The sequence below is a fragment of the Mesoplodon bidens genome (genome assembly GCF_964165515.1).
Source record: "Mesoplodon bidens genome assembly, chromosome: 1".
Taxonomy (NCBI): domain Eukaryota; kingdom Metazoa; phylum Chordata; class Mammalia; order Artiodactyla; family Ziphiidae; genus Mesoplodon; species Mesoplodon bidens.
In genome coordinates, this window is record NC_138176.1 from 227,182,891 (window position 1) to 227,471,248 (window position 288,358).

General features: G+C 37.6%; 1 protein-coding gene and 1 pseudogene across 9 annotated transcripts; one reads left to right on the plus strand and one right to left on the minus strand.

Moving 5' to 3' along the window:
- Window positions 1–4,320: 4,320 nt before the first annotated feature.
- Window positions 4,321–213,309, minus strand: FBXW7 (F-box and WD repeat domain containing 7). 8 transcript variants are annotated; one of them, XM_081251104.1, is made up of 16 exons: window positions 213,225–213,309; window positions 213,042–213,132; window positions 169,511–169,591; window positions 152,943–152,982; window positions 97,142–97,191; window positions 95,924–96,493; window positions 33,829–33,911; window positions 30,700–30,841; window positions 21,795–21,929; window positions 16,265–16,388; window positions 14,131–14,267; window positions 13,069–13,182; window positions 11,637–11,818; window positions 9,391–9,616; window positions 7,016–7,226; window positions 4,321–6,230 (listed from the first exon to the last, which is right to left on the minus strand). In XM_081251104.1, the coding sequence occupies exons 6-16, from the start codon at window positions 96,422–96,424 to the stop codon at window positions 5,962–5,964; spliced, it is 2,124 nt and encodes a 707-aa protein (XP_081107230.1). In that variant the 5' UTR covers window positions 96,425–96,493; window positions 97,142–97,191; window positions 152,943–152,982; window positions 169,511–169,591; window positions 213,042–213,132; window positions 213,225–213,309; the 3' UTR covers window positions 4,321–5,961. The 8 variants fall into 8 exon arrangements, with proteins under 8 accessions (XP_081107230.1, XP_081107232.1, XP_081107229.1 ...); XM_081251106.1 differs by lacking the exons at window positions 152,943–152,982; window positions 169,511–169,591; XM_081251103.1 differs by lacking the exons at window positions 169,511–169,591; window positions 213,225–213,309 and having other exon boundaries at window positions 213,042–213,130.
- On the plus strand, window positions 100,798–102,408 carry LOC308625307 (oxysterol-binding protein-related protein 9-like; annotated as a pseudogene). The gene has a single exon. The product of its transcript is annotated as an oxysterol-binding protein-related protein 9-like (transcript).
- Window positions 213,310–288,358: the final 75,049 nt, after the last annotated feature.

Below are 288,358 nucleotides of genomic sequence, written 5' to 3' on the forward strand. Positions count from 1 at the left end.
GGATCTGAATTACCAAGGCCTCAGTAAGTTGTCATAATCTTTATCATTCTAAATGTTCACTTTGGGATCTAATTTTGTAAGTTTTTTCTTTTCTTTAAGAGGGTCCTTAAGTTTATGAGCTTCAGGTCTCCCAAACTCAGATCTGACTCTTAACAGAGGTGCATCCAGTCTTACTTTTAATCTCTACACCATATTATGTCCTTGCAAGATTGATTTAAGATCATAAAGTCACTTTATAGGAGTGGAGAGAATCCTCAAACTGAAAGGCTCATGGTAGCAGGGGACTAGACTGTCTTGCTGCCTGCGTTTAGCAAGGCATAATGGTTTGGTGAAGTATTAATGGGCTTCATTAATATATGTTTAAAAAGTCTTGCAAGTAACCTTCCTTCCTCTTATGGGGAATAGTGGTTTGATGTCTCTTTTATAATCTATGAATCTCCTAGTAAAGCAGTAAACTGGCAATATATTTCTGTGCTCTATTATGTTTGAACTTTTGATTTGCAAGAGTGATTTCAACATAATTTTCCTTTTGCAGAGCATGACCGCTGAAGCAAAGCAAAACCCAAAGATAAACAGCCTTCGTAAGTTTGGCCACGATAGATTTTCCAAAGCAAAGAATAAAACATCAAAATGTCCGCTTAGTGGTTCCTTGTCCTTAAGAATCCTGGGGAGAATCAGATCATCTGAAATAGAAACTCTGCTATTTTTATACCCAATTGCAAACTGGGAAGTCGCCAGGCTTTCATCTCAGCAATGAGTCTTCCTAGGAACTGGGTCTAGAATTTATTTACACTTTGGGGAAAGGTGCATTCTGAGTCATTTCAACTTTTGGTGCTCTTCCTTTTTTTGAAGAACCTTTGAATTACCTTTTAATATTTCTGATGTCCTCCACCTAGAAAGAGAAGGTGGTAGAGGAATGAAGTTGGCAAGAACCTCCCACCTTTGGGCATCACTAGTATTAATCAAATGGACAATGAGATGTGTTGGCTAGTGAACTATGCCACGCTATGTCTGTTTGCAATTCAAATCGACGACTGGCACTCCCCAAAATGGGGAGCTGGGTGGAGCCACTTTGGACCCATTTAAAATCCATCTCCTTGGCAGGCAATGCCAAAATAAAAAACCGTGCACCCACTTTTCAAATTACCATATGGTAATTACCATTTGTTGAATGCAGAACATTGTGTGAAAACACACCCTCTTCACACAGAGGCCATTGATCTATCACAGAAAAGACTTGGGAAGTCTCTAGGCCACCAACAACCTTCCCTTCATATGGCCCATTCCTTTATTTTTTCATGGATGATGAGGGGAAAGGCTTAGTGGAAATGTTATATAAACAGGTTCCAATATATTCTTGTATATGCACGTTGTATACACATCCACACACATAACCTATCTCCAAAACGCAGTGAGTCAGGGAACATGAAAACCACCTGTGTCAGAAGCATTTATTCAAATTCATTCACCAGCAACACTAAACCACTTTGACTATCGGTAGAATTCCAAATGGCTTTAAAAACTAGGAGTTTCTCCTAGAATTGCTGCAAGGGATGACAAGGTCGAATCCTCTGTTGCCGATGAATCTGATGGAGTAGGGGTTACAACACTGACTCGTTTATTGGGGGTGAGGATGACAAATAGAAGGAAAATGAATACAGTTGTATCTGAGGGAAGGAATCAGAATCAATGTGATGTGAATCTAATCTACTCGTGCCAAGCAAGCCACTTGTTGCTGGTTTCTATTAATATGGGATGTTAGGAGTTATAGGAGCCAGGACAGAGCTGGGCAGGTCCTGTCAGGTAGTTTCTCTGTCCACCTTGGTGTCTTTGTTTCACATAGTGCAGTGAGTGCATCCGGGAAGAGTGTGCAGAAAACAAGGCACAGCCTGGGTCTGGGGAAGCTGTCCTCTATCCTGTTTCACTTCCGGGAAGAGAAAGGCACAGAGGTCTTTGTTATCTGATTGTAGCCTCCAATCAATTCAGAGAAGTAGAAAGGAGACTTTATAACAGGCTAGCCCAAAAGGCATAGAGAAAATGGCTTAAAAACAGTTAATACACTTAACTAAATGTCAACTACCTTTTGAAATTAAACAAATAGGTAGGTTGAAACATTTACTTAACCATTTGGCGTGTACTAGCTGTTGCAAATTAATGAAATAGCTATGCTTCTTAAACAGCAGGAAGGGAGTTTCCAAGTGGCAAAATTATAAACAATTCCAATTAAAAAAAAGAGAGAGATAGTAAACTCTCTTTGCTCAGTTCAACAGGTATTTACTGAGCTTTTATGGGTTACTCTGTGTCCTAATTTTAGTTTCAGGCAATGTTTGATCTTTGGGAAATTGTAACATCTAAATGTGGGGACTGCCTTTACTCCGGTATAAAGAGTTGAAAATTCAGTTATATAAGGTGGTGAATTTCTTCATTAAGGAGGCCACAAAGCAGGGTTCCCTTTGTGACATTTCTTACTTCAATGACAATACTTTAATTCCTTTAGGATGAGGGTAATATTTTCCCTTTCAGGAATAGATCCACTATAATAAAGATTATTCATTTATTCATAAATAATACTTAATGAACATATATAAAATCACTCCTAGGTGCTCCATATCTGTCTTTTACAAGGTTTCTGTAAGACTCAAATGAGAAATCTATGTGACTCCACTTAAAAAATGTAAATTGCTATATATAGAGAAATACTATTTTTGTTTCATACCTGAATGAGTCACAAATACATTCAATTGCTCCCAAATATAGCAAGTTACAATTATCTGGGTCTATTTTCTTAAAGTTGTAATAGCAGCTACCACTTAATTGAGCTACAAGTGCCAACAGTGTGCTATGTGCTTTATAACATTGTGTTTAATCCCTACAATAACCTTAGGAGTTGGGTATTCTCTACCTCCTAGAAGATGAGGAAACATGAGGTCAAGTAATCTGATGAAGGTCCCGTAAATAGACAGAACTGGGATTTGGATTCAGGCCTATCTGTCTGTGAACTCATTCTATTCTATACTGTACATTTATTTTTATTGATGATGTTGTTCTTCAATTGTATTAGAGTCAAGCCACATTTACGTTATGAAAAATCAAGCAGTTTCAAGACTACCAAGTAGGATTACAGCTTCTTCTCAATCACTGAGTTGTCCGTGTGAACAGCAGTCATGGCTCCAGGCTTCGCCCCGGTTCTCCCTAAAGCAGGCCGGGCCTTTCACCTGCACTTCATTGCCTAATACGACTTCTGTCCTTAACCATGTGGCTTTTTGTCTTTTCCCTTAACCTGTCACTTCTTTCCGACGTTCTTGTGCCTGTAATGTGCTGTGGACTAAAACACCAAATAACCAAACGTACTGGAAGGTCTCTAGGGCAGTGGTTCTCAAAGTCGTGTCCATACCCCACCTGGTGAGCTAGTTTAAATACAGATTCTTGGGTCCCATCCCCAGATGTTCTCATTCAGCAGTTTTGGGAGAGTGAGGCCCAAGCATTGCTGCCTTAGGAGTAAAGAACACATACTTTGTGACTGTGAGGAATTTAGTCTCTAAGTAGCATCAATATTTGTTAACTTTCCAACGTTCACCTCGGGCCTAGATAGTTGAGATTCCTGGAGATACACACATGGCAGAAACCTGCTACTTGAGAGGCTACCTAATTTGAGTAACTGAACTTCATTTTTTTCCCTTACTTTATAAAATGCTAGATTTATTCAATAAAACAGTGACAAAAGAGCCTGAAATTACCACAAAAATGATCCCCCCCGCCCCCGCCACGAATCTTGCTTTATAGTCTGTCAAAATTCTAGGTTTCTTTCTCCTTAAAGGGCATGAGTGTGAATCCTGGTGCTTGGCCAGGTACCTGACTCCTGACAAACACCTAACCCGTGTGAGCCGCAGTCCTGCCCTCATCTTTAAAGTGGAGAGAATGGTGTCTACATCTCAGGATGGTGGGAGCTTCAGAGAGAACGCATAGAAAGTTCCTGGTAAGTAGTCGACACGTGGTCACATTTTAAAAATGAACTTCCTATAGGAATTCTAGTTGCAACTACCATAAAAGTCTGGTGGCTCTTTGAGGGACGAGATTTCATACATATATACCCCAATGTAACAGAGATGAGCACAGTGCCACAGCCTCCTGCACAGCTTAAATAAATACAATTTGCATCTTGCTGCCCACTGTTCTTACTTTGGCTGTGGACAACAGGCCTGGAAGCATCAATTTCTATGCTGCACTACAGGGGATGCGAAGATTAAAATATCAGAGACAAACCCTAAATATTGATAATGAAGTGTTATTACCTTAGTGGAAGAAACAGGCATACTAACATGAAAAAACACATTTTATTGCACTTAAGTTATAAGAAAATAAAATTTCTAAGTGAATCAAACCATAGACACAATCCCTTTAAAGGTTGTTTTCCTCCATCATGTCAGGTTGTTACATAACTAAAATTAACCAACTTGAATCTGATTGTTTTAAATCAGACTATAAATAAAACAAACAAAAAAAATAAACAGGAGGAGGAAAAAAAGATCACCTAGGATACAGTGTTAAACCACTTTCACAGTTCAGCTTGAGTTGTGGCTCTTGGAGAATGAGGCAAACCATTTGACTTTTTCATTCATTTTGCTTGTTTGCATGTGACGCCTTTACTACAAAAACTGGATAGTTTCTGCTTTGTCAGTTACTCAGAGCAATAAAACTGTAACAGTTGTTTTCCCAAATACTGTAAAACACTAAGACTGACCAGCAACTTTATTTTAACTTTGTGTTTTATATATTTTTAAAATATTTTGTCAGTTTTATTATGTATGTTCATCCATTCACCACAGCCCTCAAAAAGAAAAGTTTCTCCGCAGAACAGGCGGCAACAGCTCTGTTCCAAGGAATGTGTTTTAATTTTTGCCCAGATAAAAGAAAATAAGCTTTGCACACACTCTCAATTCTTTACTTGCAGGCAAACTTCACTCTTTATTTTCTGAAACTCTCCCATTCTCAGCCTCTTAGAGGCACAGATGGTTCAAGTTTCAGTGGCAAAAAGTCTTTTTTTTTCCGTAACCAAACTAGAGCAAATTTGGAATTCAGTCTGGGACTAAAACGTCACAGCAGAAAAAAAATAAAAAATAATAATTTGCTTTTTTTTTTTTCTTTCTTTCATTTAGCAGCATAAATAAGTTTGGCCACTGGGAGTACAGTACAGGGGTGGGACACAATCCCGTATTTGAAGACCTACTTCTAGCACCAGCATCAAGAATTAAATCCATCTCGGGACTCACAGAACCCAGGACAACTTGCCACCTTTGAGCAACACAGGCATTGCAGAGTGTATGTGGAAGCGACAGGAATAGATTAACAGAGGCTAATACTGTGATTGATTGACATTGGCAATGGTTGGCAAAAAAAAAAAAAAAAAAAGCTTTTCATGATAACTGTACAAAAACAATTCACAGTAATTTTTTTCCTTTTTAGCTTTTCCGCTCCAGAAAAATGACTTTTTGTTGCAGATGCTCTCTGGTGAGAAAGTCCACCGGTACTGTGTGGATGTTACTGCAGCTTCTTTCTAGGTCTCAGTGGTAAAAGAACAGGCTAGCAGAATCTGTAACGACGTCTCTGCAGTAACGCTGCCCAGCGACCACTGGAGAAGAAAATAAAGAAATAATTGCACCTGGTTTGATTTCGAAAGTCTCGTTTTGCAAAGCTGTCCTCAGTCCAAAGTGAAGCTTTTTCCGGGATGAGCCAGCAGGCGCCTCTCTTGTCAGTTGCGGTTTGTCATCGCTTCCTCTTTTTCTTCTGAGTCTGTAGGTCTTTTCGCTCTGTTGCCCCAATCCAACATCCTGCACCACTGAGAACAAGGGATTTTTTTTCTTTTTCTTTTCTTTTTTCTTTTTTTCTCTTTTTTTCTTTTGCAGGGGGAAGGGCAGGGAGTATGTCGTCTACACGTTGGGACGATGCCACCTTTCCTGCTCCTCACTTCATGTCCACATCAAAGTCCAGCACCAGCAGCTTGGTTTCCTCCGTCCCGTTGCGACTCCCGACTGCACACACCAGCTTTGTGTTTGAGGCTCTGATCCGCCACACGACTCCCCCGCTCCCCCCACTCTCCAATGTGACTAGGTTGCGAATAAATTCACCCGTTTTCAAGTCCCATAGTTTTACAGTTCCATCATCTGAGCTGGTAATTACAAAGTTCTTGTTGAACTGTAAACAGGTCACAGCACTCTGATGCTTGTTGGGACCTAGGCAAAACCAAAGGAATTTCGTTACTGGTTAGAAATCATGACTAAGGGTCAGTTATACTGTAATTTGTGGAGTCTATATTGGAACACACAATAAATGAAATATTTAAAACGCTGCACATTTAGAAACTGTGTTCTGAGTATTTTAGGATCGGCAGGGATGTAAGAAAATCTGGTAGCTATTTGTAACTGAAACGTTTATCTCTGAGGGTTCTGTGTTCCAGGAAGCATGGTTAGCTACCAGGCATACATTTTGTGTCCTGGTTGCATGAATGAGCACTTCTCTCGGTGTGATGTAGATAGTACCAGCATCACGTATTCTGCTCATGGACAATCTATTACCCTACCACTCTGAACTAACCAGTCAAAGGCAAAGGCTGAATGGACACTATTCCAAAACTCTGAGGAAGAGACAAAATCATTGAGTAAAAAAGCTGCAGTATAGCCCAGCAGATGGCCTCGATGGAAAAAAAAAACACTTTCTAAGGGCTATGACTAATAAAAAGAAGTGAATCATGATATCAGAAGTTAACACTGCTGTGCCTCATTTAGTATTAGCGGCTTTCACATGTTTCTTCCTCTAGTTCAGTGGGCACTGTGAATCCTTTCCATCCTACTCCCACTCCTACTCAAGTCAGAGTGGAAAGGCTCATAAACTTATCCAACATAAGTTTTCATTTTGTACGAGGTTAACTCTTTCTGTGACACAAAAGCTCCATATTTCTCTTTTGACCAACAATCTCATTTTTAAGAAACACAACTAAAGGTGGGTAGCCAATATTTACCTTGCAATGTTTGTAAACACTGTCCTGTTTTGATATCCCAGATTTTAACTGTAGAATCTGCATTCCCAGAGACAAGAATGTTGTCTTTGAGTTCCATGCCGCTTGTTAACGACTGGTGTCCTGTTAACGTGTGAATGCAATTCCCTGTCTCCACATCCCAAACTCGGATTGATGTATCAAGAGATCCACTCACCACATGGATGCCATCAAACTACAACAGACACAGTTTATTAGACTAGAAGTGTACATATTCTTGATATTATTTATTGACCTTAATCCTAAAAGGGGACGGGAGTAAAGCATGAGAACAAAATGCCAGGAACAAAAGGAGGTACTAGGACAAAGTGCACGCAATCAAGCAACTCCACAGGGCATGTTCTCAGAAGCTTCTACCAGAAATGCTAAATTTTTATGGCCAGTGGCTTCAAACTAGATGCAGGAACAATTTTCAAAAAACCACCTAAAATGAACATATTATTTTCAGATCGTCTGGCCACATTTACTAGCTACATACCATGAATGATTCAATATGGATTGCCATTTGAGTTTTACTTCCCAATAGGAAGCTTAAACTGCTGACGTGGTTTATGAATAAAGGGTGTGCTTATCAACACCTATGGCATGAAAAGGGCTGGAGATAGCTTTCATGATATTTCAAAGTAAGTTCCATTAAAAATTGTATGTAAAATAAAAATTTCATTTACAAGAACCTAATGCTATTTAGGAAATGTGCCAACAGATAATTATATCTGGAATTAGAAGTGGTGGCATTTTGAGAACAAAAGCAAACTATATACAGCATCTCTTCTCCAGCTTCCCAGTTATACCCAAAGTCAACAAATACCTACCAATTCCCAGATCTATAATAATGTTACCACCTCTTTCCTCAATCTAATGGCTTATTTAAATAAGATTATTATATTCATTAAGGTTCGAACATATCACGAAACATACAAACAATTGCATCCAATTCCCTCTCCTCCCAATTCATAACCTTTTCTAAGTTAACAGACATCTTTATTATATGTCAATATTTCATGACATGGACAGTAAGTATTCCATCAGTTAAGATACAAATACCCCAACGACAGAACTGAGAGCCCTGGGACTACATACTAATTTGCTGATTACTAATGGGCAGTAACTGGTAAACAAGCTATGCAAGTAACAGGAAATACAGCTGACTCTTGAACAACATGGGTTTGAACCGGGAGGGTCCACACCTATACTCGTATTTCTTTCGCTAAATACCTACTACACAATCCCAGGTTGGTTGAATTCTTGGATGTGGAACTGCAGATACGGAGGGCCAACTGTAAAGTTATTCGAGGATTTTCGACTGGAGTTGGGGGTGGGGGTGGGGTGGTTGGTGCCCCTGACTCCTAAGTTGTTCAAGGGTCAACTGTATTTTTGAATTGAAAATGTTGTCTTTCACGAAACGAAACAAGATCTATTTTCTAAACTTGCTATTAGTCTAGTTATTTATGTCAAAATATGGCAATCTATTCTAGAACATCAGGTTCAAATGAAAACAAACCAAACATCAGTTTAAGTCACATTTACTTCTTCATGACTACAAACCAGCACTTCCACCTTGAATGGGGATGGAATCACAATTACATGCTCCATCAACTTCCAGCTATCAAGGCAAAGGGGCAACTGTCGGCCAAATTAATCCTCTAAGAAGTTTATTAAAATCCAGGTTATTCTCCTATGAGACCATCTACCCATGAATTAACACAGCAAAATTTAGGGCCCCAAAGTCTCAGGTTCCAAGAAAAATATTTGTATTTTAGAGGAAAATCAATCACAGAAAAATTGAAACAAATCATTTAAATAATTTCAAAATTTATGCTTTCTTCATGCCAATTTTAAAGTATACGTAGGGACTTCCCTGGTGGCACAGTGGTTATGAATCCACCTGCCAGTGCAGGGGACACGGGTTCGAGCCCGGGTCTGGGAAGACCCCACATGCCACGGAGCAACTAAGTCCATGTGCCACAAGTACTGAGCCTGCACTCTAGAGCCCACGAGCCACAACTACTGAGCCTGCACTCTAGAGCCCACGAGCCACAACTACTGAAGCCTGCGCCTAGAGCCCATGCTCCGCAATGAGAAGCCCGCGCACCGCAACAAAGAGTAGCCCCCGCTCGCTGCAACTAGAGAAAGAATGTGCACAGCAACAGAGACCCAATGCAGCCAATAAATAAATAAAGTTTATTTAAAAAAAATAAAGTATATGTAAACAGAATAATTTGATTCACCTTTTTTTGGACTGTATTGGATCAGCAATCTGACAGTGATTATGAGTAAGACAACCTTATGACTCATCAACAGAGCAGCTCAGGAGAGAGCAGGAGAGACAGGTCTCTTACCTGTAACGAGTAGACCCTGTTGGTGTGCCCCTGCAGTGTGTGCAGACAGGTCTCCGTCTCCGGGTCCCACACCTTCACCATAAAGTCATACGCTCCACTCACAACCCTTCTGCCATCATATTGAACGCAGCGGACCGCTGCTACATGACCCATCAAAACATGTAAACACTGGCCTGTCTCAATATCCCAAACCCTAAGGGTGGCATCTCGAGAACCACTAACAACTCTGTAGGGGGGAAAACAGAAAAAAGAATGTATTAGAATTTTGATATTGTGAGAAAACATGATACATAAAATGTCTGTGGTTATTAAAACTTTTTTTCCTTTTCTTAAGCAGGAATACCTGTTTTCAAAATAAATACATACTATGTAAAACCTTGATATATAAACATGCAAAAGTTGAGTTACCCTGATTGGGATGGGAAGTTGGAAAGCCTAGAATTCTGCCTGTTTGATTCCTCCACCTATGAGGGACCCAGGAGCACCTTGGGGTCCTGTGGAACAGTTTTAAGGCTACTGTACTGTAATTAGAAATGACAAAGAGGAAGAAGAGGAAGATGAAGTCAAAGAAGATAAAGAAGCAGCAGCGGAAGCAGCCAGCTCTAAACACATACAATAAGATCTTGACTTAAGAAATAAAACGTTAGTGTGGGCAATATGTGTAAAATGCTAATGGGTGGCAGTATTTTGAAAAACTTAAATTTTCTTCTTTATTCTTTCTGTCATTTCCTCCAATTTTAATTATGAGCACAAAGTCCCTTTGTGACTAGGGAAAAAATTCAATAAAGGTTTTTCAACAAAACAAATCAGAATCTGGAATTTAAACAGCTAAACATATGAGCTTTACACCATATACTCTGGTTAAGTTAACCAGTTTTAAACATGTCCTCAAACAAAGGCTGCTTATGTTTATATTTAAAAATATTCTGTAGGCTACTGGGGCATTAAGACATACAGATTTTTAGAACATACACGCGTAGGGGCAACAGAAATCCCTTAAAACTCTGACCTAACATTTATTCTCTTCCGAAGACCAGAGTGATACAAATATGGCAATCACCTTTGGATTACAAAGGAGAGTTGAAAACTCAGATGTCTTTAATGTCATTCCTAAGAGATTAAGAAAGGCCAGAGTTTCCACCTTTGGAACAGTAGAAAATGGAAGCATTGAGCGATTTAAGTCAGAACATAATGGAAACTGAAATGCAAGGTCTCTTGATACCAATCCCCCCCCCCCAATTTTAATAGTAGAGCACATTGTTCAAAGTAGATTCAAATTACAAGTGAGAAGGTACTTTTCTGCACATATTACAAATCTAAAGTGAAATCTGCTAAATGTAATGGTTCTTGATAAAGAAGATGCCATGGACAGAATGAATTAACGGTAAAAACTGGAGTGGATTCACTGTGAGGACCCTTCAGAGAGACCTTTTCTGACAAGGGAGGTAGAAATCACATCTGTTTAACAGGGGTACCGTGAAGACACGCTAATGGAAGACAGAAAGGACTTTAATAGGAGGGCTCTGTAGGAGAAGATAAAAGCAACAGCAAAGATGCCGAGAAGAAAAAGGCAAGCAGTCTGGTTTGGCTTAAACTATTTTGAAAACTGGATTGAGGGTTTCTTCCTTAATTCAGTAGGCAACAGTAGGCTCCCAAAGGGCAGCGGTACTACTGTAATGAGAGGAGGTTCTCTGCAGCTGTGTAAAAGGTGACCGAGTTTGAAAGCTCTGTCAGTAGTTCAGGTGATAGGTAATGAGAGAATAAGTTAAAACCCACAGGCCTCAGCTTTTGCCCAGACACAGGGGATATGATGGAGTGGGGGAAGGGTGGTGGGTAATTAAAAAGACTCAGAGACTTGAAGCCTGAATTACGGAATGTGTCCCGCTACTGGAAATATATGCCCCCCCCCAATTTTTTTGAAGATGATGAGTCATCAAAGATTTAGAACGATAAAGTAAGGTGTTAGTCAAGATCAGAGAACAGGGTTTCAAGGTGGAAGCCAACAGCACATCAAATGAGGACGGACATTTAAAGGCAACACCCGACTGCCTGATTCTAAGGCAACACACTGCTGCTTTCCTAGCAGAGAAATATCTGCAGTTGAATGATGAGTCTAATTTAGGAGCGTATTATCACTATCTCTCTGTTAGACATAGTAAGTACTGTACAACGGAACTCTATACAAAAGGCCCCAAGTTCACAAGTAACAGAGGAAGAATTCCCAACCCCTACAGGGTTTCCCCTACCTTTTTTCATGGAGATGCATACAACGTACAGTGGAAGTATGCCCATATAAGGTGTGTATACATTCTCCCGTCTCCGCATTCCACACTTTGAGAGTCCGATCTGTAGATCCACTAATAATGATATTGTCTCTCATCTGTGATGACCATACTCCACCTGTGTGTCCCACTAATGTCCTCAGACACTGCAAAAACACTTAAGATGATTACTTTTGGGTAGAAAGAAAAACAATGTAAATAACATTTCAGCAGTTCATTAAAATCTGAAGTAAAGTTATTTACTCAGTTGGCATGTTTGGCATATTAGAAAATAATTTTTCACATCAATATAACATGATCCCATCACTGTGTATTTCTTTGTTTACTCAGCAGCACTGCATATTATACACACACACACAGTCGAGGAACAAGTATGTAGACAGTAAACCTTTCTCACTAAAGTATGACAACTCCGGCCTGGCCTCTTTGATAAAATAATACTAAAATTGCAACTTGGTTTCTTCCATGGGAATGGATTCAGTGAAAGAATGCCAACAGAGTTGGGTGTGGCAACATTCCACATTTCATCTGAATCTGCCCCAAGGCAGTAGTTAGGGTACTTCTAGGCAAGGTACTTCTAGACAAGTAAAGACAGACACTAAAACCCTGAAATAAATCCAAAACTAATATTACACTATGGAAATACGAAGCAGTTTTAAAAAAACTTTTACATCTGACTTGGAATATTTAGAAGATTCTTGCCCAAGAATCAACACGTTATAAGACATTTTAAAAGACAGATTTCCTCCTCCCCACACACTTTCTTCTATTCTTTTTTAGGTGGTCAATTACCTAATTCAAGAAAATATTTTCCATTGGACAGATAAAAATAAGTATTCAGTAGAGAACCATTAAAGTATAATATTGTATGAAGTGAAACTGACTGCCTGGACTGCTTTGTTTCCTTCAAACTCCTATTTAAATAACTAGCCTGCTTAACTTCTATCTTACAGGGTTTGAGATAAATCAAAATTAACATGATGTATTTAACTTTTAAACTATAGGTAGGTTATCAACAAAGTTTACAAGGAAAAAATATATCCCTCAGTCATATTTTTGAAAAAGATTAAAAAGGAAGGAGATATAACTTTGATGGTTAATAAAAGTGGGAAAAATTAACCCCCCAAAAAGAAAAAAAAAGCACATCTGTAAAATCTTAAAATAGCTAAGTCACAAAGATAGACAAACTATTTAAATGAAGAAGAAACTAATGACATCCCTATCATGAGAAACATCATTTTCATGCCAAGAAAAAAGCTGAATTAGAAGCTCTGGTATTTGCTATCAAAATAAGCTAGACTCAAAAATGAATCCTTGTTTTCCTTTCACTGGTTGATCCTTGTAAAGGTAGGTACCAAATGGTGACTTTACGAAGTGTAGAGAGAAGTACACTTACTTTGCCTGTGACTGCTGACCAAACTTTTAAAGTGTTGTCATCAGAACCACTAACTATTCGGTTACCACAAAACTGTAAGCACGTGATCACATGATCATCATGTCCTTTCAGCACCTACAACATAGATGTACAGATCAGAAGTATGTTACTACATTATGTTTTTTAAAATACTGGTGAAAAGAAAAATGAGGCCATAAATAGCAACAGTAATCCATAGTCTATTTCCAGAGTAAAAATTTGTATAAAATATGAAGCATCCTTCCTGGCGGATGAATTAAGTATTAAACATTTTATTGTTTCCATATTCTATTATTTATACTTGAGACATCAACTATTAAATTTTTACTCAGTCAAGACCTCATAAATATGGTTCAAACACAAACGTATTTTATAATCATCTATTTTATCCGCTCAAACCAAAAGAATATGCACTTAAGTTGTGCAATTTTGACACACAAAAACAAAAGCACCTACTAAGTAGAAAGACAATAATCAACTTTTTCAACTTAAAACAAAAAAGCCTGTCATAATGTATACGTTTTAATACAAAATGTCTCCCCAAATCGCTTTTTTCCAGTTGAAAAAAATATAGCTAAGGATTTCAAGTATTTTTGCCATTCTTTATATAATTGAAATGTTATAAGGCAGAAAATCAGAATTATGCTTAAATTTATAAAATTAAAACACACAAAAGCCATCAAAAAACCCCCCAAACATGGGTACTCCTCAGAAAATCATGCTTAGTCAGAGAGGGAGCAAATTCTTAGGCTGTATGTATATGACACAAAATTCAACAGGATATTCAGAAATTTTCATTTACGTGCAATAGACAGAACAACACGTAAGTCAATTCATCTTTTATTCAAGTACAATTAGTTGTCAGACTAGAGATATTAGCACAGAGGAATACTGTCAGTTACATTTTCAGTTATTTTAAAATATATTGTTTTCTTTCTACAGGACATGGGTTGTCAAATTATACTGCTTGTCAGATATGAAAGAGTACACTACGTACTAACACTGATTAATGGTCTCTGTTACACCATGCAAGAGTTCAGTTACCTTAGGAGACTTGAGTTCTCCTCGCCTCCAGTTAGTATCAATTCTGTGCTGCCTGATGTATGCACTTTTCCACGGACTGTGTATGAAACCTGGTTTTATTACTTTTCTTCTCTTGATGTGCAATGGTTCATCAATACCTAAGGTTTAGAAAATTTAGAGTATAATTGCCTTCACCGATAATACAAATTACACATTTTATAATGCATCTCATTTTCTCCTATGCTGAAAACCACTGAAATGCAGAACACTAATTTCTAACACTGTTATTACGAGACACTAATGTAAATTTGCAATCTGTATGGCATGTTTTCTACTGACTATTTCACTTCTCTCAGAATAATTCTATGAAATGTTGGTGAGGATGTGGAGAAACTGGAACCCTTGTGCAATGCTTGTGGGACTATAAAATAATGTAGCTGCTACGGAAAACAGTATGGAGGTTACTCAAAATAAATTAACCATAAAATTACCATATGATCCAGCAATTCCACTTCTGAACATACACCCAAAAGAACTGAAAGCAGGGACTTGAACAGGTATTTGTACATCCATGTTCGTAGCAGCATTATTTATAACAGCCAAGAGGTGGAAGCAACCGAAGTGTCCATTGATGGATAAATGGAGAAAAAAGTGTGGTATATACATACAATGGAATGTTTAGTCTTAAAAAAGGAGGGAATTCTGATACATTTGGATGAACCTTGAAGACATTATGCTAAGTGAAATAAGACAGTCACAAAAAGACAAATACTGTATGATTCCACTTATATGAGGTCCCTAGAGTCATCAAATTTATAGAGACAGAAAACAAAATGGTGGTTGCCAGTGCTGCAGGGAAGAGGAATAGGGAGTTACTGTTAAATGGGTATGGAGTTGCAGCTGGGGAAGATGATAAAGTTCTGGAGATGGATGGTGGTGATGGTTCCATAGCAAAGTCAGCGTACTTAATGCCGCTGAACTATACACTTAAAAATAGTGAAAGTGATAAATTCTATTTTATGTATAAATTATCACAATTTTAAAAAGTCATTAAAATAATGATTCTATGAGAAGGTATGGCAGGGATAATTAATCCCACTTTATATATATCTGAGAAGAGAAGGTTTCACTGAGTAGTCCAAGCCACAGACAGGGCAGAGGCAGGATTAGAAACTAAGTATCCTGGATCTTCCTTTACCTCTCAGCTTTACTAAAGAGAACCTATAGCGCATCTGTCCTACACTCTATGATTCTTTCTTAAAAATTTTGCTTGTCGGGGCTTCCCTGGTGGCGCAGTGGTTTGAGAGTCCGCCTGCCAATGCAGGGGACGCGGGTTCATGCCCCGGTCCGGGAAGATCCCACATGCCACGGAGCGGCTGGGCCCATGAGCCATGGCCGCTGAGCCTGGGCGTCCAGAGCCTGTGCTCTGCAATGGGAGAGGCCCCAACAGTGAGAGGCCCGCGTACCGCAAAAAAAAAAAAAAAAAAAAAAAAAATTTTGCTTGTCGAAGGCAAATAATATTTTTGCATAATTTTTTCAAAAGTAATATTTTTCTAGATGCCTGCTGGAAAGAAAAAATGTCCTTTCTTAATATGGATGATACCTACTCCATTACTAGGAAAGGGGATTTTTTTTTTTTTTTTTAAACAGGTCTCAGAACACAGGCTCCATAGTGGGAAGAAAATGGGACTTTACTACTACAGTCCCAGGATTTAAGAATATCTAGCACATAAGAGGTGCTCAAGAAATATTTGTGGAAGAAATGAATAGACTACAAATATTTGAGTATTTAATTGCTAGTTTAATTTGGGGGTTCTCTTTAAATTGTCCTCATCTTGACTTTCTCATTGTTTATTAATTCTACTGGAGACTGGGAAGCAAATGAGATATATTCACTATTAGTTACAGTACTCACTAAAGGGGTTAGTGGCAAGATTTGGCACATTTGAATGTGTGGAATAACATGTGGATTTTATACAAGTAGGTGAATGTAAATGAAGACGTAGTCTTGATTCTTTGATAGGCTGCCAAAGTTCTCTTTTTTAGTTTATCCACCACTTTATTCTATGTGCACATAAAACTTATTATTATTTTTCAGAATCACTTTGCTTTTTCGAACTACAAAATATTTTCTCTCTGTGATTTTGAACCTTACCCTCTTCTTTACATTTCTCTCTCCAGAGAAGGTTGTCTTCAGCCAAAATTCTCCAGTAGCGACATGTCTGAGCCGCTTGTAGCAGGTCTTTGGGTTCCAGGAATGAAAGCACATAAAGTGCAAGCTATGAAAAGAAAAAGCATAGTATACCATGTGTCTCTTTTTAACTATAAAAAATAAGTTAATTATTCCCTATAGTATAAAGTACTTATAGATAAATGTAATATAATTTTACATTCTAATTTCTAAAATTATGAAAGGCAGTACCTTCTAATATTCAATTTTAACAAATACATACCAGATTTAAAAACACCCTATTGGTTTTTATGAACTTCACCCCACTAACTCCTCACCTCTTCAAGGAATACTTATTAAACCTCACTGCCTCTTCTCTTGCCTTTGCTCTGTGAACCTCATCTCAAGAATTCTACTATTTATTTATATATTTTTTTACTTTATTAGTTGTTTAAATTTTGTCTTTTTCTGTCCTCACTACAATATAATTTCACTTAAGAAATGAGATTCCTGTATACTCTGTGTGGCATAATTTCAGAATCCTTCAGATAGTTAGATATAATTAATAGTTCTTTATTGTATCAAACTTTATATCACAGTGATGAACTTTTCAAACATTTAATCCTTTACTGAAAATGACAAAAGGGAACAATTATTAAACTGCTCCCTAGACCTATAAAAGTAATTGGGTTCTCATTCCTTTATATTGCTTATGGAGATTTTCTGGATGGGCCAGATAGAGTTGTATATTTGAGTTAAGTCTTTGATATATCACTGATTTAAAAATATTGTTTCCAATACTGGCAAACTGTCAATTTTTTTTCCAGTGTGTAAAGTCAATTCAAATAAATAAAAGAAAAGGAAATAGAAGAAAAAGGAGAACGACAGCTTCCGACTCTGCTCATTCAATTAGCCTCACAAATCACATAAAAATTTAAATTATGATATTAGGACAGAGTGATCTAAACAGAGCAGCAAAGTTTACTTTCACATGAACTAAGTGACAAAGATTAAAACAAACTATCATTTAAGGGGCCTAGGGTCATATAGGGAGTAAAAGCACAATCTGAATTATTTTTTGATGGTAAACAGGAATTACATGAAATAAATTATGCTTTCCCAATGACTTTGTATCAATATATATACAGAGTTCATCATTAATCACATATTTATTGAGTATATTCTATACAGAAAGTACTTCAACCAGTCAGTATTCAACTTAATACTACTATTGATAAATGACAGTGAAAAATTTTGTGAAATAATTATTTTTGGTCTATCAGAGACGACCATTCAGTATTATATACAGAAACCGAGTCATTTAAAATGAAAAGGCATAACTATATTAAACAATCCATATATGCGTGTGTGTTCACACATACATACACATATACAAATATACACATACATACATAACTCAACAATATATTTTTTAAATGGATACCCCATAAACCAATTAATTTTGAAACTATCAATCAATCAAAGCCTAGACAAGTTTGCTTAGTGTCAGTCTTAACACCATACTATTAATCTTCTATGTGAAACTGATATTTAACATAGAAATTATCAGGCACAAAGTTATATTTGTGGAAAAGAGATGCTAGTTAATGCCCAAGATATTGAGAATGGTCATATGAAAAAGCCTACTCTTATTTTAGCTATCCAGCTGAAGCAGAAATCAGGTAATTTATAGAAACATTCAATGGATCCTAAATGTTAAGAAACAAATCCAGAGCAGGTTAGATTTATCCCCAAATCAACAGGTAAAATTTCCTTCATTACTGGTGATTAAGGGATCATCTAGTCCAGTGTCTGCATGCATTAAAAAGAAATGTAAAGAAACACTCAGGTGCTAAGGCAATTTGAAGTGCTAACTTCATAGGTAACTGGCACCCATTCCTTTAAAATAGCAAAGTCCCTAAGTCAACCATAAACTTCAACTTATTAAATGTTTGTCCATGCCATCAAAACATCCCTGTATTACAGAAAATACGCATAGCATGGGACTTCCCTCGTGGTCCAGTGGTTGAGAATCTGCCTTCCAATGCAGGGGACAAGGGTTCGATCCCTGGTTGGGGAACTAAAATCCCACATGCTGTGGGATAACTAAGCCCACGCTCAGCAACTACTGAGCCCGTGCACTCTAGAGCCTGCATGCCACTACAGAGCCCGCACGCCACTAGAGAGCCCGCAAGCAGCAACTACTGAGCCCGTGCACTCTGGAGCCCACACATCACAACTAGAGAGAAGCCCACGTGCCACAACTAGAGCAGCCCACATGCTGCAGTGAAGATCCCTCATGCCGCAACTAAGACCTGATGCAGCCAAATAATAATTTTTTTTAAAAAAGAGAAAATATACATAGAAAAATATGAATAAGAAAATCAGAACCAGGAAAAATATAAATAGAAAAGGTTTAAACTAGAGGAAAAGTAGAACACAAATATACTGGCAACAGTATTTTACATGGTTTTTTAATTAGGCTGCCAAGCAAAAAGAAAACAGCAATTAGTTATACCAGTTCCTCAAAAGAAACAAGGTTTTGTCATGTAGGGTTCCTTATAGGGGACAGAGAGTGGCCATTGTTCCAAACTACATCTCTACAATACCACAGAGGGGGTTACAGGTTTCTTGGAGCCAAATCAAATGCTCTAGCTAATGCAGTTTTCTATTAATTTGTATTAAAGATAAACTCTTGATTAGTAATTCTTCCTAAGGACTACTTCCACACAAGAAAAGCTCTTAAATCGAAAATTTATTTCAGATGATTATCTTTTCTTCGGCCAAACTTGTCATTTCAATGAGAGTTGCTGTTTTTTGTTTTTCAGTATAACTTATATTGGGTTGGCCAAAAAGTTCATTCGGTTAGTGAATACATTGTTCAGTAAAATTCCTGGTGAAAATGAAAAAACGTGTCTTTTATTTTTACTTAAAACCGAAAAAACTTTTTGGCCAACCCAATATAAAAGACCACCATATTATATTTAAAAAGTAGCTAATACTTCCCCAGAATTGCTATATTTCAGTGGATTGAAATAGTGAAAGAAAAAGAAAAGAAAAGAATAAAGAAAATGTTGGCCAATCCTATGTTAAGAATTTAGGTTTTGTTCTAGATCATCTACTATATCACTATGCTTTCCTTGGCGTTTACTTACAAAATAAGGATAGTGCTCTTTATCACAAGTCTCCCATGTGAGACTAGTGAGATTTCTGTCAAGGTTTTTGAGATTAATAAGTAAATGTTGGTAAAGAGCTTTGAGATCTGTTGAAAGGAATTATAAGAAAATTACTATAAGTCCGTTTCCTGACACAAAGGTAATACTGTTTTAAATAATGATAGTACTTAGTCTCCAATAAGATGTTAAGTTTCCTTAAGGACTTAGATCTATACCATTATTTCTCTACATATAAAATAAAGCATTTTGAGCTTCCCTGGTGGCGCAGTGGTTGGGGGTCCGCCTGCCGATGCAGGGGACACGGGTTCGCGCCCCGGTCCGGGAGGATCCCACATGCCGCGGAGCGGCTGGGCCCATGAGCCATGGCTGCTGAGCCTGCGCGTCCGGAGCCTGTGCTCCGCAACGGGAGAGGCCACAGCAGTGAGAGGCCCGCGTACCGCAAGAAAAAAAAGAAAAAAAAAAAAAAGCATTTTTCAAATTTTCTAGCAGTTAAAACTATATTCAATATCCTTTGATAAACCATAATGGAAAAGCATATGAAAAAGAATGTATATGTATGTATAACTGAGTCACTTTGCTGTATAGTAGTAATTAACACAACACTGTAATTCAACTATACTTCAATAAAAAACAAATTAAAAAAGGGGGGGGACAGGTGCCATGCTAAGTCAGGCTCACTCATTCTATCTAGCAAAGCTTCTTTCCCCTCAGGCAATCTTCAAAGGAACACTTAATTCAAGAAAATCTTTACTGCCCTGGTTATGGATAATTTGTGCTTAAATTTTAGATTTTTAAGAATACTTTTATATTCTTCTGATTTCAAATCACTTTTTTTTGTGTTACAAAGCTACTATGGAAATCCAAATAAAGAAAAAACGAAACAAAATAAAAACCTCACAATCTTTAGACATAAGAGGACAAACTAGACTGAGAAAAAGGCTATATTTTAACAAAAATACTACCTTCTAAAATATGAAGGATATCAAGGAAAACTATGAAAAATATATCAAAGGTGAATAAATTCAGTTTCAGTCAAATACTTATAAAAGTGCTTCCTATTATTACCACCCTTCTGGAAGCAAAGAGAGAGAGCTTATGCCATTTTCATAAGCGAAATCTATCCAAAGGGGTCAGTTTTAGAATGAGCCAGCAAGAATAAAGATTTTTTTTTTTCTGGGACAATGTCATTTTAAAAATCACTCCAAAGAAGCAACAGCTCAGGAAAAAGATATTTTTTTCCACTTTGCTTTTTCCTGTAGTTATGCTTAATTTTATCCATTAACTATGATTAAATCATTTTATTAATATCCATTGTGAAATTAGTATTGGGACTATCTTTAATGCCCTTAGGATATTTAGCATGAGAATCTGAAAAAAAAAATCAACTTCCTTTCTCTTCAAGTTTGAAGTTTCAGGACCATTTGCATTTCTATTTATATTAACATAAATGGTATTTTATATTGTCTTCTTAGCTGATCTATGATTAGTGGCATATACAAAAATGTGAAAATATAAATCATGGTAATATTGATTATTTAATGTTATCTTATTTCTGTTTGCTGACAAAAATGAAACTATGAAGGTTACAACATCAAAAAAGAACTACATCTAAACTATGCCTCATTTACATAGTCGAGAATGCACATGTGGTCATAATCAATCTATGATAAAAAATCAAAGATGTTTTATTTTATATAAAGATATTAAAACAAATGGGCATAAATAATTCTAGGAGAAATACTATAAGAATGTAACTGGTATGGGAAATCTATGATTGTGTGTGTGTGTGTGATGCAGCAGGAAGGGGAATGATTTACAGAAGACAACGTACATGTGAAATTCCATATACTTCAAAATAATTACATAATGTAAGTCACTGAGAACTACTATCCAATAGAATCATGAAACTATTAGTCTTGAAGGGACTTAGGATAAACAAAAAACAAAAGAAAAAAAATACTGCTGTTTTAATAAAATCAGAATTTAAAAAAATCTACTACTATAGATGAACATACCAAGACAACTAAAGGTTGGACTTCAAATAACCTGGGAAGAAATCTTGGTAAAGAAACAGTCAAATTAACGAAACTCAATAGCTTAGTCTCATACATGACTTATTCCAGTGATGGAAAGAAGGCACTTAGTCTGTAAGTATAATTTAATCTGAAAATTATATTAAGTCACAGCACCTTATCATTTACAGCCCCCTTTAATACTAATTAAGAGTGTTAAACTGACAATACTGAATACCATAATTAGCATGACAATGTCTATAGATGGTAGCTGTTGATTTATATTTTCAAATAGCACTAATGAAGAATATAATTGATAATCCTTACCTCTTTAGGGAGCAAGGAAATGAAGTCTCGCTGAAACTGGGGTTCTATCACTTGCATCATATGTTTTACTTGTGTTGGTTCACAACTATCAATAAGTTCATCTAAAGCAAGCAATTTCTCTGGTCCACTCCAGCTCTATCAAAGAGGAATTAGAAATTTTTATCTATTATTTTAATAAATGTCTCAAATTATAAACTCATAAAGGAAAATCCACATCTACACACAACATAAAAAGTGGCTGCTTACAGTAGAAGGCACTGAAGTGACAATCATTTAGTCTCATTAAGTTTATTAGCTACCTTTATTTTGTAAAAGCTTTTTTTAGGTTTGATAGACAGAAAAATATTTTTGCATTGTATTATTATAATTGTTATATGTTCGTCCATCTACCACCAAGATACTTACTGGCTGAGAAACCAAAATTTTATTCAGAAACATCGGTTTGGGCCACTAAGTAAATGAATTTTGACAGATGATTTTCCTTTCTTCCCTTTCTTTCTAGTGGGCTCCATAAAAGTTGATGGTTTTAGTAAGGCACTCATCTGAGACTGGCCGCATCAACTAGAGAAAGATTAATAACTGGATAGACTGCACATCTGACAAGTGTCTTCTACAAATTAAAAGGGCTTTGATTTGCTATGTGAAAATAATTTCAAATAAAAAACAGCAAACAACAGAAAATGGTAGCTGACTTAATAGTAAAATTAGAATATGAACAAAGGCTAAAAGAGGGTAAGAAATAAAGTATATGGTATGGAAAAACAAAAACAATTATATCTCAAAAATATGAGCTCCTTTAAACCATACTAACGAGGTTGTTTGAATTTTTTTTCCCCAGTGTGGAACACCTGCACAGAAATGCCATGATTCTTAAAAGGAGAAACTAAAGAGCTACATGAATCATTTAAAATGTTAGGACCTCCCCTCACAAAAATCAGTAAAACACTTAAATAACCTTGAAACACTCAGGTGAAAAAACATCCTTGAGCAAGCTGATATAGTACCTTTGTAAATTATTATGTCCACTTTGGAAGTGGGAGAAGAGAGAACAATAGGTGAGGTTTGGAGCTAGAAAGAGCTGGATTTTGACATTCCATTTCTTGCTCAAACTAGGAACCTGGATTTTGTAACATGTGAAATAGATAATAGTTGAAAACTGAGATACGCTGAGGATACTGGAAGCCTTATTCAGAATATCAACACTTTTTAAAGTATTTCTTAAAATATTTATCAGAATCTAAAATGAAATCTCATCTCTTCTTTCCTATCATAAAGTGTAGACTACACTAATACTAGCAAACATTTTAGTACTTCCACAGTACTACTATATATGTGTATCTCACTTAATCATCATAAAAACCCTGGAGAATATCCCCATTTTACCACCAAATATGAGGAAACAGAGGCTCTAATAAGCTGTGTCCTTTCCTTTTACTTTGACACATACATATACCCAGAACATTCTCCTTGAGTACTCACTGTGTATCCTTTTTGGTTAGGGTGAGGATTTATACATAGAAATTAAAAATACTCATATACATGTATATGCACACACATGACCAATTAAAAGCAGTTAATTTGAAGTTTATTTCACTCCATTTCCCTCACATAGCTTCAAATCCTGGTTCAAAACTTACTACCTCTTTGACAAAACTCATGCTGATCAATCGCCACTCATCCCTGACAGTACCAATACTATAAACTCTGAGTTATTGATTTATATTCCTCACAGGATTTGAGGTGGGTTTTTATAATATGCTGTTCCGCTCCATCTACATTATAAGAATTCATGGATACCAGTATAAAAGCATGCCCATTTTGGGTGATGGATAACTATGCTGACTTGATTAAAATGCAGCTTTAATTAAGACACTTGATAGAATAATTTTAATGTAAACTTTTTAATCTCCTTTGCATATATGAATGCCAGCTTTACAGATATTTTTGGAAATATTTGGAAATATTTATGGTTAAATAAAGATATGTGATCTTCTATGGTAAAAAGATAGTGAAACATCTTTTAACATATTACTATTTATATTACTAATTATAATTTATATTCTATATAATTTAATATATTACTATTCTATATAAATTACTATTATGAATATTTCTAATTAAAGGTTAATATACAAGTTTCATGTTTTGTTTTTTTTTCAGTTAACATATTATTACTGTGTTTAAAAAAGGAAGGAATAGAAAAACAGTATCAATACATGGTATATAACTGCTAACAGATGAAAAAATATCCTTTCAAGGATTTTAGGGGCTGGAGTATAGAATGAAAAAAGCCAGAACAGAAGATAAATAATTCAGATCTTGGGTAAATGTTAGAAACTGTGTCAGAAACTTCTATATATTTAAGGCAAAGTCCATGATGAAAATTATGCCCATATAGCAAAATGCTTCTAAGACTTTAAACAATATTTTTATTTTGTTTTAAGATAATATTTAACGAGTAAAATAAAATTTAAATTATATTTCAATTTGAATTATACATATATCCAGCAGATGTTACTTTGTGACATTTTATTGAAAAGTATACAACTGACAAAGATTAGTAACAAGCTGTAATCTACAAAGTAAATGAGACTGTTTTCACTGACCATACATATTCGACAGTCCAATTACTTTAAGTCACATCTCTTAGATGGTTCCAGCAAAGGTCTGGACCACGTAGTCCCTAGCTTTTCTCTCTCCAGCCTGGATTTCTTTCCTGATCTACAGACCTGTTTATAAAATTGTTTATTCAACATGTATTCTTGGGTATGTAATAGAAACTATATCTATGACCTTTCTCTTCAAATATGCATGTCCACAATCTTCCCTATTTCCATAAGATGTAACTCTTATTATATTAGTTTGTTCAGGCCCAAAGCACTGGAGTCATCCCCAACTCTCTTACTTTCACCATCAGATAGTTCTGATCCATCAGCGAATTCTAAGGCCTTAATATTCAAAATATACCCATAATCTGACTATTACTACATTGGTCTAAGCTACTATTGTCTCTCACCTGGGTTATTCCTATAACCTCTTACCCAGTCTCCCAGCTTTCCACCTCTGCCCTCCTAGTTCTGTTCTCCACAAAGCAGTCAGAGTGACCGTGCTAAAAGTCACTTACTCACTCTTCTGCTTGAAGCCCTCCAGTGGCTTCCCACTTCACTCCAAGTAAAAACCAAAGTCTTCAGGTTGGCCTACAGGTTCTAATTTCCTATTCCTTTCCCTCGTTTACTCTACTTTAGCCATAATACTCTTTCTGTGCCTCAAACACACCCAGCATGCTCTGCTTGAGACCCTTTTCACTTGCTGATCCCTGGACTATTCTTTCCCTAGACACCCACATGCTTTACCTCCCTACCTCCTTCTCTGAGACCTTCTCTGTGCAATTTTCTAAAACTGCAAACCAGTTTGAAATCCCCCAACCCCCTCCCTTTCCTGACTAGAGTTAAGTTCTCCAAAAAAGGGTTTTTGTCTGTTTTGTTAATTACTGTATCCCAGATCCAAATTAGGGCCTAGCACCTGACAGATACTCAGTAAATATTTGTTGAATAAATGAATGAATCCCCAAAGAGTCAGGAAATACTGCACCAATGCTATCTTAAAACTCTTTCTTGAGAAAGTTTCTATTCTATGTACCTGATGGTATCACTCGGACTTGCTTGCTTAGTCTGGTTCCAAGACTGGTTCCCAGTTTTGATACATACATGGTTTAACAGCAAGGGAAGGATGTATTAACTTGAAAACCTTGCAGTTAATGACTATATTAAAATAAAATAATATTTTATTATTATTGGTGTGGATTGTTGAACCCACAACAATCTTTAATGAGGACTAGAGGAAAGAATACCGAATTGGGGATCAGGAAATACAACTTTTGGAGAAGATAACTGCCACTAATTAGGTTACAATTTACCTCTGCAGGCTTTAGTTTCTTTATCTGAAAAAGTGTTGGAAATTCTGATAATAATTATTTTATTTCTGCTCTGAAAAGTAGTTCTTCTGGAAAAGAAAAAAGTACTTTCCTTTGGTCTTTCATGGTAAAGTTACTGGGAACACACTGAAAGGGATAGGAAAAACATTCCAAAATCAGAATCAAGATAAACAAAATTTAATTTGTGGACAAAATTTCAAATGCAAACTTGAAAATTCCCCATGGAAGCTGTATTTGATTTCAGGTAATCAGAGAATACCTGAAGGTAGTAGAGAAGAGTAGAAGGAGCACTGAACTGTAATCAGGGGCCTAGGTTTCACCAGTAAACTCACTGTGGAACTGCAGGGAAGCCCCTTAATTAGTCTGCGTCTCAGAGGCCTCACCTGTATAATGAGGGGCTTGGCCAGACCAGGGGTTCCCAAGTGCTGCTTGAGTGGTCCAAGAATCATGGAGTCCTCCAGCCCACCATCAAAGAGTCTGATTCAGTGGTCATGGTGGGGCTGAGGGCAGTTTATGCTTTAAATAACCAACTCATTCCGTATTGATGCGGGTGATTCACAAACCAGCAGTGGTTACTAGTCTGGATGATCCCTGGTGGTATCTCATTCAGATATATATATATTTTATGACTTTAGGCAGTCTAGCACCTGAATTTCATGTGGTAAAGAACTCACTTCTCTAGTACCGCCAGAAGATGGTTACTTAGTCTGTCTGAACAGTTCCAGGAGTGGAGACTTACTAGCTCCCATTCTACTCTGGGTAGGTTCGAATTGTTAAGTTCAACTTATACCAAAATCTGACTCAAAGAATATGATCCAGGTTTTGTTTGCTGAAGAAACCAAGAATCAGTCTGATTCTACTTTTATACAAAAGTCTTTTAAATGTTAGACAGAAACAACATTTTTCCCTTAGTCTTCTCTGGCTAAATACATGACTTTCTTTAACTCTTCCCCAGGGCTTCTTGATCATACTGTTTCAAATACAATGGCAAAGTATTACTGAATTCATTTTCATTTGGCACTTTGCTGTTTTAATATGTCGTTGGCTAGCAAATAAAAGAGATCCAAATAAGTTAGAAAACATGTACAATTTCTAAGTGTTACCATAAAACTTGATTAAGTCCTTCAAAGGAATAGTTTTTACTCCACTTTTAATTTCAAATCACAGAAGTATTTTCTACTTTATCATTCAAAAAATATTATGGAGTATAACAGGCATTTTCAAAATACATTCATAGTTTTAATACAATACAAATATGCTTTGATTAAAATAATGCTAATAATGTTAATCTGATGACATTTGCAGGAAGCTAGTGTTAATAGCTTCTTTTAACACCTGAGAAAACTGAGGTTCACAAAGGCTATTTCTTGACCAAGAGAGGAAACTAACATTTATTGAGTTTCCACTGTATTTCCAAGAACAGCTTTAAGCACATTTACATGTTTTCTCCCTTTCGACAACTTTTTAGCATTGTATCTATTTTACAGAGGATGAGAACACAGGCAAAAGTAGTTACATAATATCAATGAAATTACCCAGTTATTAAGAGGGAAAGCCAGAATCTGTACTAAGAGCTTTTTCTTCTAAGTCAAAGTGCTTCTCATTACATCAGGATACCTCTGAATACCAATTTCAACATCAGAGAATGTTAATGTTATTGGTGTCTTTACCTAGTCTACTATTTGCAAGTGAAAAACTATATATTAACACTCAAATGACATAAACAAAATAAAAAAGCGACCAATCCTCTTCCCCCAAATTAACAATCTGAAAGCATCGACCTGGGGCTGCCAAAAAAAAGCAGAATCAAGGGCAAATGAAAATTCAAACACTACAAAATTTTTTTTTTTTAGTTTTGTTTTTAATTGGCACTTCTATTTTAGAGTGGCATTCTGTTTCAATTTCTCTTTTCCTAAAATGGGGTATCATTTGTTCTCATTCAATTTATAAATTGAGTACAGAGTACTTTGTCAGAATAGATGGAGCTGGACCAAAACAATGCTGTGTCACCATCTTAGGAGCAATAGCAGAACAGTAAGGGGACAAGCTTGAGGCCTTGGGTGTGTCAAGGCAGAAATGGTACGCAAAGGATTAAGGTCTTGATCTACCCATCTAGCTGAACTTCTGTTTCTAGTAAACTTCTTTGCTACAGAATATTTATGTGAAAAAAAAAAATATATAGTACTGTACCTGCAGGGATAATTCTATATGTTATTCTTATTAACGGAGAACAAGTTTTCCACTTCTCCTATGAAAAGTGATCAAATGGGCCTTTTTATAGGACAAAAGCTAGCCTAATATAGTTTACTGAATATCATTAATTCTAAAAAAACCAAGTTTTTAAAATTACAATTAACATTTCTGAGTTTGGGATGCATCTAATAATCTATGGTATCTCAGATTTGACGACATACAGTACGTGGTAACAGGAGGATGTTTCATTAAGAAACCCATGAGTGAGCTAATAAACAAGCCAACATTGTACAAAGGACTCCCTAAGACACCCTCACTGCAAAAGAGAGCACAAATGCCCCCTACTATATATCAGTATTTGAGATAATTCTCTTAAAACTGGTAAAAAAAAAAACAACCCCTAAATGGCTAGCAAAGAATATTCTGGGCCTCTGAAACATTGAAAAAAAATAGGTCTATACCACATACAAAATAAATCTCAGTCTAGACTACATTCTGATAAGAAATAAAGCTTTGCATATAAAATAAACATTTTGGAGGCTGTCTACAATGATGATAAAACTATTACTAATAGTGTAATTTTCCATCATGTTGGTACTTTCCTATAAAAATGATATGAAATCAGCCTCTGCATACTCTCAAGCGCTGTGCTGCTTACACTACATGTGCGTGTAAGCATGACAATCCACACCCATATTCCTGTCTCCTTGGCTTAATCAGAGATGATACAAGTCTTTAAAGCATTTGTTTTAGGATTGGTAAGTGTCTGAGTTCTATTTTCAGCTCTAATTGGCGGGATACATCTCTTTTTAAAAGGATGTGACAAGGGCTTCCCTGGTGGCGCAGTGGTTGAGAGTCCGCCTGCCGATGCAGGGGACACGGGTTCATGCCCCGGTCGGGGAAGATCCCACATGCCGCGGAGCGGCTGGGCCCGTGAGCCATGGCCACCGAGCCTGCACGTCCAGGGCCTGTGCTCTGCGGCGGGAGAAGGCACAGCAGTGAGAGGCCCGCGTACCGCAAAAAAAAAAAAAAAAGGATGTGACAAATAATTTAGAATTCTGAGGGCATGGGTAGGAAAAAATTAAAATAAAATTAAAAAATCATGAACCTAAGATAAAAGAACTCAGATGAGGGGAGGGAATGATCCTTAAGGGAAGGTAAGTTTAATTAACAAATGACTGTGAAAACAAAACACAAAATCTTTGTAATTGTAGTGGTTCATAACATTATTGTAACAGTGAAGTATAACTTTTATGCCTCTAAGCCATAGATTCTCAACCTCAGCAATTGATACTTTGGGCTGGATAACTCTGTGTTGGGGGAGGCTGTCCCTTACATTGGCTCCACCCATCAGATGCCAGCAGTGTCCTACCCCCAACCCAGGCAGTTGTAAGAACTAAAAATGTTTCAACCAAGGGAAAATCTGCCCCCTGTCGAGAAGTGCTGCTCTAACCTTTCAGTTATCAACCGAAAAAAGAAGTTATCCTAGTTTCTCTGAAATCACCTGAAGGGTAGAAAACAATTTTTAAAATCCATTTTAAATAAACATTGCTTCAAGTGAGTTTTCCAGCTCCAGAAGAAAAAAACTGGGACGTTTACTTAGTTATTGCCCAGGTATTTAAAATATTGGGATTTATATAAATGGACACCATAAAAATCTGAAATATCAAATAAAATCTATAAAGTATCTTCTTTTTCAACCATTATTCCTCTATGCATTCATAAAATACCATCAATCAAGTAGCCAGAGGTAAGGAAATATATTCATTTTACATTAGTACAGTGGCTAGTATCAGAGATACCTTCACTTTACATACTTTATATTATTTACTATTTACAAGGAATAATTAACCAAGTGTTTAACTGATGCCAACTACTTTGCTAAATACTTGACTTCTATGTTTCTCACTAGAAGAAGAGATAAATCAATTTAATATCACTATCATGAGTTATAAAATTCATAAGATTCAAGGTTTGGTTGTAGCCGAACTTCCCAGTAAAATTCCCAAAACTTTAAATGATAGTAAAATATAGTAATCAGAATTTTGAGCACAATAAGCCACACACAAGCATGGCACTGATGGAAAGAAGCTGCATCAACTCTTGGAGGCTATGGGGGTGACAGTGATGGATAAGTTACAACTAGTGACTAATAAGCAGAGTTCTTCCAATGCTTAACTTCCAAACAGTGCAGTTTAGAAAACACGTACATTCAGTAATACCAGAAACCCAAACATAAAAGAGAAAAAGAAAGGTCTTATCATCTAAAAAGCAATGAACAATGCAAATGCACACTTACACAAAACAAGCACTGGACCCTCTTGATTAATATACCTAAAAATTAAAGTGAGTTCCCTTATTTTTAATAGCATTTTTAATTGAGATATACTTCACAAACATAAAATTCACCATTTAAGTGTACACTTCAATAGTTCCCAGCACACCCATCTTGCTGTGCAACCATCACCACTATCCAATTCCAGAAAACTTCCATCACCCCCAAAAGAAGCCCCATACCTATCGGCAGTTAGTCCCAACCTGCCCTCCCAACATCACCTAGCAATCACTGATCTCCTTTCTGTCTCTATGGATTTTCCTGTTCTGGATATTTCATATAATCATACATTATGTGGCCTTTTGTGTCTGGCTTCTTCTACTTAGCATAAGGTTTTCAAGGTTCATCCACGGTGTAGCATGTTCCTTTTCATGGCTGAACAATCCCTTATTTTTTGCAGCAAATAAGTGAAGCATTTCAAGTACTGTGTTTAGACATGTCACCTGAAACATTTTCAGCCACTCCTGGAGGCCTGTAGGTGGTTGGACAGATGTAATTCGGCGTCGTTGTTGCCCTTGGCCATTGGCTGCTCTCAGGTCTCCAAAAGTTGTCGGTGTTGCTGAACATGGTACGAGGCCAGCGGTACTACAAGAAAGTACAAGAGTGGAGGCAAAGACAGATATTTATTAAGAATAATGGGCTCTAGTTTAATAAGAATGGGACGACATGGCATATTTCAAACATCAATCAAACTATTATTTTTATTTGCTTGTTTCCAGAGAGCAAGGATGCACAAAACCTATTCTGCTATTGTAGAGTAAGTTTCCTCCCTCCTATATAACCACCTGTTTTTATCCTGGCACAGCTAATCGCAACCGAATGACAGAATCTCTATGGCAAAACTGTAAGTTGTTGGTAACATACAAATAATGTTAAAATATTTCCTTAGAAGATTCAGGTTCCACTTGCCTATGACTGGTTTTCAGCATCATAATTAAACAAAAGTTTAAATTTCTTTCATAAAAAGGCATGTAAGATTATTAATGCTTTAAAAAAATCATATGTAGAAGTAGTCTGTTAAATGTTTTAGACATTTCGCTAGTCACATTATTCCTTAAGTTTGCCCCAGATTCCTTCTAAGTTATTTATAATATTTGTCTATTCCTCTCTAATTTCTATTGCTATGATTAAGCTTAGTCTAAATAATATTTGACAGGAATAAGCCTTGATTAGAAATGTGTTTACTCAAACAGGTAGGTAGTGAGAACTTACTTTATTATATGCAAAATTAAATACTGTAAAATGAGATCATTTTGGCTAAATACTTTTAGCCAATAATGTAAATTTTGAGACAGTTAAAAAATAAAACACCACAAACCTGAAATTCAATTAATTCTGCCACTCGTAAAATAAGAGATGATCTATCTCTAAAATTGTTCAACTCTCCTAAAAATGCCTAATAGCAGAAAAAGTAGTTAGAACTATGTTATTAGTATATTAAATTTTACTTTCTAATTTCAATGCCTAATTAAATTAGTTAAACTTGAGGTAAATACTGAACATCTCTATCTTAGAGACACGTGGAAAAAAAAGGAGCAGAAAGATTCAGTTAACAAAACCGCGTTTGTAAAATAATCTTCATTTTATTGAGCTATGACAGTAAAGTGTTTTAAATCCAAAGAACATATAAATTATATCCTAACAGTTAACTATCAAGCTCTGAAAAATTACTAATGAAACAACTCCAATTCTTTTCTATCCAGCGTATCTCATTATTTTGCTTAAAAACGCATCTCAGTCACCAGATTATACAGAAAAATCTTCATATCTACCACCTTTAAATCTTTTAGCATTATACATCTAAGATGGTCTCTAACATTCAACAACTAAATCTATTTTTCTTTTATCAAATTTCAAAGGTAAGCTCTATTTTCTTCTCTGAAATGAAACAGGATGTGATTATAACTTAAATTTTCTAACAAAAATGATGAAAAATCATAGTTTCATCTTATTATTAGAAAATCTTTCAACAAAATTAAAGAACATCAAAAATACACTGATCAAGTCTCCAAAAAGACACGGCAATCAATATGCTGTCTGGTTTGCTTTAGTAAGACTGTGTGTTAAAAGGCTAAAAATAAAACTTTCACCTTTGCAGGTACTTTCTCAATAAAAAAGTCGGCAACTAAAGAAAAATTTTACTAAAATGTGTTCTGTGGTAAAAATTCAGCAGTCATTTATAAACTGCCTTAAAAACAACTGAACCATTTAATACTTCTGCCCTGGCATTAGCCATATTAATTGAAGACCAAAATTATATGGTTGACTGAAATCTATACATTAAAAAATAACAGCACATTTTAAACATTAAACTCAACTTTCTCATCCAAGAAACAGTTTATCAAGATTAGAGGAAAAAAAACAAAAATGAAGTGAATAGTTTCACTTGTCTACCACTCCACACCCTCTGGCGGAAGTGCCAAAACACAGTGAAATTGTCAAAAGGCAAAGCCTACATAAGAGGGAGGAAGGGAACAGTTAACATGGGAAAATCACACAAAAAGCATTTCCTGAGTAACCAAGAAACAGCCTTGTTTTTCTCTTTTGTATCACTTTTGTATATAAAACTACTCTAATTATTATGATTTCTAAGTTTCACCAAAGAGCATCTGAAAGAAATATATTCCACAACTGAATGAAGTAAAAGTATAAACTGGTTCCCTGGAAAAAAGAGATGCAATCTGTAACAATGTTCAATCACATAAACTTATGTCTGAGCAATGTTAATTTTATTGTATCTTAAAGAGTAAAAATAAATCTAAATCAAAATATTGAGGGGAAAAAAAAGAAATGTCACCATCATGAAGTTCTTATGGTTTCTATAACTTTCAATCAGTTATTTGAAGAAGTGACAATTATGCAAAAAAGACCCCCCAAAAAACCCTTAAGATGCTTTTGTCATTTAAATTTTAAAATACCACATTCTAAATGACATCCAAAGCCATTTTTAATTAGCTGGGTAATAGATATTGTGCTTAAGTTAGCCTAATTAGCGTGAGAGTGGGAAAAGTTTTATACTGATGCAAAATCCAAAAATGATGGAATGGTGCAGGAAACAAGAGTACAGTTGTATTTAGTTGTTATGGAAACTATTCTACTGGTGTAGAAATGTATGTGTTAAAAACATAAGACTTACGAAGCAAATAAAGGGGGTTTCTAACATAGTAATCTCATGAAATAAGATTTAGTTAGTAACTGTGCAGTCTATTTCACTGCTAACAAATGTATCTTCAGTTATGCATATATAACTATCCACCCTAGAACAGCTGTTGCTATAGTAACAAGATACATTTGCTCATATCCATATTTTAGGATTTACTTTTTAGAATTCCTTAAAAATTATGATTTAAAAATTTTGTTGATAAGAGAACTTCTGCTTGTGTCTTACTTCAGTGTATCAGTAATATAAAGCCACAGTGGTAGTCATTCTTCTCCTTATCTAAAATGTATGTTTCTCAACTTTCAGTGATCTCAAAATGTGTTAAACAGTCTACAGTATTAGTGACAGAATCATCAACTCTTTAAAGAAACATGAGAATCATGAGAGAATGAATTATTATACTTAATATTACCTTGTATATTCTGAGACTTTGCATGGTTTCTTTCCCAAAGAAAAAGAGCGGACCTCAGAACCATGGTCCAACTTTCTTTTCATCTATAAGGTAAAACAAATGAGATATATTTAAAAAAAATCACCTGTCCAACTATCAAATCTTAATGTTAGCATCAGTAATACTGAAAAAATTCTTAAATTTTCATATGCCCGCAATGTTAATTAGGCATAGTTAATTCATACAGAAAATAAATGTTTCATACTTTCTTCTATTAGTTCTACTTTGTTTTACTCTTTACAAGACTGGAAAGGTGAATTTTCCCCCCTAATATTTGTCCAGAAGAACAGTGTATGGTGATTTAAAAATTGATATCCATCGTATATATTCCTTGAGAGTACTATACCTTTCACATTTTCTAGTTTAAGAACACAGAGGAACATGTCATGTCAACCCACACAGAAAAGAACCATATTTAATATACTGTTCTTAGTGATTTACATTTTCCTTTAAAAACATATTTTAAGAAAGATAACAAATTCAAAATTTCAAAATCAGAATGGAAGTAATAGTCACTGAATTTAAAACACATTATTATAAAAGGGTAAGGAGAATAATGTAAATAAAATGCTCTTGAAAAGTAATTATGATAATGCATAAAGCAATGAATATGGGCAATGAAGACAGTACAAAAAGTAAGTCCCTAATAAGAGGGAAATCTGGAGATGGTATAATAACAGTAGGAAAAAAGCCATCAATTGATATTTTACACAGAATACATAGCTCTACTGGCAGATACTCACTCAGGACAAAATATTCTAACTTGAAAACCAACAAGAAAAACAGAAAGATTTAAAAAGAATGAGTTATGCATCTTTGTAAGGTATACCCAACATCTGTAGTTTTAAAGTATTTTATTATGGTATATAGGTATGTAATATTGTAAATATATTCAGAATTATATTTTGTCATCATCAATATTGAAATATATATTTTTTTATATTTTACTATTGGTTAACTGAGGTCATCTTACTATAGATATGTTATAAAACTATAAAATAAGATCTGAGAAGATTCAACTTTCTCTATTTCAGCAACCCCTCTAAGATTTGTGTCTGCTAATTAATTACTGTATCATTGAAAATGATGGGAGCGGGGGAATCCCAGGGTGATAGAAAGTTACCCTCATTTTTGTAATAAGGTGAAAATCCTTGCTTTGCAGCAGCCTTAATTTCTTACCTATTCCCCACATGGGAACGTCATAACACAGCATGCCACACTGTAAATACCAGAGAGAAGCAACAAGACTCTAAAAGCTTTTTGAACCACACTCTGGGGAATAAAGACTGTGTTTTTATCATCAAGAAGAAAGTATTCTAAAACACAGGGATAATCTTACAACGTTAGAGGCAAGAGGTGAGCATACGACAAGCTCATCCACAATTTATACCTTAGTTCATGAAATACCGACAGAAATGGAATTGGTCTTATTTCAACCCTTCAGAAGTTTCTGTGCTCATAACATTGTTTTAAAGTGATTCCTCTCAAAACCCATTATTTTCTTTCTCCAAATAATTTTAATAAAAAGCAAAAATAAATACTTTAATACATAGGTAGCCACATGCTTGCATATATATAAATTATAGACACACATGTACACATACACACAAATGTATCCATCAGGAAGGTCAGTCAGTACAGATTACCTTAAAAATCTATTTTTTATAACTTCCACAAACCCTCATTTTCAAAGTTGTTATGATAAACTTTGATATTCACTGTAATTAAGTTTGTAATACTGGCTTTCAGAACTTCCCTGGATATCTTGTAAATACATTGGTGCAAATGCCATTTGCCACTAAAGCAAACTTTATTTTCATCTTAGAAATCCTTCAATGAATAAAAATGCCTGAAATTCATATCAAGGGAACTGCTGTGAGAGGATTTTTAAATTTAGAATATTTTATAAAATAAAGCACTTTCTGTATGACTATATGTCTTTTAAATATTATATTGTTTACTGAAAATACTGACTTTAGAACCAAAAATCAATTCTGCAATTTTGAAGGGGTACAGAAAGTAAATATAACCTCTTTAAATATAAATCCCCAATATTCTAGCAATTCTACACTTTAAGAGAGGCAACTAAAGAAAAACCTATATATAAGGTATAGAAAAATTAAAGGCAAAAGGTTCACTAAAAGCTAACTAAGGATAGAGTATTTCCAGGTCAGCATTTAACGGAGCCACATTTCTAAAGTCTGAATATATTTTTAGAGGAAAATTCTCAGATTAAAATGTACATTTTATTTTAAATGTAAAGCTTTTCCCAGTTCATGTTGTCTTTCCATTATTTGCTTACATTCATGATATAAAACAGAATACCAGACATCCAGCCACCCACCAAAATTAGAGGATACTGCAGCCATCTCTGATGATACAGATTTTCCTTCTCAGGCAGGCACACACACACAATCATACAACACAGGAAGAAAACAGCTTACTTACTTTGTAAAAAATCATTTTTAGTGTGCCGTAGAAACCCATATTTTCTGGATTTTTCCCCTTCAGTGATTCTGTGCCCCCGTGTGTCCGGCTGCTTGGCAGTCTCTGACAATATAAACCTTTTTCAGGTAGGTATGTCACAGATTCTAATGTGGACATGCTCAGGCACGTCAGAAAAGGAAGATTAGGGAGCAGAACCGGCAACAAAACTCCACAGTAGAGGCAAATGCAGCTCAGTATCAAACCGCTTCTTGGGACACACATACATACATGCAGCTTGACTGAGGAGAACTCAAGGGAATAATGAGAGAGAACCGAGAAGATTATTGGAGGAGACTATGCCCTGTCAAAGCCTGGACTGAACAGATTCCTCCCTCAGCAGCAGAGGGATCAGATTACATCTTCCCTTGAACACAGAATGGTGCAGTCCAGGATTCAGCAATGCAGACTGCACATCAATTACATGGTGATCCGCTCCAGGGAACCCGTAAGCACACAGCGCGCTGAACAGAGGGAGGAGGTGGGCAACGAAGGAGACCGCCCCCATACCACAGCCCCCTCTCTCCCCTTTCAAACTTTCAGGAGGTTATTTTTGTATTTTGTAAAACCTGCATTTTTGAAGAGTTTTAAATGGCAAGCATCGTTTCCGCAAATAAGTCCTTTCAGAAACATTCTGAAAATGGAATATATTTTCATATGGTCCTCCCAACGGAAGCAAAGCAGTCTATTTTCACTAACTGCTACCCTATTGCAGTCAGTCCTGGATCAGGTTTTTCAAGTAGCTCGGATGGTCCAAAATGGGCAATTCCAAAGGGAGGAATTAGGTATTCTTTGGGGCGATTTACAAAATGGTAAACCAGTTTGGAGCATACGGCATTTGCAGAAATTATGTAATAAGTTATACTTCAACCTGTATATTTCTTATATTAAGATTTAATGTAAATATTCCCTTTGCTTTCCCATTCCATTCATTTAAGACATAGTCTTCAAGAAAATTACCACACACTGCCAATCCTTACTAATCATGAGAATATCTTTTTATGATTAACAAACTAAGTATATAAAGTCTGGCTGAAAGGTTCTGTTTCTCCCAAGAGAGCAAAAACCGTGCTCATTGGAGAGTCTTATAATTATTTGTTCATTTACTGTTGAGTAAACAGGAGGCACTGGACTTCTACCTCTAAACTTACTTTCACAATGTGTACTGCTTATCATTAAAAAGGTATTTTATAGAATAATAAAGGTACTAAAGTTTGCTTGAAGGCAACTTTTTTCTTAGAATGACTACTACGCGAATCTAGATATTTCATCGCTCAACTTGCTACAAAACCAGCTTCGGAGGCAATTATAAGATTCCTTGGACTAGAAAGGCCCATTATTAAGGGCCTAGTTAATTAACTCCTACCCTCCCCATTAACATTCTTTATTACAAGTAAACTGTGTGCCTATGGTTACTTAAGTACTTAAAAAGTTTCTTCAGGAAAAAAGAAATACTATTTTGACTTACTACATTTTAATACTCTCTGCTATGGTAATAAATGACTTTTGTTAAAAAAAATGATTCTAAATACTGCATAAAGTAGTATCATAATTTTAAAAATAAATGTTTACCTTTTTAATTAAGACATTAAGTCAGTATAACATCTTTTACTTTATTTTTTTTTAAAGCATCTTTATTGGAGTATAATTGCTTTACAATGGTGTGTTAGTTTCTGCTTTATAACAAAGTGAATCAGCTATACATATACATATGTCCCCGTATCTCCTCCCTCTTGCATCTCCCTCCTGTCTTTTACTTCAAAACATCAATAAGATAATCTAAAATTTTATGAAAATGTACATCTTGGATCTTCTCCTGGAAGTTATAGTCTACATATTATCTTTAAAAAAAAAATCCCCTTCCTGGCTCTTAAACTAATTCTTACCCTCAGAAACAATATGTATATGTACCCAACAAAAGTTAGTTTTCTAAATAAACAATTAGCGTACTTTAAAGGAAAGTTCCTTTTAAAAAGAAATCTCTTACTCTTAGGAAAAAAAATCCCAAATGTTAGGAACAGACCCATAAACCCTTTTATTAGAGGTTCAGAGCACGCAGGATTTAAAAAAAAAAAAAAAAGAAAGGATATCCCCTCCTCCCATTCTGGGCTGTCTGAAGAAACTAATTGTAAAATGAACACCTGAAATTTCCTCTAAAGCTTGTCGGAGGACAAAGAGACTACCTACCAGTCACATACTGGTATATACCTTGACTTCAATTGAAATCATGTCTTACCTCTGTTGAACAAACCTTTTCACATTAAGTCTACTCAGTTGAGGACACCGACCAACTTTAATAAACCAGGAATGCTGTCTCAAAATCTAGGATAGTTGAAGAAGAAAATATCTTCAACGGAATGCTCTTCTGGTTACATGGCTCCTATGTATGGCTCTGAAGTTACAGGAAAACCTGATTCCCACAAATGTATGTTTATACGTAGGTATGTGTATTCATATTTTATTTTTAAACAGGTAAAATATTTATCTGGCTCAAAAATCAAAATGATATGCAAAAAGTAAACACTGAGAAGATGCTCCAACACCCCCACCCACCCATCTACCATGGTTCCCACTTAGAAATGATTTTCATTAGTTTGTTTATCCTTTAAGTGAGAATGTGTATGCTTAGAAATACTCACAAAGACTTAATTTTTCCAAATATTTAAACAATTCTCCCTAATATCTTGTTTATAATGTTAATTTGAACTGCGAAGAAAGAATTTTCAAGCAAAGCTAGTCAACCAAGTCTCTAAGTAGATTTCAAATTAACAGAATAAAAATGAATGATTTTCAATATTCTCTAAAGTACTAGGAATGAAAATTATGATCCATTATATTATTTTCATCATAATCTATATATGAACAAAGCAAATGAAATCATTCTCAAATTCCTGTTTCTGGGAGTCTTGGCTAAAATACAAACATTTAAAACTTTATTCAGAGATTTCAGGTTTTTAGTAATATGACCGAAAAAGGCTTTGTGTGTGAACCTTTATCTATACTATCCCTGTGGTAGACAGAAACATTGTAAAACTGAGATCAGTCCATAATCTATGTTAAATAAGTTTACCCAAAAAAGTATTTTATGCTTTATGCTAGAATGTTAGCTACTAAGTTCACTGAAAAAGCTAGCTAGTTAATCATTATAGCTAAGAAAATACTTGTCATCCACATTTTTAGAATTAATATCTCAGTGTATTCAATATCATTTTCACTACAATAAACTAAATCTTCATGTAATATCAGCTAAGCAATGAATTTCCCATTCTATAAAGAATTATTTCTTGTGCTGACTGATGTGCTATAAACCTTGCTGAAAATCTATTAGTAAGGGAGTGACTAACAATGAAGTCCTTAGATTATAGCCTATCTGCTAATTCAGACTCAGTGCTCATTTCATCACAACTCCATTGAGCTAGGTGTATGAGGAATGCATGAGAGCAGTAGCTTGAAAACTGAAAAACAGCACAAAGATATGAAGATGTACTGGCCCAGAGTGTAAGCCTCTGGGAAACAGTAGCAGTAGAATGATTAACTTGTAAGCTAGTGTAAGAGAAACGGCTCTTTCTAAGCAATTGGTGGGGAGGACTAAGTTTTCAGAAGAGCAAGCTGTGGTTATGGGCAGAAACAAAAAACAATCTACATGTAAATAGTGAGAAAAATACAAACAGTAAAACAGTCTTCATGTATCATGTATCTTCAGAGAAGTATATATCTTTATAAATGGTGTCGACAGAGGAAGGAGTCGTTAATAGAGTACTTTTCCTCACTTTGACTCTCAGAGTTCGTCATTTCCATTTTAAATACATTCTTCCATTGCACTTATCATACCTCATTGTAATTTTTATACATCTCTCTCCCCTACCACTCGAAGGTTCACAGCTTTCTAAGACATAGCAGAAAAATGATATATAACAAATAATTAATAGTTTTGAATCACTGGCCATACAAGCAAGTAGTAGCAACCGTGGCATCATTTTTCTAAAGCATAAATATATAACTAGTACTAAATTATACTTAGTGCTAAAAGTCCAACTATTGTATTATAACTAGTTGATGATACTATAAATACTATTGGTCCTTTGCATTACTTTGCCAACATTTAAAATTTTATTTCCATTTTATAATAGTAGGATAATGTGTTTATATTTGTACGTCAGTGATTCTCTTCATTACTATTATGACAACATTCTTTACTCTGATGTTACACTGAGAAAACCACCTAGCACAGTTAGCTGTCTTGCCCTGAGCACAGAATTTAGATTAGAGACAGTCTGGGATTTCAACATCAAAGAAAGGAATGGCAAGCATGTTGAGGGTGAAACAAACTTGAAATCTCACTAAGCCACAGTCATCAGGTTTCTGGGGTTCAAGTTCTTATTAAAAGGTTCACAACTGAAATTGGCAAGTTAATAAACCTGTTCTATCACAGGTATTATCTATTAAAATAGGATGTATGCCCAGCACCTACATTTTCCCTAATACAAGTAGGTGGCAGTATTGATCAATAAGCTATTTTCACATTTATTCATTCGTTAAGCATTTATTTACACCAACTATGTGTCAGGCACAGGATAGTACATAATTAAAAAAACTTTTTTTTCTCCATTGAATTTATGCTCAATTTAAGACAGAGAATAGGGTGATACATATACACATCTGATTCTTAGAACTCACACTGAAATTAGTTCAAAAAAAATTTTGAGAATATGTAAAACGAAACAAGGTAAGCCAGATTTAGTTTGAAATTACCATCCAAGGAAACAATTAAAATACTACTGCATTAGAAAATATCCCAAACACTAAATATTGTAATATATAACAACTTTGTTTAAAATACACTTGTTGGGAAGTGAGGGGGATGCTTATAATAATATACAAAATCCTAACCTCAGTAAATCAAAATGCAAATCAAGGTATCACAGCTTAGACTGGTTTAAAAAAATTTTAAGATAACTATGATTGTAGGAGTGGTACTTAAAAATTTTTTCTTATTCCTGATGTTTAAAATATTTATAACTTTCTTTATAAAAATGCAGCCCCTGAGGATTTGACACAAATTACAATATTGATTCAAGATAAAAGTTTTTTTCATCCCTTAGTTTGGGCCAAATTACTGATCTGATAAATATGCACAAATATATGTATCTACCAATACATAAATATAGACACACACAGAATTTCACACAATAATGCAAGTTAAGAGTTCTATTTATCACAGGCACAGAAGAAAATAATGAAGATGGGAGCTCTGCTTGTTTGCTCTTCTAAAATGTATATTGTTATAGAGCTGTCAGAGACTTACTACACATACCAAAACATTACTTACAATACTTCTTTGTAGACAAGCAACATCTGCAATGATTTGACAAAGTTGGTAAGTCACTCTGGAGTTTATCCTGAATTATCTAGAAAGCAATTAATCTTTAAATCTCACGCTTAGAATCCAAAATAAACTACCAGTAAGCATCTTGAATTCATACCTAGCAGTTTCCTCTCAAATTTTTATTATAAATTTTTGGTAGTAATCCCTTCAGTAAAGTAAGAAAAATATCATGGGAAACCATTTTTTAAAAGGTTAAGTTCAAGAAAAATAAAACAGCAAATATGACCCAGGAATTAATTTAATTAACATGGAGAAAGAATGAAATCAATTTTCCTTCCATGTATTGCTTAGAACCACATTTGCTCTTCTTTCTTTATCCAACTGGATATTTACTGCTGCTGTTTGTAATGTTCAAATATATTTACCTGGCTTGAGAAAAATTTCCTATAGATGTGGTATATCAACCTTGTATTTTAATATTAAAATAACCTTTCATTTTAAGCACTGCTTAAAATTCTGAAATTAATTTCTTATATTAGCTACTAGTCATGACTAAAAAGCTTTGAGAAAAGAGATAAAGGCTAAGAAGTAAAAAAGTTATATCCACTGAATCAACAAAAAAAACACTAATAGCAGGAAGTCATTGAGTGTAGAACTAGAAGGGATCTTGGAAATCATCTAATCTAATTCTCCTTCGTTTGTGGAATGAACCTAAGTTTTGGAATCGGAGAAATCTGAGTTTAAACAACAGTTACGCCATTACTAGAGTGTAACCTCGGTAGGGGTTATTTGACCATGATGAGTTCCAGTTTTCTCTTAAATGTGGTGGTAATACCATTTACTTTACCAACCTAGGCCAGAGTCATTGTGAAAACACAGAGGTACCCCTATAAAATAATAACTATTATTTACAGGTGAGAAAGGTGAGGGAGAGAATTGTCTTGCTCAGGGTCATACATCTATTTTAGAAGCGTAGGCTCAGGTCCCAAGTTCACTACTTTTAACTGATTTCCATCAGCTATGTGATGGCTCAAGTTCAGCTAAAAAAATCAGACATTACTAAAGAAGGAAAAATGTGTTATATTTTGCAAATAGCAATTAAATATGCAAACCACAACTAAATCTTGATTTATTCAGTTCATGGAATGAATATGTAGGTCTGTGTAACTATGCTTCTGCTACACGTGGGAATCTGAGGCAAAGACATGGTAATGGGGAAAAGGTAACAGAAACTGAGAGAAAGAGTTAGCTTAAATGAAATCAATCAATTAAGAAAAAATCACCCACTATCTGCAAAATGCTACTGAAGTCAAATAAAAACATTGCAATAACCCTCCACCCCTAAGATACTTAAAATCCAACTGGCAAGACAAGAGACTAATAGAGAACAATATTTGACTGGATATCAAGTGCCAAATTGGGCAGTGTAAGAAGTCAGAAAATGGAGAAATCATTTAACTAGTCTGAGATTTCATAAAACATACAGTCTTGCTTGTAAATTTAAAAGACAGAAGTTTGGTAGATGCTGAGGAGATAGAAGGAAATTATCATCTGTGGACCTGTGATATATGTGGAAATGCCACAATCATTAACTTGAAGGATTGACAACATCTATAAGACTTCTAGCAGTCACTAGTCCTTATAAGGCTCATTAGGGAATAACCTTTTTACTACTATTATCTCCTAATTCAAACACTTAATAATACAGTTAAAATAGTCTTTAACTTACTAGTAATGGTTTCTTCAAAAGTACTTCCTGCCATGATTCATTCTTCCATTTTAGGGCTAATATGTGTCTTTATGTACAAGGAGAACTTTACTGTGTGGGTGTGAAGACTGTAGACCTTTCATTTTAGTAACAAACACTGACTAGGAAGGGGTCCTTCTGTTTCCAAAGGTACTCATACAGAAATCATATATAAAAGCAGGTTGTACTCTTGAATATAGGGGGGAATGGTGCAGATATAAGAGAGTTCTTAAATAAACATTCAAATGTCATATTCACCAAAAAGCTTTATGAAAAGACAATAAAAAAACGTAACTCAGGGCCAAGGTGGATACCTGACTCATTCTCACCAACATGTGGCCAAAAGGACCTCTACTACTCAAAAACACAGCTTGCTTGGAAAATGAAATACTTTGTCTTGTTCCACTCCCAGCCCTTTCTTCCCATGCCTTGCCCCTCCAGCCTCCAGACTCAAAGCCTCCTGCTAAGGAATAGATTTCAGTATAGAGCATTCTGAAGGCACAGAAACTGTTCACCATATATAAAACTAGGAGAAAGGTTACTATAAAGCAGGAGTTGTGAGATTCAAACACATGATAAAAAGTATGGTCCTTTTGAAAATATATACACGCATATTTAAGTGTGTGTGTGTGTGTGTGTGTGTGTGTGCATGCACACATGTGTATGGATGGGGAAAAGCCTACAAAAATATATAAAAATGTGCACAGTGGTCATCTAAATGGCTTAATAAGAGATTTTCCTTCTTTTTCTTTTAACTTGTCAATAAACAAGTATTCCTTATTATGTGCTAACAACTGTTCTAGGCACTGCGTATAAGGTAGCAAACAATGCAGATGAGCTCCATAGTCTCATACAGTTTGTATTCTGGAGTGGGGGAAAACACACAATAAATAAACTAATAAATGGAAAAGATAATTTCATAGAATGCTAAGCTCTAAGAGAGAAATAAAACAGGGTACTATGAAAGAAGTAAGTAGTCAACAGAGGGTAGTAGAGAACTGTAGCTAATTTTGAAAGGTATTACCCAGGAAACAACTTTTAAGTTAAAATGGAGTGGAGCCTAGACTCAGCAAGAATAAGGCCAATCTGGCTGGGTAAAGTGACTGGTACGAGATGAAGACGGAGAGGTAACCAAGGGCCAGATCATGTAGGATCTTGGCCACGGTCAAGAGTGAGGATTTAAGGAACTCTAGTGCAATGTGAAGCCCTTAGAGGATTCCGAGGATTTCTAGAATACACAATTTCTATGTATATGTTTTAATATTATTATTATTATTATTTTATTTTTTTTGCAGTACACGGGTCTCTCACTGCTGTGGCCTCTCCCGTTGCGGAGCACAGGCTCCGGACGCGCAGGCTCAGTGGCCATGGCTCACGGACCCAGCCGCTCCGCGGCATGTGGGATCCTCCCGGACTGGGGCACGAACCCGTGGTCCCCTGCATCGGCAGGTGGACTCTCAACCACTGCGCCACCAGAGAAGTCCTTAATATTATTTTTTATATTTTAAAAAATGTATATAAAATTGAAGACCACTCACAAAGTAATTAATTCTCACTTGCTGAAATTAGACATATAGAGAAAATGCATAAAAACCTTTTCAACTCTTTCATGTCCAATTACTCTTCCATTTCCCTTATCACTTGTCACCTCATACTAATTCTCAAACTTAGCACCTATTCCAAGATTCTTAAACTTGGAAGAGGAAGAGAATTGGAATAGTAGGTAATAATTATTCTGTACCATGAACCAAGCACCATTCTAAAGCCTTTATATCTAGTAACTCCATTCTATAAGAATGAAAGGGTATCTACCATATCATCTCTATTTCCTTGCTCTTCCACTTGCTATGCCCTGTTTTATCTTTCCATTGGTACTTGGCTCTTTTTCAGAAAGAGAGAGATACTGGGCTCAGATCTCTGTAGATTGTTAATGCATCTGCCAGCCTTACTTTAGCAAATGTCTACAATGGTGAAAGACATGGTCACCCTTAGTTATTGGAGGTGAAATGATTTTACCCATGACACACTTTTTAAAACTGCTTCTCTGTGATCATAAAGGAATTCAGAACATAATCACTGAATCTTAAGGTTGGAAAAAGCCGTCACCTAAAGTTTAGTACAGGCTCCGTTACACTCTTAGGTATACTTTCACTAGCACGTTGTCATCCAGGACCTGGTTAACCTAAAATACGTAAGTTATTCTCAACTCTGTGGTCTTCTATTAGTTGGCTTACTGATTTTGATAATTATGTTCAATTATAAATATTTGACTAGCAGACACATAAAGTCCAGATTCAAACTTACTGCACTTTTTAAAACATAACATCTCTTCCCAAATATCTTTAAAAATTTCCAGAAGAATTCAAAATGAGAAGGGATAGCTTAAACCAATCTCTTCAAACTCCAGTCAAGAATCAAGGTCTGTGAACCTGAACTTATTTCCCTTACTTAAAAACATTTATTAAGTACCTATTCCATATTGGTGCTAGGCCAGTAAGAAACATAAATCACACTGGGTTCTTCCTCTAGAAAGTGTACATCATAGTGATCTTTAATCAATTCTTTACTTATTTTAGAGTAGCTTGCCTGCTCTTTAAGTATTCAAGTGTTTGACGTAGCTGTCAAGTGAGTAGCGAAGAACCTAGTAATCATGCCCCCACTACATATAAAAAGGAGGATTCTAAATATTCATTTGAGAAACATCAATTTACATTTTAAAGCAATTACTGTACCTATAATTTAACGAACTGCATTATTTACTTTGAAACTATCAAGAATTATATGACTAGCATAACACTTACATGATCTCCTACCTTTTCAGGAGATTCCAAAAGACTGTGAAGATTCGGTAAATAAAATCTGAGTACAAAGAAATATTGCTGGAAATAGTCATGAGTAGGGTTTGACATAATTTTGTCTGTCATGGAAACATTTTCAAAATAACTATTAATTTGAAAAAGTATCTGATCTACAGTAGTCTTTTATTTGCAATGAACTGTAAGATTGATGATTAGGAGTACTTTGATATCTTAGCAAGACTATTGTAATAGAAATATTTTATTTATAAGTTCATTTTCTTTATTAAAAAGTTCTTTAATATTTAGCACATAACTTAAAAAATATTTACCTATAAATACTTGAGGCCTCCAAATGTTTACAAATTAACTTTGAAAGTTTGTCACACTTGATACATGACTCTAAACAGTTCTTTCTGTAGGATGGATATCAGGGTTTCCCCAACAGTTGCATGAAAGCATGGTATGTAGTGATGGCATGCTGACTATTAAACAAATTTGCATACAACTTAATTAAGAACTGCTCTATGCACACAGCTGGTCTGCTGGAAACTGTTACATGGTGGTATGAGAGCACTTCAAAAAACTGAATCTAAATTCTATTTTTATTGAGTCAATGCATGTTCAAACTTCTACAACATGAAAAAAAAATTCTATGAGGAACAGCTTAAATCTACCAAAGAATATAAAGTTAAAGCTAGCAGAAAGATGTTGAACTTTAGAATATTCTTAAAATTGTAATATTTTGTTAGCTCTTAGGATAAAGACAGACAGACAGACAGACACACACACACATACACACCTCTTCATTTTAAGCCTTTCCTTTAAAGTTATTCTATCAGTAGACAAAACAGCAAATTAAGAACTTAGAATTTTTTCCAGAGATATTGAATGAGGTGATACTAATCATCATGATCACAATGTAAAAAAGCAAAGACTAAAATTAGATGGTATTTTCTAAGATATTTTTACTCAACTAGCTTTTATTGAACAATTATAATAAACAGATTTTGTTAGGCCAAGGTGTAATTTACTCCCCACCAATTCATTTATTTCAAAGACCTTAACTTTGTGAAGTTCACTCTGTGTGTTTATATATACGTAGCAAAGGAAAAGGAAATTACTGTGAGAAAAATTTATGGTGATCTTTTAACCCCACGTTTCATTTCAATATTATCAGTCTCATCCAAATGAATCCTGAGTCATATAATGGTTCTCTATTTTCTGAACAATGAAACAAGAGGTGGAAAAAAACTAAACAGTGATTCAAACATTTTATTTTTATAGATCTAGACCTACCACATTCTAGAAATATTTAGCCAAGGTTACTGAAAGCCAGACTCCAAGCAAAAAAGAATGCAAAATTGAGCAAGATGTAGTCTCTATCCTGGAAGAACTCCCCAATTCAGAGGGAAGGACAGACAAATCAATAAAAAAATGACAAAGCAATATAACTGATAAATAAAATTGCTCAATTTATATGACAATACACAGACCTACAAAGAGGAAGAAATAAATGTTGTCACACATGGCAATATTTTAAACCAAAAGAATAAAGGAAAAATAAACACGAGATTTTATTCTGACTTGAGTGCTCCTTCATTGCTCACTATCAAAGATACTATAAACTATTCAACTTTGAATAGGCAACTCTTAAAAAAAAATGATCTCTTAAGAAAATGAAATATACAGGGAAGAGAACTTACTATATGCCAGGCACTCTTCTAGGTGCTTTACTTATATTAACTCACTGAAACTGTGTTAACAATCCTATGAAGTAGGTACTACTATTAACCCATTTTACAAATAAGGAACAGGCTCGGTGAGTTTAAGTAACTTTCCCAAGGTCACACAACTATTGAGTTGGTAACAGCAATTTAACCACAGGGAGATCTTGGTCTCCAGTTTACAGAAAATGAAATAGGGTTTTCTACATATATAGCAAGAAGTATTGGTAGTTAAGACATCTTTGGGATGCTTCCTGGGCTATTTCAGTATGCAAATGTGTGATGTATGGATGAAATTTATGTTAGACTCACAGTAGACACAGAGAAAGAAAAGACAAACTAGGCAGCTAATTATGTACTCTGATACACTTTATTTTGGGGAATTTACTAAGAGCAACTTGACAAAGAGTTAACACACTACTGCCAATGCTTCCCTGGTGAAGAACTGCTCCAAGATGATGGCATCTTGGACATGTACTGAGGCTAAGCAGCCATCAGTAGGCAGAGTGGAAGAAAGTCTGATGGAAGGTGCTCACAACAACACATGGGTTTTGCCTCCTTTTCCCAAATACCCTAAGAACTTCTATCTCCTACCCTTATTTCTTCATGTTCCATGCTTTATTTCCCCAAAACGTGAAATAATGAAAAAGAGCTGAGAACAGAATACAACGAAAGGGTCTTCACTGGAAGGTCCTTTCAAAGAGGCTACTGGGTCTCTCACCATTACCAAAATGATCTGAACGCTATAGTAGATAGGCAAAAGTTACTGTATACATTATAACACTTATTGAAGGAACTGCTTCAAGTGCTCTTTATTGGTTACTCTAACCCAAATACACTTAACAGGGAATTATGACTTCTACTTGATTTTTAATTTAGTTTAATTTAGTAGACAGCCTAAAAATACTTATTAACTAAGTAATGTGTACGTGAGTGTGCATATACATACACATACACACACACACAGCACTTTTCCATCTGAGTACATACAGAACATACTCTTCAATATGTGATTATCACTTTGGCCGTGTTTCTTTTTTTTTTTTTTTTTTTTTGTGGTATGTGGGCCTCACGCTGTTGTGGCCTCTCCCGTTGCAGAGCAAAGGCTCTGGACGCGCAGGCTCAACGGCCATGGCTCACGGGCCCAGCTGCTCCGCGGCATGTGGGATCTTCCCGGACTGGGGCACGAACCCGTGTCCCCTGCATCGGCAGGCGGGCTCTCAACCACTGCGCCACCAGGGAAGCCCTGGCCGTGTTTCTTAATTTCATCACATATGACCTTTTTCTAAGAGCCAATCCATCTTTAAGAAATGTCAGTTTGATCCATGTGTGGTTATCACTTTCTAGCAGTAAACACCATTGTCGATACATGCATATCTCTATGAGTCTATCCTACACTTTATTGTTTCAACTATCTCTAACTACCTTTATTCTAAGTAAGATACACAATTACAACAAATTTAGATTTATATGGTTATTTTAATCTCCCACAGACACTCATTCACTCAACATTTACTTGGTTGCCTATTATACACAAGCTAAATTAAGTATGGTCTCAGCTTCATGACTGGAGTCCACAGTGTAGTAGGGGAGAAAGCATAAACAATTAAAACAGAGCAAAGCTGAAACTAGTAAATGCTACACAGTGTTAGAAAAATGCATAAGGTTAAGGTTTTGACCTAGTTTGGGGCTTCAGAGAATGCTTCTCTTCTCTAAAGGAATGACTAAGCTGTGCTGTGGCGGGGGAGGGGCACCCATAGGGCTGCAGTGCACAGAATAAAGGTATTATGGCAGGTGCAAGATGAGGCTAGAGAAGTAGAGAAGGGCCAGCTTATGCAAGACCTCATAAAGGATTTTGGCCTTTACCATAAGAGTAATGAAAGTAAAGTCAGTCAAGGGAAGGGCATGACCCAGATATACCTCTTGCAGTATCATTCTGAATGTAATGTTAAGAACAGAATGAGGAGTAGAAACAGAGACAGATGCGGAGAACAGATGTATGGATACCAAGGGGGAAGGGCGGTGGGATGAACTGGGAAATTGGATTGACATATATATACTATTGATACTATGTATAAAATAGTTAACTAATGAGAACCTGCAGTATAGCTCAGGGAACTCTACTCAATGCTCTGTGGTGACCTAAATGGGAAAGAAATCCAGAAAAGAGGGGATATATGTATACATATAGCTGATTCACTTTGCATACAGTAGAAACTAACAGCATTGTAAAACAACTATACTCCAATAAAAATTAAAAAGAAGAAAATAAAAAAGAGCAGAATGGGGAAGTAAGTGAGAGTTGATGTGGAGAGGCTGAGGAAGAAGCTATTCCATTAGACCATCCAAGAGATAATGTTGGCCTGGACTAGCTAGGTGCATTACAGATGGACAGAAGTGAAGAGTTAGGAGATATTTAGGACATAAAACTCATAGGATTTGGTGACAGACTGGTCATGGGAAATAAAGGAGAGGGAGTTAGTTATTAACAATGACACCAAAGTTTCTTACTTATGCAACTGGATGGAAGATGACAGAGGACACTGAACAAGGTCAGTGTTTGTCTTTGTTTTCTAGAGTAGGGAGGATCACAAGTTCCCTTTTTAGTCTTATTTGGTTTGAGGTGTCTTTGAGACATCCAGGTCTCAACTCATATCATGCTCCAACTGGCTCTGGAGCTCAAAAAACGGTCTAGATTGAAGATAAAAACATGGGAATTAACTGTCTACAGGCCATCTCCAATTTCCTTCGCAGAGCCACCTCCTCCCCATTTTAAAGCTGTGAATCACAGTGCTTGAACCCAACACCCTGTCACAATGTGTGCACATTAATTATTTGTCTCTCTTCACCATTAGACTGTAAGTTCCATAAAAGCAGTGACCACGTCTATTTTGATTCCTGTTGTATCTCAGCTCCTCACACAGTTCTTGCACATATCAGAGTATCAATAAATAATATTTATATGAGATAATTAAGAATGTAGATACACTCTAGTCTACAATAACAGAAGTACAGAAATAATAACTGAAAAATATTAATAGGTAAACAATACATTTCACGTATTTATTTAGTATTGTACTATACATATTATTACTCATAATATTTTATATATTTTCCCCCACAGGGAAAAGTAATAAAATTTTCTACATATTTATCAGTTACACAATTCAAGTATAAATTAAATTGGAAGAAAATATACAGTTTGATATGCAATGAAAATGCAATTATCTTTGTTGTTAAAAGCCACCCTGGTTTGGGACTTCCTGTAGCTTTAAAAATGCCCAACAGAATATAAACTTTTACTGATAAAGGCAGTATACAGTTTTAACAACACTTAATGTACACTATTTCCTACAGATCTCACTTACCAAGTATTCTATTGATTCATAGGTATTAACCTAACAGACAGCATTCAATTTTACTGACAGGAAATCCACAGCATGTAAGTTTTTGAGAGTTACCAAAAGCATTATAACTAAAAAACAACTTTGGCAATATATATCTTAATCCCTATGAACAGAATAACAGGCTGAGTTCCATTTCCATTAAAATTAAATTGAAAATTGCATTTTTACATATAATTGCCTAGCTTTATTTTGTTTTACCTGCTCTTTATCACCATCTCCCATTGAGATAGGATGTATCAAGAAACACTACATTTAATGAAAAGGGTCAAAAGAACTAAGATCCCACTGAAATATCTTTAAAAAAATATTGACAGATATTTCAATTACTACTTTATTCATTTTGGTTTTGTGAATATGAAACATATGCAAGTAATAATTTTAACAACAGATACATTTGGGGGCATACCATTCACTTCTTTTTTTTTTTTTTGCGGTATGCAGGCCTCTCACTGTTGTGGCCTCTCCTGTTGCGGAGCACAGGCTCCGGACGCGCAGGCTCAGCGGCCATGGCTCACGGGCCCAGCCGCTCTGCGGCATGTGGGATCTTCCCGGACCGGGGCACGAACCCGTGTCCCCTGCATCGGCAGGCGGACTGTCAACCACTGCGCCACCAGGGAAGCCCCACTTCTAATTTTGAATGCAGATAGAACATACCTCATCTTAATCTTCAAAGTAATCAACACTACACATATGGATTTCCAAATCCTCTTTGGTTTTCATCTTCTGATAAATACTCTCATATATCAAAACTGAGGAATGTTATTATATCACTCAAAGAATGTATACATGTATACATTTCAAAGCATGTATACAAAACACTTTTGTATATAAACATACTCTGGAATGTTAAGTAAATATATTTGAAGACTACAAAATACAGTGCAAGATGATGAGAAACGCTAGCTAACAGTGTCAGTGCTTTTTAAATTATATTAAAGAGAAACAAAATATACTAAAATAAAAAAGGAAAACTGATAAAAAAATTTTGGAAGAGGTTGTGGTTGGGCCATTTATTACTTATTTGCATTAGAGTTAATTAATATTCTAAAAAGGTCTACAAAAAGCTGAACAACCTCTCAAGCTCTGAATTCATGGCACTGACCTTAGACTTTCTCAGAATGATTTTTAATGCACTCTGTCATTAGTAAAACCTGTTCAAACACATGCCCCATCTGCCAGCACCCCATCTGCAAGAGAGCTTCTTATTCTTGTAGACAGTACAACTTCTGCTTGCTTCCTTCTCTACATACCAGCTGTATGGTAATGAGTGTGAGCAGCTGAAAATCCTGCATGATAACAAAGCTAATATGAAAATGGCAGAACAACAACTTCCCCTCAATGAAACGGTTGTCCCATGAACATAGCAGATAAGCTGTTAAACGGGGGTTGGGGGTGGTGATGAGAATTTTATTTGTTTGTATGTGGGGGATGTGTGCTTGTGTCTGTGCACGCACGTGTGTGTTAAACATGGGTCTTCCACATAATTAAAAAATAAAAAGAACCAAAAGCAGTACAGGGTACCCAAGAAGGATCTAAATTTCTAAGTATTTTTGTTAAGACTTGTGAATCACTTCTTTAAATGTTTTAAGTCTCAACTCCTATATAGTAATAATATACCAGGTGCCATTTGGACAAGCTAGTTTTCAAAGATGTTAACAAGTTACATTTCATTTCTTAATTAACTCATTTTGGGGCCTTCAGGGAAAGAAATGGTGTCAAAACTTAAGAATCATAATGAAAACTATTTCCTAGACATTTTAGCTTCTAACATAATATGTGAGTCAACAAACTATATTTTTAATTCTTATATAGCAATTTAATTTCTAAAAATGTAATGGTATTTGAAACCAACACATTTATTCTGAACAGAGAAACTCCAAACAAAATACTAAGTGGCACATGTTACTTTCTTAACTCAGGAAGACATATTGGGGTTAATTTTTATATACATGAGAGTCACACTGAATGACTCTATATAATGTAAGAAGATCCAAATCACATTAATTTTTTATGCGCAGTATCTTTCCATTTAGAGATTAACAGTCATTCGGGAAACTTTAAGAAAAATGACTATCAAAATTGGTGTTATGCGTTTTCTCTCACAATCTGAAGAAACTAAAAATGAAAAAATATTCAAAATATTAACCGTAAGTGAAAGAAATAAGTACTATTATATGAGGAGAATTAATTATATTTTTACCAACACATCTAAATAAGTCTTATGTGGACTTCATAACAGTTACTAAGTTCTTATTATATAACCATACTTTCTCTATGTTATTTCATTTTACCCATAAAACTACCCTGTGAAGTAGGTACTACTATTACTGCCATCCTACAGAGGTGGCTTAGTAAGTGATGGAGCTAAAAACTTAACCCCAGGTCTAACTGACTCTATCTCTATGTTCTTAAACAGTCTGCCATCCTGACACAAACTCCACAAGGGCAAAGATTTGGGTCTGTTTCATTCACTACTGTACTCCAAATGCCTAAAGTAGTCCTTGGTTCATAGAAGTTGTTGAATAGATTGAATAAATAGATGGAATGGATAGAAGAGATAACTGCTCAGTTGTTTTTTTATTAAGTGTACATCACTTTATGTGAAAAAAAAAGCTACCATAAATTTTGTAAAAACCCTTAATCATTTTGATACTAAAAAAATTATTTACCAATTAAAGAATCTTAAAATAAGACTGCTTAGGAATCTCTTTACTTGTCAGGTTGAAAAATTAAGACTAAATTTTAAAAAGTCTCATGATTAAACATTCATTTTGAAAGGTTGGTACAGAATGAATAAGAGCAAAATTGCACTGATTTTAGCATTTCCACGAATCCACTTGTTCTCGTTTTTATTGTCTAACTATAAAAATGCATTTTCCCTGTTAACTAGCTTAACATATTCCTTGACTTCAAATATAAATTAGGGCCATGAGCTTCTATAATATAAAAGCTTTGTATTATATATATATATATATATATATATATATATAAAGAACCTGAATTGAAAGAATAGTTCCAACTTAATAAAGAGCACCAATCATTCCTTAAAAAGTAAGATGTAAGTTGTATTTCCTCAAAGGACACTTACAGATTTAAAAAACCCACAAATTCAGATGAGATTTACAAAAACAGTACTACACTGCCCCTACATGTTCAAACTAGTAGTAACAATGACATTTCAAAATCTAAAGTGATAATGTAGAGATTTCTGTGGATTATTGAAAAGCTCTTTAAGCTCAAATTGTTCCCAAGTGAATGATATGAAATCACCCATACATAAAAAGGCAGTTAAAAATAGGAATAACCCACAAGTTTCAATTTTCACTTTCAATACTAGCAAGGAGAAGAAATTTAAGATAAGAGAATTTCATCCAACATTATATTTTTTTCTCTCAAAACAGATTTCCCCAACCTTACATGAAGATATCATAAAGTAACCATAAACAAATAGCTAGTCACCTATGTGCTTCTGGGATCAATGTTTATATATTAATGTTTGAGAAATACTAACCGTTGAATTGTTTCCCCCAGACCTAAAAAAATTTCTATAAAGCTCATAAATGTATACATAAACACATATATACATAGGTACTACCAAAACCACAACAGAGACTTTTATTTATCTAATACCAGATTTACTTTTTAAAAATCTACTGTGATTATTTCACCTTTTACACATTGTAGGAATAAAGCACTATATATGCAAATAAAGAGATGTGCTGCATCAATAGGTCTTTGTAAAAGGAAATAAGAATGTCATTGCTTTTATCACAAATGGTAGTCCTTTCTGGTATTACGTCTATAGTAAAACTTACATCACATTTTAAAAATCCTACATTTAAAAAATTATATCTATCATTATTTGCATCTACCGCAATTAATCTACCATTATTTAACTGATTTATATGTGAGACACATTAATTTATGCTACTTTCCACAACAAGTCAGGGATAGGGCCAAGAACTCTAATTCTGACCCAGGTACGATCCAGAAAGAAATCACTATGGTGGACCTGATAGGATATTAAAGACTAAAGTTTTCTGGCAAGAACATGAAAAATGAAATAATATGGAATCATATTTAATCTTTCAGAGCCTCAAAATAATATAATATACTGGATGCTACCTAACAGTATTTGAAAACTTGTAGATTTTACTATCAATACATTTCACTTAAGTTACCAAAATAATCCTATCAAGTCAGGTAGAGTGTCTGCATATGCAGGCATGTGTATGGAGGTATCCTTATATACATATGGAGAAACTATAAACTACAAATGATCACCAGTTGACTTGGAAATGAAAAGTGTACAACTGAATAAAGGAGTCTGATGAAACACTGTATATACTGGAGCAGATCAAACACACTCTCCACGCCTAGGTGGAATTCTCAGGGTCACCAAAATGTTAAATTATTAAAAAGGTAGAATTTTTGTTGTTTGTTTTGTTCAATAATGTATCTAGAACTGTGCCTGGCAATTAGTAGATGCTTATTTGTTGAATGGATTAATTAATTCATGTTCCTATGATTGATATCACGAGAATATCATGGAATGGTGACAATAAGTCAGAGACAGAAAAGCATCAGTGGCCTCCTTAAGGGAAGGTCTCTGCCTTATTCATCTTTGTTACATTAGCATCACAAGCAGGGAGTATGTATACGCCTAATACATATTAGCAGAATTAAAATTAATTTAGCGGTGTTAATATTCCACGGAAATACTGAGAAAAATTTAAAAAGTTGTTGCAGTTCTCATTCCTCATTTAAAGTATCTATCTGATAGCATGAGTTGCCTTTAGTCACTGAAGAAAAATAATATAGAAGCTCTGAACTATTATCATACTATATTGAGCTGCCTATAACTAGGTTAATAAAATTTAGGTATTCATTTATGTAATGTATGTTTTAAAGCAGTTAAATATGAATGTACCTAAGAGACTTAAGATAAGGCTTAGGTTACTTTGACATTTCAAAGTGTATTCCATTTCTGAATGTGGATGTAGATACCTGTAAAACTCAAAGGTCTGCAGTTAACTCCGCAATTTTGGAGAAAGCCGTGCTCCTGACTTCAAAACTTCTGGAGTTTAGAAGGGTAATATGGTATATATACAGCGTATGGCAGAACACTTCCAGTACATCACGTACAAACATTTCTGCAGCAAAATATACAAATATTCAGATAAACAATAAAAGTGACTGTCTTAAGTTAGTTAGGGTTAGGTTTGGCCAACTTGTTAAAACACTTCTTGGTTTTCAGGGCTTACTGGACTCCTGATTTGCAGACAAGGGACCGTGGATTTATTTCATACTTGTTTACCCAGCCAGAAGCTTTGTAACAAGTTTATTTTTAGCATATTTTTCATCTGTCTCCCATACTCCAAGTCTTAATATTTAGTTTCTGTAAAACATAACCTACAAATTTAAATAGCCTTGCCCTGTGATGTTAAAATTACTATACTATTTGTACAGATTAACTATCAACAAAAGGAATAACAATTCAGGGCAGTTATTTCTATGCTGTAGTTGTAGATTTACAAATCATGTTATAATTTGCTTTGCGTTAATATCTGACAACTGAGGCACAACCTAATACTATGACATCACCTGATGACAAAAACATCTAGAAAGCAATGTTATCAGTAATTAGATATTGAGGTCTTCATAAATTGTGAAAACAAAGTATGAATTATGTATTTAAAAATCCAGGATTACATGGCAAAAGTTAACCTTGAAATATTTGGAAACTAAGGATCCATTCACTCAACAAACCCTTACCCAAGTCAGTACAGCACACTGTTTATGATGCTGGAGCCAGACACCTAGGTTGGAATCTTAGCTCCATCATCTACTAGCTCTAGGGCAAGTTAGTTAAACTTCCTACACCTTTGATTCTACATCTATAAAATATGGATAATATAATGCAATCTACTTCATGAGGTTATTTTAAGGATTAAATGAGTTCATATGTGGAAAATACTTAGAATAGTGTTTCCCCTGTATCCCAAGTTAGACTCTATTATATACTGCTACCCTGTTTTATCATCATCAAAACATTAGCATTAACAGTTACTTTTCTGTTTCCCTAAATTAGAATCTAAGCTCCATGAGAGCATGGCCTTTGTCCATCTACTTTACTGTTATACCTACAGGTTCTAGAAAAGTTCCCAACTCTGTTCTAAGTCCTTAATACATATTTTGGGGCTGTTACTACTATTAATAAACTTCATATCCAGATATAAGTGAATAATTTTGCAGCAGTATAATTAATGTGACAAAAACAAGATGGGAGACCAAGCAATAATACAAGTTCCTTCTGTCCATAACTTCTCTGATCATCTGCTTAGCAAACATCCTTCACGTTTTCATTTAAAGTTACTGTGAAGCCTTTCCTGAGCCATCTGAATTGAGACTTGGGTGGCCCTCTCATGCTCCCACAGTACTTTGTATATGGGTCCATTTAAAGCAATTATCCTTTGGTCTAAGGGTTTGTTTGTGGTTTTACCACTACCTATTAAATGCTTAACGGATTGTAATTTTCATTTTTGTATGTCCACAGGCAGAGAGGAAGAATCATCACCTTTTTATTTACAGCCACTGCCTTGCACAGTACAGAAAATAAGACCAGAAGAAAATTTACAATTTATATTCTGTTTACTCATGTTTATGCATGATGTATGAAACATTCTTAAGAAGAAACTGATAGAATCAAAAATAGAATGACCTGATATGTGGTAACTAGTTAATTCCTTTATTGATAAAATAAGTAGTGACAATAAAAGATATCAGATGACCTGAAAATGCCAATTTTTTCCCAAGTTCCAATGGAATATATCTGTGGAAAAAAACTTTAGGAAGCCACACTTTAGTTTACTCAAAAAAAAAAAAAATCAGGCAAAACTATTAAAATCTCCCTCCAAATCTGCTCATAGCACCACCCTGTTCTTCCTTCTCTCCAAAGTATTGTACTAATTTTTATTTTAGCATTTTCTGACTTGTCTGGCTACTGTAGACTCTCAAAAGTGCCATCTAAATGAGTACACCCTGTTTGTTTCTCCTTCGTTTTCGGAACTGCTAAGTAGTAATTACTTTTAAAATTAAGTGTCAAACTGTATCTGAATTTAGTTATATTTAGAAAATGAAATATTCAAAATCACAGCTGCACAGTCATTTAAAAACATTTAGTAAACAAAAACATGCCATATTCTAACAGTACAAAAACTCCTTAAAGAATTTTCCAAACTTAACAAAAGCTTCAACAAATATTTACACTAACCTTCTCTTGCACATCACTGGGAGCATGAAGAGATGTTAGAGATGATTTCTGAAGTTCTAAGAGTTCATAGCCTCAACTGAGGAAACAAGATAACTAAATGAAGCTGTCAAATAACACCACTGAGCAGTACATATATGTCTAAGGGCCAAAGGTAATTGCAACAACTACAATACGTTCCACTAATGGATGAGGACAACGGTAGATGCAACCAGTGCCAGGAGGAAGGTTCCAACCAGAGAGACAAGCTAGATTGTGAGGTCACAGAAAGGATTTGGAGAAAGAGGCACAAATGTAACTGGCAGATACTGAATAGATTAGTATGGGGGAGGGGAACATGATACTGGCTTTTTAAAGGTTTCATATTTCTATATGTTAAGGAAATATCCATCTATTTCCTCTTGGCTAAGAGTTCCATGAAACAAATGTTGAGTTTCATGAAATGCCTTTCAGGCATCAAGGCATTTTAGAATGGGAGACTTGTTACAACTATTTTAAATGAGAATGAATCATAGCTAGACTAGAATTAAAAAATAAAAATAAAAGGTAAACCTGGATTGGGGCAAAAGGCAAAGCTATGTCAGAAATGTAAGACTAAGTTGTAGTGCTTTAAGAAATAGGCAAGTATTTCTGGCAGCTGCTTTTGCTAGCATGAGAAGTACTCCTGTAGTAAAGATTATTAATAGCAATATACTTTTGGAGAAGCTGTCATTTAAACTGTACAAACAACACACTAAAACTCAGAAATGTAAAAGTATAAACTAAGATGACAAAAACTGAGATAACCATAAGACACAGTAAAAATGTGTTAAATCAATGATAAATTATAAAACTATATACATGGATCATCTGTTTAGATAAAAGCAGAGATAATAGTTTTAAAACTATGGGAAGAGTAGAAGAAAATTATAGTTGAAAATAATATTGGTGACAGGTTTATGGCAAACATTATTTTCCAGAAAGTATTATTTTAAGAAATCACCATGAACAACAAATAATTTCTTGATCTATTTATATATTTTCCTAATGAAGTTGTAAGTATAAACACATATCATTATTTTCTCAAAACGAAAAAAAAATTCCTTCAATAGAAAACCTAGAACAATAAACACAGAAATATAATGATATTGTATCAACTAAGTAAAATCCATAAAACTTTGCCACGGTAGGAATAAATTTGCTTAAAATATGATTTCTTTCTCTTATTAAACAACATTAGAAGTCCCTAGTGCTGTTTTTTATTTGGTGCAATCTTTCTGGAAAACAATTTAGCAGTATTTATTAAGAATCTAAAAAAATTCACACTCCTTGACCCAGTAATTCTACTTCTAGAAAAATGTATATAGAGATGTTAAAGATTTATGTATAAAAAAGTTCAAAGCAGGTCACTGACCAAATCAACAGCAGTTAGAAAATGATGACACATTCATTTGGCAGATTATACACTTTTGAATAACTATAGCCATGGGGAACTACTAGCAATATATGAAAAATGGATTAAAGTATCGATTTTGGTTAAAGAGTTATTTACTTAAAATTTTTACTGTGGTTATTTCTGAGCAGTGGAATTACTGATAATTTAGGAAAATGTAAAGAAACATTTCTTCTGCATTTTACATACTGAGCATGTCTAATTTTTATAAACAGAAGTAAAAGATATTAACTACTGGAAGAAAATAAAAATTCTCTATATCATAATTCAACTCAGGGAATTTAGGGAATTATCAAATTATTAAATTCAGTAAGGTAATAACTCACAAATTTGCTTTACCAACAGAATTTATGATGGATTATAAAATCTTCCTACAAGTGAAAATTTTATTGTAGAATAAATAATTAGAGAGGTTGTTTTTTGAAACAAAGATAATACAACTGTTTGATAAAACTGGCAGACCTTTGCTGAAAAAGTCTATTAAAGGAGCTTAATAGACTATAATTATATATAGCTTGAACTAACTGAAGATTATACACACAAAAACAACAGAATAGATTATGCCTGAATGAGATTAAAATTTTGAATATAGGGTTTTTTAATTAGTATCATCAATAGTTCAACAATAAAGAAAAAAATTGAATCCAAGATAGTACTGAAGCTAAGAGAGTTATAATGCTGTTTTTAATTTCTGTCATCATAGTCAAAAGTACTAAATAAACAAACTGATGAGAGTGATACTGCACTGCAGTTTGAGGATGGTTAATCTGTCAGACACCCTGTTCTGAGTTGTTTCCTACCAAACACAGACCCTGAGGTATGACAACGATTCTCTCCTTAACCAAACTCTAGTCAGGCTCCTGAGCTCTTTTTCAACTAGGACCTGTCCTTCGGCATGTTCTCAGGAACCAAATTTTAGCAAGAATCCTGCTAAATCAGTCTAACCAGAATTCCCTGCCCTTGATGTCGATCACCTGTGGTACCTGGTCACCCTCTCCATATCTGTTGGGTTCACCATCCTCCACCATCCCCCAGGGGATTTCTGACCACCTTGATTAAGTTCATTTAACCAGAGCACCCACCCCCCTTTACCCCGATGCTTCCTCTTAGAAATTATCTACCCACTGAACCCCATGCTGCTCCTTGGCCATAAATTCTCACTTTTCTTTGTTCTATTAACAGTTGAGCCTAATCTATCCCCCCTACTGCAAACTTCCCTTGTAGCAGTCCCTATACACATCATGACAGTCCCCCTGAATAAAATCTGTCTTACGATTTTAACAAGGTTCATGAATAATTTTTTCTTTAACAGGTATCATCCCTCAGCTTACAGAAAGACTACAAACATGCATACTGTTTGAATATTTCTAGTTTTTTATCACTATAATCATTGCATCATCTGTGGGATAACTTTACAAATGAAACATCTTGAAAGAGATTACACAAAAAATCCTAAATTTATAAATGTAACATGCTACCAAAAGTTATTTGTAGTTCAATTATTTGAATCTTTCAATTTTCTCAAAGAAACAATGTCAACAATGATAGGCTCCCAGGTTTACCCACCAAAATATGAATATAATAGTAGTTGAAAAAAGTTAAGTTCATAAGCAAAGGTCACAAAACATAGTAGAAAGAGAATGGCTACTACCTGCAGCATTAGAGTCCTAAGGTTAAATACCAGCTTTACTATTTACCAAGAAAACTGGGGAGAGGTTTTTGTTTGGGCCTCAGCTTTCTAGTCTACTGAGTGGAGATAATACCTAACTTACAGTACTTAACAAACGTTTAAATCATTTAAGAATTATTTAAAATATACAAAATAGCTGGACAATGCCTCGAATATATAGTAGGTCCTTTTAAAATAAGAGCAATTATTAATAGCATTATTATGCTACTACTGTACATCGAGAAGGAAAATTAAAAAGCAGTATGTTGGGCTTCCCTGGTGGCGCAGTGGTTGAGAGTCCGCCTGCCAATGCGGGGGACACGGGTTCGTGCCCCGTTCCGGGAGGATCCCACATGCCGCGGAGCAGCTGGGCCCATGAGCCATGGCCGCTGGGCCTGTGCGTCCGGAGCCTGTGCTCCGCAACCGGAGAGGCCACAACAGTGAGAGGACCGCGTAGCACAAAAAAAAAAAAAAAAAAAAAAAAGCAGTGATTATATACATAAAAAATTTTCTCTATATAGCTACAAAAGAATTAGAAGAGAGAATGAGCGTTTTTAAAGAAAATGAAAGGTTATGGCTCTAACAATCTCTTTCTCAGAATTTACTGTTAGCTGAAACTTATGTTCAAGCAAAAAGATACATGCACAAGAAGATTTACTATAGTATTACTGTAATCATAAAAATCTGTATTTCACTCTTTCATAAATAAAGTTTTATTAAAACACAATCATGCTCATTCAACTACTCCTTTAAGTATTGCCTACAGCTGTTTTCATGCTACAATGGCAGAGCTGAATAGTTCTAACAGTGACTATCTGGTCCACAAAGTATAAAATAACTGCCGGCCCTTTGCAGAAAAAGTTTGTGGACCCCTGACTTAAGCTAACCCTCAAAGATAACAATACACAGGAGTGATATTAACTCAAATATTTTCTCAAATGACTCAAATATTCTATTTCAATTTTACTTCTATTTTCACTTTAAAGAAAGATTATTTTAAATATGGTACTTTAAACAGAACTGGATATGGAATATAACCAGTACAAAATTGTTTTCAACTATCAGAAATCTAGTCATACATTTCATTGTTACCTGAGCTCTTGGGTTTCGGGTGAACAAGTCCTTGTACCACATTGCTCCAGCCTCGCCTCCCTGCTGCTCCCACCAGCAGCTCTACCCCATTCTCTTAGCTCTGTTGCTGATGCTTATGCTACACAATCGGTCGGTGGTACAAACCCAAGAATATAAAGGCACTCTAAAAACATTTTCCTTCTATAAACCAACACAGTCAACCAGATATCTTTAAAAGCCCTATATACATAACCAAAATTGCATGTCGTTTGGAAATTTCTACCAAAATAGTAACATTGAAGAATAACTTTGAATATTGTCAATGCTTGAAAGTCTCCAAACAAAAATGAGTTAATAAATGAAATTTAAACATTTTAATGACATTTCTTTCAACATACTATTATTAATTGTAAGATATTATTTCTCTTATCACTAGAAAGAAAAAAATGCTTCCAGCTAAGCTATGAAATTCCATCCAGACGTACACTAATTTTACATATGTTTAAAATGTAGAAAAATAATGTATCTTAGGATTTAGGAAATACAGTATTACCATAACTAGGTATTCCAATTTCAAAGAAAAATAAAACAATTTTCCGGTGATTTTATAGACTAAGTAAGTTTTTCCTGTAAATATTCTCTTCCTTTAAAGGACGATCAGTTCTTTTAGAATAAAAAGTTATATACTCAAGTAATATTCTCAAATATTCCTGATGCTAAGAATTACCTATAGGACTTATACGAACTATGAGGACCTAAATACTAAAAACATTTTGATTGACGGTAACTGGTTAATAGCTAGATTGCTATTTCTTTACTGTTGTTAGTATTAAGTCCAAAGTGTCTCTGATGAGGAGCTAGAATAATTTACATAATAATAAATTAGACTATCATTACTAATAGTACTTAATAGTGAGGTAAATAAATTTCCTGAAAACATTTCGAGAGCTATAAATTGAAGCTGTAGTTATGACAACTATTTTAAAGAATTTTTCACAATTTTCACAATTATTTTATTGTGCAAACATTAAATGGATCAACACCTATGATGGATGGAGGCGCAATAACATGTTTTTCAACTTTTAATAGGCCAAGACCACATACAGTCTTGTAAGAGTTCACTATACATTAGCTCACTACTTGGAAGGATAAAAATGGCCTACAAAATAGAGAAGTCTGTACACTTGTTGTCAGTGTATAACACTCTGATTGAAAGAGGCTAAACATACCTAATGGAAAAGATATACTGGAATGTTAGATACAGAATGTGTTAATTACACATCACACCAAAAGTCTTTAAAATCTTTGATAAAAAAATATATTAAAAAGTATCTATCATTAACATCACCAAGGGAAAGTTAGTAAGTTAAAACAACAAAGAACATGTGAATCAATTTAAAGCTACCTAAATTAACCAGCTGCAAAAAGGAGGGGAGAGGATATAATTACATGATCCCTCTAATATTTCTAGTAGTCAGAGTCAATGAGTTATACAATAGTAAATTATTGGCAGGCAGTCTAAAACTGAATGTGTTAAATTTTGTTACCTATCTTCCCCCAAACTAGAACTATGTTCTAGTTTGAATTTTATTTTTTGAATTTAGTCCTCTTCTATAATTACAAATGCCAGGCTATAATTTAACATAACAGTAACCTAGAAAAGTCAAACTGAATAGTGACCCTAGGAAACCCTCAAAGAAAGCCCTTAAGTTCTCTATTAATTTTTCTTATAGAATCTGCTCCTGAGCCTTTTAAGTTTCATGCACTTGTAAAGAAGATACAGATAGAAAACATACAGTGTGACATAATGAATAATCTGCTATAAACTGTACTTAAGTTTATTAGAAATATTCAACAAGAACAAAATTATCTTGTTAAGATCTTAACCCCTTAATTTTAAAAACTCACACTTCTTCTCCTTAATTTGAAAATTTACTTGTATTGGTATTTTTTTAGAAGTATTAAAATAATAAATTAGTTTATTAATGACCTTAAAGCTACTAGAGGCCTCTGTGTAAATGTTTAAATCAGAGCAGTGACCTCATTCAGAAGTTATAAAAGTGACAAAGTGACAGAAGACAAAATAAAAGACACACTTTCTGAAAACACAGTTAAGAAGAAAGTAAGTGGGTGACAGAGATATTTATATTCTATTTTCAATGTTTAAATTGTATTACATTTAAAACTTACTCAAAATGTTTTTCAACATGGCTACCATTTATTGGAGTAGAAGTAGAAACAATTCAAAAAGAACTAAGGTAATTAGAAAACATATTTTTACAAAGGCTATTTAAGTCCAAGCAAATAGAAGATTTTGTTCACAAAAGAGGAAAAATATTTTTCAGGTGTTGTTAAGTTAACCTACTTGTTTAATAGAATGTTTCCCTTTTAGTAAAAAAAAAAAAAAAAAAAAAATGCGGGGGTGGGGGCGAGTTGGTAAAAGGAACTAAAACACTAATAGCACTGATATATAAAAACACTCAATGAACCTCCAACAGGTATTTTTTGGTTTAATGTGTTCAGGGTCCTAAACATATTTTAGATCTAAAAATATATCACTCTAGTTAGTAATTCAAAATGGTAATACCAAGTAACACAGAAAATACAACAAAACTGTTAATATTAACAGGGTCCAAATCTGGCGAGGAGGAGAATGTCATCCCAAAAAACATCCAATAGATCATAACCTGATTATAGATTAGCACCAGTTCTACAAAATGTTAGTTCAGAATTGTCTATATATAAACTGTATCGTAACTGCCACACCATAGCATGCTATTTTTATTTCATATAACAGCAAAAAGTAACGTCTCTATTATGTTAGGTCTGAATTTAAGAAAGAGTGATTTAAAAACAGTCTAGCTTAAATTGGCAGATAAACTTTGTAAGAGAGCTCAATGCTTTAATTATCACGTATAAGGACCACACCACCAGCTTTTTACTTTTCCCACAAAATAAAAACGACAGATTTGGGGTGTTAGTATTTGCCGACATATCTCAAAACATACTTTTTAAATTTACCAAGTTTAAGTAAGTTTAAAGAATTCTAATACCATAAAAATAAATGAGAGACACAAAACGGTGAATTAGGTAACCTTGCCCTCAAGGCTCTCTATCAGACTATTAAAACTATCACTTACAGAAGCTTTCACTGGCTACATAACGCACTGATAGTTTTAGTTATAAATCCAATTGAAATGTGAACCATTTCCTCACCAAAAGAGGCAGAAGTAGTTCATTTAAATAAATATTCCTATTTTTCAAATGTGTGAGACTTACCCGTCTTCGACAAAAGGGGAGGCCTTGGGCAATGATGCTAATGCTAAATATCTTCATCATGGTTTGATGTGGTAGAGGCTCTTTTGCACTTTTAAGATCAACAGGAACCAAGCCATGGTTTAGAGTAGCTTTTCCCGGTTTTGACATTTTAAAACTCCTCTTGGCTGATGAATACTCTCTACATGTAATACAGGCACATTACTAAAAACTCTAACCACCAAATTAAAATACAACTTTCTAATTAAAATAAAAGGCTGAGAACCCAAGGCCTGCTGCTTTTTTGTCTTTCAACCTTCTCCTACCCAATGTCCTGACCTGTCTGAGGCTTGGTGAAGTGCAAAGTCTCCTAGAATAGCCAGGAGTTATAAACTACTGAAGTGTAAGCTCCTGCTCCTGCCAGTCAAACAGCTGGTGAACCTCCCATACAGAGTCAGTAATGCGAAGACAACCAAAGCAGGGCTGTGCTACAGGGTCCCTTTGAAAGCGTCTCCAGTGACTAACCTAGGTATTCCCTAGAAAGTGAAAGTAAACTTGTCTTTACAAAAATCCGAAACATAAACATTGCATTTTCTCTTAAATGTTTATTAAGTCTTCCTTACCCAAATATCAGCATTAATATTTTAGGAGTGCTTCGAATCGTGCTTCAAATTCAAGGACAGCATTTACGCACGCTCCAAAAATACAAACGTGTATTTGTTCTGTCTTAGATATATTCAGAATGAGCACTATATCTTCAAGTGTTTTGTCTTAAGCATGCTCTCTTTGCCTCTTCCATATGTACCAGTCTTTATCTCAAACTAAGACATTAAATCAACTCTAGCTCTCAATAGCTATTAATATGCACTGCAGGTTAATTTTACCAGGAGACATTTTAGTTGTTTGCAAATTTCACTGCAATCTCTACAATTCGGAAACATTTAGTGATTCCACTTGCAAGTATAACAGTAATGTGACTGATTAAATATATTTAAAAAACCCAAGTATTTACAAATGTAACCCGTGTTGGGAAGTAATTAAAGTAAAATGAATAATAACTAACCAGTTCATCACAAATCCTTAGGGCTTCATTTCTCTAACATACCATAGTCAGATACATCTTCCCAAAACATGGAGACGGAATGGGGTGTACAATACACTCCTCAAGAACTTTCAATGGTTCCCCAAAGCCTAAGATAAAGGTTTGGAGATGAAGACTCTCCTCAAAGTGGCCCCACTCACTTTTTCGGAATTATCTCAAATATTTCCCTAAATTAACTACTTATGCCATGCTAATTCATCTTGATGCTACATTTCATTTCCAAGCCCATGAACTAGAACATTATGATGATTTTAAAAAAGCCTAGTGTGAGAATTGATAGTACTTTTAATAGATAGATAATAGATGTGAACTATATCCATTCACAATGCTCAGCTAATGTTTCTTCTCTCCTTCCATTCTATTTTTGTCTTCCAACAGCCAGTCATCTCACTTACCTCTCCTTCCACCTGCTTTGATGGATTTTTATAAGGGGGAATTTAGAATGTGATACGGAGAGAGTTAGAAAGGAGAATGTCAGAAATGGGTGGTCTCTTCTTTGACTTTGGTGAGATCTGTCTTACTAAATACACGAAGTGGGTTGCTGGGAAGTCAATCCGCACACAAGAAATACCCCTAGTCCTACCATGATGCTACTTTCTTAAAGTACACCTTTCTCTGATATCACAATTTAAAATGTAGTTGAAAATGCAAAATCATTAAGCAGAGAAGACATTTTTAGTTACACAAAAGTAAACAACTGAATTCCTCCAAAGTAGATATGTAAATGACCAATAAGTACATGTAAAGATGCTCAATTTCACTAATAATTAGGGAAATGCAAATCAGAACCAGAACCACACTGTACACCCATTATTACGGCTATTATTTAAACACACACACACACAAATACGTGTTGGCAACGATGTGGAGAAACTGGAACCCTTGTGTACTGTTGGTAAGAATGTGAAATGGACAGAGCTACTGTGGAAAATATGGAGAGGCCTCAAAATATTACTGTGTGATCCAGCAATTCCACTTTTGGATATACACCCCCAAAGAATTGAAAGCAGGGCTCACACAGATATTTGTACAACCATGTTCATAGCAGCATTATTCACAACAGTCTAGAGGTGGAGACAACTTAAGTAACCAATAATGGATGAATGGGTAAAAAAATGTGGTACAGACACATACAACAGAATATTATTCAGCCTAAGAAGGAAGAAGATTCTGACACAACATGGATGAACCTTGAAGATATAATGCTAAGTGAAATAAGTCAGTCAAAAAAGGATATATATTGTATGACTCCACTTATCTGAGGTCCCTAGAGTAGTTAAATTTACACACAGAAAGTAGAATGGTGGTTGCCAGGGGCTCGGGGGAGAAAGGAATGAGGTGTTCGTGTTTAATGGGTACAGAATTTTTGCTGGAAAAGATAAAAACTTCTGGACATGGATAGTGGTAACGGTTGCACAACACTGTGAATGTACTTAATGCTACTGAATTGTACACTTAAACATGGTTAAAATGGTAAATTTTATGTTATGGGTATTTAATCACAATACAAAAACTCTTTTAGTAAAAAAGTAAATGACTAAGAATACAACCATAACCACTGAAAAAACCCAACAGAGATCTAGGGATAGGAGAGAGGGTACTGGAAATCTGTTAAGTTGATACCGTACAACAAGGTGAGACTGATACCTGAGATAAGGATGTCTACGGCCCCACTAGACTACTACCTTGCAGAATGAATGTCTCTAGCCTCATTCTAATCTCAGCATCTCTTCTGGTGCTCACTTTATTCCTAAACACAAGTCTAATTTGTTTTTTTTTGTTTTTTTTGTATAACATAACCTTCAGTCATATTGTGTCTGTTTCTCCTTATTAGAAAAATCCCTTTGTTGAGGCAGCTCCCGTGGAATGCCCCCTCTCCAAGTTACTGTCAGGGTCACTTTGTTAGTATTACATATAGTTTTAGGTAGACATTCTTTATTCTCAAAAGAATTGTCTCAGTGATATCTTTGAATCAGTTAGTTAATTAACCCCTCAAAATTCATTTCTTGATACCACACAGAAGATGTCATTTAAACTATGTGTTATTTCAATCGAGGAAAATTAGAAGAGCGTACTTCATTCTGCAAATGGAACATATTCTGCAGAGAAAAATGAATCAAACAGATCAACTCCAATTTTGACTTTCACTTAACAAAGATCACCATACTAAAAATAAGTTTTCACTTTTATATTGAAATTTATAATCACATGTATTTACATGTAGGTAGTTTGAAGATAAGGATGCTATGAACCTCTCTAATCTTCTTGGAGTCTGATCCTAAAGCAAGGGAGGGGGAGGAGATTGGAATTGAAAAGAATTTGGATTAGGAAAATCAAAACCAAAATATACATAAACTACTTATGAAAGGGCAGAAATTACTATGAAGTAAAACTAGTTTTTCATTTTTAAGAAATTATTTATGGTAAAAGTCGGAATGAAAATTAAAGCAGTCTTGTATATTAAATGTGGTGTTTTACACTAGATACCAAGGTTTGGTAAATACCAAGTGGTGGCATTCTCATTCAGCTCATCTTTTAAATTGGTAAGTAGCTGCCCTCAACTGGACAGTACAGAGCTCTGCAACTCAAGCAAACGCTCAATCAAATCATGTGTCTGTAACAATACACTTCTGTGGAAGAGACATTATTAGTGACGGAGCAAAGTGACTACTAAGTTCCAAACTACCGAGTTTCATCTTTTTTCTGAGGATTCAAGTTAATAGTACTTCTAAAGCAATGCCCTAAATCAGCATGGAAACATGCAAACTACAAAATCTTCAAATACAGAAGAAAACCCTAGTCAGTGAGGGAAGCTGAAGACAATGCGTAGGAGAACCTCAATTGCTAATATTTTTAAATGCAGCTAGTTCCACACGTTCAAGAAAAAAATAAAGTCTTGGTCTCAATTATCCTTTTAAAATCATTTAAGATAGTCTTCATTATTAACCCCCCATCCACCCATCCAAACTGAGACTTTTCAAAACAGACAAGCTCTTTTTAAGATGATATCAATAAATATTATGGGAGTATAATACAGTAGGTAGGAATATATATGCTGGAGTCAAATTGCCATAGTTCAAAGCCTGGTTCTACCACTTATTAGTGGTATGTCCTTAAATCAATGCCTCTGTGCCTCAATTTCATCTATATAGAACCTACCTCACAGGACAGTTATGAGGATTACAACAGTTAATATAAGTGAAACACAAAGAACAATGCTTCACATTTAGTAAGTGCTCAATACTGTTAGCTGCCATTACTACTACTACTAGGATTAAAAAAAAAATCACGTAGAGCTTTGCAGATTACATTTCAATCTTAAAAATCACTAAGAAAGCAAGCAAAGATGCAAAATCCACCTATAATAACTTTGGAGTATAATATTTTAAAACACAATCATCTACAAGTTTTAGAAAGACTTCCTAAATTCTGTCAAGATTTTTATCTAAAAGTTAAGCTGTAGCATCTTAGTAGTTGTGCCTTGGCATTTTAAGACTTCAGGTTTCATTATCCATCCAAGAAGAACTCAACATTGGGGAACTTGTGATAAAGAGAAGATCTCTATACAAGATATTTTGCCTGTTTATCACTCTCTGATTTTTCTTTCTTCTAAAAGTTTGTATTAGTCAACGATGATTATCTATAAATGTTGCATGTAACAAAGTATCACCAATACAGTATTTCTAAAATGTATTACAAGTTCCATACACCCCAATTCTCGTACAACAATGACAAAAAGATTTATAGTAGTTTATTCTGGATTTCTACCATTTCTTTCATTCATTATTATACAGAAGGCTAGGATTTAACTGCTCCAGATCAAAGGCCACAGCATATGAGCAGCATAAAGATTTTCTGTTTTTCATAAACTATTTTTGAATCAGCTAAAACAAATCGCTTGGAAGATACAAGTTTACCTACAAGTATTTATGATTTTAACCAAAAGTTTTCAGTCTCACATCAAAAGCTTTTGACAGGGAGACTATCAGCATACACCATTTAAGTTCAGTATTATTTATTACTTCTGTGAATTTAAGCAACAGTGACTTATTCTCTGTAGAAACAAAAGAATTCCAGATTCTAAAAATTAACACCACTACTAAAGTGAAATAAATCAGAATCAATATCCTTTTGAGATGAAAATACGGTATTATAAACAGCATACTCATTTATTCTGGGATATAGAGTGAGACAGATTATTCTCTGTTACTAAGTCATTGCCTTTAGTCTTTCCTAACACCTTAGATACCAGAGCGTTAAAAGTTATCTCCCTAGTCTAAGCAAGTCATGTACAAAGATAGAACAATTTAAAAACAGAGAAAAATGATGATGAATCAAGAAATTAAGTTCTTTGCTTAATGATGAACAGTCAAGCTTGTATTAGAAACAACTGCAAGAGAACAAAAAACAATTGCAAAAAAAATCCAAATAACATATCGTACTTTAATTGTAGAAACTAAAAACACAATTAAATTTACTATGAAAGAAAAATTTAAATATATGGCATTCTTCTTAAAGTTTTATTATTCATAAAAGGCATAGTCAAACGAACAGAAATGTTTTATAAAAATTAAAATCACATTCAAAACATTTCCTTAAAAAATTCTGAAAGACATTTAAATGCTCAAAGTGTTCACTAAGAAAGATTACAACTTCTAATTATAATGCATTTAAGATATTATATTCATGTAAACATTTAATGAGTCATAACTTATTACTGTACTTCCTTGCTGATTTTCTTTATCCAGGGACTTAGTGTAGCCCCTAAGTACTTAAGGGAAATTAGCTTGGGTTCTAAAACAGCACATACAGTTTATATAAGTGTTATAAAAATGTGACCTGGTAATTAGACATTTGCAAAATAAAAGCATTACATATATACATATGTGTGTAGCATTTTCAAAATAAGGATGTTACAATATCAGGTTATATAAAAAAGTACTGGAACTGCTTTGATTTGTATAATCAAGGTCTGATTGCTGAACATTTAGGTTATTTCCAAATCCTGCTGGAAAATTCCAGTTAATTTTTTTGAATTCGCTGAAAATAAAGTTACAAGGTAAAAACTATAAAAAAACAACCAAAAAAGTCCTTAAAAATTAAATATAATGACACCATTGCATAGTGCACTAGAAATTCCATGACTCAAAAAACACCAACTATTTACTGACTTATTTACAATGAAATTCATTTACAATTAAATTACTCTTAATTATTGCCTCAATCAACTTTCAGCCAAATTACCTGAAATTAATACTCCAGGTAAACTTACTAGTATACAAAAAATATAGGGTGAACTTTAAGTTCTACTTTCAGCTCTACCACTAACCAGTGACCTTATAGGTAAATCTCTTAAGCTGTCTCAGATTTCAGATTTCTAGAATGAGGAATGAGGAGGTTGGACAAAATGATTAAGAATGAAGTCCCTTACAGCTTGAAGAATATATATATTACAGTTCTAATAGCATCAAGTATAGCACCTTCTTGTAATGTGTTGGACTGTCAATTTGGTGAGCCTTCCTTTATTATAGTTTAGTAAGTAGTTACAGTTTTACAAAATATATCCAAATAAAATTCACTGCTTCAATTCATTTGTGTGTATAGCTTCTAAAAACAGGCATCTATCCTTGTGTTGTGAATATATATTAATGTTGCATTAACAATAAGAAAACATTTTCAATGGAAAAAAAGTTACAGGCATAAATGATTTTTTAAAACATGATTTTAAAAGATGAAATTCAAGATAAGGATCTTAGAATTTTTCTGATTCCATATTATTCCATAATATTTTTAACGTATTCTTCCTTTCCTATTTACCATAGTGGCATGAACAGTGACATTCAGAGTATATTTGATTTTTTTTAATGAGTAAACTTTGGATTTTATTCCCATATTTTGTCTTAGTTGTTAATATCAAAATGATACTTTTCCTCACTCTTTCATTAAACATTTAAAGAAATATTTGTGATAAAACAAAAATCCAACTATTGGATTGAATTTTTTAAGTATTTCAGAAATGCCCAGTATGAAGTCCTCAATGACCATAACATAACTTGCCTCAAGATTAAGTTTAACTCTTACAGTCTGTGCTGGGTTACCCCAGCTGTTAAATCGGTCTTATACAGCTGCTCTCCAAGAATTTAGCAGATGATTATTATAGTTACACCTTTAAGTCAACAATGACAAAAATGACATAGTAATTACAGGTATTTCAATCATGCAAAAGCCTCATGTGATGACAGAGTGATTTAAAAGCAACTTAATTTTCCACAATTCTCAAAATAAAATTTAAGTGTAACAAAGAGGACAAAAACTTATTTAATATCAGTTTTTTAAGGTTTATGATTTGTTACTTTAACGAACAAGTTTAAGCATAAAAGTTTCATTAACCTTTCAGTTAAACTAAATACAATTTATCAATCATTTACTCTCTTGTAAAAGTTCTGAAAAGGGTTATAGGCCACGGAGTAATAAGTAGGGACATAATACTATTAATTCCTTTAAAGCACAGTAAGTAATGTAGGTGGTGTTTTTCTGCACTTAAAAAGAATTAAACTAAGCTATAATGCAGGAAGCTCACCAAACTGATGGCTTAACACACTGTAGGAATGTACCCTATGAAAAATAAATGGAAACGTAAGATATCTGACAGTGTTAACAACTTAAGAAAGTAAAACAGTAAGGAGAGGGCAGATAATTATATTCCTTAAGCTGTTGAGTTTTTGATGCAATTATAAGTAGAAATCAATTATTTTGAGTGAGGTGAACATAGTTCCACGACTTCAATTGTATAATTTTCAATAACATGCTATTAAAGCATATGAGCCTTAACAATATTCACTGAATAATTTATTCATTATAAATATTCATTTGTCAATATTCACTTCAGCATCAAATTTAAGTATAGAATTACTTTAAGCATAGAAAATACTTCAATATAGAATTAAGCTATAGAAAATACATATTTAGGGTCTCATTCTTGGATGGGCTGACAGTTGACACCACTGGCCTTTTTACATTGTCAAAATTACATATTCAGGGACTTCCCTGGTGCTCCAGTGGTTAAGAATCCACCTTCCAATGCAGGGGACGTGGGTTCGATCCCTGGTTGGGGAACTAAGATCCCACATGCTGCAGGGCAACTAAGTCTGTGCGCTCTAGAGCTCATGTGCCACAACTAGTGAGCCCACGTGCCGCAACTACTGAGCCTGCGCACCATGACTGGAGAGCCCAGGCACCACAACTAGAGAGCCCATGCACCGCAACTAAAGAGACCGTGCACCACAACTAGAGAGGTTGCATGCCACAACTACTGAGCCTATGTGCTCTGGAGCCCACGCACCACAACTAGAGAGAAGCCCATGCGCTGCAATGAAGAGCCTGCATGCCACAACAAAAGATCCCGCATGCTGCAACAAAGATCCCGCGTGCTGCAACTAAGACCCAATGCAGACAAATAAATATTAAAAAATTACATATTCAACAAAATACATCGTCTGATAAACATCGACTGAAGTTTAAATTAAACTGACAGCCCAAGTTTTCATTCTCTCCAATAAATAAAACACTGTTTATCAAGAAACATTAAAAACAAAGAAAAAACAAAACTCAATACCTATAATTCTTGATTATGCCTGAAACAGAAAGATCTTGGGATGGAAGGAGGAAGTCTATGCATAGTAGAGATCAATAGTAGATATCTAGATATCAATATCTACTATCAATAGTAGATAGTAGATATCAGAGATCAATAGGAGATATAAAGGAAGTTTGCAGCTACAGGGCTTAGAAAAAATATATATTATTTCAGATTGGTACAATGATATGAGGGAAGGATAAAAGACTGACAGAGTTCCTAGTAGAATATGCTTTCTTTCACTTAAGTATCATGACAAGATTGTGAGGTATCATTAGTCTACATTTTAAGGAATTACATAAGATACATATATTATATATGAAATCTGTTTTAATGAGCCTGATTTTTATGAAGTACAAATGAAAAAAACAACCAGAAAGTTCTAAAAGCAAAGATATTATGACCTTCTATAGTACACTGTGTGTCTCAAAGATGGTCACAGCAATATCCCTTCGCATGCTCTTCTTACAATGTACTGCAACACTCCTTCCATTGAGAAGTGAGTCTGTTTCAACCAAGACAGAATGCGATTTCCTAGGCTAAGTCATACAAAGGAGATTCCATTTCCATCTTGCTTGTTGGAATACTCACATGGTAGCTCTGCTGTAAGTAGTCTGATTGCCCTGAGGTCACCATGCCATGAAGAAGCCCAAACTAACCCAGGTAAAAAGACCATATCTGGGTAAGTCCCGAGACTATATGAAGAGGAGTTTTTGGCTAGACCCCAGCTAGCTGTTCTAGCCCCCTGTGTTCCACCTCCAGCCACCATCTGACTGCAACCCCGAATCAACAATACCCAGGTGAGCCCTTCCTAAATTCATAACCTACAAGAATGATGAGAAATAATAAAATAATTGTTGCTTGTTATAATCATAAATCTTTGGGGTGACAGTTAGGTGGCAATAGATAACTGAAACATCTTACAAAACAAGAAGCTCCAAGAACACTGGTTTACTGTTGTAATATGATAGTCATCCTAGTAGAGTTTTAACTTCAAAATTTAACAAGAATGGGAAAGATAACAGGTGAGCTAGAATGAAAATTTAAATGAGTAGGTATTTGGAGGTTGGTAAAAGCTTTGGTGACAAATTCCCACCTTGATAATACCCATTAGAAATGTGGTGTTTAGCAAATCTCTGTCTATTTTAATAATAAACTTGACAAATGGTTACATATTACTTCGACTTGGATCTTCATCCAAACTAGTTTGACATGTGACAAAGAAAAAAATCAACTTACTTCTGCATTTCCTACAGTCATGCTTTTGTCGTCATTCTAAGCAAACTCAAATGACTAGAGGAGCACTCAGGTAAAATAAAGGAGAAAAACAGGTCAGGTTTAAGGCCTGGAAAGGCCATTTAAAAGGTGCCGTTGATTGCTGTCATGTGAGCAAAGGAACCCAGTAAGGACAGACAGTCCACATTTGCAAAAGAAGGTGAAGAATCAATATTTTTATGTGAACTCTCCAGATTTTTAAGTGTTGGTAACATACTTAAATTTGTTTAAAAAAAACACTATATAAGACACTAGTTTGCAATCTCTGCTCTGTTCTTCTCTGGAGTAAAGAAGCATAAAAATATAATAAAGATTAAATATAAGATTACTGATATCTAAATGATATAGAATAATGATTCTAAATGTTTTAATCTTCTTTTCTATACCTGTTAACAGAGTGAAATAAGAAACAAGTCAGAAAACTGAAAATTTAAGTGATAAACATTACAGATGCACCTCAGCATATTTAATGTTTTCACTCATTAGACCATAAGACAGATGGCAGTATATTGGTAAAGTACAAACAATTCATTCTTAACAATTAAATTTATAATGTTGACATATAAAACCAACAGCTATAGCTAAGCAAATGAATGACTCTTGGCACTTAGCTCCCAAATTCACCAGTATTTTCTTCATACTTCCATTTCTCGTTTGCATCTGATTTCAATAACTAGAAATTGCCATTTAAGACCAACCAGAAACACAGAAAAAAAGCATTCCTCACTCTGAAAGTAAAGTATCTTCTAAAAGCAATTGTTACTCTAAAGCACAGAAGCTACCTTTAACAGTACCATCAGCAAAGACCACTGAACAGAAGAACATGGTACATTTCAACAAAATAAATCCTTTTCTGGACCCCCCCCCCAATCTTATACATTATTTTTAGCCCTGGTGATCTATGAAAATAATCATCATTCTTCTATTTACATTTCATATAATTAGAGGTTAAGGTTTATATGCAAGGTGTTACTCTGACAATAATTCTTATTATTAGGAGCAATCGAGTTAATATTGAACATCAGATACATCCAGTAGCTTATACCAACATTTTACAAAATGTGTTCGCTAAAATATATCCTAAGTAGAGATCATTTTAACTTGACTGAAACTATTCTTCCATTTGTAAAGCCGGCTTTCACTTGTTTACAATACTCTCTTAATTATGAAAATGTAGGTATTTCCTATAGTATCAAGCAGTAATTCTAGAATTTCTACAGAAGTACCAAAGAGAATTTTCCCTTGCATATATTCCAGTTCCCCAGCTATTCAGTTCAAGAACTAACATTATAGAATAGAACTAGTCCTCATGTGAGGACTGAAAGCCCCAGGACTACCAAATGTACTTTTAGGTTTTCTTTCAAATTCCTTCTAGGTTCAACATTAACAATCAATTAGGAAAACAAACACCCATCAGAGAGCTAAAGTGCTTCACAGTTAGTACTAACAAAATTTACAGTCCCGAACAGCTGAACACTACTCTACAAGTCAAAATAATTCAGGCAAAAATTAGTGGAATAGTTTCAACCCGCCTAAGAGAGTTGATATCTTTGAAACCAAACATATTTTGCATAGCATTATCTAGCCTGGACAGGTTTGTTAAGCTGGCTTTAGCATAGTCTTTTAACACTACAATAAATCTTACAGAATATAATACTTAACACTTATTAAGGACTTTACCATCTGCCAGTTACTTTCTAAGTACTTTCCAAACATTATCTCATTGAATCCTCTCAATAATACTGTAGTATTATGATGCTACTACCATCCTTAAAATAACTATATAACAGCAGTTAACAGGTTGCCCAAGGTCAAGGTGCCATGAAGTGACAGACCGGGAAAACACAGTCTGATTTCAGAGATCATGATCTCTACTTACCAGTATTTACAAGCATTGATGCATTCGTTATAGATGTTATGCTTCCTGAGGGCACGGTTTACTGCATCACTCACGGAGTCCCATGTGAGAAATTCCTTTTATGTAACGTTAGGAGAAGGGGTGCGTGCGTGTGTGTGACTGACATGTTTTCTCGTGAGAGGACTCAGCACTTTCTCCTCGCAATTTTATCACAAGGAAGCAGAGAGACTAACAGTCCAATGTTGTGCAAACTTTAGGCTACATTAGAATCACGTGGGAGCCTGTTAAAAATACATATCCCACCCTTAGAGATTTGCTTAAGTAGTTCTGCAGTGTAAGCCAGAAACTTGCACTTTTAGTAAGCATTCCAGATATTTCTGATGGGTCACACTTTAAAGAATACTGGTCCTTATGAGTGGTCAACCTGTAACCTATGAACAGCTTACTCCAACTCATCGTAATTCATTCCTTAGCTCTTCTCATGGCCTTGTCTTCTTCATAGTCTACTCCACTATTTTCCCTGGCTCTGATTTTCAGGTACACTTGATTATTTTATTATATGTGTTTCTCCTATATATATAGGTCACCTCAAATTCCTTGTGAAAGTTAGGATACATATTTCTTTCAAACGAGGCTAATTCATTTCGCAGTTCAATACCTAAAACCAGTATATTAAATTCATAAAGCACAAAGTCCATAGGTCCCTGCTAAAACACTTAATGGGCTCTGCATATGGTGCTCTCCCACTCCAACCCACTCAATGCCCTTAATGGATCTGCACTAGATGCAAACTATTTTAATTCTGCAGTGAGTGATGAACAGCACACTCTTCTTCCACATATAACGTCTAGTGGAAACGGGTGGTCTATAGGTCAAACCAGCTCACAGAAATGTATGTGAAAAATATGGAGGTCAACATACAAAAAATTGAGAAATTATCATGGAAAAATCTGGAATTCCAGTGACTTCTGAAAAATTGGAAAATATGGCAATATCAGTATCCCAATTTTCACTCATCCCCTTTATCTAGAGATGCTTTGGCTCCCCAGGTCTTATATTTAGTCTATTTCATTCGTTTAAATTTCCTTTCTGGCCCCTATGCCTTGAGTTTGTGTCTCCTATAAATTGTGATGGGGTAAATGAGATTAAGAAGATTTTCTGGAAGAAAATCATTTCAGCGTAGTCCAGGAATCACTGCTAGAAACTAGTTATAAGAAGGGTGAATGGTATTCTAGAAACATTTCTATTACTCATACTAACCAGATTTTCCCAAACCTTTGTGAAATACCCCATACCCTCAAGCCTGCACTTGCCCCTCCCCCATTAACCTTTGGAAACATGACACCCTTACGGTGGTTGTATGCATTTACAGTAGTACTGTGCCCCACGCCTTCCTCTCCCCACTCCCATAAGAGCTAGGATCAAATTGTGGCACATCTTAAAAGGAAAATGGCAATTCTTCTGGTGCTCAGTAATGTTGCTGAATTGAACAAAATTTTAACTAGTAAGCTAATGTTTCCTCCAGAAACATGTTACAGAGGCAGGATTTTAATGTCTTCAATCCATCAAGAGCATCTAGTACCTCTCCTTCTCTAGGAGGGAGAAGTTCAGGTGTTTCTCACCATATCCAGATACTGATCTGGTTTTTCTTCCGCGTTTTACACTATTGACCATTTAACATTCACCAAATAAATTATTCTATTAGTAGCTAATTTCATTATCTGAGCAAAAAGATCAGAATTCTAGCTCAGTGTTTTAATCACTTAGGCTGATGTTAGCTGTAAAAATACAGCAATAAATGGGGTTTTCAGAAAATGGTAATGATTCAAAAAAAAAAGCAAACATATACAAAATATAACTTTATCAGAGAATACTGTTTATCATAGCAGTGACTAAGTTGAAAAGAAGTTCATCAATATTCAAAAGGACTAACTCCTCAGTATAATTTAGAATTAAAGATCGAAGTTTTGCCACTTCATTACATTGATAGTAACCAATCTGAGGAAATAATTTAAGACATTAAAATTAACAAATACAAGGAAGAGAAACTCAAAAGATAAGGTTCTTTGAAGTCTTTAACTATTATTGCGCCTTCTCTCTGTCACATGATCAGGCCCTCCTCTAGGTATAAGCAATGTGTTTCTGCTGAGTTCATTCTAATCTTCCTTCACAAAGAGGGAAGTATAAATAGTAGCTGAAGAGAAAATGCCCTTATTTTCCCTCCAAAACATAATACAGAAATTAATAACAAGCAGTGCTCTTTAAAGTATGTCTGAGGGAGAAATAAGAATTTAACTAAGGCTATACTTAAGATGTTGAATTTCCTTTTTAGAAGCTATCAAAGATAAAAAGTAATCCAGAGGTCAAACGTGGCTCAAAGTCAGTGTTTTTGGATCCTGCACAAATGTGCCCTGTGGTTCGTAAGAGCCTGAGCAATCTAACTGGCTCAGTCATGACTCTTTCTTCACTCATTCACACCACCTGTTTGGGAATTGTAGATTATATTTCTCATTTCTTCACCCCAAGCAGCTAAAAGAAATTGAGGAAGAAGAATCATCTGCTCAAATATTCTTTAGTTCAGGATGATCTGGCTCTATGCTGCAATATTACCTTCTATGTTAACAAAAGAGGAAATCAAAACAAGAAAGATAGCGTCTTGGACTGGACGGATCATTCTTTTCTCACATCCATGATGAGGATGCCCAGAGCAACTAACAATGACAAGACTTTTGTTTTTAATGTACTTATGTGCATATACTTGAGAAATTTTCAAAAAGCATACACATATTCCCAAAGCACAGTGAGTCTGGGCACATATGTACTGTCATCCCAAGGCTCACTTTTTGTTCACTTTTTGTTGGCATTGTTGTTTTAAAATAGCAAAATGAATATATGCTAGTTGCTGGTTAAAAAAAAAGACAACACTAGGTATCTCACATATTATATGACAGGGCAGATGACTACTCCAAATATTAATTTCTAATTCTGAGCAAGGAATAGTGTACTAGAACACAAAGTATAAGAGAAAAAAGCACTTACTAACTATATTTAAACACGTTAAAAGCAATAGTAAGGTACCATATGGCCCTCTAGTGTTCAATGAAGAAACAGATGAATTCTTAATTCTTATATATGACATTTCATAGTAAAAAATAATACTTTCTCTGATTTACTAAGTATGTTAAACATGTTCATGTATGACTTCTACAAAAACCCAAATAGGTTGTATCTTCTGTGGCTTTACTTTTACGTGCTTTCTTTTGAACTACCATCCATATTTAGAGTATCCAAAAGATTCTGAAAGAACTCTTAAATGTTTTTAAAGATTTTCCATAAAAAAAAACCCAATTCTAAACAGAGAAGAAACAACATTTCTCAATTAAAACTAAACAGTATTAAATTTAAGGAAATTTTCAAAGAAGAAACAAAAATAATAGTGTCATGACTACAAATTAGGTAGGTATTTAGAACACAACTAATCCATATTCTCTAATCGTATTTTCCTTTCTCTGTATTCTACTTCTATAATTCATCCAACTTGGTTTTTCTCTTTATCATAATTTATAGATGACAGACATTCATTACAGCAACCAAAGCAATGAAATACATGAAAACTGTATTCCCCAGAAGAGAGGTCAAAGATGGGATTGAGATTTTAGGACAAGAGTCAGAGTAAAAAAGTATAGACTCAGAGGAGATTAAGATTGTAAGCACTGGTGAAAAACTGATTATTATTTTTTATTACATAAAATTGATTATTACTGTCTAAATAAAGTTGGTGAAACACTAATTTCAAAATGGACCTAAGTTTATTACATGTTTTAAAAATATGTATTTATTGTTTATATATTGGAGTTTTGTAGGGGGAAGGTGGGGACTGGTATATGAGCAAGATCTAAATTATACTCCTAGCTCTGTCATTCACTTCCTGTAACTTTAAGCAAATAATATTTCCGAGTTAAAAACTTCAGAAACCACAGAAAGATCTGAAGTTCTTGTACTTGGTATCAAGATCAATCCTGCAAAAGTCAAGGTAGTAAGTTGACTACAGCCTGGAAACTCTACAAATGACCCCTCAAAGTACCACTTGGCCATCAGTAAATCACCAGAAAAAGACAGGATATAAACAAAGAAAATTTAGACAAATTTGCCCAATATTAACCCATATAGATATGTGGAATATATTCAAATAGTCACCTAGAAAGGTTCTATAATTACTTCTAAAAATTCTGCCACTATTCAAAAAAGTTACAACTCCTCATTTTCACTTCTTTACAGCCTCCCAACACTAATTCCTATCCTATAGGTCTCAGCCTAGCTTTCATTTCCTCACTGAAGATATCACTGATTTAATTATTTGAATGTGGATGCATAAGTGTTGAGAAATACAAAGGTGGGAGGGACAATGAAAATGCTGGAAGACAGAATTTTAATACAAAATAATCTTAGTAAACAAGAACTTGGGGACTTCCCTGGTGGCACAGTGGTTAGGAGTGCGCCTGCTAATGCAGGGGACACGGGTTTGAGCCCTGGTCAGGTAAGATCCCACATGCCGTGGAGCAACTAAGCCCGTGTGCCACAACTACTGAGCCTGTGCTCTAGAGCCCGCGAGCCACAACTACTGAAGCCCACGCAACTGAAGCCCATGCTCCACAAGAGAAGCCACCGCCATGAGAAGCCCACGCACCACAATGAAGAGCAGCCCCCGCTCACCACAACTAAAGAAAGCCCAAGCGTAGCAACAAAGACCCAACACAGCCAAAAATAAATAAATAAATAAATTTATTTTTTTTAAACAAACAAACAAGAACTTGGTAAAGGAGACAAAATGTGAACTCAGTGAGGATGGAGGCACAATGGCAAATAACAATAGAAAATCTAATAGGGACAAATTTAAAGTCTTGTACTTAGGTTCAAAAACCTATAAACATTCACATTAAGTGGAACAGGATTAAACTAGACTGTGTTTATAAAAATACATAAGATTTTGTTTTCTGAAAACTGAATTCAATTTTTTTTTTTTTTCCAGGCCTCTCACTGTTATGGCCTCTCCCATTGCGGAGCACAGGCTCTGGACGCGCAGGCTCAGCGGCCATGGCTCACGGGCCCAGCCGCTCCGCAGCATGTGGGATCCTCCCGGACCGGGGCACGAACCCGTGTCCCCTGCATCAGCAGGCGGACTCTCAATCACTGCGCCACCAGGGAAGCCCTGAATTCAATTTTTAAGCATTTTCTACATGCAAAGTACAAAGTCCTGTAAAACACAGCAGAATCTTAGAGAATCTACAATCTGATGAATCAATCATCTAGAGAATCAACAAACTAAATATATATAAATTTAAAAAAAAAGCTGACTACAACTATCACAATATAAGTTAAAAACAAAGACCTAATGGAGATACAGAATTTTGCCCGGAGTTCTGCAAAATATTTGTAAAGGAGATAAGATTTGAAATGGATCTTAAAAAGAAGGACAGAAATTTGAAAGAGGCTACAGAGGGAAGAAGACATTTAAAAGAGAAGGAAAAAGCTTAAGCAAACGTATCAGAGTAGTCTGCATTCCTCTGTTCTCAGAAATGTCAAATAAACTGCCGCTACTGAGGTAGCAAGTAGGGCAGAAACAAGCTGAAGGAAATAAGATCAGGAGCAAGGCAAGGGTGTCTTCTCTCACTACTGCTTTTCGACATCATACTGGGACTCTGAGCAAATGCAATAAGACAAGAAAAGGAAATAAGGGACATGCAGATTAGGAAGCAAGAAATAAAACTGTCTTTATTCACATATGACATGATCATCTATGAAGAAAATCAGAAAGGATAAACAACAAGAAAAAAACTACTGGAACTAATAAGTGATCATAGCAAGGAATCACTTTCCTATATACCAGCAATAAACAAGTAAATCTGAAATTAAAAATGCATTACCCAGGCTTCCCTGGTGGCGCAGTGGTTGAGAGTCCGCCTGCTGATGCAGGGGACATGGGTTCATGCCCCGGTCCGGGAAGATCCCACATGCCACGGAGAAGCTGGGCCCGTGAGCCGTGGCTGCTAAGCCTGCGCGTCCGGAGCCTGTGCTCCGCAACCGGAGAGGCCACAGCGGTGAGAGGCCCGCATACCGCCAAAAAAAAGCATTACCCTTTACGTTAGCACCCCCCAAAATGAAATAGTCATAAATCTAGCAAAACATGTCCAAGGTCTCAATGAGGAAAACTATAACTCTGATGAAAGATACCAAAGAACTAACTAAATGGAGAGATAGTCCATGATCTTAGATAGGAAGACTCATTATCAAGATGTCAGTTTTTCACAACCTGATGTATAGATTCAATGCAATCCCAATCGAAATCCCAGCAAGTTACTTTGTGGATATTGATAAGCTGATTCTAAAGTTTATATAGAGAGGCAAAAGACCCAGAATAGCCAATTCAATATTGAAAGAAAACAACAAAGTCAGAGGCAGAGGACTGACTAATCAAGACAGTGTGGTACTGGTAGCAGAATAGACAAATCAATCAAAGGGACAAAATGTCCTCATTTTCCTTTCCAAACTTGTTTTCTTGATAATGCACAAGCATTTCTCCACAGTAAGTAGGTCTTAAAACTTGTAATCATTAGCTTATCATCATTTAGGTTCACCTCTTATCATGTTGGAAGGAATCCTTCACTGATCACAAGAGCAAAGATGCATGTCTCAATTGGGGAAGAAGAAACCCAGTAAGCAAATGAATAGGCAAAAATATGCAAGGGCAACACTGGATAATCCCTGCCTTGCTTATGATCATGTCACCAATGGAGATACTAAGGATGATAAAAATGACACCGCTGTTTGCACAGCTTTTTAACACTTGCAAAGCATTTCACATTCATCATGCCATTTCAGTTCCACACAACCCTTTGCAATAAGGTCAGGTATCCTATTCCTGTTTCATGATGAAGAAACTGAGGCTCACGGAGGTTAATGGATGAGACAGAGCAGGTAAGCCTTCTTACCTCCTATTCTTTTCAGCACACAAGTCTATCTAATAGTACCTGCCTAACCTATACACCAGGGATGTGATTCAACAGAGGAAAGCTATCCAACAATGACGTCCACAGGTCATGCTGGGGAAAGATGCTGTGGATATAAAAAAAAAAAGTAACAAAATAAAGAGCCCAGAAACAGACCTACATTACATTATAAATATAATCAACTGACTGATCTTTGACAAAGGAGCAAAGGCAATACAATGGGACAAAGACAGCCTATTCAACAAATGGTACTGGAACAACTGGACATACACATGCAAAAACTAACTCAAAATAGATCACAGACCTAAATGTAAAACACAAAACTATAAAACTCCGAGAAAATAACACAGAAGAAAACCTAGATGACATTAGATATGCTGAAGACTTTCTAAATACAACACTAAAGGTACAATCTATGAAAGAAATAATTGATAACTGGACTTCATTAAAAACTGCTCTGTGAAAAACGATGTCAAGAGAATGAGAAGACAAGCCACTGATTAGGAGAAAATACTTGTAAGAGACAATATGATAGAGGCCTGTTATCCAAAATATATAAAGAACTCTTAAAACTAAACAATAAGAAAAAAAAAAACCTGATTAAAAAACAGGCAAAAGATCTGTACAGACACCTCACCGAAGAAGATATGCAAATGGCAAGTAAACATATGAAAAGATGTTGAATATCCTATGTCATTTGGGAATTTCAAATTAAAACAACAAGGAAGTACTACTACATGATTATTAGAGTGGCCAAAATCCAAAACACCGACAACATCAAATGCTGGCAAGAGGAACTCTCATTCATTGCTGGTGGGAATGCTGAATGGTACAGCCACTCTGTAAGAGTTTGGCAATTTCTTACAAAATTAAACATATTCTTACCATACTATCCAGCAATCATGCTCATTGTTCTTTACCCAAAGGAGATGAAAACTTCTGCCTAAACAAAAACCTGCACATGGATGTTAGAAGCATCAGAAATGAGAAACAGTATATACACTGACCCTAGCTATGCAAAATATGTATCCGTGTGGTTAAGGACTGGCAAGTAATATGTAAAAATTTGTTCACTAATTACTTAGTGACAAATTATTAGGTATATGGGTGCCTGACACATGATAAGTACTCTTAGGCAAGATAAGAAATCAAAGGGCTTGAATAGGAGGGAGATAGGAAAACAAATTTAATATAATACGAAATGAGTCATAATAAATATAGCATGGGAGTAGAGATTAAGATAGGGAAACTCTTGGGGGGGGATAAAAACAGATACTAGCTGGCTTTATGGGTTATTTTACTGTCCCCCTCCTCCCAAAATTACTGTTTCATTGAATTTTCAAATTTTAACAAAAGTGCAACTTGGACCCAGAATGAGATCTAGGTTCAAATTCCTAGCTCCACTACTTACCACATGACTGACCACTGACGAATTACTTAACTTCTCTTCACCTGTTTCTCACCTCTAATACGGAGATAGAACTCAGAACCAACATTAACAGGACTGTTGAGATTAAATGAGGTTATATATGGAGAGTATTTAGCAGTGTCCTAGCAGATAGTAAATAGTGTTCAATAAGTGGTTTATTATTAGTAGTAGCATTGTTATCAGTGCAGCTTGCCATTGCACTGATGAGGTTCAGAGCAAGAACAGGGAATAGTCTGGCTCTACTACAGCTGAGCAGCACCTCCACTGACTATAGCATAAAACACTTCAAGATCAATTTGTCCAGAGAAGGACAACCAGGATGGTGATCCTAGAAAACATGTTGAAGGCATTAAGTCTGGTGAGAAGATTATGGATGAATATGACAGCGGTCTTCTATAAGAAAGGCTGTTACTGCTCTACATGGAAGAGGAAGGACCAAAGAAAGGTAACAGATGTCCACATAAAGGACTGTCTAAAAATACAATGCTACTGCACACTGTAGTATTCCCTAGTGATGACTTCCTTTTCAAGCCCAAGTCTCTTGATAAAGCTACTGGGCACAGGTTTGGACTTGGTGATCTCAAAGGTCCCCTTTGGATTCTATCTCAGGAGACTTAAAACTAGGATGGAAAACCTAAGCAGTTTAAATATATTAATCAGTTTGAAGAAATGAAGCGTTGGGAACAGGGGAGGGGAGGAAAAGCACTGGTGACTTCCTGGTAAAGCACTGCAGAATTATATTTTAAAAGATGGATTCTGAAATTGCTCACAGGATGTTTAAATGAACGATATTCATGTTTCAGGGACAGCCAAAAGTGCTGCCAAGGCTACTCTAAGTAACTCTGAAGAAACCATATATTAAATAAATGTCTTAGAAACAAAGAAAGATACCACCATGCTAACTACTCCTCCTCTAATGATGTGGTAAGGTGACCTTAGAGAATTGCCAGAATGGCACCTGAGTCCTAGAGGTGAAGAATTGGTTATTCAAAGAACTCTTAAAGATTTCGTTGCTTTTTTCCCACTGTATTCAGCTGCATTTTCATGAAGAGATCATTATATAATGCCCTTCCTTGTGAAAGATGTCTTTTTATCCAGTCTTCCACTGGAGCATTATACATTATGGAAGTTATCTAAAAAGACTAAGCAAGTAGAATAAGAACTGTTTCTAATAGATATGGTTTTTTTCCCTAATAAATAATAATAATATATGCCTGTTATAACAAGCTTGGGAAATTCTGAAAAGTATATAAGAAAAAACAGAAATAACCACATTCAGAGATAATTTCTAACATTTGGTTTAATTCTTTTTGATCTTTTCCCATGCATATATATAGATTACTGTATGTTTATTTCATAGTTAGGATCATATTATACACATAGTTTTGAGTTCTATATTTTTAGTAAATATTATATTTTTAAGGTTTTCTTGTTATTAAATTTCCTTTAAAAATATGACTTTTAATGACTGTATGAGCTACCTGCAATTGATTTCTGCATCTTAGCAACACAGTTCTTAAACTAGGGTTTTAACTTCTCCTCCAGGGAGTCAACTGCTAATTGTTATTATAATGTTCCTCAATGTAACTATCTTTATAATGAATATCTGAGTTTTAAACTAAACTTAAATGGCATGCTTATTTATAATTTATAGTCTAGCTTGGGTACATCTTAAGAGGTGAAATGAGAATTGCTCACATTGCAATCTGTGAAACTTCAATTCTCAACCTGAATCAGCGCTAGAGACAAATACATCAAATTTCTACTGTTCAAAAAATAAAAGAATTAAATGTCAACTCAAGACAAAACTTACCGCAAGAGTCACAAGGTAACACCAAATGAACTGTAACACAGAGAACCAACAACGGGTTCAAGGAATTGAATTTTCTAATTCTAGGAAGGCGTAAAGATAGAGATGGAATTTGGCCTGGAATCTGAAGGATCTGGCTAGAGTTTATTAAAAGCAAGGGGAGAGGGGCTTCCCTGGTGGCGCAGTGGTTGAGAGTCCGCCTGCCGATGCAGGGGACACGGGTTCTTGCGCCGGTCCGGGAAGATCCCACGTGCCGCGGAGCGGCTGGGCCCATGAGCCATGGCCGCTGAGCCTGCGCGTCCGGAGCCTGTGCTCTGCAACGGGAGAGGCCACAACAGTGAGAGGGCCACATACCGCAAAAAAAAAAAAAAAAAAAAGCAAGGGGAGAAATGGAGATGAAATCAGGTAGAAAAAATTGGTAAGATTGTGAAAAACTTCAAGTGTCCACCTATGGATTTGGCTTCATCAGTGGGAAATGGAGCACCAGATACTTAAAATTGAGGTTACTGATCCATACAGAACAAAAATTTATTTTAAAAAATTCATCCAATAATTCATACTGGCAACACATTGTCAAGGACATGGCATTATAGCCTGGTGCAAACAGAAACATTAAGCAAAGATGCTCTTAAGATTTTTAAACATGACTCTTCAATTTTTATCTTACAAGTGCCTGGGGGTAAGAAAAAGGAAGATCAAGTGTTCATATGTGTTAAACTCTTCAGCAAACCCACAGACATAGATGATAAGAAAAAGTCAAACCATTTTTTCACCAAATGAACAGAAGACTAGGATATTAAGAGACTAGAAAATCTAAAGAGGAAAATTAAAAACTGGTAGGAAGAAATACATACAGTAGTAGTTTTAGCTTTCAGTGGACCACTCAGGTGACAATGCCCAAGAGACAGGTAGAAATGCAGGACTGAGGCCTGGGTGAATGATGGGCCCTTGAGACTTAATTTTGGAGTTACCTACCAAAGTAAAAACAGAATCCCTTTATCCTGTTCATACCTTCTTCCTTATCACCAACAAAAACAACATTAATAAACATCAGTTCATTTTAATTATATACATATGAAATAATCTGCCTCAGGAACATTTTGAGTATAACTATTTTTGGTATTTGTGGATACTTCAGAGAAGGTTATCATCTGCATAGAGTACAAATCAATGGAACACTATTAAAAATTTTTTAAATTCTCCATTCTGTGGGAAGATTTGTTTGGGTCTATAATTAAAATCCATAATTAATTAATTATTTGCAGTGAACAGGATAACAGATTTAAACATGACCAACATTGAGAGCTATTATGGTTTAAAATAATGTTAATAAGTATTTTTAAAACTGCACTAACAGGAATTAATTAGAATTTGACCATAAACTAAAGTTCATTTTGCCATCCAGTTGTAAAATTCACAAAGCATTTAAAGTATACAGATGTTTTAAAGAAGAAAATTTAGAGAAACTGACAAATTCTAATAGAAGGAAATGATGCCTACCTATCAACTAGGAAGATCTGTGAAAAGCATCCCCTTGGAAATTTGTTCTATTCTTATTTTTATCAGAGATCAGCCCAGCTTATTATAGTATGCTCCCACTCCTCCTGAGCATCCTTTTAAAAGTATTTATCTATTTCTCTATTAATAACTTTTTCCACTAGAGGGTGATATGATGACTGAACACTAAAGGTCATAAAAAGTATGTAGACTGATATCTTCTGTGGGGAATGAAGTGTGTTCTGTGAGGTTAGGGATGAAGGATAAGAGACAGACAAGATGAGGTCATCTGCAAACTACTTGCTTTACATAAATTATTTTACTCAATCCTTACAAAAACCCTGTGAAGTAGGTATTATAGTCTTATTTTACAGATAAGGAAACAGTTCAATGAGATTACATATTTATGGCCATATAATGAGCGGCAAAATCAGAATTCAAGTTCAAGTCTGAAAAGCTCTTTTCACTCTACTAAGTTAGGGGAAACCCATCTCCTCCAGTGTGTCCCCTTCCCTCCGCTTCCACCCTCTCCACATGTTTAAAATTGCGTTAAACTGGGCTGAGTGAATGTTTCCAGTCTGTCCTCCTTCACAAATGCAGGAGGCATGACTATTTGTTGGGCTATGTTTCCTAGTGGATGTTATTCAAGATGACTGCTCTCTGGACCTCTCTCTACCTAACAGAATTTAAACTTTGGTTCTTTGTCTTACAAGAACAAGACAAGGCCAGGGACTTTGTGATATGGCCCTCGCTCTCTAGAACTCTACCTAAATAAAGTAGAATTTAGAACCCTATTTGATTTCAGTTGTTACCCACATTGTCCTACAAAGTTTGCCAGTAGGTCTGGCTCAAGGGAGTAGCTGAAAGATGCTGGACTAGAAACAAAACTGTAATTTTGATCCCCTGACTGGTTAGTGATCCTTGTCCCCTAGTTCCTCTATTGTTTTGAATCTAGGGACAAGAAAGTCTCAGGCCTCTTATACACTAACATACTGCTTCTTTGAATATATACATATTTTTACTAAACACTTATTTCTTATTTGAGGGAAAAGGATTTTAAAAAAAACTGCTTAGGGACTTCCCTGGCAGTCCAGTGGTTAAGACTCTGCGCTTCCACTGCAGGGGGTGCGGGTTTGATCCCTGGTTGGGGAACTAAGATCCCACGTGCCGTGCGGTACAGCTAAAAAAAAAAAAAACAGCTTAGTTACCAGGAGAAATCTAACAATCAGGATGGCAAAAAATATATATTAATTTGAGATAAGGAATGAAGTTATGTGAGAACAAATAAAAGGCACTATGGTAGACATGGAAGAAGCAGAAATCGGTGCTCAAACATGGTTCTCTTCATGAAAAGATCAGGAGGATACAAGATCTGGCCTGATGTTAATCTCATTTGCTTTTCATTTTACTAGAAAATGAGTTGATACTCTACATTAAACATGGAAAAGAAGTCTTTAGTATGGGCTGGGCATCTCTTCAAGAAACAAGATTTAAAATATAAATAAATAAATAAATAAATAAACAAACAAACAAACACACACACACACACACACACACACATATATATATATATATATATATATATATATATATATATTTGACTGTTGACACAGGGAGTTAAAACTGTTGACTGTTTGACTGTTGACACAGGGAGTTAAAACTGAATTTGACTGTTGACTGTTGACACAGGGAGTTAAAACTGAAGAGATGGGCATTTCTATGCGGGGAAGCAAGTTGAATTTCGAATTTGCAGGCAGACTAACCAAACTTACAGAAATAGCTGGCACACAACCACTAATTAAGAAGCACATTTGATGGAATCCAGAGAGGAATGATATCTGTTATCCAGTCTCAAATTTTATTGTCACTTCTTCCTGTTATAACTTTAGCCTTGAGCCCTCATAACTTCAGTACTTGTTAAATATCACAAAGAAAAGCATTTAACTAAGCAATCCGTACTTTCTAAAGGATAGCTCTGTTGATTTCAAATGTGATATGGTATTAGAAAACCACCATACTTCAAAGCCTAGAACCTAGAGACTTACAATTCTGCTGAAAATCTTGTTTAGTAATGTTTGCCAAACTCTACCATAGGGGGCAGCATAGCACATGGAAAGAAAGGGTTTTTCTGAAATTAGGCAGATCTGTCTTAAAATCTCTTGCCACTTACAGTGAAATTTTGGGGTGTTGGCCTCTCTGCAAGCTCTGCTTGCTTAAGTTTGTTTGCAAGTTCATAGGAACTTGCAAACAGTATGGACTTAATAAGCACCAATTCTTGACTGCCACTGTCCTTGACTCTTTACATTAAGAAAGTCTGGAATTTCTAATTTATATTATTGCCATAGGCTCCCATTAGAATAAATCTTTGGTGACTAGGGGGAAAAAAGATTGTCCTAAGAGTTTTGATAGTTTCCAATATGCTTTCAAAGAAAAGACCAATACAATGAAGGACCAAAAATGGTTTTTCTCATTAATATCATATTTGCATATATAGCATGTTCAGGAATGCCAAATAAGTCTAGTGGTCCAAAGGGTATGTTTAAGAAACTGCCCTAAAACAAACAAACTAACAAAGAAAACAAAAAAAACATTTGAAAGGTATCCTGGGTAAGACTGTAGAAGGCTAATCCCATATTAACATTAAAAAATGGGATTTTAAAAATAATTATTATACCTCCACTCTTCTCAAAAGTTATAGTTTAAGAGGATTTAAAAGAAATTGTGGCTGAGGGTAGTATCTGTAGAAGTGTCTTATGTTTATAATGATCAAGAGTTTAAAGTGTCTTCTGTTTATAATAATCAATAATTTAGAGCTGCTCCAAATAAAGTAATTTTGAAACAGTGAGAGCTTTCCCCCTGTTTACTGTAGTTAAAAGATTTATACACATGGGTGACTGACATTTTCTCTTGAAGTAACACAGTACTAGGTGATTTTTTTAAATGTTGATGAAAAAATAAAATGTTGTTGGGAATGATCCTGAAGAAGCGTTTCAAGAACGAACAAAAAGGAAAACGAGCCAATCTCAGATTGACATCCTACTTTTTAGAAGGGCATCTCTGCCTTGGCAATCAAATAGTTTTATATTCTTCTTGCCATATTTATTAAGGCAAATGACCTCAAGATAAATAGTATATCAAAAGTGCATTTTACACACACACACACACACACACACACACTCAAACACATGAACACATCTAGCTCTGCTACTGTTAGTATTCAGCCACTCCTGTGGCCTTGTATGTATAACACAATAATTGTATTCACAACTCAAGAGTCACTAGGGGAAACAGACTTAAATTCAGTATGTTTGTTTTTAAGGAGGTAGCTAATCTGTATAAGACATATCTCAAAGTTCTGTCTATGGTTTCATCTTGAAGGGAAGGGATGAAGCACCCGTCAAATCTGTACACTGGCAATTTTCCTACTGAACACTATGATGACTTCTCCTTTAGGGAAATGATACATTTCGTCTAGTTGGCTTTCTAGTTTTTAATTTAAAATGCAGCAGAATTCATTGATAGCTTTGCACTGTTCTGAAAGGCTTAGTTTTGATTAAACTTCTTTCTTAAATAAGATAATGCAATTAAATACTAAGTCCCTATTCCTCCAACTGAATCCTCAGAAAAAAACAGGAGAGATATAAATTTCCTCTTTTGAGATAGTAACCTTGAGGGAGAGAAATCAAGAGATCAGGTATATGAGCTGGGCGAATTGCACTATAAAAGGTTTGAGCTTTGCCACTGGTTGTGTTAGAGCCATCTGGCTGAGATCCAAAGCACCACTTCAACACCTTGAGACAGGGATGGTAAAAGGGATGAAAACCACCACTTGAAGCCACTTCGTTCCTAGATCAAACCAATTAAATAAAATCTAAACTTGCAGATAGGCTAGGGAAATTAGGGATAAACATGTTTTAGAAAGAGTTTAAGGTTCACAAGCCGAAGCAAAACTGATACAGCAATGCAACTATTAAACCGAGTGTCTAAGCTATTTTATTGCAGGTCAAGTTAAAGAGGATGATATTAAATCTGTCTGTGTGTTGTTTATGGGCTAAATGATTCACTGTAAAATTTAAAAGTAAGCAAATAAGAGGATAAACGACCTCAGCCATTATTTATTTTAATGTCTGTAAAATAAGATATTATTTGAGTTAAAATGCTCCTTTCCAAAGAATTGTTTAACTCACAGTCTACTCTACATGGATATTCATGATTTTTATCTAATTTTTAAATGATAAAGAACCAGAAAGCATGCAAAGATAAAGATCTATGAGCGAAGAAGCCTGAAGGGAAAAAAAGGATAGAAGTTATGCTACATATCTCATTCATTCTGAGTATAATTCTTTTTACTTTCTCTCCTCTTTATATAGACCACTACTTAGCAACACTGCCTAAAATACTGATTAAGATAAATTCTAACTCCAGTGAAATGCACATGATGTCCTTATTGAATTTCCTGTAATTTCAATAGCACCAAAATACAGAGAAAATAAAATTCAATGCAGAAGAGAAGTCAGCGCTTAGATGACTGAGGAGCTAGTGAACAAGACCAAGGTACGTAAAGAAAACTCTCATTTCCAACTTTGGGTGGGGTGTGTGTGTGTGTGTGTGTGTGTGTGTGTATGTTCATATTCTTTACAACTTAATTTTTTTTATTATGGAAAACTTTAAACATACTTGGAAAACTACATAGAATACCCACGAATCCCTATGTCCCTATAACCCGGCTTCAACAATTAGCAACTCATGGCCAATCTATACCCTCCTTCCTATTCTCCCCTTCAGTATTATTTTGAAGCAAAGCCCACACACTGTATCATTTCATTTTGACTGTAATTTGACGGGGGAAAGGGAATACAATAGAAAGATTGGGTAGTGGGAAATGCTTCCTCTTTCTCTCCACAATCCCTGCCCCTTGTTATGACCGCAATTTTAAGTGATATTTCCAGGAATGTTTTGAGGAAAGAAGCCCACATGCCACCCCCCAGAATTAGCACTGGCCATTCCATATTTACTCAAACACTTCCCGCTTCCACCTCAGACAGCAGCTCCCTGCCTCTACAGCAAGGACAATTCTGGGAAGCAATGACAGTGTGTGATAGTGACAGTGTATCCAGTCCTTAACTCTGGCACAGCCTCCAAGGACTGTATAAAATGGAATTGTGTCTCAGCACTAGATTAGTCACCAAGTCCCTGAACTGATAGGATTCCTCTAGTTTAGACAAGAGTCTAACTGTCCACCTTTTAAAACATGGCTATGGCTAGTTCCATGGGCTACCACCAGCTAAATGAGATAAGGAGGCACATCCAACAGAGCCGTCTCCCAGGAACAAAGGGAAAGGAAAACTGCAAGCAAGGGAAGTAGTGGCAGTAACTTGAGCGGAAGTTGGGAATCTAAGTGCATCTTCATATCACCTCCTATTTCTCACAGTCAAATACCAACCAAAATGGTGTGGTTATCCTATACTTAATATTCAAATTGCCTGGAGAAGCAAATGGAGTGTTCCACTAAAATGGAATCAGGAAAAAAAAAACCTTTCCTCTGGGGTTCCTAAATGCTTTAACTTTAATAAAATAACTAGAAGAAAACAAGCAGTGAAGACAGCACCATACATTCTTGTTGTTTTATAATGTAGGAAAAATGTTTCATAATCTTAAATATGTCGGCATCTAGTATTTTAACTTTTAAAAATACCTACTCAGATTTCCCCAACAACCAAATACTAATATTCAGACTGTAATTTTACCTGTTTACATAACAAAGAGAAAACTATTTACAAAGGATATATCTTATTCATCATAATAAGAAAACTAATTATGAGGTAACTTCCAGTAACTAGTGCCTTGGAGTAACACCTGTGAATACACAGCCCACCAGCCCAGCTGCACTTGGTAAATAAGAAAAGAGCCTTCACTACTTGATCTACACAAACCACGTTTCACTCCAACCCTCTCCACTACATGCAACCTACTAACCCCTGTCCCAGGGACAAAACTGATAATGAAATTTGATATTAATGATTTTTCATAGTAATAGGATCAAATACCCTCTCTCCATGTGTAATAACATTGTCCCATTATCAGTATTTCCATTTCTAATACTTTCTAATACCTTCTGTAAAACAAACATTAGTTCATTTTAGTACTACACAACTGAAGATTAATTTTGCAATACTACAGAGACTGTGAGCAAAGTTTCATTACAATTAATATGGATCTGTAAACTTCCTCAGGTGAAGGGCAGACTAAATGTACTCACTTTTGTTGTCTTTGTACAGAACGGGGAGGAGAGCTGGTGCATAGGCAGGTCCACGATACTACTAGAGTTTGTGACACTGTTACTATGTGTCTGTTCATCTTCCCTGCTGCTGTCATCAGACTGGTCAAAATCATCACTCTCCTGGTCCATTTCCTCTTCCTCTTCATCCTCCTCATCTTGTTCACCAGCATGTTCTTCGTCTTCCTCGTGTTCCTCTTGGTTTCCCGAGGAGTCCTCATCTACTGAAATAAACCGGTTATTGTTTTCTTCCAATTGTCCTTGCTGGGAATCACTTTGGTCTCCAGGTCTAGGTTCTGCTCCAACGACTTCACCATTCCTTGCAGTGTGCTCCTCCTCTTGTTGTCTTAGCTGCTGCTGCTGTTCCTCCTCCACCACGCGATTCATCTGCTCCTCATCTGCCTGGCTTGAGGAAGGGTTACCTCTCAGAGAGCCTCCAGTTCGTCGTCTTTTGCTGCCCACAGAGAGCAGTTCCTGATTCATTTCCAAAAGCCAGCTTGCTACTTCTTGGACCTTGGCTAGACTATCAGAAGATGCAAAGGTTTTCACATTCTGTAGAGAAAAATGGGGGGAGGGAAAAAAGGTTTGTACAATCTACATTATCTTCTACTTTTATGTTCTATGTCTATATTCCAAATTTCATTAAAGACTGTAAAAAGTATTTGATGCCATGGAGACATTAAGATATTCTTTTGGAGTCAGTATAGAAAGTTTAAATTATAAAAGTATGAGACTTTATAAAGACATACACAAAAATCATATAGTAAACAGCTTTATTTTAATCTCCTTTTAAAAATAATTATAGAACAAAGGTTCATAGTTTAGTTGCTCTGACCAATAAAACATAATCTAACCAATAAAACATGTTTAAATTTTAGATCAGTAGCTCATAAACTATACCCTTTGTCAAACTTCCACAAAATGTTAAGAAGTGTATCACAAAAAAACCTATTCAATGCTCAGTTAAGTTCAGGAAATGCTGAGATAAACCAAGATTAAAAGGCTTTTTTTTGAACTTTAGGAATTTCCCAAACTTTTCTGATCACAGAAACTTGCCTTTAGACACAGTTTCCTGACAGTTACCAAATATAATCACTATGATTTTCATTTTTCATAATGAATATAAATCAACTAGACATAAAATAAATAAAAAATTTTATTTCAAAAAAAGAAAAGAAAAAAACGTTCGTAAGTTCATACCCTCTGACCCAGTCACTCCACTTCTGGCAATCTATCCTAAGGAAGTAATCCTAAAACAGAAAAAAAAATGATGCAGAGGATGCTCACTGCAGCTTTATCCACAAAAACAAAAAAAATAAATGTAAATGTAAGTTAAAATAATCAAAACCCAAATGTTCAAGACAAAGGAACCCATGAGATGGGATATATTTAGTACAATCCCTAAATATTATGTTCATAAAAAAAATTTGTGAAAACATGGACGTTTTCACAAAATGAAGGACATTATATGATCACAGAATGATTTTTAAACTGCACAAGACTAGATTGAAGAAATATTTCAAAATATAAACTGCATTTAGGCAGTGGTATGATAGGTGTTTTAATTCATTTTTTACCATATTTCTCAAATTTTATGCATCAAGCATGTTTACTTTTATGTTTTTAACAGTGGCTCTAAAATTTAATCTGATATAGAATCTTTTCATAACATTCCTTCTTAAATTTCATCCTTTGCAGATATCTATATGGACATGCTTGAGGTTACAGAAAATAATGCCAACACATTACACAAGTTTATATAAAATTCCTTTAAAAAATACCTTTAAGGTTTATGAGATAAGGAAATACAATATCCATTTTCTATCACGCCCTAAGAGTAACAACATTATATCACAATTATCTTTAAATAAAACAGCCTTATCCACCTCTCCAACCCTTGCCACTAGATGGTCACTCCCCCAAAGGTCCACAGTTCTCACGGCAAATTTTAAGATGGGGTCAAGAAAGTCCAAAAGATCGTTTTTAAATAACAGTATTTTATTTTCTCTTCTATAATCAACAATTTCTAAGAAATAAGCTACAGTGTGGGGGGAAAAATTCTTAAATTCTAATTACTCTAGAAGTATAAATGTAGAAAGAGAAGAGTTCTAAAGATGGACACCTGAGACCCTCCAACATTCTAAAAGAAGTAGCCAGCAAAGGTGACTGAGTAGGAAAACCAAGAACAAGAGGTCCCCGTAAAGCCACGTGAAGAAAGCACATCCAGCAGGAGAAAGTAAATGATGACAACTACCACCAAGAGATCAAGGAGGATGGAGACAAAGAACTGACCACCGGATTCAGTAACATGGAAGTCACTAGTAATAGGAGCAGTTTTCGTTAGTTGAAGTCTGATAAAAGTAGATTTAAGAGACTGGGAAAAGAGAATAGAGATGGTGGGTATGGAAGAGTTCGGAGTTTGATGCAAAAGGGAACAAAAGAAAGGGAGTAGTAATTGGTAGGGAAAACGGGGTCAAGAGAAGATTTTTGATCCTTTAAGACTAGAGAACTAGCAGCATATCTGTACACTGACAAGACTGATCCAGCACAAAACAAAAAAGTCGATAATGTTATCAAGAGATAAGAAATAATGAAGTGATATCCTTACGTAATTAAAAAGGGGGTGATGAGAAAGCGTTCAAACGTTAGAAAAGGGGATAGTTAGAAAAGGGGATACTACATTTACGGTAATAGATGGAAAAGCAGAATAGTATTATATAAATACTTTACTTCTTTTAAGCATATTTCTCAATGTGGGAACTGTTGGAAGTAGGTAGATTTTTATAGTGGTCAGAGTCTTTGGAAGTTCCCTGCTCATTCCTTCAATTATTTTTTCCTTTTCTTTGTAAAGTAGGAAGAAGCAAGGTTATCAGCTGAGAGTGATGTTACAAATTTGAAGAGAAAGATATGAAATAGCCCTCTAGGGAAAGAGGAAGGGAACCTTCTTTCACGCAAGAGATTTTGATGATCAAATGTAATCAATAAACTATGATGTAATATATATTAAATGTGGCTTTTAAAAGTCAAGTGGTTCTAGTAGATAACCAAAAAGAACCTACTGTATAGCACAGAGAACTCTGCCAAATATTATGTAAAAACCTAAATGGGAAAAGAATTTGAAAAAGAAGAGATACATGTATAACTGAATCACTTTGCTGTACACCTGAAACTAACACAACATCATTAATCAACTATACTACAGTGTAAAATAAAAATTAAAAATAAAACAAAATGTTATTATGCTTTTGAAGATAAAAATAAAAGTCAAGTGGTTCTTATTTACAACTCAGGCAAGCACAATACAAACTTTATCTTTGAGGTAACAAACAGGTAGGGTTCCTTAGAAAAAGGAATATATATATCCATTGCTTTCAGAAGATAAACTACAGAAAATAAAGGTCATCAAAATCTTGCTGGCTAGTATATGTCCAAGACAAACTATGAAAATATTACAGGAAATCAAGTTAAAAATAACATGCTGAAACACAGTGACCTACACAAATGAAAAAATACACACACACACACACACACACACACACACACACACAGTACCCCTGTGTATATAAAAGTAAATCTGCTATACACAGGATTTCTAGAATCAAAATCTTGCTTTAGTAACTGTGTCTAAAGTATAGCTCTCGTAACACTAACAAGAACGTTTTGCACTTGGATGTTTATTCACAGAATGGCATGAAATCAGGGACACTGCCTGGGATAATGCAGGCCCCAAGAAAATTGCCCTTTGTGTACCCAAACTAACAGGCATATTTTTACAAGACTGAAACAGGTTAAATGACATAATAAGAGCAACTTACAAAGTAAAAAAATGAGAGAACCAAGATCATAAAACAAAGCATAAAGAATGTATGTAAAGGGAGGAGACTGTTGGTAAGCAGCCAGCCTATCAACAAATAGAAAGTTTATAACTGACATTTCAAAAATAGTACCAGTACTGGTCATTGAAGAACACTCCTGTTACCAATTATGAATAATAAAAATACAAATCACTGTCATTGTATAACTTTAGTGTAATATTGAGGGGAACAGAGAAGAAATGTCTTAAGCCAATAAAGATAACTGACTCATATTTACAGTGTGGCATGTAAATAGCTTTCAGAGTAATACAGATTCTTAAAGATAGACTTGGTCAATAATGGAAAATCCAAGTAGAAGAATCAGATTTAAAGTACAGCCAATAAAAAATATTCAATGACACAACTGAAAGTCAAATTACAGGAATTCCAGAATCCTTGAAGAGGCTGAAAATATCTAACTGATAGACTTACATAAAAATTGGATTCCTCTGACTCATTTTGGGAGTGGAAAATAGTAATAAATATATAGAAACTAAGAGGAAAATTTCATTTTCTGTTGGTATTAATTTAAAAAACAGTATTTTTAGAAAATGTGTTCTTTCTAATAATAATCTATTAAATAAGCTAATGACTTAATTAAAATAATAAATATTTATCCAATAATTAATAGGAAATCAGAATCAACTATTAAACACTTTTAAGGGGGAAAAAACATTCAAAACTTAGTTTACACAGGGGGCGAGGGGATGTCCCGGGGGACCGGCTGAACCGGACCGGACCGGACCGACTGCGCAGCAGCTCGGTAATCCAGCAGACTGTGGAGAAGAGGGGGTACTCGGAAGTGGCCCTCGGCTCCCTCCCCTGGAGGCACAGAGGGCAGGGGCCCTGGCGAATGGCTTTTTTGATGGCTACTTGTGGAGTAATTAGACCCGGAGGGCCTGGGAGACGGAGGGGCCGGCTCCCACCCCTGAGTCCCCAGGGACCCTGCTGCTTGCCGGGCCGCGGGCACGAATATCAATATCGTTCTCTCCCTGCCTCCTTCCCGCCGCCCCCTGGGGGTTTGATTCAGGATTTGTTCCTAGTGTCCAAAACTTTGATAAGAAACTTACAGAGGCTGATGCTTACCTACAAATCTTGACAGAACAGTTAAAGCTTTTTGATGACAAACTTCAAAACTGCAAAGATGATGAACAGAGAAAGAAAACTGCAACTCTCAAAAAGACAACAGATAGCATGGTAGAATCAATTAAACACTGCATTGTGTTGCTGCAGATCGCCGAAAGTACTGTTAATCCTGTAGATGCAATATATCAACCTAGTCCCTTGGAACGTGTGATCAACACAATGCCTTCCCAGACTGTCTTACCTCCAGAACCTGCTCAGTTGTGTAAGTCAGAGCAGCATCCATCTTCTCTACCAGTTGGACCTGTATTAGCTACCTTGGGACATCATCAGACTCCAACACCAAATAGTACAGGCAGTGGGCACTCACCACCTAGAAGCAGTCTAACTTCTCCGAGCCATGTCAACTTGTCTCCAAACACAGTCCCAGAGTTCTCTTATTCTAGCAGTGAAGATGAAGTCTATGATGCGGATGAATTCCATCAGAGTGGCTCATCCCCACAGCCCTTAATAGATTCCTCTGGATCTGCCTCAGTCCTGACACACAGCAGCTTAGGGAATAGTCTAAGGAGCCCAGATACCACAGAATCACTGAATGCTTCCATGTCCAATGGAACAAGTGATGCTGACCTTTTCGATGCACGAGATGAGAGAGATGATGAAGGGGAGGCAGGGTCGGTGGAAGAGCACAAGAGTGTTATCATGCGTCTGTTGTCACAGGTTAGGCTTGGAATGGATCTCACTAAGGTAGTTCTTCCAACATTTATTCTGGAAAGAAGATCTCTTTTAGAAATGTATGCAGACTTTTTTGCACATCCGGACCTGTTTGTGAGTATTAGTGACCAGAAGGATGCCACAGACCGAATGGTTCAGGCTGTAAAATGGTACTTCATGATGAACCTTACATTCTCACATTCCACAATGGTTACGGAAGGTCTATCCTCACAATGCCCTGCGTGGAACTAGGCGGAGAATGCAATATTAATTGTTCCAAAACTGGCTATAGTACCAATATCGTCTTCCACACTAAACCTTTCTATGGGGGCAAGAAGCACAGAATTACTGCTGAGATTTTTTCTCCAAATGACAAGAAATCTTTCTGCTCAGTTGATGGGGAATGGAATGGTATAATGTATGCAAAATACTCAACAGGGGAAAATGCAGTTTTTATAGATACCAAGAAGTTGCCTATAATCAAGAAGAAAGTGGGGAAGTTGGAAGATCAGAATGAGTATGAATCCCACTGCCTTTGGAAGGATGTCACTTTCAACTTAAAAATCAGAGACACTGATGCAGCAACTGAAGCCAAGCACAGACCTGAAGAAAGACAAAGAGCAGAAGCCCGAGAAAGGAAACAAAAGGAAATTCAATGGGAGACAGGTTATTTCATGAAGATGGGAGAAAAGCTTCCCTTTTTCCTGTTCTGTGGCAGTTACAATGTTGACTTCGGTCTTGAGAAAAACTTCAGGTTTTGAAAACAAGATGTCTGCTCCTTTCCCAAATCCCACGTTATAAATCCCAGTCTCAAACTCTGCATTCTAGTATTGTTGTTGAGATATACAACATCTGTTTCCTAGTTCATATAATCTTGGGTAATATACATATATGAAATAGGTGATGCCAGATTTTTCATAAATACACCATCTACTGTAAAGATTGGTTCCTCTGAGTTGTTTTGGAAAATTTAGGGCAAAGTATTAAAATCACGTGTTAGGAAATTTCATGGTCTCACCTACAATAACTTTTATTTTGGAATTGAACTATTATTAAATTGTGTCTAACTCTGGACTACAGTTTAATTATACTCAGTACTTCTTAAGGCTTCATAAAGCAATTTTTCCAAAAAAAAAATTAGTTTATAAAGTCCCACAAAAAAAACCTAAGCACCCATAATCTAAAACTTGAAACTGCCATACGGGAAATATTAATAAATGAGGCATTAATAAAAGCACATTTTTGCTTTTTTTTTTTTTGCGGTACGCGGGCCTCTCACTGTTGTGGCCTCTCCCGTTGTGGAGCACAGGCTCCGGACGCGCAGGCTCAGCGGCCACGGCTCACGGGCCCAGCCGCTCCGCGGCATATGGGATCCTCCCGGACCGGGGCACGAACCCGTATCCCCTGCATCGGCAGGCGGACTCTCAACCACTGCGCCACCAGGGAGGCCCCCATTTTTGCTTTTTATAATTCTAATTTTAAACTTTTTTTAGAGAAAACTTTTTGTATGATTTAGGACACGGTATCATATGAAACACAAACATCAACAAACAGAATCCTATATCCTAAAAAAAAAAATTATGTAAAATTTAAGGATGTTCTTTTATTTCTTCTTACCAATATATAATGTCAAGATATATCATGTACATAACTTACATTTTTATCAATAATCAGTGAGACTGAAGTTGAAGTCAGTAAAACAAAATGTGACAGCTAATATATTTTGACATTAAATTGTATGATTTCCTTGATGAGAATGGAAATGATTTAAGGTCAGGAATAATACTGATAAAAGAAAATGAAACTGAACAAATTGAAAATGTTCCTCACTTCACAGACAAAGCAATTGGGCTCAAAGAGAGTAAGTATTTCTCAAGATTAGCTAGCTTAGAGCAAAGCAGGGACCAGAAATTGACATTCAACTGAGTTTTCTTTCATGTGCCTCAGTCTACATAACTACATATGATAAAGTCTTAAAAGAATATTATTCTCTAACACTGATATTGCCTTCTTCTCCAAAACCAGAATCCTACAATGCTCAAAAATTATTACTCTAAAATAAATACCCACTAAGCACTCAATATGCCTCAGGCACATATTAATTTTGTAGAAGATAATGCTTAGAAATGTTTCTTTACAAGTTAATCAGTGACTTTTAACCTGAACCCATAGCAAAATTAAATTTTACATTACAACTCTTCATGCATGTATTTAAACAAATCTAAAACAATGGTTTCAGTGAGAGGGAATGATGAAATGTTTATACGTAAAGTCTCTATAAATCACTACCCTTAATTAAACATAGTCCATTTTCATTATTTTTTTTAAATTTACGTATTTATTTTTGGCTGCATTGGGTCTTCGTTGCTGTGTGCGGGCTTTCTCTAGTTGCAGTGAGCGGGGGTTACTCTTCCTTGTGGTGCACAGGCTTCTCATTGCGGTAGCTTCTCTTGTTGCGGAGCACGCGCTCCAGGTGCACGGGCTTCAATAGTTGTGGCATGCAGGCTCAGTAGTTATGGCTCACGGGCTCCAGAGTGCAGGCTCAGTAGTTGTGGTGCACAGGCTTAGTTGCTCTGCGGCATGTGGGATCTTCCCAGACCAGGGCTCGAACCCATGTCCCCCGCATTGGCAAGCGGATTCTTAACCACTGCGCCACCAGGGAAGTCCGAGTCCATTCTCATTATTTACAGTAACTGTGTTCTATAAAGTTGCCACAAACACCAAATGAGTGTTCCTAAGGGAAATACACGGTTGAGTTCCTGCAAGCCTCTAGTCACATTTTTGCCAACTGATCAATACATAATCTTTTTATATGTGTATATCTATTTAAATACATGTTATTTAATATATAGTTGATTCATTAACATTGAACTCATGGTCAACAGCACTATAAATTCATGCCTGAAAGAAGCTTATCTAACATGTATGTTTTCCATAACGCACATCAAAACACTAGGTAGTACCTCAAAACTGCTTGGGAATCATTTTGAACAGCAAAACCACAAACAATAAGCACAAAAAGCTTTTAGTGAAAAATGTTTCAGTAAACAGACGATGAAAAGGACACTTGTGTAGAATATGAGAGCTGAAACAAGAAAGCAGAGTGTCACTTGGTTCAGACGGGAAAGTCCATGTCAGGTGACTCAAATTTTTTGCCACCCTGTGCATGCGAACATCCACAAATGACTGTGAAAGTACCACAAGTTCTGATTTTTAGTGTTACAAACAAATTTTAGTGAGTAGGCAAATCTCATATTAAATAAAGCTGGACTTTGTACAAAGTAACGGCTGGAGAAAGAAAAGGGAGAAGGGACACCACTTTTCCTTAGGTAAGTGGGGAGAACAGGCTTCTCCTGGCAGTGTGAAAGTCCAGAGAGGCCCAAACTTAAGGGTATCTAAAGGAAGAGACACCTACAGGCATCTCCATTCCAGGATGAAGGAGAACTATTATAAGTATTATAATAATTGCTCTTCCAAAAAAATCAATAATAAGGTTATTGAGATAAAAGAGAACTACTCTGTGACTTTTCCCAAGTCCTAGAAAATACAGGGTAACTTTTAGTCATTATACCTGGTTAATTTAGCAGCACTTCAGACCTAATTTCAGTGCCTTTTTTTTTTTAAGTTTCTCACAAACTTTTAAAATAGTTTCTTATGAATGTCGCTTCTCGAAAGACCTTTGATTATCCAAAACCACTTGAACAGCTTATTTTAGGTTGCCTAGTTAAAGAGGGCATAATATACATGTTAAAGTGAGCTCTGAAAGCCTATCTCAGAGTGAACCAGAATTGTGAGCCTCCAAAGAAGATTACCAGGCACAGATTAACCTTGAAATCATAGTAGACACTGAGGAATATTGGTTACACTAATGTACACGGGGTGACAAGCAAATTGTCAAAGCCTTCAAAGACTGTGCAATACTAACATTTTCAGAAGCCACTAGGCTTGATCTACAAAGTCAGTTAAGAAGCTTTAAGATATAGATGGTAGGAAAATCAACCAAATTGTACTGATCATCGAGAAGGATAACTCAAAGCTTGGAATCACCTTCTATAAGCAGGTTAGGATTTTCAGTGAATCCTAAAAGAACCTTACTAATCACCAGGATTCCTCTTCTGGATGCACCACTTAATAATACTCCAGCTGCATATTATGAACTCTCTATATGACAAATTAATAATTAATCACTATGTTCAAACTGATTAAAGGTTAGTATCTGGAACACATACTAAGTAGCACTTACTTAGTATCACTCTGCTCCTCAAAATCCACCAAGAGCTTCCCATCTCACTCACAATAAAGGTCATTTTTTTAAAATGGCCCTGTATAATCGACACACATCCCACCACTCTGAGCTCATATTCCACTCTTCTCTCTTTTTCACTTTGCTCCACTCTTTCTGTCCTTGTTCTTTCTGCAAGAGGAAAACACGCTGCTACCTCAGAGCCTTTGCACTGGATACACCTTCTGCCTGAATGCTCTCCCTCATATATCTGCATGGTGCTTCCCATTATTTCTTTCAGGACTCTTTTCAAACATCCTCTAAGAAATGTACTTTCCCTAATAATCTTATTTAAAATAATCACTCCCTTGCATCACATTATTCCCCTTTGCCCTGCTTTATTCTGCTCCAAGCACTGTATAAAAGCACTGGAATAGTGTCTGTTATATAGAGTGCCTATCTATCTATTCATCCATCCATCCATCCATCCATTCATTTCTTCATGTATTATCCGCCTCTTCCCACTAGAATTTAAGCTCCATAAGGAAAGAGGCTTACCTTTTTCACCACTATCTTCAGCACCTACAAAAATGCTTGGCTCAGTAGGTCCTCAAAACATTTAGTGAGTAAATAATTATTACATCTTTTTAAAGCCAGTCGTGTGATAAGAATTCTTTCCTCATCAAAGAAGAGCTACAAGCCAGGTCGCAAAAAAGTACCAAATATTTTAAACACATTTTTTTAAGTTGTAGTCTGTACTGAACAAGTCACTTGTACTCTTGAAATTCAGAGGGTATAAATCTAATATGTTAACATTTATTTATAAATTATCTTCCTCTAAGTCATAAAGATATTTTCCCTTTATCAAATTTCTTGTTATTTTCAGCACATGCTATAAAAAATGTGTGACTAAAAAGATGAATACTTCAAAAGCACATAATTTGTGGAGTAATTCTAGTTTCACATCTCCCATACTGCAGTTAACTGGGAAATCATTTATGCAGCTTAAGGTGAAAATCTTCCAGAGGCTGCGAAATTAGCTGAACAGATCCTTAGTACTGTAGATTAATAAAATCAACACAAAATGAACAATACGGGGCACATCATACAAGTATTCATACAAGCAGCAATTATTCATTTGAAGTTTTATGGTTCTGAACTGAATATTTTAAATCCACATGCCTCATCAATCATGTATATCTTTACTAGAAAGGATGAGAAACACTATTTTTCAGTCCATATGTCAATACCTACTTTTTATGTTATTTAACTTACATATACATGTGTATATGTAAGTTAAATAACACACATATTTCTGGCCAAATTTAATTTCTCACTCCCGTTCACCTCCACTCCCTCTGCAATCTGGGTTTACTCCATTATAACTAAATTTTAAACTGGTTGCTAAATCCCACTGCATCTTTACCATTTTTGTAGCTTTTGACATTACTAAACAAGCACTCCCCTCTTTACAATTCTCACATCCCTTAGTTTCCCTTGATATAATCCTTTTCTTAGTACTGTCCACCAGGCAGTACTATTGTTCTCCACTGACAGCTCCTTCCTTCTCTGCAGTTTCTTTGCAACCTGGGGTTTTAACTACCACATAGAAGCTAATGACAACGAATTCTATTCTCTCTAGCCAAACTCCTCCACTGAGCCTATTAGTTCTATCAAGATACCCCACAGTTGCCCCAAATTCATTATTTTAAAACACAAATTCCTGTACACACACACCCGCCTAAGTTTCTTCTTAGGTCCTCCTCCTATTTTCTCTACCTCGGTGAATGGAAGCATATTCTAGTCAGTTGCAGATTTAAGAAACCCAAATGGTTCTTCCTCTTCTCCTTCCTTCTATTATCCTCTCCACTCAACAATTCAGTCCTAAAGCCATTAAGTGGAGCCAGGCAAGTTAGGTATACATGTGGGACGTGGTGGCAGTCCAGCAGAGGGGTCAGTCCAAGCAGAGGGAGGAGGGCTTCCCAGTATGTGGGGGAAGGTGGGAGGAAACAGCCTGACTATGAGCAAGGTGAGGAGTGATCCACACAGCGGAGAGGCCCAGCAGGGCAAAGGCAGAGCAAAATGAGAAGTTCTACTTGGGTGGGGGTGCCGAACGTCAGCAGGGTAAGAAAGGCATTTCGTGACAGGATGGCGTCAGACCCCAAATGGGATATCGCGGGTGTGGTGGTCACAGCGGTGCCCTGCTCAGATATCCCTTCAACAGAACCTGCTATGAGGAGCCGAGCTGCCTGACAGCCCCCAGCTACCTCACTTTGGAATCCATGGTAACATTCACACCTGGCCATGCTTCCTCTAGACTTCTCCCAGCAAAAGACTGAGCATGGTGGGAATGCTCCCATAGTCAACTCTGGATGGGGCTCCCTGCACATCAAATCTTGTCTTGACATCTGTTTCTCTGGGGACCTGAACTGACACAGAAGGTATTCACATACTGGTGTCAAAAACACTCGTGATGAAATAAAACTGTTCTGGAAGACACTACAAAATGGTTAACTTCATTAAACAAAGGTCATTTCACTCCAGAGTATTTAAAGAACATCTCCCACTACATAAAGAAATCCAGTGGCTTAGCAGAGGAAAACTTCTCAACAGGGTATTTGAGCTGAAAGGGGTCCTTTTAAGACAACAGAGCAAGAGATTTTGTTGAATACTTTGAAGATGAAGAACGGCTACAGATCTCACACTTGCTCTTCAGTCTCTAATGTTTTTGACTTCAAGGGACAAAATTCTTGGATTTAAAAGGAAAATACACTTTTGGAAAACATCATGTTACAAAAAAGAAATCCTAAAATGTTTCCACAGCTGCTCAGGCCCAAGTGAAGAAGGTATCAGCAAGTCTCAAGTCTTACTGGAAACCACCTAGTGAAGCTGAAGAACAATCTGAACTGATTTTCCTTCCCTTTCAAAAACAAGTGTATCTATGAGCAGGTACTCTTTTTCTGAATCTCCTGATTGTGAGAATTTGACTTGAGAAAAAAGGAAGAAGCTGCAGTATAGTACATTCAAGATGAGTTTTACTGATCTGCCCAGACAAGTTCTGGATTTCTGCAAAGCAAAGAATATCCTGCTATCATAAGAAACAATGAACATTATGCTACAGTTTCCAACTTCTCACACATTTGAACAATCTTTTACTTATTCAATGAACATCAAGAGTAAGCTAAAAAATGGTCTCATTTCAGCTGAAAGAAAAATTTGTATGTGCTTGCTTATCCCATGTTTGACCCTGAATGATATTTCTAAAGCAAAAAACAAGCACACAAAATAAATACAATTTTTACATTAAAACGGTAAATTCACTGTAAGGAGGTAAATATAATTTTTAAGATTCAAAACCAACACTTTTATGCGTATATGAGCCTATAAAAGAAGTAATTTTCTAACTGCTTGGTCTACATTTGAGCCTGATCATGTCACTGAATAAGGAAATGTTTTTTCAAAGTCTTGTATAAAATTGTGTCTAGGCAATATTTTTATTCATATTGCTTTGCCTTATGATTTCAGTTGCTCTACTATTCGACACTGTCAATAAATTTTCATGCTGTAAATAACATTAATTAAAATTAATTTATAACCTTTATTTAAATTAAATCTGCTAAGCCTACATTAAGAAAAATTGAGTCCCATTTTGGTTTAAGTTAGTTACATGAAATTTATTATGTTTCTTATGAGCCTGCAAAATTTATGAAATGATAAAAGAGATTAATTTCTTTGTGTTTTTTTTTTTTTGGCCGAGCCAGGTGGCTTGTGGGATCTTAGTTCCCCGACCAGGGACTGAACCTGGGCTCTCGGCAGTGAAAGCACACAGTCCTAACCACTGGACCACCAGGGAATTCCCTAAAAGATTAATTTCAAGGAAAGTAAGTTAAGCTTAATTACCAGGGGTTTGTATTTTCCCCCAAGAAAAGCTGGCTAAAATGTTTAGTCTTAAATATTGGGGCGGGAAGGGGGGCTGCTCTTGAATGTACCATATCACATTTGGATCTCAAATGGTCAAGGTTAAGAAGGTAAAGTAGTAAAGTTAAAAAAAGAAAAAACTGGGGGCCTCCCTGGTGGCGCAGTGGTTGAGAGTCCGCCTGCCGATGCAGGGGATACGGGTTCGTGCCCCGGTCTGGGAGGATCCCATATGCCGCGGAGCGGCTGGGCCCGTGAGCCATGGTCGCTGAGCCTGCGCATCCGGAGCCTGTGCTCCGCAACGGGAGAGGCCACAACAGTGAGAGGCCCGCGTACCGCAAAAAAAAAAAAAAAGAAAAAGAAAAAACTGGAGTTTCCTCTATCTGCTCCATTAACTTGTATTGGAGCTGACATCCTTTGTGGGAAGGGGGAACCACACAAAAAGAAGAGGCTAATAAATTTGCCAGAATAAACATGTCCACAGGAAAAAAAAAAAAGCATTCTGTACTCAAAAGAGCACTGACAATGATCAATGAATCATTATATCTACAACTTCTGATCAAGCGAGTATACCATGAGCTGTAGATATAATAATTTTTATGTAAGTTTCTCAAGATCAGAAAATTATTTTAAGTGTTTTCCCAGTGTAAGAGTGAGAAAGGCTGAAAGTGAAAGTCAGTAATGGGACAAACTGAAATTATGTTTACTTAATAGGAAGCAGTGGGAGTAACACAGCATCCCTTCTGTGATATTCCTGTCAACAATGCCTAACCTAATGAGGAAACATGAGAAAACACAAGATAAACCCAAATTAAGGGTCCTGGTTCAAAATGACTGGCCTGTAATCTTCAAAAGTGTTAAAGGAATGAAAATAAAAGATCATGGATACATGATAATAAATGCAACCCATGATTTTGAATGGAATCTTGTCCTTATACGAGATATTATTTGAACAACTGGTGAAACTCAAATGGGGTCTGAGGAATAGAAAATCTAATATACCAGGGCCAATGTCCTGATTTTAATGGTTATATTGTGATTATGCAGAAGAATGTCCTTGTTTATAAGAAATGCATACGCAAGTGTTTGGGAGTGATGGTGCATCATTTTGGCAACTTATCAAATGGTTCTGGGGCAAAATAAGTTCTTAGCACTGTACTTGGAACTTTTCTGAAATAAGGGGGGAAAAGGAGAAATCTGGATGTCATTCTGGTTCCTATCATTTGTTACAAACTACCCTTGCCTGTCCCCACACTTCGGTCACCCACTCACATCATCACTAAGTCCTCCTAAGTCCACTACAGCCAATCCCACTTTTCTACTACTGTTTAATAAGCACATGCCATCTGCTTCTTGCCCAAACTACTTGAATAACATCCCTAGTAATCTCCCTATCTTTTGTCTCCTGCCCCTCTCATCTACCCTCTATACTGCTGCCAGAACAGGAAATGTCAACAACTCAGTGGCAGCTTTTAAACTTTTTGCATGCTGAACCCTTTGCTCAAATGAGAGCAAAATATTAAAAAGGTGAAGAGAGAGCTTGTGAGCGCAGGGGAGAAGAGAGAATTAGCAACCCTCGAGTGACTCTGCAAAACTTTTGTAAACTACTATTCTGTAGGATCAATCCAAAATCCTAAGCACAGTACTTAAGACATACCCAATCTGGTCTCACCTCTATCCATCTTCAATACACCCTGCTTTGTCTTTATATTCAATAACTTTTCTTATAGACTGTAAACAAAAAAGCTTAGTGATTATAGATTTTTAAAACAAAAATGTAAGTGTCCATCTTCAGTTGTTACCAGATATTTCTATTTCTTTGTGGTAGTTGAAGAAGTCTACTGAACTGAAGGCTACTGAAAACAACCTTACGACTGAGCAAACAGATCCTTCCTAGAAGTCTTTTAGGTAGAGTGGCGCTGTCATCATGGCTTGGAGCAAGAGGGGTGTCAGGTTTGGATATGAAGGCTGAAATCTGGGCAAGTAAGGTAAATAATCACAGAATTCAGTCATGTAGTAATTCAGTCGTTCACCATTCAAACATTAAATAGGTCAAAAAAATGGGTGAAAGACAAACAGTTGACTAAAAGAAGATATAAAGGGTTGATAAACACATGAAAAGGTGCTCAACAACATCAGCCATCAAGGAAATGCAAATCAAAACCACAATGCAAAAGAACTTCTCATCCACAAGAATTACTAAAATTAAAAGAGACCAAACACCACCATATGTTGCTGAAAATAGGGAACAATTGAAACTCTCATATTTGGCTACTGGACTGTAAAATGGTACCACCACTGTAGAAAACCACTTGGCAGTTTCTTACAAAAACACACACTTACGCTGTGAGCTAGCATATACACCCCTAGGTACCTACCCAAGAGAAATGTCCACACAAAAGGCTGGTACAAGAATGTTTATAGCAGCTTTATTCAGAATAGCCAAAACGGGAAACAACTCAAGTAGTCATCAACAGAAGAATGGATACATTGAATTGTATTCATGCAATGGAATAGTACACAGAAATAAAAAAGAATGCACTTCTGATACATGCAACAACATGGATGGCAAAAACAGTACATTGAATGAAAGAAGTCAGACACAAAAAAGCAACACTATGTGATTCTGTTTATATGATGTTTGCAAATACACAGAACTAATCTACAGTGAGAGTAATCAGAACAGTAGTTGCCTAAGTGTGGACTGAATGGAATGGAGCATGAGGGAAACTTGGGGGGGGTGACAGAAATATTCTGTATATTGATTGAGGTGTTGGTTATGGTTACATAAGTGCATACGTTGGTCAAAACTCATCTGTACCTTTCACTTTACATAAAAGCACCTCAATTAAAAATGTGTAATTAACTGAAGACAATGCAAAAACTTCTCTGCCTTCCTTGACTCTCCCATCATGCTGAAGACTGTTACATGCTGAAGAAGGCTTAGGTCTTCTTTGCTCTGGACCCATAGATGAAGAGTCAGCAACACATGGTTCACTGTGAAACATTCTGTAGCAAGCAGACAGAATTTGGAATGAAGAATACAATAGGGACACATAAGCAACCGTACTAGAAGAAACAACATCTGAAGCCACTACTTAAAGAGCCAGTGATCACAGGACCAAAGAAAGCCAGAATCTGCTAAATTTCAGAAATAACTCAGCACCATCACAATGAGCAACTACTGACTTGAACAAATCCTGGAACTCTGGCCTCTACTCTGCGTCACTACCATTTTACAAGGTTTTGCACTTCAGAAAAAGCACACCACTGTAATATAGAAAATGTACTGTCTATAGAAAACCAGTGAGTCTGTTTTTTAAATAGGGTTCCTATCTTGGTGAGCATAATTTTAGCTTGGCAACTACAGTAAGCCACAAGTGGAGAAAAATGTCGTCTTATTATTTGCTTTTTAAATTTAGGAATCCTATTCTCATTTGCTATTGCTTGATCCCCCCCATGCCTGGATCCCTAGGAAGTGTCAGTCAGTATGTGTGCAATTAGAACTCAGGTAACTCCTGCCTAGATTTCTTTTCTTGCTCTCTGAGACAAAACAATGACCTCATTTAGATGAATATGCCAGAAAATCACTATTCACATGTAGACTCTCAGAAACAATCACTCCATCTTCCTCTTCAAATTCTTGGCAGGAAGGTTGAGTGGACATATTGGGGGAAGATAGTGCGTGACTGCACCGCACACAATGTGCCTTCAGAAAATGTGTATTTGAACTGAAATAGAGAAAACATTTAAACTCTAACATGCGCCAGGCACTGGGGATACAATGCTGACCAAAGACATAAACCCTGCATCCAAAAACTAGAGTGCAATCATTATAAAGATACTATTTTTTTAAAATTATGAGACAAACATCTACCCTAGTTAGACCTTTGTAAGATATATGGACAAAAAAACTTCTAAAAGTTATATAATTATAGTAGAAACCAGGTAAAATAAACTTCATTCTAGCCCAGTTTCATCAGTGCCCACCAATGTCTACAGTAACTGAAAAAGAAAAAAGAAAGAAAAAAAGGTAAAAACCATCACCACGGGCTTCCTTGATGGTGCAGTGGTTGAGAGTCTGCCTGCCAATGCAGGGGATGCGGGTTCGTGCCCCGGTCCGGGAAGATCCCACATGCCGCGGAGCAGCTGGGCCCGTGAGCCATGGCCGCTGAGCCTGCGCGTCCGGAGCCTGTGCTCCACAACGGGAGAGGCCACAACAGTGAGAGGCCTGCGTACCACAAAAAATAATAATAATAAAAAAATAAAATTAAAAAAAAACCCATCACCACCACTAAGAAAATAACAAAACATGTAAAATACTAATTCTAATACCAAGAAACAATTATAATCCACTCAAAACTATTCTTTCTTTTTAGTAAAGACTACGAGCTATTATTTTTTAAATAGTAAGAAATATGATCTTCTTACAAAGACCTTTTCTATTTATGTAGAAATAAAGCAACACTGTCATAATGATTAAATCAGTAAACTAGATCACTTATGTAATGATCTGTCATTTTTCAGACAAGAAATTTTTAAAATTTTTCAGGTTATAGAACAGTATTTCTGGACAAACCTAACAAGGCAGTAGTTGTACAACACTCTCAAACTTCCAAACACCCTCAATTTCAGTACAAACAATGCTGTGTTGTACACTCAATCTAAAACTAAGAGGAAGCATTGTGGGTTGGTTACAACTTGAATTCCTTATCACAATGAGGACGGCCTAAGGATTTTACCACTAAACTCAGCCATTCAAATAACTGGGGAGACAATAACGGTGGTTGCTGCTCTCCAAAACTACTGATTTCAGATTTGTTTGAAGGAATATTTCTCAGAACTTCCAAGTTTCTGGATAGGGTTCCTTCATTCTGAAGTTATTCCTCTCCCCTAGACAAAAGTAGAAGGTTAAGTCAAAAGAATAATAATAACAATTAATTGAAAGCCATAAAATAGGCCTTTGTTTTTCTACTGCAGCAATTCGATTCCTCCAGATATAGAAACCAAAATATTAGTAGGGAACCTTATAGGTTAAGAAGCCTGTTTTTATATTCAAATTAGTAAAGATACTTCCAATGCATTCATGTAATCAACAAACATTTACAGAGTGTCCACTAGGGACCAACACGACGCTAGGTACAGCACATTCATTTAATCTACAACCCTGAGATCATTACTTCCATTTTACAAAACAGGAAATAGCCTCGGATTAAGGTCACTTGCCCAAAGATTTACAGTTAGTAAGATTTAGTAACATGTTTGAAACTCAGATATGTCTGAGCCATGGTTTATGTACATTCCATTAGACCAACCTGCCTTCCAACATGGCATAATAAAAACCTTGAAGCACCAAGAAAAACAATGGGCACAGGTGACAGTAACATGACACCACTACAACTACCTCTATCATATAAAAGCCCCTTAAGATAGGGCCCACTCTCCTTTCTCAGACCCCTAAACATCACCTTTCTTCCAATCAGGGTCAGGGACAGTGGGTTGGGGATCCATTTGGTCAAAGCCAAATTGATAGAGAAACAGCTGCATAAAATTGAGGTTATAAATCCCAGTGGTTAAGAGCCCATGTTCAGTAGTAGATGACAATACAGATTCTAGTTCTACCATTACCTAGCTATGTAAACTTGGATATATCACTCAACACCTCTAAATCTCAGTTACCTCATCCGCAAAAGGAGATTTAAAATGGTACCTCTATATCACAGGATTATTGTGAGGATTAGAGAGATAATACATGTAAAATGTTTAAAGATGTGTCTGACACATAGTGAGTACTTAATATGTTATTAGCTATTAAACAACCTTCTGTTACCAATTTTAAAAACACTTTAAAATAGGTTACCTCAGGACTTTCCTGGTGGGCGCAGTGGTTAAGACTCTGCGCTCCCAATGCAGGGGGCCCAGTTTCAATCCCTGGTCAGGGAACTAGATCCCACGTGCATGCCACAACTAAGAGTTCACAGGCCACAACTAAGGAGCCCATGTGCCGCAACTAAGACCCAGCACAATCAAATAAATAAATAAATATTTTTAAAAATATATTTAAAATAGGTTACCTCATCATGAGTTAAATATGACACAGAAGAAAGGAGATTAGCAGTCATTAAAGACATCTAATTCAAACCTTAACTCAATTTGGGTACTACTTACAAGGTCAGAGTAACTATCTTCCAAACCCAAACATACCAAATATTCATGGGGAGTGTGTGGAGAAAAGAGAACTACTGTACACTACTGGTGGGAATGCAAACTTGTATAGCCACTATGGAAAACAGTATAGATGTTCCTCAAAAGGTTAGAAATAGAAGTACCATATGATCCAGCAACCCCACTTCTGGGTATATATCCAAAGGAAATGGAAACAGGATATTGAAGAGATATCTGCACTCCCACAATCACTGCAGCATTATTCACCGTAGCTAAGATACGGAGTCAACCTATCTTTCCCCTTTTCTTTCCCCCTGGTAACCACTAGTGTGTTCTCTACATCTGTGAGTCTGTTTGTTTTGTTATATTCATTCGTTTTATTTTTTAGATTCCACATATAATTGATAACATACAGTATTTGTCTTTCTATGTCTTATTTCACTAAGCATAATACCCTCTAGGCCCATCTGTGATGTTGCAAATGGCAGAATTTCATTCCTTTTTATGGCTGAGTAATATTCCATTGTATATATGTATATGTATATACACCTTCTTTATCCACTCATCTGTTTATAGACACTTAGGTTGCTTCCATATCTTGGCAGTTGTAAATAATGCTGCTATGAACATTGGGGTGCATGTACCTGTTCGAATTAGTGTTTTTGTTTTTTTCGGATATATACCCAGGAGTGGAATTGCTGGGTCATATGGTAGTTCCACTTTTAGTTTTTTGAGGAACCTCCATACTATTTCCATAGTGGCTGCACCAGTTTACATTCCCACCAACAGTGTACTAGGGTTCCCTTTTCTATATGTCCTTGCCAACGTTTCATTATTCATAGACTTTTGATGATGGCCATTCTGACACATGTGAGCTGATATTTCATTGTGGTTTTGATTTGCATTTCTGATGATTAACGATGTCGAGCATTTTTTATGTGTCTGTTGGCCATCTGTATGTCTTCTTTGGAAAAATGTCTATTCAGATCTTCTGCCCATTTTCTAATCAGATTTTTTTATATTGATGGATATACATTCTTATAACTACCACACAGCTCAATACTTAGAAGTTTGCCAACTATCCCAGAAGTGCCTCCATGTGCCCTGACCCAATCATAGCCCCTTCCCTTCCTTTAAGTAACTCCTTTCCTCTAAGTCACTCTTGCAGAAATCATTTCCTTTTGTTTATGATTCTCTCACTCAAGTATGTCTCCCTAGATACTGTTTTTCAATCTTAACCATTTAAAAAAAAACAGTCGATATTTCTTTTAAGTCTATGTCAATCTACAGATTTATTTTCCATACCTTTCTTAAAATTTATGTTTGATCTGTTTTTCATAGTCTGGATTTGACTAATTGCATACACGTGATACAGTTCAACACATTTATCTGTCCTTTGTATTTCCTCATTCAAACTGGCAGCTGGATCCAGAGGCTTTATTAGGCTTGGTTTGGTCCCTCTGTCACAGCGTGGTGAGTTATTTCATTAGGAGTCACCTAGCGTCTGGTGTCCTTCCTTTCATGATGTTAGCAGCTGTTGATATTTGGTGTCTCCATCCATTAATTTATTGGAGGCTGCAAAATGTTAGTATTATACTAACATAGTTATAATAATTGAATCACAGTGATTCAATATTTTTATACATTATACTCCATTTAAAGCTGTTATAAAATAATGGTTACATTTTCTTATGCTATACAATGTATCATTGTTGCTTATTTATTTTATACATAGTAGTAGGAATAGGAGATTAAGAGATACAAACTACTATTAAAACATAATCGGGCTTCCCTGGTGGTGCAGTGGTTGGGAGTCCGCCTGCCGATGCAGGGGACGTGGGTTCGTGCCCCAGTCTGGGAGGATCCCACGTGCCGCGGAGCGGCTGGGCCCACGAGCCATGGCCACTGAGCCTGCGTGTCCAGAGCCTGTGCTCCGCGATGGGAGAGGCTGCGGCGGTGAGAGGCCCGCATACCACACACACACAAAAAAAACCATAATCATATAGACACTCTTTTGAGGTGTATGTGCTACTTCTCTTTCCTACCATTTTAAACGAAGTTTAATCAAGAAATTACAGTGAATTACCAAGTATGTGACAGGAAATGAAGCAGATACATGACACGTAAAAACCAACAATCTTGCCCTAAGATAGCCTGAAAACTAGCTGGAGATACAAGTAAGTACTACTTTGTATTATCAATAACCTGGTTTACTGTTATGCTCTGGATATGTAATAGAAGTTCCAAGGAGGAAGAAATCTTATGTGGCCAGAAACATGACACAGCTCTGCACATGAAAGACACTCGATAAATACTAAAGGAAGAACAAATGAACAAAAAGAATTGGTGAAGTTGTACATATACAGAGAATTAAGTAGGGTCCTCAACAACTAGCAACACAAAATTTGCTCCTCACCGAAAAAAAGCCCTAAAATCTGAATACACACCTGAAATATTTCATAGATTCTGAAAGGCACATTTTTTTCATATCTCGGCTTCTCTGAAATTGATGGCATGCCATAGTTTAAATAAGCAGCATTTTTCCTCTTCTAATAGTTAAAATAATTGTGCACCTCAAGCTTTGTAGATTTGATCAAATATATCAATTGATTCTAATATTGTATGTTAACATGATTTCAAAATTAATCACTTACTACATGCAAATTTGGATATGTAATTATAATTTTTATTATGAGTAACAGTTCAAAAATTTAATGAAAGCCAGACACGGTGCAATGTCAAATCCTACTGAGTTCTGATTCTTAAAATTTCAAAACATAAAAGAACATAATAACAACCACTACAAACTCATATAACACATCCTCCATAAAATCTACAGCATGCGTATTCTCTAACATTACTGCAAATGGTATTGTGAGGTAAATAACTGCAGGTAATGTAAACAAATCTCAGTTACAGAAATATAGGAAGATATTCCTTCTTTTTTATACTAAAAGGTAGCAAGCTTGGGAAAAGAAAATAATCTTTGTTGCTGTATTTTTATCTATAAATAGAAGAATAAAATAATGACCATATTAAAGAATAGAAATTTTACTGAAAAACAAATAGAAAGGGGTTAATTTCATATTAACCAAATTAATTTCATATTCATTTATAAATTACTCCAAAGGAAAACTTGTATGATCAACATAATGCATTAGTATAAAACAAGTAAACTGGTATATTTTATTTTGACTGGGGGAAGATGACATGTTTTTTAAAAAAGTAAACAATGCATTTGCCAATGCCTGTCTATTATCGTGTAACTAGGGAAACAGTTTACAGTCTACTGGAAAAGTGCAAACAGGCATGAATAAAACTGCTGACACAACCTTAAGTACAGCATCCTTCACTTGAAAGCAGCACTAGTCTAATTAGAATAGGAACTTACATAAAGTAAAGAGCTTCCCTACCAATCTGTTACCATTATCAGCATCAATATCTGAATAGAAAAGAATACGAATTAGTGAGACATTAATCAACTAAGGGAAGAATAAACCTTAAATCAGTAGGAGACTCTCCATGTATGTATGCACCCACAAGTATGTATACGTGTACATACAGGAATTATGATAGGATAGGAATTAAGATAGGAATTATAGTAGTCAGTGAATCTGACTTTTGCTACATGCCCCTTTGCTTGCCGAGAGGTAACCTTGGGCAAGTCACTTAATCTTTGCAGTCTCAAATTTCAGCATTAGAAAAGGAAGTAACATTTGTTATCTGCTATATGCCAATCACTGTGCTAGATGTTTTATGTACATTCTGTCTGAAACTTCAAAAGAATCCTATCAGATAATTAGTATTATCCTCACACAACCAAAACTCAGTCACCTAAATTTGATTCATTCTGACAAATCAGCCTAACTCCAAAGCCCCTTTCCTTTACTACATGGTAATATATAAATATAAACATGAATGTGCACAAATATAGTTCAATACATGATTGCTGACAAAGCAATGGGACAACTAGAGACACTATTTTTCTACGAAACACGTTTCTGTAGTGAGAATTAGTTCATTCATTCATCATTAAGGGATGAGGTCAGAATAATGTGAAAGTCACTTTGGCCCAGAAAAAATATTCTCCAGAATAGTAATGTTTTAAAGCCATCAGGGACAAGCTTCCTCACAGAGAGAGCCTTAGCAATATACGATGACCTTAAGGAAAAATAAAATAAAAATTTTGTAGAAGAGGCCAAGCAGAGGCTGGTTAATGGTCAAGAACTGCCAGGATTTCCACAGTGTTAAACTATCTGGCCAAGCTGTGAGTACAGATAAATAAGCCATGAAAATACCTTTCCCATGTTTCCTTTTTCTTAAGAAAACGGGGGTTGGGGGTAGGGAGGACTACTAAAGGAGGCTACATCCTGGATCAGAATATTTAATTTGGACAATTTATCTTAAACAGAATTGAATGCCCTCATGGACCTACATTTCAAAGGAGAAGACTAACTGATGTTGGGTGCAAATGTTTAGCTATATTAATATTTTTATTAGAACTGTTACCAGTAAGGCAACTTGTTTTGCCTTACGATAAAGGTCAAATCTAAGACCTAGTATGTAAAGAAGGCATGAAAAACCTAGGCATGTAAAGAAGAAATATTTTAAATTATCTATAATCTCATAATCCAGAGATAATCACTTTATAAATTTGTTGTATTTGCTTCCAGTCTCCCTCACTACAATGTGTAACTAATACATATTTTCAAAATTGATGTCATGGTAGGTTAAACTCCATGAAAATGCCGATATTAAACCACTAGGCCTAAAAAAATGGCAATTTCATACGGTTCAACCTAATACCATATGCACTACATGTGTATGGACATATAAAATTTGGTATGCATGCGAATCACCTGAGTGGACTGTTTAAAAATGAAAATCCCTGGACCCAATTCTAGTGATTCTGTCAGTGGGTTCTGATGTGTATTTGTGCATTCAACTACCATCCTGAATGATACAGATATAAGTGATCTCTGAACCACACTTTGAGAAACATTACTGCAAACATAGTACAAATGCTTTAAATGAATAATTACTGCAACAATGAAAAGTATATTCCAAAAAGCTGAGTAAGAGGGGAATATATCACTTTCTTCCCATTCAAGACACAAAAATTAAGTAATCATATAATGTCTTCAGACAAAAACTTGGCTTCATCTCTGCAGTCACTGCTTAATTGCAAGTGCAAATACTTTAAAAGTATATTAAAGTACAGTATTTTACCACAATTAAAATATATATATATACACACACACATATATGTGTGTGTGTATATATATATTTTTTAAGTATAAGTTTTAATATTGGCTCTGCTATTTCCTAGCTGTGTGATTTAAGGTAAGTTATATAACCTCTCAGAGCCTCAGTTTCCTCATTTTTAAAAATGACAGTAAGAACACCTATCTCATAAATGACATAATTAACATAGAAGTGCTTAGGATAGCATCTGGTCCAAGTTAAGGGTTCAATAAATCTTTGTTATAATTATTATGACACGATCATCATGGTGAATGCACCTAATTCAATCAACCCACAAACGACTTTGCCCAGGCAAAAAAGAGGACTGTGTTCAGCTTATCTGATAGGCCCTATATGGAAAAAGCAGTAGCAACATAAAGGCTGCCTTTAAAAAAAAATGCTGACTAAAAAATATGCCAGGTGTGGAAACAAACTCTTTAACAACATTATCTTTGTTAGAGAGCATAGGAAAAAATGGCAGCTCCAGAATTTAATCCCAAATTTGTTCTTTTATTTATTATCTAGAATAATTATCCTATTTAGAGAATATTGGATATCAAAAAGATAAGTGTTCTTAAGCAAAAACATGTGCCTCTCTGCCCTCCCGCCCCAAAACATGAAAAATGAAAGGAGACATTTCAATATCACCTAGAACCTGACTCTTTAAGAAATTTCATCCTTCCTCCTAACTTTAACTTGCTTCCAGGTCAACTATTACCATACCTCACAGTGGTAAGAGTCAACTCATTTCTTTTTAATGGACATTTTAGAAGCATACTTAAGGAACCCTGAAAATGTTCATATACAAATTGATCAAGGTCATCAAGTACAACAGATTAGTGGCAGAGTGTGATTAAATCCAGGTCTTCTAATGCTTGATCTAGAGCTCTTAAGAAAAAGCAGTTCCACTAGGGCTAGGACTTCACAGAGTGTTGAATTACAGGTCACAGTATCTCCTATGTTTTATAACCAATCTTTTTAAAAAGTAGTCAACACTTCTGATATTCACTTCCTTTCCTCCTATTTGCCCGCCCCACTGCAAAAAAGCTTTAAGGTACACCAATCCAGTGAAACTTCCTAGTAATTTATTGGTAATCCACCACTTAACATTTCAATATATATGAAATTTCAGCACATCCTTGACCAAATCTCTTATGGTGTTAACATCCTTATGTTCATGCTATCAGTGTTCATCGAGATTTTTTTTGGGGGGGTGGGGGGTGGGCGGGGGGTTAATAAACTTGTTACCAATTGAATAATAAAAGATTACAAATACTAGTGTTTAAATTATATTAGTCTTCCATAATTAAAGTTTTAAGTATCTGAATTTAGGATAAAGTATACAATGATATTAGAAATGTTTGCATCTTTCAAGAAACACAAAGGCCTCAAATACTACGGGCAAGTATTTAAGTACATCACACAGAGAAGCTGTCATCACTTGGAGGTTTGACTATCATATACAATGGCAATTTTATGTCCAATTGCTTCTATAGCAAATTATTAACATTAATTAATGTAAATGTTTTAGATGTGGTTGAAAGAAATAGCACCTCTATCGTGGCAAGAACATAAATATGATTTAAGAATGTAAATTAGGGAAGGACGGAGAATTCAGTATTTTTATGTATCAGGCTGTGTACAAAACACTTCACGTGTTAGATAGCTAGAGAGGTAAAGAAGTTGGTGAGGAATGTAGAGAGGGGAGATAATTTTCTTTCCTAATGCAAAGCCCTAAGCAGAACTTCAAAGTGGGCAAAATCTTGGGCACCTGAGTCTGATGGTCCTTTACGTAACACTAGTTCTATTCTGTTTTAAGCTTTGGTCTTATACTTGTATATTTATAATCAATTATTTGTTTAAAATGCATAAAGGAAAGATGAAAGCAAAGATTATTAAAATATAATCACTGAAAATTCATAATCTTGGATATTAAATTTTTAATATCCAATTTTTAAATTTTTAAATTGCTATACCCTTAAACACTACTTTAAAATAGCTACTATGTTTTCAACATTCCTTAGAATTGGTTCAACCCAGAGTTCCTAAATGTTGTTATATCTATGAGACCACTAAGAAAGCAAAAGACCAAAAAAGGATACAAAACAACTCTTAATACAACTCCTCACTAGTACAAGAATTTACCATAATCCCATTATCATAATTATAGCTAGATGAAACTGATGAAATTTACAAATGTGAGGAATATTCTGTTTCATTTAGATGACACAGGATAGTTAACATAAATTGTTATATTTTAGAGATGTGCTCTCATGATCAATACCAAAGTATGTTGATACACATGTTGATGCTAAACTAGGAGGAGGGAGCAGAGATTATATTCAAGACTACTAGTACCAATGAACTTTTTATGAACTGATGGATGAAATAACACATAATCTCTAAAATTTCATGGGGGCATTCAATTACCTGTAAAATTACTGAGGTTACCCATAACTTACATCAAAGAAAGCAAAAAAGAGAAACTTACTATTCTAATTTTAAAAATACATGCTGCTGCTTTAAGTGGCCAGCAGCCTCACAGCAACTCGGGGCTGCAATCACAACATCCATTAGAGTCCTCCACAGCTCAGAGCAGGCAAGCAAGTGGTTGTCAGTGCAGCTAGTAAATCACCTGATCCTATTACAAAATCAATTACTGCAGTGCATTTCCATTGCTACACAATCTGATGATGACAAAATGATACTGGATAGCTACTGCAAGGTCAAGAAAACTGCTCAGAACATCTTTAATTGATCTTTTATTTTTAATCATTTGGTCTTAGTTATAATGCATCCATTTTAATTGTATATTTTTATTTGAAATAAATCTATGTAGTTACCTTTGGTTGCCTGGGACACTCGATGGATAATCTCTGCAACTGGTCTGATGTATGGCTACCAGGGAACAGGTCGGAGCAGCAGGTCGAACGGCTCAACCTCTTCATTAAAGAAGAAATAACGCTGCAGCCACAGCCACACATTGACTTGCTCATTTAACTTAAAAAATCAGAGAATTTAACTTAAAAAATCAGAACTGGTAATGTCCCATGTATACTCAAAATTGGCTAACTGCCTCATTCTGCAGCTCTCTGGCTGAAAGAAACACTGTTAAAAAAGAATAAAACAACAGCTTCCCTACAGAAGATACCAGCCACAAACTCACTGCCAAGAAAAACTCGATATTAAAAGCAGAAGTCTCCCGGCTACTCTTTAGAAAGAAGGTAGGGTGCTTTAATATTTTAAACTGTTTTCTATTAAAGCCCAAGTACTGAATAAAGGAGCAAACTCAAGATAATATACCCCCAAATTATACTAACCACTCTTTCTGTCCTCCATCAGTTTAGATCTGCTTGCCTACTCCTCCGGCTCAGCCTATCCAACCTGTTCCCTCTGTAAATGCACACTGTCTCAACAACCAACAGGAATGAGCCCCACCCCTCCCTGTCCCCATACACTCTGTTCAAGAACCGCTCAATATCTGGAAAAGAACTGCTGCAGCATTGCTTTGAGAAACAACAGGGAGCAAATTACTGGACGGATTCTTTAACTTACCAATCAGAACTGCTGACCCTTTATGACTCTACGATTCAAGAAGCCAGCCAAACTCTCACAGTAAGAATAATCAACTGATTTTACTTCTTTATTACAGATTAATTTATAGGATTGTTTTCAATCTTGTTATTCAATCTAAAATACAAAAACATAGGCATAACTATTTTTTTAAACGAAATTTAGACAGTAGCTAGTAAAAATCTTTGAGTATTGCTGGAAGAGGGCAGGACGGTGGTTGATAGGCAAAGTAAAAAATTCCTTCTGAATATTGTACTTAAACTTGAGAAATATGGAGCAATAAAATTCTATAGCAAAAACAGTGGTGTTGATAATGACAGAATAACTAAGAAAGTCCAAGGAGACCCCTGCTATCATAAATGTAAGAAGAGTTTAAAATGAGAAGGAAAGGGCATGTGACTACATAGATAGGTAGTGACAATAAGTGAAAAGCCACCAAAAACCTGGTTGTTTTGATACTGAATCTTGTCCTACCTGGTTACCTGCATCTCATTAAAAAGATTCAAAAAACACAAACCACCCTGAAAACATAAACAACACTATTAATTATGTTAGCCGTACTCTAGTATCTTTTGCCAATAATGTATAAAGATATATATATGTATGTATACCATGTAATTATAATCCACATTATAATTTCCAGGACAAGAGAGGGTCATATTAATACAAATACTTTATATAGTCTTCCCAAAGAATCAGACTTCAAACAACTGTAACTTAATGAACATTCATAGACCCACGATTATCAGTTTGTTAACAGCACTGTTTTTGAGGAAGATAGTCTAAAAACTAAAAAGAAATACCTTGTATTAAAATGTATATTTTTAAAACGTCCTGTTTTCTGTGGCATTGAAAGGTTCTTCATTTGTGTATGTCTCATGTTCAATTTCTTCTTTGCTTTAAATCTAAAAAGAGCCAGTATTGCCTCTTCCTTCACCTTGCGCTGCCCTTTTGATATTCATGTTAAACTTAAATCAATTTCCAGAATATCTAAAAACAGGCATGCACTTCACATTACATTTTTTAAAAACCGCTTGTAGATAAAGGCTACGGAAACAAACAAGCAAAATAATGCAGTAACCTTTTACTCGCCTGCTGGAGGTACTGTCTGCTGCATAGAATTTTAAATCCTCATCTGCAGATGCAATTAAGCTGGTATTGCCAAGAACTCTGCTTTTCCTGTGCTGCTGCTACCCAGCTATTCATCGAAAGAGCAAATTACCGTGGAAAATGTGAAGTACTGTAAGTTTAAGTTTCTTACATGACTTAACAAAAGAACTTCTAAAATCTAGCTATAGCTTGCTCCATCACATTTTCAGAGGCTTGTCAGACACGCTGGAGAAAAAGATCTTATTGCTACTAATGCACTCCTCCTAGCAAATGTGCGAGACTGGGAAGCTTAGAGAGGTAATGAAAAAATTAGTACATCATCCGAACATAAGGACAATGTACTGAGCATTAAAACCTCATGCAATTTATATTGTCAACAAATATATAGCATGCCTATAATAATATGAGGTTTTTATTAGCTTTATAATTAACACAGCCTTTAAATAAATCATTGTGTCTAATATTACAGACAAGCATCAATAACAATCCTCACCAAATGCTGTTAGTGAAAGTAAGTTATTTTACTAGCTACTCAGCATCAATGTTGTTTCTAAACAAAACCATGAAATAAAAGATGCAAAAGTATAGATTACTAACTTGTGAAATAACTTGATGTGTAGTGCTTCATTTCCCTCATTCCCCATCAATACCCTCTGGATCTTACACTAGTTATAACTGAAATCGAATGTAAGCAATAAGTGCTATTTTCATTACTTATTATTTTTCCTTCCGTGTCAGCTAATTTAATGTACTATTGATTTTTAGGTTGCATACAGATGGAGGCAGAAGGTAAGGCAACAAAGAAAGAGCTTTAAAAACTATCAGAAAAAGAAACATAACATATTTAGGGAAAAAAAAAAAAAAACAGTTAACAGTTATCTTTGTATGGCTAGAGTTATATTTACCAAGAGGTGGAAACAACAGTAATATTTGCCCACTACTGACATTAAGCATCATGATTATTTTTTAATAAATTAACTGCATTTTAAAGTTGTGCTTTCCCCCTTAATTGCAAGTAACTCTGAATACCATAAAACTTGTTTTAAAAATTTTAAGAATCTATTACTATTGAATAAATTTCTACTTCTCTAAGAAATAAGGTGACCGTGCTATTACATGGTAGTCTAAAACATGTGAAATCTACAAACACAACACTGCAGGTCAGGGCATCCTTCCTCAATGCCCAAATGTATTGATATATACATAAGTAAGCACAAGCTAACGTCAATAGTTCCCCTAAAGTAGAGCAAATGGAACAGAAACACTCAATTGACACTATTATATATTTAAAACTTGTCTTTCATTTAAAAGACTTTAAGATATTGCCACATATAGTTTCCCAGTGAGAAATTATTCCAGCAGTTCTCAAAATATGGACTTGGGGGTGGTCTCTGAGACCCTGACATAAAGTCTGAGATCAAAATTATTTTCATAATACTAAGATGTTAGTTGTGTTTTTCACTCTCAATCTCTCATGAGTATACAATGAAGTTTTCCTCAGACAACATGGTTTGTTATATCTTAACAGACTGAATGTAGAAGCAGATAAGAGAATCCAACTATCTTTCATTAAGCCAGACTTTAAATACATTTGTAGAAACGTAAGACAATGTCATCTTTCTTATTGACTTTTTTTGTTTGGGGAAAATAAGGCTAATTCCCCCAAAATATATTAATTGCATGAACATGTAATTACCAGTTATTTTTAAGTGAATTTAAAAGAATGAATACAGTACTTTTTAAACTTCTCAGTTTTACTTTCTGATAGGTTAAATATTGAGAAATATAACTCAAATAAATCAAACGTCTTTGGGGTCCTAAATAATTTCTAAGAGTATAATAGGGTCCTGAAACACAAAAAAGTTCAGACTCACTAGAAATTTTTGCTCACATTTTTCCTTCAGTCAAGGCTTACAGTTTGGGGTTATAAAAATGACTTCAGCAATTTTAAAAGCAGTGATTCTAAAAACATTCATTTTAAAATATCAAATATAAAAAGTTTCTGAATTTTCACTGATGTCATTTTAATACTCAACTTGGTCACCTTAATTATTGAGTACAATTATTATCAGCTGTGTCTCACAGTAATGCTAAAAACTAAAATCTATTTTTTAAAAGTAGTAGATAACTGATAATTATATTCATAAGCGAGATATTAAAATCTAGCTTGTAAACACATGTACAATGAAAAAGAGAGAAAAGCAGTTGTTAGAAAAAGGAGAAATGTGAGATTACATATATTCTAACATAAAAATAAACCATAAGAACAGTTTCTAAAATTCATCTTACCTGTACAAAATTACTAGTTTTAAATCATTTCTCCCCCCCTGAGAAGAAATACATAGCCTTCAAATAAAAGAGTCAGCCCTCCATATAGGCAGATGTGGAACCCACGGATACGGAGAACCAACTGCACTACACCATTTACAAGAGAGACTTGAGCATCTGCGAACTTTGATGTCTGTGGGGGGTCCTGGAAACAACCTCCCGCAGACACCAAGGGAAGGCTGTACATCTCAAGATGTGATAAACAGATGACTGGGGAGAGGAGAAACGTTAAAGACTATATGAAAGACAACTAGAGAAATTACAGTAAGATAATAATTACTTTATAGCAACTCCTGTTGCTGAGAATATGTTGAATATTTGATATATTATGACTTTAGAGTCTAACACGGGAGAGGCGGCTTCTTATCACCTTAAATTTTAATGTACTAGGCCACGTTTTCCCCTGTAAGTTCCACATGGTTAATTTTCATAGGGGTTCTCCTTAGTTCTGTCTTTGGCCAAACCCCATGTCCTCAGTATTCAAGAGCTTTAGTTCCCATTCGTTCATTCATTCAACTATTTACTAAGCACCACCCATGTGCTAGGCAGGGATAGGTAATGAGGAAGTTGCAATGCACAAAACAGATAAAAATCCCTCCTGCCTCCATTAAACTTATATTCCAGGAGAAGACACACAACAACAAAACAGATATTTACTATAGGAGATGGTGATAAATCATAAGGAGAAAAAAAAGAAAGAAGAACGAAATGGTCGGGAAAAGACTCATTTGTCTTATTAGAAATATAAATAATACTTTTAACGATTTAGGAATATGATTCAGGATATTATCGATATTTCTATATTTGTCTTTTATTCTTTTTGTTTTTGAGGTATTTTTAAAGTAAATCCCAGATATCATGTCACTCCTTTCCCCCATCCACACACATCACATATCTTTAATTTTGCCATTGCCTTACATAATCACAAAATCACTATATCACATTTACCAAATTAAGCTTCCAAGGTATTAACTAATACCAGTCAATACTCAAATTTCTAAGACTGCCTCAAGAATGTCTATTTTAGATAATGTGATCTAAACAGAATCTAAAAAGAACTACTCTTGGTATGTGATTCTTGTTTCTCACATCTCTTTCGCTTGAGAGCAACTCTCCTGCCCCTCTTTTTCATGCCACTGACTTGCAGAAACCACTTTATTTAGTTTTCTTATATCCTGAAACTGTCTATATGCTTCTTCACTATGTCATTTACCCTATACCCCAAATAATTATTTCCCACAAATAATTTTTGATAATGGTTATTCCAAATTCCAAATTTAACAGAAATACTAGAGATTTGAGATGGCAGACACAGGAGTCCTTCTAACTCCAGAGAATCGAACAGCAATTTAAGTCTATTGGTAATTTTCAAACACTTGCTGAAATTAATTTGAAACATTTAATATGGTGCAATAGCTCTGAAAAGACAGAAGAGGGAACTATAATATTTAGGAATTCCACATTTAAATAGCACTAACTTTAGTTTCAAATTTAAACACTGAGTTTCAACGTGGCAATGGTTGAAAGTATAGTAATGATTACTGCTTTATATATCCTCCCTCCAAAAACAAAACAAACAAAAACCCTCGAATACAGAAGAAAAAGATTTGCAAGAACAGGGTAAAGACTGAATGCACAGATATTTATAAGTTGTATCATACTAATAAATAATAACCATTAACAAAAGCTAATTTTAAAATTTAAAATTATTTAAAATTTAAAATTAATTTACCAAACCATGCACTTCTACTTTCTAAATATTTATCTTCAATGAGCAAATATACATTAAAACCAAGGTATGTGTTTTATAATAGCCATTTTAGTTCAAAATGATAAGTTAAAGTTATGTTTTGAAAAATAGTTTTCTTGAAGTCATCAAGAAAACCCAGAAATTAAGGGTTTTACAGCAAGCTGTTTTTGCATATCCATTTATTCAAAGGGAAACTGCAAAAAGACCAGTAATAATGACATCTCAAGAATAAGCATAGTCTGCTAAGATGTTTGCTCTGAAAAATCCTGACATTTTATTAAAATGTAAATTTAATTTATATACAAATATAAATCTGTCACTTTAATTAAAACTGAAGTACTTTATGCAAGTACATAAAAGAAGAGCAAAATTTATACACACATGACTGCTACTCTACCAAGGCAAGACAGAAGAGAGTTAGCTAGGTAACTACAGGACAAAAGTCAGGCAAGCTTCCTGTTACTATCTAACAAGGATCCCCTTTACTCCAGTTTCCAATAACATGTGCACCTCCTTCGGAGCCCCTACCAGCAGTACCATTAATGTTCATGTTTCCACCAAATTCTGTTTATGACATTTTGGCATTTCTTTAAGAAGCTCTAGGCTTTCTTTACCATGCTCCTTACTTTCTTCTGAGTCCTCATCTCCAGGATCTTTACCGTCCATGTTTCTACCAACAGTACATTCAAGGCAATCTACGCTTTTCCTATCATATTCCTCAAAATTCTACTCATTACCCAATCTCAAAGCCGCTTCTATATGTGCAGGTTTTGGTTACAGCAGCACCGTCCACTTCTGTACTAGCTTCCTATGGCTGCTATAACACATTACCACAAGGCTGCTGGCATAGCACAACATGAATTTATTCTCTTACAGTTTCTTGAGGTCAAAAGCCCGAAATCAGTTTCGGTGGGCTAAAAATCAAGGTGTTGGGGCTTCCCTGGTGGCGCAGTGGTTGAGAGTCTGCCTGCCGATGCAGGGGACGCGGGTTCGTGTCCCAGTCCGGGAAGATCCCACATGCCGTGGAGCGGCTGGGCCCGTGAGCCGTGGCCACTGAGCCTGCGCGTCCGGAGCCTGTGCTCCGCAACAGGAGAGGCCATGAAAGTGAGAGGCCCGCGTACCGCAAAAAAAAAAAAAAAAAAAAAAAAAATCAAGGTGTTGGCAGGCCAGTGTTCTTTCTAAGGCTCTAAAAGAGAATCTGTTTCCTTGCCTTTTCTAACTTTTAGAAAGCTCCCTCATTCCTTAGCTCCTGGCCCTTTCCTCAATCTTCAGAGTGTACCACTCTAAACTCTTACCTTCAGTCTCACATCTCTTTCTTCTGCCCTGACCTTCTTACCTCCCTCTTTTAAGGAGTCTGTGATTATACTGGGCCCACCAGGGTAATTCAGGATAAACTCCCCATCTCAAGATCCTTAACTTAATCACATCTGAAAAGTTCCTTTAGCCACATAAGATAGTATAGTCACAGATTTTGTAAATTAGGACATGGACATTTTGGGGGCTGGGGATACTAGTCAACCTCCCACAATATATCAAAAAAGCATGAAATATAAAAGAAAAAGATATAAACTCAGCTTCGTCAAAATGAAAAACTTCTAAACTCCAAAAGACATCGGTTAAAAAAAAAATGAAACGCAAGCCACAAACAGGGAAAAACCTCAAACAGTTACACAAAGGACTAGTTTCTTATAAAGGTAAACATATGCCTACTATATGATTCCACTATTGAACTCAGAGGAAAAAGGAAAGTACATGTCCACATGAAAAAATCCATGCAAATGTTTGCAGCCGATTTGCAATAGCCCAAAACTGTTAACAACCCAACACAGCAACAGGTAAATGGAAAACAAATTGCGATGTATCAAAATCAAATCAAAATTTTAGTATTCCATAATAAAAAGGGACAAAGTATTGATAGTCCATCCAACAATATGGGTAAATCTCCAATTTATTAAGCTGGGGGAAAGAAGCCAGAGAAAAGAGGAGACATATTATATAATTCTACTTATATAACATTCAAGAAAATACAAACTAACCTGTAATGACAGAAAGGAAAATCAGTGTTTGCCTGGAAAGTGGGGGAGGGGAGGGAGGAATTACAGAGTTATAAGGAGGCTTTTGGGGATGACGTATATATTCATCTTGAATGTGGTGATGGCTTCATGAGTACATATATGTGTCAAAACTCATCAAATTATGCATTAATTACATCTAAATAAAACTAAACTTTTTAAATTTAAAAATTAGAACATGGAAATGAAGCAGAGAAATTAAAATCTGAAACCTATTTTTTTTGGTAGAATCTTAATAAACATTCTGGAGACAAAGTAAAGAATCCCAAAGACAACTCGAAAGATTAAAGATGTTACACTGACACTGTAATACAATTTAAAATACATTCAATATATGTATTTGGTCTTTGGCCCCAGTTCCTGGCAAAAGCCCGTGACTTTCCCTAGTGATAAAGTGTCTTTTGTTATTCATTCTCCGATACCAACTAGGTGTCCTACAATTCAATTCAATTCTGATACTAACCAGAGTTAGTGTCAGAATGCACAAATTAAAGGTACAATCCTTCCATTCTGACACTACCTCTGTCAAGCCCCTTTCAACCACTCCTGAGTTTATGCTAATGAGGTGACTCAAAGTGGTATTACAGAGCTTCAGGATGGGGGGCTGGTCACCAGAAAAACTTTCAGCCCCACCTCTCAATCTCCAGGGATGGGAGAGGGGCTGGAGATTAAATTTGATCACACAAAACCAATGGTTTAATCAATTACCCCTACATAGTAAGACCTTGATAAAAACACTAAACATTGTGGCTCAAGGGATCTCCCTTGTTGGTGGATGCACTGATATGGTAGGAGGTGGCATTCACAGAGAGCGTGAGGAGAGGACATGGAAGCTCTGTATGGCCCCTACCCTCACCCCAGACCTGGCCTATTCCTCTCTTCCATTTGGCTGTTTCTGAGTTGTATACATTAAAATAAAAGTATAATCATAAGTACAGAGTTTTCAGTGAGTTCTGTGAATCATTCTAGGGAATCATCCAATCTTTCTAGTTGTAGAAACCTCTGAATTTGTAAACAGGTCAGACAGAAGAGCAGGTAGCTTGGGGAACACACTTGTGGCTGGCATCTCAAGTAAAGGCAGTTTTGTTGGAAACCTTGCCCTTTAACTTGTGGGATTTAACATTAATGATAGTTAGTTTCCAAACTGAATTAAACTGAATTGTAGGACACCTGAGAATTGGAGCTGGAATATAGATATTAACTGTGGAATTTAGGAAAGATTTCTGGTTAGAAGGTAAAGGAAAAGGGTGGTGGTACTCAGTTTCCACTGGACTTCTCCACCACTCTTATCCTCCCCAACACCATAAAAAGGAGAAAGTTCAGGAGACTTTTGTAAGTTGATGTTTAAAATAAACTTTCTAAGCAGATTGACACAGTGGTCAAAAATAAACTTTACTAGTTTATGAGGCACAGTTATTTTCACCTTCAGAGAGAGTGCCTAATAAATTTCTGACTTTTTAAATATTTTTAACTCTCAGAGATTAAAAATATGTATCAACTTAGTCAACTAAAAAGAATGATCCAGATGTGCATGATCCATCATAATGCTGAGACATTATTAGGAAATCAACACATCTGGGCTCTAGGTCAGACAAACCTCAGTAGGTAATACTATCTTAGACAAACCACCATCTCATAAACAGCCATTTGCTCTTTTTAAAATGACAGCACAATAATCTCATGTTGGATTGCTACCCTAGTCCCATCTCTGTGTAAACCAGCTCTATTAAGAGTCAACTGGGGAGAAAATATTTGCAAATGAAGCAAATGACAAAGGATTAATCTCCAAAATTTATAAGCAGCTCAATAGCAAAAAAAAACAAACAACCCAATCCAAAAATGGGCAGAAGATCTAAACAGACATTTCTAAAAGAAGATACACAGACTGCCAACAAACACATGAAAGAATGCTCAACATCATTAATCATTAGAGAAATGCAAATCAAAACTACAATGAGATATCATCTCACACCAGTCAGAATGGCCATCATCAAAAAATCTAGAAACAATAAATGCTGGAGAAGGTGTGGAGAAAAGGGAACCCTCTTGCACTGCTGGTGGGAATGTGAATTGGTACAGCCTCTATGGAGAACAGTATGGAGGTTCCTTAAAAAACTAAAAATAGAACTACCATATGACCCAGCAATCCCACTACTGGGCATATACCCTGAGAAAACCATAATTCAAAAAGAGACATGTACCAAAATGTTCATTACAGCTCTATTCACAATAGCCCGGAGATGGAAACAACCTAAATGTCCATCATCGGATGAATGGATAAAGAAGACGTGGCACATATATACAATGGAATATTACTCAGCCATAAAAAGAAACGAAATTGAGCTATTTGTAATGAGGTGGATAGACCTAGAGTCTGTCATACAGAGTGAAGTAAGTCAGAAAGAGAAAGACAAATACCGTATGCTAACACATATATATGGAATTTAAGAAAAAAAATGTCATGAAGAACCTAGGGGTAAAACAGGAATAAAGACACAGACCTACATGAGAATGGACTTGAGGATATGGGGAGGGGGAAGGGTAAGCTGTGACAAAGCGAGAGAGAGGCATGGACATATATACACTACCAAACATAAGGTAGATAAATAGTGGGAAGCAGCCGCAGAGCACAGGGAGATCAGCTCGGTGCTTTGTGACCGCCTGGAGGGGTGGGATAGGGAGGGTGGGAGGGAGGGAGACGCAAGAGGGAAGGGATATGGGAACAGATGTATATGTATGACTGATTCACTTTGTTATAAAGCAGAAACTAATAATAATAAAAAAAAGTCAACTGACTTCTAGCTGGAAAGAACTGCTTACAGTGTGGATATGACAAGAAACAAGTCCAAAAATCAAACAGAGAAAGAGGGAGAGAGGGAGACAGAGACAGACAGAGAGAGACAGAGAGAGGAAGGTGGGAGCTTGTGATTGGAAAACGACCCCAGTTATGTTTGGTTTGCTATGTCACTTCTATGGGTCACTGGAAAGTCTTAGCGTGTGATGAGAGATTGATAAGCAATTTGATCTTTTCCACTTTGTAGCACAGCTGAAAGCAAAACCAATATGGCCCTAACACAGCTAGACAACCACAATTAAACTGTTCCCCAACTGGTATGATCAACCGATGGAAATCAGGATCTAGTTACTCCTCTGCAGATTCACTCCAAGGTGCAGTGCAACAGCCCCAAAGGACAGGTGAGAAGTGGTGGGCCAGTGGTAGAGAATCCACCTTCCAATGCAGGGGACGTGGGTTCGATCCCTGGTCGGAAACTAAGATCCCACATGCCGCGGGGGAACTAAACCTGCGTGCCACAACTACTGAGCTCGCATGCCTCAACTAGAGAGCCCACGCTTTCTGGAACCCGCGCCCCACAACTACAGAGCCCACGTGCCCTGGAGCCTATGCGCCACAACTAGAAAAAAGAACGTGCATGCCACTACTAGAGAGAAGCCTGCACGCCACTAAGAAAGTGGTATTCTCCGCTAAGTTACTAGCCAAAATAGTACAGCAAGTTCAGACTACAGCATAACTTTACTACCTAAAATAGCATCCCATCTATCATTAATGCCATAAGAAAAATAGTCAAGCCAGAAAGATGACTTCAGGATCATCATATTTACAAAACTATCAGCAGATCCACTTTTTTCAATCAAGCTTTGGGGCAAATCTCTTTGAGGCAAGTAAGTTGCTACAATACTATAGCCAAGTTAACTACAAGAGTAGCCAAAACGTGCAAAGAGCAAACCCAATAGTCATTCCTAAGATTCTTTTTATAGACAGCAGTTAATTCAGTTAACCCTGGTGATAAATGGGGAATCATATCATAGGCAGACTGACCTTACATTAATATAGCAGTGATTCCAAACCATGGGGGAAGTGTGGTTTGAAAAAGCACAGTCACTACTACAATAAAAACACCAATTTTCTTTGTACTACAAAGTACAGAAAGTAATACTTTATAAATCCCTAATACTAACACCTTCCAACTGTGGATAATAATAGGTAAGGATGGAGGGGGGCAGAACCTTCTGCCATGACCATAAAATGGAGTGTAACAATGGTTTTAATAGGTATTAAGGGAGGGGGAAAGGAGGGAATGTGGAAAGAAAAATGGCCTAGGGCACTGACTTGCCTATTTCGAAAAGTCAGGGATGAATTAAACTGTAAACTCTCTGCAATGGCATCCCTGTACAATAACCGTGATTCAAATGGGAAACCCTAAGTTATCCAAAAATGAACTATGGTCATGATATGCTACTTTTTAAAAAAGCAAAGTGTATGACATATTATTAAAATAGTCATATCAAAAACATTAATTTTTTTTTTACTATCCAGAACAAATTCTGTGGAATTTATATTTTATCATAAGGTTTCTAATTATATTGGAGCTAAAATTGCTAATTTCCATAACAAATAGATTCGGAGAAGTCAGAAATCCTCAAAAGCAAGATCTGGGGATGTAATACACATAAATATACATTACTATATAAATAAATATGTACTATACCTATTCCGAGTTAAAGAAGTAACAATACCATACAAACGGAAAATGTTTACTTTATGCTATTCATAAGATAGTGATATTCAACCATTTCCTCCCAAAAGAACCTTCTGCAAACAAAATCTTAAATGGAACTATAATATTTGAAAGATATGAACAATATTATTAGTGTAAAGTTATGTTGAGTTATATTTACTTACATAAAGAGAATTAATAAAACAATGTGGCTGTCTAATAAATGTAAAAATATGTAGTCATGAGTTTTTATCAGTTTCAGCAATTTATTTCTGTATTGTTTGGGTTAGACTATATTAAGAAAATCCTGATACATAAAGATAAGTACCTGAATAAGAAATTTCTAAAAGATACATTGGAACATTTCAATCCAAAGCTAAATCACTAACAGTTTCCAACAACTGTTAACTTATTATAAATGTATAAAACTAAACACCCCAAATTTAAAATGAGTACTAATATTATCTGTAATACAATATGCTCGAGATATTTACAGATTCATTAACTACACAATGACTATATACATTATTGACAAAGCACAAAAAGAACACAGGAGCTATATATGCATCTGAGTCTCAGCCACATTTAGCTGAGCCCACACCCTCCAGTCCCCTCACCTATGCAGTAGAGTCATCATTCTTAAACTTTACATACAGAATATATCCAGTTGGAAAACTTCCTTAAAACACACTGGTGAGTTTAAAACTTTCTTTTAAATGACACTGAGAGATGGAAAAGAACTCCTAATATCCAGGAACTTGCCTAGTACCATCTGCCAGCCTTGATATTCTTCTGTTGAACATAAAACAATTTCAAAGAACATTTGCATTAGACATGGTCACTCTGATCAGGATGAACCAAGACTATAACAAGACCACTCAGTAATCACATCTGAACACAGGCAAAATATGAACACTCTCCAAGCCACAAAATACCAAACATCCCCCTCTTGCGAAAAGTATGAGTGAATGCTGCTTCTTTAACAATTACAGCTCTAGTCTCACTTTATTCTGCCATCCCTATAGGTAAGATTTGTTGGGGTATGAAATCATAAAACTGTTCCTGCTTTTTGACAGTACCCAATCCAGAGTGGACTTCTGCTACCTTGGACCATTCCCAAAATCACTCAACCAAAGCCCAAATCCTTTAAGTCCTGACACCCTCTTACTGGGACCCCATGGTCTCCTATAGTGTGTGTTCTCCCTTGCTGCAATGAGTCATACACTCAACTTGTCCAACTGCAGGTATGCTTCTGGTGCTCTTTGCTGGAGGGCATTGACAATACATTTAGAAGAAAGCAGGAAATGCTTTTAAAAAGCTGCTGTGTAACACTTTAAAATTTGATATACCACAACTGTTTTAAATTTGTGTTTTTAAATGCCGTAAACACTAAAACTCAGTGTAATAACTGATTCAAGCAATAATCATCAATAGATGATAAAACTGTTGGATGAAAACTTGGTAGGAAACATATTCACATGGCCTCAAAGTATCACACTCAGGTTACTTATAAACGATAAGGGAGAAGTAGATTTATAATAAAGAAATCTGGCCATCACCACCTTGAGAAAATAATCAAACTTATCGTGAACAATAATGAGCAAAATTGGCATGTGTGATACACTGAAAAGCATACACTATCACCTATGTTTTAGTTTTGCCAAAATGTTTTAACCTGAATCCAATCATAAGGAAATACTCAGAAAAAATTGAAAATGTAAAAATGCCTACAAGGCAAGTAGCTGGGACTCTTTAAAAAGTCAGTGTCATAAAATACAAAATAAAGGCAAGAGAGTGTTTCAGATTAAGAGAGACTAAAAAAAACATTATAACCAAACACGAGTGATCCTGGATTAGATCCTAGATTGGGCAGGCAGCAGATGGGGGTGGGGATTATAAAAATCTTTAGAAAGCAATTAGGAAAATTTGAAAATGGACAGTATTATTAGACTTTATCAAATCAAGGCTAATTTTCATGGGTACAATAATGATACTGTTGTTATACATTTTCAAAAATCTTATTTTTATATCATACATGCTTAGTATTTAGCAGTTAAGTGTCAGAACGTATAAAACTTTTTTTTTCCAGCTTTGAGATATAATTGACATATAGCACTGTATAAGTTTAAGGTATACAGCAAAATGATTTGACTTACATACATCATGAAATGATCACCACAGTAAGTTTAGTGAGCATCCATCATCTCCTATAGATGCAGAATTAAAGAAACAGGAAAAAAAATTTTCTTTGTGATGAGAACTCTTAGGATTTACTCTCTTAACAATTTTCATATATAACACACAGTGGTGTTAATTATATTTATCATGTACATTATACCCCTAGTACTTGTCTTGTAACTGGAAGCTTATACCTTTTGACTGCCTTCATCCAATTACCCTCCCCACATACCCCACCTCTGGTAACTACACATCTGTTCTCCTTTTCTATGTATGTATGTTTGTTTGCTCATCTTTGAAGTATAACTGACCTCAAGCACTATGTTCGTTCCTGTTAACATAGCGAATCAGTTTTTCTATACATTTCAGGATGATCACCATGTTAAGTATAGTTACAATATGTCACGGTACAAAGATATTACATAGTTAATGACTATATTCCCCACAGTGTTCATTTCATACCCATGACTCAATTATTTTGCAAATGGAAGTTTGTACTTCTTAATCTCCCTCACCTAGTTCTTTCCTCCAACCCCCTCCTCCCTGCTGGCAACCACCTGCTTGCTCAAAACTTACTTTCTAAATGTGTAATCAAAAGAAGATTACATGTGTATATGTAAATGTAGATATGGATATGAATAGAAATAGAGATATAGACTGGAAAAAAATGTGGCAAAACATAAACAAAATGTTAACAACTGGTTGAGTCTAAGTGAAGAGTATACAGGTGTTCACTGTACTATTTCCTCAACTGTAGGTTTGAAATTTTTTAAACAAAAAGGAGAAAAAAACATCAAATTTTTTAATCTAAAAAACTTTAGTCTATAGAATCTGTAAAATATTTGCTTCCACAGAGTAGTTTGGAAACCAGTAATATAACTTATCAATATTTTCCATTTCTATGTTGAAACAATATAGAAATACCACATACAATATAAAACACCATTAAAAAAAGTTTTTTAACTGGCAACAAACTGGGACAATGTTTTTGAAACAGACGTAAAATCCAAAGGATTAAAATGACAATCAGATTATATTTTTAAAGACAATTTTAATAGAAAAAATGGGAATATATAAGTAGACAATTCACAGTAGAAAGAATTACCAAAAACTTACAAAAAGGTGTTTAGCCTCACCAATAATTAAGAAAATGCAAACCGAAACAAAGAGAATATATTTTTCAGTTAAAAGATTATCAAAAACAACATCAAGTATTAATGGGGAGGTAGTGAAATGGATATACCCATCCACTGACGAGAGTAACATGTGAAGGACAATTTCACAGTATCTATTACATTTTTAAAAATGTTTATTATACAGCAATTATACTTTTTGTTAGCTACCCTAATATTCAAGTAAACATAACAAGGTTGCTTGTTGCAGCCTTGCTTATGATACCAAGAACTTAAAAATTACGTTAATCTAGCAATAAAAGAATGGCTAAACATTAAACTATAGTACAACCTTCATATGGAATCCTAAGAAGAAGTCAAAATAAGTCAGATATTAGGTCCTAATACCTAAGTATTAATGTGGTAGTGACAACAAATTTTCTAACCAAAATTCATTCTCGCCTTCCATAGTAACGGCAATGTACCAGGGCACTCTGCCTTACAATTACACCTAAATTCTCATCAAAGGAAAATGAATTTTAGAAACAATGTGTGCCCTTCTGCATTGGGCATTTTAAGAGAGTGGGTATGCAGATTATTCCTCCTTCCTAATACAGTTGGAACATGAAAATAAAGCACAAGGATGAAGGACCTAAAAGATGAAAGCAAACGGGGTCCCCAAATGAGCACTTGAAAAAGTTTCATTGCCAGTTTGAAAATGTGAAAAATCCTCCAATGGTAACCTCATTATAACTAGAATCAAAATCTAAATTCCTTAAATTTTTATCCAGGCCATATATAATTGCTTTAAGTATATAATTTGCTTTCCTTTTCAATCCCACCTCCAACCACTGGGCTCCAACCTCAATGCCTCCTCTTAATAAGCATACCAGACATTCCCACAACAGTGCCCCTACTTGAATTGCTCTTTCCGCCAAACCCTCATAAGGTTCTCTCCATGCCTTTAATCAGATCTTTGTTCAAGTGCCACCTCTTCAGAAAGACAGTCTCTCTAAACCATCCCCCACCAAGCCCACCAGACTGCACTTGCATCTGTGTGTGCTCTATCCCTTTAATAGGGGCACATCTAAGTTTTAAGGGGCCTGAAGCTTCTAAAAATTGGAGGATTTAAAAGAAAGAATACAAAATTACAAATACAAAAAAGTGAATACATATTTGAAATGTGAAAAAATAACAAAATACTAATTTTTAAAAGACTGACAAATACCATAAATAAATCCAGAAAAATAACATGTTAATTAAATGTCTGACACAATTCTATTATGCCATAATTCCTTTATTTTTTGGTTGAGTAATCTTTGCTTGGCTTTTCATGTGACAAAATTTTATAATGTTTCCTATACAGAGATTAGGAGGAGAAGTTAGTCTTTCCTCTAGCATAGTTTATCATAATTTATTTTTTATTATTCAAAGTTTACAAAACTTCGAATTTCCCAACCTTGGTATTGGGAATGTCGTGTAAGTTGTTGAGAGAGTTGACAGATATGAGGAACTCCTATCACGCTCCTTTCATATATAAACTTGAGATTTCAATTCAAGTTTTCTTGTGCAGTAACTAATCTTACATACCCTAAATTTAAGACATTCATTGATGATAAGACAATCATCAATGTCATTCTTGGTGGGTTATGAGTTTTATGCTATGTTCACTGATCAGAGATTCTGGTTTCAAACAAGTAAGTTATTTAAATATTTTTCCAATATTTTCATATGATTCATTCTTTTTCATTAATTGGATTATCAAAAAACCAAGAGCCTATTACTTCTGTTTATAATTTATTTTTTCCTCTTAAATGAATTACTGCTTTTGCATGATCGAAACATTTTTATGTCACAATTCACTTTGCAATGTCAGAATAACTTCTAATTACTTGTGGCACATCTTTAACCATTTTTGTTTCATATTCCATTAATTTAATCTAAATTTTATCTTAATTCTTAACTAAATGTAAATATGACAAAAGAATACACCTTTAACACACTTCCAAATCAGAAGTCTATTATTTCATACTTGCTTTACTAAACTGTTCCAATAGGCAGATGAAATCACATATTTAATTTTATTAAATACGCTATTTCAACTAAAATAGGAAAAACATTTGGTGAATATACAATATACACATTATGGATTATTTTCTATACAGGAGTACAGATATTTTGAATGAGGAGGATGAAAACTTAATCTTACAGTTTTATATGTATCTGTAAACGTTTCCACAGACTTGATTCTGACTTTGTAAATTTCAAACCTAGTTTCTCCTTTGCTGCTACTAGTAGTGTACTCATACTTCTAGTAACGACCATCGCAGGACACTTTCATAATGTATATGGGCTCTAGCCTTATACATTCCTGTCACAATGCCTAGAGCCACTGGACATTAAGAACACATCCCTACAATAGGACAGCTAGCAATAATTTAATTATACATGGTCGTGACTGATCTCCATATAAATATATACCACTACACCCAAATTAAATGAAACATGTCCCCAGCTCAGCTTACTTTAGCCAAAACCAAACAAACTGTCTGCTATTTATACCTACAAAAATCTTTAAATTTGTGTTAAAAGATCTTTTCAGACATTTGCCAGGCAATAACTACATAACTGAATGAGAGAAAGAAGTGCTAATATTAAAAGAATTACCCACTGTTACCAGAGTTTTGTCCCAGGAATTCAAATCTTACATAACATTAGGAGAAGAAAAAAAAATTACTAACAAATTTCAGGATGTGCAACAGAAAATTAAAAATGGATCTCTAAGAAAGTACAAAGAATATAATCCAAGTATTAGAAATTCACAGTGAGAAAGGTTAAGTGAGAGAAGCAGGATTAGAACATGCCTCACATTAAAATTTAGGTTCAGGGGGCCTCCCTGGTGGCGCAGTGGTTGAGAGTCCGCCTGCCGATGCAGGGGATACGGGTTCGTGCCCCAGTCTGGGAGGATCCCACATGCCGCGGAGCGGCTGGGCCCGTGAGCCATGGCCGCTGGGCCTGCGCGTCCAGAGCCTGTGCTCCGCAACGGGAGAGGCCACAGCAGTGAGAGGCCCACATACCGCAAAAAGAAAAAAAAAAAAAAAATAAAAAAAATAAAATAAAATAAAATTTAGGTTCAAATCACACTAGTTAGCTCAAAATACTATGCAATTTCAAAATAGGCAACAACGGGAATTTTTTTAACTTATTAAACTGCCATATGCCAAATAACCAGCTGGGTATTTTTCAAATTTGCCTACTGTGTATACTCTGAGTTAGGTTAAAACTATTATAGAACAAAAGTTCACATTACAGTTTAGGAAAGAAATTTGTTTTTATTATATATAAGGTTGTGCTGGGGTACCAGTAAGTGTACAGGGGGAAAATGGCATCCACCAGACCTTAAATCAAACGAAATCAAGTTTTCCCTGGCAAGACTATACTACAACATAGGACCACACACACATACACACAAAAAGCTATTATAAGAATCCTACAGTACAAAACTACAATGAAATAAAGTCCTCTTTAGCATCCAAGCAAAAACGTTAAAACAGGGAGGAAAAAGCAGTTCAAAACCTAGGTGACACATGGGTGAACTGAAGACAATTTATACATTTACATTTTTTTAAAACATCTTTATTGGAGTATAACTGCTTTACAATGGTGTGTTAGTTTCTGCTTTGTAACAAAGTGAATCAGCTATACATATACATATATCCCCATATCTCCTCCCTCTTGCGTCTCCCGTCCACCCTCCCTATCCCACCCCTCTAGGTGGTCACAAAGCACCAAGCTGATCTCCCTGTGCTATGTGGCTGCTTCCCACTAGCTATCTATTTTACATTTGGTAGTATATATAAGTCCATTTACATATTTTTAAATCACTAAATACTTAAGATGTAGCTCTCTTCATTAGTGTAACTAACCCAAGGAAACTAAATGAGGAATAAAACTACTATTTGAAAAGAGAGAAAAAAATCCAATCCAGTAACCAGATTACATAACAGAAAAATGGATTAACCAGGTAAGCACCAATTACTAAAACAGCTGACTTACCCATAAAAAAATAAAACCAGGAAGAATAAAAAATCCATAAATCCAAAACCTTCCTTCGAAACATACTCTTGACCAAGATGATTTCACTGGTGAATTCTACCAAACAGTTAAGGAAAACACATGCCAGATTTACACAAACTATATATTTGGCATATAAACACATGCCAGTAGTATACAAAATAGAGAAAAAGAGGACACTTTCCAGTTTTGCCAAAATTTTCAGCAAATCAAATCCAGTGATACATAAAAACAGTAATACAGTCTGACAAAGTAAAGTTTATCTAGGAATGCAGGGTTGAGTTAACATGAAAAATAATTAATGTAATTCAACCACATTAATGGTTTAAGAGAAAATCTATATGATTGTGGCAATAGATGCAGAAGTCAGTGATAAAATCAAATACCATAATGATTAAAAACAGACAAACAAACAAAGCCATTCAGCAAAGAACTTTTCCAACCAGATAGAGTACCTATGAAAGTCCTATGGTTAACAACATACTTAATAATGAAATATCGAATATATTCTCCCTAAGTTTGGGAGCATGGCAAGAATGTCTAGTCTCATTACTTATATTCAATATTATATTGTAGAAATTCCAAATAAAAAGGTAAGAAAAAGAAGAGCAAAATGATCAAAAAGGAAGTAAAACTGTCTCTGTTCACATGATTGTTTATGTAGAAAATCCTAAGGAATCTGCCCCACAAAGGTACTACAGACAGGAAATAACAAGCACTGATGAGGATGTGGAGAAACTATAACCCTTGTAAATCGCTGATGGTAATGTAAAATGGTGAAGCCACAATGGAAATCAGTTTAGCAGCTTCACAAAAAGCTAAACATAGAACTACCATATGACCCAGCAATTCCACTCCTAGATATACACCCAAGAGAACTGAAAAGAGGACTCAGGTACTTGTACACCGAATTTCACTGCAGCATTATTCACAACAGCCAAAAAGTGAAAACAACCGAAGTGTCCATCAATAGATGAACAGATGAACAAAATGTGGAACACTGCAATGGAACATCATTCAGCCATAAAAAGGAAGGAAATTCTGATGCATGCTCCAACACAGATGTACTTTGGAAACATTATGCCAAGTGAAATAAGCCAGACACAAAAGAACAAATACTGGATGACAGTCTACTTGTATGAAATATCTAAAATAGGCAAATTCATACAGACAGAAAGTAAATTAGATACTACTGGGGCCTGGGAGAGGGGGAAATGAGAAATTATTGCTTAATGGGTACAGAGTTCAGTTTTTTTTATCACCTTAAGAAAAAAAAAACCCTACCATACATTAGTGAGAGAAATGAAAAAACAACCTAAATAAATAAAAGATATACCATGTTCATAAGTTAGGAGACTAAACATTGTTGGGACTTCCCGGGGGCCCAGTGGTTAGGGCTGAGTGCTTTCACTGCCAAGGGCTCAGGTTCAATCCCTGATCAGAGAACTAAGATCCCACAAGTCGCACGGTGCAGCCAAAAAAAAAGACTAAATATTGCTTAGTATGTCAATTTGTCATGATAGGTCTTATTATGACATGTTATATTAAATACTGTGTAATATGTCAATTCTTAAAATCTTGATCAGATACTTCACCAAAGATATTCAAATAGTCAATAACACATGAAAAGATGCTCAACATTAACATCAGAGAAATACAAAAACACAACACGCCCAACTTTGTGCTGTTGTTCTCATATATACATTACAAACCCAAAAATACAGTATTATAAGTTTTGCTTTAATCAGTAATTTTTTTAATAATAAAAATATACAGTGGACCCTTAAACAACACAGATTTGAACTGTTCAGGTCCCCTTATACATCGATTTTTTTCACTAAATATGTACTACACAATCCATGGTTGGTTGAATCCTCAGATACGGAACCCAGATACAGAGAGTCAACTGTAAAGTTATATTCAGATTATCAACAGTGTGGAGGGTCGGTGCTCCTAATGCCATAATGTTCAAGGGTCAACTGTATATAGTTTTTTATAATTACCCAATTACTCACTATTTTTGATGTTGGTTTCTTCCTGTAAATAACACTTGAAATCTGGTGCCATTTCCCTTCAGACTGATGAACTTCCTTTAGAATTGCTTGTATGGTGGTGGGCTGGCAAAAAACTCCATCAGTTTTTGTTTACTTTTCAGTGGTTCACTTGCTTCTAGGATTTCCCTCAATAAATTTCCAGCTACTTGGCTACATTTAACTTCTGTCCTGTACTACTGGAAATACAGGAGGTTGGGATGCACCCAAAAGCAAGAAAAACACAAATGTACAACTCTTACACATTGTAGTTTCTGGCTTTAAAGGATAACTTCTCAGCTGACTTCTGTCTCCTTTTGGTCATTTTCTGTTGCTTTTAAATAGTTAGAGTTTTTCTTTCAATATATTATCCAGATTTTATCATTGTTACCTGAGGGATCGTGCAATACTTTACCGGCATCACTGCATCACTACCAGATGTCAAAATTGTATTAATCTTGAGGGACAAACTTCTCACATCCTTGATTTTCATTCCTCCCACCAAATTAGGACTTCATCTCATCACGTAACAATTTAAAGTATTCCCACCTTCCTGTTTTCTCTGCTTTAACTCACATAGTACACTGACAATAATTTCTTGTTCATCATACTGCTTTTATCATTAGAATGTTTTCTGTGAAAACCAGAAAACATGTGATAAGGAATCAGATGTTAATTTTCAACTCCACCACTACCTGTGAAATTATAAGCAGATCACAACCTCTGTGATCCTTATTTTTACCATCTGCAAATGGGAATATCATCTGCCTCATTAGTTAAGCTTAGGACCAAAATACGATAACTAATATTAACCAGCACAGACAAGAGTTGGTCAAAGGTGTTATAAGGCTTGCAATATGAGAATAAGTGAATGGTTAAAATTGTTATCTAAAAAAAAAAAAGAACAGACTAAACAGATTGGGAGACTAAGATGAGTTATTCACTGATTCAACAAGTATTTACTGAGTTCCATGCATATATCGAGGCAATATTTTCAGCTTGAGAAATATTAATTTTGGGGTGCTTAAGACCTAATGACTCAAGTAAAACAGGTAATAAAGGAAAATGTGGCATCTGTGAGTCATCACAAATTGTGATCATTTACATAATAAAAGCAGAGACCACCTCCTAAAAATGATACATAATGAGGAGGAGCAAAGCTTCAACCCAGTTTATACATAAGGGGTATGTAAAGGAGAAAAGCAATAACAAAGAAAGCAAGCATTTAGTTGGAGACGTAGTAGAAAAACCATTCAAGTATCACAGAAGACAAGGGAGAACTGAATGTCAAGGAGAAGCAAAAGATCAAATGCTGAAAAAGGTAGGACAGGAGGAGAAGAGAAAAGACACAGATTAGCAATTGGAACTCAGTCTTAGTTTGGGGATGATACAGAACATTCTATCATCAACCTAACCAATGTCGATCTGGGTAGGTAAGAAAAGTGGTTTACTTTCATTTGAGGAAGCAGAACAGTAGAAACAATAGTCAAACTGCAGAAGGTAGTTGAATAGAAGTGGAGAAATTGGACACCTTTAGTCAACAACTAGAAATCCAACAAGCTCAGTGATAATGGGAAGGACAGGAAAAGAGTAGAAGTAAGATATGTTTCAAGATTTAGTGTGATAAGGCAAGAGAACCCGGCATGGAGCATAAAAGGGAGAATAACAAGGTTCCAGTGAAGGAAAGGAGGACTAAGACTGAGAATATAGATGTTAGCTTTTGAAAGAAATGAAAACAGTTTATTCTTTGAGTAAATCAGACTGGGGAAAGAAAGAATATGAAATATGAAATGAAGAAAGAATAAGCGAAATACGGACAGGACTGGTCATCTGAGGAGAGTGGAAAGGTTCCAAATAACTAATAATGTGGAATGAAATAGAAGATCAAAAAGAGATAAAGATGACCAAGAAGCACTGAGGCTATACTTGGGTGGGGGGGATGTGAATTTATACTAGGAACCTCTCAAGACAGTAAACTGATATCACTCTAGCAAAATAAAGCAGTCCACGAACAGGGGATAAAACAGAAGAAATGAACAGTTGTAACTCTTTAGATTAATACAGCGGTCCCCAACCTTTTTGGCACCAGGGACCGGTTTTGTGGAAAACAATTTTTCCATGGGGGTGGGGAGGGTGATTCAGGCGGTAACGCGAGCAATGTCCGGGAGCTGCAGATGAAGCTTTGCTCACTTGCCCACCGCTCACCTCCTGCTGTGCAGTCCGGTTCCTAACTGGCCCTGGACCAGTACTGGTTCCCAGTCCGGGGATTGGGGACCCCTGGATTAACAGACTGCGAAATTTCTGTAGAAAGATCAGGGGAATGGAAATCTTAGATATTAATAAGAATAAAATTAAGATGGCTACTAGACTGAATGTGAGTTAATCTGGATTAAGTTTTCATTTAAAAAGTAAGTTCTGCAAACATATGGACACCAAGGGGGGAAAGCCGTGGCGGGGGATGGGGACGGTGGTGTGATGAATTGGGTGACTGGGATTGACATGTATACACTGATGTGTATAAAATTGATGACTAATAAGAACCTACTGTATAAAAAAGTAAATAAAATTAAGTTTAAAAAAATTTTTTTAAAGTAAGTTCTGAAGGAAAAAGCTTCTAGGAAAACTTCTGTGCATGATGTGGTTACTACAGTAACTGTATTGGGAGAAAAAACAGTCATACTACTTGTGCGATAGCTTTCAGACATCTGTGCAAAAAACAGTGTGACATTTAGAATAAGTCAAGTCTAGCTGAGCTTTCCTGAGTAAGATTAGAAAGTAGTGAAAGAGGGACTTCCCTGGTGGCGCAGTGGCTAAGAATCCGCCTGCCAATGCAGGGGACACAGGTTCAAGCCCTGGTCCAGGAAGATCCCACATGCCGTGGAGCAACTAATCCCGTGTGCCACAACTACTGAGCCTACACTCTGGAGCCCGCGAGCCACAACTACTGAGCCCACGTGCCATAACTACTGAAGCCCGCGTGCGTAGAGCCTGTGCTCTGCAACAAGAGAAGCCACCACAATGAAAAGCCCACCTGCCGCAACGAAGAGTAGCCCCCGCTTGCCGCAACTAGAGAAAGAAAGCCCACGCACAGCAATGAAGACCCAACGCAGCCAAAAATAAATTAATTAATTAATTTTTAAAAAAAGAAAGTAGTGAAAGACCCCTCCGATGAAGAATAGTTTAATTGTTCTATCCATACAACCCTGACCAATATCTTCAAGGTATTATGGATCAGTGGAATGGCAAACTCTACTACATGTGCTGAGAAGCTGCCCCCTGTAGTATAAGGCAGGCCTTATTGACTTTAGTGACTAATTAGTGGTTTAACTAAAGGGTAATCCTTCCTACCCTTGTAAGAAAAAGAGGTCTCTACTAATATTAAAACCTCATTTCAAATATAAATACTCAAAGAGAATTAATATATATTCAGTGATTATGTTAGTAAGCATTTAGAAGCATTTGGAACAAGAGAAGGGAAGGGGGAAAGAATAGCACACAAAAGCCATTTCACCTTAATTCAGCCATAAATAGATCATCAAAATCCTCTTAATCACCATATTTGACATATAACCATAGGATGAGGTAGCTCTCTCAGCTAAATCTTTTCCTTATTTTTATCACAATTAACACCACCATGAATGAGACGTCAGTTTTTATTTCCTTTTCCATTGCAAAATGTCCACAGATAGTATAACACAAACTATAAACACATCAATGTAAAGAACAATATCACTCATCCAATGGGCACTTAAGGACTGTTCACCAATGGACAGTATGATTTAAAATCAACTAAAAAGAAGAATATCAATGATCTTAGCTCTATAAAATTTCATTAAAATAGACTTTGGTTAACCTGAAGTTAACACAGAATACTATTAGATAATATGAAAGATACAAAAGTAAATTCCCCAAATAAAAATATATTTGTTATACTGTATTATAACAAATATACTGTATTACATATAACAAATATACTGTATTACAACCTCTTGCCCTTACACAGAAAGCCAATCTACTAAGAGTAGTGACACTTCATTGTTACATGCCATTTTTCTATAAAACTGAATTAGACAACATTACAGGCCAATACATCCTGAAATATGCCTCCAGTTGATTTAAAAAACCACATAATGTAAAAAATAAGAAACTAAAATGGTCCCATAAAAATTAAAAAGGCACATACTTAATAAAGCAGAAGAAAAATATACGTATTCCATATGTAGGTTTACAAAAACATCAAAATATCACTGCTACAAATAACCTGTACAAGATTAAAATCAATAAAATTCTCAAAATCTATTTTTTCCTCACAGGAAAGCTAAAAAGAACCCTGATAATACTCTTAGCCTAAAAAGTGATGGTTTATTAAGGTATGAAATCAAATATGCAATAAACACCATGATAAACTAAATACTTACTTCTTCTCCAATCTAAAAAACTAACTATGAATTCATGAGACCAATATCAATAAACATATCACACACAGCTAACATTTTCATGGCAACACATGGGATCAAAACATAATGTTTTGCTTAAAACAATTAGCTGAGGAATTGAAGCACAAATATAAGGATAATTGCTTCCTTTGGGCTTTGGCTGTCAAACACAGGAAATGTCAATGCTTTACAGCCCTGTGATAATTAAAACCTTGTCACAGACCTAGACTATCAATGAATATTTATTTAAAGATAATTTTGCAATATGACACCAAAAGCATAAGCAACAAAAGAAAAAAAGAGATAAATGAGACTTCATCAAAATTAAAAACTTTTGTGCTTCAAAGGACACCAGAAAGAAAGTGAAAAGACAATCCACAGAATGGGAGAAAGTATTTGCAAATCATATTATCTCATAAGGGGCTAGTTTCCAGAATATATAAAGAACGTGTATAGTTTAACAATAAAAAGACAACCTAATTAAAAAATGGGCAAAGGATGTGAACAGACATTTCTCCAAAGAACATATGTAAATGGTCAATAAGCACATGAAATAATGTTCATCATTAGTCATTACGGAAATGAAGTCAAAACCACAATGAAATACCATTTCACATCTAAATCAAAACCACAATGAAATACCATTTCATATCTATCTGGATGGCTAAAATACAAAAAAGATTGACAGTGTAACAATCAATGTCTGCAAGAGTGTGGAGAAATTGGAACCCTCATACCCTGGGGTGAGACTGTAACACATGCATCCATTTTAACAGTTCCTCAGAGTTATACACAGTTACTATACTAACCTGCAATTCTGCCCCTTATAAGTATACACCCAAAGGAAATGAAAACATAAGTGCACACAAAAACTTACGCAAGAATGTTCACTGCAGAAGCATTCCTAATAGCCTAAACGTAGATACAACCCACCAACTGATGAATGGATAAACAAAATGTGGTATACAATGGAATATTTTTTAGCCATAAAAATAAATGATACACGCTACCACATGGGTGAACCTTGAAATATTATGATAAGTGAAAGATGCCAGACACAAAATGACAAATATTGTATGATTGCATTTATAAGAAATGTCCAGAATAGGCAATTCATAGAAAAAGTATATTACTGGTTGCCTAGGGTGCTGGGCCGGGGTGGGGGGGGGATGTCTAAAACTAGATAGCAGTAATGATTACACAACTCTGAATATGGTTCACTCAAACTAACTCAAATATTTGCAACAATGGGGAAAAAAATGGCAGTAAATTGCTTTTTCCACTTAATACATCACCAGAAATCAGTTACCACATTTTAAAGTAGTAAAATATTGTTTAAGAGATTTTTTGTAACATCATTTGCTCCGAAAAATGTTACATTTATTATAAATATACAGTAAATAGAGTGGTATAATTTGTTGAATACTTACATCAACTATGATTATTACAGAATTTTAGAAATATCATTCAGTTGAATATTTATTGTTTCAAACACATAAAAAGTATAATAAAAGAAATTAATGATTAAATATTTCTTCATGTATCTAGGAAATTTCCTTTAGCTAATCAAGTAAATGTATTCATCCTTGAAAAAATTTTATTGACTGTATTAAAATAATCAAAATCTACATATGCCACTTGATACTTTCCCCTCATTGTTGAAGTATATCCAATAGTTTTTAAATCTATCATGAGTAACCAACCAAAGCATTGTTACATCTATATAATCACCACAGCACAAAACTCTAAAATCCTATATAGTGAAGTAAAACACATTCTGAGATTAATTCTCCCACTTTCACTCAAAAATTTAAAAAAGTAGGGCTTCCCTGGTGGCACAGTGGTTGAGAGTCCGCCTGCCGATGCAGGGGATGCGGGTTCGTGCCCCGGTCCGGAAAGATCCCACATGCCGCGGAGCGGCTGGGCCCGTGAGCCATGGCCACTGAGCCTGCGCGTCCAGAGCCTGTGCTCCACAATGGGAGAGGCCACAACAGTGCAACGGGAGAGGCCACAACAGTGAGAGGCCCGGGTACCGCAAAAAAAGAAAAAAAATTTAAAAAAGTAAAATCACTGTCTAGTGAAATCAAAAGTTTATGAAATTCTTAATTACAGGCCCTTATCAAATTTTCATATTATAATGTTATTACAAAGAAACTGGAGTGGCCCAGATAGGAAACAGCATACGGTCTGATCGGAGTCTTCACATTGGCTTATTGTGATGAATTGGACCTAATGTAAGGAGTAAAGTAAGGGATGGCTGAAGAATCTTGATATCTGTACTAGTATCAACAGCTAATCAAAAACTGTTACAAAAATCTCAAGTGAGGAAAATCCTGTTTCATTCACAAAGTATTAGCATTTCTGCCCATGAACGCTACTACTTTCTTTGAACTCTTTTAATACTTAGCCTGCATGCTAGAAGAATTTTCTTGATGCAATGTGCAGACAGAATCAGAAGAGGAGCAGAATATAAAGAGAAGAAATTCCAATACTGGGTAAAAATTAAAAGAAATATAAATTATAATTATAATTTACACAGGCTATTATTATAAATGCCATTAATGTAATATACATGTAAACTTAAGTAACATGCAAAGTATTTAACATGGAGAATATGTACTTACCAAATATTTGATAGCCTTTTAAAAATCTTGTTGAGACTCCCTAAATAATAAAAAAATAAATATATCAGGAATAATTTTTCAACTTCGGAGTTACCTCTAATCTGCAAAGTCTATGCAGGAATCCCATTTTCATGACAGCAATTTGTTTTTTCACAGTACTTTAAAACCCAAAGCACGTGCTGAACTTTGGCAAATGATTAACAAAATTTTTCCTAATCTTATAAACAACTGAAAGTTTAAATGTAATATATGGAAAAGTTAATGAATTATCAGATACTGGCAGTTACTAGACTACAAAAAGAGTGAGCTCTATAACAAATCAGATAACAGCATGCTAACAATGTCTTAGAAAAGCATCCATATTTTAAATTATTCCTAACCATCAACATACAATGCCATGCTCTACATTCTAGTACCTAGTTACCACCTTTTAAGTAGCAGCTAGACAATGTAACTGTAGCATCTACAGAGTTAAAGTAGAGCCAATGAAATAGAAAGATATTTTATAATATTTATTTATTAATATATATATTTACTCTATTTTATTAAAAAATTAACATAAGTATTTTTAAATCCACCTTATGTTGATACTAAAAAAAATTTAAGATTTTACCCACAATAAAAAGAAATGCATAAACTTACAAATTAATTTTACTACTTACAAAAGTTAGCTGTGAATAATTTTATAATAAACATACAGTATATGTCCTTTCAGTCAAGTCTCAGGTCAAAATAATCTTCAAAACGAAGTTCAAAAATTCAAGAAAGAAGCACTAAATATTATAGTGCTCTTACTGTTTGTCAGGCACATTGCCAAAGATTTGAAAAAACTTACACACACTTTTTTTAATCACCTTATTTACTCTCCATTTTATAGATTACAAAACCAAACCTTATAGAGATTCATTCATTCATCTGCTTAAATATAGTAGCTGCCATTGACTGCACAACCCAATGTCTTTAAGGCATCACACTATGACTCCTCAAAAACAAAACAAATAAGACAGAACATGACATAATATATAGTAAAACTGATTGCCTCTTTTAGAGTCAGACAAAAAAAAAGTTTTTAAATTCCTTTTAAAGAATCAACAAAATAAAAATCATCTACTTTAACTAGCACTAAAAGTTATCACAGAAATTATAATGCCATATATAAAAATAAAATAAAAACATTTTCTTATGAGTAAGCCATACCAGTATATTTTCTATCACTACTACTATTAAAATCAAAATCAGTCAAATGAATCACATCCATCCACAGGCCATGGAACAGGAGGGAAGAAGAAAGTATGACCTAAACAATAAAGTTTAAAACAATAAAGCTGTGAGATGACAGGAGAACACTGTCAGGACTTTGAGGCAGGCAAAGACTTCTTAAACAAGACACAAAGATAAACACAGCAAATTGGACTTCATTAAAAAGTTGTGTTCTTATAATGAAAAAGCTACAGGGTAGGAGAAGATCTTCTCAATGCACATATCCAAAGGACTCATGTATGAAATATTAAAAAAAAAAAGACTTTAAATCACCAAGAAAAAGACAACTCAATTTTTAAGATAAGCTAAAGACCAAAAAAAACTTCATAAAAGATAATTTCAAAAACCAATAAGCATATTGACAAGGTACTCAGCATCACTAATCCTCAGGAAAACACAGATAAACAACACAATAAGATACTACTACACACCAAAATGACTAGTTTTTAATCGAAAAATCAGAGAATACCAAATGTAAGTGAGCATGTGCAGCAAATGGCATTCTCATGCACTGCAGGTAGAAATGGAAATTGGTATAACCAGTATGGAAAACTATTTGGAAATATCTACTGAAGGTGAAAATACACATACCCAATGACTAAGTAATACAACTCCTGTGTATACAATCAATAAATGTATATGTTTGTGCACAGAAAGATATGTACAAGATTTATCATAGTAACATTATTTAAGGAGCCCAAAACTCACGACCCAAATGTCCGTCAGCAGTAGGAAGGAGAAATAAACTGTAGTATATTCATACAATGGTATCCTACACATCAGTGAAAATGAGAAAACTAATGCCATACACAAAATTAAGATACATCTCACAAACACAATGCTGTATGAAGCAGCTGGCGGGGAGGGGAGGAGAAGCCTATATATTATTCTTTCGAATTCAGAAACAGACCAAACTAATCTCTGATCACAAAGTCAGAACAGTAGTTAACTTTGGGTGAATGGGTTATTTGACTGGGGACAGAACAGAGGGAGGCTTCAGAGGAGCAGATACCTTGATCTAGGTATGGTTACAAAGGTGTGTTCGCTTTGTAAAAGTCCATCAGTATAGAAAAGTTCACCTATCCTTTTCTGTATATAAACTATACTTCAATCATTTTAAAAGTTTCTTTTCTTTTTTTTTTTTTTTTTTTACTTTTTGGCCACGCCTTGCAGCATGTGGGATCTTAGTTCCCCGGCCAGGGATTGAACCCACACCCCCTGCATTGGAAGCACAGAGTCTTAACCACTGGACCGCCAGGGACGTCCCTAAAAGTTTATTTAAAAAAAAATAAAATAGATGAAAAATCACTTCTCAGTTAATTAACTCCAGGTCATTGTACTAATGATCTGTAACTCACTCATTTGAAAATCTGGATCTCCTGACAATGTATTTCAATTTATTTCTATAGACTGCATAAAGGTAAAGTAAATATGTCTGGTTATTTTGTATTAATAAGTTTTAAGAATAGTTTCAATGTAAATATAAATTTTACCTAGAAGGGATTCCTTATGATTTTCTATTAATAGCAGAGAAAGTTCTGCATGAAGTCTTGCCAGTGCCTGTTCTACATAGGCTCAAGTTAGGTTCACAAATGCATAACTTCACACATACTAAAAGTATTAATAGCCAACTCAGAAGTTGATTTTAAAAGCAATTGTATGGCCAAGACAGGCATTCATAAAAACCTTAAGGCACACTACTTGGCCCTGTTTCTCAGAAAAAATTTAAGACTGTCAAAAACCAGTAACCGTTTGAAGAAAAGTCTTCCAAATAAATATTCTTACATATCTAAAAATTTTTACGTTGATACTTACAATGGTATACCTTCTTTATTAAACATATAAACAGTTTCATCTGTATATCCTTTTATTTTTCCATTATATTTACCTAATAACTATTTTTTTAACCTAACTTCTCTCTAAATTAAATGATACCATTATTTGATCAGATTTGAAAACTTGTATCGTTGATGGAAATCTGTCTTATTTGCATAAGACAAATTTGTCTTGAGCTGGAGGGGCGGGTCCTGTCATATAAGTCTCTTAAGACAATGTTCAGAGGAACAGAATGGCATAGGCCCCAACAGGTTAGTTCCCTGAACAATTCCCAGAGGCTGAGTATCCTTTGGACAAACATTAGACGACTCATCAAAACCTTACAATAACTTTCCTCAGTCTTGGGTTGCCTTACCTACGAGTCTGGCCTGGTATAGATCTCTCCAAACCTCCAACCAGCCAGGATTTATCAGGTTTCTACTTGAAAGTAGCCAACCATTCAGTTGTGGTTCTAAGACATAAGCTGCAAAAGCAACACTTGCACAAAACTGACTTTTTTCATCAGTCAACCTACCCCCCAAGCCAGACACCTGCTTCTTCTAATTCAAGTACTTATCTTTCTAAATTGTATATTTTCACTAAGAACAACTTAAGACTTACAGTTCCCACTTTGGGCAACTTTTGAAATGAACAACAGTGTTCATTTGAGAGGCACTTTAGAAAATACAGGCGAAAAAACTCTCCCTCAAGAGAAGTTTGGCTTATCTACCTAAAAGAGAAAGATCAACTTACTAAATGTAAGGAGACCTCCCCAGAGGTCACACATCTCACTAAAATAAGACAGACAAACACTAAGAGAAGGACCAGGATCATCATTTAGGACATATTTTGAAGCAGAGAGCCAACAGATCCATCCCAAATCTAAAGAACCTACAGGACTAGACAAAGGTTTGTTAGGAAAATTATCTAACTTCATGATTTCTAGTAATATACTAAAAATCCCAGAGAGGACGATAAGGATGTAAGTAGAGCAGTCTTCCCCTAAAACAAAAGATGCACAGTGAATTCAGTGACTACACACTGTTCAGTCAGCAATAAACCTAATACAGATTGCTCATGAATGATAACTATGTAAAAACTGGTATTTGAAAAACTAGCATCTTTGAATAATGTTAATGATATATTTTCTTAGGATTCTGTTATTTTTTGTTGCTGTTTTCTATTTTAATTTTAGAGGTGGAAGAGTTAGAGCCAGACTGGTGAAAAATATCTAAAAAGCAACGTCTCAGCTAGTCAAGAGTTTTAAGTTGTTACAAAGATATCAGATCTTGAATTATAAATTAAGTAATTGTCCCATTCCAGTTAAGGAGCAGCATGATGAAACCCTAGCATCTCTCACTCAACCTATAAGGACAACATACAGGCTGAGAGAGAACAGAAGCCAGTGGAAGAGTCAGTGAGCTCAGTCCCCTTTCATCTGTTCTGCTGTTCTCCTTGCTCTCTGAGTAGACAGAGTAATGTTTCCTTTTTCCTTTTCCCAAAGAAGGAAAGGTAAGGGGGAAAATTTAGACCAGTCATTAATTTTCTGTCATTAATTTAGCAAAGATCCATTGTATATTAGAGCAACTGAGTATAATATGGAATAAGTTTGACTAGATCAAATTTTAGGATATACTTGAAGTTCTTAAATTTTTTTTCTATTTTATCTAAAATCTTTCTAATATATCGGAATCAGAATCTTGCTGCAGCAAATTCATATCACTGTTTACCAGCTAACTGACAGTATTTATCAGCATCACCATTTAGCATTTTATTTTATCATCTTTGAATTGATAGGCTTGATTTGGCTCATTCCAAAAACTATAGGTTAAAACCAGACTTACCTTTAGTTAAACTAAAGGCAAATAAAATTTAAAAACGTAAATGCGATGTTTCACAAGAAATCAATTGCATATTATCAATTACATTTTTTAGTTTTAAAGGAGAGGAAAATTACTACTAAATCACATGGTATTTGGGGGCATTGAAGTAATTTTTCTTTCTCTGAAGAGCACTGTACAATTATATTTTTATGAAAAATAAAATATCTTCACCGGGAAAAAAAAAAAAGCATTAGCAATCACTTCTCAAACTGCCCATCACCCATTCAATTTACCCTAATTACAATATTTCAGAAATCAACACAATCCAAATCAACAGTTTATCCCTACCTTATAGAGAACTAAATCCTATTTTATCCTTCACATATCTTCAAAAAACTTCACACTATCATAATTTTTTGTAAAAGATGTAAAATTTTACTTTAAAAATCTCAGGCTGCATTTCTATTTCTTGAACAAAGAAGACACAGCACTCAGCACTTATCCTCTCCTCTCAAGCTTCTTGCCTGATTGCTACAAAACTGCAAAGGAATGCTTCCACAATGCCTCCAACAGTTTGAAAGGAGTCCCTCAATGTTCTGATGACAGTCTCATAGAAACTACCAACAAATTTAAAAAGAAACACATGACACTTTTAAAACATCTTACTTGCTCCAGTTATTAAAACATTACAAAACATAAGTTTCAGTACAACTTACCTGCATTTTTATAATCCTTTTCACTACACAATTACACCTTTATAAAGTTATGCTCTCATCGCTTTTCTTCAACATTTCCACAAACCTTAAAAGTATTTCTAAATTCCTCACAGTTCTTGTCAATTGCCAATTTTTACAACATACTTCTCATTAAGCCTGGGTCTTATATCTTTCACTACCACCTTCATACTCCTTAAATCAATACAAGTCTCAACTGATCACTTTATTGCAGTGACATATAACCACTGTGAGAATGTCCTCCTTTTGCAGTTCAATTGCACAGTAGCAATTATAGAATAAATATGGCAAAAAACACCTTTTTTGGTAATTACTTAGCTATACATAAGGGAGAGCAGGCAAACAAAAATACTATCAACACTGTAAAAGCTCCACAAAATGGAAAAATCAACTGTTGTACAATTTAGTTGTGGCACACTATTCATATAAAATAGATCCACTCACAATGGTAATTTGTTTAATTACTAAATGCTCAGATGCAAATTTACCTCAGGACACAAGATTTTTGCAAAGAAAAGTGTAAAGCCCAACTAAATGGACAGAAAAAAAGAAAATGTAGATTCTAGTTAACAAAATTAAACATAGTAATGACAATAAAAATACCAAAAAAGACTGAAACCACTATCTAAGGGCTAAGATTAAAATTCTAAAGATCTACAGAAAGGAAGACAAACTTCTGCTGATGATACACCTCAAGACAAGAAAGCCTTTAGGTATTATACTACCAATCCAGAAACAGGCCTTGTCCTGATAAGCAGATGCTGGCAAACTGATTTCCTAGGAAGGTATCCTAGGCACAAAGAAGGTAACCAGAGGCAGCTGAAGAGTTAGGGGTAAATACCTTAGGACAATACTTCTCACATTTCAGTTTAGCAAAAAACCACCAAAGGTAAAAGTAAAAAACATATAACAACCTTATCCCCCCTACTCTTCAGCTCCATCTAACCTGTGACAATGAAAGGTGCAGTCTGAAACAGCCTACATGAAAGCCAAATTGTTTGGAATGCTTGACTCACATTAAAAATTAACACACATTTTGCATTTGACTTTGTATTATTTGTGAATTCATGCTATTATATAAATAACCTTCTAATTACTTAACAGTTAAATTGCCTAATGTTCCCTTTTTCCAACTCTTCAAGTAAAATTGATGCTCTAACAAATAGTATTTATCCTATGGGTACATGACTCTCCCTTCACACAGGCTAGACCATACTAGACCACACCACCAAATGCTAGGGAATTATACATAAAAAGCAGACCTTAGAAAATCGAGAACAAGACAATATAAACAAAATACACATTAATATATTCCCTGATGGAGAAATACTTTATGGTTAAACAGTCAAATATTTAAAGTTCCTATTTAAATCAGGTATTAAAGTAAGACCTCACAAATTTCTTTAAAAACAAGAAACTAACAGTAAAGGTGAGAAATAAAATCAAATGATACTAGTGCATAAGGTATATTTTTCCTTTAATGTTAAGTTCATAATGACAGAAAATATAAGTTCATAATAACTGAATAGAAACAAGCATATATAGAGGGGTGAGTGTGTGTGTGTGTGTGTGTGTGTGTGTGTGTATTTCTAATACTTTTAACAAAATTTGTCAAAATGATAATTTTTAAATCAGGAACTAACTAAAAGTAGTGTTTGGTCTTCCTTTAAATATGACCACAGTGGACATTTATAATTACTAAACAATTATGAGGTTTTCATTCATAATTGAAAGAATTGTAACAATGATCTTTTTAACCTATCATTTAATTTGTCTTTAATGGTCATTTTACAAAAGTTTTGAATTGTCTTCTATTTTATCTTTAATAATAATCTTTACAAATGAGTAAAATCTGGAAACATACATTTTCTCAAGCACCAAAACCTGTTTTAACAAATTTTATCTAGCATTAAGAAAAGAAATAATATACACCAATGGACATAACCTTGGCATAATAATAAGCTTATGTATTTAAGAAAATATACAGCAGATTCCAAACTTTCCAATGGGATAGCTAATAAGATGACTTGAAACCTTTCTAAGCATAAATATTTGGGAATAGGCCACGGAAAGTAAAACTTGGCTGCACAGCTCTGTACTCAAAAAGTTCTCAGTCTCTAGTCCCATGCGTCCTATCTCCAATTACTTCCATATGGAAAATATTCAGTTAACATTCACGTCATGCATACCTCTTTTAAAAAGGCATTACAGTAAGCAAAATATCACAGCAAACAACCCAAATTACTTAATCAAGTTTCCAAGTGTAAATGAATTATTTTACAAAAGAGAAATGTGTATATGCACTCCAAGTTTATCACTTTCTGTTCCTTTTATTCTTTTCCTTAGAGTAGAATGATATCTACTCATTACATTATCAATATTAGGATATATTATATTATTGGTGGAAACTCCCCAGCCCCACAGTAGCCCATCACATATGACTTCAGAGCAAAGTTAGAATGAATATCCTTTTTCTATAAACAAGGATACAGATATAAACATAATCTCAATATAGATACCTTCCATCATGCAATATCATTAAGACCCAACCAAAAAGGTTCACTTTTATTTAATCTATTTACTAAAACACAGCCATGTGGTATCTAAAAAAGATCTGCTTTACAATATGCAATACAACTACATTTTGTTTTGTACATAAAAAAGAAACTGTCATATGTCACTTAGACATATGATTGAAATATTAAATAAACTTGTGGCAATAAATATTAGATGCCAAGTAACTATCAGGGAAGTAGATATGAATTACAATACTTTTTCAGGAAAGGACAGCAGATTATGCAGGTGATTTCTATTTTTTCATCTATTTTGCAAATTCTGGTTAATGTGTTTCTTTACCTATTTAAAATATATGTAACAAACAACATAACCAAGCAATTCTACATTTTATAATTATCAAGGATCATTATGTCTTTTTTAAAATCTTTGTATTAGTATCAGTTTTATTTATGACTCCACATTTAGCATATAGGAAACAACCTTAGATATAGTAAGCACTCAATATTTATTGAATACAATTATTTAACTTTTCTAAGCTTCAGTTTCATCAAAGTAAAACAGGCATAGTAACACCTACATGTTACAACGGCTTAAGAACAAATCAGATAATAAGTACACACAATAGGTGCTAAGATGTTAGCCTGAACCTTAGTTTCAGTAAATACAAATAATTATTGTTATCAGTGAATAGAAAATATTGAGAAAAAGCGTCTGAGAGAAGGGTAGATCAGATCACTGGCTACTAAAGAATAGAAAAGGAGGACTTAAAGTACACAGGATCAAAGATGGCAGTCCCAGGAAGGCAACAGTTCTGGGAGACAGTAAAATAATCTGGATTGGGTATCCCTTAGAGGCTGGTGGTGAAGGGAAAAGAAGGAAGCAAAGGGTAGAGATTAAGTATTCTGCAAGAACAAAAAAGAATTTCAAAAACTGTACAATATACCTACCCATTCCCCCTCACAGACCAAAACAACAAAAAACAAACAAAACAAAAAACTTGTAGATTAAAGGAATTATACTGCACCATACCAACAAAAATGCGATTTCGTGAACTGAAAACCTTATAAACTAAGCAAATCCCTCACCCCATCTACATACAACTTGTAATGCTGAGCCATGAAAGGAACAGAAATAGCAGACAACACTAATTTTAAAAGCTACTGTAAGAACACAGACATTCCAAGTCCAAACACTCCAGCTAACGAAAATTCTCACCAAAGGAAAAAAAATCCAGAAACAGCAAAACTGTAAAATAATATTCCAAAATGAATCTGTAACAGACTTTTACATATTTTTTTTTAAATCTTGAACCAAAAATCAAAAATAGAAACGGTCAAAACACAAGATATGAAACAAGAACTGAGCATGCTCAGGCGGGGGCGGGGGTGGGGTGGGGGAAATGGAGAAAAAGACAAATCACTTTTAAAATATGTAATAAAGGGACTTCCCTGGTGGTCCAGTGGTTAAGACTCCATGCTTTCAATGCAGGGGGTGTGGGTTTGATCCCTGGTCGGGGAAAGTAAGATCTCACCCACATGCTGCACTAAGATCCCACATGCTGGCAGGGCCAAAAAAAAAGTAATGAAAAGGAAGGTTGGGGCTTCCCTGGTGGCGCAGTGGTTGAGAGTCCGCCTGCCAATGCGGAGGACACGGGTTCGCGCTCCAGTCCGGGAAGATCCCACATGCCGCTGAGCGGCTGGGCCCGTGAGCCATGGCCGCTGAGCCTGCGCGTCCGGAGCCTGTGCTCCGCAACGGGAGAGGCCACAACAGTGAGAGGCCTGCGTACCGCAAAAAAAAAAAAAAAAAAAAAAAAGGAAGGTTGGATTCAAGTAAAAATATAAAGGAAAATAAGGAACAAGAGAAGGTCAGCCAGGAGAATAGAACTATAGAAGAAAAAAATGATTGGACAAAAACATTATTAACATATACCTTTAAAGAAGCTATAACATATGTATAACTGAAAACTCAGAAGAATAAAAGCAAAATAAAGGAACAAATATTTAAAACTATAATTTATAGAGTATTTCCAAAACAAAAACAAATATGTATTTGTATGTTGTGGTGGGCAGGAGGAAATACAAGATACATTAATTCTGGCAACAACCTACTATATACTTGGAAAAACCGAGAATAATAAACTTCCAAAATATAGCCTGGTAAAACTTCAAAAGGAAGTAAGGAAAAAAATCTTTGGGTCCTCCAGACAAAAAACACTAAGCCTCTTACACAGGACAGAAGGTAAGGTTGACATCAGATTTCCAAAGTGCAACAGTCAAAGTGAGGTAACAGTGTAGCATCTTCTTCTAGAAACCCAAGGAATGAGAGTGTAAACTAAGGATTTTATATCCAGTCAAGTATCCTTATAACTACAAAGTCTATTACAGAAAAACATGCAAGAACTCTGGGACTATACTATTCATAGCCCATTCTGAGCAATCTACAAAAGAATGAGATTCATCCCATTAAAAAAAGACAGCAGGGCCTCCCTGGTGGCGCAGTGGTTGAGAGTCCGCCTGCCGATGCAGGGGATACGGGTTCGTGCCCCGGTCTGGGAGGATCCCATATGCCGCGGAGCGGCTGGGCCCGTGAGCCATGGCCGCTGGGCCTGCGCATCCGGAGCCTGTGTTCCGCAACGGGAGAGGCCACAAGAGTGAGAGGCCCGCATACCGCAAAAAGAAAAAAAAAAAAAAAAAAAAGACAGCAAAAACTTTGGCAAAAACTTTACAACAGTGGGATAAACATTACTAAAACAAAGATATGGACAAAGACAGAAGAATAGTACTTAAATATGATATTCTCTGACAAATTATCATGCAATTTTTTTAATGTGAAGAAAACAAGTAAAAAACAGAAGAATCAGCTCAATGGAGTTGAACAGGTAATAAGTGAATGTCAAAGGATATTCATTTAATGCAAACAAAGCAATTATCAGCAGTCTAAGCCTTTGCCTAAGGGGACCCTAATGATATGATAAAAAGTATTACTATAAGGTTAGCCATTAAAACAAAAACATCAACCTTCCTAAATAAGAAAATAATCTTCAAAAAGAGTAAAGAAACAGCCCATAGCGAGAGAAGAAAAAAAGTGTACAGCATAAAACAGCAGTAAATGCAATGTATCAATTAGAAGAAACACTGTCAGATTAAGATATATAAGTAGGCTTAACTCTCCTATTAAAAGGAAAAAGTTCCAAACTGCTTATTTGAAAACAGTATGTACAAAAACAACAAAAAAGATAAAAAATATGTAGGATTAAACATAAATGTGTAAAGTCTCTATAAGGAAAACTTTAAAACGCTTCTGAAAGATACGAACCGAAGTAAACAAATGAAAAAAAATCCCCTATTCTTTTGGAAAGGATGACTTAGCCTCATAAAGATACTGATTTCCCCACGTTAATGAGTAACATTATTCAAATAAAAATACCAACAACTGTTTTCCCAGAGCTCAATAAGCTGATGTTCAACTTCACTCATAGAGACTATGTATATATAGTATATTCTTGTTTGTATAAAATAAGAAAATGAATAAAGATACAAACAGAAATGCATGAACACATAATACGCTGATTTTTATAAAAGGACACATAAGGATAAACAAGAAACTAATGAAATTGGTAACTGCAGAGAGTGAAAATAGAAAACTGGGAAGAAGAGAGTAAGACTTTTGAGAATGCCTTTTTACATAGTTTTGACTTTTAGCCATTTTACTGTTTCACTAGTCTCAATTTTTTTTTTAAATTAAATCAGTAATGGGGGCGCTAAAACTGAATAGAAGCAAAAAAAATGAACCTAGTGTTTATCAAACTGGTGGCATAAAAATATATCACTAATTAAAATAATTTATGAGCATAGTACTCTGATGCATACCTTCATTGGGATATATTACATGAACAAAATGCACAGAAATCTTCAGCTTTCTTTACTTACTGGGTTTATTGTTGGCAGTAGTATTGGTGTGGCAATTCCAATATTATATCATGTATATTATAGGTCAGAGAAAATTAATATATGTATATTGATGCTACTGTTAACCAATATCCTCACTGTGGGAGAGGAGAGATCCAAATATGAAACAGGAGAAGAGAAGGACCCTGGGGTACTGGACTGGAATCACAAATATTAGTAGTTTTTTTAAGTATAACTCCTTGCTCCCTGTCCAATGAAAAGAACCCCTAGAAGCAATGACAACCAGTAATACAGAACACATTCAGAGCTCATGAGGTAGCCTGTAAGTACCCAACAAGAGGAACGGGGATTACTGGAGAAATAGCTGTTTCCAGGTCTAGGGGCAGTGAAAGCATAGGGTAATAAGAATGGAACATTTTGTTGTGCCAGAAAGTAAAGAAGTGATCTAAAATGATGGTACATATCAAAGAGACATAAAAACCAGACTGAATGAGTTCCTACTGCTGAATTTTAACATTTTGAGCCTTCAAAAGAAATGTAACAATAATGGATCTTAGCCCACTGAATAAAAAAAGAATCCATGAGCCCACAAGAGATAGTGAAGAAAGGAGGGCAGAAACTCTGCCAGCTAATAAATGTGGGAAGAATAATAAACGAGAAAATCATTTTTCAAGCAACAATATAATCAACGGTTCAGGCAAAAATCAACAAAGGATACTAAAATCATTAGGTCAAAGGTTATTGAGAAACAATATTAATTCAGCCGGAAGGCATGGATTAATTACCAAAGGGAAAAATACCTTTGTAATACCTTTACAACAGAGATATTTGGCAGCACCAGCTAAACCAAATAATCTAGCTTAACATCACAAATAATGGAACAAACTAATAATAATACAAAGGGTAAAATAAGCAAACTTTAAGTACATACATATATCAACATGTATAAATCTTGAACACTGAGTGAAAAAAAGCATGCTACAAATGTATGTAAACAATATGATACTACTTAATTTACATTTTAAAACCAAATCAATACTATTTATCTTTTTATATAAATGTGTGCATAAAAGTATAAAAAACTTAAAAGATACCTTGAGATTAGTAATTACCTCTTGGAAGCAAAAGAATGAGATCAGAAATCTTCAGCCATATTTTTAATTTATTTTAAAAGTTCTGAAACAATTATAGCAAAATATTAATATCTGTTAATTTGGTCAGTATGGATACATGAGCATTTTATATTCATCCCTGTAATTTTTATACTTTTAAATATTCCATCATTTAGAAATTTAAAATTTTAAATGAATTGCTGCTATACAAAAATTTTAATTCTGTTATACACCTATATAATACTTAGTTCTGTAATTCCTGGTATTTAAAACTACTGATTTGAAGAACTTTAATTTAGAAGCAGGCCCCCAGTGCCTCCTTCTGCTTTAATCTCTGATGTAAATTAACAGAAGCAAATCAGCCCTTTCAAAATGATTCTAAAAAGCAAAATGCATTTCATTTACCTAAATAAAAAACAACTTGGAAGGTACACCATCTGAGTGGCATTACACCATCTCTAAAGTTTAATACTTCCTGTATCTCATCTTGCTCTTAATATGTATCACCATTTGGAGAACTGAAAGTTTATCCATTCTAATAATTCAGGTTTTTTTCAATCATTTTGACCTAATTTTACATAACCATCCTATTAAAGTTATAACTTTAAATACCAATTAATAAGTCTATAAAAAATCTACTACTGTTGTAAAAATGGTGCACAAAAGATTCTGAAAACTCAAATTTTAAGTGATTTGATCATAAGTTAGTTCCTCATCACATTCCTTATAATGCTTTAATCTATTTGTAAAAACTTTCTATTTTCTGCTTAAGAGAAGGTCAACGGCTTTCACTTCACTACTCCAACATAATCATGAATTGAAATAAGAACTCTTAGCTCTTTGGACCGACAAAGCTACCAGTATGCCTAAGCCAATAAAGCGATTCCTTCATTAATGCTGCTAATAAAGCAACCTTTTGTTAGTCTATGAAACATCAGAAACCTCAGAGACTCTAACTTTGCCATTTTTCCCTGTTTTTGCCATACAAACTTGAAAGTTCTCTTACATGCCATTTGCTTTAACAACTAAAACATGATCATTCTAGAAATCTGACCTTCCACTCCAGGTAATTTAATAACATATTAGTTCCAACTTCAGAAAGCTGTTCCTAGATGAAACTACTTATATTTTATTTAATTACTCTCTTCTGTTTTCCCATGGAGCCAAGTTGTGTAGAAATCTGTGCCATCTTCTCATAAACAACTAAAGGAACAACACCTATAATAGTCTAAAATGAAGAACAAAAATGTTCATTTACCCAATCAGCATTAATCAATCAACTACAATAAGCAAGGCATGGAAGATACTGCAAAGATTAATACACAATCCTTGCCCTCGAGCAATTCACTTTAAGGAGTAAGACAGGCATCTAAAAAAATTACTATAAGGTAGCTTATAATAGTATTAACTACTAAATATAATAGCATGAAGGATATCATTAATTGAGCTTAAACAAGATAAGTCTTTAATGAGGAGATTCTTGAGGCTAAATAAAGGAAAGTATACCTTAGGCTTAGTGAATAGCATATACAAAAACAGATACATGAAACACCACAATAAACTCAGACATTTTTAATTAATTTAGCAAGGCTAGAATGTATCATATGTGTAGGGAGTTAGTAGGAAATGTCTGTCGGTCCTTGAAAGGCCATGTTTTTATTGCTCTAGAATTTGGACTTTATTCTATGCAATGGGTAGTCATTAAAAGATTATAAGATATATAAAATTATAAGATATATGGTGTTCAGGTTTGTTTTTTTAGAAAGTTTACTCCTGAGATATGTGAACCCCCAAAAGCTTCTATTTTCAGTAACTTCAGAATACATAATGCTTTGGGGCATGCAGGGTACCCCAGGAATACATGAATGCTAGATTTTCAAATATGATTCATGCTCAGTATAATTATATATCTATTATGTACTGCTAATGTAACGTTAGCATTTTCTAAACTAATTGCTAATCAAAGAGAACTATCAATGAATAAATAAAATACTGGTTCTAATAATAATCAGGCATTTTAAACCCCTTCAAAGTATTAGAAAAACATCAGTTTTCATATATTGTAAAGTCATATTATTGGTCAATTTTATGAGTTTCAGTTAAAGTCAACAGATTGCATTTAGAATCTATAAATTAAGTCATAAAATTCAGTTCACTGTAATCCTTAGTGCAAACATCCAAGGTACTGTCTGCCTAGCACCCCTGCCTTCTTCCAAGCACCATCTCTTTTCCCCAACTCCCCACCTTTCACACATATCCCAACAGCTACCTTGGGAACTCAGTGTTCTTACATGACCCTAGACTACAGTGAATTAGTCCAACTTGACCAAGCCATACCAGTGAGTCTATTAATGCTTGGGGCTCAAAAATTAATCAGAACCTCTCTAGAGGCTGATGTGCTAAGATAAAAAATTCAGACTGGCTCTTTCTGCAGGTTTCCCACAATGCGGAAAAGCCAGCCTACACTGAAAAACATGAAGGAAAAAAGTTTATTTAATATACGATTCTGTTTATATTGTGTATGTTTGAAATTCCCCACATAAAAAGTCTTTTTTTACCTGAAAGTTCTGAAGACACATAAACAGTACCTATGTTCTCACCACTAGCTTAATAAATAAAACCTTACCAATATAATTCTCTTCCCTGTGAGCCACACCCTGATTCCATGTCCTATCCCCCACCAACCACAATCCTGAATCCCTCTTCACTTTTAAACATTCTCCAAATATCAGTCTAAATGTCACTTCCTTAGGGGAAGGTCTTTCCTGACTCAAAACACTCACTAGGTTGTGTCCCTATTATGTGCTTTCATGGCTTTTATCACAGTTGTGATTAATTTGTTTCAGTACTTCATAACAATCTCTCCAGTAGACTTACTGCTTCCATGAATTCAAGGAAGTCTCTGTTCAATTCTTAGCTGACTACTAAGCTAACTGAGCAAAGACTTCAGTGGCTTCACAACAAAGAACTCAGACTTTACAAAACTAGTTGAGAAAGATCACTTAAAAAAAAAAAAAGTAACAACAAAAGCAAGTCTTGAGAGGGAGAAGAAACTGATTTCCAGAGTTGCCATACTATATAATTTAAAGTGTCCAGTTTCCAACAAAAAATTACAAGACATGCAGAGAGAATTCAAAGCATGGCTCATGCACAGAGAAAAAAAAGCAGTCAAAGAAACTATCCCTGTGGAAGCCCTGACACTGGACTTACTAGACAAAGACTTTCAATCAGCTATTTTCAACATGTTCAAAGAACTAAAGGAAAGCATGCCAAAAGAACTAAAGGTCAGATAACAGTATCTCAACAAATAAAGAATATCGATAAGAAGAAAGACATTTTTAAAAGAACAAATAAAAATTCTGGAATTAAAAAGTACAACAGCTAAAATGAAAAACTCACTGGAGGGGTTCAACAGCAGAATTCAGCAGGTAGAAGAAATAATCAGCAAATCCGAAGACAAGTCAACTGAAATTAACCTGTCTGAGGCACAGAAAGAAAAAAGAATGAAGTAACATGAATTGATTCTCAGAGAACCTCTGGGACACTATCAAGCTTACCAACATATACAAAATGGAAATTCCAGAAGGAAAGGAGAAAAGGAGGCAAAAAGAATATTACAAGAAATAGTAGCCAAAAACTTCCAAAATTTGATTTAAAAAGCTAATCTAAATGTATAAGAGATCCTGAATAAGATCATCAACAAATTTATCATCAGAAACCAAGGAGGTCAGAATGCCAAAAGACTGATGTCAACCAAGACTATCCAGCAAAATTATCTTTCAAAAATGAAAGAGAGATTAAGACATTCCTAGATAAACAGAAACAGTGAATTCGTCACTAGCAGAGCTGCCTTACAAGAAGGACTAAAATAAATCATCCAGGTTGACATGAAAAGTACTGGTTCTCTTCATTTCTTCATGACTGAAAGTTGTGTCTTTTCATGTCAACCTGAAGTGACAGAACAGATATCTACAGAACATGTCACCCCAAAGCAGCAGAATATACATTCTTCCAAGAATTCTACATATGTCAGGCCAAAAAACAGGTCTCAAAAATGTCAAGGAGAATGAACTCATACAAAGAATCTTCTCCAATCACAAGAGAATGAAAAGAAAACTCAATGGCTACAATAACATGTTACAGTATGGATGAACCTGGAAACCATTATGCCAAATGAAATAAGCCAGTCACAAAAGGACAAATATATGGTTCCACTTGCATGTGGTACCTTGAATAGTAAAGTTCATAGAGACAGAGAGTAGAGTAGAGGGTATCAGGGACTATGGGGAGGGGAAGACGGAGAACTTTATTTAATGGGTAGAGAGCTTTTTTAGTGAGTTTCTGTTGGGGACAATGAAAACGTTCTAGAAATGGATAGTGATGACAGCTGCACAACACTGTGAATTTACTTAATGCCACTGAATTGTATACTTAAAGATGGTGAAAAGGTTTTATTAGGTTCCCTAGAACCCAAAAAGTATTAAGTTCTAACATCTACTAAGTACCAGTCACTATACATACCACCTCATATGATCCCCACAACAATGCTGCCAGGTACTATTAATATCTGTTTTAATGATAAGGAAACTGAAGCACAAAGCAGTTAAGTCATTTAGTCAGTGTCACACAGTTAGGAAACAATGGAACCGGGACTCAAACCCTGGCGGTCTGAGTCTTCCAGAGACAGCAAAAGTTTAAAAAACAAAAAACAATTAGAGCAGAAATTTAACTACTGTGTTAAACTGCCTAAGTATTCCTTGTAAATATAAAATGGCAAAAATCAAAATACAATCCTTCCCCTTCAATACTTTTAATGTCTATTTGCGTTAATGATAATGTTTAATGGTACAATTATAAGCAAAGCATTTTTATTAATCTCTATTATTTATTACTTCATACTGTCATTCGGCAGTAAGGCATATCAAAGTTTAAAATATACAGTATCAGTATAAAAAATAAGAAAACAACAAGCCCTTAAAGATCATTATCCCTGATAAACACCAAAACTAATAAGCAAAGGAGGAAGCACATTAGAGAAGAGGAAAAGAAAAGGTATTTAGAAATAATCTTTGTAAATAGGAAAGGGGTCTTTCACTCACATGGCTTCCAAGTAAGAAAAAAGACAACATAATAAAGCTCAGGGGGCTTCCCTGGTGGCGCAGTGGTTAGGAACCTGCCTGCCAACACAGGGGACACAGGTTCGAGCCCTGGTCTGGGAGGATCCCACATGCCGTGGAGCAACTAAGCCCATGCACCACAACTGCCGAGCCTGTACTCTGGAGCCTGCGAGCCACAACTACTGAGCCCACGTGCCATAACTACTGAAGCCCATGCGCCTAGAGCCCGTGCTCCGCAACAAGAGAAGCCACCGCAATGAGAAGCCTACGCGCTGCAACCAAGAGTAGACCCTGCTCACCGCAACTAGAGAAAGCCCGTGCAGCAACAAAGACCCAATGCAGCCAAAAATAAATAAATAAAATAAATAAATTTATTTTAAAAATAATTAGTAATAAAGTTCAGGAGCGTTTTGGAACCAAGTGGCAGGCCTTTTGGACATGGTTTCGATCTAAGGACACAGTATTATTGTTCCTTTTTTATCTGATGCCAATAAAATCAGAAAGAATTACTACCTATCAATCATTCTCTCACATTCATAACTTTTTATAACATACTGACCCATCAATCTAAGTATGCAATAATAGAACAGCTCTCCAATTTTTAAGATATCTTCATTAAAGTAAAGAAAAAAACTACGCCAACACAGTCATTTAATAAATTTATTATGTTACGCACTAAGACAGCAAAAATAAATATACCCTGCCCTCTGAAAACTGAGTCTACTGGAGAGATTAATATGGAGTACTCAAATAAATCACAACTGTGATAAAAGCCATGAAAGCACGTAACAGGGGCACTTAACCTAGTGAGTGTTTTGAGTCAGGAAAGACCTTCCCTCAAGGAAGCGACATTTAGACTGAGATTTGAAAATGTTTAAGAGAGAAGAGGGATTCAGGACAGTGGTTGGTGGGAGATGGGACATGGAAACAGGGTGTGGTTCACAGGTAAGAGAATTATACTGGTAAGGTTTTATTTATTAAGATGGTGGTGAGAACATGGGTGCTGTTTGTGTCTCTGTAACTTTCAGATTAAAACAAACTTTTTATGTGGAAAATTTCAAACATATACAAAATAAACAGAATAGCATAATAAATTCCTATATACTCATTACCCAACTTCAGCAACCATCAACATCCTGCCATTCTTGTTTCATCTATACCGTCCACACCCTGCCACCAACTTGACTGCTGTTTTTATATTTTAGGTAAAATTTACATATATTGATATATACATTTCTTAACTGTACAACTTAACTATACAACTCTTGACAAGCAGATAAACTCGGGTAACCCACATCTCTATTAGATTCTCAATGTGTTCATCACTTCAGGAAACTCCCGTCTGCCTCTTCCCAATGGAGGGCCAGCACTCCCCACAACCAAAGGAACTGAACCATGTTCAATTCTTTTGAACAATTTTGAGTTCAATTTTTTTTTAACCCCAGATTAGCTTTGCCTGTTCTAGATTCTAATATAAATAGAATCATACCATATCATGCCCAGCATCTTCCACTGTGTTTGTGAGATTCATCTACCTTATTTGCATGCATGTTCCTTTCTATTACTGACTAGCATTCCAAGGTATGAATATACCAAAACCTTTTAATCCATTATCCTATTGACTGATATTTGGGTTTTTCCAGTTATTAACTATAATGAATAAATCTACTACAAAAATTCTTGAAAAAGGCTTTTTGTGGACGTATGTTTTCATTTCTCTTGGGAAAACACCCAGAAGCAGAATTGCTGGATTCAAAAGTAGATGTATGCTTAAACTGATAAATGGCAAATGGTTTTCCGAAGTGGCTCTCCCATTTTATACTCATGCCAGCAACTTATGAGAGTTCTGGGTATCTAACTGGAAAATCTGTTGTTACAGTCTTTTTTAATTTAGCCCTTCTAGTTGGTTTTAAGTGGCCACCTCATGGTTTCAACTTGCATTTCCTTAACGACTAATGTTTATAACTTTGACATATTTTAAAAATTGGGATTTTTTTTTTTTTTTTTTTTTTTTTTTTTTGTGGTACGCGGGACTCTCGCTGTTGTGGCCTCTCCCCGTTGCGGAGCACAGGCTCCGGACGCGCAGGCTCAGCGGCCATGGCTCACGGGCCCAGCCGCTCCGCGGCATGTGGGATCTTCCCAGACCGGGGCATGAACCCGTGTCCCCTGCATCAGCAGGCGGACTCTCAACCACTGCGCCACCAGGGAAGCCCCAAAAATTGGGAATTTTTTAAATGAAGGTGAGGACTGTACTGACATAGAAAATAACAAGAGCAAATGCTCTGGAGTAAACGATCTATCACATTTGGATAAAGAGGCCAGCAATGGCTATAGCAAGGAACAGACTAGTCACATCACATGGAAATTATCATGAGTTCAGATTCAGACTCTTTGTTTGCGGTGCCTCTGGGATGGCGAAGTGGAGTTATAAAATAGGTCTGTAACTTAGATAAGGAGGGGCTAGAGCAACAGACACGTACATCACTTCATTAGTGAAGATCGGAATGGTGAGACTGCCTGGGGAGAAAGAACAAAAAAGCAAGAGAAACCAGCCAGGACCAAACCTCATGAAATTACAATGTTTAATAACCAAGCAGAAGAGAAGCTTATAAAAAAAAAAGGCGTAAGAGTAATAGACCCAAAAGGTTTGAAGGAGTTGTCAACAATGCCAAAAGCTGCCAGGAGGTTGTTCTAAGCTGAATTGTGTTCCTTAAAATCCATATATTGAAGCTCTAACTTCCAGTACCTCAGAACATAACTGCATTTGGGAATAGGCCTTTAAAGAGGTGATTCTGTCATCACCTAGGTCTTAATCCAATCTGACTTGTGTCCTTATAAGAGGAAATGCAGAGACATCAAGGATGTGCATCCACAGAGGAAAAGCCATGTGAGAAAGACACAGCAAGAAGGTGGCCATTTGCAAGCCAAGGAGAGATGTCTTAGAGGAAGCCAAACTTCTAGACACCTTGACTTTGGACTTCTAGCCTCCAGAATTGGGAGAAAATAAATTTTTGTTGCTTAAGCCACCCAGTCTGTGGTATTTCGTTATGGCAACCCTAGCAAACTAACACAAAGGTCAAGTAAGAGCCAGTCTAAAAATATCCACTCAATTTATTAACACAGAGGTCATTGGTATCATTAGCAAATACTATTTGGTGGAGTGAATAAACTGAAGAGGTGAGTCAAAGGTGAGAAATGGAAACACACTTAAGCAATGATTTCAAGCATCTGGCTAGGAAAGAGAACAAAAAGATCAGTAATGTAGTACCTATGAAGACATATAGTTTTGGTTATTTAAATATTGAGAACTGGGTATGTTTAAACACTGATGAGAAGAATCCAGTGTAAAGGAAGAAACTGAATATACAAAAGAAGGAGGAGATGATTAACAGTTAAGGTACCCCAGAGGGAGGGAAGGAAACGGAGAGAGCCTTAGACAAAAAGCAGTGGTGCCTGTATTTTAACATAAAAGAAGAAGAAAAAATAGTAAAGACAGTGGGCATCTACGGGTACTCCTATTTCCCTGTGAAGTAATAGGAAAAGCATTCTGGAGGAGGAGAAGGGCCATGGTGGAGGAAGTGTGAGGAGAGTGGAAGACTGAAACAGTTACAGTGACAACGAGACCAGCTGACAAGAGTAATGCAACAGATTTCCAAGCAGTAGTACGGCCTACTTATGGTTGAAGATCACACATTTTTTTTATTAATTTTTATTGAAGCATAGTTGAAAACAGAATATTATGTAACAGGTATACAACAGTGATTCACACTTTTTTAAGGTTATACTCCATTTATAGTTATTATAAAATGTTGACTATATTCCCAGTATAGCTTATTTTATACATAATACAACACATCCTTGTAGCTTATTTATTTTATACATAATAGCTTGTATCTCCTAATCCTCTACCCCATCTTGCCCCTCCCTGCTTTTCTCTCCCCACTGGGAACCACTGGTTTATTCTCCATATCTGTGAATGCACTTTTTTTTGTTATATTCACTATCATACAGTATTTGTCTTTCTCTGTCTGACCTAGCATAATACCCTCCCCAAGTCCATCCATGATGTTGCAAATGGCAAAATTTTCATTCTTTTCTATGGCTGAGTAATATTCCATTGTGTGTGTGTGTGTGTGTCTGTGTGTGTGTACACACACATACACCACATCTTCTTTATCCATTCATCTGTTGATGGACACTTAGGTTGCTTCCATATCTTGGCAACTGTAAATAATGCTGCGATGAACACTGGGGTGCATGTATCTTTTTGAATTAGTGTTTTCATTTTTTTTCAGATATATACCCAGGAGTGAAATTGCTGGGTCATATGGTAGTTCTGTGTCTAGTTTTTTGAGATACCTCCATACTGTTTTCCACAGTAGCTGCACCAATTTACATTCTCACAGTGTATGAGGGTTCCCTTTGCTCCACATTCTCACCAACATTTGTTATTTGGGTTCTTTTAGTCATTCTGACAGGTGTGAAATGATATCTCATTGTGGTTTTAATTATCATGAATTTATAATGAAAGAACTATGTCCTTTCAGATGATTTTGACTGCAGCATTCATGTGGTTTACAAAGGGAGGAAGCAGATAATTCTGAATTGGGATTTTGCCAGAGAATTGGGAGAAATACATGCAAGTAAAAGAAATTTAGGATATGGACAAGAAGTAGACAACAGACTCTTAGTTAACAAGAGATATGAAAAATGGAAAAGTATGATGACTGGAAAAATGAGAGGCCAAAAGACTGGAAGTATAAATGAACTGGTAGAATGGTTATAATGGCTAATCAACAGTTATATAGCTAATGAAACAACCCTAAGGGAAACAAAGTGCTTATTAATGATTTACTAGATGTAACAGTTATTAATATAATAATTCCCATGAGATTGAGGAATAGGGTAGACTGGAGGAGAAAGTCACTGGATTTGGTGAGGTCAGGGAAATGAGACTCAGAATGTTGGTGCATCATCCATACAGATGCTGAAATCATCCAGAATCACTGTAGGACCTGGAATGTACAAGGAGATAGGAGCAATGAGCCATTGTCTTAGAGAAATAAGCAGAATCTACCAGGAAGGCAGTAGGTGGCAGCTAAAAGGAGGCTAAGAACAATAATTGACACTGTTTTAAAGCTTTATATGTATTAATTTACTTGATTCCTTCAATAACCTATAAGGAAAAAAATGATACTACTACTACAACAGCAGATGAAGAAACAAACTCAGACAAGTTTTAAGAGATGTAACAAAGGTTGTTCTCTTAAACCACTATGCAGTACGATACTGCAGTACATCAAACACCAAGGTGCCAGCAGTACAGACCACAGAGAATCCCCAGAGTGAAAGTTCAATTACAGAGATGTAGAAAGCATAGGCTCTCCTTTAGTCCCAACAATATATCAGATCAGATCACATGAAAAGCCTTCCCACAGAAACTTCATCCAGAAAGGAGAAATCAAAATCATTCGTTTAAATAAATCCTTTAGCTACCATGAAAGAAACATCCTTAAGTGCCCGTAATACAGGAAAAACTAACGAGATTACAAATTGACAGTGCTTCTGCCCTAGGATGGGTTACTAGTCTGAACGTATATATTTGGCCTTTAATTCATATGCAGGGATTGTAGATGAGAATTTTGGCCCTTGGTGAGAGACTTCAGAACTCAGATCTCCCTTCCTCTCCTGTACATTAACACTCATATAGAGCCAAGACCCAGGGAGGGCTGCAATTTTAGTAAGGGGTCCTGAACAGCTCAATAAGACAAGTAAAATAAAGAGGCTTAAGCCTAGAGAGCAACAAAAACATCATTATTCCCTGATTATATGGTTAACTACATAGGGCACCCAAGAGAATCTATCATTAGAATTAAGAGTTCAGCAAGGTTGCTGAATACAAAACCAATATACAAATAGCAATATGTTTCCCATATTAATTGGTTACTGGTGGTTACTAGTATGTAACCACCATTTACAAAACGTATTTTTATTAAAATGTATCATTCACAATAACAAAAATCAAAAAAAAACCCAAGAATAAGTCTAATAGAAGACTTTCATGAAAACAATACAACTGTATTGAAAAATGTTAGAGAATACGCAAATAGAGATGTATACCACAGTCATCCAATAAGATGACCATTATCCCGACTGTAAACCAGTAAATTCAAAGAAGTTCCAATCACAATCCCAAACAGGGTTTGGGGTTTGGTTTTTTTGAATTTTCTCTGAGGTGGGGTGACATTTGACAAACTGACCTAAAATTCATTAAGAGAGAGAAGACACCTTATGAGACATCAAGACATATCAAAACAGCTGTAATTAACACAGTACGATAGTGACATGAAAGTAGACAAATCAAATACTTTTAAACAAAGTTAAAAACAACCCACAGACTAGAAAGATACTTGCAACGCAGACTACCAAAAACATTAATATCCAGATTATAAAAAGAATTGCCATAAATCAGTAAAAGCCAACGCCTAAGAGGAAAGAAAAAACAAAAACAAAAATTGCAAAGGACACTGAGAAAAGATTCACAGACTAGGAGACCAAAATGCAAAGACGTTCTACTCTACTGAAAATCAAAGTAATGAAATGAAAACTGAAATTCCATTTCTTATCTTTCAGAGAGGGAAAAATTAGGAGCTAGATAAAATAAAATGTCATTAAGATGTGGGAAAACATGCTGGTGCCTACAAAGTAGTACCTCCACTTTGGACTGGACTTGGCTTTACCTGGTAAGATAAAGCGGCACCTATACCCTGTGATCCAGCAATTCTACTGCTGGGTGTCTAGCCTAGATAAATTTACACAGTGACTAGGTATCTATGTACAAGTCTATTCATTACAATACTATTTGCCAAAAGGGAGAACCTAGTTACCTCTCAGTATAAAACTGAGTTTCACTCAACATGGAATACCAAACAGCAGTTAAAAAGAATGAACTAAATTTACATGTGAAAGAACAGGGGAATGGTGCACCAGAACTTCAGGATAATGGGTACCTCTGAAGGAGGGAAGAAAGGATGAGGGGAGAATTTTAAAAGAAGAGAAAAAGCAAATAAGGAAAAAAGTTAACATGTGCTTGATCTTGAGGCGAGGCACAAAAGTGTTTGTTATATTACTTCCTGTACGTTTTTGTATGTTTGAATTATTTCATTTTAAGAGATTGAAAACAGTAAGCTCATTGATTATGAACAGCAATTCCAGAGGGTACAATGCAAGTAACTAGAAAGTAAGAGAGAGATACATAGAAGGCTTCTGTCAAGGCAAAAACTTATAAAACATTTTGAAGATGGTAATTTAAAAGATATGGCCACCTAGTGATGAAAACAGGGATGAGAGACAAGTCTCAGACCTCCTGAGGAAGACGAAATTGGGCCTCGTGGCCAGACAATTTTGTCTCACTAGGACCAAGATAGAGTCTAATCAGTTTATTATCTCAGCTCACTTGGCCTGGCATCACTGTGATTCTCAAGCAACTCTAATCACCACATGTTATAAAAGTGACCGTGCTGGACCTTGAATCCAACAGGTGCTAGGCATTCTGCTAGATAATGCAAGGGACAGAAAGAGGTATACTACCAGTTCTCAGGAAGCTTATCCCTTAGTGTGAGAACTAAGATGCGTACAGAAAGAAAAAAACCAGCACTAACACCTAAACAAGTGCTACTGGAATTCAGAGGAAGAAAAGAGTCCATCAGCTCCTACGATGTAAAAGAAAGGTTCCACCACAGCAGTGGAACTCATGCTGAGTAGTGAAGGACAGGAAGCAATTCAAAAGGTACAAAAATTGGCATTCTAGGGAGAAAAAAAATGGTAGACCTCCAGGGAGGAAAAATAGAGTGCAAGTGCTTGGTAATTTTTGGATCTTAGTTAGAAAAATAAAATACTTTGACAATAAACAAAGTCTTTACAATCAGTAGATCAATCAGGGTTTCTACCTACAAACAACAGAACCTACTTCCCGTAGTTTCACCAGAAAAGGAATTCATTAAAACACATTAGATGATGCACAGAATTCCCTGCAAAGAGGCAAAGAATCAGCTTGGGGGAATAACAGCCAGAAAAATACCTAAGTATCCTCACCAATTATTCCCACTCTTTGAGCCCTTGGTGCCATGAAAGTAGAGCCTCAGACTGTAAGGCTCACCAGAACATCTGCCCCACTAAAAGCTCAACGTCTCAGGACCCAACATCCACGTTAAGAAGCAATCCAAGCACGAGCTGCTACCCTACAATTCTGTCTTCTGAATTCATGTATTCCACAGATGCATCTGATCAACAGAATCTAGGTCATGTGCCCATGTCCTAGCTGCAAGGGATGTTAGGAAATTGAGTTCTGCCTTCTGTAGGACTCCTAACATACCAATTTATCCAACAGTGGGAGGTTATTTGAAATTAGACCAAATACAGACCAAATCTTGGCTATTGAACAACATGCACATTTATTCCAAACTTCAAGTGCCAAACAAGATTCTCAAGCCTGACAGATTATAACCAAGCCTTGTACAAACAAAACTCTCTGTTCCTCAAAGGGCGATGAGAACCAGTCTCATCAGTTATTGCGCACAGCTCCAATATCAGAATCTCTGGGTCGTGTCCCCCACCCTCCTGGTTTCTTCTATAACCTATGGACAAAACTGCAAAGGAGGGGGGAATGGAAAAACAAATGAAAATATTTTTTAATGCATAAACACACAGAGAAGGAAAACTTAATAGGTTCTAGAGACCTGACCTGGGTCTAGGAACCGTGTGAAGAACTACAACTCACTCTTCAGACCTTCCCTTGTGAAACCTAAAATTTTTGGTTATACAGATCTAGTAGGACCTTAATGGTCCGCCCATCTACTTTAGATCTACAGATCCCATGATCATTTAGCCACAGCCAAAAAGAAGCATTCAGGTCACTGCATCTCTCATCATCATGCGGGTCATGCTACCTTATGGAAATGATGCCCACCTTGCCTGTGAAATTTAGAGGCACCCTAGACTCCCACCATCTGAAATCAGAAAGACAATTTCAATGGAATTAAATTAAATTAAATGCAGGTAGGTCTCCTACCTACAGACAATAGCAATTATTGCTATTGTCCTCAAAGTATTCCACATTACCTTGGTGAGTAAAGTGTCTTCTGGACCTCTTAGTGGATAACAGTGGAGACAGAAGAGGTGGGTGAATGGGCACAATGAAAAATCCACTCCATCAGTCCTCTGACCCTTAATCTTTTGACTTCTTCCTCTACATTATACCATGAGTTCACAGGCATTCAAGTTCATTAGTATAGGCCAATGTTGAGATCAGTCAAAGAAACAAACAATTACCTCTCTTAGCTGCTTGAGCTGGAATAATGAATTGAGAATCTCTGGTAATTGCACCATGCCAATACTCTGAGCCAAATGTAAAAGCATGTTTCCCTCTCATCATCAGAACCCATGTCTATACATACTCCTGAAATTTTTTCTGATATGTTAGCAAAAAATTTTTTAAGTTGATATATAATCCCTTCTTCTCATTTTGACTACCCAAAAGTACAGCATGCTACAATCTGACTCCAGTTACAGATCTGGAAACAATGAGAATTATAGGAAGGAGTATGAGGAAACTGGCTTCCCCTTGAATGGTAACTTTCATAAGCAAGATTGTTACAAGTCTTCAAAGAAGACAGGGAAAGATGACTTCTGCCAGCAAGAGAGACTTTATGGTGTTTGGAGACTTGATTTGACTTGTGTCCATAATTCCCTAAATAAAGAAAATGTATTCAAAAGATTATTAGCAGCCATAAATATGGCATATGTCCAATAAAAAGAGGAACATATATTTTACATTGCTGTTCCATCTCCCCAAATTTTCTTAAAATTTGACAAAATAAGATTTTTCTATTTTATTTTGTTATGTATTTACTATTTATTGTTACAACTTCTACATACTAAGATGAGGCAGCATTATGGTACTCAAATTCAAGAGCAATTGAATTTATGCCTCTAGAGGGCAGCATTTCTCATAGGATAGACAGGTTTGACAAATAAAAAGGAGTTCCATTGTCCAAGAAGTTTAAGAAACACAGGATAAACAAGCTTTAGCAAGTTTCTTTCTTGTAAGATGTCCCAAAGTCTTTAATATATCACTGTGCATTGTGAACCTTCAATAGGTCATTATTATGGTATATAGTATTTCTTCAAACTTAATCACAGAAAGCATTCTTCAAGGACCATCGCTAGTGACTACTTCTACAGAACAAATTTTGGAAACAATCTAGTGGACAAATTCTATTAAGACAAGTTTCACTTCCCTTTTTATTCACAGACTTGCTCCTCTGATTTTTAAAACAGGTCTTTAGACATCCCCCTGTATTCACAGATCATAACTGAGAATGAATAAACATTGCCATTCCTTTATTTTGGGAAAATCAGAAACTTTGGAGAACTTACTGCTTGTTCAGAAGACAACAGCAAAAAAAAAAAAAAAAAAAAGAAAAAAGAAAAAAGAACAAAAGAGAAAGAAAAAGAAAGAAAGAAAGAAAAAAGAAAGAAAAGAAAAAGAAAGAAAAGAAAAAGAAAGAAAGAAAAAAGAAAGAAAAGAAAAAGAAAGAAAGAAAAAAGAAAGAAAGAAATGTTGGTGCTATAACTAGTTGAGATATGGCCCCTCCTAATTTAAGAACCACAAAGGAGTTGAGGGATACTTAATAAAACATTTTCATATTTACCCAAACTCAGAATATTAAATACTTAAGCTCCATTAACAATCTTTCCACAATCCATGTCAACTGAAATTAAATTTCGTAATTTAAAGATCTGTTGTGAACCTGATGAGATCTCTATAGATGAAATGTTCTTAATTCTTTGTGAGAGAGCACTTAAAAGAAATAACTCCCCTAATTATGTTGTTGCTTGGTCTTTCACCGAAGTGATGAAATAGTTTTTAGAATATAGACATGTTCCCATTCTCAAGTACTACTGCAAAACACTTGGAGGATAAAAGGCGGGCAGGCCATGACTTCAATATATAATATGTGTGTCCAAGTATTTTATTACTAAATATCCTTTAACTCATAAACAATGTTTGAAATGTTTTTAATTTTTCATGACTATGAGGCATGCCACAAAGAAAATGAAAATACAGGCATGTCTCGGAGATACTGCAGGCTTGATTCCAGACCACCGCAGTAAAGCGAATATCACGATAAAGTGAGTCTCACGAATTTACGGGTTTCCCAGTACAAAGTCATGTTTACACTATACTATAGTCTATTAAGAGTGTGATAGCTTTATGTCTAAAACAACAATGTACATACCGTAATCAAAAAATACTTTATTGTTGGACTTCCGTGGTGACACAGTGGTTAAGAATCCGCCTGCCAGTGCAGGGGACACAGGTTTGAGCCCTGGTCCAGGAAGATCCCACAGGCTGTGGATCAACTAAGCCCGTGCGCCACAACTACTGAGCCTTGTGCTCTACAGCCTGCAAGCCACAACTACTGAGCCTGCACTCTAGAGACCGCGAGCTACAAGTACTGAGCCCACGTGCCACAACCACTGAAGCCCGCCCGTAGCCTGTGCTCTGCAACAAGAGAAGCCACCGCAATGAGAAGCCCACGCACCACAACGAAGAGTAGCTCCCGCTTGCCGCAACTAGAGAAAGCCCGTGCACAGCAACGAAGACCCAATGCAGCCAAAAATAAATAAATGCATAAATAAATTTTTTAAAAAATACTTTATTGCTAAAAAATGCTAACCATCATCTGAGCCTACAGTGAGTTGTAATCTTGTTGCTGGTGGAAGCACTTGCCTCCGTGTTGGTGGCTGCTGACTGAATCAGGATGGTAGCTGCTGAAGGCTGGAGCGGCTGTGGCCATTTCTTAAAGCAGTGAAGTTTGCCACATCGACTGACTTCCTTTCACAAATGATTTCTCTGTAGCATGTGGTGCTGTTTGATAGCACTTTACCCACAGTAGAACTTCTTTCAAAACTGGAGTCAGTCCTCTCAAATCCTACCGCTGCTTTATCAACTAAGTTTATGTAATATTCTAAATCCTTTGTTGTTATTTCAACAATCTTCACAGCAGGAGTAGATTCCATCTCAAGAAATCACTTTCTTTGCTCATCAATAGGGAGCAAACTCTTCGTTCAAGTTTTATCATGAGATGGCAGCAATTCAGTCACATCTTCAGGCTCCACTTCAAATTCTAGTTCTCTCGCTATTTCTGTAGCAAGAGAAATCTGTAGTTCCTTCCTCCACTGAAGGCTTGAACCCCCTTTAAAAAGTCATCCATGAAGGTTAGAATCAACTTCTTTCAAACTCCTGTTAATGCTATTTTGACCTCTTCCCATGAATCACAAATGTTCTTACTGGCATTTAGAATTGTGAATCATTTCCAGAAGGTTTTCACTTTACTTTGCCCAGATTCACCTGAGGAATCACTATCTATGACAGCTTTAGCCTTACAAAATGCATTTCTTAAATAATAAGACTTGAAAGTTGTAATTACTCCTTGATCCATGGGCTGCGGAATGGATGTTGTTAGCAGGCACAGAAACACTAATCTTGTTGTACATTTCTATCAGAGCTCTTGGGTGACCAGGTGCACTGTCAATGAGCAATAATATTTTGAAAGGAATCTTTTTTTCTGAGCAGCAGGTCTCAACAGTGGATTTAAAATATTCAGTAAACCATGTAGTAAACAGATGTGCTGTCATCTAGGTTTTGTTGTTCCATCTACAGAGCACAGGAGAGTAGACTGAACAGAATTCTTAAGGGCCTGATGATTTTCAGAATAGTAAGTATGTATTTGCTTCAACTGAAAGTCACCAGCTACATTAGACCCTAATAAGAGAGTCAGCCTGACTCTCTTGAAGCTTTCTGAAGCCAGACATTGACTTCTCCTCTCTAGCTATGAACGTCCTAGATGGCATCTTCCAATATGTCTGTTTCATCAACACTGAAAATCTGTTGTTTAGTGTAGTCACCAGCATTAATTATCTTAGCTAGATCTTGAGGATAACTTGCTGCAGCTCCTAAATCAGCACTGCTGCTTCACCTTGCACTTTTATGGAGACAGCTTCTTTCCTTAAACCTCATGAACCAACCTCTGCTACCTTCAAACTTTTCTTCTGCGGCTTCCTCACCTCTCTCAGACTTCAGGGAACTGAAGAGAGTCAGGGCCTTGCTCTGAATTAGGCTTTGGCTTAAGAGAATATTGTGGCTGGTCTGATGTTCTACCCAGATCACCAAAATTTTCTCCATATCAGCAATAAGGTTGTTTTGCTTTCTTATCATTCGTGTATTCACTGGAGGAGCACTTTTAATTTCCTTCAAGCACTTTTCCTTTGCTCACAACTTGGCTCACTGGCACAAGAGGCCTAGTTTTCAGCCTATCTTGGCTTCAGCATGTCTTCCTTACTAGGCTTAATTGTTTCTAGTTTTCAATTTAAAGTGAGAGACATGCAACTCTTCCTTTCACTTGAACACTGGGGCCATTGTAGGGTTATTAATTGGCCTGATTTCAATATTGTTGTGTCCCAGGGAACAGGGAGGCCTGAGAAGAGGGAGAGAGATGGGGGAATGACCAGCTGATGGAACAGTCAGAACACACTGCGTTTATCAATTAAGTTTGCCATCTTACATGTGTGTGGTTTGTGGTGCCCCAAAACAATGACAATAGTAACATCAAAGATCACTGATGACAGATAACAATTACAAATATAATAATAATGAAAAAGTTTGAAATATTGCAAGAATTTCCAAAATGTGACACATAGACATGAAGTGAGCAAAAGCTGTTGGAAAAATGGCACCAACAGACTTGATTGACACAGGGTTGCCACAAACCTTCAATTTGTTTTAAAAAAAAAAACACAGTATCTGCGAAGCTCAATAAAGCAAAGTGCAAAACAAAAACAAGGTATTCCTGTAGTTCTAAGAAACTTTCCAGGGTTCTTGATTCGTAAGTTCTCTTGGTACTGCTCCTGTGACATTAGCATTATCAAAAAAAGACTATAATGCTTGGTCTCAAGTCACCAAAATATTTTAAGCAAGTATATAACCAACTCTCAAGGTTTTCATTTCCAGACCTGGAAGTATACAGTATATAACCAACTATCAAAGTTTAATTTCCAATACAATAGCCATTGGCTGCATGTGACTAGTGAACACTTGAAATGTTGACTACCATTATCGAGTTAAATTTTTATTTAATTATAATTAATTTTATCTAAATTTAAAAGCTGAAGTCATGTAAAATGTCTTTCTGTTAAAGAAAAATGTATTGTTGTGATCTAGGCGGCATCAATTAACTATTCAACTGAAATGACTTTTTTTCTACATACCCATGTAATGATAGTGTAAAGCATTTACTTAAAATTTTTTTGCAAAGAACACAAGTTGCAGTGATGCCTATGGAAATCGTAATTGATAACCAAATGGAGATACTTTTTCATTTTAATTTTTACTTTAATTTTTAAATTTTAATATATTTTGAATATAATTAAGTTGTTCCCTTTAACTTTAAAAAAACAAATGGACAAAAGGGTGGTGGGGGTAAACAAAAATTTTAAATTAAAACAAAGGCATTCCACCCCTGCACAATCAAGGAGAGACACAGAAGTTAGTACTGTCACTAGAACAGTAAAGTGAGACTGGAAGAAGATAATCCACAAATTCTAATAGGAATAATAATCACAGTTAGCTGTGGTAGAGCAAAATTAAAAAGCTGTTTCTTATGTAGAAAATTTTTCAAATAAAAAAGTGGACAATATTAAGAGACATTTTCAGCAAGTATGCAATAAATTTTTATAAGAAGTTTCCTAAGTCAAAAGAGAAGCAACAGGGACTTTCCTGGTGGTGAAGTGGTTAAGAATCCACCTGCCAGTGCCGGGGACATGGGTTCAGGCCGTGGTCCGTAAAGATCCCACATGCCACGGAGCAACTAAGCCCGTGTGCCACTACTACTAAGTCTGCACTCTAGAGCCCGCGAGCCACAACTACCGAAGCCCGGGCGCCTAGAACCCATGCTCTGCAACAAGAGAAGCCACCGCAATGAGAAGCCCGTACACCGGCACGAAGAGTAGCCCCTGCTCACCACCAACTAGAGAAAGCCCACGCTCAGCAACAAAGACCCAATGCAGCCAAAAATAAATAAATAAATGTATATAAAAAAAAGAGAAGCAACAAAGTTAGTCACCTGATATAAGAATTAAATGTCCCACAGACATTTTTAAAAGATTTTTAAGGGATCTGGGCTTATGACTCTGACCAGCTATAAAACGGCAAAGGAAGGAAGGAAGGGAGGAAGAGAGAGAGAGAGAGAGAGAGGGAAGGAGGGAAGGGGGGGAGGAAAGGAGGGAGGGAGGGAAGGAGGGAGGAAGGGAAGATAGTATATATAAATATTTCAATTATAGACATTATAGACACTGAAATATAGATATTTCAATTATAGACATTTCAATTATAGACATTATAGACATTGAAATAGAGATATTTCAATTATAGACATTTTGTTAGAAAATTATGAGGAATACTAAAAAGGTTATTTTACAAAAAGTGGAAGGTCTTCATTTAAGCCACCAAACAATTGTCCATCATATGGAAGACCTTTCTAACAATATCAAAAAATCAACAGATTTGAGAAATTACTTTTCTTTTAGCTTTAGATAGCCATGTGATATGAGAGCCACTGCCAAATTAAAACTTTAGACACATTTTCTTTGAAAGGACTTTGAAATTTAAGAAGAAATGTCGATATGTAGCTTTAAAAAATCAAAATTGTGGCACAGACCTTTTCTCATATTTTACATCTGTCAAAGAATTTCAGCTATAAATTAAAAAATTAGTTTCTATCTCAACAGACAGTTCCAGTCATGTTAGCTCAAACATCCACACTGATTGGAATTTTAAAAGAAGAAACTGGGGCTTCCCTGGTGGCGCAGTGGTTGAGAGTCCGCTTGCCGATGCAGGGGACACGGGTTCGTGCCCCAGTCCGGGAAGATCCCACATGCTGCGGAGCGGCTGGGCCCATGAGCCATGGCCGCCGAGCCTGCACGTCCGGAGCCTGTGCCCCACAACGGGAGAGGCCACAACAGTGAGAGGCCCAAGTACCGCAAAAAAAAAAAAAAAAAGAAGAAGAAACTGATGTTTATCTTATTGTTTTGTTCCATTGTATGATATACATTGAAAATATCTGTGCTCAGCTTTCTAAAACTAACTATGAAAAGTGTAATGGATTAACTTGTTAAAATTGATAAGTATGTACATGCAAATAAAACGAATTCTAGCCAGTTTACAAAACTATTGAAATAACAGAAGATTTAATAATTTAATAATTTAATAATCTTGTACTCTTTGCTCAATGGTTGAGTAGTGGAAGAACTTCACAAAGATTTACTGTATTACTGTACTGACTCTGATTCAAGTAAGGATTGCTTTTCAATATTCAATAATCAACAACAAAAATGGCAGTATTCTTTGTTTTTTCACTGGTATCTCACTACATGTAAACAAGTTTAATTTGAAGTATCAAAGAAAGAACAAGCTTATTTATGACCTAGCTACAAGGTATGGAAATTTTTGGTTGAAATTGAAAGCTTTCACAATACAGATCAATAATAAAGATTGATTAATACACTTTTCCCTAACATGAATCCATATACACAGTATTTTAATTACAATGGACAGTTTTATGAAAACTGGCTGAGAAAATGACAAGAAATAGTTGAACACTATGATACTGACTGAATTTCGTGTTGCTTTTCAATGTATGCAATATCCTTAAGGAATCTGAGGTTAATAATACTGAGTTGACACGAGTCAGTGAATTTGCTTAATTTGAGTAGCACAGTTTTGAAACTGTTAAGCTTTTGCTTCAAAGTCTAATGAAGTCTATTAAAAACATATGAAACAGTTTTATCAATTTGGATGCAAATACAAGAGAAATTTATTTTTTGGCACTTAATTCAGATATTGAAAAGCATAAGTTTATTTGGAACAACTTAGGTATGTGAATCTACTTTTTCAACCATAAATTTTTATAAAGTGAGAAAGATGAAGTATTTCTGATGAAAATTTGGTGATCAAATTGAGATATAAAACATCTACCAGGTTTCAAAGAATTGGTCCAAAAAAGAAATATAAAATATCTCAATATTTTTATATTGTTTATATGTTAGAATGATAATATTTTGGATATGTCAGATTAACTAAAATATATTAAAATAAATCTAATCTTTTTTTTAACTTTTTAAAATGAGGCTACTAGAAAATTTTAAATTACTTATGTGGCTCAAATTATATTTCTATTACACAGTGCTATTCTAGGCAAGATTAACTAAAAATGAATGCAATTATGTTCTTGCAAGAAGAGCATATTCTTTAGAACATGACTATCAACTACTAAAAATTCACCCTGGGGCTTCCCTGGTGGCGCAGTGGTTGACAGTCCGCCTGCCGATGCAGGGGACGCAGGTTCGTGCCCCGGTCCGGGAAGATCCCACATGCCGCGGAGAGGCTAGGCCCGTGAGCCATGGCCGCTGAGCCTGCGCGTCCAGAGCCTGTGCTCCGCAACAGGAGAGGCCACAACAGTGAGAGGCCCACGTACAGCAAAAAAAAAAAAAAAATTCACCCTGGAAGTTCACATTACAATAGCCCAACCCACTATATGCACAACACACAGTGAACAAGTCTCAGTATCAGACGATAAATTTGCCTAAAATTCAGTTGTTTGCAAATGGATAGGTAAAAAAATATAGAAAGAGGCAAACTTCAATGTTATAACAGCTCAGTCTTTTATAAAACTAAAACAGGGGAGAACCGTTCTCTGTGAAACTAGTTGAAGAATATAACGGAAGTAAATTACAAAAAGTTAAGGAGAGTAATAAAATTAGGTGCTTATTACTAATAAAATTAGCAATAAAATTAGGTAAACAAACAACAGCAAAAAAGAAAAAAAAAGTAATACTATAACAGCTAAACATTCCAATTTTGCTGCAACAGGAATAAGCATCTCATGTCCTGAACGAAAGACATCACAAGGTTGAACTCACAGAAAAAATAGAGTGACAAAGCCAAAGTATAGTACTTTTTAAGTTAGTGAACTGAATTGCAAATTGTTAGAGAACAGAAACAAGTCTTGCCCATCCTCATGCTTCCCACAGAAGCTCAGGAGAGTACCTATCACGTGATACTAAATGTATTTCTTTAGAATTTACTAAGTGTAGTATTTTTAATGTTTAAAGTTACTCATAATTTTAGCTTTATTAAGAACAAAAAGTTAAAACAGCAAAGTGCTGAAGGAGTTTTTTTAAGTAAATAAAATGGCATGAGAAATTTATATTCAAAATAAAATAATACGTAAGGACAGACAACATACACAAATGGAACAGAATTGAGAGTCCAGACATTAAACCATATAGCTATGGCCAAGTAATTTTTCAATAAGGGTGCCAAGTCCATTCAGTGGAGAAAGGATGGTCTCTTCAACGAATTCTTCCACATGTAAAAGAATGAAGTTGATCCCTGCCTCACATTATACGCAAAAATTAGCTCAAATGGATCAAAAATCTAAATGTAAAAGCTAAAACCAAGAAATTGTCGCACAAAAACACAGGGTACACCTACGTGATCTTGGATTGCCAGGATCATGGCCATGGATTCTTAGCTATGACAGCAGTGTGTACGCAACAAAAGACACACATGGATACACTGGACTTCATCACATGTACAACGTTCATACGTCAAGGTACCAAGGAGCTTAAAAGATAACAGACCACGTGGGCGAAAATCTTTGTAAGCCATGTATCTGATAAGAGTTTAATGCCCCGAACATATAAAGAATTCCTAGAACGCAACAAAAAGGCAAAAAGACAAGTTTAAAATGGGCAAAAGACTTGAACAGACATTCCTTCAAAGGAGACATATAAATGGCCAAAGAAGCATATGAAAAAATGCTTAACATCATGAGTCATTAGGGAAATGAGAATCAAAATCACAATGAGACCCCACTTCACACCTACCAGGATAGCTATAATTATTTTTAATAAATTTTTTAAAGAAAAAAATAGCGAGTACTGGCAAGGATGTGGAGAAACTGTACATTGTTGGTGGGAATGGATAACAGTGCAGCCACTGTGGGAAACAGTTTGGCAGTTTCTCAAAAAGACAAACACAAAATTACCGTTATGACCTGAAATTCCGTTTCTAGGTATATACCCAAGAGTTGAAAGAAGGGGCTCTAACACCAAGGTTCTTTGCAGCCTTATTCACAATAGCCAAGGGGTGAAAATAACCCAAGTATACATGAACAAATGAATGGATAATCAAAATATGATACATACATACAATAGACTACTATTCAACTATAAAAAGAAATGAAATTATGACGTATATGCTACAACATGGATGGACCCTGAAAACATTATGTTATGTGAAATAAGTCAGACACAAAGGAAAAATACTGTATGAATCTTCACTTATGTGAAATATCTAGAATGGACAAATTCATAGAGACAGAAAGTAAATTTGAGGTTACCAGGTTCAGGGGCCAGGGTGGGTAGAGAATAGAGAGTTAATCTTCAATATATCTCACTACCCCTACAAGCTAGGTAAAACATAATGTAACACAGCAGATGGATAAACTGGCACTGTATTCTCTACCTCCACCAACAATCCAAAACAATTTATAGGAAATGTATACTGCAATGTTTCTCCTGCATCAGGATCACCTGGAGGGCTTGTTAACACAGACTGCTTCCTCTGGGTGGATCCTAAGAAGTTTACATTTCTAACCAGTTCTGACATGAGGTTGACACTACTAATGGTAGGGGACCATCTTTGAGAACCACTGGTAAGGACAATTTACAGATAAATTCAAGATAAAATCAAGATAAATTAATGGACAGTATGAATGAATTCTGTGGTGCCAAAACAACACAGTCTAAGAACATGAGGTTCTAATCCCTCCCTTAGTCAAAAGCTCAGATATCTAGGAGCTGATGGCTTGTAAATAATGTTTTACAATTTTCCTTTTCCGACTTCTAGAGACTGCAAATTTAAAGTTATAGTCTGGGACAGGGATCTAATGTATATTGTATATTAAGAGCAAACACGTGTTTCAGAAGTTAAATGAGCAGAAAAGCCTGAAATATTTTGTAGATATTGTAAAGCCTAATTAAAAATGTACTCTGGATAGATGGCCAACCCAACCTTTTGTAAACGAACCAAGAACTTAAGTCAAAGTCAAGATTTTTCCTAAGGAAAAAAAATTGAGACCACTATACTAAATAAATACATGAAGGATACAAACATTTCTATGCCATAAGCATTAGAAGGAAGCTCTTAGAAAAGTTTTTAAAACTGTTATTATCAAATACCCAATAAAAACCAAATAAAATTTGCAACCACATTTCCACGAAATAACATATTTGGCACAATGTAACTTATGAAGAAATCCTCCAGTTCTAATTAGTGCAAAATGTAAAAGGAATAATGGAAATAGAAAATCACCATTTGGCAAACACCTTAGTAATAATCATTTCAGGTGTGAATCACCAATGAAAGTAAAAAGTAGAGAGGTATGACGAAAAATAAGATAATTATCTGGCCACAAAGTATCTTCTTACAGAATACCTATTAATTACATAGGAAAAACACAACTATGGGGGACAACTGTATCACCTTAACCAATAAACAAAATTAACATCACTGGTAATTGTATAAATCAGTATCATGTGCCTCCTGCTAAGCTTAATAATGTCACTTCTATAGTATTCTCAACCAAAACGTTCAACATTAATTGAATCATGGAGGAAATCATAAATCCAAATTGTGGGACATTCTACAAAATTACTGGCTAGTACTCTTCACAGTGTAATAGTTATGAAAGACAAAGATTTTGGAATTGTTTCAGATTAAAGAAAACTAAGCAGAGACATGATAACTAAAATGCAACTGCATTAGATCCTGGACAGAGAAAGGACATTAGTGAGACAACTGGTGAAATCTGAATAAAGCTTGGAGATTAGATAACAGTATTATATCAACGTTAGTTCCCTGATTTTCATAACTGCACTGTCACTGTGTAAGATGTTAACACTTGGGGAACCTGAATGAAGGCTATATGAGAATTCGTGGCAATATTTTTGCCATTTTTTCCCTCAGTTTGAAAAAAAAAAAAAAAAAAGTAAAACCACCTAAAAAGCAAAGCTAATAAATCAGAATACAGTCTTGTTTTTATATCATACCAAATTATTAATGTATCTGTGAAGAAACTATTACTGTTGACCCAGTCTTTCATGGGGATAATAAACAAAATGACATGTTCTAGGGTAGATACTGAGATTAAATAACTTAAACTACCACTGCTTCTTGCTAAAAGAATGTGATAAAGAAAAGCCAATAAAAATCAGAAATAATCTTATATAATTCCTGCCAAAAGTTTTTACTATAGTAGTTTTCAACGGGGAGCAGTACTATCTCCTTAATAACTGTTGAAGTTGCTTTTTGAATCAGTAATTATACACAATTGCAGCACCAATGACATCACAATGGAGGAGGAGACCAGAAAAGCATGGGACTATCTCACCAATGGACTGTCTTATCCAAAATACTAACAGCACCCCTACTGACACATACTCTCTACAGGATGGTGAAGAATGTGATAGTGGGCAACAATGAAGACTGCATTTGTTACAGCTGTTAAATGTCAGCCTGAGACGCCCAGATTTGCAGAACCTCCTGCTCAGGAAGGCTAAAGTGCCTGTCATAAACATACACACCCATTTAGACAATTAGCTGTGATTTAAACTGAGGTCTCCTGTGCTCCCTGAAGTATGAGGCGGGGGCAAAATATAAAGCAGAAGACTTTTCTAAATACGGCCATTAAGAAACATTCTCAACACCCATGAATGAGTAGCATATACACAAAGATGTTCACTGCAGCATTTTTTTATACTTATTAAAAAAACTGGGAACAACTTAAATGTCCAGTAGTTAAATTATAACATATCTCACCATTTTACTGGAAGAGTTAGAATAAGTTTAACAGCTCTCTTGTTAATAAACATTAAGTTACAGAGTATAGCTTTTCTGAATTTCTATCAGAACATAGAATTTTCATCCCTAATGGACTCACCTTTCAAATAAAGTTGTGTGAGTATATCTGTAGTACTAAATTCCTGGAAGTATAACTCCTGAGTCAAAGGGCATATGCACTTCTTTTCCACAGATATTGTCAAACTGCTCTCCAAAAAGGCTGCCTAAATTTACACTCCCAACAACGGGGGAAGGAGCCTGAAAGAGTACTATAGATCCCTCCAGCCACAGGTCAAGCCTAATATGGGACAAGAGCAGAATTAGACTTTTTGTGACTGAAAAAAATACTGGGAAAGCTATGAGCTTGACCCAAGATGATGTTAAGGGGCAACTGAAGAAAATTCAAAAGATACTGACTGGAAAAAAAAAATGAAACTTGCATGACTATACTCACTGAGTTCAGTCTTTTTAGTAAAAAGGCTAACCTCACGAAGTCTTTTTATATTACCTTTTGTTTTAATTTTTAATTATTTCTATGTAAAAAGTAAAGCAATGAACAGTTGATTTTTGTTGTTATTGCCAAATGATTAGAAAGTTGTTGCAACACAAATTACCAAATCAGCCAACTTTTCCCTCACCAATTTGAAATGCTGCCTGTGATAAATACCTATGTATACTGGGATCTCTTTTTCAAGTACTTTCCTCAAATTCATCCTAGAGTGTTTCATTTACTATCATTTCAGGATACTTCTTAATATCAGAAATAGTTCTTCTGAAAACTGAAAAGCACACCTATAGGCTTCAGAATGCAAAGCTTCTTAAAGGACTGATCCCAAAAATAAAGCCTGGAATTCTATTATTTTTCTCCAAAAAGAAGTTGGCATGACATATCTCCCCTTTTGTTCATCAAATACAATATGGATATAACAGAAAGTCCAGGAGCTTAGTTAAAATCAGGCACACCTAGATTAGCATCCTGACCCTGCCCTGGTTGCATGACCATGGGCAATTACTTAAAATTTCTGATCCTCCATTTTTTCATTTGTAAACAAATGTCCACTCATAGTGTCCTTTTTCCCATTGATATTCCCTTATCTCTTTTTCTAAGTATAGGTAATCAAAATTCAAGTGGATACACTTTTTAAGCCAGTCATTTGAAGAAATTATCCTACAGGGAAAAAAAATGAGAAACTTCTCAATGTACTATTATGAAAAGATTTCTAGGATACACTGTGAATTTTTTTTAAGTCTGTATACTATGCTCTTTTTTCTGTAAAATAGGAGAGAATACCACTATACACCTGTGTTTGTATCTCTGCGTGTGTGCGCATGCACGCATACACATAAAGACATTCTATAATTTTTACATAGATGTAAAAATATTTTACTTTTACTATTTCAGACATGTCAAAAGCAGAAAAAGACTGACTCTATCTAGATAAGTAAAAAAAAAAAAAAAACTGAGGCCCCAGAAAAAACAAACTGCTAATAGTGTTAACTAGAAAATGAATGATTTTGAGTTCATGTATCAGAGGCTGATTCAAATGAGGTTGACTGACATTATATTTCTATTGGACAATGTTGTGTTAAATGGCAGCTAAATGAGCTTTTTCAGAGCTTCATGAGTCCTCCTTCAATTCCCTTTGTCTTATGCTCAGGAAGTAAGACTTTTCCCAGAGTGTTTCTTTTACTGGAAAACACTGCACACACCAGGCAACATGAAACAAGCAATAATCCTAAGAAGTGACTAGGAGGGAAATCTCTTACGTTTCCTAAAATTCAAATTGTACTATGAATCTTAACAAGAAAAACTGAGATGAGTACATTTTGAGATTCTCTTGGGGGTTAGGACTATCTTAAATAACAAGTGAAAAGCTTCAGGCAATAACAAAGTGTAATATTTTAGGAGCTTAGAACTTCCAGCTGAAAACTGCTTCTGTTTATGGCCCTTTCAAAGACAGTAAGTAGAAAAGCGGACCAGGAAGCCATGCAAGCACAAGTATGGTTTAGCAGAGCCAACCCTGATTATGCTGGAAAAAAATACCTAGGCAAAGAAGAAGTCAAGAACATCCCAGAATTGAGTTCAGAAAGGTTCGAAGAGAATCATTTTACCCCCACAATGCAGGAATAAACCTAGGACCTAACAAAGAAACGATTTCTTTAAGAATGAGGGGCGTGTGAAGAAAACACAAAAATCAAGAACACTGTCTTAATTTTTTTCTCACCGCTTAAAATACCAGAAAATGCTAACTAATCTACACTAACAAAAAACAGATCAGTGACTGCCTCGGGCTGACTCTTCTCAGGCTGATGGAAACGTCTTGATTGTGGTAATGGTTTCATGTATACACTTGTCAAAACTCATCAAATGAAACTCTTTAAATGGATGTAGTTTACTGTACCTATTATACCTCAATAAAGCTGAATGAAAATAAATAGGAAACAAACAAACAAAAAAAGCAATCACCATTTGCCCTGTGGCCGTCACAATGTAGCTGCCATTCCCTGTGCATGTGGGAATTTGCTCATGGCAGTTTATATCACCATAATTTTTACTGAATTCTGTGTACTTTTGGTACATACATGTCGAGTTTACTTCCCAATTTTAAATGTCCCCTAAAAGACTACACTATGATTCAGCATTGAAACAAAAAATTATGCTTGCAAAAAAGCACAGAAAAGCAGCAATGGGGAATAAGTTTGACATTCGTGAAGCAAGTATTTGTGCTTAGAAGAATGACCACAATTCCGCTTTTTTTTTTTAAAGAAGACAACATCCAAGTACTAATAATGTATTGTATCATACTTTAAGCCAGCATTTTCTTCCTTAGTCATAAATAAAATAACAATTTGTCTTAAAATTGATCATGTGGTAGATAGCATTCTAAGATGGCCTCCAAGATTCTAACACCTTGGTGTACACATCTTCTCAAAGTTATTCAACCAAATATTAATCTAAATGCTGTCGTGAAGGGATTTTACAGATGTAGTTAAAATCTCTAATCAGTTGACTTTAAATTACTGAGATTATTGTAGTAGGCCTGACCTAAAGAGATCAGTTCTTAAAAGAATGCAGAGTGTCTCCTATTGTCCTTAAGGTAGCAAACCACCATGTTGTGAACTGCCCATAGGGAAGACCACAGGGCAAGAACTCAAAGGTGGCCTCTAGAAGCCTCTAGGGGACTGAGTGGTCCATGACAGAGAGCCAGCAAGAAAACAGGGATGCCATTCCTACAAACGCAAAGAATTGAATTCTGCGAACCACCAGTGAGCCTAGAAGAGAACCATGAGCCTCAGATAAGATCACAGCTCTGGCTGACACCTTGATTTCACTCTGGTAAGACCCTGAGGACAGGACCCAGCTAAACCAAGGCCAGACTCCTGACCAACAGAAAGTGTGAGATAAACTGCTAAAGTTGTGGTAATCTGCAATGCAGCAATGGAAAACTAACCAGATGCCTTCTTAGATTTGAGGAAATATGGTTTATATTATTTCTCTTAAACGCTACTAATCTGCTCTATCATCAGAACAATTTCTTATACTTCACATCATTATGTGTTATTATTCAATTTCACAAATCAGTAGGATGAGGTGATACCACTCTCAAAACTTTACAGGCAAAAAAAAGAAATTTTATAACATCTAAGAATTTATTTCCTCCATCAACTGGGCACACAAATTTAGTATATTTGCTTCTGTCTTTCTAAACCAGTGACATACCAAAAATAAATAAATAAGTAAATATCTCAGTCCTTATCCATTTCTAAAGGAATGAAAGTAAAGGTGAATGTGTGATAAGAAAAGATAATTTTTAGATCTAGCAAGGCCATATAATTTGGGACAACCATCTAGTTTCTAAGACCTCAGGGAACTCAGCTACTTAAAAAAAAAAAAAAAAAAAAGACTAATAGAAACCTGAATAAAGTCTGGAGTCTAATTACTAGAAGAAAAATATACACCCATAAATGGATAATAACACTTGCTCTGCCAACCTTATGTAGTATACAATTAAATGCCACTGAAAACAGCCTGAACTTCTATAGATCTTATTGTGTGCCAGGCACTGTTCTCTAAATAATACATAAGAAATAAATGTATAGACGATAAATATAGTACAGAATAGTGATTAGGATCCCAGGCTGTAGAACCAGACTGCCTGGATACAATCCCAGGTCCACTACTAACTAAAGGTGAGATTTTGAGCATGTTTAACTTCTCTGGGCCAAATTTTCAACTATCAAATAGGGACATTAACAATACTTACCTCACAGGGTTACAGTGAGGACTGAATGAGTTAATATATACAAAGGACATAGAAGAGTGCCTGGCACATATTAAGCACTCAAATGATGACATCAATATTATTTTTATAATAATACCATATTAACAGTTACCTCTAACAAAGGCAAACTGTGTATCTGCTGAGGATCCTGCCGGACTGTCCCCCTGGGTGGCTTTTAGTTTTATTTAATTGTATGAATCTGCCAGGCCAGTTAAAAATTATTACTGTATTTTTTAACCTTAATGATATGTTTACAGGTTTGAGTATTAAGTCTGTTCCTCTGTTAAATACTAATTGAAACTTATATGGAAACATTAAAAACTGACATTCTAGGGCTTTGCTATGCAAAATATAGTTTTGAGGGCCACCAAATCAGCATCACCTAGACGCTTGTTAGAAATGCACAAACCCGAAAGACACAGTGCATTTGGCCAATATAGTTTATGTTTCTTTTACATGGGAGGGATAACATTTCAGGCTTTTTTCTTCTTCTCTTAATACTCATTACTTCCTTTTCTGTGCCTTTAAGGCTCCTGGATGCTATTCAGTCTTTTCACAGCAGGTGAAACACTATTTTTCAGGATATTTTAAGGAGAAAATAACATTATTTAGGCCATAGAAGCCTTTCAAAAATATTATTTTATGCAAATAAAATACTAAAATGCAATATTCAAATTCAAATAAATATTGTTTACAGCTAATGTTGTTGCTTTATAACCAAAAAATGGCACAAGCCACCAAGAAGTGGGATTAGGTCACAACTGCAACATGAAAAACTGATGCCTATGACTGGGTACTGCTAATTAAGGTTACAAATTCAAGGTCTTAATCTTTATATGCAAGTACTTGAACTTTTGAAATAAGTGATTTGATATCACCTCATTAGTATAATACAGTGGTTCTCAAAGTTTGGTCCCTCGATCAACAGTATCACTTGTGAAACTGTAAGAATTATTACATTTTTGGGTCTCACCCCAGACCTACTGAATCAAATACTAGGTTTGTGGACCAGCAATTTATGGTTTAACAAGGTTTCCAGGTGATCCTGATGCATGCTAAAGTTCGGGAACTACTGGAATAGTGGTTCTGGTATAGTAAGTTTATACTAAGTTTTCCATCACTAGATTGAATGCAATTCCACCTGATCAAGTTTGAAAATGTATGAATGCTGGAAACAGGACACTAAAATACTGAAACCCAACCTTTACACCTGGAGACAAGTGCACCTATGACCAAGCCCATGAATTACAAAGAAATTATGTTATTTACGGCTGATGTAGTTCAAAGTTATTGCACATTTACTTGACTGTCTACTATGTATGGTTGCAGGGTTATTTATAAACTTTGTATAACCTTAAACTTTTTACAAAACTGCATTTTCTTATAAGTATGCAAGCTTACAAGGTGAAAATAAAACTTGTTTGCCTGGAAGAAAAAAAGAAAGGCAACCTGTGGTAGATAATGTGAAAGCACTAACAAGCCTAAGACTTAGAATCCTAAAATCTTGACGTAATTATCTGATTCCCTGTACCCCAACCCTAAATTCTTATTTACCAGAACTCAATTTCATTCAGGCATCTTTAGTCTTTAATAGAACACCATTCAGCACACTGCTCTGAGTGTTTGCATGTAACTTTTGATAAAATCTTACAAAAGCACTGAATTATAATTCTGAAAGGAGCAAAGTTCAAATGCATATAACTATGGTTACAAATACAGTATTAAAACACAACCAAGAGGAAAGAGAAAATCTTTCAGGAAACTTTTTAAAGACCCATATCCAGGTTTAGCTCTTTTTAAGGTAACAAAACAAAATTTAAAACTATTTAAATCTCCTAATGAATAAAAATAATAGTGCACAGATGCCAAAGCTACGTTCTCACTTTATTTATTAAATGTACAACATCTATAAGTAAACTAGCTGTGTAAGAAATAGTCCAGTACAAAGTATGAGAAGGAAGGAAAAAGTAATTTTTTTTAATGACAAACACCATCTGAGCAAACGTACTCCACAGATATCCACTGACTTAAATAATTTATATCTTAGAGACTAGCAAGTGTCAATTATCAAATTTTCTGCTATACCTTCCAAGCATAACAAATCATAGGTTTTCAAGTCCTAAATAATGTAATTCTGAGGCTCATCCCCTAAACAAAAATCTCTTTCAAAAGATTTAACTCTAACTACAAAACACATGTTACATATAGAAAAAAAGTATTTATAAAAATCACTTTGCTTCATGATCTTTTGGATTCTACCTAGAAAGATTTCTTCTACTGCTAAAGATGTATCTGGGACACCTGTCCTGATGTTGATACAAAGAGCAAGACTAAATTTAATTAAAAAATGCAGGTTAGGGGCTTCCCTGGTGGCGCAGTGGTTGAGAGTCCGCCTGCCGATTCAGGGGACACGGGTTCGTGCCCCGGTCCGGGAAGATCCCACATGCCGCGGAGCGGCTGGGCCCGTGAGCCATGGCCGCTGAGCCTGCGCCATGGCCGCTGAGCATGCGCGTCCGGAGCCTGTGCTCCGCAATGGGAGAGGCCACAACAGTGAGAGGCCCGCGTACCACAAAAAAAAAAAAAAATGCAGGTTAGTGTAAGTTAGTTAAATCACAGGTTTAAATTTCATAATTATTTTGTATAAGGACATAAACTTGGGAACGGCTTCTCCATGAGTCTGTTCATCCTCTTCCTTCTAACATCTGTACAGGATGAAATCCTATTGTTTTCCCCTCCTACCTCAGTACCACCACTTTCAATACAAAGCTCCTCCACTGAAACTTAGGAGGCAGGAGCACAGTAATTAGAACAGAGACCACAGAGTCACTGGATCTGGATTTGAATCTCAGGTCTGTGCGTTCAAACGCCTAGCTACAAGTTCTTAGAAAATTCTGTGAATCTGTTTCTTCTGCCATAAAACAGACCGATGAGTACATATGTCATAGGCACTGCTGTGAAGAATAAATCTAAAAAGCAGGTAAAATTCCTTAGCACAGTGCCTGACATACATCAAACATTCAATAAGTGATAACAAGGATAATCAAAACAAGGACTGTCAACAGAAAGAGAAAGACAAATACCACATGATACCACTTACATGTGGAATCTAAAACAGGACACAAATGAACTTATCTACAAAAGAGAAACAGACTCAGACACAGAGAACAGACTTGTGGTTGCCAAGGGGCGGGGTGGGAGGGGGTGGAGGAGGGATAGATTGGGACTTTGGGATTAGCAGATGTAAATTATTGTATATAGAATGGATAAGCAACAAGGCCCTACTGTACAGCACAGGGAACTATACTCAACATCCTGTGATAAACCATAATGGAAAAGAATATGAAAAAGAATGTATATATATGTATAAGTGAATCACTGCTATACAGTAGAAATTAACACACATTGTCAAACAACTATACTTCAACAAAATAAATTTAAAAAAACATGACTTGTCAAATTATTAATGGATTTTATCAAATTATCAAACCTATATTCTTATCCTCTAGATTCACAACCCTCTCCTAGCTAATTCTTTATAAATAGCTGGGGGCAGCTCTGAGGTAAAAAGCAGTCATTATCGAGAAAAAGAGACCTAGTAGGCAACTTCCTCACCCTCCTTTTCTCCCATGCTTCACTAGCCTCAGTCATTATCCATACTTGAGAGTAAATACATACTCACTCAGTTTGGGCCCAAATGTAAAGGAGATCAAAAGCCTTATTTAACACTTGTACTTAATGACAGCTCATTATAATGTAAGACTGATACCACACGTTCATCTTTCCAACAAGCTCAACACTAGAATGGACACACAGGTGAAAAAAAAATCAACCAAAAACATCTTTCAGGAAGTAACTGTTGGATCAAGTCTCATTAAGTGAGTCAAGGAAAGAAAGGTCGACTTAATGCATCACATGCACCAAGTATCTAGGCCGTTTTACTTCTAGGATACACTTTCTAGAAATGAAGAAATAAGGTCACATGAAATATCTATCAACTTTTGCAACTGGCCTCTAATTCATTCAATAAATATTCACTGAACACTAAGCACTCACTTGGAAACAAAGGTGACAAGATAATATCCTTTTCTTGTAGAGCCTATTAAAAAACCATTCCAGTTTGTTTTTCTCTCTTCCATTCATTTGTTAACTTAATATATGCCTACTATGTGGCAGCAAATGTTAGGCATTTGGCAGAAGGAGATATTTACTGAAAAGATGAATAAGATAGAACCCTTGTTCTCAAAAAACTGACAGACCAGTAAAAGAGAAAAATACAAATAACTATGTTAAGTGCTATAAAAGTCACATAGATACTGTGGGTAACCAGAAGAAAGAACTAACTCTACTCACATTAACCAGGACAGGCTTCCTAGAGGAGATGATATTTAAGTACAGTCTTAAGAGATAAATGTTTCACAGATGAAAGGGAAATTATACTCCAGGCAGAGGAAATAGCAAAGTACAGAGACATACATAAAAGCATATACATACACACACACACACACAAATATGCATATGTTGCATACAAATGGATATATAGTTTTTAGATACAAGTGAAGGATGTCAGTATTTATACAGAATCTAACTGGCAAAGTACCTTATACTACAAAGATAACCAAATGAGAAACAGTTTAACGATAAAGCAAGGTTTCCTAATCTTGGCACTATTGACCTTTTGAACCAGATAATCCCTCGTAGCAGGGTGCTGTCCTGTGTACAAAGATTATACCTGGCCTCTACCCACAAAATACTAGTAGCACCCTCACACATACCTCTCCCCCAGCTGTGACCATCAAAAACATCTCTGGATATTGCCAAGTGTTCCCTGAGGCTACTGCTATATGCCAGGCAACATTCTGTGCTTCTCATTTATTCTCATTTAATCCAACAACATAGTATCCATGAGGCAGTTATTATTTTCCCCATCTTACAAATAAAGAAACTGAGGCCAAGAGTTAAACAACCTGCCAAAAGTCACACAACCAGCCCGGACTGAACCCACACAACGGGGATTCAATCCCTACTCTAAGCACCATTCTGTTGTCTCTTATTCATGCCTCAGCTTTTTTCATCAGATACTTGTAAAGTTAATATTTTGAATCTTATCTGGAAGTAAAAACTAAAATTATCCACACAAGTGGAAGTTAAATTAAAAGACTCCCAACCTCAATTCAGGATAACTTAACAAGTATTTTTTAAGCACTGACTGTATGCATGTCCTGTACCAACTCTGGGAACTAGAGTGGTTCAAAGAAAAGAAAACTACATTTATTAAGGATTTGGTATTATCTTTTCCATACATTCTCTCTCTGAAATCTCACAACATCCCTGTGAGGTAGGTATTACCTTTTTTTCAAGTGAGGAAGCTAAGGCTCAGAATAGAAAAGTGGTCCCTGACCTAAAAAGGCTTACAATTTAATTGCAGATAAAAAAAAGTATTTTTTTAAAAAGGCAGAGAATAAGCAAGTTAAATATCTCTGTTAACAACACATAGAAGGTGAGAAGTTAAAAAAGAGCAGAAGGAAAGTATATAGTTAGATTAGTCAGGGAATACTTCTCAGAAGAGGTTTCTATTATCCCCTTTTGGAAATGAAATGGATGAGCAAAACATGATAAGCTGGGGAGGAGCAACACTTCTGTAAACAATGTGAAACAGAAGTATGAGGACTGAAAGGAAAGATCTGTGATAGCCAACTTAAACAGTAAGCCAAGGAAGTGATGGAGTAATAAGTCTGCCTTAAAGTTAAGATCGCCCAATAGCTGGAGACAATGACACTAGTTGTGTGCTTTTAGGGTGTTCCTGCCACAAACGCTCTCAAGCACAGCAACAGGAATGAATGCAAAAGACCTAAAGGTGAAGACTGGTAGGGTTGGTTAATGGAGGCTTAGACATATGAGTCAAACACCAAATTTCATAAGAAGAGTGATGGGTCATCTACTTTGCTTTATGTATTTTGTCTCCTTCAGCCAAAATGTAAGTTTCAAGAGGGCAGGGATTATAATGTTCTGTTCACTTAAATCAATGCCTGGCACAGTAAGTGTTTAGTAAATATCTGCTGCTGAATAAAGGCACTATTCAAAATAGTGACATATTCAGGAACAAAGGTCACAAAGACCTTCAGCAAACACAAAAAAATAACAATAATATTGTAATATTTATTATTATTGCAACAACTAACATTTATTGAGCACTAACTCTGAGCCAGACACTGTGATCCATTATCTCAATCCCCTTAACTACTTTTTTAGAGAGGTAGGTACTATTATTATCATCCCAGTTTTACAGGTTCACACACAGAATAAACAACTTGACCAAGGTCACAAAGCAGCACAGCTGGAACCTGGGTCTATCAACTACAAGGCTTGCCTCTCAACTACTATGTCACATATATAGAATTACAAGTATCCTTCTAAGGCAAAGCTACGGAAATGCGGCCAATGAGGAAAGACAACAAACCAAAACCAAAAAGAAACTCCAATGTAGTCAAAAACCATATGTCCGCCCCCTCTCCTAGCAGGTACTGTGGATATTTTCCCACCCTAGAATACACTGATTATCCCATACAGATTAAAACTTCAATGGTTTAAAGAATCCAGATGTTGAAAAACTAGGAGCTAGAGTCAATCATCTAATCAACATTTCAGAGGGTGGTAGATAACGAGTGGTAACACCCCGTGTCCACAACCCAAAGAAATAACAGGGTGTGACCTCTGACTAAGGCTGACCTCAAAACTTCCTGACCCATTCTCCCCAAATCTGCCACTTCCCTCCCTCCTTCGCTCTGCGTCTCTCCCCTCCTCTGTACATCCCATCTCTCCTCTCCTACTAAAAGGCCTTTACAAAAACTTGGAAATTTTGTGTTTCCTACTCTCAATTTCTAACCTAGTTAAGTTAAAACTTTTATATTTCTCTAAGGAAAAGAAGTCTATCTGTGTAATACTCAGGTAGAAAAAAGGTTCCCTACTCGTTAGAGCAGCATTCCAAAAGTTACGTTAGTCAATGAAGAGACCACCAATCACGCAAAAGAAAGCTGATGACCCGCATATTTACTTATATAACCTGGTATCACAGACATAATAAATAAACAGGAAGAAATTAAACTCACTAGAGATTATGCTCTTCTCCCATCTATCCAGTAACCTATTCATAATTATAATTCTTTCTGAAAATCTCTAAAATGGAAAGAAGCTAACTCCAGAATTATAACTCCAATCACCACCAACAGAGAGAAATATTTAAAATACTGACTTTGTTTAAAAACTAGAATATCCATTAAATTAACTACTTAACCAGAGATTCACTAATATATAAGTCAATCTGATTTCTGCATTTACACCAAAATCTAAAGCAAATCTGCCTTAAAAGAAAAGTTAAAGAATGAGAACAAGAGTTGGCAAGACAAACAGTGCTAAGGAACATACCTCAATCTTTTCTTTCTGCCTTTGGATTTTTTTCATACACTTATCTTAAATATACAGTTCTATTAGATAAACAAACTATGAAGGCATAGACAAATTGTTCTCAAAGTAGAAGTACTTTCCAAATACAAAAAACTATCAAGGGCTTCCCTGGTGGCGCAGTGGTTGAGAGTCCGCCTGCCGATGCGGGGGACGCGGGTTTGTGCCCCGGTCTGGGAGGATCCCACATGCCGCGGAGCGGCTGGGCCCGTGGGCCATGGCCGCTGGGCCTGCGCGTCCGGAGCCTGTGCTCCGCAACGGGGGAGGCCATAACAGTGAGAGGCCCGCGTACCGCAAAAAAAAAAAAAAAAAAAAAAAAAAAAACTATCAAGAAACATTTATTTCTTGAATTGGCCAATAGAACATTGATTATGCCAAGTTTGAAGGAAAAGTTATTTCTGAAAACTGATCCTGTATTTAATAAATATTAAGCATGAAAAGGGAATATCCAACCCTCCCTCCCTCACTCTCATCATTTTAGGAAAGGAGAAAACTAAAAATTTAGTTAAAACAAAATCCTTCAATAAAATCCTTCAAATAAAATTCCTTCAATCTTAATTTGAGATGTAAGGATACAAATAAAACTTATTAAACTTCATGATTTTTTTTAAGTTTTTTATTCCCAGTGTTAAAGAGATGGATAGTTAAAAGACTGGATAATCCAATTACATCCTGATATTTCTAAATGGACAATTTAAACCACAGTCATTTTCAGAGATAATAAATTGTTCAAAAAAGAGTCCTTTCTGATCTAAGCACTACTGAAGTCTTTAGGGATGAATTCAAATTCCAGTTATGTTCAAATCAGTCTTTCTTTTCTATAATAAGCACAGCAGTTCTGCCATTTCTTTACTTTTCAAGATTTTTTTTAAATAAAAACATTAATGAATGATACACTGTTTCAGAGGCTTTTGAAAACACGGCAGAATTACTTCAGTATTATTTGTCAAACTCAATGGCTGAATTTAAGTGTTCGGCAATATAAAGCCTGACTTTAGCCTTCTGTCTATGTCACACTTTAAAAGATCTTTAGCTTAGTAAGTTAACAGTGATGGGTCACCTTACTATATGCCAGGCACGGGAAGAGCTTTGCATATGTTTTACATGATCTCATTTAATCCTAACAACAACCCTGTGTAAGACATGTGCCCATCAACAGGTGATGAAGTCGACAGTAAAAGGATAAGTAGTTTGTCCCATGCCACAAAGCCAAGAAAGGTACTGCCTAACTAATGAGTCTTCTGCCTCCAGAGTATCAACGTATTTTATGAGGGAAATGAGAAATGAATTAGCAACTGTTGCTGGCTCCATGCATGCATATTTTCAACCATTAGATAGTTATAAATTACCCACCATTATTAGTGGGACAAGTCCTTCTCAGACCTAGAGGATGTCATGCAAAGGTCTATTACTACCCCTTACACTACCCTGAAAAGCATGCCATCCTAAAAGTCTCATTAAGATATATACATTCTTCCAAAAACAAACAAGCAATCTGTCTTGACACTTCACATTTGGCCTAACATATATTGATGGGTTCAGTATCTTCTCCTATGGTGATCCTCTCAGAGGAAAGGCTAAGTGATATTAAAAATATCTTGTACCACTATCTTTTAATATTTCCTAAATTCCACAGCAGTCATGAAGGAGCATCTAGCATGATACATGTACAGACACACAAACAGCACATGCTACCTCCTGCCTAAAGCCACCCAGATTTCCAGTAGCTAACCTTCAGCTGGAAAAAAGGGCAGAGGTGAAACAGCAGAGCAACAGAAACTGCAAAATATCTGACTGATCTACTAGCTATCCCTTAGATGAGGCGAAAGAGCAAAAAATAAGATACCAAACAATAACGTCTCTTGCCCATTTTTTTTAATTATTTTTCAACTACCTGTATTGCAGGATAATACAACACAAACATAATATTTTCTTAGTTTTAGAGAAATCAATTGTTACTCAAAACTTTTTAAGGGAACATTTTAGAAAAAACTGTTATACACTGGTTTGTCACTCAATATCCAGATCAAGTACAGATGTTCCCTCAAATATTTCACAATTCTGAATGTAGAACAGGAGGAAATTTTAAATATACATGTGTGTAAAAGTATAATTATTAGAAAATATATATCCCATAGTGTTCAGGAAATGTCATGTAGATTTAGGAAACACACTCTAAACACATTGTGAAAGGGATCATTAGACAGTATCAATGAGGTATCATAGAAAAGTAGCAAAAATCTAAAACTACACTAAGGCATAAGACAGACTGGTTTGACACTCAGTGGGGAATTGTCATCTGTAATGACAATTCAGCTCCACTAAAAAAAATAAATAAATGAAACCTAATACACCACTCTTTTCCCTGGTCCACTGAAAGTGTCACCAATATAGAATATTTCTATTCGGATAGAAGGTAGGAGATAGGAGATGGACACCTTGTGTCTTTTAAATTGCCACTCACCCTTAAGCTTGAAATAAAAGCAAGATTTTTTTAAAAAGCAAGGAAAGAATCCTCTCCTAATGAATAAAAAAGCAACTTTAGGGCTTCCCTGGTGGCGCAGTGGTTGAGAGTCCACCTGCCGATGCAGGGGACACGGGTTCGTGCCCTGGTCCGGGAAGATCCCACATGCCGCGGAGCGGCTGGGCCCGTGAGCCATGGTCGCTGAGCCTGCGCGTCCGGAGCCTGTGCTCTGCAACGGGAGAGGCCACAACAGTGAGAGGCCCGTGTACCGCAAAAAAAAAAAAAAAAAAAAAGCAATTCTACAGTGACCTTCTTTCTAAAAGGTATACTAAAATTGTCAGGTTATGTAAAATTGTCAGACCCCTTTTTTAAATGAAGAGGAACTGAAGTATCAATTATATATGTAGAAACATTATATAAAGTAAAAGCAGGTTTGAAACTAAAAAGTGGTCACTATTGCAAGAGTAACCCCTTCCCCTGCCATAAACAGGGAACTCCTGAGATAAATAAGATTTATGAAACCAGGGTAAAAATATACCACCGTCCAATGTTGACATATGAAACAGATGTTTTGATATTAGCTATGATGTAAAATTGCACAAAGTGAACTATCCTTTCTAAACAACACATTTGAGATTTATTTTTTGGGTGAATCTATTAACCCATGCTACATTTACCCTTAAGAACACAGTAAAACTTTTTAAAGTACAGAGTTAAATGATTTAAGTGATCTGGTAAGATATAATACTTGAAATTAACAAAAGAAAAATTGTGGAGCCAATAATTCTACACAATGAATTGGTCATTGCAAAAGATCAAAGCTTTAAGAAACAGAAGCATCAAACCTTAATGTTCTTATAGTTTGACAAATATTTTCATCTGATTCAAACAAACCATCAATACTTCTAATTTTACATCTAAAGTAAATGCTTTACAACTTATTTTCAGAAGCTTTCAAAATTATACTCACAAGTTTCTTCAAAGATACTTCTGGCCATGATACACGGCCAGTATATCACTATATGATATCTTATATGGTATGGTATCTTTGAATAAGAAATACAAGTAGTCCTACTTTTTAGCTTCATCATTTTATAGATGGCATTGCCCCTGCTCCTCAGTCCATAGTTTTCATCACTGTGGAGGCAAAAGTACCTTGAACAGTAGACTCTGTGCTTTATTCAGAATCATTTTAAGACTGCCTCCAAGGAACACATCTCATTTAGAAAACAGAGACCAGCTAAAAGAGCCAGTCCCAGCTTTGTAGTGGAATGGAGCTCATACTGCATGTTGGTGGACTTGGCAGTCAGTGTTCTATACCAGGGGTCCATAAACAACGAGCCAAACCCAACCTACCTCCTGTTTTTATATATAAGGCTTTATTAGAACACATTCACATTCATTCACTTACATATTGTCTGTGGCTGCGTTCAAGAGCACTTCAAGAGCAGAACTGCATTGTTGCGACAGAGACCATATGGTCCACAAAATCTAAACTATTTACTATTCAATAACTGGCCCTTCACCAAAAAAAAGTATGCCAACCCCTCCTCTACACAATGAGATGCCGGAGGCAACACAAGACTTCTCCAAAAACCATCTCCAAGTAAACGAATTGGGCTGCTGCTAGCCTAGGTGGGGGGCTTTGGGATCATCCGGTGATAAAACACACAAACACAAACACACACCCTGTATCAGTCCCAAAGTTGCCAAGGCAGAGCACACGAGGTGATCACTCCCTACTACCAGGGTCCCACCTTCCCCACTTGTCTTCACTAGTAAATCATGTTAACCCCAAAAGGCTGCCCTTTAAAGTTCACCGAAACATGATTTCGCCTGCATAAAAACTGTTGTGGAAAACAGAGGGTGAGGAGAGAAGGCACTCATATGGCATATATTCCAGATCCTAGAACCACCATAGATCTAGCTCCCTGTCTAAACAGCTGTGGCCCGGAAGGTCCTGCCATTTGAATTATCACTCTTAAGAAGAGGCCAAACAGGCTACTAAGAAGGTGAATTGGAACTAAGGAACACAAAAGAAGTGTGGATATACATATTCCCTACCTCACAATCCTTAATCCTTGTTAGTGTCAACACTAAATGCAAGTTTCACCACAAAAATTTTAAATTTTAATGTTTAAAAAAATCAGTCTTCCAGTGTCCATAAATGCTTCGAAGATGTCTGAATTTTTTTTAAGTGCCAAGTTGGTTTTTGTTTGTTTGTTTTTTAATAAAAAGATTTTTTTTAAGGCATTTTCAGCACTGCTGTGCCAACACAGGGATATCCCCTCCATTGTATGGGACACAAAGACACACACCAACTGCGAGCAGGGGAAGCAGCGTTCTTTGCCAGCTATTTTTAGCCCCACTTCGTCATGTTAGAGACCAAACTTAGGATAATAATGAAAGGCAAACTTTAAAAACATGAATTTGATGAAACAGATCTGTCCTTTTATGTATAAGTTCCTTAACACTGAAATCTTATACAGTCTTCTGAACTTAATCTCAAGGGACCTATATACCTTACAAAAAGCTTGTTGGTGTTTCAAAAATAATCATCTGCCCTAAGACTGAACTGGTGCCCATGTTTAAAGGTTGTTCCTCCTTTTTCAATTTCAACCCTTATTCACTTTTAAAACAGGAGAGTCTCATCCATTCTCCTCTTCCTGTATCTTTGCTAACTTTAACACATTCCCCTCCCCCAAATACCCATTTTTCAGCTCTCCACTCTCCATCAGCACTATAGAGAAACCTCAGTACTTTTATAATGACTCCCAATTCTACATTTTCAGCATATCACTCACTATTTTACTGTCTTAAGATTGCATTGGCATCCAACTTTAACCCTAAAATTTAATGTCCAAAGTCCACTGCCTCATTTCTGAATTACTTTTTATAAGAAACCACTAGCACCATACTAACATACTGGAAGCACCTTCTTTTTCACCCTTCCATCTGTACAGCTCTTCAATGACTGTAGTGTAAAAATGTTAGTTCTCTAGAAAAACAAAATCCTAATCCAGGTATAATGCCTCTTGGCTTAAAATACGATTTCTTCTCAATGGTCTAAAACTACCCTCTCAGAAACATTGTTCTCAATTCATTCTTTGGGCTGTAAACATGTATCCACACAAACACAAATTGGCCCTAAGCCTACTCAACAATCTCCCTCTGTATTCCCATAAGCTAACTTCCTAATTACATTTGTCCCTCACCTCCTCCAATTCCAAAAGTCTTAAACACTTTATCTCCACCTGTTCTTTGCTTCCTAAAAAACACCTTCTCCTGGCTCAGACACTCCAATAAGTTCTGTATAGTCCAACATCAACATTTCCCTAGTGAAAAATGTACAAATACATTTACATCTATAAGGTACCAAACAGTAACTGATGTACAGTGGTCGTAGATGAAAACTGGTCCATTCCCCCTTTTCTATAATTCTGTGCAATCTGTGTTTCACTGCCTCTGCCACCCATAAGCAAAAGCATCTCAAAGGCAGGGACCCACAAATGCTCTGTTGTTTCTTTGCTACCCAAATATATGATAAAACATTACCATGATTTTTAACCAATCGATAGTCAAAACAATACAAGTCAAAGTTGTAAGCAACTCTGATGGAGTATAATCTACGCTCAAACTAGTCTGTTGGTCTGTCCTCTTTTCCTCCCCCAAAAAACAGCCTATGCAAGGCTAGATTTCTCTTCCTCCTATTTTTGTGAAGTATGGGATACATGACTTCCTCAAGGTCACAAAATAACAGATCTAGAGACATTTGTTTTTGATTCCACGCCTAACGTTACATCCACTACTCAATTTTTTTTTTTTTTTTTTTTTTTTTTTTTGCGGTACGCGGGCCTCTCACTGCTGGGGCCTCTCCCGCTGCGGAGCACAGGCTCCGGACGCGCAGGCTCAGCGGCCATGGCTCACGGGCCCAGCCGCTCCGCGGCATGTGGGATCTTCCCGGACCGGGGCACGAACCCGCGCCCCCTGCATCGGCAGGCGGACTCTCAACCACTGCGCCACCTGGGAAGCCCCACTACTCAATATTTTGATGCCAGTACTTATTTAAAGTAGAATTTAAGGTTCCTAACAAAAGCATAACAAGGAAAAGGCATATAAAGAAAAACAAAACAGCTGGTGAAGTTCCAGAGGAGGGCAAAGTGATCAAAAGGATGGAAGAAATTATTCCAAGACAAAAAGTCAGGAAAGATGATAGTAAAGAGGAACAATCAAAATCTACAAACCAGGAAAAGATGAACTCCAGCTTGTTCTAGCAATTCTCAAAACACAAACTTGGGATGTGTCTCATTGAAACTTTATAAAGAGACAGGTTTGGGATATAGAAATGAACTGTTACATAATTCAGGAGCTAATAAACTTGCAGAATTCATCTCTTCAAAAGAGAAAAAGTACAGGATGAAAAGTGTTTGAGAAAGTTTTAAAGAAGTTTAATCAAGATCCCGAATGGAAAAGTTAGCATGGATAATCCCAGGCTTACATTCATTCCCACAAAGCTTCTCTCGGCAGTGGCTTCAGAGAGTGTGAGCTCACACCGTTGTCTGGAGGGGCCATACTTCTCACTACTGCCTATGTTCTGTTATATAAAATTCCACCCTATGCTTAACCCTAAGGTCTGTATAAACATATGAAATGTCAATTACTTTCCTGCGCCTTAATTTGGCACTCTGAGGGGATACCTAAATTACAAATCAAAGATTTTATAGACTTCACCTTTAATATAAAGGAAGAGGAAAAACATCATTCTTCAAAGAATTAAACATCAGAAGTTTCTCCTCATTTGATAGAGAAGCATGAAATAACTCAAATAAGCAAAGCTTCAAGTCATTCCAACAAATAAAAAACTGCTAGCAATCAGGACATATGCTACTCAAAAAAAAAAAAAAAAGCATTTGGGTAAGGAAAAAATGTAATACCTTCTATAAACTGGTTAAAGTACTAAATGCTCTCCCCCAAATCAGCTGTGATCAAAAGAACTCAGAATTTCCTGAGTAACTGAAATGTTACAGTGTCTTCCTGATACGCAGGAACTGCACCCAGGAAATGAGAAGGTAAAAAAAATTCCTGTACCACTAGGTACTGAAATGAACTCTCTCAAGGAAGACAGGCAAAAAAGAAAGTAATTTTACTTTCAGGGGTTCAAAGAGTCAGGGGTTCCTACTTGGGAACCAAATAAGAGTTGCCCAGAGACAAAAACTACCGCGCTGTTTCCCACCGGGTGTACCAGGAAAATGTGTAGTACAGAGATGTCCCTTGTGCGCACATAGGCTCTGGTTTCCTCAATTTCCTTTTGCCAATTACTGGCCAGAAAAGATACCAAGTGTCCACCCTGGAGAAAGACGGAACTCCTCGAGGAGAAACCTGTGGGCTTGCGTATCACACGTACAGAGCGCTAAAAGGTTACAAAACACTGGACTGCCGGATGCCTCTCCCCGCAGTGAGGACTAAGGTACCGCTCACGTCTATACACTCCCAACACTCCTGGAAAACACCGGCAAAACTCCGGAGGACGCCCCAGCATCCTCCCCCTTTCTATCCCTCCATTCCCTTTCCCGAGGCCACTCACACTTTAGAGACGAGCCGGGCGCTGAGAAAGTGGGGTGCTTCCCTTCCTCCTTGGGACTCAGGCGACAGCTGCGGCAGGCTCCGGCGCGTTACTGAGGAAGAAGCGGGGCTGGGATCGCTAAGCCGGCGGCCACCCGGGTCTCTTCCGCGCCGCCGGGGCAGACGAGGCGGCGGCCCCGCTTACCTCCTCTTTTCCTCTTCCTGGGTCTCTTCAGGCTGGGTCTTCTGCCCGTCCCGGGCCACTTCTCCCCAGACAGTCACGTTTGGGAGGCTCCGGATTTTGTTTTTGAAAAGTTTCTTCTGGGCGGAGGCTGCGGCCGGCCCCCCGGGTCCCCCCCGGCCCCGCCGCCCTCGGGGCTGGGGCGGGGGAGGGGGTTCTAAGAACTCCTCCCGGAGTCCTGCCGAGGAGCCGGGGGGCCGGCGACTGGCCGAGAAAGAAGACCCCCGAGGGGGCGGAGGGGAGGGGGCAGGGAAGGAAAGGACGGCGGCGCCGGTCCTGCTGTCCCCGCCGCCCCGGCCTCCGCTTCACATCGGGGTCCCCGCCCCCCCGGTCGGGGGGTGGTTGCCGGGCTTGGGGTCCCGGCTCATACACTCCGGGGCAAGATGCTACGGCCCCGGGCGGGTGGCCGAGGCGGCGGCGAGGTGGGGGACCCGGCCGGCTCCGCTCGGCGCCGCCCCCGCTCCCGGCTCCAGCATGTGTCGCTGCGGCTGGGACCCCCTCCCTCCACCTTGGGGGTCCCTCGCCCCGCGCCCCGGAACGGACAGAAGCTCCGGCCCCTCCTCAGCGTCCTCTCACCGCGGAGCAGCCGACTAGTCCCGACCCGAGGTAGCCGCCTCCCTGCCCCCCAGCCGCCGGCTCCGGCTCGGGCTCGGGCTCCGGCGTGTGCAGCCGCCGCTGCCGGCCGGGAAGGCGAGGGGGGGAGAAGAGGGGTGGCCGCGGCTCCCGCTGGCCCAGGTTAAGGCGGAGGTCTCGGCGGCGGCCAGTGCAAGGGCGCTGGGTCTCTCGGATGCTCCCTCGCTCTCACGCTCTCGGCGGCGGCGGCGGTAGCGCCCCAAGCTCAGCTCGCTGTCTCCCTCGCTCAGTGCGGGGCTCTCGCCTCACTCCAGAGAGAGGGGCGGGAGGAAAACGGCGCGGACCGATGACGCAAGTCACCTAGCAACCGCTCTCTTCCCCCCTCCCTTTTCTCTCCGCTCGGAGGCTTCCTCCGCGGGCCTTTTTTCCCCTTTCCAACCACCCCGCCCTGGGCGCCTCTGGCGCGCGCGATGACGCTCCAAGGGAAGAGGAAGTCGGGCTCGGCGAGCGGGTGGGTGCGCCTCGGGCCGCGGGACTCGCCGCCGCTGCCGCCGCCTCTACGGCCGCGTCAGAACTGAGGAGAGGAAGGGGAGGAGCCGCGTGGAGCCTAAGCTGCCGCCTAAGCTTACCCCTGACCCGAGGGCAGTGGAGAGAGCTTGCTCCGTAGCGGTTTCCTTCAGAGCAGGTGGTGACTGCTCCTTGGGGAGCAAGGAGGAGGCCCAGGCCGCGCGGCCATGCTCGGGCGCGCATCACCCGAAGGTGAGGCATTTGGCCCCAACGGGCCTTCGAAAAGCCCGGCTGAGCGAGAAGTTATCTTACAGCTTGATCCGCTGCACCTGCTCGAGGGAGCGAGCGCCCCACCCTTCCCGCCGTGTGGGGCGAGACCCAGCGCCCGGTAACGCGTGGTCGGGCCGAGCAAATGTTTGATGAATGAATGAATGAATGCCTCCCTCCCTCGCGGAGCTCAGAGGAGTTTTACGGAAGTGCAAGCGCTTTGTAAACTGCGTAGCATTGTAAAGATGAGAGTTGTAACACATCCCTCTTCCCCCGTCCCCCTCCCCGCAAGGAAATAGGGGTGCGGCTTGAGTGAGGAGTCACAACCTGAGTCTTTAGTGAAAAAGGAGGCGAATTGCTGGGATGAGGGAAGGGAGCCATCCTCCCGGAGAGTGTGGAAGGATTTTTTACTTTTTCAGGAGGAGAATTTAGCAGTGCCTCCCTTTCAGGAATCATTCTTGCTTGTGGTTTGGAGCTTTGGAGAGCTGGTATTGGTTGTTAATCAGTGTCCATTACCGTCATCAAGAAATTTTGGCCTGTGTTTCAGGTTTGACTCAAAGGCTATTTCCTTTCCAAAATATCATTACCATTTAGGCAGGTCTTCCTACGGGTGTTATTCTGGAAAGTAAATCGAAGTAAAAAAAACTCATGAGGTTGAAAGGGGGTTTCTCTAGGACAAGAAATTTTAAGATAAAAGGATTTCAGAATCCTCAGAAATCTGTCTTGAACCTGTCCTGGTGAATAGTGTGAGAACGAGATAAAAGCAGCAGTGATGAAAGGAAGCAGATTCCACAGTTGGGTCTCCGGACTCTGGCGCTCCTTACCTCGTCTGGAAGCAGCAGTAGTGGCTGTTACAGATCTTTCCATCTCGGGGGTGAGGCGCAAGTGTTTATAGGCAGATCTGGGGAGCTCAGAGTTCCTGACACTCCTGCCACCACCATGTGCAAATAGGCCAAGGAAACTTGTAACTGGGTAAAATCCAAGGGCTCATTTTTATTAAAATGCTGCAGTAAAAGTGATGGGAGGAGGGAGATGGATATTGCCAAAGCCAGAAGAGACTCACAAAGTAGCGTCTGCCCAGCTACCCTTCTTCCAAAGCTCTAAGAGCCAGGTTAACGCTCCTACTTTTCAGCTACCCTGGATTCGACTCTCTTCTCGTGACCAATCCTTGCCAGGTCCTTCCAAATAAGACTCACAGGAAATCAAACCAGCAAGTGATGGCCCCACATGGCTACCAAGTAAATCTTTTTAGATTTTGTTCCTCTTCCTAATTTTTTGATGAAAATGGCAGGAGTAAAATACACAGATTGAGGGGATTTTGTAAAGCCAAGCACCTCAGATTTTAAGTTCTGAGAGCTTTGGATGAAAAGAATGCAAACATCAGAGCTCTGCAACCCAGCAGAGGACGCCTCCAGAAAAGTGTGTAACCACGTGGAGCTTTTCAGCAGCCTGATCTGTTTTCGTTGTCAGTGGCTCCACCAGAGAACTTTGGTGCTGAGAGGCAGAATGGCACTCAGCCACCTACTGATGAAGTTACAGCTGCACTAGCTTACTAGGCAAGATCCACCCACTTCACCCAGTATGATAACTGGAGGAAACAGCTGGAACTGGTGACGGCAGAGAAGGAAGTTCATACATTTCCAACTTGGTCTGCATCTCTTTAGTTCTTTTACTTCTTATTAATCCAGAGGAGAAAACAGTTGGTTCATTCGCAATTCCAAAAAAAAAATCCGAAGTTTTAGGTAACAGCGTTCTTTGCCTGGTACATCAGTTTGTATGATAAAGATCTGCATACTATGTTAAAATATAACAATGGGATATTTGTATAAGGTTCTTTTCTGCTACACTTGAAAGTGAGCTCGTCTGAGAAACTATCTTATCAGTTTTATTATCCCACATCAGTAGCTTTTGCTGTCAAAGATTTCATAAGCTAAATTTTCTAGCAAAATTTCTTTCTAGAAATTCCATCTACAATTTTCAGTTACTTTTAGCGGTTTTATTGTGACATATGCATTAAAATGCATAAATCAGTTATTCAGTTGTAATGAGTAATTGTAAAAGAAACCTCCATGTAACCAACCAGGTCAAGAACTGGAACACTGCCAGCACCCCAGAAGTCCCCTGGTGACCTTCCTGAACACAACTCTTTCCCTCCCTTTTAGAGGTAACCATTATTCTAACTTTTGTGATAACCATTTCCTTGCTTTTCTCTATTGTTTTATCACAAGCATGCATGCATCCCTAAACAGTATATTGTTTGGTTTTGCCCTTTCTTGGAACAAAATAATATGTAACCTGTTGTGCTTACGGCTTCGCTCAACATCGTTTTTAATCCATAATGTTGTTCCTATAACTGTAGTTTGTTCATTTTAATTGTTGCATATTACAGTTTCTATTGTAGCAATATGCCGTCATTTATTAGGCATTCTATTGTTGATGGATATCTAGGTTGTTTCCAGTTTGGAACTGTTACAAATGCTGCTGTAAATATTCCTCATGTATGTATTCCGTCACATCTATGTGAGTTTCTGTATGGTGTATACCTGGGAGGGGTTACGTGTATTATAAATTTGAACGGATCATGCCGCGCTGCTTTCTCAAGTGTTACACTCACGCCCACTGTGTGTGAGCCTCATGGCTCCACACCCTCAACCACATTTGGTATAGTCAGGCCTTTCAGCTTTGCCAGCTTGGTGGGGGTGTATACTTATCATTGTGGTTTTAACTTGCACTTCCCTGATTGCTGATGCTATTGAGGACCTTTTCGTATATCAACTAGCCATTTGTAGTTCTTCTTTTGTGAAATGTGTTATCGTTTTCATGCCTAATCACTGAGATACCCGATTTTCCAATATCCTTTTATAGTCAGTCCACTTTTGAATAATATAGTTCAGGTAAGGTAATACTACCAAATGAGTTACATTTGGGACAAGTTCTTTCCAAAATAAGGATAATTATAGTTTGCCTAACTATCTCTTATGAATTTGATGATAAACTTCTTAAAAGTAGGACTATAAGGCCATATATATATATATATATATATATATATATATATATATATATTTTTTTTTTTTTTAGTGGTACGCGGGCCTCTCACTGTTGTGGCCTCTCCCGTTGCGGAGCACAGGCTCCGGACGCGCAGGCTCAGCGGCCATGGCTCACGGGCCCAGCCGCTCCGCGGCACGTGGGATCTTCCCAGACCGGGGCACGAATCCGTGTCCCCTGCATGGGCAGGCGGACTCTCAACCACTGCGCCACCAGGGAAGCCCTATAAGGCTATATTTTTTACATTCCAAAATAATGCCATGCTTTCGGCTACTAAAGTGTTGCTGGAATCCATCATGATGGTTTCCGGTTTTGTTGCGACTTAGTTTCCCTCAAGTATGTAAAGCGAGATGTTTATTCTCTTGAATCTATGTAACTAAAGTCTGTTCTTCCTTGCTTTGTATTTTATAGGCAACTGTGTAACAAATCGTTTCACCAGCACAAATTGTTTTTTCGTTTCCAATGTTCATTCATTTTATAAAAGTCTCAATGGCTTTTTCTTTCCTCCTAAAGTTCCTGCTAAAATACATACTTTGTTTGTTTTTTCATTTCACTCATTAATATCAAATACATACTATCCATGTCACTCTCTGGCAAATTTTCCCAGCATATTCTATTTGACTGTTTTATCATTTTCTTTTCTGTCAGTTCTTTGTTTAGAGTCAGTGATAATATAAGACTGGAGGAAGACCCAGAGAAGTTAAATGACTTACCCAGGGTCAGAAGAGCAAGTACAAAGGAAGCCTGGACTTGGCCCCAAGTCTTCAAAATAAAGTATGCTCGCTATTATATCACACTGGCCCTCAGGCTCCTGGAGCAGTAAGGTAAATTAATTCTCCTGGTCTATAGAGTATTTTTCACTTCCACATGGCAAACCTCTTACTCTACCGTTGGGTAAGGTTACTTTATTTTAAGCCTAACAGCTTTAGGATCAGATTAAGATTGGTCTAAATAAAAATAAAAGAATAGGGGCTTCCCTGGTGGTACAGTGGTTGAGAGTCCGCCTGCCGATGCAGGGGACACGGGTTCGTGCCCCGGTCCGGGAAGATCCCACATGCCGCGGAGCGGCTGGGCCTGTGAGCCATGGCCGCTGAGCCTGCGCGTCCGGAGCCCATGCTCCGCAACGGGAGAGCCACAACAGTGAGAGGCCCGCATACCGAAAAAAATAAAAAATAAAAGAATAAAATTTTTAGAGATTGATATAAATAATAGTGCTAAAAAGGGGTAACATGGAAACCTGCTTTTTAAAAAGAAGGTTTCTCCACTCTTGCCTTCATCCCTTATAGCCAGTCTGTCACTAGGCCTGATCGCCTCTCCAGAGAATTACCATACTTCCTCAACATCTGAAAAAAGAACTGAAAGAAAGCAGTGGTTGGTAGTGTCAAAATGATGCAGCAAACGCCCTCGGATTTGGTGATCAGCTCCCTAATAATATCACAATGCTGTTAAAAATGTTGCAAGATATCAGAACTTAAAGACATTTTTAAATACAAGAACAAATCAATCTAGAAAACTTATCAACTGTTTGATACGATTGTCCCTGTGTGGCCTTTATCATCATCTAGGTTTGCATAAAGATTGATTCTAAAAATGAATGATAGATGACTACTAGTTTTAATGGAAAATAAATTAATAAAATAATTTTGAAATAATTTTGTTATGTTTGATAATTTACCTTTAAAGTTTCAGAAGAATCCTTAATTTGATTTTGTCATTAATAGTCACTATTTTTATCCAGTAAAATCTAGCTGTTATTTTTAAAATAAAATATCGAGTGAAAACAGCCTTAAAGAAAATAACTTCATAAAAATATTAAGGTAGGCTTACACGTAACTTAGCTCTGAAAAGCACAGGTTTCTAAATGTTTTGGCTTGAAATTCAAAACTGAGTTATTGAATTAACAGTAGGGAATTGCCAAAGGTACCAGATGCATAAATATTATTTGTATATTTTTTGTCTTCCAAAAAGCAGTGGTATGTAGAAAACACAAAAGGGTTGCAATATCTATGCTAAGCATAGAACTTTCACATTTACTTCACCATTCAATGAACAGAAATGTACTTATCACCTACTATTTCCTAGCACTTGACTAAGTGCTGGACGTATAATGGTGAAAACAATGGTGTCCTGGCTTCATGGAGTTCACGGTCTGGTGCCAGTATGTCCCAGGCTTGATACTTGACCCCAGCCAGTTCCATCTAAAACTATTTGAGCTATATTATCATCTGATGATATATTTTATGAATAATTGGGTGACTGCTTTGTTCTCTTGATAAGCAAATAAATGATCACTGGCTAGAAACCTTCAGTCATATTGTCATTTTTCAGAATTTCATTATGACAGTTTTTTAAAATACAGAAACATTGAAAGAACAGTATAATTTCTGTTCATACACCTTCCACCTAGATTTAGTCATTGTTAACATTTTGCTATATTTGCTTTATGTATGTTTTCTGAAACACTTGAAACTAAATTGCAGGCATCATGATGCTTCATCCTTTTTCTTAGGTGATGATGCTTCAGCAGGTATCACCTAAGGAAAAGGATATACCTAACCCCAACCTTTAGTCAGATCTAAGAAAATTAACAAAAATCTATATCTAAATTTAGTTCACATTTAAATTTTCCTGATTGTCCCAACAATATTTTTTCCAGCTTTAATGGGATATAAGTGACCAATAACATTGTATACGTTTAAGGTGTACAACGTGATGATTTGATATGCCCACATATTGTGAAATGGATTACCACAATAAAGTTAGTTAACAAATCCATTACCTCACATAGTTACCTTTGTGTGTTTGTTGGGGGGTGGGGGGGTTGGAGGACATTTAAGATCTACTCTCTTAGCAAATTTCAAGCATAAAATACCAACATTATTTTTGATAGCTTGTGTCCTCCCCCCCAACCTGATCCAATCAAGGTTCACACATTGCATTCTTCAATCATATTTAAATGTAAATATTTTTAGGGAAACTAAAAACTGGGCTCTCCAATACTATTTGGAAGTAATTGCTTTACATTATATCATTTCCTTTTAAAAATGTTATATTTTTAAGTCTACTAAGAACATATATTTTCAGTAAAGGGTGATCTCCTTTCCTTCGGTGGCTTTTTCACTCACCTTTGACCCCGTGCGGCTTCAGTGGTTGGGGGAGGTGCTAAGCATTCCTCTATTTTCCGAAAACAACCTGTAGTTTCTCAGACGCTGCTTCCTACTGCCTTTGCCCCACCATGTATTCCCTGGAAGGCTCTGATCTTCCAGCCAAATCCCTTATTCCCTCTTTCTCCTCTCCTTGAATTTGTCCTAAATTTCTAGGAACCCTTTCAAGAGCATCTAACAGTTCCTTATGTTCTCATTCTCTACCTGTCTTTCAGGCTACCACAACCTCTGCTTAACTCGACCAGAATCTGCATCTGATTTTCGTTACCAAAACCCTTTCACTAGGAGTCCTTTGCACCAGAACCCACCACCACTGCAGCCTGCCACCACAGTATGTACTTAGCTGATTCCAGAGGAAGGAAAAGACATACTTGACAAGAACCTAGAATGTGCAGTTATTTCATTTAATCTTCACAAAACATTGCAAAGTAGGTGCAAGATGCCCTCGTTCCTTTTTCCTCTTCCCTGGCCACAAAGGAAGACTGTTCCCCAGCCTCCCTTGAAGTTAGGCTGGAGCCCAGTGATTAGTCTGTCCAGCAGAATGTGGGCAGGAGTAATGTGTGTCATGCCCAGGCTTGATCCCTAAAGTTTCCCATGAGATAATCAGCTCCTCTGTCTACAGGCTTAGAAGCAAAGGATGTGCAGATATTGGATCACATGCTAGAAGGAGTCCAGATTCTTTAGTTGCTGCTTGGAGAAGTGCTATCTGACTTAAACAGTGAACAGAGCAAAACATATAAAGTTATGTTAAGTTGCTGAGTTTAATAACAAGTCTGCATTTAAAACATAAAGAATGTTAGTATTCTAATCTAGTGAGGTTAAGTGATATAAGTAAGCTTTTGTGACCTGACGAGAAAATGCAACCCCCTTTTGTTATATTTTTATAGAAATATGAGTTCTGAGTTCCAATTCAAGCTATGAAATGACATTTAGGGAAAAGAAAGCAACAATCCTAGGTACTGACTCTTCTGTGGAAGAATCACATGGTATAACATCAGCACCCTCCAGATATTTGTTGAAGGCTTCCTTGTCAACCAATAGGCTTCCACTTCGAGGATGAGAAGATATCCTTCGGTTCTCCAGCCTGTCGTTGCAGGATTGACATTTCTTTCAATAACCAAACAAAATGTTATGACCTACCATCTTATATGTTATGAAAAGTTCAGAGCCAGTTCTCTCCACTGTGGCTGGTGTCCTCAAATTATTTCAGTGCCTTGCCCCTCATTGGACACGAGTATTTCATTTCATCAACATAATACTGTTCTATGTAGCAGACTTTTAGGTTGAGGGGTAACAAATGGTTATTATAGTATAAGAACCAACTTACAGCACAGGAAACAATTTCAAAATTGATGTCAGATATAACTTTTCCTAAAACTGTTGGTCATTTGCAACCTTAGGGAATTTCTCACTGATTATGTCGTTCCTTAGGTCTTCCAGTCACCCTGGGTTTGCTACTCGAACCCCACATCCCCTTCACATCTCTCCAGAACAGTCTCTTTAAATACAAGATTCCTTTTACTTTATTACAAGCAATTCAACTGTCTTGGGTCTCCACCTTTGATTTAAAAAGCCCATCAAACTTGTTGTTAATAATTTATACAGATGCAAGTAACAGAAAACCCAACTGGCATAAACATGTAGAGAGTTTGCTGTTTCTCTTAATAACAAATCCACTGGTAGGGAGCTCAAGGTTGGCACAGCAGCTCAGGAATGCCATCAGGTACCCAGAGGCTGTGTTTCTTTCCTTGCTGTCCTCATTGCCATCCATGTCATGTTGACTTTTATCATCAAGCCTGTTGTTTAATGAGTCACAAATAGGCTGCTGTTCCTCAGGAGCTACAGCTAAATTGCAGACTGGAAGGAAGGAGAACGGGTGGTGCCTGTATGAGGGAAAGCTGATTCTTCTCCCAACATTTCCAGCACACTTCCGTTTAGGTCTAATTGATAGAGTGGTGCCTTGGGGCACACCTAGCTCTAAAGAAGGCTGAGTAGTATTTTAGCTGGGCATTGTTGCCCAACAAGAGGTTGGATTTCTATAACTAAGGAAAGCGGGAAGAGTAGACAAGGAGTAGGAAATGAGGAGTGTCTGACACACTTTGTCTTAGTCTGTTCTGACTGCAATAAGAAATTACCATAGACTAGGTGGCTTATAAGTAACAGAAATTTATTCCCCGCAGTTCTGGAGGCTGGAAGTCTGAGATCAGGGTGCCAGCATGGTGGGGAGAGGGCCTTCTTCCAGGTTGCAGACTGCTGACTTCTTGCATCCTCACGTGATAGAGAGCAGAGGGCAGCAACCTCTCTCCTAACTTTTAAAAGGGCCCTGATCCCATTCATGAGGCTCCTCCTTCATGACCGCATCTAATCACCTCCCAAAGGCCTCACCTCTTGGTACCATCACAAGGGGGGAAGGAGAGGAGGGTGGCAGGGCAGAATAGGATTTCAACGTACGAACATTCAGTCCATAGCTCCCTTAAAGATGTTTTTCTTAAAAAGACCATCTACCCCAGAGATGAAATGCCAAGGTCTAAACCCCAGAAACAGCTACCACGGTTTTTGTTTTAAATGGCAATTTCCCCAATGCTTGGCATACAAACATCAGTAATATGTAGAATTTTCTTTTTGGCTTCTTGTAGTTTAAAAATTCCAGCAATATAGTTTCAGGAGCATTTTTAATAAATGAATTTGTGACTTCCATGTGGTTTGTTTTTAATCTCTTACATCATCATAGCAAAACACTGCTTATTAGTGGCATTTTAAGCTCTTGATTTAGACCCATGTGTAAGAATGATTAAATATTCATTTCCCTTTTAAAACCAAACATAAGCATTATTTTTATTTAGTTTAAAACAATCTGAAACTTACAAAAAGTTACAAGTACTGTAGGAGGAACTTTTTTATCTTGAACTGCCATTTGGGAGTAAGTTGCCAACCTGATGCCCCATCATCCCCAAATACTTAAGGGAGTGCAATCAGTTACTCTCCCACATAATCACAATATAACCATCAAAATAAACACGGATCACTTATATTAAACAATCCTAAGACCTTCATTAAATTTCATCAATCATCCCAGAATACCTTCTATAGCAAAAAAAGGACACATGGGCTTCCCTGGTGGCACAGTGGTTGAGAGTCTGCCTGCCGATGCAGGGGACGCGGGTTCGTGCCCCGGTCCGGGAAGATCCCACATGCCGCGGAGTGGCTGGGCCCGCCCGTGAGCCATGGTCGCTGAGCCTGCGCATCCGGAGCCTGTGCTCCGCAACGGGAGAGGCCACAACAGTGAGAGGCCCGCGTACCGCAAAAAAAAAAAGGATACACTTCAGAATATGTATTGCATTTAATTGTCACATCTCTTCAGTGTTCTTTAGTCAAAAATGTTTCCTCACTCTTTGTTTGATTTTCATGATACTTTTGAAGACTCAGTTATTTTGTGGAATATCCCTCAGTTTGGGTGTTTGTGTTTGGCAGGAATATCACCAAAGTGACGCTGTGTTCAGGTGACACTCAGTTTTGATTTGTCCTATTACTGGTGATGTTCACTTTAATCGCTTGATTAAAACGGTGTCTACCAGGCTTCTCCACAAGGAGGTAACTCCAAAATGAAGTTACTATTTTTTCCAGTTGGAATTATCAAGTATTAATTTTGCAAAGAAATACTTTAGATCTAAATAAACATCCTATTCCTTATCACGCCTTTACTTTTATTCACGTCAGTATCAGCTCCTGGTTTCCTATTTTGTTCATTGGGTTATAATTTGTTACTATTATTATTTATTTTGATGCTCACGTTGTCCCATATTTGGGAACCCCTTCAAATTGGCTTCTTTGTCATTTTGTCCCATCCTCCTGTGAGTATTTTCTTTTTTTCCTGACGCAACAAAATGTTCCCAGCTCATATTGTCCTTTCCCTGCCCCAGTATTGCAAGTGGCCATTTCTCCAAGGAATAGGGTTACCAGATAAAATAGAGGTTAATCAGTTAAATTTGAAAGTCAGATAAATAATAAATATTTAGAGTAGGTCTGTCCCATGCAATAATTTCTTGTTTGCTAAATATTTGCTGTATTTTTATATACTAAATCTGGCACCCTACCAAGGAGCCCTGGGTCCCTTATGTAGCAAATGGTATTTAGAATCCACAATCTGGATAGGGCTGCTTGTTGCAATTTGAGTTCCCAGCTTTTAGGCTCTCTTGATGGTCAGAGCTAGGGAACATGTGTACACACACACACAGACATTTACATCTGTATTTATATATCAACATTGATGCCATAAAGATACAGATACGTTGCAGTCCGTGATTTCACACTGATAAATTCTAATTCCAATTTTGAAGGTGTATTCTGGTTTTCTCCCTCTCCGTGTTTATGACTTCATTCTCTGAGGGCGAGAACCCTGGCTCTCATTACCATTAGTATTTTTTACTTATTTGATCAATCTCTTGATACATGACCAAACTCCCATCACTGTCCCTGCCCCCTCCCCTGTGAGGATGCCCTGCATGTGCTCAGATCCCATGGTGGGACATCCCCGCAGGTGGACACCCTCTCACTCACCTCACCACAGGCCGCCCCGTAGTGTGGGTGACCTCTTTGTTTGGCCAGGACCTGTCCCCCCCCCCGACTCTGCCCCTGCATGGATCCTCACCTCTCTCCCTACACAGGCTTTGTCACCACACACTGGGCCAGCCTCCATGGGACTCCACACCAGCTCTTTGTCCTGTGTGTACACCCTCCTAGCCTTGCTCAGTGCACAGACGTCTTCAGGTATAAGTGATACTTAAGTAAGAAACTTCCTGTTATTCTTATTTGTGGCACTCATAACTCATCACACAAGGTTTTCAAAGTAAAAGAGGCTTTGAAAAAGGCAACTGAAAAAATACGGATATTTTTATTCATTTGCATTGAGCTGATACTAACCATGACTTATTGACTAATAGTAAAAACCCAAGGGACGTCAGAATTAGAAAGGTAGGCTTCTGTTTAAAAGCCTGTGTTTGTCTCTACTCTCAAAAACCCCTAAGATAACAGTTAAGGAATAAAAAGGCATAACAGGAGATGAAATGACAGCAGAGAGGAGATGTCAGGAAATTCTAGACAATGAACAACTAACTCAGAGAAAATGACGTTAAAACCTAAGTCCCTGCAGAGTGTCCAGCAATAACTAGCCCACCTCTGACGTGAAACCCTAGGAAATGTCAAAAATGGAAGTCACTGGTCACCTTTGAAGGATGAGAGCAGGGTAAAGTGGAAAAAAAGCTCTTTCTTAAATGTGAATGGGCAGCCAAGGATCACCAGACATTTGAGGAAAGTCTAATATGAAAGCAAAAAATAAAATTAACCTGGAGAAAACCAGGACAATACAGAAGAAGAAAAATTGCCAAAGGTCGTGAGAAAACTTTGAGATGAAAGGGGAAAGATAGTGATTACGTGTGTGTCTCTGTGTGTGTGTGGAGATAATTAAGACTCCTCTTTAATAGCGAACCTCGTAGGTGAGGTCTTGGTTTGAAAAATCAACACATATTCTGTATCAGCATGTTATCTAGACACGTATACCAAGCGTAGAAACACCTAAAGTGCTCAAATGGGTTGCCTCTGAGGAAGCCACGTTAGAGGAGGGAAAGGCAGGTGAATCTTGTTATTTTCAGAAACCCATATATTAACTTTGATAAAAATAAGAATTTGATTTAAAAATTGTTTGTATAGATTGAAGCATCTTTAATGTCAGAATCTGACACCTAGATTCAATTCAGTGAGCAATTCTACCCTTTTACTGCTTATGTTAAGTCTGTACAGGTCTTAACCCCTGAAACTCAGTTTATACATTTATAACCTGGGGATAGTAATATTGCCCTACTCTGTTGATTTGCTAGAGATGCCATAACAAACTTCCACAGACCAAGTGGCTTAAACAACATGAATGTATTTCTCACAGTTTTGGAGACTGGAAGTCCGAGATCAAGGTGTCGGCAGGGTTAGTTTCTCTTGGGGCCTCTCTCTTTGGCCTTCTCCCTGTGTCCTCACATGGCCTGTCTCTTACCCTTCTTTTTTTAAGATTTATGTGTGTATTTATTTATTTATTTATTTATTGGGCTGCATTGGGTCTTCGTTGCTGTGCGCGGGCTTTCTCTAGTTGTGGCTACCGGGGGCTACTCTTCGTTGTGGTGCGCCTGCTTCTCATTGCAGTGGCTTCTCTTGTTGCAGACATGGGCTCTGGGTGCACGGGCTTCAGTAGTTGCATCACGCAGGCTCAGTAGTTATGGCTCACAGGCTCTAGAGCACGGGCTCAGTAGTTGTGGCACACAGGCTTTGTTGCTCTGCGACATGTGGGATCTTCCTGGACCAGGGATTGAACCTGTGTCCCTTGCATTGGCAGGCAGATTCTTAACCATTGCGCCACCAGGGAAGTCCCCTCTTACTCTTCTTATAAGGACAATAGTCATATTGGATTAGGGCCATACCCTAATGGCCTCTTTTGAATTTAATCACCTCTTTAAAGACCTTATCTCCAAATACAGTTACATTCTGAAAGTACTGGAGATTGGGATTTCAGTATATGGATTTGGGGGGGGGACACAATTCAGCCCATTATACCTACCTGCTACATGCATTCATTTGCTAAGATTTATTGGGGCTCCTTTCATGTTCCAACCTGTGCTAGGAACTGAGGATTAAAAAAGAGGGTCAGGGGCTTCCATGGTGGCGCAGTGGTTGAGAGTCTGCCAGCCAGTGCAGGGGACACAGGTTCGAGCCCGTGTCTGGGAGGATCCCACATGCCACGGAGCAGCTGGGCCTGTGAGCCACAACTACTGAGCCTGCGCGTCTGGAGCTTGTGCTCTGCAACAAGAGAGGCCGTGACAGTGAGAGGCCCGCGCACCGCGATGAGGAGTGGCCCCCGCTTGCCGCAACTAGAGAAAGCCCTCGCACAGAAACGAAGACCCAACACAGCCAAAAATAAATAAATAAATAAAAATTTAAAAAAATAAAATAAAATAAATAAAAAAGAGGGTCAAATGAGATAATGGTATTTTGAAACTAACTTAAAAAAATTTTTAAATAAGACATAGCCCACCCAACATGAAGCTGTGCTTTCAGGAAATAATTAAGGTGAATGCAGTCAAATTCAGGTGAGGAACATGGACAATTCCTAAAAGGGAAAAAAATGGGAAGCATGGACAAACTTTTTGAATAGCAACTGCTGTATCTTAAGCACCTAATATGTGCCAGGTGCTGACTATAAGATTTATGTGAATGATCTCATTTAATCCTTACCACTACTCTGCTGGATAGTTATTATCAAAATCATTTTGCTGACAAGAAACCTATCGCCAAGAGACTCAGTAACTTTCCTAAAGTTGTGTAGCCAGTAAGTGGCTTGAATTTGGCTCTATCTGATGCCAAAGCCCAATACCTGCATTCCTTTCACTACTCTCTACTGTGTCACAACCAGCCAGAAACTGTGGTTAGGCTTTATTTCTTTAAATTATTTTTGTTAAATATTGAATACATTCAAGACTTCCCTGGTGGTCCAGTGGTAAAGAATCTGCCTTCCAAAGCAGGGGACGTGGGTTCCATCCCTGGTCGGGGAACTAACATCCTACATGCCGCGGGGCAGCTAAGCCCGTGCGCCACAACTACTGAGCTCCTGCACCTCAACTAGAGAGCCCGTGTGCCGCAAACTACAGAGCCCACGTGCCCTGGAGCCTGCACACCACAACTAGAGAAGAGAAAAACCCACACGCAACAACTAGAGAGAAGCCCACGCACCACAACCAAAGAGCCCATGCGCCGCAACAAAGAGCCCGCGCGCCACAATGAAAAGATCCCACGTGCCACAACTAAGACCTGACGCAGCCAAAAATAAATAAATAAATAATAAATAAGTCTTTTAAAAAATATTGAATACATTCAGAACGTATAACTTATGTGTATAAAGAGTGACAGTAAAGTGATCACCTGTGTGCTCGGCATCTGGCTTGAGAGAATGAATATTCCCAAGACCTTAGAAGTCTTGTTACAACCTCCCCAACCCTTCTCTCTTCCCCCTTCCTCCCAGAACCGTTCTTCTAGTTTTGTGTTTACTAACCTCTCATCACACACACACTCACACACACACACACACACACACACTTACATTTTCATTTTGTGTGTTTTTAAAATCTAAATAACTCACATGTTCTTCTGGGATTCACTTCCCCCCCCATCAACGTTAGGCCCGTAAGATTTATTCAGGTTGATATATGTGATCATAATTACATCCCCGTTGCCTCTGATGGTATAGTGCTGCCAGCCTGGCCCCTAGAATCCGGTTATTCCCATTGATTCTGGGGCAACAAGCTTAATGTAGAGGACAAACAATTCTGAGCTTCTCAGAATGTACTAGCACATTCCATATTTTAGTGAAGAGAGTGCCCTCTGAACACCCCCCACCCCCACCCAGGGAATGTTGTTAGCAGGTAGGTTATCTGGTATTATGTAATAAATGCATTCTTAAATCTAGTCTCTTGGAATATTTTTACCCCTTCCTCAGCTTTCTTCTACGAAATTCAAGCATCTCCATCTCATCATTGTTTTCAAGTTTCGAAGAGCTATTCCTGCAATGTACTAGGGACAGTTCTAGGCATCCTACCAAGACAGTAAGTCTTGAGTCACTGAATAATGCACCCATATTAATAAACTCTCTTTTATCCAGCCTCACAATCTGTCCCACATGATTCCACCACCTTTAATATCCATTTCCAGGCAAATTCTCCCAGTTCCTGGTGGTACATAACACTGCCAGGTTCTGCAGTGCTTTCAGTGAATAATCTCTTTCTTCGATTAGTAGTATTTCTCTGCTGGGCTCATAGTAAGACTTCTAATTATTGGTCTAGGAGCAATAAAGAGAGGGAAGGAAAGATCTACTGACAAGCATCATCTTACAAAGCGTCTGCCCTAGGTAAGACCTTTGTACAATCTCCAGGCAGTTGGAGACTAGTTTTCTCTAGCAAGAGGTAGGGCTCCAGAGAATTCTGGCTCAGATTATTCAGAGGAATCTAGAGAGTTAAATCCTCAATCCCACCTACCCAAATGGGCTCTTCTTCTTCCCTTTCTGTTTCCTGACTTTAGCATAAGAACACTTCTGGGCTGTGAAGTCAACCTCCTTTTTTAGCTTTGCTGTATTTAAGATCAAATTTGAGGTCTTATTTTTCAGCTCAGTCTACCCTCTGTCTACAGGAAATGAGACCCCTTTAAAAGATGACATGGAAGACTTCTGGCTTTCTTTCAATTAATGTTTACCTGACCTGAGCCTGTTATTTTCTTCTTTCATGGCTCCTCTAGCAGTTGACAACAACAAACCAATTCCAAAATTCTAATAATTGCCGCTGCTCCCCATTCTGTTCATGAGCTACTCTATAGGTCAGAACATTGTCTTACCCCTGCACACCAGCCCCATTCACCAGAGGTAAGACTCTTAGTGATAGTGATGCTACAGTAGCCAGACATTATCGTGACCTCACTTACCAACAGTAGCAGGGTCTTAGTTGCCATCTGACCAGCAAGTGATCCAATTCTAGAATCCTATTCTGAGGGTCTCCTTCCTTGCATCACTTCTAGGACCTACTGACTTAGGCTGTGTTCCTCCAAAACTTAAGGATTTGAGTGCGAGTGGTTATGTTTGAAGAGTAAAATGTGATACCAGGAAGCAGTGATAGAGGAGTGGAGACGTGAGACGCAAAGGAAAAGAAACAATCCAGAGCACTTTAATGAGCAGGATACTACCAATGACAGCTGGAGCTCAGCCCACAGGGATCCTCTGGGAAACGTGGACCACACATCAAAGATGTCCCACTCAAGGGGGCAGGGAAACAGGATGTTTGTCCTTCCACTCCTGTTGGCCATTGGCTGAGAGCTGTTCCTCAAGCATGAACCTGTCACACAAACAGATAGAGAGAAGCCCTCAGGCCACGGACAGAGAGTCACAAGTGCTGCCAGTAAGATTGTCTTGAACTGGATCATTCCAGAGTGCTTAGGGAATGGGAATGTGGGCCGGGCGCTGATGGCTGTCAGCTATACCTTCCTTGACTTCCTATCTAAAATAACACACACCCCATCATTACCCTTCCTTCCTCCATTGCTTTCTTTTTCTTTACAGTGGTATTTCTATTATGGCATTCTGTTATGTTTATATTTATTTACTCATAGTCACACACACACACACACACACACACACACACACACACACTACAGTATAGACCAGAGACTTCATCTGATTTATTCAGTACTATGTGCCCAATGCCTAGAACAGTGCCTAAAACATGGCATGGACACAGTATGTATTTCTGAATGAGTGAATGAATGAAAAAACGGTACTATTTGCAACATGGCTTGAAAACACTTAGCTTCTGTGGTTAGGAAGTTAAGAAGGAGGAGGTTAGGGTTTCAGAAGAGGGGCTCATTGAAGGATGAGCATGATTTGTCAAGGGAAACAAACATGAGAAATTTGTTCTGCTCAAAAACTTTTCAGTCCCAGTTGATTAAGAAGAAAGCCAGCTAATTCACTGAGGAAGAATAATGAAAAATTTTAAATTAATGCTTTAAAAAACCGAATAAAATAATCAGTCCATGCAAGGATTATCCATGAATGCAGATGAGATATTCACTTGTTGCTAATGCATAGTCCATGGATCACTTGCTAATTGCAAACGAAAAAATAGACCTACATGGAGGAGAGATCTAGCAATCACCACCTTAAGCAGATGATCAAATTGAGTATCACACAGTGGAACAATCTATTTACCTCCTCATGTTATGTAATAAGAAGTACACAGCATGACCTATGAAATATTCTTACCCAAAATAAATCAAGCCTTTAGACTTAGCTTCCAAAGCATTGAGGTATAAGTTAAACACCACCACAAGGAGATAATCACAGAAGTCTTTTTTTGTCTGGCTTCTTTCACTTACCATAATTTTCTTTATTCAGCTTTATTTTTTTGGAGCAGTTTTAGGTTCACAGCATAATTCAAAGGAAGATACAGAGATTTCCCATATCCCCCCTGCCCTCACACATGCACAGCCTCCCCCAGAATCAACATCTCCCACCAGAGTAGTACACATTTTACAACTGATGGATCTATATTGACACGTCATAGTCACCTAGGGTCCATAGATTACAGTAGGGTTCACTCTTGGTGTCATATATTCTATAGGTTTGGACAAATGTATAATGACATGTATGCCCTATTATAATATACAGAATCATTTCACTGCCCTAAAAATCTTCTGTGCTCCACCTATTCATCCCTCTCTCCCTGCTAAATCCTAGTAACCACCAATCTTATTACTGTCGCCATTGTTTTCCTTTTTCTGGAATAGTTGGAATCATACAGCAGGTAGCCTTTTCAGACTGGCTTCTTTCACTTCGTAATAAGCATTTAAGGTTCTTCCATGTGTTTTCATGGCTTGATAGATCATTTCTTTTTAAATTTCTCTCTGATATCCTATTTTCACTCACATCACTTTACACTAGATTTAGAAGAGGGCTATATCTTTTTTTTTTTAACTTATTTATTTATTTTTGGCTGTGTTTGGTCTTCGTTTCTGTGTGAGGGCTTTCTCTAGTTGTGGCAAGCAGGGGCCACTCTTCATTGCGGTGCATGGGCCTCTCACTATCGCGGCCTCTCGTTGCGGAGCACAGGCTCCAGATGCACAGGCTCAGTAGTTGTGGCTCACAGGCCTAGTTGCTCCACGGCATGCGGGATCTTCCCAGACCAGGGCTCGAACCCGTGTCCCCTGCATTAGCAGGCAGATTCTCAACCACTGCGCCACCAGGGAAGCCCAGAGGCCTATATCTTGAACAACAGCAAAAATACATTTTAAGTTTTAAGCTACTTCTATGAAAGTGCTTGAAAACAATTTAAGAAAACATTTAAGATGCATTTTTATTTCAAAACCAAAAGAAAAGAAAATGTCAGTAGCTCCCCCTTGCCTCCTGAATTAAACATAGAGGCAGTTCACTGAAGGATCTACATTTCTCCATTCAGCTTTTTCTTTCGTTACTGGCTTATCCATGACCCATTCCCAGGTTGATTGGCCTGCCTGCTATTTGCAGCCCTCATGCCTGCGCTGCTGGTACCCTTGTCCATATTGTTCTTTCTGCATGAGATGCCTCTGCTCACATGTGCCCTCTTCTCCCTTCACCTGTGTCTGGCAGGCAGAAATTCTATTCACCCTTTAAGGCTTCTTCTGAAAACTTTGCTGATGACACTCAGCAAAGATGTGTCTTCTCCCCCTTTAGATCATTTAGCCTGTGGTTTACACTGCCCTTGTTGTCCACTCCAGGGCTGGCATGAGGGTGAGGCAAGGGAGGCACTCACTTGAAATACAAATTTTAAGAGGACAGCAAAAAACTCGGTAATCAAGTATTTTCAAATCAGTACCCAGTCAAATTTCACTCTTTGCATTCGGTTATCTCTTTAGTCTTTTTTAATCTAGAACATTCCCATCACCTTTTAAAACATGTATCTTACAGAATGTACCATATCTAGTACATATTAACTAGCTCCACTTTATAATATTTATTTATATTATATAACACTTTATGTAAACATTTTATAAATCAAAATTAATGCAAAACATGGATGATGATATTTGATGATGTCAGAATTTTAAATAAAGACAGGATCAGTATGACTGATTTTTCCTGAGCCTCAGGCTCCAACATGGCTCCAGGTAGCACTGGCTCATCCCCCTCTGCCTGAATGACAGGCTCATAACCCTGATCCTCTCAGCACATCTGCTAGAGCCTGACAGGTCCCAGGTACCCATTCATCTGACCACAGTTTTCTCTCCTTCCATGTATTACTTCCCTCATTAAAGGAAGGAAAGAAAACAGGGGCTGTGATTAAGACATCTAAGGATAGAAAACTAACGAAGGAAAAAAATATACAGGTCTGTAAGCAAAAGAATACAGATTGTCTCCAAGACAAAGAACTTCAGCTGCATCCTGCATGTGACAATAGACCACAGGGGAAAAAACAAGCAATTATCTTAAATATTTTTCATTTTAAAATGCTCTTTTTTATACTAATAATAATCATCCTGAATAATCGAAATCATCATGTCCCCTTCTTATCTTGGTGTAGAATTTTTTGGTCATAAACAGATGCACATTCTTGATATAAAATTAATATGTTATTTAAAGCCCCTTTCCAGGGTTTCTCATATTTCAGTTAAAGATTTCTTTCTTGCAGTAGGGATGAAAAGATTTTTCTGTTTGTGGGCATTCATGTTCTTTGTGATTTAATAACCATTTTGACAGTCCTCTTTTGTGGGCCTAAGACTTTAAAATAAAATCCATGAAAGTGTTGAGTGACAGGTAGGGTATCTCAGTATTACCACTGTGTTCATGTATTAATCAGAGATTTAATTATTCAATTTATTTCTTCAGATGTCATGATATCATCATATGCAGTCTATTTTCTAATCTGGTTAAAACTGGTTTGGTTCTTATTACTCTGTAAATATACCTTATAGTACAGAAAACCTCAAGGTTTAAAGAGAAAAAAAAAAAAACCACCTAACATAACTCACTGATCTGCTCACTGTACATTTTCAGGTTCTTAGTAGTATTGTTTATAATTGTATATGTAGTACTGCTTTGTTTGGTAATATGTTCTACTTTTAGCATGTTTTGGGGTCTAAACAGAAGATAAATATCTTAAATTAGGGTAAATTATGCCCTGCATTCACTGGAAACTTAAACTACTATGAATTATAATGGAGATCCATCTCTTTAGTTCCATCTTTTAAGTGAACAATAATAAACAAACAAAAACCTTAAAATATGAAATAGAACTGACTTGAGCCTGAGACTAGATTCCTTATTTCGTTAACCCAATGAAATCTAGTACATACAGGATGATCTTGCTTATCTCAGGGTGAGGAAGCAGCTAATGACTTAGAAGATGCCTTATATTTTCATTTACATCAGTATTATTGGTGATTCATAAATTATCTTTGAAAGTTTAACTACAAATGTAGATTTCACCACTGACTATAGGCAGAAATAAATTTATATATGTAGGAAGAAAGATCCAGATGTATTCCAGGCTTAGGAAACAGGTGGAGACCACCTTCTGGGGCAGTTGCATTTCTCTTGCTTCATCAAGTTACCTAGTCAAGAATTAGAACAGGGTCTACATGGTGAACCAGAAGGCGCATGCCTGTTACACTATGGAGAGAGAACTGGTGAGTCGGGAATACGGTAAATCATTTGTGGACACCACTGGTCTCCTTGTGTTTATGATGTAAGCAAATGATTTCCTTAGGGAAGAAAGAGAAGACCTTTAATGTAACAGGTGCAGTACTCATGGTCTTGGAAAACCTACTGTTGCTGAGAGCTGAATATCTGACTGTTTTGAAGTGTAGGTCAAGGACAGCAATCTTGCTTGTCTTGTGTACTGCAGTATACTTAGCACCTATCACTCTGCCTGCTGTTTAATACATATTGTTGATAAATTTTAAAAAGTGAATAGCCTTGAAAATACATGGAGGAACCTTAAAAGCACGTTGCTAAGTGAAAGAAGCCAGTTTGAAAAGGGTACATACTGTATGAGTTCAACTATATGCTGTTCTGAAAAAAGGAAAACTACAGAGACAGTAAAAGATCAGTGGTTTGCCTGGGGTTTGGGGGAAGGAGGAATGAATAGGCAGAACACAGGATTTTTAGGGCAGTGAAACTATTCTGTATGATACTCTAATAGTGGATATATGTCATTATGTATTTGCAAAAACCCATAGAACATACAATACAAAGATTGAAGCCTAATGTAAACTATGGGCTTTAGTTAATAAAAATGTATTACTATTGGCTTCTCAATTATAACAAATATATCAAACTAGTGAAAGATATTAATAATAGGGGAAACCGGGGGGAGGGAAGGTGGTTTATGGGAACGTTCTGTACTTTCCCCTCGTTTTTCTGTAAATCTAAAACTGCTCTAAAATAATGAAATCTATTAATTTAAAGAAAAGTCTATGAAGCTTTATTGTGCTCCTGACTTGCACTCCAGCATAATATAAAAGGAGCTAACAGGAACTAGATGAATGAATGAATGTGACATTTGAGGTAATATTCTTTAGAATATATTTTATTTTGAGTAAATAAATATCTATTGAGTGCCACCTAAAGCACTGCTAGGCAGTATACAGTAAAGAAAGAAGAGAAACTGCTCCTTATTCTGAGAACTACAAAGAGGTTTTTATTCTCTTGACCACAAAGTTCTTCAGGAGAGCATATGTTTACCTGCTGAAGGAGGGAAAAGAAAAACTTGAGGGAGTGTGACAATTAAGTAGGGATTTAAATTAAATGGATTGGGACAAAAACAAAAGTTCAAAGACTAAGTAAATATATAAAGTCAGGGAAAACACCTCAATAAAAGTGAAGGTGAAACAGTCCATGTTGCATATAAATGGATGGAAGAATTACGATCTCCTGAAGCAGTCAGAAAGCTTGTGTATGATTTTGTAAGTCATCGGAGGAGACACGATATAGTCACTCAGACACACACACACACACGCACAGGCTGTATTCTTTCTAAGGATCTCCAAGTTATAGCCAGTTGAACACAGCCATGGGAAGGAGAGGAGAAGGAGGTGTCTTATTTGACGGTTAAAACAAAACAAAGCAAAACAAGGGCTTATACAATTAGGACATCTTTCTCGTCACCAAAAAGGCAGAGAGGTAGTGCTACCCCTTCCTTCTTCCACACGCACTCCTCTGGCTGACCTTTTGTTACTTCCTGTATTCTTCAAATCTGGCCTGGGTGTGTATTTTAAGCCGGTTTTATCTGTCCAACAACTGCAATGCATCAAGTGATAAAGAAACATGACGCAAGGAAAGCAGTACGATTTTCCCTAAATCCCACTACAGACACGGAGAGCCCAAAGTTGAACATAGAGTTTGAGAGCTATAACCTACTCAAGCTAGATTTTGAAAGAAACCCACACACAATCCCCCGAGATTCCAAACATTACGAAAGTGCCTTAAAGGGTTGGACTACTACAGGTGGGGGACAGTCCTTGACTATCTCTAAAGGAGGAAATAGTGTGGAGGTAGAGCTTTACAGTCAGAAGGCTCAGTTCTACTACTTCCTAGCCTGAAAGGTCACATAGTCTGCCTGAACCTCATTTTCCACATCTCTAATATAGGGGCTTAATAACACTTGTCCTCCACAACAGACAGTTATAATGGAGATAAGATGAGATAATGAAAACAAAAGTTATTGGTACACCATCACCATCATTTCTTTCCTCCCTCGAAAAATGCTGGTTGTCCAAGAGGTACCCAGGAAAGCACCTAAGTAATTTTAGGGTATAGTGCAACACTTGATGTGACCTTGGAAGACTGGAAATATATAGATTTGCTTTCAAGTTCAGCAGATGGTTATCACCAAGGCTATAGCGCATGGCCATGTGGGTTATATACACTGCCCAACTCTAGGGGGCACCATTCATATAATTTGGGATCTGCAGCAGAAAACTAAGGATTAGTGACTGGTAAAAATTTCAGATCTTACTTTCTATAATAAACTCATAAATGACTAAGCAACCCAGATAGCTAGCTATCCAAACAAGTGGTTCATGACACTCATATTTTCAAATAAATTTGAGAAGTACAATAAATTTAATGAGTAAAATTTCCATCCTGAATCTCTGTCTCTTTTTTTAAGTGACGAAAGATATATATATATATATATATATATATATATATATATATATATACTAAAACTAAAAAAAAGACAACAAAAAGTGTAGAAATTTTAGTTGATAAAACCCACTGATTAAGTCCTACCTTGAATTCTGAGATTGATGCCGAAAACTCGGCGTCTATTTACCAGTACCGAATCAAATCTTGGAGACAGAGTTTTGGGTGAAGTAGAAAAGAATAGCGGGCTTGTGCCCTCAAAACTATGTGTCCCCCTTTGCCTGGAAAAGCAAAAAAGCTATTCTTTTAATACCAAAGTTTAAATAATAACTCCACAAGAGTAGGAAGTTTCTTCTTTGTCCAAATGAATTTTATTTTCAAAAAGAGGGAGCGAACTGGACAGAGGAGAACAAGGTCTACTTGACGACAGGGAACTCTGATTCTAGTAATTGGGTCTGTTCCAGTTTTCTCCCTTAAGGGTCATGCAGTTCCAATCAATGGCTCAATAGGATTTTTTTTTTTAACTTGGAAGTTATCCTAACCTTCATCTGGAAGAATGAACAAATGAAAACAACGTGGATATTCTAAAGAAAAATGAGGTAGAGAGCTAGCTTTATCCACCACTAAAACATAAGCAATAAGAATTAAAACTTTGTGGTGCTGGTATGAAGATTGAGTTGACAAATCTCTCACTGGAACACAATGGCCTATAAATAGATTCCAGTATGTATAAAGTACATATTAAATATTGTATCACAAATCAATTGGGAAGGAAAGCTCATTCCATAAACTGTAATGGTCTGAACAGCTAGCAATTGGGAGAAAAATCAACTCATATCTTCACCTCACATAATAAATTAAAAATAAATTTCAGAATATGTCAAGAGATGAAAAAGAAAAATCAAGTTTCAGATACACTAAAAGAAAATAGAATTAAATATTTTTCAAGCCTCTGGAAAAGGATGACTTTCTAAGCTTGAAAAAAATAGAAGAAATAAAAACCTAACAACATAAAAACAAACATACCTTTGAAAGTTAAAAAGGCAAACAGCAAACTAGAAATCATTTATGGGAAGAGACTAATAACTGTAAGTAATTCAGATAAATAGGTATAAAAATTACTAAGGTTCTAATAGATAATCCAGCAAAGAGCGTGGGCAGAACATTTACAGAAGAGCTACTACAACTACCTTTAAACAAAAAATGTTCACTGGCAGCTGTGATTTTAAAAAGCAAGACGTAAAACAAATTTATGTCATTTTCACTTATTAAATTGGCAAAATTAAAAGGTGATGATACTCATGACTGTAGAAGGGACAGGAAAATGGATATGCTTACGCATTTCTAGTGACATTTCACATGGATACAACCTTGTAGACAGTAATAAATTTGACAAAATGTATCAAGAAGAAAAAAAGATCTCGTGCCCTTTTATCCAGGGTCCCTTTTCTGGAGATGAAGAAGATAAAAGGTATGGAAAAGTCATATGCCCCAGGACAATCATAAAATATTGTTTATGAGTATAAAAGATTGGAAGCAACCAAATTACATAACAACCAGGAATTCGTTTAGTTAAACATAGAACTTGGCACATGATAGCTCGAAGAAAAACATTTGAATGGTCGAAATATATGTATGGTAGAATATTATTCAGCAAAAAAAGAGATCATTATGTAAATTGAATGACCATGCAATGCAGCTATTGTTTTGGGGTTTCCCCCCCTCTGCTTACCAATCTCCTTCTGCTAACAGTATCCCTTTTCTTTGGAGAATCTTTCTCAATCTTGTGTGGTCCTGGTGGGAATGTGCCTTATGATGGCTCAACCTCATCTCTGCCAACTGGTGAGCATAGGACCCAGGTTGGATTAGTGACAATGTAACATGACCCTGGGCATGGTAATTGGTCAAAGGAAGGATACCTTCTTCTTGTCTGACCAATTTGAGTCCTTTCCCAGATTTTTCCAAAGTGAAGGTAGACAGAGGCTTTCTTCCTTTTGGATGATCTTGGGTTATTGGCACCTCTACCCTCCACTGACTGGATTTAGAAGGGCAGAGGGGAGGATGGAGGCAATATACAAAGAGAAACAAAATTTTTTTAAAATTTATTTATTTAATTAATTTATTTTGGGCTGCATAGGCTCTTCATTGCTGCCTGCGGGCTTCCTCTAGTTGTGGCGACTGGGGGCTACTCTTGGTTGCAGCACGCGGGCTTCTCATTGCGGTGGCTTCTCTTGTTGCAGAGCGTAGGCTCTAGGCGCACGGGCTTCAGTAGCTGTGGCACGTGGGCTCAGTAGTTGTGGCTCACGGACTCTAGATTACAGTCTCAGTAGTTGTGGCGCACGGGTTTAGTTGCTCCGCAGCATGTGGGATCTTCCCAGACCAGGGCTCAAACCGTGTCCCCTGCACTGGCAGGTGGATTCTTAACCACTGCACCACCAGGGAAGTCCCAAGAGAGACAGAATTAATTAAAGAGAAAAGAAAGATGTGAGGACATCCTCCAGACCGCTGGATATAACCCTACCTAAACCCCCTATACTTTTCACTTACATGAGTATTCCTGACACTTGGTTTACAGTAGTTATGCCAATTTGAGTTGGGCTTCAGTCATTAACATTTGTGTCCTCTTTCATGCAGAAATAATTTCTGTACAGTATTTTTGGTGACCAGGGTACTCTTTAAAATCTAGATCAGACATGTCACTTCCCTGTTGAAAATCTTACAATAGTTTCACGTTGCTCTGAGACCAAGAGATAATCTCCCTACCATGTGCTATGAGGTCCCACAGGATCCTCTCTCCTCTTACACACACACACACACACACACACACACACACACCATCCTTCCCTCAACTCATCCCCCTCCATGTTCCCCTGGCTCATCTACTCAGCCACCTTTCTGTTCCTCAAAGTCCATTCCTGTCCTGGGTCCGTTTCCCTTGCTGCCCCATGTGTGAGGATAGCACTGGCCCAGACCTGCACAAGGCTGGTTCCTTCTTGTTAATCAGGTCCCACCTCAAATGACACTTTTGTGATCCTTTTCCTAACTACTCACTCTACATTACTCTCTTTTATTTCGCATTTTCAATGTCTGACTTAAATTATCTTATTTATTGTATTTGCCTTCTGTTTTAGAATGAAGGAAAAGTTTAGAATGAAAACTTGTACGTGCACTGATTACAACTAGGAAACAATAAATATATGAGAAAATATATCACATTTATAACATTGGGGTGATGAGACCTGATTATGTGTGATTTCCTTCACCTTTTTTTGATTTTCCAAACTTTCTGTAATGTATTTATATTGTTTGATTAATTAAGGCACAGATAGAAAAAAGTCATATGCTCTTCAGAACCCGCTAGTTTCCTGGCGTTTTTATGAAGAATTTCAGTTACCCTAGTCTTAATTTTCAGAAATTCTAAAGACAGGTTTCACCAACAACTAACCTCAGAAAATCTCTTGGCTGAAAAAACATTTAAAAGAGTGCTTGGTATGATAGTACTCCTAATCATAAAGGATAAACTTGCACTGGGTCATTGTTAAAGCTGCCAAATCACAAAACATAACTGTGATGGGTTTTCCATACATACACGTAAGCTTACTTTAAGACATATCAATGACCAGACACAATTTTAAAAGTTCTTAGAATTATTAGTACCAATGCCACACCCAAGTGCATAGTGAAAAGGGTCCATTATTTATTATCTGTAACATGGGAAAAGTTAATTGAGAATAAAAGTCTAAGGCCCAGGAATTCTACAATTTTTATTTTTAAAGTGGTATTTACAATTTTTAAAAATTAAGCACACCACAAAAGACTAAGGTAATCCTACCTGGTTTTTAAACACAGAAAAATCACATTTCTCTATATTCCCAGTCCTCTCCTGGCTCCTTCATATGTGTGGACCTTGGCACTTCTGCCCTCTCAGAGCTCTCACAATCACCCTCCATGATTTAATTGAGAGTTTCACCTATTTTTCAGCCATCTAGCCTCATCTTGATGGTTAACTTCATTCCCTTTTTCCACAGATAGTTATGTCATGCCTGTATGTTGTAGGTCCTGGTCAGAAACAAGGCATTCTTCCCCTCTTGAAACTTACAATTACTGGGAGGAACAAGCAAAAACAAGTGAACAAAAAAAATAAATTAAAAGTTGGTAAGTTCTAGGGGGGAAACAAATAGGATTTCTTGCTAAAATGGTCAGGGAAGTTTCTTCTGAAAAGGTAAGTTGAGATCTGAAGCATGAGGAATCAGCCTAGGATAGGAAAAAACAGAGTTTATTTGAGGGTTATTATGGCTAGAACATCATAATCAAGAAGTTAAGTAGCACAAAATAAGATGAGTGTGGTTAAAAGATGGCAGATCAAGCACAACATTTACAGGTTGTTTTTTATTTAAAGTGCAATTTGAGGGAATTCCCTGGTGGTCCAGTGGTTAGGACTCCGCACTTTCACTGCAAGGGTGTGGGTTCAATCCCTGGTCGGGGAACTAAGATCCTGCGAGCCACATGGTGGCCAAGAAAAAAAAAAGTTAAATTAAAATTCTAAAAAATAAATAAAGTGCAATTTGAAATAGCTGAAAGGTTTTAATCTGAAAAGTGACATATCTTATTTACTTTTATTTTTGCTTTACTCTTTCCCTTTATTTACCAGTTTTCAAAATAATAAGTGGGTTCCTTAGCATCAAAAAGATATAAACTTTATAATTAGTTTGCTGATATTCACAAAACAACTGGCAGAGATTTTGATTGGGATTGTGCTGAATCTATAGATTAAGTTGAAAAGAACTGACATCTTGAGTCTTCTTGACGATATTGTGTCTTCCTGTCTATGAATGTGAAATATCTCTCCATTTATTTAGATCTTTCATTTCTTTCATCAGAGATTTGTAGTTTTCCTTATATATAGATCTTGAACATATTTTGTTAAATTTATACCTAAGTATTTCTTTTGGTGTTAATGTACATGGCATTGTGTTTTTAATTTCAAACTCATTGCTGGTATATAAGAAAGCAGTTGACTTTTGTATATTAACCTTGTATCCTGCAACTTCACTAAAATCACAAATTAGTTTCAAGAGCTTTAAAAATGATTTTTGGGATTTTCCACATAAGTTATCATTTAGTATCCTTCAAAGGTTGTTTTTTTTTAGTACATCATTGTGAGTTTTACCTTAATCTGTTTCAATCTCTTGCAATTCTTATTTTTACCAGTATATGATTATCCCATGTGGGGCCAGTGGGCATCTTTTCCCATTGATTCTTGAATCCTTTTGACATGTTCTCAGTAGTCTTAGATGGCTTCACTGTTATCTTACAGCAAGATGTTCCAGGCTAGTCTTTCACATTTCTTGCCCCAGACTTGTAAGCAGCTTACTCTCCAAGGAGCCCTGATTTCTTTTATTGGTAGTTCAAGTAGATTAGCACACCACCTCCTAACCAGTTTCTCCAATTCCACTCAACTTGCTTTTATTCCATCCTTTATTTAAAAGCAAGGATGTGAAATAAATAAATAAATAAAAGCAAGGATGATTTTAAAATCACACCCAGAATTGTGACTTCTAAATACCATTTCCCAATAAAAGGTTCCTTGGAGAAAAGAAAGACTCAAGAACAACTTCTGTATTTTAAGCGAAGACTGATGGGAAATATTGGTATCAGAATAATGAATATGCTGGGAAACATTTGAGGATACTATTAAATCACTATTTCAAAATGTCAGTGGTCCAGGGCTTCCCTGGTGGAGCAATGGTTAAGAATATGCCTGCCAATGCAGGGGACATGGGTTTGAGCCCTGGTCTGGGAAGATCCCATGTGCCACGGAGCAACTAAGCCGTGTGCCACAACTAAGCTGTGCGCCACAACTACTGAACCTGTGCTCTAGAGCCCACGAGCCATAACATCTGAGCCCGCAGGCCTAGAGCCCGTGCTCCCCAACAAGAGAAGCCACCGCAATGAGAAGCCCGTGCACTGCAACGAAGAGTAGCCCCCACTCGATGCAACTAGAGAAAGCCCCTGCCCAGCAACAAAGACCCAACTCAGCCATAAATAAATAAATAAATAAATAAATTAATTAATTAATTTAAAAAAATGTCAGTAGTCTAAATTTTATTTTAAAGATATTGTATAAACAGTGTTTCAAAAAATCCCATACACTTAGTAAGTGTTTACATTTCTTTGTATACTCTTCCAGTCCTTGTTGACTAAATCTACAATTTAAAAGTTGCGAGCAATATGTTCATTTTGCTTTATGGCCTGCATTTTTTTCATGTAAACAATCTGAAACCTCATCACTTTAAAAGATACTCAATTATGTTAACAGATAGTAATTCATTTAATAATTTTCTTATTTGGGGTTGAGTCGCTTCTGATTTTTTATTGTTGTGTCTCAGTTAAGACTGGTTATAAGCAACAAAAAAGTGATTGAAGTTACTTTAAGTTGAAAGGGTTATTACAAAGATAGAGGGGTATATCGTGGAGTCAAAGGGAAAAAATGCAGTTTGGGCATCTGGAAGAAGCCAGAAAGTTGTCAGTCCATCCTTTATTTATCTCCATGTTTCTTGGTGAATCTGCTTCATTCTTCTTCTCTTACCTTGATTATCTCTCCTTATAGGGGAATAGAGTTATCCCATGGCCTGGTTCACTTTACCACCCTGACCATCCACTACAGAGACTGACCTGCAGTTTTGCATTCCAGTTCCATATCTAGCTTGTATTAAATCTGTTCCTGGTTGAATTGTAGATCAGGAGGTGGGATTATCCACTGCAGACATGGATGCCAGGGCCCCTGTGGGTGGGGAATGGGAGGAGTTCCTAGAGAAGAGGGATTATGGGTTGGCCTGAGCCTTAAAAGATATCACAACCTTTGAAGGATATGAATAATGCTGCTATGAACGAGTTTGTGGAAGTTACTTTTTTCTTTGTCCTTGGAGTATGTTCTTCAAAGTGGACTGACTGGGCCTCAGAGTGGGAACAGTCCATTACTTATCCTTAGACAACCTGACCTGGGCCATGCTGATGACAGGAGAGGAAATAAGGGTGCTGGGAAATACTGGTCTGGCGACTGTCAAGAAGATCTTCCTTATCTTCATGATATGGCTTTTAAGCCACTGCCTGTCCCACCCTCAGTAAGCACTAGAATGAATACATTCTCTTCACATTCCTTTACTGGGGGGTGGGTCAGTAGAATTCATTGAACAAAAGAAATGAGAGGACAACAGGACAATACGGTCCAATGCTCGTGTAATAACATCACATTCTTAAAGGGAGTCAAGACGTTGCAAAATAATTTCTTCTCACAAACACATCCATCCTTTCATCTTTCCCATTGGTCCCATTTTCCAACCCTTTTCACATTTTTCACTTTGCTACCCTCTCTCTACTTTCTCCCCTCAAAGTGAAGATCTGACCGCTTTCCCTCCAGGACACGGTACTAAGAAGTACTTATTGGCTTAAACTTTCAATTCCTCTGAGTAAATGATACATTTTGAGAATATTGATTACCTAAGTACTTTACGTTTTTCACATTTTTAACAAAACTACATTTTTTTTTTTTTTTAGTTGGGGCCAGAATTTTAATCTACTGTTGGATTCCTTAATTCATGAATTTGGGAACTGGAGTGGAGTCAGTGCAAGATTGCAGGAGGTGGGGGGAAGCATAGACTACAGAGAACCAGGATCGAGGATGTCCCAGGGTGACGCTGTCTTGGCTGATCTGGCTTAGTAGACCGTGAAGGGGCCACACACAGGAGGAAGCAGAGTGAGGACTCTGACTGACCTAGAGGGAATGGCAAAATGGGGCCTCTGGGCAGGCAAATAGCTACTGAAACTAAGGGTCCTGAGTGGGCAAGAAGGCAGAGCTTGGAGTCCAGGTGTCCAGATAAGGGTCCAAGGAGTGGATGGAAAAAGCAAGTCCAGCTCAAGGGGCCAGAAGGATAAGCAGAGAGGTTTGATTCCATACACTGGCATTAAGGATCAGCAGAGAGGTTTGATTCCATACACTGGCATTGAGGGAAGTTTTTGCCATATGTTTTCAATACATTATAATGCCCCAAACTACCTTTCTTCTTCACTCTATTGTAATGTCCCCATGTTGCTTACTTAAAATTACACAGTTCACAAGGGCACTGTTGGAGCATGATTCCTGATTCCAACTCAGGAGTCTCCTCTGCCTTGTTTTTAAATGCAAGTGAAGGAGAGGGCTGACATAGCCTGGCAGGTGTGTTCTCCTCCACAGCAAGGTGGGACTCTGCAGGTGCCAGTGGCTGGGGCTGCAGCCCAGGCAGGGGCAGTGCCCCTGGAAGTTCCCTCAGTTCCTAAAGAAATTCTTCCACGGGTGCAGTGGGGAGGGATGGGGCCCTTCATCATTTTACACACTCCCACCTCATTTTAAGGGTATAAAGGAAATGGCAGCTGGTTTCTGAGTTTGCAGGGAAAAGTGCTAAAAGCAAATAAGCAGCTGGGACATTGTCTTGAAGTTCGTGGAATGAACTAGGCATTGATGTGTAATAGAGGGCCTAGTAACCGTTCCGGGAACACTCCACCAGCATTAGAGAGATGGTTGGCCATTTGTTTTTAAAATTCCAAGAACAGCAAAAGCCACTCTGGCAGTGTTAGGGGAATGCTGGGGGCAAAAATGACAAGAGAGGAGGGGGAAGGGGAGTGCATGCGGGCCATTAAGAAGCTGTCTGTTAGGGAAGATTTAATTTAAAATAAGGTAAACATCCATTGTACTATAAAACAAATATTTTTGCAACATTTCCATCCCTACCTCCTTACACTGCTTTTTTCAGACTTTGTTAGAATGTAGGATGGAAAAACAATGTGAAGATCAGATAGAATACGGCTTGATCCCATTCATCAGTATTGAGGCAAGTATTTGGCATGTGTTTTCAATACATTATAATTCCCGAAAATTGCCTCTTTTCTTCATTCTATTGTAATTTCCCCCCATGTTGCTTTATTTTAAATTGTACTATTCATAAAAGATTAAGGCTTGCTCCAATGAATATGCTCAAATTTCTCACTCGACATAGTATGGCATGTGTTTCTGTCTTTGTTAGTGACTAACCCCCCGCATACTTAATTCTTAATGAATATTAAGTGGTTTATTTCCCTTTATGTTCTTGGCTAGAAATTACATAATCAGGCATACCCTCAAATTTTGCACCTTTTTGGATAATGTGCTTTTTGTGACAACAAATTAAAATAAATTTATATTCAAATGCTTCCTTCAATTCAAAATAGCAAGGAAGGGATTCTAGGATCTTCAAAACGCTAGAGAAATGTGACGCTACAATGGAGTTGTGTCAAATGAAACCCTGACAATAAACTGAGGAATGTTCTTCAGACCATAACCTCCGGAAGTGGAAGGAGAACTTTAAAAAAAGAGGAATACCTCAAAGGAGATATTATTAACCCTTATAACAATCTTTTCAATTCCTTCAGGTTGTGTACCATAACCTGAATCCATCAAAATGAACATAATGGACTCTGATTTAACTAGATGGGACTACAATCTTTCAAAGCAGTGAACTTCAACTTGTATTTAGTAGGATTTTTTTTTTATTATGCTACTGACCTACTTTCAGACGTGGACTCACAAATCCCAGGCGCCTAGGAGAGTAGGAAGAAAAGTTACTTGCTCATATTCTACAATTTATTGCGCTAATTTATGGTCCTTCAAGTCTGGGCAGGGGATGGGCTGTTCTTGTTTTATAGAAGAACCGTTTTGTCCTTCGTTGGGGACATTTCCAGCAATTTAACAATTGACTCTAATAGAATCTTATGAATAAAACTAATGAAAACATGAAGAAATGAACTGTAGAGACCAAACATACAGTGGCTTATTGTTCACTCTCTGGAGAAGAGAAATACCTTCCCTCACAAGGTTCAATGGTGCAAACAGGAACTAACACTTGGGTTTCAATGAACAAGGCATTCAGGGTCAGGAGGAGGCCAGTACTGCTGACCTGAATCTGATCAGTAAGAATAAACTCCATCAACAGGTATAAGCAAAGAGGGAAACGTGTTTCAGCTTTTGCTGTGTTCAGATGATTTATTTTTTTTTGCGGTACGCGGGCCTCTCACTGTTGTGGCCTCTCCCGTTGCGGAGCACGGGCTCCGGATGCGCAGGCTCAGCGGCCATGGCTCACGGGCCCAGCCGCTCCGCAGTATGTGGGGTCCTCCCGGACCGGGGCACGAACCCGTGTCCCCTGCATCGGCAGGCGAACTCTCAACCACTGCACCACGAGGGAAGCCCCAGATGATTTTTAAAGTTGTTTTAAGAGAGAAACAAGTTACAGATCTAATTCTCTGTCATTTGACCCATCTCCATGCTTTTTTGGAAGGGGCTACATACAATAAGTAGTGTTTTCTCTGTCACCAAGGTTAATCCTTAGTTTGCCTATTCTCTTGGATCTTGGGGAGTCGATGGGAAATATGGAAAGGGAGAGTTGGTCCAAATGAAATACCCAGATGGTTTTTAATTACCAAATTCTTCATTGTACCAAGACTCTTATTGGAGTTGCCATCACAGAGAGACGCAGGGCAAATCACTCCCCTGCCTTGGGTCTCAGTGTTCTCATCTATAAAGTGAGGGGTGCATGGGATCAGTGTTTACCCAAGTGTGCTACCCATGGCACTGGTTGTAGAGGAGATGATTTTAGGTGGTATGTGGATAATTGCTTGAAGTTATGTATTTATTTACTAGCTTATAAAACCTGTGATGTTTGTGAATATTACTGCTTAGAAGTAAAGTAGGTATTAAGTTTTTTTTAAAAGCCAGTCAACATAAAGAAAAATATTAAGTAAATGCTACGAGGATATGCCATAAAATAGTGACATGTTATTTTTGAATGAGTAACATCTGGAAAATACTACACTGGATAATCCCCAAGGTATGTTTTAGCTCTGAGTCTAAAATCTCTATAATTGTTAAGCCCTTGTTCCAAAACTTGCTCACATTAACCATACTAGAGAAGCCAAAATTAAATAAAACAGACGAAGGTTACACAGCAGAAGTGGAAGGGAAGAACAGCGAAGTGCTTAGATTAATTCTTAGATTTGAGACTCACTCAAGAATTAAAACTGGATATGTTTCCTTTTATTCTGACATGGGATTTTAACGTAACTGTCTAAACAACTTCATGCAACACTCTCATGAAAGCCTTTAAAAGGACCCCATCTTGAATTATAATTCTGTAAATGTGCCCCAAATGTTTATATTACGATCAACACTGGTGCTCTGAAAGAGTCACAGATTCTGTTGTGGTTGTCCTTTAACTGCTTCCTGGAATGGAAAGATAATAACATACATACCGACTTCATTTACTGAATGCCCAGCAACGGCCTTGTGCTTTATACACTTTATCTTATGTAATCCTTACAACAACCCTACAAAAGAGGTATTATTTCCCTTATTTTCAGGTTAAGAAACTGCAGCTCTTTGAGTTGCCTAACTTGCTAACTATCTTACCCAAGGGCTCAGAGCTAGTCTGAGGTGAGAATTTTAAACAGTGCTACCCAGGTCTGTCTCATTTCCAGGCACACACTTTTTCTACAACATAAAAGCTTTATGTTAGAGTTTTAAAGACACGTCTCTCTCCCTCTCTCTTTCTCCACATGTGAAGCAAATAGGCCTTCAGACTTGACCAAGAAAAGCTTGCGGAAGAACTCACATTCTTGAAGAGTAGGTCAGAGACTTAGGCTGAAGTAGCAAGTATCGGGTAGGTCATTTCAAAGAAATGTGATCCTCAGATGTAGAAAACAAACTTATGGTTACGAGAGGGGAAAGGGGAGGGGGTGGGATAGATTGGGAGATCATGATTGACATATACACACTACTATATATAAAATAATAACTAATAAGGACCTCCTGTAATAGCACAGGGAACTCAGTAGTCTGTAATGACCTATATGGGAAAAGAATCTCAAAAAGAGTGGATGTATGTATATGTACAAATGATGCACTTTGCAGTACAGCAGAAAATAACATAACATTGTAAATCAACTATACACCAATAAAATTTTTTAAAAAGAGAAAAGAAAAGGGTGGTGATCCTTGAGATCTTCCATCTCCGTCTTGACGGTTTCCGCCACATTCTGGGTCATTGGATGGAGACTCTCCTTCCTCTCTGAGCCTCTGTAGATAACCAGCCCTGCCCCTCAGCACTCACACCTGCCGTGAAAGCTGGCATCTTTCATGGCTGCGGTAGTTTTTCTTCCCCCGTGGCTTATCTGTCTATATTCCAGGGACAAGCCTATTCTCTCCCCGCCTCCCCACCAGCTGAAAACTTTCAGCAGAAAGTGACCACACTGTCATACAAAGTCACCCCTTGACTCTCCTCCCCTTTTGTCCTCAAGGAGTCCTCTTTGGAATGCTCTAAGAACTCTAAGGAAGACCAATTATCCGTTCCTTTTTCTTTGAGAATTCTCTCTGTCACCCCAAAACAATGTGGGTTCATATGGCAACCCTATTTTTAGTCTTTTAAGGAACCTCCATAGTGTTCTCCACAGTGGCTGCACCAATTTACATTCCCACCAACAGTGTAAGAGGGTTCCCTTTTCTTCACACCCTCTCCAGCATTTATTGTTTGTAGACTTTTTGATGATGGTCATTCTGACTGGTGTGAAGTGATACCTCATTGTAGTTTTGATTTGCATTTCTCTAATAATTAACAATGTTGAACATCTTTTCATGTGCCTCTTGGCCATCTGTATGTATTCCCTGGAGAAATGTCTATTTAGGTCTTCTGCCCCTTTTTTTTTTTTTTTTTTTTTTTTTTTTTTTTTACGGTACGCGGGCCTCTCACTGTTGTGGCCTCTCCCGTTGCGGAGCACAGGCTCCGGACACACAGGCTCAGCGGCCGTGGCTCATGGGCCCAGCCGCTCCGCGGCATGTGGGATCCTCCTGGACTGGGGCATGAACCCGTGTCCCCAGCATCGGCAGGCGGACTCTCAACCACTGTGCCACCAGGGAAGCCCCTGCCCATTTTTTAATTGGGTTGTTTGTTTTGATGATATTAAGCCACATGAGCTGTTTGTAAATTTTGGAGACTAATCCCTTGCCGGTCACACTGTTTGCAAATATTTACTCCCATTCTGTGGGTTGCCTTTTCGTTTCTATCTGGAGAGAAACATGGTCCAAAAGGATACATGCACCCCAGTGCTCGTTGCAGCACTGTTTACAATAGCCAAGATATGGAAGCAACCTAAATGTCCATCCACAGAGGAATGGATGAAGAAGATGTGGTACATATATACAATGGAATATTGCTCAGCCATTAAAAAGGATGAAATAATGCCATTTGCAGCAATATGGATGGACCTAGGGATTTTCATACTGAGTGAAGTAAGTCAGAGAAAGAGAAATATCATATAATATTGCTTTTATGCAGAATCTAAAAAAAAAATGAACTTATCTACAAAACAGAAACAGGCTCACAGACTTAGAGAATGAACTTATGGTTACCAGGGGGGAAGGGTGGGAGGGATGGATAGTTAGGGAGTTTGGGATTGACATGTACACACAACTATATTTAAAATGGATAACCAACAAGGACCTATTGTATAGCACAGGGAACTCTGCTCAGTATTATGTAACAACCTAAATGGGAAAAGAATTTGAAAAAGAATAGACACATGTATATGTATAACTGGAAAAAAATGTCTTACAATCCTAGGGGGGAAGAATCACTGACTTGAACACTTTAAAATAGGGAAATTTTATGGCAAGTGAATTATATCTCAATAAAGCTGTTATTTTTAAAAAAACAACAATGTGGGAAGATCTGAAGTTAGAAATTGTGTCCCCTTTATCCTTCTGGGAAAAGTTCTTACATAAGTTAACTTAATTTTTTTAACTATGGTAAAGAAGTATCTTATCAAGTGGGGAAATAAAACTGAAAACATTTACACTATTTGAAAAGCAGTCTTAGTCATAAAGGTGCTAAGGAGAGAAGGAAGCTCCCTCTAAGACTACTTTGTTTAAAACACAAAGGCTTCAGTTACAGGCAGCTGACAGGTGCCGTGCCCAGAGCAGTTGCTCAAGGGCAAAGAACCCAGCAAAGAAAATATGGATGTAAGCCCTCAATTTGATCCAGTTGTCTCTTCTATCAGCACCTTTCCCACTCAAATCCTAAAGGAGGCCTTGTCCTCAGGAGACCTCTCTAAGGCCTGACCAACCCACCTATTAGTCTGGTCTATGAGACTGCCAGATTTGCAGGTCAAAAATGGCCAAATATCAGCAATTCCAACCTATGCCTTTCCTTCCCATCTGGGGAGGTGGCAGCTCTGCCTTGTACCTGGTCTCTACCTCATTCACTTTCAAGGGATATCTCTCCTGGATTGTTCCTTTGCAGGCCAGCCCCACATCCAGACACCATCTTTAGCTCGAGCTGATCCCTGCACTTGGCCTGGGCAAGAGCTCTGCACTGCGGCCCCTGTCTCTGCCCAACTTGCTTGGGAGAGGGTTTGAACTTAACAAGGACCATATCCTGAGAAAAGTAGGGGACAGGATGTTCCTCAGAGAACTCCCACTACTGAATAGGCTCTGAGCTCCAGAGCCCACTTAGTACACACACACCCCAAAACACAGAACCCCTCACCCTTACTACAGAGAGAGCACACTGACATTTTCTACCTTAATTTTTTCTATTTCATTTTTTAAAATGCCGGTAAGCACCCACTAAATGTATTCTGTGCCCCATGAATGGGTCATGACCCACTTTTAGAAAAATACTCAGAGAAGGAAGGCCTTCCGGATAAATTCTTTGAATACAAATGAAAACTCATAAAAAGGGGCCCCACTGGAGGCCTGCTTTCCTGAGTGCCATGACCTCGTCCGTCTGGTCCTGCCCCGCTCCTGTTGTCGCTCTGACTCAGGGTTTCCTGGTCGAGGGGGCTCGATAGCTGCTTTGGGAACCTTGACCTTCCTTGCTCATGCCTCCACTCCCCAGCTCTGAGCCAGGCTTCCTGTCCGGAGTTTCTTGCCCCTTGAAAATGTGTGCATGGCCATGACATGAAATTGAAGCTTCAGGGAGTCATCCATTTGTCATTTTAACGATTCCATGTTGTAATCCAATTTGGAAAATTCAAGCTGTAATTGGTACAGTTTTTCTCAACAAACACACAGACAAACAAGGAAGCCCAAGTACTAACATCATAACTGTCAATTCTGAAAGAGATTCAGACTGAGAAATGGCAAAATTACACTTCCAAAGTATCTTTTTCAACATCTCTTCTATTCTCCAAGATTTAAAAAATCAGAATTTTTCTTCATAGCTTTTATTATAGACTGTGTTATTTATTGGTGGTTATTTGATTAATCACAATCTCCTCCATGAGTCCAAGTTCAATGAAATCAGAAACTATTTAGCTCACTCCCCAGTACCTACCCCAATGCTTGCTTTATAGCAGGTTTCAATAAATATTTGCTGAATTAATAAATGAATGTTTCTTTTAAGAAGACTTCGGTAAGATTTCTTTCTCTACAAAGGCTTTGAAATTTCTCTCATGTCTTATAAACTGGGATATCTAATGTGAATTTGTCACAGAATCAAAAAATACATGTATGGCCCTACAGGTTCAAGTTATCCTTATACTCCCAATTGGGGCATCATCCTCCCAAAGCAAATTCATCAGGATCAAATGCCAAATAAAACTTTCTGATAATGATAGCCGCATCTATCACACACCTCATGATAACTCTAGGAGGTGAGTACTGTTATTATCCCCATTATACAGAAGAGGAAACTGAGGCTCAGAAGGACTTAATCTAGGTCTCTAGATTCTAAGCCATTTTGCTTTTATACCACCCTTTTATGTAACATCTTATCTTTTTTTTTAAGTGTTTTTTCTCTCCATCCTTCTGAGAACCTTTTGTGCAAAGGGAGCATTAAAAGATGTCATGGAAAAGGAATGAGCTTTAAAATCAGGTTATTAAAGAGAATTGTAATGTCATAATGGAGTGGCTTCTTAAAGATGCTTACACACATTCTGAAGATGCCATTTGAAAAAAATTTGTCTTTTCTTAATGCAAGTAAATGACCCACCTTTCAAATAATATCATTACTGCCTGATCTTAGGTTATATTCTTTCAAATATAAACTGATGTCACAGTAACTGAGAGGAGAAGTAGCTGGCTCTAAAATAAAACAAATTTAAAAGTAAGGAATAAGAAATAATAGTTTGACTACAGTGTGGAAAAAGGTGCTTTAAACAGTTTTGTAAAGTTAAAAGAGGGAGATTTTATTTATCTAGAAGTCTACCTTGGAGCATGGAAAAACTTCTTGAGATAAATTTTAATCTGAAAGCTCTATGCCTCTCACCTTGTCAGTTTCCTCTAATTGAGTGGGTAGACGTGTAAAGGGTGTTAAATGGGGCTCAGAGAAGCAGGGTATACATTTTCTGAATTTTACAAAAGCAGTGGCAATCCTTATTACTTTTCTCCAGGCTATTTGTATTTCGAAAAGACACATATCCTGATACTGTTTTGTCTCTCATAATTGATCATCGTCGTGGCTTGCTTTAAGAATCTGGCCAGCAACAAACACTGTGACCACCCAAAGATCACAACACATGCTTAATAAGCAGAAGCTGATGTTGAGACTGACCTCAGCGAGCACTGGGCTGAGAGGTCGGCGAAGACTGACCCACGTTCCTCCTGGCCCTTCTCTTCCCTTGCTCCATCCCACCTTCGACCTCAGGAACTAAATTGAGATTTCTCTGCTGGCTCATGGCAGGAAGGTGCCAATAATGAAGTAACAAAGTATTAGCTGATAACATTAAGGCAACTACTCCCCTGGAATTCTGCCCAAATCCAGTACAGCTGGGGTTTGGACAGCTGCCAGGGAAGCCATGGTGGTCCAGCCACCCAGAGAAACAAACTCCCGGAATCATGTCTAGGTTCAAAAATCACAGTGGGAAATGAGGCAGATAAATAACGCGGCCTTGATAGCCAGTTCTGATCTTGTCACTAAGAGAAGTTAGGGAAATAAAATGAAAAATAGATTTTTAGAGTGATGGATTGGTTATCTGGTAATATTGAAGGAACAGTGGAAAAAGAATTGCACACGCTAATGAAGAATACCTGTTACTGACTCTCCCACACTGCCTCTCTGTGTGGCTTGGGGACCTGGGGAGTGCATGTCTGCCCAAAAATATATACCTGTTGAGCAGAAACTACAGAAACCTGAGTTCCTTTCTTTCCATGTCACATGAAATAGATTTTTTTCATTCTTTTAGAAAACTATAATAAAATAGCAATATAAACATTATATATTTTTAAAAACCATGTAAATATCATAACTTGAACAAAACTTCACTTTTACATGTTACCTCCCACATGAATAGTTCAAATATAGTTACACGCATAGTGTATTTATACAGAAATATTATGCAGAGATATTTAACAGCAAATAAATCCACCCACTTGAACAAAAACCTGTTCTTTGATCTGTTGACTGAAATTTACTGCAGACGTTGCCAAATCTTTTACATCACAAGTTCTGCCTAACTAAGTTCTTCTATTCCCCTTTCCTTCCAGGAATGAAGGATCCTGTGGGACCTTAGACGTTTTGCTTGACTTTTGGACTTGTGCTGTCCGTAGAATTTTAGTTTGTAACCCAAACTTTATACACAGCTGGACTAAACAGAGCATTTAAAACCAGTGATCTTTGGGTTGTCCCAGCTTTCCATGTGGCCTCAGCTTCTACCAGTTCATTAAAATTTCTCCTCTTGAAATGAATGATCAACTCCACCTTCTCAAAATACTCTCCTGACTTCACATCCTCCTGGTGCCCCTCCTACCTCTCCAGCCACCCTTTCTCAGGTTTCTTTGATGACTTCTCCTCTTTAATTTAATTTAATTTAATTTTTAATTTTTATTTTACATTGGAGTCTAGTTGATTAACCATGTTGTGTTAGTTTCAGGTGTACAGCAAAGTGATTCAGTTATACATATACATGTGTCTATTCTTTTTCAAACGCTTTTCCCATTTAGGTTATTACAGAGTACTGAGCAGAGTTCCCTGTGCTATACAGTAGGTCCTTGTTGGTTATCCATTTAAAATATAGCAGTGTGTACATGTCAATCTCAAACTCCCAATCTGTCTCTCTCTCTCTCCTCCTCTTTAAATGCTGGAGTTTTCCAGGGTTCAGTCTGGAGCCCTAATTTCATCAATATCCTCTCCCTAGGGCAGGTCATCTATTTCCAAGATTTAAATACTTCTCCAAGCCTCTCCTTTAAGCTCATATATCCTATACATTCCCCTGACTTATCAAACTGCCTCCTTGCCGTTTCCCTTGTTTAACTGAAGATTGAAGATGCTGGTGGAAACAATCACAGAGGAATCTTAGAGCATGACCGTACTTTAGAATTCAGAACTCTCCTTACAGGCACCTCCGACTCAGTGTCTCCCAAATAAAACTCTTGACTCAACCCAATGCCCACCTCAGAATGTTCCCTCTCCTGGTTTTCCTTCATCTCATTGAGTTGTACCATCCTCCATCCAGTTGCTAAATCGGAAAGGCCCTGTCATACTCAATCCCTCCCTGCCTCTTTCTCTCCCTTTCAATGAATCCTGTCATTTCTCCTTCCTTGATTATTTCTCATCTTCAGCAGTTTCTCTCCACCTATAAGTCATTCTCCACTCTTTCCTGGATCACTGCAGTAGTGTACTAACTGACTTCCATGTTCCCACTCTTGCTTCCTGCCAAAAGAGAGCCAGAGTAATTTCTTAAAAACACAAATTGAATCATGATACACTACCGTTTGACAACCTTAAATGAATTACGTTCCCAACAAAATCTTGACTTCTTTCATGGCCTATGTGATCTGGCCTCTTCCCTTTTCCTATCTTGTCCCACCTGTTCCCTTGCTCTCAGCCTCACTGAAGTCCTTTCTCTAACTGAATATACCAACCCCTTTTCTGCTTCAAGGCCTTGTACTTACTCTTCCTTCTGCTTGGGACCCTGCTCCCCTACTCTGCTTGTCTACCTTCTGTTCATTCTTCAGGCCTCAGCTTCAGTATGACCTCCTCCGAGAGGCCTCCCTCTACCTAAATAGACACACACACACACACACACCATTAGTATCCCATTGCATCTTTTCATTTATACCATATTTAATTGTGCATTTTCTCTTTATCTGTTTATTGACCATCAACTGCTTCTGCCACTTATGTTTTCACTAGTTGATCGAATATTAATATTTGTTGAATGAATAATTTACAAAATGTGAACACAAGATAATTGGCTTTAAGAAGGAGGGGAGGACTATTTAAACTTTCAAAAATTTTTGAAAATTTCCACTGTTTGGACTCTTCAGGTTTATAATCATTTGACATTATAAGCCATTAAAATAATTTTAAGTAACAGTGCTGTCCATAAATAGACCTACAAGGCAAGAAAGGCATTGATTTGTATATTTGTTGGGAATGTTTAACTGAAGATCAAGAATGCTGGTGGAAATAATCACAGAAGAGTCAGTCAAAGAAAATGACCATCCTTAAGGATTCAGAACTTTCCTCTACTGGTGTTTATGGGAAGAGATAATGTCAAGAAAGGGGTTAGCCAAGGCTGCTCTTGTTCAATTATCAGTCACGATAAAGAAGTCATTTGATCTGACAAAATGAGTGAAAAGAAGGTTTTATCATCATGGTTATCATCACAGGTTCAGATAAAACATTCAAACATCTGAGATTCAGAGTTAGGGGTCCTTTCCTGGTTTGTGAAGAATGCATGTTCTAGAAATATCTGTTTTGAATTCCTTCCATTTTGATAAATTGGTAAGCAGTTTAAAAGATCACATAGCATGAATTAGCCAGTCTATTCAAATACTTTGTAGGAAAGGAGTCTTTGGTGAGTGACATTATGGAACTAGAGAGCATGTTCTTTTATTTAATAAAGATAAGTGTGCAGATTTTTGATTGTCCACTATGAGAGGAGAAATGGACAGGAATATTCACTGCTTGAATGAATTAGGTGTCTACAGTAATAGCAGTATATTAGCATGTATCTACTGATGAAGGAAGGAAATAGTTCAGGTACAAAATCAAGGCTGGGGAGAGGTGGGCTGAGAGGCCAGGCGGGCCCTACCAGAGCCTCTCAGCTTTTCCTTTATTTATTTTTTAATTTATTGGAGTCTAGTTGATTTACAATGTTGCATTAGTTTCAGGTACATAGCAAAGTGAATCAGTTATACATTTACAAATATCCACTTTTTTTTTAGTTTCTTTTCCCATAGGTCATTACAGAGTACTGAGTAGAGTTCCCTGTGCCATACAGTAAGTCCTTGTTAGTTATCTGCTACATATATAGTAGTGTGTATATGTCAATCCCAATCTCCTAATTCATCCCTTCCCCACCTCACCCCTGCCCCCCTGGTAACCATAAGCTTGTTTTCTACATCTGTGACTCTATTTCTGTTTTGTAAATAAGTTCATTTGTACCATTTTTTTTTTTTTTAGAATCCACATGTAAGTGATATCATATGATATTTGTCTTTTTCAGCTTTTCCTTTAAATGGAATAATCCCCACAGCAGAAGTGGCACATGTGCCTGTGTCTGTGGTGCATGTAAGTCTACCACCCCAGGGAGCAAAGATGCCCATACCAAGAGCAGAAGCTGAGCAGAGCCTACCCAGAGCAGGTTCAACAGCAAACACCAAGGATTTCTGAGCAGGATAGGAGATTTGTTTTAAGGTAGCACTAAAACTAGAAGTTGTAAACATCCTCTCCACTTCTCTGAGAGCTTACGGGGACAGCTCAGCACAGAGCAAAGAATCAGCTGAGAGAGAGGGCGGAGGGAGAATTTCCTGGATAACAGGGGGCCGCCGCAGTACGTGAGCCCCGGGAGGAAACGCTTGCCGTCTGCTCCCCACGTAGACTTACTGGCCCAAGGCAGAAACACGGCTGACGAAGGCTCTGTTCTTAAAAGGAGCACTTCAGGCAACCGCAGATGGAGACGGAAAATTAATGAAACGCCTTCGTGCACGGAAATAACCATTCTGATGACGACAAGCATGGCTAAAGAACATCATGCAGTCTAGTAGGGGATTACTTAATGAAAACATCCAGGGCAAGAAAAGGGAAGATGCTGACAGGCCAACACAGACACAGTGACCTCAGTGAAATCCCCCGTGAGGAGGGATTAAAAGTTAACTCTCGAACTGTTCGGAATATGTTTATAGGTTTAGTACATACACATTTTGATTGGGTCAACTATTTGGGTCAACCATTGGGTTAACTGGTTACCTCTATATTGTTAGTTACCAGAGTATGGATTCAATCAATTTCTACTTATTTGAGGGCCTTTATAAAGACCTGAATTTTTAAAAAAACTCTGAGGCTTTGTTAAAGAAAGAAAGCTGTCCTCCATGAAGCCAATTTTAATTGCAATCAAGGTTCCAGAGTGGGCAGACCAGGTCAGCAGCACCCCTTAGAGAACAGGGGTGGGAGGGGACTTTTTCCTGCCAAGGTGGGTTTTACTCCACACTTGCAGGAGTGGATGTTAATGGAACATGAGCGCTTCTGATCCTAAAGCGAGAGGTTGCAGAAGTAAGGAAAAGGACCAATGGCAGGTTCTTACTTTGCCATCTCCTTGACTTTTGTCTTTCATCCTTCCAAAGACTGTTTGTCCACTAGGCTGCAGTCTCCCAAGAGCACTGGTGGCCATTGCTGGGGACGGCACCAAAGGTATTCTGCCATTCATTTCCGAGGAGTGATGACTGAACCGAGAGTTAGGAAACTGGATTTGAGTTCATGATCTGTCTCAGCAACCAGCTGAGTGACCCTGCTGGACTCTCCTGATCCTTTCGCATCGCTTCATGGTCTATTCCTGCTGACAGCATTCTCCCCCTCAGACCGAGAACCTTCTCTGGATCGACTCTACCTGCCCTCATGTTCTTCGGCTCATCGATTCCTAAACTCAGCCCAGAGGAGCTCTCAGTGGGTCCTCTTTCCAAGAAAGTCTCTCTCAGCTGCAGAGGATCGGAGACATTTCTCTGCTCCATATATGTCCCCCGTCCCCTCCCCCCATACCTACGTAGCAAAGTCAAATCCAGAGCTCACCGGCAAAGATCCTCGGAGCCTTTCAGAATATTTCCTCTGTCCTCCGGAGTTATTTATGTGTCTCTCTCCTGCCCCTCCTTCATGGTGGGTTCCTCAAAGGGGAGATCAGCTCTTCTTTGCCACAGCCCGTAACAGTTTGCTTTGCTGAGTCTGTCAAATTGATTTGAACAAAATAATTCTAAGTTTTTATTAAATAAATATCACTGGGATAAATGTAAAAGAACTTCCGTTTAGGTTATTTAATATACACACAGCACATTCTCTTAAGTGTTTTTAAAAATTTCTTTGTTGAAGGACCTACTGTATAGAACAGGGAACTATACTCAATATTCTGTAATAATCTGTATGTAAAAAGAATCTGGAAAACTCTTTGGAAATCTGGAAAATTCTGGATCACTTTGCTGTACACCTGAAACTAATACAACATTGTAAATCAACTATACTTCAATAAAAATTCCTTTGTTGAGATATAGTTCATATACTATACAATTCACTCATTTAAAGTGTACAATTCAATGTTTTTAGTATATTTACAGGGCTGTGCAATCATCACCACAATCTAATTTTAGAGCACTTTTGTCTCTCCAAAAAGTAACCCTGTACGCATTAACTATCACTCCTGCTCTCCCCTCCCCTCAGTCCCTGGCAGCTACTAATTGACTTTCTGTCTCTATAGATTTTCCTATTCTGGACATTTTATGTAAATGAAATCAAACAATATGTGGTGTTTTGTGATCTAAGCTTTATGCTGTTGAAACATTCAGAGATTTTTCTTTTTAAAAGGTTGGCTCCTTTAAATAAAACTCTGGCAAAATCCACCCTAGAAGGGAGAAATCATTAATCAGGCAGGAAGAACACCGAGTGACCTTTCTAAGGGTACTTGTATTTTCACAGCGAATAGCAATGGCATCACACAAATAAGTGACTCTTACTTAGGGGGAAAACACTTTCAGCAAATGTAAAACACATCACAAGAGCAGTTGTCCTCTCCCAAGGCTGACTCTCACCTCTGGAATCCTCTGATCCTCCAGCAATACCCTGACTGGAGAAAGTGTCAAGTTTTTGAGAAGGGCCAAAAATTCACTATATACCTTCTCACTAATAGGATGCAGTACAGTTTTTCAATAATCCATGAAAAGTGTCCTGAGAATGTAACCCATCCTCTTAGAGAAATAAGAGTAAATCTTTATTGCCAATTTCATGGATCTTAAGAAGCACCTTTTTTTCACATTTCAAGGTTCTTTCAGGCACTTTACAGTTGCTGCTGGTCTGATGGCAGTCGTGAAGGAGTACTTGTCGTTGCTGGACCTGTCACAGCTGTTCATGGGGCATTTCAACTGAGATACGTGCCTGTTGTCACTACCTGTGCTGCGTCCCCAGGCCACTTACAATGTCTTCAGAAATTTACTCTATGATTTGACTGACGTTCTACATAAACAGGGCTCCCGACCACACAGAGGATGACATTACGTGAGGAAAACACAGATATTGTTGACTGAGGATTAAAAAGTGATTCAGAAGACAGACTCTGCATGCAGAAAGTTTTAGGAACACCCCAACCTGCTATTTTTCTTTTTATGTGTGCACAAGAGTGATATGTGCCTTTTAAAAAAATCTGAGTATGTCTGAAAGAGCATTTTCAAACTGATTTTTTAATGCTTGTGTCTGACGGCTTCCCTGGTGGCGCAGTGGTTGAGAGACCGCCTGCCGATGCAGAGGACACGGGTTCGTGCCCCGGTCGGGGAGGATCCCACATGCCGCGGAGCGGCTGGGGCCGTGAGCCATGGCCGCTGAGCCTGCGCGTCCGGAGCCTGTGCTCCGCAACAGTGAGAGGCCCGCGTAACGCAAAAAAAAAAAAAAAGCTGTGTCCGAGTTTAATTAGCAGGTATTTGTTTCTTGCTTAGTGGTACATAAAATAACGATACATTTTACGATCTGAAATCCTGCATCTTAAATTCGATCTATCCCTGGTGTGTCAGCCCATTCCCTGCCCTTTGTGAAAGAGAGAAGAGGCTGAGAAACGGAGCCGAATTCTCAGCGAGCCAGGGGGCTAGAAAAGTGAGTCTTTCATGAGGAACTCCGGAGGTTGCTTCTCATGCCCCCGTGCTTGTACAGAGAGCAACAGCCACCAAGATCTGCTAGACACAGGCAAGCCAGGATGCACAAGATCCAAATGGGATTTAGTTTTCAGAGTGCTGGCTGGCAGCCTGGAGACGCTCTGTAAGCTCCCGGAATCCTCCAGAGGATTGCAGAACTCCGCGAACTGTAGGCTGACATCATCCCTGTCTGGGCAAAGGCAGGACCAGCAGCCACCCAAGAACGGGCTTTCAGAATCCCTAGTGAATTAATTACCATAAAGCAGAGCAGGAGAGGAGCTAGCTCGCGCTGTCAGCCCGCCTCTGCCCAGAGGTTCCACCCCCCAGTCACCAATTAACTTTCCTGTCGCACCTGCCTCTTGTGCCAAGCTCTCCCATAAAGGCATTCATCACCTTCTGTTCTGCTTTTCTTACTAACTGTGATTCAGAAACCAACAGTATCATTTTAGAAGGCACTTTCAGCCAGTCCAGTGATGCTCCCAAGCACCTTTACAGGGAATGAGTGAGCTCCTCTGTGTTTCCTTCTGTGGCTTTATGAACGATGCTGGCCCAGAAGCTCGCTGCTAACTGGGGCCAAGGATAATAAGAAACACCCGTTTCTGTGCTGGGCACTGTTTTGAGGGCTTTGTACATATTACCTCATCTAATTCTCACGAGAATCCTGTGAGGCAAGTACTGTTATTACACACATGTCACAGATGAGGAAACTGAGGCACGGGGAAGTTACGAAACTTTTCCAGGGCCACCTGGCTCCAGACAGAAGGGATGAGGGTTTGAACCCAGGCAAGTGGCTCCAGAGTCCATGCTTCTAACCGCCGTTATGCTTGGCCACGAAGAAAGATGATCAGATTCCTCACTTTGCCTTTTTGTAAGTAAGGAATGTGAAGCTTAGCTAGTCCTGTGGTTTCACACCTTTAAAATCTGTCTTACTTAGAACTCAATATACATAAAGGATCCAATCAGAGATGCCCTGCTTGAACTGGGAGCAAGGGTCTGTAGGCAATGCCCCTGTCTGGCCATCCTGCGACCCCTGAGGTAGCCTTGGGCATTTCCTGGGACCCCAGGGGCTTCTGGAAAACCTCTACCTAAAGGCCTCTGCTTATTGACAAGTTACCCAAGATCTCAGGGACGCAGCTAACTTCCCCGGGCGGCAAAGCTTGTCTCGGGCAGACCTCTCCTGCCCAGCTCCCGGCTCGCTGGCCCGGCCCCAGCACGCTGCCTCTGCATGTCCGTTAGAGCTGGCCATGCTGCACTTAGTGAGGACAAACAAATGTGCTCATCGCATCGAGTTCAAGTGGGAACGATGTGGTCATCCTGCTCCTGGTTAGTAATTCTTTCTCTGGAAAGATCTAGGGGAGATGCTGCAGAGATTTAAACATAAACTCCCAGACAACAGCACTGGGTTCGCAGGGCAGTCCCCCAAACCGGGGCGGCAGGGTGTTTCTGCTTTTGACCTCATCTCAGTTAGTCTCATCTTCAAGGGAATTTCTTCTCCGGCTATTACTATTGTTTCTTCCCAGATATTGTTTGGAAATCTCTCCTCCTAACCTATCCCTAATAAGAGAGGGGACAGAAATCCGAAACCACCGGAGACGTTGTGAAGGGCTCGTTCCTGTTGGGAGCATCTCTTTTTCTGGGACTATAAGCCCCCAACTTCTTCTGTATGGATCACCTGGTATTTGCAGAGAGCCCACAAAGCGTCATTGTTTCTGAAAGCGTTGCCGCTTGAAAATGAATCTGGGTCTTTCCTTCGCAGCAGGCGCTATCAAGACCTTTCCCGAGGGCTCAACCCAGACAGATGGAATCATTGGTTATGAAGTAATAGTAACACACAATTACCACTCTGTATTTTTAAGTTCATAGAGGAATGATTCTTTGATTGCAACACTTTCCTTTGTGTTCACTGAACGTTTGTCACCTGACCTGGTCATATAACAACTTTTTCAGAACTCAATCACATGCATAAAAAACCTTGGCAACCCTGCATCCCTTTCTGGCCTTCTCTGATACTGTTTCGATAACTTCAACAGTGTGATACATTTACGTGGCACAGAAGAAAAAAAAGAGGAATTCAGTTTTTGCTCAATACAGATTTAAAAAATTCCATTTTCCTCTCTGAATAGATACATTATGTTTAGTCAAACGCACCCACAGTATTACGTTCTGCGTCTTGAGGCCTCTTCAGATATGTCTGTCTTCATCTTTCGTACGCTCAGCCAAGTTATTTATGCTCACACTTGATTTCTCTCTGGAAAGAATGCCATATTAATCATTAAGAAATATGAATTCCCTCTCATTCTGGCTTGAGATCAGGGAGCTTTCAGCCATAACTTGGAAAATCGTGGGGAAAGTAAGCTGCTCAGTTATGAAAGACATTCTTAATGTCGGAGGATAATCCCTCTGCTTTATGTCAAGGTGGCTATCTCTTTGGCCCTCACTCAAACCCTAAGTCAGTAATCTGGGGTCGAGAATAAGCAGTGGGTAAACATTTTTTTGTCCAGATGCAACCAAGTGTAAAAGAAAAAAACCATATTTTTCAGAAGATATTCTATTAACAATAAATGCTATTAAAATTGCCTCGTTGCTTCCAGTCATTTTTAATGCAATTGCTCTTAAGTGAAGCATTTTCAATATACAGACATGCAGTTTCCACCCAAGACTTACTAGGTTGGAATCTTTTGGGATGTGACCCAAGCAGTGTGTCAAAAAAGCTTCACAAGAACTTCCTTGGTGGTCCAGTGGTTAAGACTCTGTGCTTCCACTGCAGGGGGTGCAGGCTCCATCCCTGGTTGGGGAACTAAGATCCCACATGCCTCGTAGCATGGCCAAAAGAACCCCCAAAAAACAAACAAAAAAATGTAAATCAACTACACTTCTTTAAAAAAACAAAAAGCTTCACAATTTTTTTTTTGCTGTGCCTACCCCAATTGGCTAAGAGCAACTTCTCTCAAATGGTTTATTTTTGTACTGAAAAATTTAAAAATGTGTAATGTACGACATGATGACTATAACACTGCTGTGTGATATATAGGAAAGCTGTTAAGCAAGTAAATCCTATGAGTTCTCACCACAAGGAGAAATTTTTTTTCCCTTCTCTGTCTTTTCTTTTTTAGTGTATCTATATGAGAAGATGGATGTTAGCCAAACCTATGGTGGTAATTATTTCACAATATATGTAAATCAAACCATCATGCTGTACACCTTAAACTTATACAGTGATGCATGTCAATTTCTCAATAAAACTGGAAAAAACATTTAAAGCCCTCTTGGAACTTTTTGCAATGTTTTATTGATTTTACTGATGGCAAAATTAACTTTGCTGGTTAAAATACCACAAGTCCAGAAGATGATTTGAAGGGTAAAGTTGACAACAAATGATACTTTGGGGCTAGGCAGATGGGATGGAAAGTTTGGGGACTTCACCAAGTTTCAGTTTGAAGGAAGCACCGTTTGTGGGGATTCAAAATTCTTGCCTTCTGCTGCTGACCCTGTGCAAGGACTTGATGCCAAGCCAGCAGCAGACTGGTGCCTCCCCACCACCAAATACTGGCGTGGCCACTGTCACTAACAGGAAGTCTTAAGTATAGAGGTCGAGCACTGAGCAGACTCAGCAGGGCCTCTGACCTGCGTAGGTGTCCTCTTTCCTGGAGAGGATCCCTGAAACCTTGGGGTCAACTGACCATCCATGGAGTGGACCTTCCAAAGCTGCCATCCCCATAGTATGAGAGGTGCAAGGATAAGAAATGGTTAAGCAAAGTATAAAAGGTAGACTAGAATGTACCAAGTTTAGGTTAATATATTGTAATTTCATATCTCTGAAGTCATTTTACACAAAGCACATTTTCTCCTGGGTAAAACGACACCCTTTCAAAATGGCAAAACCTAAAATAAGCAGGAATCACAATAGGCTAAATCTACTCTGAGTTATGGTTTTCTGTGTGCAGATGCCTGTCGTGAGCAGCTTGTAAAATCAACCACTATGACCGTTCATGCCCAGGCTCTGCTGATTTTACAAATACATAGTAATGCAGCCGCCTCTCCAAGGGCAGGCTCCAGCCTGATGTTTGCACAGCCAGCAGAAATAATTTCTTGCAGGAGATAGGATTTCATTGTTTAGCAATATTCCATCAAAGGAAGCTGCACCCTCAGCCACACACGCTGTCTATTTCAGAGGACATGGTTGCCCTCCCCCTGGCGGCTTCCCTTCAAGTTAATAGGCAGGTAATAGCAGGTAATCAATGCCTTTTATACAGGACGGCAGAGGAGATTCTGTAGGTCTCTATATTGGGAATATTTATCATGTGAGGCAGACATGAGGTTTAAAAAACTAACACGTGTTGTTTTTTCTTGTTTACCCAAGTCAATCGCCTTTAATACAGAAATGTTGAAAAATACGAAAAAAAATCATTCTTAATTCAATCATTCAAAGATAACCATACTAATATTTTAGTGTACTTTGCAGCCTCTTACACGATTGGCATTACAGTGTATATTCAGTTGGTAGCCTGCTTTCTCATCTAATATTATATTGTGCACACTGGACATTTAGTTGCTCCTTTTTTTGTGCAACTTTTTATGAAAAAATTTTCAGTGAATCTCCTTGTGTGTAATTTTCAGTCTATGTTTCTGATTATTTCCTTAAGGTAGATTCCTAGAAGTGGGATTCCTAGATCAAATGATAGAAATGAACATCATGGCATTTAAACAAAGATTTTCTACGTTAACTGGAAAACACACCACTCTGTTTACTTGTTGTGTGCGACTGTTTCTGGATCAGGAGAAACACCTGCCATCAGCCTTTCTCATTCCAACCCTTTTTTGAGGCTGAGTTAAGGTTAAGGTTAGGGTTAAGTTCAGGGTAGGAGGTTTGCTGCTTCCTCTAGAGAACAGTTGATTGAATGGCGGGACCCAGCTAATTAGCGTCTGTTAGTCCCTTCAGACTTCTCATGAACCATATAAACGGGATCTCTTGCTCTGTGCATTCCAGTAGGATCGACAGATGAGAGACTGGCCACAACTGGAGGGTGAAAGGACAAACAATTTGCATCTTCATCCCCGAGACTGCCCCCGGAAGAATTTCTGCAGGTTGGCTGCATCCTCTTTTTTATCTTATCTGCATTTTTAAAAATTGTGATAATAAAAAACACATAACATTTACAGTTTTAACCATTTTTTAAACATCTTTATTGGAGTATAATTGCTTTACAATGATGTGTTAGTTCCTGCTTTACAACAAAATGAATCAGTTATACATATACATATGTTCCCATATCTCCTCCCTCTTGCATCTCCCTCCCTCCCACCCTCCCTATCCCACCCCTCTAGGTGGTCACAAAGCACCGAGCTGATCTCCCTGTGCTATGCGGCTGCTTCCCACTAGCTAGCTATTTTACGTTTGGTAATGTATATATGTCCATGCCACTCTCTCACTTTGTCCCAGCTTACCCTTCCCCCTCCCCGTATCCTCAAGTCCATTCTCTAGTAGGTCTGCATCTTTATCCCCATCTTGCTCTTAGGTTCTTCTGACCATTTTTTTTCTTTTTTCTTTTTTTTTTCCAGATTCCATATATATGTGTTAGCATACGGTATTTGTTTTTCTCTTTCTGACTTACTTCACTCTGTATGACAGTCTCTAGGTCCATCCATCTCACTACAAATAACTCAGTTTCGTTCCTTTTTATGGCTGAGTAATATTCCATTGTATATATGGGCTACATCTTCTTTATCCATTCATCTGTTGATGGGCACTTAGGTTGCTTCCATGTCCTGGCTATTGTAAATAGAGCTGCAATGAACATTTCGATACACGACTCTTTTTGAATTATGGTTTTCTCAGGGTATATGCCCAGTAGTGGGATTGCTGGGTAGTATGGTAGTTCCATTTTTACTTTTTTAAGGAACTTCCATACTGTTCTCCATAGTAGCTGTATCAAGTTACATTCCCACCAACAGTGCAAGAGGGTTTCCTTTTCTCCACACCCTCTCCAGCATTTATTGTTTCTAGATTTTTTGATGATGGCCATTCTGACCAGTGTGACATGTTATCTCATTGTAGTTTTGATTTGCATTTCTCTAATGATTAATGATGTTGAGGATTCTTTCATGTGTTTGTTGGCAATCTGTATATCTTCTTTAGAGAAATGTCTATTTAGGTCTTCTGCCCATTTTTGGATTGGGTTGTTTGTTTTTTTGATATTGAGTTGCATGAGTTACTTGTATGTTTTGGAGATTAATTCTTTGTCAGTTGCTTCATTTGCAAATATTTTCTCCCATTCTGAGGGTTGTCTATTTGTCTTGTTTATGGTTTCATTTGCTGTGCAAAAGGTTTTAAGTTTCATTAGGTCCCATTTGTTTATTTTTGTTTTTACTTCCATTTCTCTACGAGGTGGGTCAAAAAGGATCCTGCTGTGATTTATGTCATAGAGTGTGCTGCCTATGTTTTCCTCTAAGATGTTATAGTGTCTGGCCTTACATTTAGGTCTTTAATCCATTTTGAGTTTATTTTTGTGTATGGTGTTAGGGAGTGTTCTAATTTCACTCTTTTACCTGTACCTGTCCAGTTTTCCCAGCACCACTTATTGAAGAGGCTGTCTTTTCTCCATTTTGTATTCTTGCCTCCTTTATCAAAGACAAGGTGACCATATGTGCATGGGTTTATCTCTGGGCTTTCTATCCTGTTCCATTGATCTATATTTCTGTTTTTGTGCCAGTACCCTACTGTCTTGATTACTGTAGCTTTGTAGTATAGTCTGAAGTCAGGGAGCCTGATTCCTCCAGCTCCATTTTTCTTTCTCAAGATTGCTTTGGCTCTTTTGGGTCTTCTGTGTTTCCGTACAAATTGTGAAATTTTCTGTTCTAGTTCTGTGAAAAATGCCATTGGTAGTTTGATAGGGATTGCGTTGAATCTGTAGATTACTTTGGGTAGTAGAGTCATTTTCACAATGTTGATTCTTCCAAGCCAAGAACATGGTATATCTCTCCGTCTATTTGTATCACCTTTAATTTCTTTCATCAGTGTCTTATAATTTTCTGCACACAGGTCTTTTGTCTCCTTAGGTAGGTTTATTCCTAGATATTTTATTCTTTTTATTGCAATGGTAAATGGGAGTGTCTTCTTAATTTCACTTTCAGATTTTTCATCATTAGTGTATAAGAATGCAAGAGATTTCTGTGCATTAATTTTGTATCCTGCTACTTTACCAAATTCATTGATTAGCTCTAGGAGTTTTCTGGTAGTATCTTTAGGATTCTCTATGTATAGTATCATGTCATCTGCAAACAGTGACAACTTTACTTCTTCTTTTCTGATTTGGATTCCTTTTATTCCTTTTTCTTGTCTGATTGCTGTGGCTAAAACTTCCAAAACTATGTTGAATAAGAGTGGTGAGAGTGGGCAACCTTGTCTTGTTCCTGATCTCAGTGGAAATGGTTTCAGTTTTTCACCATTGAGGACGATGCTGGCTGTGGGTTTGTCATATATGGCCTTTATTATGTTAAGGTAAGTTCCCTCTATGCCTACTTTCTGCAGGGTTTTTATCATAAATGGGTGTTGAATTTTGCTGAAAGCTTTCTCTGCATCTATTGAGATGATCATATGGTTTTTCTCCTTCAATTTGTTAATATGGTGTATCGTGTTGATTTGCATATATTGAAGAATCCTTGCATTCCTGGGATAAACCCCACTTGATCATAGTGTATGATCCTTTTAATGTGCTGTTGGATTCTGTTTGCTAGTATTTTGTTGAGGATTTTTGCATCTATGTTCATCAGTGATATTGGCCTGTAGTTTTCTTTTTTTGTGACATCTTTGTCTGGTTTGGTATGAGAGTGATGGTGGCCTAATAGAATGAGTTTGGGAGTGTTCCTCCCTCTGCTATATTTTGGAAGAGTTTGAGAAGGATAAGTGTTAGCTCTTCTCTAAATGTTTGATAGAATTTCCCTGTGAAGCCATCTGGTCCTGGGCTTTTGTTTGTTGGAAGATTTTAAATCACAGTTTCAATTTCAGTGCTTAGTTTTAACCATTTTTAGTTGCACAATTCAGTGGTATTAAGTACATTCACAGTGCAAGGATCACTACTATCCATTTCAAGAAATTTTTCATCACCCCAAACAGAAATTCCATACCCATTAAATGACAGCTCTTCACCCTCCCCGCCCCCCACCCAAGCTCCTGGTAATCTCTATTCTACTTTTAGTGTCTATGAATTTTCTTCCTCTAGGAAGTTCTTATAAGGAGAATCATTCAATGTTTGTCCTTTTGAGTCTGGCTAATTTCACACAGCAAATTGTTCTCAAGGTTCGTGCATGCCATAGCATGTATCAGAATTTCATTCCTTTTTAAGGCTGAATAATATTCCATTGTCTGGATATACCACATTTTGTTGATCCACTCATCTGTTGGTGGACATTTTAGTTGTTTCCACCTTTTGGCTGTAGTGAATAATGCTTCTATGAACATGGCTGTACAATGTCTGCATTTTTTTCAAGGCTATACATCCTGTCCAGTGGTCCTGTCCATACAGCTATCCTCTGTTTGTTCCAATAACGCTCCCTTTCCCTTGGCCCTTTGGGCTTAGGGTGGTGAGGGGTCCCTACTCTTGCTAGTCTTGGGGCTCTGCACCATGCCTTGTGGGCTTCCCTATACCCTAGCCATGCTTTGGTAATTCTCCCTTGATTAATCTTTCTTCGAGTTACCCAGTTTGAGTGTGACATTTATTCCCGTCCAGGTCTGACTTTCACTAAACTTTTGCTACAAGCTCTCTCCACTTTAGTCCTGAAACAACTGAACACCTCTCAAAGAATTCCTGGGTATATGACTGCTCAATACTGACAAGCACTTGGACATTTAAAATAACGCTGATGCCCAGGCTCCTTTCCACTTCAATCAATTCAAAAAATCTAGTTCTAGGACCTGGAAAATCTTCATTTTAAAGAAATATCACAGTGATTCTAATGCTGTTGGTCCAAAGTCCAACATGAACCCCCAGCAACCCCCACAATGGTTTGTAGCCCTGAACCAATGCAGTTCTAAGTCTACTTTAGGAACTTAGGCCAACATTTCTGAACCACAGTAGCCAAAGTATATGGAAGTGAAGATATTTGAAAATGAATCACATTTCATTCACGTGCACTTTCTAAATTAACTTTGTTTTATGTTGGGTTGCCTTCCAAATGGTCAGCTTTTAGGAGGGAAGAACAGAATGGTTTTCATACCCAGAAATTGTCTTCTAAGCTGCCAACATCTTGTCCACTTTTCTCCAGGCGCTGTCTCCTTGCGCCCTAATCTTTTTACATTCAAGATTCTGTAGCAGCCATAAAAGGCTAAGATTGACAAACTACCAGCATCCGACCTTCACACTTCCGAAAGCTGCTTAATTCTCAATATTCCTCGTAGTATATTTTCCGAGGTATACAAATCCAGCTGTCCTGAAGCGTAAGGTTAAAAGCCACACCAGACAGCTACAACTACATTACCAGTTCCCCCGGCCCTCCTGGCAAAAAATAGCTGCAAAGTTAAATGATGCTCAGAGAGAAGTCGGGGCTGAAAGGCAGCTCAGAAAACAGGCCTTATCTATCCCAATATTTTGCCAAAGACAACTACAAATTCAGAGTATTAAATAAGTTATATATTCTTTGCTTATTACTTCATTTTCATTCTCAATCCTTTGTGGTAGTAGTTTCGGGCAATTCATTTAACTTCCCTCATTTTCAATTTCTTCATCTACCAGAAAGAGAGAAAAAATATTTTGCTGTACTAAAAAGCATCTAAGGTCTCAGCAAATTAAAAATTATTTAGTTTGAAGTTCCATATTACACAGGAGGAAATGCTGCGCAGAGGAGTTTAAATGATAGCTCTAAATTCAAACTGCTCTATAATAGCAGGGTTAAGCTTCAAATCCAGACCTCCTGGTGTTTTGTTTTGTTTTGTTTTTGATGTCGAAATTTCATTTTATTTTTAATAATAGGTAGGTATTACATCTACATTAAACATTTCCCATTTTGAAAAATAGCTTTAGGAATAGAGTGCTAGTTTGAATTTTATGTTGGTATAAACAATGTACAAGGATCTCTTTACACGAGGGCCTTCCCATTTTGACCACTGCCTTAGCCTTTCTCTGGGTCCTATAACCACTCTTTGTTTGTTTTGTATTGCTTACTAATGTATGAAAGTAGATTTCTGCTCTACTTTTTTTAAAATTTGGTCTCAAATTTAAATGCCCCACTTTCTTTTGCCTAAGTGAATACACGATCAATTCCTTTTTCTGCCCAAATTAGTCTCTTTCAAAGCATGATCCAGAGGAGGGACGGAGGACATGTTTAAGTATGATTTGGTTAAGGTTGTCTTCTGGGTAGCTTTTGGCAAAATTAAGAGCCTTTTTATATTCAGAAACTTGACGGTAAGCCCTCCCGGTTCTTGCTTAGTTGATGGGCCCAAACGAAGCCAGTCAGAGGTGCAGAGGAATTTAATTAGCTATAAAACAGAACAAAAGCAAAAAAGAGCACGAAATCAAGCAAACAAGAACAGATGCTGTGAGTACTAGCCTCCCCCTCTGACTGGTGAGAGAGTGGGAGCGTGGTTGATTTGGTTAGTGCAGCCTTGAGGTTTTAAAAGATGAAATACCTCCAACCTTAAGTGAGCTGGGCAGGAGCTAAGTGCAAGGGAGGTGTGAAAAACGACGAGGAGGCCCACGTCTGGTTCACTGTGGCATTCGGTTCAGGTTAGACACCAAAATAGCCCACAGTTCCGTGCACAGCACCGGTGGCCAGATGTGAATGCTCTGCAGGGCTGAAAAATGGTCCTTTCTGGAGGCAGATGACTTTTTCCAACTTATCTGCACACCGTTTTTTTCCCCTTCACCTTTGAGATAAGAAGTTGAATCACTAAGTTTCCTTCCTGCTCCTTAACTCAAAAAACCAATAACCTTCATTTTCTACGCATCTTTCTAGATTCTGCTGGAGGCTGCCCTATAACTGACTCAGTGGTTTCCTAATATCCTATGAACTGTTGATAAATTGAGATTTTAATGTTTAGTATTTCAATGTGATCACATTCGGGAATATCCTCCTTGTCTTTTGAAGAACTGGATCCTAAAGCGCTATCGTAATCTCTATAGCAAGCTGCTTTTTTGAACCAGAAGTGGTTAAAGATAGATAACTTCATTTTCAGTACATAACATATAACTTCTCTTTACTTCCCAATCAGAAATAGGTTTCTACTGGCGGGGGGGGGGAACCCCTCTCTTTCTCATCAGGCAGTGGTTTCAGAAAGCGTTCTGCAGATTTTCCCAAAGCAAAAACCATACTTTCACTTCTGCAGTGAGCACAGCCTTTGACCAGCACTGAGATGTCACTAAATTTGCGATAATTTTCAGACACGCCACACCCTGGCATCGAGTTAACAGTTGGAGTCCTTGGCACAGGCAGAAATCAGACGCCAGTTTTCGGCAGTAAGGAACGGGTGGGATAAAGCACCTAGGACAGCTTGCTGGAAGCCAGGTGTTGTTTCCGTGCGGTGTCAGTGTCAGTTTCAGTTCCTAAGGGTTTGGGGCTGATTGGACAGTACAGCGAGTCCACTGCGGCCACAGCACCATCACGTTGTCATGGATACGTGAAATAAGGGACAAATGTTCCTTATACTCTTCAGTAGATTCTTTTTTTTTTTTTTTTTTAAATTCTGTCTCAATTATCCTTTATTTGTAGTTTACCTTGAATTACTCTGGTAACCTATTGAGGTTTTTTTTTTTTTTTTTTTTCTCCAATTCGCGCTGTCTCGGCGCACGTACGTGTCACCAGCTCTTTTTTTTTTTTTTTTTTTTTTTTTTTTAATTTATGGCTGTGTTGGGTTGGGTCTTCGTTTCTGTGCGAGGGCTTTCTCTAGTTGTGGCAAGCGGGGGCCACTCCTCATCGCGGTGCGCGGGCCTCTCACCATCGCGGCGTCTCCCGTTGCGGAGCACAGGCTCCAGACGCGCAGGCTCAGTAGTTGTGGCTCACGGGGCCAGCTGCTCCGTGGCATGTGGGATCTTCCCAGACCAGGGCTCGAACCCACGTGTCCGGCATTGGCAGGCGGACGCTCAACCACTGCGCCACCAGGGAAGCCCCTTCAGTAGATTCTTGAAAGGAATGTCATTTTGATTATAGCAAAAGGAGTAAATCAATGGCTCGTAGGTTCTGCGGGAGGAAGTGACAGTTCCGATGGCCAGAACCTGCCCCCTGCATTGAACAGGGGACGTAAGGGACACTCGCACCTTTTGGCCCTGGACCTGCAGGTCTCAGGGTGTGATGTCAGGTTTGCTGTGTTGTGTCAGGACAGGGCTCTTGTTGAGGGCACAGCGTAAGACCGTATCCCCGTGGGTGAAGAAAGGAATTTTCCTGGCATGGAGTGGGGAGGGGGCGGGGATTGGTCATTCCCAGGGAAGGAGGCTGGTCCTCAGGAAGGAGCTAGAAGTGGGAGGGCAGGGCACGTGGACAGGAACCCCGTCCTCTCGTGGCCTCCCCCTGGCCTAGGGCCAGGATTTAGACATAATTCTGCAGCCCTGTCCCCCTGGGGCAGAGACTGAGCTGGGCTCCACCGTGGAGACCGCCTGGGAGCAGGGCGGCGAGGCTCAGGCAGGGCTGCAGTGGATATCGGAGCACAGCGTCACTCTCTGCGGCTTTCGTTTAGGCTGGCTTTAATGATTTTAGCTCAGTCGTGGCTGTGGCTGTGAGGAGTTAAAGGTAGGGTGGTTCATCTTCTCCTGGGTCAGGGGGGAGCTTGTGTTACAAGGGGGTGCTCCAGTCTCAAAAAGATGGTGAGCACGGGAAGCGGAAGATGGCATCTGGCCACCAGCCCCGGTGGCGCTTTTTCCTCTGCTGCCCACCTTGGAAGCAGTTTACATGGTAGTTACCCATCGGACTCTTGAGCAAGACTTTGTGGGTTTATGTCTCCGTCTGTCGCTTATTGGTTGTTGACCTTGGGCACGTTAGCCTCCCGTGGCCTCAATTTCATTGTCTGTGAAAGAGGGATGCAACAGGTTGGTTGTAAGGATTAAATGAGTTTTATCGGGTAACATGTAAATATTGGTGTTAGCTTTTCTTGTAAGATTAAGGATGCTGGTGGATTTCCTTATAACAAGGTTTCTCAGGATCACTGGTGAAATGCGTGAGCAGCTACAGAAGGCAAGGCCAGGGGGTAAAGGAATATGGGAAGACGATCGAAGAAGAGGACGATGCGGCCACCACATGGCAATGAACAGGAAATGGTTTAAAAGGATACCCTGCACTGTCACCGCCAGGAGAAGTAGTCATGGCACCCCTGTTTCCGCCCAGTGCAGGGAGTTGGGGGGAGAGGGACAGGGGTGAGCCTTCAGCCTAGACTTCGGGTCCTTGATGGTAACAAAAGGAGTTGATCCAAGGAAATCAACCCCCCGGCCAGTCCCCGCCCTGAGATGAAAACTATATTTTACGACACAGTCTTAAGCACAGACTCCAAGCATATTTGGTGTAGCCGCTCACGGAGGAGCTGATGAAAACCCTCCGTCAGGAGGGAAGTCTGTTTCGCTCTGGTCTGCTGGCTGCTTCTCGTGACACGTAAGGTCTGCTGATCCCCTGCTGGATGAGTTTCCCAGGGCTGCCATAACAAATGATCACAAACTGAGTGTGGCATAGAACAACAGAAAGGTGTTCTCTCACAGTTCTGGAGGTTGGAAGTCCCAGGTCAAGGGGCTGCCAGAGCTGATTCCTTCTAGAGTCAACAGTTAAGGTTCAGGATGAGCTCAGTGACCCCCTCCGAGCCTCCAGCTGCCGATGGAACTTTCCACAGGGCCCGACTGTGACAGTAATAGGGTGCCTCTGGTGAGCTCAGGGTTTGCACAGAGCAGCACGAGGGCAAATGCTGGAGGCAGGGTGTTGGGTGAAAAACCTTATCCACGTCTGTTAGTGCAGCTCTCTCCACACCAAACTGCTAAGCCTCCATCAGGGTGTTGCTCCGTCTCCTCAGGGCACAGGTGGCCGCGGAGAAGAAGGAGAGGTCCTCTGCGCATAGCCCCAGCCCAAGCTCCTGAAGTCTGGCCCGGATTCTGGCGTGAAGGATGGCCCGTTATTCGATGCAACCGAGAAGGACATTCCAAGCCACCTTATTTTCAAATGGGCAAGAGCAAATCAACAGGCTTCCCTTTTCACCTGGCAGGGTGTTTTCTTCATGCAGCAGCACTTAGCAACGGCTTCATCCCTCCTGATTAGAGCTGCCATTAGTGAAATGATTCCTCAGCACCATGATTCCGCTCAGATCCTGACAACTGTAACCATTCCAGATGGTGAGGACATCAGCGACGATAACGGTCCTAGCTGTCGGTGTCTGCGGTACATTATTCTCGGAACCACGGGAGACAGACGCAAGCTTGTAGCCTGCAGAGATTTACAAGGTATGGCTGCAAAGTCACAACACCGATTGCAGTAGCCACAGGTGGAAATCAGTAGTTTTTCTGGGTTTTTTTCAGAGTCACAGCTCACCGGAGGGGCCTGAGCACCAACTGTGAGAATCAGAGAACCAGAAGACTCGTGTGACCCAGCAAAATGCCAAGGAAGAGGTAAGAAACAGGCGCTCAGACTGTCTCGGGGACCGTGCCGGTGACAGGAAGGCTGTTTGTGGGATTCTCTCCTACCGTCACCTCAACAGACTCGCAGACCTTCGAGGAAAACACAGGCGTCCAATATGTACGTCTTTCGGTGTGAAGAAAAAAAGGCCCACTGCAGTTGCTCACAGGGGCAGCAAAAAGCCCAACATCCTGGCATATCGGTTTTTCAGGGGAAGATATGCTGAGTCAAAGAGAAAGAAAATCAGTTTTTAGAATGCATGCAAATGACTTCACGAAGCTGTTTGCGTGAAGCAGGTCCCACCCCCCTGCCCCCCACCCAAATATCTGGTTTCTTTGGAGAGCTGTGAGCGTGTACTAAGCACAGCTAAATTCACTTTAACAATTTTCAAGCTTACATTATAAAACATAGTCCTGGGCGAAGCCCCATCATCGCTATGGCAGAGCCAAGCGTTCATTTCACAATCGGTTGTTTAAAGTCAATAATAGATCAAGTGAGCAACTGCTCAAAAGATGATGCATTGGCTTCCTTCCGTGCTGTTACAGAGCCCGGCATCCGGAGTTAATATACACACGGAGATGTTGGCAGACGGCTCCTTTTGGTAATAATCTTCATTTTTATGAATGGCTCATTTATTTTTTAGATGTTCCTCTTTAGCCCTGCCCTCATTTCTCCCTTCTGTACCAAGCCCGGCTCCCAGGACTCAAAGGTAGGAGAGAGGAGACATAGATCTATCTGCATTTTGATGGGGACACTGAGCAGGCTGCTGCTGACTGCAGCTCCACAGCAGTGAAAAACGATGAGGAAAAAAATCAGGAAAACGAACCTGAAATTGGTCTCACAAGTGCCGGTCAGCTGGTTATTTCCTGAGTCTACACCCTGTGCATCTTTGTAGGTGTTTGCTTCAAATCCAGTCGGTGACTCATCATGACAGTGCGTCTCTCCCAGCTGCTCACCTCCTGCAGGAGGAAACTTTATATGCACAAGGCGTTTTATCTTTTTCTTCTAATCATCCGAAGACTAAAGGAGCATAGTTACTTGGTCAGAAAAAAAAAGTACAACCCTCAAAGGAAAATGCATTAGACCTTTGCCTTGAAGGTGATTGGGGCCGGGCGTAGAAGGGCTTGCAGTGGCTCCAGCTTTTCTTGCAATTGCCTGTGTGTTTATATCAGAGCCCCCAAGGGTCTGATCATTGCTGTTGAGCTGCCCTGTATTTTTTCTGCCCACCAGGCTCTCTGCTTCCCCCAGACTTCTGAATGTTGACCGCCAAGGAGGGCATGAGGCCGCCCTCTGTTATTCTCCAGAGCACGGATTCCTCTTTGACGGGTCTCCCCTCTGCACAGCCCTCCTGCAGAGCAAAGATGCAGATGGGCAAATTGAGAAAGGGATGGCTAAGCAGCTCTGGGGTCCTGAGCTACAGCCAAGGGAGAGTTGAGACTCCTCAAAACATCCAAGGAGTGGTGGAGCCGAGTGTAGAACTTGGGCTGCAGAGTCGGACGGCCCTGCCCGGAATCCTGGGCCTTCTGCTGAGTAGCTGTGTGACCCTCAGCCTCTAGAAAGTGCACACAATCATAGTTCCTCTCGCAGGGGGTTGCTGAGAGACGTAAATGAGTTAGTGCGGGTAGATCACTTAGACTGTCGCCTGGCACAAAGTGAGTTCTAGCCACGGTTGTTATTTCAACTATTGTACTAAGCAGTTCCTGCTTTAAATGCCCCAAAGTGCCCAGTGGTGCCCATCACCCTAGATCAGCAATAAGAAGACCTCGTCGGGGGAAATTAAGCCTCTCCCCCCGCCCCTCAGATCCTTAGTGAAGGGAGCTGGTCTCTGAGGGTGATCGCTCCTGGGCGCTGATGGAGTCGTGCTTGTGTTTTCCTCCGCGTGAAAAACTGAAAAGACCTCCTCTCCCAGGACTCACAGTTGGACACCCCTCACTTGTGTTGGTATCTCATCAAGTCTTGGGGGGCTCACTTGACACTGTGGGGGGCTGTCAAAGCAGACCTGCAACTGGAGCACTCACATTTTGAAGCAGTGTGGGAACATTTGGATAATGTAAAAAAGGCAGCCTCTGATCAGGCCTCCCCATTGTATGGTGGGGATGGGAGCGCTCGGGTGCTCAGGGCAGAAAAAGTTCAGCGCAAACAGCTCGGCCCTGGAACCATAACACCTGCCCTACAGACCTCTCTTCTCAGTGCTAACAGGCTCCTCTCTTCCCTTTTCTTTTTTTATTTTTTCTTTTTTTTTTCCGGTATGCGGGCCTCTCACTGCTGTGGCCTCTCCCGTTGCGGAGCACAGGCTCTGGACGCACAGGCTCAGCGGCCATGGCTCACGGGCCCAGCTGCTCCGTGGCATGTGGGATCTTCCCGGACCGGGGCACGAACCCGTGTCCCCTGCATCAGCAGGTGGACTCTCAACCACTGCACCACGAGGGAAGCCCCCACTTCCCTTTTCTTTTTCCTCCTCCTCCTCCTCCTCCTCTTCTTCGAGAATTTATTTGAAATATGTTTCCGAGGAAGACCCAGCATATTGAGGTGGTATCCAATATGATGTTACAGTGGATTTCACAGTGTGGTCCTCAGATTCCTGCTGGAAACTGATCTGGTGTGCTCATTAAAGCTGCTGATTCCCAGGCCAACCCCCTCTGGGGTGATGACCCAGGACTATGAATTTTTAAGAAACTTCTCAGATGCTTTTTATGCACAGTTTAGTGTGAGAACTGGTGACTTGGAAATGGTTTAATCTAGTGTCTTGATGTTGCAGATGGGGAAACTGAGGCCAGGGAAGTGAAGCAGCTGTCCCAAAGTCACCCAGCTAGTTAGTGGTAGTTGCAGAAGTCCGTAGGAGAGGAAACTCGGGAGTGTTCTCACCGCAGAGAGGACTTCAGGCTCTCCGGATGAGAGACCTTCCCAGACAAGCAAATACAGAGTTCTGTTTCCTCTCCAGCTGGCATACAGTCCTGGCCACAGCCTTAGGAGACTTATTGCCATATTTTACAACAGACGTAAATTCTGTGTTTCCAAATAAAACTCAAATCCAGTATATGCCCAATGAAAATAAATTAATTTTAATGAGGATCTCACAGTGTTTATGGATTTTGCATGTTTCATTTGGGAGTTTTATGCTATTTTACCTTGAGTGTTGATATTGAATTGATGAAGTGTTTTTTTTTAAGATAGGAAAGAAAAGACCATAAATGTAACTATATTTCCCAGCCTTTTATATTCAACAAGAATTACTAATGCTAACACAAAACTATGTAAAGTAGCAAAGAGTAGATCATGAGAGTTGGGAAATGTCAGGGATAAAGGGGGAAGGTGGGGAAAACATAGCTACAATACAGGTGTCTGTATCTTACCTCCAAGTCATGATGCTTTAGAGACTCATGCATTTGTCATCGTATTGGAAGTAATTCAAGGCCAGAGTCTGTGACTGTTGTCTTCTTTATACTGTCCTGCAACACTAAGCTCAACCTCGTGGAAACACTCAAAATATGTTGCCCGATGAATGCAAGAGGGAGTTGAGGTGAAGGTGAAATAGTGGGAGAGGAGATATGTGAAGGTGAGAAAGGAAAACGAAATCAAGGTGTGGAGGAAGCCTTTACAGGATTGGTGTGTTTGGAAGGGGATCGGTGTCACAGAGGAGAGTGGCATGGTTTGGCAGTCAGGCCACAATGAGTCCAAGGAAGCAGAGATGTTAGTAGGACAGATGCGGAGAACTGGAGTGATGGAATTAAAGCTGAGGCACATGAGAAGCTACCTACCCAGCTTTACATTGAAAGCATCTCAGGTGGTTGGCTGGCTGGCTGGCTGTTCTCATTTCATTCATTCATGTGTTATTTATTCACCAATTCATTCAGTGATTCCAAAAAAGATTTGTTGCTTTCTAATAATACCGATAATAGTGACTACCAGTTATGGACTGCCTACTGTGCGCCATTCCCCCTTCACACAGCAAAGGAGCTGGGGCTCAGAGAAGCTGGGTGACTAGCCCGAGGTCACACAGCTGGGATTCAAATCCAAGCCTGCTCCCTGCCAGCTCTCCTCTGCGTCACTGTAAAGTTGTTTAAAGTGAGCCCTTATTCAGGCAGGTTCAGGTGCAGCTGCTACGACCTCTTCCCGCTGACCCTTCCCTCACTTCCTCCAGGGGCTCTGGCTCTGCCCAGGTCTGCCTCCTACTTGCTGTGTGATGTTGGCCAAGTCCCTTCGTCTCTAGGGGCCGTCTCTTCATCAGCAAAATGCGGGGACTGACTAGGTGATTCCCCAACTTCCTTGTTCCTCTAGCATTCCACGTGTCTGTTACTGGACACTCATGCCTCTCAGCTGGGCGAACGTTTATGAAACCTCACATCCCTCTCATGACCTCCACGGTCTCCTCCAGGCTGTTGCTTTGTGTGGCAGAATCAGCCCTCACCCACCTGATACACATTATTCTTAGTAGAAGCATCCTTGACTTTCTTCAATGTAGCAGTGTGTGCATCTCAAAGGCTACATTCCCAGCTTTACTTAAAGCAAGAGGCACCTCTTGCCTAGGCTTTGGCCGATGAGATGGCAGTGGATTGGGCTTTCAGGGGAGTCCATTTCACCTCTGTCTTCTTCCTTCCTGCTGCCAGAAAGACAGCTTTGATGACTGGAGCCCCAGCAGCCACCTGGGGACAAAGGCAACTCTGAGGATTGAATGGTGGCACAGAAAAGAGAGGGAGAGTGTGGGCTCAGGGGACCATGACCCACCAGACCAGCCCTGGACTTCCTACCTCCAGACTTCTTTTAGGGGAGAGAAAAATAAGCCTTTACAAATTTAAGTCTCCGTCTTTAGATTTTTTTTTGCTATATGCAGGCAAACTAACTCACAGATATACCTACAGGCTCTTCATTCTTTCTCTCTTTCCCTCTAGCTGTAATATTACCCTTAAGTTGTAGTGTTAAATTTGCTACATCCTGCTGGACAAATTCATGACCTGCTGGCCCCTCCAAATCAACACGTACAATGGTGGATTCATAATCATCCCTAGAGACTTTTTCTCCTGTTCCCTTTTGCGGTAAATGGCAGGGCCACTTCTTCTGTCACTAGTGTTCAAAAGCCTCCATGCCTCTTAGTCAGTTATCAAATCCTGTAGTTTCTCCACTCATTGATCTAATGTTTTGAGGGCATATTATCTCAAGAGATGCTTGGCACTGGGGTACGATGGTAAGCCAGACAGATATTAATCTATTCTTGTGATTCTTACAACCAAGGGCAAACATTTATCTGTTCTCATGACGCTTATAATCCAGGCAGGCACTAGTTGGACAACTAAAACACAAACAAGCAAGTGTTACACACAAAAGAAAAGGTGCTGAGGACACACAGTGAGGGCCAGGGAAGGCTTCGACTGAGCTGAAACCCAAAGGATGGGTGGGACCTTGGGTATGGGGGCCCCGGGAAGGAAAGGTAGAGGACAGTCCATGAGCTGAAAGAAGGCTGTTGGCTGAAGCACCAGGAGCCTTGAGGGATCCAAGAGGCAAAGGCAGGGTGCAGGCATATCAAGGACTTTGAGCTTCACTCTAAGATCAGCAGGAAGCCATTTGCAGGGTTTTAAGTGGCAAAGAGACGGCGGGCAGTGACCTGACCATATCTGCGGTGTCATTCCTAGTTTTTTCCTCCTCTTTTCTTAATTCCATCCGCTGTCACACTCGTTCCCTATTGCCTGCTTCTCTTCCTGAAGCTCACCCTCCACGGACTGAGCATCATTATCCCAAATCCCAGGGCTGATTATTTTGCCCCCATTCTCAAAAGTCTTCACGAGCTCCTCGTTTCCTGCCAAGTGAAATCCAACTTGAACTGTGCAGCCTTTGTCACCGGCCGGTCTCCCTCCCACCCCTGTGTGCTCCAGCCCCACCGCACCTCGCTGTGCCTCCGTCTCCCTGCCATTCCCCTTGCTCTTCCCTGGGAACTGCAATACCATTTTCTTTCTTTCTTTTTTTTTTTTTTTGGCGGTACGTGGGCCTCTCACTGTTGTGGCCTCTCCCGTTGCGGAGCACAGGCTCCGGACGCGCAGGCTCAGCGACCATGGCTCACGGGCCCAGCCGCTCAGCGGCATGTGGGATCTTTCCGGACCAGGGCACGAACCCGTGTCCCCTGCATTGGCAGGCGGACTCTCAACCACTGCGCCAACAGGGAAGCCCCTCCTTCTATTTTTTTTTGAACTTCTTTTATTAATTGATTCTGCCAGCATTTATTAAACACCCATTGTGTCTAAGTTGTTACATATTCCAAAGGCTGCCTGTATGATAATGTATGAGATGTATAATAATACACTGAAGATGCAAAAAGTACTTTTAAACAAAAATGAGAAATAATTTGATAAATAGAAATGAGGACTTTACTAGGACATTTTAAAAATTATGGAATTAGCATAGATATTATTGCCTGATAGGTAAAATTGTGTGATGTTAATTTAGCAAGTCAGTAGTCATAAATTCAAAGTCATAGTTTGCTATATGTTGATTAAAATGTTATAATACAGACATAATCTTGGCACTGCCCTGCAGTAAATAAATGTATCCTGTGGAGATTCAATATCTCATGTGTAAATATTATTCGATCTATATTTAATGTATCCAAAACTTATTATAGATTTTCATATTCACTGCTATTACTTTTTTAATAAACTTTTTTTTTTTTTTAGTTTGGACTAAACTTCAATTTCCAGAAAAGTTGCAAAGATAGTACAAAGAGTTTCCATATGTACTTCATGTAGTGATATTACCATAACCATGATATATTTGTCAAACCAAGAAATTATCATCGACTGCAATGTCATTTTCTTGAATGACCATCTGTAGAAACCTTCTGTCCTTCAAGACTCTGCCCCAAGTCAACTCTTTCCCTGAGGTGTTGCCGGCTTTCCCATCCCAAAGCCATCTTTGCTCCTGTGTCTCTGAGCTCTGTACCTGCTCCTCACCAGGAACTTGTCACTCTCTGCCTTTGGGCACAAGCCTTATCGCCCAAAACACCTTGATGGGAGGATCCTAACTTCCCTTCTGCACCCAACAGGTCTCACTGTGCCCCACTGAGAGCAAGGGGCTCAGCAAATGGCAACTGAAGGAACAGATGAATGAAACTCAAATAAGCATGCAAACAGCACCCAGGGTCACACTTTGCAAACTTTCTCTGAAGTCAATAAAAATGGCACATCTTCACGGTGACCCTGGTGAGATGCAGGCTGATTTCGGAAACAGATGATCTGGGTTCAAATCCCAGCTCTACCACATATTACCTGTATGACCATGAGCAAGTTACCTCACCTCTCCGTGCCTCAGTTGCCTCATCTGTAAAATGGGGGTAATAATATACCTATCTGGTGAGGTAAGCGAGTTAACTCACATGGACACTTAGGAAAGTGCCTATTACAGAGGAATTACTCAATAAAATCTTCATCATCGCCCTGTCATGCTGACTTAGTAGGACTTTCCCTTTGTGAGAACTGCCTTCTGTGACCCAGTGACCTACAAATGGCACCTGGGGCCAGAGCCCTGGGCAGCACGACTCCCCACAAGCTGTTCATCGGGGGAGCCTCCCAGCAACTCTGTAACTTGACGAAATGAACCTGGCAGGTCTTTCATCTTGTTTCATAGATTTCTGGTTTGTGCTGTTTCGGCCTGTGGACTGAACTCCTGAAAGGCAGAGACCATAAGAGCACCAGCCAGTGCTATACAATCGTTAACACACACCAGGCACTCACTGTTCAGAGCATCCACCAAAAAAATCTCATGAGGCAACTAGGACACAGAGAGGTCAGGTGACCTGTCCAGGGGCACACAGCCAGCGTTTCAACCCAGGCCATCTGGCTCCAGGGGCTCTGGGCTTTACCAGGCTCCTCCACCTCCCCTCTGCGTCTCTAACACCTGGAGCATAATAGGCACGCAATACATGTTTGCTGAATGAAGGAATCCCAGTGGAAGGGAAGCCTTCCAGTATTTTCTCTATACAGGATTTCTGACTGGCTTCCTCTCTCACTGACCCTTTTTTTAAACTCTTCAATAGCAGCTGGAGAGTGAGCCTGCCCTTCTCAGGAAACCCTGCTCCGCTGCTTGAGGGAGTCACCCGCGATCGCCCCACCAAGGTCCACCCCCAGCCCTCTTCTCACTTCCTCTTTCTTAGAAAGAGGATTTTAACTGGAATTTATTTTCAATAACTTTTTACTCTATCAAAATTGTGTGTATTCATTGTGGAAACTTTGGCTGCTGCAAAAGTGCATGAGAAAGAGAGTTTTAAATGGAGAATATTTTTGCTCTTTATTCAAAATCTTCTTCAATGTTAAATGATCCTTAGGGCAAGAAAATGAAAAGAACCCTAGTGATTAGATATTATGCATTATGGGGAGAGAACATCTTTCCTGGTCTGCCTTAGTCTTGTTTAGCTTCTCAGGGTCCTGACGATCGCCTTAGCCTCCCCCACTCCTGTCCTGAACAGTGGCTTCATCCCCAGGGTCTATACAGAGTTCCAGAAACTGCCTTGCTTCTCCTATAGTCTCCAAGGAGAAAGAGGCAAACTGCCTGGCTTACAGGGGAGCATGTAGAAAAATCTATATATTCTGCCTTATGGAGCAAGTTTTTGAAGGCCTCTTACCGTTTTCTTTTTTTCAGTATCCTTTTTCCTACCTACAAAAAATGGTCCTGGTCATGTACACCTAAACCTAGTCGGCTTTGCAACTAAGTTTCAAAAGACATTTATGCTGCAAGAATGTCAGACCTAAAATTAGGATTTTTCTATGTTTTGGTTCCTAATAGTTCTGCCTTGGTTAATGAAAACTTACCCACTCTGTTCTTTTTTTAAAAACGTATACTACAAAGGTAATAGATATTTACTGCAGAACATTTAGAAAATACTTCAAATGCACAAAGAAGGATGTGAAACGCAGCGGTAACTCCACCATCCTGAGGACCTGGGTGGTTCTGGAGCTCTGACTCTCTGCATGGGTAAATGAGTGGAATGGGAAAGAGAAGCATACCTAGTAGTGAATAACTGTGCACTTGGCTGGGCCCGAGTGCCCTTCATCTGGTTGCCAGGCTCTGATTCCCCTTGGAAACTGCTTCCCCCACATCCTCTTCTCCTCCACCAACCAACTAACCAACCAACCAACTAGTCAACCACCCACCTACCCACCCACCCATCCAACCAAGCAACCAGTGCATGCACACACATGCAGACTTCAGCCTGTGGCAAGAGGAAGAAATGTCCATCGCAGTCAGTCCCAATCCCCATTTTCACAGGGTTAGACATAAAACCCAGATGGTCTAATCTACTTCCTTCTGGGGGACTTTTCTTAATTTGATGCAAGGAAAGAGAGTCCCTTCTACTCTGATGGACAAGATGGAAAGATGAGCTCCCTGGAGCTACTAGCTGCAATCGTTAGAGCCCTGTGGAGAAAGCTGGTCTCAGAATGAAGGATAGAGAGAAAACTGGAAGCCTCGTTGTGTTGCAGTCCCCGGGCGGGCATCCCTCGTTCCAGACACTCCTGGTACTGGCTGTCTTCCTGCCTTTCCCCAGTTTGGGTCCAGGAGTCCCTAAGTTTCTTGGTCTGGGCCAGTTTGAGTGGGACATTTTCTTACTGGAAACAAGAGTCTTGTTTAAACAAACACACCAACATCTAAGAAAAAAGAATTAGGAGAAGTATGTTTATTAAGGGTAATTTTTTTGTTTATTCAAAGGAAAGCATTGGGCCTTGCCCCCTCCACACCTCATGTCACCGCTCTGGATCTGGCCAGAGACGTAGGTGGCCTGCCCTCTCCCTCAGGTGGCCCTGTCAGCTCTGACAGGAGTTGGGTATGTGCCCTGTGCTGTGGGGACACCAGTCCTAGCCCAGGGCCTGCTGTCCATGCTGTCTCCCTGGAGCTGGGGTTCCTCACCTGACAGGGACGGTGTGCAACTCTGGCGAAGAGAAAGCATTGGCTCTTCGGTGTGTTTCCTGCCCTCCCACCATTAGGCCAGGCTGACCACCGCTCCCTGTGCGTCCAGGGGCCAACAGAGGCAGGCTGTGGACATCTCGGCTCCACTGTGGAATCAGCCAGAGCCCCTTACCCCACTCCCATCCCTTTCTAGCCCACTTCTAACTCCTGCCTCTAATCTGTGTCCCAGGCTTTGACTCCTCTCCTGCCCCCCCTTTTTTTTGCGGTACGCAGGCCTCTCACTGTTGTGGCCTCTCCCGTTGCGGAGCACAGGCTCCGGACGCGCAGGCTCAGCGGCCATGGCTCACGGGCCCAGCCGCTCCGTGGCATGTGGGATCTTCCCAGACCGGGGCACGAACCCGTGTCCCCTGCATCGGCAGGCGGACTCTCAACCACTGCGCCACAAGAGAAGCCCTCTCCTGCCCTTTTTTGATCTTCACAACTAATCCTGGTTTCTCCTGTTTAACCAGAGAACTCCCTGAGAATTTTTTCTCACATTCTCCCCCAACCCCCAGCCCACTAAGTTCTCCTTGCTCACTTCCCAGCCCCACTGAGAACACAAATCCTGACATTAATCCATGTGGCTGCTTCCTCAGGTATATCTATCCCAACTCCCTGAAGATGGAAGTTGGGTAGTATAAGCACAGAGGAAGGATGGAGGTCCATCTGGAATGAACAGGGGCGGGGATACATTCACACCAGGTAAAAAGTCATCAGTCACCACTTGGAACGAGATGGAGACATTTCTGTCCAGATTCATGGAAGTGTGAAATGAATGGGTCTCCTAGTTTACTCTCTCGCCCCGTCAGCTGGCTTGGCTGCCTTCACCGACATCCGGCGCTGGCTGGAGAACATCTCGGCAAGAATGTCTAGCACCTCTTATCTAGTTAACCTGTCTTCCTGCCCAGAGAAGAAACAACCCATATCTTGTGCTTGTATCATCACCTTAAATAGATTATTTACTCTTTGATTAATAAAACCTGTATTTCTTTTCTCCGTGGACCCTCCAGAGGGCAAAGAAGAGAAGCCCAGAGCTGAGGCGGAGAGAACTGTGGGGAGGATCTTAATGATCTGCTGGGCTCCTTCCCCAGGGTTCCTTCCGCCTCCAAATCGGGGCCACTTTATCTCCTCCAGCTCCACTTGCTTGTTAGTTCAATTATGATTGTTCTCTGCCTCCTTCCAGAGTAGATTTAAGGTAGCTAAAAATAAAACACACATACAGTGGGACAATTTCAAATAAAGATAAAAAGTGATATCAGAATCCACTAGATGGAAGGTGAGAAAAAAACACAAACTGGGAAACTTGGAGAGAAAATAGTGATGGAAATTGAGTAATTCTTTGGGTTCTGCTCTCTCTGCTGATAAAGACTGACTAGGTACCAGAGTAAGGGCAGTACAGTGACTCTTAGCTCAGTAAGTGATTGGATTTTCCATGATTATTGAGCATCTACTAGTTTGGGATACACTTGCCTGAGACTTTTCAACTCCTATCCTCAAGGTGTTCACAACAAATCCGGTCCCGTCATAACCTTATGTACTGAGAATAGTCATAAATTTCTATGTGTCTGACCCACCCACAATCTGTTCTGTGCCACGGCTCATGCCTCATGAAGTGGGTGAAACCAGTTCTACCACCTACCAAAAATTATTGGACCGGAGATGTACGTCTAAGCCAAAGACAGCCGTAGGGGCACTGGCTTCAAGAGATGTCATATATTCCTGAGGACACCTGATGTGAGACTACCTAACATATTTCCTCTGTAATGCTTAGGGCTACACCAATTTGGGCAGATCGTATTTTCCAAAGATGCCTACAGCATATCTCTTATCTCACTTGTCTTCTCACAATGTGGCCTTGACAACCCTCCCACTGAGGGGTAGAGTGTATGTCCTCTCCCCTTGAACTCTTTATTGTCTCAAATAACAGAGTATGGCAGAAGTGATGGGATGTGACTTCTGAGTCCAGCTTATAAAAATGCCATGTACTTCCACTTTGGTCTCTAGGGAGACTAGCTCTTGGACTAGCTCAGCTACCATGCTGTGTGGAAGCCCAAGAAATCCATGGAGAGGCCCCTACCATGGGAACCAAGGCCCCTGGCCCACAGACCTGGCTGAGCTCCAATACAACAGCTGGCACCAATTTGCCAGCCATGTGACTGAGCCATCCGAGAGTGGATACCCCAGCCCCAGCTGA

Coding starts and splice junctions, on each gene's coding strand:
- FBXW7 (XM_081251107.1), bottom strand. CDS start 96,424: ATGAATCAGGAACTGCTCTCTGTGGGCAGCAAAAGACGACGAACTGGA. Junction 21,930..30,699: donor AGTGGCTGAAAATGTTTCAG/GTGACATGTCTA, acceptor CCTCTTTGATAG/AGCTGGAGTGGACCAGAGAA. Junction 7,227..9,390: donor ACAGGGTCTACTCGTTACAG/GTAAGAGACCTG, acceptor TGTCTGTTGTAG/TTTGATGGCATCCATGTGGT.